Source organism: Cyrtonyx montezumae, unplaced genomic scaffold (genome assembly GCF_038088225.1).
Source record: "Cyrtonyx montezumae isolate F1298 unplaced genomic scaffold, pur_monq_1.0 scaffold_29, whole genome shotgun sequence".
In the NCBI taxonomy this organism is placed as follows: Eukaryota; Metazoa; Chordata; class Aves; order Galliformes; family Odontophoridae; genus Cyrtonyx; species Cyrtonyx montezumae.
The window spans coordinates 8,316,420-8,584,464 of record NW_027072033.1 but is presented as its reverse complement, the minus strand read 5'-3'; the positions used below and the strand labels follow the sequence as shown (position 1 = coordinate 8,584,464).

Below are 268,045 nucleotides of genomic sequence, written 5' to 3'. Positions count from 1 at the left end.
GTCACAGTCTCGGCATGCTTGAGCGATGTCCGATAGTTGTACAGGCAGTCCCCACGCTTTAGCGGCTGCCCACATGGTCTTCTGCCCAGCATGCCGCAGCTTTTGATGTAGCCAGTAAGCAATATTCTCAGATGGTGAGTTCTCAACCCATCTAACTCAGGCCAGTGTGTCGGCTTCATCATTTCCTGGTGACTGTAGGGGTTGATGACCAGAAACATGGTAGACACATACAGTTCTGTGTTTAACTGCATTCCATATGTCTAACCACATATCTTTGCCCCAGATTGGTCGGGAATGGATAGTCCAATCCTGGGTGGCCCACTGTGCGATCCAAAGAGTGAGCCGCCGATACACAGCCCAACCATCTGTGCAAATATTCAGGATACCATCACCAGGTTCTTTGGTTATAACCATCCACACCGCCCACAGCTCTGCCCACTGGCTGCTTTGACCATCCCCCTCTTCGAACCAGATTGTGTCTGTGGCAGGATGGTACGCTACTGCTCTCCGCTTACTTTGGTTGCCCTTGCTGGACCCATCCGTGTACCAGGCATCTTCAGGGATAGGATATTTTCCTTCCTGGACGGGACTGTTCCGTGGTGGAGCAACCAAAGTTTGTTTCGGTGCATCACTATGATACATTACTGGGCCAAGAATCTTCTGGAGCTCTTCTTTCAACGGTGAGGAAGACAGACTACTCCTCTGACTGAGATAGGCGACCCATCGTGCCACTGTCTGTGCCTGGGCCACCCCTGTCTTAGGAAGGTGGTTCAGATCTCTTACCCACCCCTGGATTGGCAATGTAGTCTTGACTATAACTTCAGCCGTTTGGGTTATTGGCTCTACCGCTTGTAATGCGGAATAGGCAGCCAATAACTGTTTTTCAATCATACTATATCTTTCCTCTGCTCCATGCCACACCTGAGACCAAAATCCAATGGGGGTCCGAACAGAACTCTGATGTTGCCACAGGCCCCAGCCAAAGCCATCTTGAGTTACGTGAACATCTAGCTCAGCTGGGAGGGTAGGATCAAATATACCCAGTGCCTGGGCTTGTTTAACCGCCTGTTTCACCTGTTGGAAAGCATCCTGTTCTGTTCTCCCCCAACCCCATAATTGGCCCTTTTTGGTAAGTCTATATAAAGTTCTCAGCAGCCGCGCCAAATGAGGTATAAAGGAATGCCAATATCTCAATATGCCTAGGAATTCCTGCAGCTGCTTTGGTGTTGTAGGGACTGGAAATGCCTGAACCTTATCTACGATGGCATCAGGTAACACTTTGGTCTTTCCTAACCAGACTACCCCTAGAAATTTTACGGACAGTCCTGGACCTTGCACTTTTTGAGGATTGATAGCCCATCCTCGTTCACTTAGGTAGGCAGTTAATGAATCTGCTGCCTCCCCTACTGCTTCCAGTGAGTCGGATGTTAACAGGAGGTCACCAATATAGTGGTATAGGTTCACACTGTTCATTTTTCTACAATCAGACAGGTCACGTGCCACCAAATTATGGCAGTATGTTGGTGAGTGCACGTACCCCTGTGGCAAGACCTGAAAGGTCCACTGCCTGCCTCCCCACATAAATGCAAATTGATCTTGTGATTCTTTAGCAATAGGTATGCTAAAAAACGCATTTGCTAAATCCAGGACACAATGGTAGGTTTTAATTTCCCTACTAAGAGTGTCCATTAAGGAGGCAATATTGGGTACGGCCGCATGGATGGGTGGCGTGACCTTATTTAGTTCCCTATAATCCACCGTCATTCTCCATGTTCCATCCGACTTCCGTACTGGCCATATGGGGGAATTATATGGGCTGTGTGCAGGTCTCATAATACCTACTTTCTCTAATTCCTGCACTGTCTTTGATATTTCTTCTTGCCCCCCCGGGAGTCTGTACTGTCTTACATTAGTAATCCAGCATGGTTTCGGCAAACAAATGGGCTCATGTTTCGCATGGCCCCTCAATATTGTCCGTATTGCCCAGATACTAATGTACCTCTGCCGTAGTCTGAACTCTCCCACAGTCATCTGGAGAGCCAGACCCCATAGAATGTCTATGCCCAGGATATATTCTGGAATTGGGGCAATCGACACCTCATACTCCCGGGGCGGGAGATGCCCAACCCCCAATTTCAACCACGTTTGGGTGACTGGAATAGTCTGTCCTCCAAACCCACCAATCATCACTCTATTACCCTTAAATTTTGTTGGTTCTCCATATATAATTGACATTTCTGCGCCGGTATCCACTACAGCCATCACCTTCTGCACATTTGTCCTAGACCAGAATATTGTTCATTCTACATAGGGCCTCCGGTCACATCTGGAGGCCCTACGGGGACCAGTGTTAATCCATGAACTTTGCCAGATCCAAATCTTTTGTCACAGGTGGCTCAGGCACTGTAGCCCGCGACACCTGCGGATGTTTTTTCCTTCTGTTTGGTATTATAAAGTTGGCCAGATTCCAGGTTGTTGGTGGTGTTTCTTGTATAATTCATACTCCCGATTTTCTGGGAGCACTCTGAAATTTTTGATCATTTTTAAGCTGTTTCCACAGCTGTAACAAAACATGGTTGGGTTACCCATCAATTTTGGTAAACGCAACCCCAGCCCGTATGAGGTCATTAAACATAGTCCTCCAGGATACCTGTATGGGGCCTGATCGGGGTATCCGTGGAGCAGGCTTTTTAGTTTTAAAAGGGAAGGCCTCAGCATCTTTCACTACACGAACATTGTGCCTGGTTCTTACGTGCTCCGTCTCCCCTAAGTCTGCCACTAACTGGGCTGCCTGCTGTATGATGGCCTCTGATGCCACCAATGGATTTAGTATGGAAACTAACATCCCATATAGGTGGGAAGGGGCCTGCTGCAGTATTAGATCTCTCATACCCGCTGTAAATTTCTCTGTATCGGGGCTTTCAAAAGCCTCCCTCATAGCCTCCCTCATACCTAGTTCTCTGATGTATGTCTGGAGGTCCTCCATAGAGGACCACAAACTGGTGTTGAGGGGAACATCGGTTTTGTTAGGCGGCATGCTGCCATCAACCAATCTATAATAGAATGGTTTTCATCATCGTAGTGGACGGCTGCATATAACCTTTGTCTCAAGGCCGGGTTTATTGTTATGGACGCTAATTTTGACATTTCTGTCCCATTCACTAAAACACTTTCAGCTCCTGCATCCCATAACCTTAGGAGCCATGATGGTATGCTTTCCCTTGGTTTTTGATGGAACTGTTGTACTAGGTCCATCGACTCATTAGCTGTATATGATTCAGCAGTTCCCATACAGTGTATGCAAGGTTTGTGTTTATCAGACATTTTTTAACAGTGACTTTGAGGATGTTTCAGCATGAAAATGAGCTACCTGATAATGGGTACAGTGTTTTCTCCTCAAACAAGAAAGCTTCACACATTGATGTCTGCACTCACAGAGTGCTCGTCTTCATATCCAATCTGTGGGAAGTTGTTTACTAGAAATGTGCTTTGTTTCTTCCGTGCTACACCTTCAATCCATGAAGATGTTGCTGATTGTATGGGAACGGCTGAATCACGGCCTGAACCACTGATTGGTCACCTGAGGTGAGCACCAAGTCAGCCATGGGGGCACAGGTGAAGGAGATATACCTGTGTGATTGGAAGGGGTGGAGCCTGGCTCCACCTCTCCCAAACCCCATTTATGGGCTGAACACCACCAGGGAAGGATTTCTTCTTGGAGATCCCTCCCACATGGAGTCCCCTGCGAGCCTTGACATCCTGAAGGTGAGCCATCTTCTCTTTTGTATTATTTGTATCCCATCTATATAGAACTACTCAAAATATACTATCGTCTATACTATTTTGTTGTGAAGTACCATCCTTGGGAGTTATTTACCATACATACACCAAGACCTTCTTGAAGCCCTGGGAAATATGTGAACTAGTTTGAGTGACATCTGACCCTGCTCTGTGTGTATCATAATATGCCAGGGACCTCTTTATGACTAGCATCCCCTTCATCTGATAGAACTGACAAGCCAAAGGTAATGCCCTACTTTTCTGTTAATGCCATCTTGTGTCTATGAGTTATTCTATATGTCTATACTATTTCTTTGTGAAGTACCATCCTTGGGAGCTATTTACCCCACAATAATTTTTGGTTTGTTTATTGAGTCTCTCTCCATTACACTGGCCTTTGTAGGTTATAACAAGAAATAGCTCCAGTTATCCATTTGTGTACTTCCTGGTGAGAGGCCCACCTGAACATCTCCCTCCTGCCGATGGGCTGGTGGTGTGAGCAGCCCTCCTTTTCCACTAGACATCAGTCACTCAGCTCAATCCCTCACTCAGCACAGTCCCTCACAAAATATGTCATGTAGGCTGTTATCACAACCAGTTTTCACAACATTGTATCTGTGAGGGAGATGAGCATTAACTCAAGATTGATTTTGAAATCTTCAGGTTTCCTTCCACATGCTAACACAAGGGAGTTGGCTACTGTGGAATTCAGGAAATTGAATTCATGGTAGCAATAAAACTTGTGAAGAATTATAACCCTTGGAGATGAGCATGATTCATGATTCCTAGGTGGTTAGTACTAACATGCACTTTGGTACTCACCAGCTTTTTCCATGTCACAACTGAACTTAGAGCAGTAACAGTAATCCCCTGTGTATGGTGCACTCATTAAGCAGCAGTGAGAAAACATGGCAGTAGGAACATTATAACATTGTGCAGCATTTCCACTCATTCATAAATCAGGAAAACACTTCAGAAGGTGCAATTAGGGAATTGACAGCTACATTTCAGCCAACAATGCTACAAAGTTGGACTGATGGAGGAGAGGAGGGTGCAGATACTGGAGGTGGGTGAATAAAGAGTGAGTAATCTTCTATTACTCACTATTTCTTTGTGAAGTACCATAGGGATAGGTGTCTTTACCCTCTGACTACTTTCCCCGTAGTGCTCTTTTCAAGAAGGAGCTATTGGCAACAGCCACAAAACCAGAACCCGGTGCAGCCAGGCTTTTCATTTTTCACTGCTTTAAGTAGTAAGTGCCAAGCCAGATACTCTTTCTGTAAGCTGCAGCAGACATTTGGTTTCCAGCTGGCCCTAGCAAGATCCATCATAAAAGAGGGGTTTTAGCAGGACAGGGAACAGGGTTGCACAGTGAATAGAGTTGAGAAATTTCTGGCAGCTTTCTAATTTTGAAATATTTAGAACTTTTTCTCAATATGAATATAATGGTGCAACAGGTGTCATGAAGTTCTACACCTCTTTAGAAACTATTTCCACACCCATTTGCTGGAGCTGGACAGCATCAGGATGATGTTGATGCTGAGGGACCAAGTCCCATTTTGCCTCTTATTGATTAGATCCTCCCCATATCTACCAGTGATTGCACAGATGCCATTTTCCTTGGAGACTGCCAAAAGGCTGCCAGCACAGTCCTGGGATGGGGATGTAGTAGCCATACCACAGACTGGCCAAGGGCTTCCTCTGAATCGTATGTAGAGCAGTGGAAAAATGTGACAGAAGTAAAAGAAAAACCTAGAGTTTCAAACCTATAGCATGATGACTGCTTACTAAAACAGGTTTAAATAGTGTATTTTAAAGTACATGTGCATGCCCAAATGAGTACAGGAAAATGAAGCTGTTCTGACCTACGTATATATACATCAGCTCACTCTGTCCCTAGTGTACGCACTACAATGAGATGCAACTTTTCTCCACAATATAGTGCTGGGTGGGGAATGTTCTGACCTTTCGTGTGTCTCCTGAGTAGCAGGGCTGCAAATAAACCTGATTCAGGGGGTGGCAGCCTTGCCTGCAGCAAAGGGTTGGAACTAGATGGTCTTTAAAAGTCCCTCCCACCCCCAAAACCTCCTCTGATTCCATGAGATGATTTTGTGAATGTCTGTCCCACTGCACCCAGAGCTCAGCGTAACAGTGGCATGACAGTCATCTCTAGCACATCAATGCTGCAGACCTGTGGAGGTCTGCCTGGGTGAGACCAGCTTGGAGGCAGGCAGCTGCCCTGTCTTGGCTGACCACACTGTTCACACCATGTCCCCATGCAATCCTGCAGTCTTGTTGCAACTTGACGCCTCGTGGCACCCTGTTAAGAAAGCTTTTCTCACTTTGTCTAAGGACACTCAGCTATTTGCAGAAGGAAAAGCCGCATCAGGAACTCACACTAGCCCTGCTCTCTTTTAGCGGGGCTGTTCCTTCTTGCTTGCCAAGCTAATGGGAGGGGGCGGTGGTGCTGGTTATTATTGGCTGTCACTTTTTGGAGAGCTGTGATCAAGTACATGTAGTTGCTTGTTTGGAGAAGTTCCTTAGCTGGAAAGCTGTCCACACTCATGAAGAGAAGTCCTCCTTAGGTCTGATGTGCCAGCTAAATTTATGCTTCCTCAGCAGCTAGGAGATTTCCATGATTCCGTCCGACATGTCCATGCCTACAGCCCCATCACAAAGTGTTTTAGAAAGTTGTGATAAGTATTTGGATAACTGCAAAGTGGGTACTGGGCATGCTGTATGGGCATCTGTTTTGGATTTCTAATCATCCCACTGTGAATGCAGTTTCACAGCACACTGGGTTGCTATAAATCGTTTTCCAGTTCAGAACCCTACACTCAAATGTTTTGACATAAATGCATCTAAGTCTGAGAATAGCCTTTTTTTATTAAGCTGAGAGGATACAGAACCTGAGGACTGCAAAAAGCCTTAGAGATTTCACAGAACTAAGAATATCCAGGATTTCATTGCCTTACTTTTTGTACTGCATGACTTTTTGACAAATCAGTTGTATACATTGTCTGCATTTCTGTTCTTTCAGTGTGCATTACTTAAGGTTTTGGCTTTATGAAAACTGTTTCCTATGACTTTACATGCACGTTTCCCTCTCAAAGTTGTTCTTAATCTTCCCAATACTAATGGCACCATAGCCAGATTCATGAGTTATCAGAAATACACAGAAGGAGCTAATCAAGTTGAATCAAGGAGACTTGTATAGACTTCAGCTTGCGCAAGCAGGTAACTTTAGGAAGGAAGATAAGTGAAGACATGTAGAGCTGCTGTTTGCAATTCAATTTGGGGAGGGTGGTCCCGTGAAGATAAGGTGGGTTGGGCTGCTGTTTACAACACAATGGAGGGTCCAGTGAAGATTAGAAGGCAGAGTTACTGTTTTGACACAATGCAACCCCCTAACTATTTCACAAGGATACCACCAGATGGGCCCAAAGACCTTCCCCACATTCTAGGATACATGCTCAGAAGAGGGGATATCTGATGCACACGTAACCAATTTCTTGGAAATTTAATGAATATGTATACACTATGCCTGTAATATGTAGTAGCCAGTTTCCTTGGTGTGCATGTTTAATGAGTGATCCCCACGCACCCAGTGCTGTAATAAAGGGAAAACCTGCTTGACATAACTCATTGGTATGTCAGGTTATTCTGTCAGATTTCTTGGCTTCAAAGTAATCCCTGAAATAAGAACACAGAAAAACAGGAAAACTGCCTCTCAGTGTCTCACAGAATGCTCTTAAAGTAGCATCTGCAGTGTTCTGATATTTGGTCAAGAGCTAACATCCTCTAATGGACAGGTGCAGAGAAGCCTCATGCTTTTGCATCATTACATCAAGTGACTGACATCCCAGACCATGTATTCTCCTCACTCCTTTCACTTCTAAACCCCTGCCTCACATACGTTCAGTCACTTCCAGCACAGATACTGACTTAAAAAAATAAATAAATAGAAATGAGATCTGCATTCTGACAGCCACTGTTAGTATCGTGATGGAAGAAATGCTAAACCATAAGAAAGACCAAGGACCTTGCCCAGACAGAGGAAATAATAGTTCTTGTGTTTCCTATGAGCAACGTCTCCAGAGGAAGAGGGGGGAAGACCGGAAGGGAGCTGGCATATTTCTGCTGCTACCAATAACACAGAGATGGACACCCCTGTACCTTGTGTACGCCCAACTGCAGGCCATGTGGCTGGGGTGCTGTCACACCAACAGGTGGCTCAGCTCCTCTGCATTGGCCTCTCACGGACAAAGGGGCTGAGTTGGGATAAAGACAGGGAGATTGCTACTGTAGGCAAAACGCTCAGCATAGGAAGTTTAGTGTGATGTGTTGACTGTTTCTACTAGCAGACCAGAGCAATGAGAACAAAAAACAAACTAAAAGCACCTTCCCCTCATCTGCCATCTCCTACCTCCTCCCCCTGAGCAGCACAGGGGAACATGGAACAGGGATTGCTGTCAGCCTGTGACAACTCATCTCTGTCACTCCACCATGGTCACTCTGTCCCTGCTCCACATGGGTTGCTCCCACAGGATGCCATCCTTACCAGCTGATCCTTCTTGGGCTTCCCACAGGCTGCAGCTCTCCCAGCACTGCTCCAACACAGCTCTGTACCACGGGGGCCACCCTTCAGGCTCTGCTCTGCTTTCCAAGCTCCTCCTGCTCTCCTCATGCACTGACCTTGGTGCCTGTAGGGCCACTTCTCTCCCATTTCTCACCCCTCTCTCCCAGATTCCACTGTGTAGTAGTTTTCCCTCTTTTACATCTGCTGCCCCAGAGCATGCCCAGCATTGCACATGGCATGATTGCTCTGGCATCAGTGCATCCCTTTAGAGCTCTACTGTGATAGGAAGTACTGCTGGGTTCTGCTCACAGTGGACCCCTTCAGCCCCCAGCTACCAAAACCTTGCCATGTGAATCCAATACAACTGCAGAGCTGCTGAGCTCTCTCAAAGTAACCCAAAAGATAATGTAAACCATTGTTTTTGAACAGTTTCAGCAACTATCTCTTCTATTGGTCTGTGAATGTGCTTATATGTGGCTGTAAAAGCGTTTGTTCACAATGCCATGCCACCCCCTCAGACAGTCTCAAAGATACTACATTGTCACTAATGTAATATCATCTCTGAGAAAAGAATTGTCAAAAACACACCACTGTGTTCCCTATATATGAGGTAATTACCAGAGGACTGCTTTTAAACAGAAACATGCCATTGTTTGAGCTGAATGCCATTTCTTCTTTCAAGGTCTTGCCATTTTGCTTTTGAGATTAAATGCAAAGTTCATAGAGGCTTTAGTTGCTTGTGGCTCTTCAGGCAGCAAGCAGGTTGCACATGCAAGTTATGGGGAGCAATGTCAAAACCCCTAGCTAGAGGTGGAAGTGTACAAGGAAGTGTGTGCTTCAGGGCCAGAGGTCCTCTCAAAAGCCAGGCCTTGCAGTGGCTGCTCCATGGACAAGCACATGTCAGGAGAAAAGCCTGCAAATGAAAGCATGCTTTTGCAGCAGTTCTTGAGATCAAGAAACGTTTATCAGCTTTTGCACTTGCAGATTCCCCTAGTTTTCTTCATTCAGTCAAGCCTGTCTAGACAGAGGAAAATGAGAAATGCCTTTGGCGTGTACAAACAGCTGCTCCAAGATGGAAGGGATACTTTGGTGTAGAGGTTTGCTTCTTCTGGTCTACTGCACATATAGCTGTCAGCATCGTGACTCAAGGAAGATCATAGAATCATAGAATCATAAGGGTTGGAAGGGACCTCAAGAGATCATAGAGTCCAACCCCCCTGCCAAAATAGGTTCCCTACACCAGCTTGCACAGGTAGCTGTCCAGGAGAGTCTTGAATATCTCCAGAGAAGGAGACTCCACAACCCCCCTGTGCAGCCTGTGCCAGTGCTCCGTCACCCTCACCATAAAGAATTTCTTGTGCACATTTGTGCAAAACCTCCCGTGCTGCAGTTTCTGTCCGTTCCCCCTTGTTCTGTCTCCACGCACTGCTGAAAAGAGTCTGTCCTCAACACTTTGTCCCCCACACCTCAGATATTTATAAACCTGGATCAGGTCCCCTCTCAGTCTTCTTTTCTCAAGGCTAAAGAAACCCAGTTCACTTAGCCTTTCTTCATAGGGGAGATCCTCCAGGCTCTTCATGATAGATGATAGGCAAAGTGATGTGTGTGAGTTTCTGGTAGTTAAAGGAGAACAAGATGGGGTTTGATCACTGTGGCAGCCTCCTGAAGAAAGGGTGAGGGTGGGGGTTTGGTGCAAAGGTGGCTAAACTGAATAACACAGCAGTGCCTGCTGTTGAACTGAAGGATTTAATCTGTTGCATGAGCCTGTGCAGGAGCCTGCTGACTTCTCATCAGCTTGCCTTCACCTTGCCAGATAGCCCAGGACTTCACTTCCCTGCAGACATGCTTTCAGATCCTGTGCCATTCATGCTGTACAGACCTGTGACAGTTTGACAGTAGTTTCCTGCAGCTAATCCCTACGTTGCACCAGGCAGCTCTTGCAGATGTGAGCAGACAGTATCCTCTTTCATACCCAGTGGGCTAGTGAGGGCTAAGTCATACTGTTTTCAAGATGTGGCACAGGTCCCCCAAGCTGTTTGCTGTCCTGATTCCCGCAGACTGAGCTCTGGCTTCCCTCTGAGGGTGTGCTGCCAGTCTCACCACAGTCTGGATGCTGAGACTGGGAGATCTCCATTGGGCAGTGTGTTGGGGTGGGGCTTCAAGGGAGCCCTGGAGGAGGGGTGCTCCCCAGGTTCCTGCACCTTGCCCTTCACTTGAGTAAGCAAAAAGCACGTTGGCGTGTGTGGGGAGTCTTCTTGTTCCAAGCAAAAGAAAAATAGAAACACATGAATCTAGATAAAAATAGCAACATTGTCTGTGCTTTTCCTTTTCCCATGGCTTTACTTTCTTGCCTTGGCTGAGCACTGCAGCTTTAGGGGGTAATTTTAGAAATGAAATTTAGGGCAACTTCATTTCTCACAAAGTATTCAGCAGTCAGACTTTCAATAGCATAAAGCCATAGGAAAAAAAAGATCATACATGAATTAAAAATACAGTGCAAAACTGCTTATCCACGAAGACCCTGAACAGCCAATGAAGTATGCTATTCGAGAGTATTGTGCATGGATGAAGCAGCATGTGCACATTTGTGTCCAGCTATCACGCTCCTGATGCTGCTTTGGAAAAAAGTTCATTAGCTCTGAACTGCTGTGGGAGAGATTATATGAGACAGTGTTAATTTATCACAGAGGTGAGGCCTCTACTCCCTGAAGGAAGGGGAAAATTAAGATAGCGTATAATAAAACTCACTCCATGCTCCTCCTGTGCCCATAAAATCAGCCCATGTCCTTGCACAAAATGTGTCTGAGGAGCTGTCCCTTAAGTGTGACTACCTGCATGTACAGATTCACACCACAGCTATCAACAGTAATATCATCCAGAGTTTGGCAGGTGTCCCATAATTCTAGTTTATATCATGCAGCTTTTTCATGGTGGTAATTAAGCACTCGGTAAAAGATACTCTGCAGAAGTATTTAAACTGCTAGGGTCCTGGTCTCAGATGTAAGAAGCATTCCCGGAGTTTGATATCTCATTTGGGTCATCTTCTCTGACTCATCTGCTGGCTTCGGACAGCTCAGGACCTACTGCATATCAAGGGTGGAAATTTATGGGTGGCAGTTACCCCTCATAATGATGTTTTTCTTCAGTGCTTGAGAAGTGGTTAGACATTTGAGGAAAGATCTAGGGAAAATGAGGTACTGGCATTTATAGCCCAGAATGCAAGACAGTGCACAGAGCCTGACCAGGCAATAGAACTATGGATACCACTTTGCTCCCAAATTCTGAGCATTTGTGCAGAACACACATTTTCCTCAAGCATTCTCCCACAGACAGCAGTGGCAGAAAGATGACAGCTGCAAAACAAACTGCTGATCCTACAGTCTATTCTTTCATATTCTTTTTGTGGTTTGAGCAATTTGGGTAAGAGTTTTAATATAGTTGGGGAAGCAGTGCTGCAGCAGAACACATCATAAGAGCAAGTACATGAGGCACAACGCAATCAGCCCTCACAGGGTTGTGTTGAACAATTAGCCAGACCACAGCTAATGGGCAACTGGAACTGAAAGCAGCTTGCAGCTTGGATTTGCCGAAGGGGACAGAACCAGGACAACTGATCTAAACTGGCCAATGGGATATTCCATATCATATGGCATTGTCTGAAAAAACTATAAAATTGAGGGGAATTGGCCAGGGGACTGCCACTGCTGGGATCTGGCTGTGCTGTAGGTGGATGGTCAGAAATTGCTTTGTGCATCACTTGCTTTGTAAATATATATATATATGTGTGTGCAAGTCATTACTATTTTTCTTTTTTCCTTTCTTCTCAACCTATGAGTTGTACTGCTTTGTTTTTTCCTGATTCTCCCTTCGAGGTGGGGCAGTGAGCAAACAACTGTGTGGTGTTCAACTGCAGCAACACGTCTGTATTTGGTGTTCTTCTATTTGGGACAACTTCTGAGGCTGAGGTATTCACACACTGTACCACCTTGGAATAAGCTATATATGATATGTATATACAAGTGAGCAATTACTGCCAATAGGAACTAGACGGTTACAGTTTGAACAATGTGCTGGAGGGAGTACCCATTCATTTCTTTTCCATGACTCACAGCAATAAATACAGTGAAAAACAGATGCGTGTGATCCTTGTAAAATAAAAATAAAAGAGGGGAAATTTAGTTTAAATGTTAGGAGGAAGTTCTTTACGCAAAGGGTAATGAGACACTGGCACAAGCTTCCCAGAAAAGCTGTGGATGCCTCATCCCTGGAAGTGGTCAGGACCAGGGTGGATAGGACCCTGGGCAGCTTGGTCTGGTGGGTGGCAGTCCTGCCCATGGCAAGGGGTTGGAACTAGATGATTTTGTGGTCCCTTCCAACTCAAGCCATTCTGTAATTCCATGATCCTCATACAGTCTGAGGCTGATAGCTGCCAGTATTACTGTATACAGATAACCTCAATTATAGACATTTCTGGAAGAGTGTCACAACTTCTGTGAAATTCTTGGGCAGAATATCAAGAATTCACTGACATGTACAGCCTTTGCAATGTCAAACCAGGAGCCAAAGGGCCAGAAAAATCCATACCTCATGAGAGAAGTGCAGCCTTGGTTTTGTTCTCTTTTTCCTTTCTTTGGTTGTTCTTTACTTACACTTTTTGATTACTTGTGCTAACAAGTATTTGTAAGGCCTATTATCCACCTTAGAGAATTAAGAAAATCACTGTCATGTGATCACAAGCATGAGCACTGTAGTGTTGGCTTCAAGATGAGAGGAGGTTGAGAAGAGACAGTTATTTTGAAGTGGAACTTGGAGTACACTTCTTGTTGACAGTTCCAGAGACTGTGGAAGAAGAAATACAAATCCAAGAGAGGAACATAGAGTTCATCTGATCAATTGCACACAGCTCTGAGCCATGTGAGGTTATTCTAACATTTATGAGACTTTTTAGCTTTCCTTTTAAATGCTGGGTCAAAATACAAGAGCTTAGTATCAAAAGCTAATAATGGGTTTGATATGCCTCTGCAGGCTCAGGTCCTGCATAAATCTTCCCTAACTGCTTAAACCAATAGAACTTTCAAACCCTGCCAGAACAGTAGGCTGCCGTCCTACCTGAAGGACACACAATGCTCAGAACAGATAATTATATTAACAACAATCTTCAAATTGGATCTATAATGTAATTATTGTTAAGTAAATATGCTTTAAAATACCTGTCAGTGGAGAACAAGGGTTTTAGGGTGTCTGCAAAATCACTCATGAAGCCCCTTGGACTATTTTTTGTATTATGATCATGTTTAAGGTGCTAAGGAGACAATAGGCCAAACTGAGAGCTATTTCTGCAGAAGTAGCTTGTGATTTCCTTTCAACAGTTCTTAAAACGTCATGTTTATAGGCTTCATCCTCTTATTCCAGACTATCACAGAATGTTACTGAGGCCTACATTGAAGAACTACTAGGTAAATAAATTTATCACAGTTTTTCCTCAGGAAGAGAGATATTGCAGTCCAAGCTTTAAACCGTCATTGGTCTTGGTATTGTTTTCAATATCCAACTTGCAGTAATGAAATAAATGTAAGCTAGAGGACTTAGTGCATTGTGGGTGGCATATGATGTAATTTAAAAGCCAGTTTAACTGAAAACCACAATAATTTCTCTGTCATTCCTCCTGGAAATATCTCTTAGGGAATTTCTTCAAGGAAAAATTATTTATCAGAGGATGGATACTGAAAAAAAAAATGAAATAAAATGGATGAGAAGTTGTATTTCAAGGTTCTTTCTTGAATTAAAATAGCCTGCCTTTTTCAGAAGTGTATCATCTACATGCATGTGGTAGAACTTGATTATAAAAGATGCTTCATGCATTCACTCTATGTGTTATTTATTCATGTTTCGTTTTCTTTCATTGTTGCACAGTAGGATTGGACAGTTTTCACAGTAAATAAACCAAACCTACTTAACCTCCTTATGCCCTATCCCCTTACCATACAAGTGTGTCACTTTCCTGTTGGTCTGAGGCACCGAAGTAATTTGGTCATTCTGATGTTCCTCTGTTGGAAGGAAAATTCTCTGCGTTTTGTCCAATTCAGTTATACCAATCTGTGTAAAAATGGCGCCAGTGCGGAATTTCTGCTAAGGAGACCTGATGAGGATGTCTGAGACATGCAATGAGTCATGACCTGAAGCTGAAGAAGGGCTATAAAATCTTCATACGTAGATTTTACTCAAATGATGGAGTACACAATCAGAAAAGTAGAAAAACATTCAATTAATAGAGGTTTTATTTATTCATCACGTAAACTCAAATGTCTGGTTCACTGGAAAATTTCTCACAGGATGGAGCAAGCTTCAGCCTCTCAGCCAGACTAAATAAGCTGTGGCAAATAGTGCACTTAATAAGTCCCTTGGATGTAGGTAGGCAGTTCCTTTGCACACACAAAAAAAAATGCTTGATGAAAGTACACAAAGTAGGCTGCTGAAACACAAGTTTCTCTATGCTCTCAGCTATGTTCTTGACTGCACATGAATGCATATGGGTATGATACATTTCACGTCTGTCCTCTTTCCATAGTTTTTACTATGTACAATTCAGAAACTGGTGCGAAATATGCATTTTACCAAAATCTAGAAAGCTGCTGAGAAACAGCTAAGTTACTACATTTGCTGCATTATTGGCAATAAATGACCCTCTGGCATTTAATGAAAACAGAGTTCCTCAGATGTCAGCTGTTCAGGTATCTTCTGGCTTCTGTGTGGTAACAGAATAATAAAAAAGTAGGGGTCAGAGAACCCAAGCACTGTGGGTTTCTTTTATCCTGATGGATGAAAGTATCAAATTTCATCATTTTTTTTACTCTGAGTCTCCAGCAACACTTAAAAATTGAGCATTTGTTTTCATAGAATCATAGAATGGTCTGGGTTGATAGAGACCTCGAAGATCATCTAGTTCCAGCCTCCCTGCCGTGGGGAAGGTCACCAACCACTAGGCCAGGCTGCCCAGAGCCACATCCAGCCTTGCCTTGAGTACCTTCAGGGATGGGGCATCCACAACCTCTCTGGGCAGCCTGTTCCAGTGTGTCACCACCCTCTGAGAAAAAAGCTTCCTAATATCTGACCTAAATATCCCATCTTAATTTAAAACAATTCCCCCTTGTCCTATCATCCTATCACTATCAAATTGTTTAAACAATTGCTCATTTTCAACATGAAAGACAATAATGGAGATGTTAAAAATATTTTTCTCCAAGAGCAACTCCAAAGAATGGATGGAGCACCTCACTATGAGGACAGACTGAGAGAGCTGGGGCTGTTCAGCCTGGAAAAGAGAAAGATCTAGGGGGATCTGAGAGCAGCATTTTGGTATCTAAAGAGGGGGCTATAATAAAGAAAGGAACAGACTCTTTACCAGGATTTGTGGCAACAGGAGTAGGGGAAATGATTTCAAATTAAAAGAGGGGAGATTTAGATGGGATGTAAGGAAGTTTTCTACAGTAAAGGTGGTGAGCCACTGAACGAAGGTCAGGGTGGATGGGGCTCTGAGCAGCTGATCAAACTGTAGATGTTCCTGTTCTTTGCAGGGGAGCTGGACTAGATGGCCTTTGGAGGTATCTTCCAACTGACATAATTCTGTGATTCTCTGATTCATTCAGTCTTGTCACCCAGCATATACTGTATTCCTGGAACTGAGAGATGACAGCAAATTATTTGAGTAGCCCTGGACAGAGGTTTCTAACAGTGAAGTGGTAGGTGCTTCATTTCTGTATGCTGAACTTATCAGAAAAAATCTCACTCAACAGAACCAAGTCTGTTTTCCCTGCTGCTAACCAGATATGACAGCATCTAAGAATCAGTAGAAACTGATGATTGCATGAAATGTTATGGAAGGGAGGGGAAATAGCCAAAAGCTACAGAGTAGTCTCCACAGGTAGCAAGAATTACATCTTCTCCCATGTTCATTTATTGAAAAATAAGGCATGTCACAGCATGGGACAAGTGCTAGAAATATTTTCTTCTGTATTTACTGCTCTGAAGCATAGCAGTGCTACAGTCAGAAAACTGGGTAAGGCCTTAAATCAAATGCAAGTGCAGATTTAGAAAGCATCTGACTTAAAGTTTGTCTTCACATGCACTGTAGGACTTCTTTGGTTCTTTGTACTTCTTGAATAAAGCATGTCTTAGCATATAGCAGGGCATGGAAGCAGAAAGTAGAACTGTGCGCCTCAACATGGATGTGTTCAGTCTCCAAACAATTTTTGTTATCTCTCATATAGTGATACAAATAACCATGTTATCCCATAGAGAATGGGGAAGACATGTTTAAAGAGAAAGGCTTAAATTTAACATCCTAGTAGCTTGCAAAAGCAATTAAAGTACTTTTGTTTAATGAAAAAAGCACTAAAACTAAGAAGCATTTTTGCCTTCTGTAGCATAGCAAGACATAGCATGTGACAGAATGTTGTGCAGGTATTATGTCCTTTCTGGAAGGAGTGATAAAAACTACATAAAGTAATGTTATGCCGTTCAAGTTACACTGTCACAAGCCCCAGGGGTATTTGCTTTGTAAGTTTCCTGTTGGCAGTAAATCTCAAAATACTAAATAGTTGATACAGAAATTGAAACAATTTGGGGGTGCTTCGCCCAACCCTTTGACTTACTGACCCTAGCATGCTTCTGTCTTACAAATACAAACCTTTGATACACCTGTCTGGTTTTCCTGGATTGTTGAACTGGTCACAAATTTCCAATTAACCTGCTGACCTAGCACTTGCAGATAGCACTGAATTGCTGATAAAGGCTTTGTTCAGAATAGCCAGGAATTATCTTGTGGAACCATGTGTAAGCGTTAGTGTTAATACTGCGGTCATTCCTTGTACAGATAAATTAAGGCTCTCACCAGTGCTGCAAGTGAGAAAGGCTTGTTACCTAGCTTCTGTATTTTAAAGTTCATATTCTGGATGTTTTTGTGATACTGCCACACAACAAGATAGCTTGCCTTTTGCCAGCAGAGTAAGGCAGGTTCTATGATCCTACAAACATTCAAATGCCAACAAAAGGAATCAATACTACATTCTCTTAGCCTGACAAAAGTTTCCCCTTGTCCTCCTCATCCTCTGAATTGACTCTTTGGCTAGATCTTTGGGGTGATGCAGAAGCAGGACGTTGTGCTGTGAGTAGTTGCAACTTCATCACCAGTGCAGCAATTAAAAATGGGCAATGCATCTACTTGACACATGTGCAAAGCTGGGAGTTGTGTTTACCTTTGATTATATACACACATCATGCAGTATGTCTTGTTGTGCAGGTTGAGAAACAGGCCCCAAAAGACAGGCATATGTGTAAGGTTGTCTTCGGATTCACTTTAAAGCTACAGCTCCCAGACTGGTTGCAGGTGCTTGGTTGGACTCTGCAAACTTTTGTTGTACCAACCAGGACTCAATGTGTCAGGAGCGAAGTCAAACTGCTTAGGATGTTGAAGACATCTCAACAGAGTAGAAATTCAAACAGGGTAGAAATTCAAACGATTTGAAAAATGGAATGGCTTTATTTATTTATTTTTTTGAATGGAGCATGCCGTGATGCCATCTGTTTCTGTGGCCTTTCTTCATCTACATTTTCTTCTGCTCAGTGCAGATTTATGTACTGATGACTGGGCCTTTAACACAGAAATCCTAAAGATGGTGCTGAAAGAGGCACAGCTTCTGAGTTCAGTATAAATGGAAGCAGTTTAACATCTGAGAAGGCATATTTCGAAGAGAGCAAGGAAGTTGAATGGGGTATTCTGCAGAACAGCTGATTGCACACACATTGCTATGGACTGCTGAATTTGTTCATCTCTAAGACAAGTGATGGACTTTGCACACTGAATAGAGAAGCATTATTGAACCATGCTTATGATTGGCTCAGCTGCAGACACAGAAGCAGATCCTGTTCCACACAGCCACCCCTGCCCCTTCAATGCTGCTGCCTAAGGCTCTGCCACACCTCCTGGCAGCACTAATAAAGCAAGGAGGCAGCTTTGTCCTCTGCCTCTTGTCTTCCAGCCACTTCCCCTGCCATCTTCTCTCCGTTCCAGTAGCTGCCAATATATGAAAATGCTTCTAAAGCCACAGGTCAACCAAATAAAGGAAATGACAGAGGTTAAAAATAACAGCATAAAACAGAGAAAGAAAAAAAAAAAGAAGAAGAAAAATAAGTAGCAGTTAATGAAATACAGATACCCGTCTTCTACAGTAGAGATAGCTGAACTGAAAACATGTACTTATACTCTTACCACTGCTTCCAGTCTGACATGTGTAAATTGCTGATGGCTTTAGCTTATATATTATGAAGTGAGAAGAATAAGGAGCAGATTCATGCTCCTGTTGGCCCTCCTTCTGGACTGAGGAGAGTAGCCCAAGGCAAAGGCTGAAAGGAGGAAGAGAAATCACAGGAGCCAATATTCCTTATGGTGAATCAGTGTCTCTGGGCCTTGAGGAGCAGCATGATTGTATCTTTTGTTTCTCACTTTTTTTTTTTTCCATTTCATTAATAGCAATATTAAAATTAAATTTCAAATTATGAAATGCAATTCTGTGGAAAGAGCTTGCACAGCAAGCCAAGGAGACTTGCTTAGCAAATTTAGTAGGAACCTGTGGTTATTTCCTCCTGTTCCCATCACTTCAGAAGAATTCTGATTTGGTGCTGAGTAACTTAACAGAGTTACTCATGCCTTTACAACAATTAAGCCACCTCATAGTGGGATATTTGCTCTAACCTCCTCTGTAAATGTATGAAGATTGCACAAGTTCCTTATGCACCAGATTGATAATGTCATTCCTGATGAGAGCTTTGGTGGTCTTGATTACTTCATGATGCACCAAGCCACTTAAAGCTTGAGAGAAGATGCAGAGGAGGAGTGCTGTGAGGCACATCTCCATACTGCACGTCTTTGGGAATTTTAGCTTTACATTTCCATATAAGTGTAGCCATGGCTTCTGCACAGCACAAGACTCAGTGCTTGTTGTAATGACCACACCTTCCTGTCTTTCCTATTTACTGATCTCCCAAGGATAACTCCTTGGTCTCAGTGCCCCTGTGGGCTGGTTCAATCCGGTTCGGTGACTAATGGGGCAGGGGACCCATGGACCCACGCCGCGGGAAAGGGGAAGGGGGAGAAGGGAGAGGGTAGGGAGATGGGCCTAAAAACAGTACAGTGGCAACGAGCTGAGGAGGAAAACTAATTTACCAAATAAGATATGAGAACGCAAAATAACGTGATATAATACAATTGGAATTGAAGCTAATAAATACAACAAAATGAGAGAAAGAGTGTCCAAAACTGAAGGTCTTATGCTAAAGTTGAAGTGAGATGGCTAGGGAACCTCCACTGCTGGGATGAACAGCAAAAGAGGAAGTCTCTGGGACTTGCATGCAGTTTTATCTTTCCCACTGTGTGGTCAATGGGAACACAAAGTACTCTGGGGTATGTAGTTCTTCTCTTCTGAGAAGAAGAGAGCCAGGTACTCAGATATTCAGCAGTCCATGGACTTAGAGCACTGAATCTTTAACTCCCAGTGCCTCAAATGATGTTATGATGTGGAATACCCATAACAAAAAATCATAAAACCATGACAGTCTCTTATTTATTCTTGTTTGTTCTGGCAGCACTGACATCAGTAATGCTGTCTTTCACTCCAGTTGAAGTAATTCACTGCTAGTATAAGTAGTTAACATTACAACCAGAGGACTGAATGAGCTGGAAAAAAAATCATCAGGCACAGTACTGTTCAGCTCACTGCAGCTGCAGAGAGCAGGGCGAAAAGTTCATCCTTGTGATCTGCATTTGCCTGCTGTGTGAAAAAACAGAGTATTTACTGAGTTCAGTCCAATGAGTTTTCCGCATTTTTTCATTCACCACGATCTTGAAGGCTCACATTAGAGGATATAACTTTGTGTAGGGGAAGGAGTCACTAGCAGAGTTAAGGAAGGCACCTTAATAGCTCTCATTTAGAAAAGTTGTAGAAATCCTCTGCACTTTCATGACAGAGCAAAATATCCATGCACTGGACATGAGCAGCATGGTGCATTTGGATCCAGGATATGGCTCTGCTTATCCTTCCCTGCACTACAGATTGATGCAGAACTGTACTACTCCACATAGCGCACAGAGAGAACATTTTTTTCTTAGTTCCCATATAGTATACCCTTACCCCTCCTTTAGTGTGTGTATTTTACCAGCTTTGGTTCATTTTCAAATGAATGCAACCAGTTCTGAAGCTTCCAACAAAAGAAGGACATCAAGCTCTTGGAGCAGATCCAGAGGAGGGCCACGGAGATAATCAGAGGACTGCAGCATCTCCCCTGCAAGAACAGGTGGAGGGAGCTGGGGCTTTTCAGCCTGGAGAAGACCCCAAGGAAACGTTATAGCAACCTTCCAGTACCTGAAGGGTGCTGACAGAAAAGCTAGGGAGGGAGTTTTCATAAAGGCATGTTGTGATAGGATGAGGGGAAATGGCTTTGAACTGGAAGAAGGTAGATTATGACTAGGTATTAGAAAAAATTCTTTACTGTGAGGGTGGTGAGTCACCGAAACAAGTTGCCTAGAGGGGCTGTGATTGCCCTCTCCCTGGAAGCATTCAAGGCCAGGATGGATGCGGCTTTGTGCAACCTCATCAAGTGGGAGGTGTCTGTGCCTATAGCAGAGGGCTGGAACTAGATGCTCTTAAAGGTCCCTTCCAACCCAAACCATTCTATAATTCCATGAATCTAATTTCTGATTCTTCTCAACTGCCAGGGAGAACAAATCTTTCACAAAACAAGAAGGGTGAAACCTAAAACAAAACTACTTCAAACAAAACTCCCACCACTGACTCGCTGCTGTATCATGCACAGCTGCACAACAGCATTTTCATTACTATGTCTGAGATTATGTTAAATTTCATGGCTCATTCTTTCTTCAGCCATTCTGATCAAATCTTTCGTGGACTTTGCATTTTGGATATCTTGTTCAGCAAAATAGAATTTGCTCAGTGTTCTCTGCTGGTTACAGGGTGATACCCAGCATCAATGCCTATCCACCTGAGCTGAGTCCACAGCAGTTGCTGATAAAAGATTGTATTCTAGAGTCAGACACACCTGCAAAATTCTCAATTTTGGCATTACACAGTTCACTCTCAGTATAATGTGGTCACCTTATCTTGGACTCCTCCTTAAGGTGAAATGTTGTTGCTAAATATTTACAGACATGTTTACTTGTAGTTGGTTTACAGGTGGATTTTACAGTCCATTGTCAAAAATCACAAAGGCAGCATGACAGTGCATTTCTTCCATATGTAAAAAAAAGCCTAGCATGGTAACCTTCCTATGAAAGGAAGGACTGAGGAAAGCAGAGTACCAAAAGTGTTACCAAACACTGCAGGATGTGGTAATACTCAAAGATTATTCCATCTCATTCTACAGTTAAGGGCTGAAAACATACATACATCCTTGGTTGGACTGTCTGCTCTCTGTACCCTTAAAACATTGCACCTATTATGTTTTATCATTTTTAAGATGTTTGTTATAAAGCAATTATGTCCCAGAATGTTTCCACTGTAATCGCAGTGCTGTGTCCTGCCCAGGAATGCTGTGGTACACCACCAGCTGTTTGGGTGAAGCGTGGAAATCTGTGAACATGTGAATGTGCCTGCAGCCCAGTGCTTGCTCTCATATGCATTAGGTTTCATATTTTTAAAGCTACTGGATAGGACATTGCTTGATTGTTGCTTCAAATTCTAGAAAGCACTATGCCATTGGAAAGGAGAAAATCACTCTTCCTGCACATGGATGGATAAGGCGAAATAAACCTGAGCACACATGAAAGGTTTTGTTAAATTTGTTGCAGCCTGCATTGCCTCCATTGCTAGCTAAAACTACAAGCACAAAAGCTGAAGTTTAGTTGATTAAATTTGATAAAATTAATTTCAAATTATCTTATTTTGCAGAATGGATTTCTTGCTATGAAATGGTTTTGCTAAAAGTGTTTTAATCATTAAGGAAAGAGAGCAATAACATGAGTGATTGGTTAACTGAAGAGCAGAGAAGAACACTGCACCTATTATGTCAAATCTTAGTGATATACAAATCATTTGTAATGATGTAAAGCCTTCATTACTGTGGAAGAAACAAATGCTCACTATCAGACTTTCTTTCTCTGGCAAGTCTATAGCTCTGTTAGATAACTCAGAGAGAGTTTAGCAGCTTTTCAGAGCTATGTGGCATGTACGTGCATCCTACTAACACTGCCTCCTAAGCATCTCTTGCACAGGACTGTGCTCCAAAGTGCTCCAGAATCCACTCCTTCAAAGTATTCACAGCCCCTTAATTCTCATTAAATTCAAATCTAAGCATTTGGGTATCATCTTCCCTTACAGACTACCTCTCCTTACTGTGCTGATGCTCACCTGTGCTAACTTCAAGCTGTGCCCCTGTGCATAATAGGAGAGTGCCACATTACCTGCAGGGCATCCCTCCCTGACTCCTTTTTTATTTTATCTATTTTGACAGGCACAACTCCAGACAAAGAGATTTGAATCCAAAGCACTCTGGGCACTCTGCAAGGCCCATCTGTTCATTCTGGTTGAGCTGAATGATACAGAGCTGGGAAGAGTGGAAGAAGAGGTCACGAGTATTGTCCCCAAAAGTGTTCCTTACATGTTTGCTTAAAAGGACAAAGCTGTAAAGAAAAAAAAAGCTTCCTTTGTGGTTGCTGGCATCCTGCTATCAATATCCACAGCACCAATCTATACCATGATTTTTCTTCTCTGGTCTTCTTCAAATAAGTTTCCAGGATAAGATCACACTCAAACTTCATTTCAGGTACATCTGGGTGGGAAGATAAATATCTTACATCTGCTTTAGTTTGTCTTACAAGTTATGTATCATTTTTTTTTCATTCCTAAAAAGAAATGAACTGGAACTAGCTCTCTAAGAAAATCTAGTTAAGCATGACACTTTTTTTTGTTTTTTTCATTTGAAAACTAAGCTACTTTGAAACCACCACAGTCTTGGACAAAAAAAAAAAAAATAAAATAAATGAAATGCTGGATATTATCAGTGAGAGTGACACTTTCTCCAAACAGAGCTTAGAAAAGACACAGCGGAGAGAGGAAGTGGGAGCTCTGAAGGGAAATGAAAGCCAGCTTCCATTTCTGAATGTCAAACCTCGAGCTCGTTGGTAAACAGCCAACTACTAGCTGCATGGAAAATTCACTAGTAAGGAATGAAGTCTGAAAATGCAAATTCACTCTGACTTTAAATCTGAGTCAACAGAAACTTTTTAGTTCTAGATGTTTTCAGTAGTAATTTAGGTAAAAATAAAAACCTTACAATCCAGTCATAAACCCATGGATAATGCTGATTTCCACCTCCCTTATGCTTACCTAAACCTTGTGACAAGTATGGCATTTTTTCCAATGAGATTTTCCAACTGGCATTACAATTTGGAGTTTGCAACTCTGTTGCTTAAAATGATATAATGCTGAATCTTTCTCAGTGTTTTATGGGCTGGTTTGGCCTGGTTCTGTGACTAATGGGGCAGGGAGAACCATGAACCCACACCCCAGGAAAAGAGAAAGGGGAAAAGGGGAAAGTGGAAAGGGTAGAGAGATGGGCCTAAAAGTAAAACAGTAGCAACAATCTGATGGAAAACTAATATACTAAATAAGATGTTGGAATGCAAAATAATACAGTATAACACAATATAATTGGAACTGAAGCCAATAAATCAAATAAAATGTGAGAGTGTCCAAAAACCACGGGCTTTACTCTAATGGTGAAGGCAAGACAGGGTGCATGTACTGGAGATGAGCAGCAAGGGAAAAGAGAGGTCTCGTGACTTGCCAACGGTTTTTATCTTTCCCTCTGAGTGGAAAGTGGTAACAGAACACAGATGCAAAGTCCTCTGGGATGTGTAGTTCATAGGTTGGACCAGATGATATCTAGAGGTCCTTTGCAACCCCTACAATTCTGTAATTCTGTGATTTAGTGATTCCTCTCTTCTGAGACAGTTTTACCTGGAAATACCAATCCACAGAACTGGAGAATTAACTCTTTAACTCCCAGTGCAGTACATGATGTTATGATGTGGAATATCCATAACAAAAAATCATAAAACCATGACATTCCATCCCTTATTCCACATCACTACATCATGCTTTACATATATATATATACACAAATATTGACTAGCAAGCATTAAACACACACATATACCTACATATGCATGGAATTATTGACTGCACGCTCCCAACATCAAATTCCCTTGTGGTATACATTGAACATCCCCATTCTTCTGCAACACACACAAGATGGACCCAGGCAAAAACAGGTCCTCTGGGAGGAACTTTCCACATGCTGAAAAGACCCAAATTGTTTTTTCTAACACGCGCTTTAAATGTATTACAGGGACTTAATCTCCCTCTACAGTAGGTAGAGAGCTGGATTGGGTAGGACCATCTCAACTGATAGATAGATCCTTGAATGTTGACCAGCCAGGAGGCTTCTGTCTAATTCTTCTCCCATTGCTTAAATGTTCCACCAACCATTGCTTTCAATATGTTTTTTAACAACTCATTATATTATTCAATTTTACCAGAAGCTTGTGCATGATAGAAGATATGATAAATCCACTCAATGCCATGATGTTTGGCCCAAATATTTACAAGGGATTTTTTGAAATGAGTCCTATTATCTGACTCATTTCTCTCTGGAGTGCCATGTCGCCACAGGACTTGTTTCTCGAGCCCTAAGATGGTGTTTTGGGCGGTAGCATGGGGTACTGCATATGTTTCAAGCCACCCAGTGGTCGCTTCCACCATGGTGAGCACATAACGCTTACCATTGCAAGTTTCTGGCAAGATGATATAATCAACCTGCCATGATTCCCCCTGTCTATACTTTTGATATCGCCCTCGCCCCCAGAGAGGTTTCATCCTATTGGCTTGTTTAATTGTGGAGCATGTGTTACAGTCATGAACAACCTATGCAATAGTGTCCATAGTTAAGTACGCCACTTAGATTCTAGCATCTCTTCCCTGATGGCCTGAGACCTCATGGACCCACAGAGCTAGAAATCCTTGTTTTGCCAGTTCAAGTTTACTTGAGCTACGTTAATTTTGGCAGCTCAATCTACTTGGTATTTATTTTCTTGTTCTTCAAGAGCCAAACTCTTGAGCACATAATTTATATAATGCACCTTTACAACTGTATTCTTTATTTGGGCAGCAATGTCTTTCCATAGTTCAGTAGTCCACGTTGATTTACCCCTTTGCTGCCAGTCGTTTTGTTCCCAGTGCTGTAACCTCATGAGGCATTTGCCTCCATCCATGAGTCAGAATAAAGCACTGGTCAGCTCTCCCATTCCGCCACATCTAAAGCCAGTTGGACAGCCTTTACCTCTGCAAATTGACTTGATTCTCCTTTTTCTTCAGTGGCCTCTGCAACTTGATTTGTAGGGCTCCACAGAGCAGATTTCCAACTATGATTGTTTAGTCTGGAGGAGAGGAGGCTCAAGGGAGGTCTTATTGCTCAGTACAGCTCTCTGAAGGAAGGTTGTGGTGAGGTGGAGGTTGGCCTCTTCTCCCAGCTAGTAAAAGGATAAGAGATAATGATCTCAAGTTGCAGCAGGAAAGATTCAGATTGGACGTTAGGAAAATCTGTTCTCTGATAGAGTGGTCAGGAGCTGGAATGGGCTGCCAAACAGGGTGTTCACAAAACACTTAGATTTTTTTTGCAAAGTATTTATATTTGCCCCTTCAATGCAAATGAAAAAACAAAACAAAACAAAACAACAAAAAAAAAACAACAAAAAAACAAGCAAAAAAAACCAAAAACCCATATCAGATATAGTCCCACAGTTTGTAACTCTAGACTGTAGTCACAATGAAAACAACAGAATTTGTAATTTGTATGTATTATTATTCTGTGATTTTACATCCAAACCTAATGCATATACAGAATATAGATAAATAGTGAGCACTAAAGTTGATCACCTACAGTTTTTTACATCATGTCCCAGCAGTACCTCCTCAGAGCTTTAGGAAAAGATGAAGCTTCTAGTCACCAGAGTCAGGGTCACACACTGGCATCTAAAATAATCAGTGTTCTGCTTAACAAAAACATCCTGGAGATTCACAAAGCTAAGGAAACAAACTAGCAAACAAAAATAAAAAAAGATGGAGAAATCTGGGTAAGAGGGGTAGCTGCATCACTCCTCTTTCCTTCTGCTTCCCACTATAATTTCTAGTCACTTTCTATAGCTAAGTTACAGTTAAGGGAGTTAGTTCACCATTACAAATGCAGAGATGTCACTACATAGTAGTGACAGACCTTGGGAATAACTTGATGTTGCATTTAACCCAGCATTTCATGTGGTTTGGCTAGGACATATAAGTAACAGACGTACAGCCTTGTTCTTTTCAGTATTTTAGGTTGATGATTATGAGTTAAGCAGTACTTGTAATACTATGCCTTGCCTGGTGGGAAAGAACATGTGTGGTTTAGCTAACAGTCCTGACTTCATTTTGGAAAAGAGCTTGACTCATCAGTAAAAGCTCATCAACAAAAGACGCTCAACAGTGAGATCATTATATTTGCTTTACTAGCAATTAACCTTGCAAACTCATTAGGAATCAGTGAGTCTGTAAAAATAATAGAGGTTTTCACAGATTTCTGTCAGAATTTTGCACTATTCTGTTGGAGTATTCTATCAGGCTCTGTGTATCACTTAGAAACCTATATAGGTAGTAGACTTACCTACCATCTTTAATCAGAATCTCAAAGGGACAGGGACTGATTAAATGCTAATGCAAGAAAAGATTTAAGTTAGCCAAATATCCTTTCAAAAATAGTGTAGGTTGGAAGGCTGTCAAACAAATCATATGTGTTTGGTATACAAGAAAAGAGGAATTCTTCTAAATTAACAGTGCAGTAAAGCCACACTTCTGATAGTTTCTCCAAGGAATAAACTAGAGGATGAAAGATGATTCTACAGTTTTTTCTTTAACAAATGATGAGCTATGGGAAACCAGGATGACAAACAAAACTGTAAGCACCAGTTCTTAGTTTCTCTTCATCAAAGCTCTAAGATGTCTTCAAGCTCACTCTGTTCTTCAGTTTAACAGTGAAACTTGATTTTGAACCACATATTTATTATCAACACTCCCTTCTTCTAGAAGAGAGAAGACCAAAGGGAAGGGAGGGGAGGGGAGGGGAGAAATGTTTCATCTGGAGAAATTCAATGTTTTATCTGGAGAAATTTCTTCTCACACCTTTTGCATAGGAGGCTAATTTCAGCATCCTTAAACACCTGTGAAGTAAAGTGAGAAGTCTTTTCTGTGCAGATATTTAAATAACGTAGTTAAGATTAAATATCTTTGCTGCTTCTTTAGCATGAGCTCCTTGCAGTCATATGATGTACATTCCAGAGAAGAAAAATTATCTCTGCTTCTCTGAGTGGGAAATGAATCTGTGACACAACTATGCAGCTGTGCTGAGAACACGAATTAAAAAGTGCATCTTATATGTGACAGACTTCTTCTAACATCAACATAAGGTAAAAGAAAAAAAAATAAAAACACAAACAAAGGAATATGTCATCAGTTCTATAATAAAATACTTTCACTAGAAGTACCCAACATACATCTTCAGTGCTCACTATGTTCAAGGCTGAAAGCCTTCAGAAGACTGCCAGCTGAAATAGCTGGGCTTCTTAGTGAAATTTAAACTACATTTCTTCCTGGTCTAAGAAATAAACCCAGCTGACATCCTTCAACTACTCCAGTGAATCTGTGTAAGTCATATCATGTAAAGCTGGACTGAATGATTGAATTTTATGAACTCCAACACATTTTCCTGGTTAACGTATCCCACTGGATTGTATTGCCAATATATATCAAGATATCTTGTTATGATGATCTAAATTTTAGTAACAATTTGAAGATACTATTATAGACCATGAAGAAAATGTTATCTTTCTTTAAGTGCTTATATCAGTTGGCTTGAAACTTGGTTGATACACTGACCATGTCAGTTTGTGACATTCAGTATCACTTTATGCCCATGTTGTGACAGTGAAGCAAAAAGAATACTTTGAATTTTCTAATGCCACTTTTGATATTTAATTGTTCTCTGTAAAAGAATGCAATAGGTGAAAGGATATTTGTCCAAGAGTATCATCTGAACTGATCCAGACCCTAGATTACTCAAAGAATCGCCGTTACTACTGATTTTAATGAGCACAGGATTCTACCCCAAGTATTACATTTTTGGGGGGTATATGGACAACAGCGAGGGTTTTTGAGCTTCCCTTTTCTGGATTCCCAAGGTCTTTTGCCCTTTTATATACTCCACAAGCTTGAAAACATATCACAAAAGCACACTATCATTGTTCATACATCACACTACCTTGACAGCCAAGAGGTGTTTTCAGCTTGCTTCCAAATAATGGCTTAATGTAAAGTCCATGTAAATAAAGTTTGATGTAAGAGATTGAAACTTTGTTAAGAGCTAGACATAAAGTAATTTGAGCTGATCAGTTTCCATTCAACACTTATCAGGGTGGAATACTTAAAACAAGGTCAAGACTCTTGCCTCTGAATAGTTAGTTCTTTCCTGAATTTGAGATTAATGTGAAAAGAATTGTAAAGTTCTAGTGTAGACCTGAAAAATATATAATATTTAACCATTACAGTTTCCAAAAGAAGCCATTGAAATAACCAGGGAAAATCTAAAGACTGATACCAATAAATAAAACAGGTATAGAAGCATGTTGCCTGGTGACTGCATTTCAAAGTTATTGTTTACAGGATGTACAGTCTTTCAACATCTCTGGAAGAGGACAGGCCATGCTTTATAGTGCAAATCTGCTCCCTAGTGGCAAAAATTTACAACAGTGATTTTACAGGGAAAAAAAAAATAAACACCTTAGTTAATTCTGATGTGACTAAGTCAATTCATTGACCTATTCTACAAGAGGAAGGAATTAGAGAAAAAATAATCAATGGGAATAGATAGATAGATAGATAGATAGATAGATAGATAGATAGATAGATAGATAGATAGATAGATAAAGACCAGCTGAAACCAAGAGGCTCTGTTTAGATCTTACTTTTCTAGTTCTTTATCATAGAATAGAATCATAGAGCCCTTTTAGTTGGAAGGAATCTTTAAAGGTCCAACTCCCTGAAATGAACAAGATCTCCACAACTAGGTCAGGTTGCCAAGGCCTGGTCCAGCATTAACTTGAAAGTCTCCAGGGATCTGTAACAATTCGCTGGCAGTACAGAATTGATTTCTTGTAATATAGTCTTAAAATATAATCAAGGTAGAGCAGGTAATTGCAAGCATTAAGGGAAAAAAAAAAAAAAAAACGAGGTAATTTACTGCTCTTTTGATCTATGCAGAGTTCTAACAGGTTAAAATCAGTATCTTTAAAGGCTTGTAAGACTAGAATGTCAACTCTCAATACACATACATGCATGCTGTTACTTGTCAGCAACACTTCCTGTTAATGCTTCCTAGTTTAGTTTCTCCTGGAAAAAGAAGATAGCAGCATCATTAGATCATTTAAATCACTTTCCAGTTTCTTCTCTTCCTGCGATGTTATCTAGTAAAATTTCAAGAAAGACTGGGAAAATATATTGAACAATGTTATTTGCAGTCATTTCACTTTGGAGGCGCATAAACCTTATTATTAACTCCTGAAATAATACTTATGTTTAGATAAGACTGAGAAGAAAAACCCTTTCTAGCTTTTCATTTGTTTCATTCTTCATTTAGTAAATCACGCATCAGTGGGTGTTCACTTATGAACACTGATAAACTACAACAGCTGTATTGACCATGTCTCCCTTGTGTCAACACTTGGTTAAAACGCATAGAGGTGTTGAGGAATTAACTGCCAGCTTGTAGTCCAGGCTATAAATGATACCCCAAACTGGCAATTCTGATGCAGAAGTTCAGCAGCTACTGTATGGATATTTTCACCGAAGGGCACAGAGAAGAATGTAATGATTAGTTCTGCTATAGCCCCCAACATACTCAGTATTTGAGAGCTTACTGGCAGGATAAAATCTAGTTTTATGACAGTGAATGTAACTAAAGGGGAGACCTTTGGAGTTCTGCTTATACCATCATGCTTGTATGACATCTGGTAGTTTCTCATTTAATGTTCAGTAAAAGAAATATCCAAAAGAGTGGGAAAGCTGCAGACTATACACTAAATAAGACTGTCTTTCATGAGTCACCTTCTTAGTATACATACAATTCCTTCCTTTATTGCCAGCCTTCAAACCTGGGAAGACAAGACCAGAGGCTTTTGGAAGCTTTCTTTTAATCACTACATATAAAGGTTTATATAAAGTAAAGAACTGACTCTAGATTTTCAGGACTCATTCAGAAGTGCAAATGCATACAGCTGCATAACCTATGTACTGGTCAAAAACTGTGTCTGGTCAAAACACCTATAAATAGCTAATCCTTTAGCACTTCCCCCTTGCTATTTTTGCACTGCAGTAGCTCACAATAGTTTCTGGCTGTGCACTGGCTCTTCTTATACTGTAACTAGGCGACAGCCCTATCTGAAAACTAGCCAATTCTTGCCCTTAACAGCTAGCAATCTAAGAGAGCAATGTGACAACAGCTGAATGTAACTGGCAGTGTGGAAGGGAGATGAGCAGAATAGTCTGCATAATAGAAGCAGTCACACTGCTGCAGCTGTCTCACCACCAAAAATGCACCATGGAAGATGGCATGCTGGCACCATGCAGATGATGTTCTGCTAAGGTGTTTTGAGGAGGCAAGGAGTTGTTTTTCCTTTTAATTTCCATGATTAGGTTGTTGTCAAAGTCCACCAAAGTTCTGTGTGAAGTATATACAAAAGTATTTTGTTCTGAGAATAACAAAAAGAAATAGATATAGGAAACCTGTCTATGAGAATCCAAGCTGTTCAATTCTGTGAGAACGGGACCCTCTGTTGTTCTATCCCAGGCATACTTTATATGTGTGCTTTTGTTGGTATTTCTACTGATAGTCTTATTCTAAAGCATGAAAAACAAAATGTGAGATACAAAAATCAAACCTAGTTCAGCTAAGGATTATGCTGCAATGTAATGGATATCAATTCAATTTAAATCCAGAAATACTTACATCAGGACTGATATTAAATTTGAGACACAAGTACTTAAAATCAATATGTAAGTATTTAAAATCAAATAATGAGCAGCAGCATCATTCCCATTTCTGAGATGGTTAGCTTAAATATTTTTAGGTAAGTTATTTAAGAAAAAACTGATCATTATTTCTAGTGAAGTTAGTATCACAAAATAAACAGTTCAGATGAATCCACTGCATTTTCCACTTGGATGATGCGGGACAGTTAATGTTGTAAGGAAACAGATGCACCTCCTGATTCCTAAGTTTGGCTAATTTGTGTGCATATATTCAGCAAGTGTGCAAGGATAACTTATACTCTGCACACATAACACAATGATCTATGTTGGTATGAAATACCATCTTTTTAAAAACACTTCTACTCAGATGTTCTGATAACGTGATGTTATTATCTCATGTTGTCTTTTATGCATGACTTTGTTCTAAAGCATTTGCATAACCTTATAAGATTTGTATAACCATAGAGGAAAGGCCCTAACCAAACCAGTCCAAAGTTAAAACATTTCACAGTGTCTGCTTTACAACTGGAGTTTCTAATAGCTCTGAGATTAATATAAATACTACCCAATGCTTTTGGGGAACATTTGGTCATACAGGACTGCATGTAGTTTTAAAAGACTTGAGAAGATGAAGGCAAAGTAATGTAACTGATAATTAACTGCAGAAATTTCTTGAAACATCCTTAGTTAATGCTTTGCAAAAGGTCAAAGAGAAAAATAATTAATGTGCTAGAACACAAATATGCAACCTAAGCTTTGATCTGGGGAGGAAGATGCCCTAAGAGATGCATATTAGGGTACTGCATATGAGGAGCGTGAGATAAATAAACAGAAGTCAAAGAGTGAATACTGGAAGAGGTGGGAAGGTCTTGTGGGTAAGAAAACATGCCTCACAGAAGGACAGTTAAGAGCTGAATTGCTAGCCATGGTAAGTATATAGGGTAGTAAAATACCAGGAATGGTATTTTTCCAATGAGATTACACTGTTAGCAACTAGCTCCTCCTGGCTTGATCTTTCTCCCTCAGTTAGTTCTCTTCAAAGTATTACTGAGGTATTGCTCTTGATAGTGTAAAATAGTTGGCAGTTTTATCACGTACAAAAGATGATGGCTTTGAGACATTCTTAGCTTTAGGACATTCATGTTTACCTTCTGATAAGAAAATAAAAAGCATCTTTCATGCTTCATCTGAACGGAAAACTGTTTTGGCTGTCTAACTCTTAAAGCTGGACATGGAATTAGATAACAGCCTGCTTTCCATTCTGCCCTCTACTCATTACCAAAACTGAAATCTGTCAAGTGGATTTTTCTTTCCCACTTTTCCTTACCCAGTAAAAAATTTTACAATTGCTTTGACTAGAATGTGGATCAACAGTGAAAAAAGGAAAAATATTTTAAAATTTCCCCTAAGTTTCCTGCTCCTGAAATAAGCAACAACAAAACCACCAAAAACTGCAGTGAATGACAGTAAAACAATTTCATCAGTTTCAGTTTATATCATGGAATCATAAAATCATAAAACAACCCAAGGTGGAAGGGACCCACAAGGACTAATGAGTTAAACTCCTGACTTAATGCAGGACCACACAAAACCCAAACCCTATGTCTGAGCGCATTGTCCAAACACTCCATGAACTCCCATGCCCTGGGGAGCCTGTTCCATATCCCCTGCCCTCTGGAGAAGAACCTTTCACATCCTTATCTCTAAATTGAGAAGATATGGATTTGAGGGGCAAACTATTTGGTGGATAAGGTATTAGAATGAAGGCCATAGACAGAAGGTTGTGTTATAAGGCACTAACTATGTCCCGGTGGATGCTGGTGATGAGCAGATGTCCCCCCGTGGCCTGTCCTGCGACCAATGCCCTTCAACATCTTCATCAATGACAGGTTTGAGTGCACCCTCAAACCAGCAAGTTTGTCAATGGTATCAAGCTGAGTGATGCTGTTAACACATCAGAAGGAAAGGATGCTATCCAGAGGGACCTTGAAACACCTGAAAGGTAGCCTATGTGAACCTAATGAGGTTCAACATAGCAAAGTGCAAGGTTTTGCACTTGGGTCAGAGTAATCCCAGGTGCTTATACAAACTAGGAGAAGAACTCCTTGAGAGTAACTATGTGAAGAAGGACCTGGGGGTCCTGGTGGATGAAAAAATATGAGCCAGCAGTATGCTCTTGCAGTATGAAAGACCAATGATATCCTGGGCTTCATCAGAAGAGGGGCTGACAGCAGGGACAGGGAGTTGATTGTCCCTCTCTTATTCTGTACTTGTAAGGCCCCATCTGGAGACTACATCCAGGACTAGGGCCTCCAATACAGAAAAGACATTGAACTGTTGGAGAGGGTTCAGAGAAGGGCCATGAAGATGACTGGAGGCCTGGAGCACCTCCCCTATGAAGACAGGGAGCTGGGCTTGTTCAGCCTGGAGAAGAAAAGGCTGCAAGAAGACCTCATTGCAGCCTCCAGTATTTAAAAGGGAATAACAAAAAGGAGGGGAATCAACATTTTACAAGGATAGATATCGACAGGACAAGGAAGAACAGTTCTAAGCTCTAGGAGTGAAGGTTTAGATTAGATGTCAAGGGGACGTTCTTCACAGAAACAGTGGTGAGGTGCTAGAACAGGCACTGTCTGTGGCACAGACTCAGATGTGAATGATCCAAATTGTTTATTGGAGGATCTAACATCCTTTATATACATTCACAAGTTTTCTTTTTTCACTTTTCCACCCACATTTACATGTCAACAAAACATTCCACAAACACTCCTCAATCATGCATACAGGCACCTTGCCAATCAAGGTCATGAGTTGTTCCTAGCCATGCGCTCCTCTTCCAATGATGGTAATCATCATGCCGCCAACATGCAGCTTACTTGAGTTTGTTTTTCTTCTTCTGAAGTGTCCTTGGTTCTCAGCCTTGGATTCTCTGTCCCTGGAGGTATTCAAGGTTGGATGGGACTCTGGACAATCTTGCCTAGTTCCAGATCTGGAGGTTGGTTGTCCTGCCTGTGGCAGGGGGGTTGGAACTTGAAGATCCTTGGAGTCCCTTCCAATCCAAGCCATTCTATGATTCTATGAATCACATTCAACTTGCTGCCGGTCAGGACCAAAATTCTGAAAAGCGTCATAGACAATTTACTCTTTTCTTTGATTCCACCATATTTTAGATTTACAAAGGTGTAAGGAAGATCAAAATCTATCTTACAAGGCCACTAACATTCATCCCATCAACAAGGGCTGCATTATTGCCTTAATTTCCAGGGTAACCCTACTGTTCAGGTCACTGAAAGACGTATTTCAACACTTGCTTTGTGTGAGAAAGGTATGTGGAGGAGTTCTCAGCCAGTTTTTTTCCTTGAATTATCATTTTATTATGTTTATTTTACCTTTTAGATTTTAACTGCTCACAATAACATAGCTATGTGAGACATCTGGGGAGATTACGGATATTAATAATACAGTTATAATCCATTAATTTGCTATGAAATAGCAGTTGAAGAGGGAAATGTGTTTTCACTCAGGCCTTATTCAGGTAAACTCACAGAAACTAAAAGCCAGGTAGGATTTTCAGAGCTTGAATGACTAATGACTTGAATAACTATCAGTTCAAAAATGTTTCAGCTACATCTGTTCTGAATTCAGAGCATTTACACTGCAACTCTCTGGGTAGTGAACAAATGCAAGGTGTTGATGGTCACACTTGAACAGCTCTACCAACACATTCACACAAGTTTTATCTGTAACAGCAAAGAATTTCAGTTTGTGTACTGGTATGTGTTACATGAATCTGTTAGCAATGCAGTGCCTTCAACTCCTGTACATAGTCTAGAATCACAAGTTGGCAAATGGCTGTTGTTCATTTTTCTGGATGAAATGTAATTGCTTCTTTTATATGCCATTTTACAAAAATACCCTCAAGTGAGAAAAAAAAAACTCCATTAACATCTCAAGTTACCAAAATTTTTCAAGCTTCTCTCTATTCTGAAAACTCTATCTGAAGTTTCTAAATTCAAGTATACTATTAACAGCTTTACAGTCACATGCTGAATACCACACTGTGGCCACTAAAGTGCAGAACTATCAAAAGCACATAGAAACTGAACCAAAGGAGAAAGGAAAACAAAACATGCATCTGTAGAAAGTGTCACAAAGTCAATGACTGTACTACTAATCAATGCCTGTTACAGTCAGCACAACAGGTTACTGAGAACACTCAGTATTCTGCAGACATCAGTGAAGATATCCAGTCAGATACAAGGAAAAAGAAAATGTTCTCACATGCAGAAAAAGCTACTCTCAAAATTCCTGGAAATGGTTTGTGAAGATTTCTTGCTTGCTCAAAACTTGAATTAAACATTCAGTTCTGAAAACCTAGGCACCTTAAGACAACACTTCATAGTAAAATATTTAATGCTCCGTGATATTACACAAATGTAGGAAGCTACCAGAAATCGAGCCATGTGCACCATGATAAAAATAGGACCAAGAAATGCTCTTGTTTTCACTGAAATCTGCAACTAATTGCTGTAGTTCCATTTTTCCCCGGGGCAAAGAAATAAAAAAATAAAAAGACAATTGCACAGAGCATAACTTTGATCTGAGTTCTGAAATATTGCAGGCCTGAAAAAGTGTAAGAATTATTTTCACCAGAAAGCTTTGTTGAAAATTAACTGTGGAAAATTCAGGATGATAAATCTGGTTTTAATCTCTGAATATGATCAGCTGCCCTTATTTAACGTGCATGCAAACATAAGACCCAGAATTGGATCAGTGGAGCAATGAATGATTCATGGAGGCTGGTGCTGGAAGGTTTCCTTCTGCAATTTAGGAGGACAATATTGCAATTTTAATTTAAAAAAGAAAAATCTTCAAATCCAGTACCATTCCTGTAAAGTTCCTGGCACCTGGACCCCACTCGAAACTTCAGATCTAGAGGAATGCTTATAGTCACAGTTCAGAGTAAGAAAAATATGATGGATCTGTGATATCTGTGAAATGGACAAAGAGTTTCATAAGCTTTACTTAGGAACTCTGTGGAAACTGAAGTTAGACACTTACCTATAGTATCGTGATTATGAAACAACACTTTATTCCCATGCTTTACAAGCAAATGAGATCCATAGTACCTGCTGCTCCTTAGAGGTCCAAATGTAGTAGTATCTGACTAAAACAACCAAATTCTCACCTTCCTCTTGTACTGAAAGCATACCCATATTCTTATAACTTTAGTCCAGCAGCTCATTTGTTTTTAATGAGTTTTTTGTTTGAAGCATATAGTTGCAATCACACAAAGTGAAAGCCGCAATGTATCATACATCTATGTTTCTAAGCATAGCAGTGTCTAAAGTTCACAGCATCAGAGAACCTGTAAGTGATAACTCCACTGCTTGCTACAGTAGAAGTATTCATTTCAGACCCCATCTGTATGGAAGTCAGCCAGTGGATAACAGTACTGTAAAAGCAGAGGCATTTGTACAAACCAGGGTGATCTCCATCTAAGCACATGGGTTTCAGGCTGGATTAGAAGACAGCCTTTTTATGTAGTTAGGGTATCAGTACTGTTCAGCTATAGCAAGACAACAGAACATGAAATCCTCTAAAATTCGTTACTCAACTGGACCAAATTTAAATATAATATATAAAATGTAGTTTTCAGCCTAGAAAAAGTTTTTCAGTCAGATGCCATCATGTAAATTTTTCACATAAAACACTGAACTGACACATTTGAATCTACAAAGTTTGGACACTTTTCACATGGAGAATTGATGGTATTTCACAGCATACTCCATTCTTTATTTTGACTGACTTACACTCTTAAAGAAGAAAGTCAAAGTTCACGTAATCAGCCTGCTTTAACTCTATTTCAGAATCACAGAACAACTGAAGTTGGAAGGGATCTCTGGTCCAACCTCCTATTCAAGTAGGGCCACTTAGAGCAGTATGCCCAGGACCACTTCCACGTGGTTTTTGATGATGATAAGGAGGAAAATCTTATAACTTCTATTCCAGTGCTCTGTCACCTGCTCAGCAAAGAAGTGTTTCCTGATATTCATACAGATCCTCTTGCATTCCAGTTTGTGCCCACTGCCTCTTGTCCTGGCACTGGACACCAAAGAGAAAAGCCTGGTTCCATCATCTTTGCACCATCCCTTCAGGTAGATATTGATGAGATGCCGGTGAGCCTTCTCTTTTCCAGACTCAACAGTTCCGACTCTCACATATTCTCCTCATAGGAGATATGTTCCAGTCCCTCAATCATCTTCCTGGCCCTCTAGTGGACTGTTTTCAGTATGTTCATACACACCACACTGAGGAGTCCAGAACTGGACATAGTACTCCAGGTGTGACCTTACCAATTCTGAGCAGAGGGAAAAGATCACCTCACTTGAATGGTTGGTGATAATCTGCCTAGTGCAGCAAAGAATACCATTAACTTTCCTAGCAGCAAGGATGCACTACTGACTCATGTTCACCTTGGTGTCCACCAAGAGCAGTCTTCTTCTGCAGAGCTGCTTTTCAGATGGTTGTCCCCTGGCATGTCCTGGTGCCTGGGCCTGTGCCTCCCTGGGGCTATAAGACTGCATTTCTCCTTGTTGAACTTCACATGTTTTCTTGTCACATTTTCCAACCTGTCAACCACTCCCTCAAGTTTCATGTCAACTGCAAGTGTATGGAAGTACACTCCACTCCATCGTCCATATTGTTAATTAAGATGTTAGACAGGTCTTGACCTGCTATTAGCCACAGGAGTCATTATAGTAACTTTGGATAAAAGTCTGCTTGCCACATCTGCCATATATTTAATCCAACTACACAGGTAGATGATTCAGGACAAAAATAAGTGAAAAACACATATTCCAAGTTGTTGTATTTATTAAAGTACTTCTGTTTCTAGAAGATGAGAGGTTCAAATTGAAATGGCATGAGTGGCATGCTGTTTAGACTATGGTTTTGTAGTAAAAGGTGGATATCAATCTGGACGCATATTTATGTAGAGGAATGGGTAAGCCATCCATCTACATCCTTCTGCAATACAGGCAAACAGTCCAAGAGAAAGTTCTGGCTTGCAAATCACCAACCTGAATATATCTGAAGTGTGATTTGAACTAGAGAGATGTTAAGATACTTTAATCTAACATTTGAAAACTTAAGTGCTTAGCCCTGTGCTGAAAAGCCCACCTAGTCACTGCAATGAGAAGTGTAAGAAGGAGATAATATTGTATATCCTGCATCCTTTAAGTTAGCTTTTCAATCTGAAAGTCTAAATTTGACTCAAAATACTTTGAAAAGAGGACTGTGGTTGCTCAGGATAATAACAATAGTAATCAGCTCCTCACAGTTGAAGTCTCACTTGGTCCTTGTTGTATGGTATTTCCACCTTATGTCACTTTGATCACTAATTGTTCAAGATGCCTTCATAGATAGAGATGGCTAGAATGTACAAGCATGCTGACCAGTGGGTACCCTTACTCCTACACAACACTGTGCAGAAGGTTGTGATCTCCAGAAAGATAACAGATTACATGTAACAGATTTCTGCTGGTGAAGTTAAACTAGAGCTAATTCACTATAGAATCAGGTGTAAGCATATCTCCAAGAGGCAATGGTGCGTGGCTTGAGACAATACTAAATTTATACTGTGCTCCACTTGCTTTACTCCTATGCATATCAAGTAAATTATAGAACTCTATATTCAGGTTCTCCTTGGTGCTTGCAAAGTACACCCTTGCAACATCTTTCTGCTCCCTACTAGGAGTTGAGACATGTTTTTGGGGCTTAAGACTAAGCTCCCAACTGACTTCGTACATTTCCCGTGACTGCTGCCAACATCATCTTGGATGAGCATCAGGGTTCAAGACAATAACAAAAAAAGCCAAACTAGCACTGCCCTTCTACTCTCCTTGTCACTACAGGATGACATTCCCAGTACTTAAAGAAAATACTGTGGGATTATTTTTTGAGGGAACCCACAAAGTCAAGAAGTTACAACTAGGCACACTGAAAACGCAAAAATACAAGCTATGCTTTTGTCATCCAGAATGTGTATGAATGGTTGCAAAGACTCCTCTATGTCTCTAATCTCCTTTGTCATCATCCCCTTTCTGTGTGCGCATGTGTGTGCTCAGAGGAGGCAAGGAGAAAGTGAATTATTCTCAGGACCTATTCCTTCCATTTCCAACATTTTTTCTTCTTACCACCTCTTCCAAGTGCATATGTTTAAGACAGCAATACCAGTAGGCGTCAGCAGTCATCACCATCAAATGCAGTTATATGACACTTCCTACTGCTATCATCCTCCATTCTTTGTTAATACTGTAACCAGGTCAAAAGAAGCAAGGAGTGAGACCCAGGTGTGTAGAAGGAGGGTAGAAATAATTTCCTCATCTCCACACATAGGTCCATCTCCACACCAGTCCTCTCTCAGCCTTGACAGAGTAAGAGTGGAAAAAACAGAGGAAGAACTGTTGGGATAAAGAAGGCAGAAGGCACTGGCTACTGCTGTGATATTTAGGAATAATAAAATTCCTGATAGCTGTATCTACTCCCATTTTTCTGCTTCTGGAGTGATCCAAGAATAACTGAAAGTAAGTGGAATGAGTGCTGACCTGGGGAACTGGAACTGCGAACTTTGAGAAGGTTGGGGAAAATGAATGGGTTGATGAGGAAGGACTGGAGTAAGTCCACTATAGGAACATTGTGCAACTAAAGGATATGGAGAAGACAAAATGTGACACTTTAGAAGAAAGAATTTCCAAAGGACACTATCTCAATAGCTTTCCTTGCGACTTTAGAGACAAACTCGGGTATTTTTTACTCTCACATTCCTTCCTAGCCATAAATTCCCATTGCAAAAGGGTTCTTTCTTCACCACCTTTTTTTTTTTTTTTTTTTTTTTTTGCTGTCAGAAGTATAGCAGCCTTAAGCTATCAACAGTAGTTGCTTTGTGTTGGAACAATGAGCAATAGGAATAATCTCACTACTGCATGAGGCTCAGCCCTAAGATAATCCAGACCAGGAACTCAAAATTCACTGCCAAAAGAATTACTTGTTGGTATGTTATTATCTGTGTTGTATTTCAAACTGGTAACAACTCTCCCAGTGTCTCACAAAGTGAATTTTTTAGTCTCCCAATCATATACATATATGCCAAACATTTTGCAATTTGAGGTAACTTAATCTGCACCCACCAGGATAATTAATCTGGCCCACTGTTAGGGAGTCAGCCTGAGACTGGGATGTGCACCAAACACTTTCTTTCAGGCTGGTAGTAGCAGCCATCTCCCACGAGCCTGACTCCTCTTCAATGGCCACAGAAGTGCTTGACAGTGAACAGAATATTATTCATGCAAATAAAATATGAAAGAGACACTTACTGTCTCTGTCTTGAGGTAGCCTAAAACCTAAAAGGCTTTCTCTGCTCTGTGTAAAACCTGGAATTTTAGAAGTGGATCATTAAGTTCAGAAACTGAGGGAGAAGAATAACTTTTTGACAACTGCTTACAGGCTGCTTTGGCCCAGTTCCATTAATAAAGGGGCAGGTGGACTCACAGACCCACACCTTGGGAAACGGGAAAAGGGAAAGAGTAGGGAGATGGGCCTAAAAACAAAACAGTGGCAATGATATGAGAAATAAAGCTAATCTACTAAATAAAATATTGAAATGCAAAATACAACAATTAGAATTTATCTAATAAATCAAATAAAATGAGAGAGAGAGTGTCCAAAAACTGGTGAAGGTGAGATGGCTAGGGAGCACGCAAACTGCCAGCATGAGCAGAATGAGTGAACATCCTGTGACTTGTGAGCAGTATTATCTTTCCTTCTGAATGGTAAACGGAAACACAAAGTAATGCAAAGTCCTCTGGGGTATGTAGTTCTTCTGATACAGGTATACTCAGAACTATTGATGATCCATGGAATTGGAGCATTAACTCTTTAATTCCCAGTGCACTACATGATGTTATGATGTGGAATACCAATAACAAAAATCATAAAACCATGACCCTATTATACGCTTGTCAGCAATCAAAATGAAGTTCACTGATGTGAGCAATGTTCTACTGTTTGACATAGCTCTTGTGTGTTTGTTAGCCACAGTGAAGTGGCTAACAGAGTGAAGCCCCAAAGGCAGTTGCACAGTGGTCTCCAAATAATCACCAGAAGCCCTTCACAGCTGTTTACCTCCACAGAAGCTTCCTTGAAAAGCAACACCCTGTCTCCTTTTCATCAAGTGCTAACTCACTTGCTAAGCAAATTTTTCCAACTCCCCCTTCCCTTCCATTCTTTGCCTCTTAGGCACTCAACCGGTTCCCTGTGCTCAAATGCCCTCAGGCATACACATCACAGTTGACCTTCTTGTTCAGGTGTCCATCTCTCCCCTGTAATGCTCAATTTTAAGCCTCTTCACCATGGCTGGGTTCTTAGGGTTGTAATTTCTCTACTTACTTGAATTAAGCTCTGAAGTCACTTTCACTGCAATCTAGTTTTGCTTTTGTCATTCAATTCATTAACCATTCTGCATTTTGTGCGCAGACAGCAAGTGCTGTGTTTGTTAACAAGAGAATGAAGTGCAGGCTGTTCACAGACGAGGATGGTGAGTGCTGAGAAAAGTGAACCATTAGGCTGGCACGTTTAATGAGCAGAACTGTTTCTAACATGTGGTGAGGAGGGATGCACTAACACATAGACTCATAGAATCACTGAATGGCTTGGGTTGGAAGAGACCTTGAAGGCCATGCAATTCCAATTCCCTGCCATGGGCAGGGCTGCCATTCACGGCATCAGGCTGCCCAGGGCCCCGTCCAACCTGGCCTTGAACTTGGAATTGGGCATCCAGAACTTCTCTGGGTAGCTTGTTCCAGTGACTCACCACAATCTGAATGAAAGTTTCTTCCTAATATCTAATATCTTTTATTTTAAAAGTTTCCTCCCTTGTCTTATGACTATCAGATCTTGTAAAAAGCCGGTCTCCCTCCTGCTTATAAGCTCCCTTCAAGCACTGAAGGCCACAATGAGGTCTCCCTGCAGCCTTCTCTTCTCCAAGCTAAACAAGCACAGACCCCTCACTTTTCTTCACAGGAAAGGTGCTTCAGACCTCTTATCATCCTTGCGGTCCTCCTCTGGACCACAGATAAACTCCACATCCTTTCTGTACAGGGGGCCCAGGCTTGGACACGGTATTCCAAATGGGGCATCATGAGGGCTGAACAGAGGGGAAAATCACCTCCCTCTCCCTGTTGGTCACCCCTGTTTCATGTACTGTTGGTATTCCAGGCTGCTAGTGCAGTGCTGGCTCACATCTATTTTTCCATCCATCCAAGGCTGTCTTCTTACACAACTCCCTTTTATAACTACTTGAATTTACACGAGCACGTTCCTAGCCCAGCCTCCCCCCTCGTCATGACCACCAAAGAAGGTAAGCACTGTGGTGATAGCAAAGCACCACGACGCCAGGCTCAGAGCACAGGCCTTGCACAAGCACCACCAGCTGAGCTACTTAACACCCACCACGACACAAAGCCACCACGACACAAAGCCACCACGACACAAAGCCACCACGCAAGTTCCACTGTACTGCACGCTTGCACCGGGAACACGGCTCCAAAACGCCCCACAATCCCACTACGGCGACCGCTCCTAACCAGCGCCGCGGGCCGTAGCCCCGCCCCTGACGCCGGCGTCGGGGCGGAAGCTGGTCGGCTGTGCGGCCATGGCGGCGGCGGCGGCGGCGGCGAGTATGGGGCAGCAGTGGGTGCTCGTGGAGATGGTGCAGGCCTTCTATGAGGTGCAAAGCGTTGCGGCGGCGGCGGCGGGGGTGGGAGGGGTATACTGGATGGCGGCGGGAGACGCAGCCGAAGCGACCGAGGTCTTTCACGGCGGCTTCCCGCGGCTCGGCCCTCGTGGTCGGCTTTTCCTGGGTCGCGAGGAGGCGGCGGCCTTGGGCCGGCGCCTTGCGCCAAGTTGTAGCTGTGTGTCCGGCGCGCGAGGCTGCAGCTCCAAGTGTGGCACCCGAAAGAAGGGTCACACGGTGATCATCAGCTTCTATATATTCGTGCCCAGCGTTTTGTACCTGCAGATGTAAAAGCGCATGCGTGTCTTCCTGTATCTGAGTTTTGAGATTTTTTTATCTGAGCGTTAAAGTTGAATGAGATGGATTTTCTCTTTTTTTTTAATGCAACATCAAGGTTGGTGGTTTGTCAGATTTATAAACTGCGCTTATAAACGCCTGTCAACAGAATTTGTAGTTCTCTTTTGGAGGGAATCATCATGGCATGCTTGTTGCCAGACTTTATTTCATGATGTGGAAAAGGGTGTGCTAGTGATAGGCAGTATTCCCGTGTCGACAGTTCTTTTTTTTTTTTTCTCCTCATTTTTACATAAATTCATCGTTAGGAAAACAGCACTGGCTTTTGAAAGCAGAAGGCAATCAAATATACGATGTTTTAAAGGTGCAGACTGATGAGAAAGAACTACAGTCTCGAGAGGCTGCATTGTGTGGATTTAGGTGAGCAATTCAAACATGCACTTGTCTTGCCTCCAGTTAGAAACAGGTGCTTTTGTTTCTTTCCATACAGTGTTTTGAGCTGCTGGCAAGCAGCATATTCTCCTTACTCTGTTGTTTGTGGCTTTACTTTGACATAGAGATCAGGCACTCAGTAAGGCCACCCGAAAAGAATTGCTTGTTTTCCTTCTTTTGCAAAACTGGGCAGGTGGTAAGGAAATAACAGGCTCAGTTAGTAAGCCTAGTTTATTGAATAGTTCATTCACAGAAGTTAGGTGTTTTCATAAGTTTTGTTCTCAGTCAAATGTGAACAGATAATGTGAGTTTGGATTCAAGCTCTGTCTTCAATCTTTGTGGCACTGTTGCTAATTAATGGAATCTGGTGGAATCTGAAGGGCTGGCTCAAATTGCAAGCTCAAGAAAGCACTCAAGAAAATACCATCTTTCTACTATGTGTGCACTTTGAATCTTTTAAATAAAATAGTAGGCATCTACAGTATAGACTGTAGCCTTGCTGAAATGAGTTAACCGAACCCAACCTTTAAACTGAATGTTGAACAATGATGCCATAACTCCACCAAGATCTTAAATTGCTTCTGCTACTGTAGACAATTGGATTTCCCCCGTCTGAGCATCCAAAAAGGCAAACTCTTACTGGGATCCACTCTGTTTTTGTTTGCTGTATAAGTTTTTGCATATTGTTTCTACAGAGAAAAGTAAATGGTATGGAACAGAACTGCTTATGATTTTGTTAGGTTATGCCAATTCAGAGTGCCTATTAATGTAAGTAAGCAAAAATGTGTTCCGTGGGCCAGATTACGTCTCTTTTTGTAAATACTAGCTAATGTTGTGGCTGGTGGGCTTCAAATTATAAGAATCTAGGTGTGTATAGATGACATAGACCTGGAAGCTCTCTGTCTGTGGTCTTAAAAGCTTTCTGCCCTCATAGGCAGTGATGTGACCCACAGGGCTTATCTGCAGTTCCTTCAGTCAGTATTCAGTTGATGTGTGTTTATAGCTAAAACTACTTAACAGTGTAGTCTGAACTTTGTTCGTTGCCAGTAGAACAAGTCCATCCATACTCAACGAATAAATTTGGTAGTTGTGAAGTGGTGTGTTTTTATATAATCCTAAGTTTTGTTGGAAACACAGGTCAGCTTTCTATCAGCTTTGACTCTCTGAGAATGTAATGTAGTGGAGATAAAACTTCTGGGACTAGTTCAAATAGAATTATGTTTAGTTTTTGTGTTTTATTCTGCTTTTTGTGCTTTACTTTCAGGCTCCTGCTTACCATCTTATTTTGGAAGGAATCCTAATCCTGTGGATAATCAGACTGATTTTCTCCAAAACGTACAAGCTTCAAGAGCGATCTGATCTAACACCTAAGGTATGATGGAAAAGTATTTTTCTTTATGGAAACAGGTGGTAGATTTTGATATGTTTGACTGTTGAACCACTGTAAAGCAGCAGATTATGCTAGTTTTTCTTAGAGAGGATTTCAAGGGAAACAGTTCTGAGTAAGGAATTGCTTAAAGTCTTCAGTTTGTGCTTTTAATGTAAGCATGATATTTGGGATGTTAAAATATGTTGAAATTAGGTTAAAAAACAAAGTAACAAAACTAATGTGACCACGGAAAGACTGATGGTCCAGTAAAAGTGACTTTAGTTTAGGGCTTTGGGTCTCTGGAATAGATTGCCCAGAGAAACCATGACAAACAGCAGTGAGTACAATTTGCTTTATAGATACCCTTGGATTGCATACAGTAAGTTCTTGCTGTGATACTTCTCATGAGACAAGTTTCTTGAGTTTGAGAGGTGGAAAAGGAAGTTAATTGCTAGGGGAAAATACTGTGAATATAGGTACTGGATACATGAATTCTCACTTGCAGGGCACAGAAGGATGAAAGTGCTAAGAGCTGCATTACAGCAAAGCATATGACTTGAGATGTTAATTATTAACATCTCTAGCTTTTTGTTACTGTGTCTGGTGTTTCCTGGATGGCCTGCTCTAGATGTCTCTGTTTGATCAAGAAGTTTGGACCAGATTACTTTGAGAAGTCCTTTCCAGCCTTAACCATTCTTGATGGAAAGTGTAGTTTGAGGAAATACTTTTTAGTCTGATGGTATATTTAGGTTATTTGCCCATTGATAAAGGAGATTTAAATTGATCTGAGCTGTGAAATTTGAAAGAATGTTTTCAATGTGAACTGCAGTATTGGAAGGGAATGTCTTGTAAAATAATGCTTATGTGCTCTAAGTAATGTACCACACTTGCATTGCAATAACATAATGTAAATACGCAATATGCAAAACAGTTCTGTCATTTATTGAAAGTAAGCATAAATACAGCAGTGAAGTAAAAATTTGAATAAGCTGGAGGAGTACTTAAGCAGACTGAAACATCAAAACTGAGGTGGGATTCTGTCATTTTTCTATAATGTGGATGATGTGAAAAAGCCCTTTTGCATGTGAAATGGCTGCAGGTGGGGGAGAAAACCTTAATCTTCACTAAAAATCATCATATAGTTTATACTGATATGTTTAATGCAATATGGGATTTTACACAAGCAGGATTCAGTGTGTTTGTTGAGTTACATGTAGTAACATGCCAGCAAGGAGAGTGCTGCTTATTTGCCCTCTTCCTTGTTCTACTTTGGTGTATGCTGTGGTGTCTGGTCTCTAACACACCAGAAGGAATGGTGGGGCCGTTTGTATGCAGGCAGTGGAGATATGTCACCTCACACAATGGAACTCAGGCTGCCTTTATGTCATCCAGTTACATAAGGATACTTGGTATTTCTCAGTGACTTGCTCTTGGGGATATTGCCAGAGTAAAGCTGACTTTGCATGATAAATAATACTGAAGAATACCACTATTGCACAGCCATATAGCACGATCTGTCAGGACTAGTCTGACCTGGGAAACCAGAAGTTGATTATATGTTGCACAACCTAGTGAGTATACAAGTCACACTTTTAAAACAGTGAAGAAATCCACCCAAACATGTCTTCTGGGTTTAGTTAAATGTGTAGCAATAGTACAGTGAAACCTAGTGCAGGAATTAGCTTTCAGGCTGACTGTCATCATTCACAAATAAATTTATGAGTATGCAGAATACTAGACATACAGAATCCCATGGACTTTTTATTCAGAATAAAATCTACTGAAAAATGGTGAAGGGTCAGAGGGGATTGGTGTATGTTGACCAAGATTGCATTCCATTATTTAGCTACAGACTTACTCTCCAACCAGAAACAGTGTGTGGAAAAGGAAGAAACCTTCTAGATGTGACTGTCTTTCACTCTGCAATAAATAATACTGAGCTTTTATCAATCTGTAAAACCCTGCTATGAGCCATGTCTTATACTTGTATGTGCAATAAAACTTTGTTGTTTTTTTTTCTTAGTTTTAGAACGTTCATTATGGTAGTACTACAATAAATTCAATTAGAGAGGTATTAATATGGAGGCTAGAAAGTTCTGTCCAAAGAAGAATGTTTTCTCTCATGGCCTATAGTATTTCCTGGCCGTGCATTAATCTCTTCCATGTACAGTGTTCAAGAATTGATCAGGACCAGAAGGAATAATGAGAAAAGCAGACGTAGTTCCTATCTGTGAAGGTTTCCAGTTCTTTCTTCCTTTTCTATTCCCCTATAGGTAAAGACATTTACCAGTTGATGGCACGATTCTGTAAATACCAGTAACTTAAAGAGCTATTATTTGAGGACTGGTATGATTGCAAATTAAAAATATATATTATTAATTTTTGCATATTGGCACAGATGTATGGATTACACTGTTTCAAAACACTTGTGCTGGCAAAGACATGTCTCATGAAGTTAATTGCTTCATACTAGTGGGAGAAGTAATTATGCCCTTATGCTTTGCCCTTGTGTGGCCCCATCTGGACTACTACAGTGTTCATTCCTGGGACTCTAGCACAAGAGATGTAAAGCTGTTTGTCTGTGTCCAGAGGGCCACAAAGATGATTAGGGGACTGGAGCACCTCTCCTGTGAAGAGAGGTTGAGGGAGCTGGACTTCTTCAGCTTGAAGAAGAGAAGACTGAGGAGGCCTCGTGGCCTTCCAGTAGCTAAAGGGGGGCAGCGAGAAAAACAGGAACTCTTTTCTAGGGTGTGTGTTGATAGGACTATAAAGAATGGATTTATTCCAGAAGAGAGGAGAGCTTATGCATTAAGAAGAAATTATTTTCCTGGGTGTCTGGTGAGGCACTGGCACAGCTGCCCAGAGAAGATGTGAATACTGTATCTCTGGGGATGGTCAGGGCCAGGTTAGATGGGGCCCTGGGCAGCTTGATCCGGTGGGTGGCAGCCCTGCCCATGGCTGGTCTTTAATGATCTATTCAGCCTAGTGCATTCCACGATTCTATGACTTTTTGAAAATCAGGGTAAAAAAAAGCCAACAACAACAGCTTGTTGAATTAATTTGGATTGGATGTGTTCACATCATAATACTTCTCTTACAAGTGCATGGTTTTTAAATATTAAAACCCACCACCGATTAAAAGGTTTGGGCAAACCTCATGACAAGTCAAGGCAATCACAGAGTTGAATGCAGGCAGGATGGAGAAGGTATAGAGATCAACCATGCACAGAAGGACTTGATATTGGTGAATAAAAAACTGAAAGCAGTGTGTTCAGCAGGACAAGGGAGGTAATTCTCCTCTTCTTAGGGGACAACACCTGGGAACAAATTTCAGCTCTGGAATACTCAGTGTGACATGGACCTGCTGGAACAAGTCCAGAAGGCTGCAGATAGTTAAAGAGCACCTCTGCTACAAAGACAGACTGAGAAAGTTGAGGTTATTTAGCTTTAGAGAAGAGGGGGCTCTGAGGAGACCTTTCAGTGGCCTTCCAGTACCTAAAGGAATCTTTTAAGAAAGCTGTGGAGGGAGACTCCTTAGGGTGGAGTGTGGTGACAGGAGAAGGATAACAGTTTTAAATTAAAGGAGCAGAGATTCAGAATAGATAGAAGGGAGAAATTTGTTACTGTGAGAGTGATGATGCATTGGGACAGGCTGTGCAGAGAAGCTGTGGATGGTTGCCCCATCCCCAAATGTATTAAAGGCCGGGTTGGGTGGGGCTTTGGGCCACTGGGTCTAGAGGAAGGGGTCTCTGTCCTTAGCAGAGGGGTTGATACTGGTTAAGTTTTGAGGCCTCCTCCAACTCAGATGAATCCTATGATTTTATTTCATGTAGAAAAAAAGACAGGACTTTGCTGTGTCTTGTCAGTGGTTTGTCATCTGTGATGCAGTCTTGCTTACTGCAAACTTTTCAAATAGGAGATTGGAAACTCCTACCAATTTAGTGTGAGTAGTTGGAAGAGAATTACTAACTCCAGGTTGCTCATTATGTTTACAGATCTCAAGTTCATTTGCACTATGCTAATTTAGTGTAGTTAGTTTCTTTCTTTAAGTATGTTTTTCTTCTTTAAATATTATTTTTGACCTGCTACCCTCCTTTTCAGAAAGGTTTTCATTGAATTGATGTTTCAGTTGTTTAGGTGCTTGGTATTATTTTGTACCCTTTAAAAAAACAACAACAAAAACTAAACAAACACCCAAATAAATAAATACGAAGTATATGCTTGTGTAATTTTAATTCTGCCCACTTGGAAAAAAAGGCACATTATCCTCTGCCTTTTAGCTATGGTCTATGAAAGTCATACAGATGTTTTTTGAAATTAAGTATTAACCAACTCCACAGAAAATGCACCAAGCGGTCTTTTCCCCTGTGGGCGTGGAACTTACTTTTTGTCTATCTGTAACTGACAAGTTGCAACATTTCTCATCTGAATTAGGTTGATTTATAGAAGTACTCTAAAAGAGGCACAAAACTGTTAGTGCAGGCTACATTGTGTTTCAGTGTTTTGAGTCCTTCATTGTCAGCTACATTGAAGCAAACTGCAGTTGTCATAAGCAGACCTCCTGAATCTGGATCTTCAGAAATCCTGATCTTTAGAAATCTTTCTGAAACCTTATGAGAAGGTACAGGGTACTGCTGGGCCTCTCTTACTCAGGATTTGGTCTTGTAGTAGCATTAGTCAGTCTAGGTTGGGACTACTTGGTTGTGGCCTTTAGCTTAGCTGTATGTCCGTGTTGCTTTTGCTGAATTAATTTTCATCTGAATCATTTTTCGGAAGGAGATTATTGTCTGCTTCATGACTGCCTGTGCTAACAAAATAAATGGGGAGGTATTTATATCTTAGACAGGACTGTACTGTAGCAGCTATGGGTTTACCGTGCTGTGGGTCAGCATGCATAATATCAAATTTCATCTTTGGTAATAGTTTTTTAAATAGCAACGTGATGCAGAGTTGCACACTGGTTGCACAAGTTGCACAATAGTTGTTTTGACCCAAAATCAGAATATAATTTTCTGTTCTGGATCGGTTTATCAAGCAGAGTTAGGATTGTTGTTTTACTCTGAGAGTAACCTCAATTTAGGTAATATTTTTCCCACCATTTGGGTACATTTATCTTTATTGAATGTATCATCTGGTAATTGACAACAGGATTCTGAAGTTATTTGCTGAATCTTGTTGAACCTGAGATTTACAGTGCAATAATAATTTGTAGTCATAAGCATGGATGCACAATTTAATTTACTATTAGTCTATCTTTGGTGCTGTTATTTGTTTAGGTTTTTTTTTAATTGAAGAATGGAAGGCTGCTGTTTAATGTGCATGTAAATGGTACTATTATGAGGTAGATGCTTAACTCCTGGTTTAACACTTAACTGTTACCTTGGTGTATGAAGCAGTATTTCAGTGCATGTAAAAACTATGTGTAGGGCCCCAGTGATCTGTTCTTCAATTGCTGAAGAAACTAAGTACCTTTTCTAAAATGTGTGGCTGTTTCAAACTACTGGATAAATTTAATTGTGTTACATATGTTAGTGGCATTTTATTTCCTTTAAAGCATATGCCACATGGGTAAAATTACAGTAAAACAGTAAAAAAAAAATCTTAACACGAAAAAGTAAAATAAAAGGTATTTAAATTACATCTGCAAAATATTAGATATACAGATGACTACGCTCATATAAAAAGTGGAATTTCCATTTGTATTTTGCAGTAGACCTTTGCAGTGCTCTTGGAATACTAATTCATATTCCAGAAATACCTAGAAGCAAAACTATTTGTTAGCTTATTAAAAAAAAAAATGTGATGAAAGTGCACAAAAGTAAACACTGTTCTGGCGTATAGTTTCCTTTTAAATATCTTAATTTGTTCTTGGTCTTTGAAGGCTTGGAATAAAGTATTAAATGGAAAAACAACAACAACAACAACAACAACAAAAGATACTTCTGATATTCTAAACAATTGATTACAATTATTTTATTTAAGGCTACTTATTTTAATACCTAAATATTCTATAGAAATGTAACAGCATTGTTGTCAAAGTTAGTTAACAAGTATGATATCAGGCATACCTAATTATACTAGTAAATAATCCTTTTGAACTATTCAGTGGTACGAAGAGTGGTTTTGGTGGCTTTCCTTAGTAGACACTGATTTATGTGGAACTGGTCTGATGCAGTTGCCTTGCTGGTCTGGTACAAATCCTTCAGAAAATCATTTAACTGAGGTTTTCTTATGTAGTTTAAAGCACTTTGGAAATAAATATATGTTGGAAATTCTTCCATGATTAGATGGGGATATGCGGTTTAGTTTTGTTGTTGCTACTGTGTCCTAAGTGTTTGACACTTTGTATTTTCTGTTGTGTCTTGATCACGTTTGTGTTACTTTGCGTTGGGTTTTAATGCCATGGTTGTTTGAACCACACAGTTGAAGGCTTGAGAATGTGAAGTGAGGCAATTTGATTGTTATATTATTTGTAAGTAATTGCATGCTGAAGAGGAAGATTTTAATAATTAGTACACTGAATGAAATAATGATTGAATGTGGTAGGAACACCAAATTGGTGTGCTCTTAATTAATGTATCGCAAGATCTTTAATGCACTGTCACAATCTCTTTTTACACATGTGTCACTGGTTTGCAGGACAGTTTGACCCGGTACCGTGACAATTGAGGCAGGGTACCGTGACAATTGAGGCAGGGGATCCCCGGGGAAGGGGAAGGGGGAAAGGGAAAAAGGAGAAGGGAGATGGGCCTAGGAACAAAACAGCGGCAACGATCTGAGGAGGAAAGCTAATTTACTAAATAAGATATCAGAAAGGAAAATAACAATATAATATAATATAATTGGAATTGAGGCAAATGAATCAAATAAAATGAGCAAGAGAGAGTGTCCAATAAACTGAAGGCCTTACGCTAACGCTGAAGGTGTACGGCTGCAACAAACACCCACTGCTGAGCTCGGTCCTGAAGGGAAGAGAGAGACCCGTGACCGGAGACAGTTTTTATCTTTCGCTCTGGGCGGAAATATGTAAAAATGCAAAGCATCACAAAGTCCTCTGGGGAATGTAGTTCTTCTCTTCTGAGACAGGTACACCCAGAACTATCGACTATCCACAGAGCTGAAGCATTAACTCTCTAACTCCCAATACACCACATGATGTTATGATGTGGAATATCAACAGTACAACAAAAATCATAAAACCATAACAACATGCTTCCATTTGAAGAACTCAGAGACTCATGGTTGACCATATTTCTATATTACCAACCTCATGTGTCTCCGAAAGGTTACATACAGTGGGATATATAATTTACTATTTGACTATTAACAGTTGTTGAAAGACTTTTCTAATGGAAATCCATTTCGAGCAATTTTCTGTTCTTCAGGAAAAAGAAGAGTTGATTGAAGAATGGCAGCCGGAGCCTCTTGTTCCTCCTGTATCAAAAGATCACCCAGCTCTCAACTACAACATTGTTTCAGGGTAAGTCTAGTCAAATTTTCTCCTTATTGCTTCAATTAAAATATTTTGTATCCATATTTTAAGTATATTTCTAATGAAGTTTTTCTGTATCCCTAAAAACTTTCATAAATTAATTGTATTTTTAGAGGATAGGACTGAATTTGCCACTGAAGAGAAGGTCCTATTTTTCTAACTTTATGATAATACTTACTAAAAGAATCTTCACCACTTAGAATGTTTTAATTTAGTGTTTTAATTTGTTTTGTTTTTAACATTGAATGGATATTTATATCTCTGCCTTCATTCTGGGTCTGTCCTCTTGACAGAAATTTTGTTTAAATTTTTTTCTAAACATTAGCATGTTTACTAACATTCAGTAAGAGCTTAGGGAGGTGTGTGCAACTAGATGCTGCAGGAGAAACTGATTTTTGCCTAGCAACTTTGCACTTCATGAAAAGTTGTTCTTTCTTAAAATAGTAGATGTGAGCCATCAGAATGCTCAATTGGAAAATTGTTTTGAATGCACTGTCGTGTGAAACAGTGGCAACTGCTTTGCACAAGTCCAGATAGGTGATGTTGGATGCTCTTCCTTTATCCACCAACCCTGTAATCCTGTTGTAGAAAGTCGCCAAGTTAATTGAGATTTGCCCTTATTGAAACTGTGTTGGTAGTCACCTCCCTATTATCTGTGTAACAGCATTGTTTCCAGGAGAATCTGCTCCATGATCTTGCTTGGCACGAAAGTGAGACTGACCTGTAGTTTCATGGATATTCCTGAGGAATCTTGAATTTTTTTAATAGGAAAAATAAAACCTTATACTGTTGAATTGTTCATGAAAATCATAACTATTCATTCACAACAAAAAATCTTTATTATTTTTTTCAGTCCTCCCACCCATAAAATCATTGTGAATGGCAAGGAATGTATAAACTTCGCATCATTCAATTTTCTTGGACTTTTGAATAATGAGAAAGTTAAGGTGAGTTCTTCCAGTTACTATACAGTGTGTGATTAGTCCTCTTTTAGCTAGTGCATTTCCTTGAAATTGAAAATTACTTAAGAAAGCACAAACTTTGTCAAGGAAATACGCTTCTAAACCAACAAGGAAGATTGTAAGTCCTATAATTTTGTGCTACTTATCTTTCAACTTAAGTTTTATCTGATGAACTTACTTAGAGCTAGCTGCTTATTAGATTAGTATCTAATACTCTTAGTAGAATTTGAAAAAAGAAATCAACTTGAACTCTGTTGAAGAATTTATTACCAATTTAGGATAAATATTTCATGTAATTGTTTTCTGTTAAAGAGTGCAGCTCAGGCGTCCCTGAAGAAGTACGGTGTTGGTACTTGTGGACCTAGAGGATTCTATGGTACTTTTGGTCAGTAATTTTTTTCTAATCTCCCTTTGATGTTTTTAAGACTGGTGTGGTAGGTTAGCCAAAATAGTTCTCTGTATAAAAATAATTTCAGTTGCTGTGAAGAACAGCTATGCTTTTAAACAGTTTTTACTTTAATTGGTAAGGATTGTTGATGGCTAGTTAGTAATCTTGATCCTTACTCCTTTTATACTTTTTCTTAATCCTTTCTTTCTAATGCTATTGCTGGTGGAAAATTAAATTAAAAAAAAAAAAAAAAAGTTTACCAAGCCTGATGAATTTCTGTGTAACTTAGAAACATGTTTCTAAATAGACCACAAGAGGGCAGTCTGACTTCTATTTTCAATGGTAGATATTACTAGTCAAGTTTATTTAATGCTGTGGTCATAATGAAGTTTTTATTTACTGTTTACTTTATGGTTGTAATTTAGAATTTTTATGATTTTTACTAAAGGTTTTCTTAATTAAAAAAGCAGAAAATTAAAAAATGCTTATGCTTTTAAAAATTAAAAGCATAAGCTCATTATCTTGTGAACTTTACTGTCTTGTCAGAGGTATTGGAATTCACAGTGTGTTTGTACTCAAATGATTTTTGTATCTTCCTTTAGCCTTGACTTTTATGTTAGACTGTTTTAAACTTTTTCAAGCTAATCCTTTTAAGTGTTTATAAACAGTTGCTCTACCTATTTTGTTTTGTCTGTATATGATAATGAAGCTATTTGACAGCAGTCTTAGAGACTTCTGTTAGTTTACAGCCATAATTCATTTCATAAAAAAAAAATAATAAAAAGATAGGAGTCTGGTTGTTACTGGTGAGCTCTTATGCAGCTAGATTCCCTCAGTGACCATAGTTCCAAATTTATTTGATAGAATTCAAGCAAGGTTTAAAATACATTGAAAAGCTCCAAGAAACTTACGGACTCTCTCTGTTTTGAGTCCAGGTTGACATCAAGTGCTGCAAAATCTTGATTTTAGTGCTTCTTTGTACTAGTTTTTCAGAGCAGAATGTAGCTAAAGTAGATTGTCTTTAGTAGATTTACATTTGGTTTATTTCCTACCTTCTTTGCAGGTGTAAACTTAAGTTCCAAACTGTTCAGTTTTTGCCATTAGTTTGGCTGCTGTTATTTGGCTCCTGTTTTATAGGTAGTAAATACACCATCTCAAAAAACAGGAGGTGTAATCTGTGATACTACTGCATGACATCACTAGTGAAGTGATGTTACACTGACCTTTTTGAGATGTCATCTTTCACAGAAAAAGTAATAGAGAATTGCTTTCGAAGTTTAAATGAACAACTGCGCTTCCTGTTGGATCCCAAAATGGTTTCCAGTTTCTCCTTCAGTTTAGGTATTTAAGTACTGTAGGATTTTGAATTTCAGATAGGAAATGTTTTTTACTTCAATAATATTGTGTGCCTTAGAAGATTTTTTGTGCTCTGACTTTGATAAACAAGTTACATTGTCTGTAGAACTACGTAGTTTCCTCCTACTACTGTATTGGATTTAACTGGAATTAATTTAAATGTTGGTTGTTACTCAAAATTATCCCCTCCTAAGGAATGATAATATTATCTTTTTATTCTTGTCTCTGCCTGTTTATGGGGATTTTGTAGATTTAATGAGTTCCTTTTAAGAAATTATTACATTGTGATTTACATCTGAGAAGTGCATCCCTATCTTTAACCTTGAAATGTTAGTATTTTCACACAAAACTGAATTTGTACAGTTATGTTCTTTTCATTACAGGTGAGGTGCTTGTCTGTTGATTGGAGGGTGTTCTTTGGTTTTGCCCTTCTGGTTTTTTTTTAGGCTTTAGGTTGCCTAACAACCATCATTTCAGTGCTCTTCAGAAAGATGAAGACCAAGACAGGCTACCAAATAAAATGCATTAAAGGAGATTTGGGGTTTTGGTCTCAGTTGTTCTGCTCTTGACTTGCATGTGAACATATGCTAGACACTAAATTGGTACTTCACAGCTCTTGTTGATGGCATTAGCTTAGTTAAATTTTATGTGTATGCAGAAAGATGTTAACAGCGGTATCTTTGTGCAAATATAATTTAAGTAGTGTTTTCAGTTTTTACTTAAGTTAGAGTAATCCAAGTGACATAACCAAACTGAGGCATATAATTGCAGTGAAGAACAGAGATTGAAGTACTATTCCATTTTTATCATTGTAGAATGGTAGTAAAACCTTAACTAATAGAGCTGTAATCTTTTCAACCTTGCAGTTACACAAAGCATTCATTTCCTTAAGTGATGATATATCAATTTTGTGTGTGCTCTATTTTGCTCTGACATGTGGTTCTTGTCTTCAGTACACCTAACATTACATCTGTAGTAGAATATGCTAGGTTTATAAAAATTTCTATCTTAACATGAATACGATTGTATTCACTATCTGATTATAGCTACAGTACTTCTTTTTTGCCTACTGTTTTTACCAGCTGTTCCCTCAGTGTTGTGTTTGCTGTTGCTGACTTCTCAGTGAGAAGTATGTAGGTTTTTTATTTTTAATTTTGATGGTCTCCTTCTCTCTGTCAGCTTATGAGTTAGAGGATCTCATGGTCTTTTAAGCTCAAAAGCATTTTTTCACCTTTAGCTATCAATAGCTGAGCTCTCAGAGCAATAGTTTAGTTCTTGTTTTCTCTAATTTTTAATTATCAGCTGACAGAGCTTCAAGAAGGAATGTGTTTTGGCTAAGTATTCTTTATATTGTGTTTTATTTGAGACATGGCCAGCCTCCTTTTTTGTGCTTACTGACAGAAAAAGATTGTTAAGGTCCTTCTTGGGCTTTTTCTTCTAATACTGGAAGTAAAGTTTATCCATTCTGTTTTAAAGCTCAGTTTGAAGATTTTTTCATTTGTTCTGTTGTCCATGGAAAAAAAAATGCAAAGTTTCTGAAAAAAGGTCTTCCTAAGATCTCTGCCAAAAAAGTAGGTTAGATACATGTGAAGAGCACTTCCTTACAGAAACTTTGAAGAAGAAAAGACTGTTGTAGGTTTCTCATTAAATCTAGCAAGGGAGGCAGGAAACCAGCATGACTGAACAGGGTTTTTTTCATAAGGGCAGATAACAACAGGACAAGGGGAAGTGACTTTAAACTGGAAGAGGGAAGATACAAACTAGATATCAGGAAGAAATTTCTTACTGTGAGGGTGGTGAGACACTGGAACAGGTTGTCCAGCGAGGCTGTGAATGCCCCCTCACTGGAAGTGCTTGAAGCCAGGCTGGATGAGACTTAGAAAAACCTGGTCTAGAAGGAGGAGTCCCTGTCTGTAGCAGAAGGGACTGGAGCTAGATGTCCCTTCCAATCCAGACCTTTCTGTAGTTCAATTACATGCATGGTAGGTACCTGAAAGAACTTGCTAACAGAGTTGCCAAACTACACTCCATCATACTTAAAAAGTCATGGCTGTCAGGTGAAATCCCTGATGACTGGAAAAAGGGAAACATTACCATAATCTTTAAGAAAGATAGAAAGGAAGACCTGAAAGATTACATACTGGGGAGCCTCCTATGAACGTCATGGGACAAATCCTGCAGTAAGCCATGCTGAGGCATATGCAGGAGGAGAAGATGATCTCAGATAGTGGGCCATCACCACGGGAAGATTATGCCAGTCTGTTTGCTGTCTCTGATGAACAACATCAGTGGACAAAGGAAGAGCAAATGATATCATCTACCTGAACTTCTGCAAGTCTTTTGATGTGCTCACAGACAACAAACTTATCTCTAAGTTGGGAAGATATAGATTTCAAAGGACGACTGTTTAGTACATAATTAATAGGTTTGTTGGCCACAGCTACGGGGTAGTGGTCAGCAACTCTATGTCCAGATGGAGGCTGATGATGATGTAAAATTGTTGACTATTGGAAGTTTGTTACCTTAGAATAGTTAAGCTGGAAAGGACCTTCAAAGATATCACATCAAACTACCTGAACTAGTCAGGACTAACCAAAATGTAAAACATATTAATGAGGGCATTGTCCAAATTCCTCTTGTATGCTGACAGGTATGAGGCGTCATCCACCATTCTAGGAAGATTTATACTGTGTTTAACCACTCAGAGAAAATTAATTTTTCTCAGTGTCCAGTTTGAACCATCTTTGATGTGACCCTGTGGTGTTCAGTCTCATCCTGTCATTTGTTCCCAGGGAGAAGACACCATCACAGCTTCCCCTCTGCAGGAATTTGCAGGGAACAGGGAAGATGCCTCTGAGATCCCCCTTTTCAGACTTGGCAACCCAAGTGTCCTCAGTCTCTCCTCATAGTGCATGCTCTCCAGCCCGTTTACCAGCTTTGGTGCCTTCCTTCAGGCATATACAAGTACCATAAAATCCTTTTTATATTGTGGAGCCTGGAATTACATGTAATGTTCAAAATGAGTCTGCACTGACAATAACTGTAGTGGGATAATCACCTCTTCCGATCATCTAGATGTGCTGAATTTAATGCATCTCAGATTGTGGTTGGCCCCTTTAGCTGCTGGGGCACTCTGTTGGCTCTTGTTGAATCTGCTGCCATCAGCACTCCGTGTCTCTTTGAAGACATGCTTCTTGTTTTTACTATGTGACATTGCAAATCAGATGGATATGCCCCTTTGAGAGAGGCTGTGCTAGATGTATTTCATTCAACAAACTCAAGATTTTTACAAAACGCTTCATTGTGATACCTTTGCTGTTAATATTGGGGTAGAAATATCAAGATAACCAAGCTTCAGAGACTATTGAAGAATCTTCTTTTTATATTGGTTCATTTAAATTTAGTTTCAATGAACTTTTGAATAATTGCAAAAAAGGTAGTCCTTGGCAGGTGGTGGTCTTTTAAGTCACATTCTGAAGATCTCTGTTTGCCCCTACAACCTGTATTTTTTTCACTTGATGATTCTTTGAATAACATTTTGTAGCAGAAACTTGCAGTGACAACACTTCTGCTTGATGAAAATAATCATTTATCATGCAAAAAGGTTATTTTGCTTGGGCACAATGCCTAATGCTTTGGTCACCTTTTTACTTCTGGCTGATTTTGATGCAACAGTTCATTCACTGTGTGGTATTGCTCTTAATCTCTTGATTTAGTGGCATTTCATTTCTAACACAGACCATTCTGACTGAATTGGTTTGGGAAATGCATGTGTGTATAGCTGTGTAAATTTATTATGAGGATGTGTAATCTCTGGTGTGAAGATAATGACCTTTTCAATTAGTTGAATTGCATTCAGAAGGTAGTATGGGATTGCAGTCTGACAAGGGCAGTTTTCTGTTGTAATGATAGCTGTATTATATGCAATGGAAACATTAGCTTGGAGGACCTGACAGCCTGCCAACAAGATTTCATTATTTACTGTAAATTAGGTTGCCATTTATTTTCTGCTGAAGTAACTGTGTTCTCTGGTCACTGACTGGGAACCCTGACTCATTTACTTGTGGTCTAATCACAAGCAGACCTTAGTTAATGTTGTGTAAGCATATGAGAGAACCACATTGCTTAAATATTTCTCTAATCTTTCTGAGTTTTTGTTTAATATTGGTTTACTTCTCAGTTTTGGCAAGGTGTTAATTGCAGCTAGTTTGGGGTTTTTTTGTTTATTTGTTTTGTTTTGTTTTCTTGTTTGTTTGCTTTTGGGTTTTTTTGAGAAGTTACTTATAAAACTTTTCCTACAAACGAACAATAATTTTGTTTAATTCAATTAGATGATTGCTAAAAGCAATGAGTTAGCTTTCCTGAAGTTAAAGCAGCTAAACTGCCTGAGGTCTTTTTATTTTTTTTTCCCACTCAAATAGATGTCCACTTAGAATTAGAAGACCGGCTAGCAAAATTCATGAGGACAGAAGAAGCTATTATATACTCATATGGATTTGCAACAATTGCCAGTGCTATTCCTGCATATTCAAAAAGAGGGGACATTGTATTTGTGTAAGTATTGTTTTCTCTCTGGAAAATTCCAGATTCAGGAGTTTTCCTTTTGGTGTCTCACTTTTATTATTGTAAATCAAGTTAAACCATCTGTTCAGAAAATAATGCTGTTTTGAATCAAGTATTCTGTTGTACAGAGTTTAAATACTTCTTTTTTTGCCAAATATTCCAAATCAAATCAGTCACTGCTTTTATCAAGGAAATGTAGACTTGAGCACTCAGCTTAATAATAGCAACAGAACATCCAAATAGGCTGAAAAAGCTGCAGTCTTGCGTATGCAAGGACTAAATCTGATATCTAGATTTTTCCCAAAGGAAATGGGTAGTTGTATTCGTTTTTTTTCCTACTTCCTGCTGACATTTTTTCCTTTCCCATAAGGTGGTTGTTCGCCCCGTACATATCTGCAAAGGATTACTTGGTAAAGATTATTGTATATAGAATATCTATATTAAAAGATCAAACCAAAGATTCAGCATGCCCAGTATGTGATCCCTACGAGCAGCTAGTCATAATTCATATGAGGAAGAATAAAGAAGTAATAGCAATACTCAAAACTTCCTGCGCCAAAGAGGAGGGTTTAGATTCGGATTCAGTAGTATTCAATGGATTTTTCATTATCTTACAATTCTTTTTGTACATGTCTAAATATCTAATTTTGAAAATAATGTAATTTCACAGTTTGACTTGGACCTTTTATGAATAAATATCTTTGAGTCTAACAGTTACTGGTTTAAATTGATGTGTTTGGTTTTTAGAGAGTGAACTGACATTACTTAGTTAGCTGTGCTTTTTTGTTCTCTGAATCAGTTGAATTGTTGTTTGTTGTTTTTTCTTTTTTTTCTTTTGAGATAAATGACCAGCACTGGATACAGTATTCAAAGTGTCAGTGTATGTTCTTTAAGTTAGGTTTCTTATACTGTTTCAACTTCTTTGTGACAAAAGATCTTCTCACTTTATCTTAACATAACTTGCTTGAAGTTACTGCAGTTAGCGTGTGTGGAATTTTTGGAATAATTGGAATGTTTGGCATAATTGCCACTTCTAAAACATTGCTTACTTATCTAACTATGAAATTCCATACCACATTGTACCCAGAAGTTTGCTGTTCCAGAACTTAGAACTGGTGGGTAATTCTCTGAACACCAAGGTAGCAACACCTAAGGAATATTAAAGAGAAGGTTTGCAATCATCAGATGACCACTGCAGTTTCAACTTCAGGAGGGTTTTTTTCAAAGTGTAAATAAAATTTATAACGCTTTAATAAATCTGTTTTTAACTACCCCTAAGTACGGATATCTGCTCAAATGCAGGACAGTCCTAGTAGTCACTTTTCTTTGAATAGATGTTAATTTAAGTGTAAATTTAGAAGGGCTTCTTGTATTTACAGAGATGAAGCTGCTTGCTTTGCTATTCAAAAGGGATTACAAGCATCTCGTAGTAACATCAAATTATTTAAGCATAATGATATGACAGACCTTGAAAGACTGTTGAAGGAGCAAGAGACTGAAGATCAGAAGGTATGTTCCTTATAAAAATATTTTTGTTTTTTATTTCCTTTCTATCAAAGTGTTTTTAAACTGGATTCTGTTACTGAATGGGCCCAGTACTTAGATGTCTGGTTTTTTTTTGTTTGTATGTTTTAATGTTTATTGAACAATTAATATTGTGTGTTTAATTAAGGTTGACTTTATTTGTTGCATTAATCACTGTAATGTCTGGAAGGAATTCACAGGCATTAATGGTGGAAGAATATCTCTGTGGGTCTGTGACTGGTGTGTATAGGTTATGGGTGGTTTTGTTTTTGCAGAACTTGCAGTTTATCTTTTAGAAATTTCTGTAACTGTCTTTATTTTATAAGTTGTGCCAGTTATCAATTTGAAGGCCATGCAGCAAAATCAACTCAGAACTGGCTAGTCCTAACCCTCAAATTTATATCAGCAACGTTTGGTTGTTTTTTTGTTTTTGTTTTTGTTTTTTTTTTCTGGTGATTTTTTTTTTTTACCTTTCTTAGGCACCTCTCATCTTTTGCATCCAATATGTTCCTAAGATACTCTGTCTTGAAAAATATGGAGAAATATGAAAAATATCAAAAATATTTTGATAAATATGGAATAATTTTGAAAAATAATTTTGAAAATATTTTGAAAAATATGGAAAAATATGAAAAATATCAAAATACATTTGATAGCTTACTCCTTGTTCTGAGAGTAATACAAAAGAATGTCCAAATACAGCTACTAAAACCAGGGTCAGCAAGCGCAAGTTTCAAATTGCTTTGGTTTCTTGAAAAGGCAGCATTGTCTTCCTTCCCATTACTTTCTTACCAAGCTATTTTCAGAGCTTCACTTGTTACTACTTGTTCAAATTAACTGAAACCATTTCTTTCTCTGAAGAATCCTCGCAAAGCTCGTGTAACTCGACGGTTTATTGTGGTGGAGGGGTTGTATATGAATACAGGAGATATTTGCCCTCTTCCAGAATTGGTAAGGAGTTTCAATTTGCCTTTTAAACTCTTAGATGCATGCACATGATGAATGAAATATTAATGTTGTATTGTTAAGCCAACACTGAGAAAACCTGTATGCATATTTTTTTCGCTTTGTCAAATGTTTTTTTTTCTTGAAATGTTCCAAATCTTGTATTTCTTGGAAAATCTGATTTGGATTAGGATTCCGAAGCTATATGTAATGAAATACATATATTAATACCTGGATAAGGTCTTAGTTTTTAACCTGTAAAGTATGTTATATTTGCAGCTACTTTGGACTAAAGCGTTAAACAAAAGTTGTTGCTGAAAAAAATATGTATGAAATTGCAAAGAAATCCTCACACAACTGTCAAACAGTGGCTGCCAAGAAAAATGTTTGCTATTCAGCATAAATTGAATTTTGTTTAGCCTGTATTCTGGTAGGCAATGGAAAAGATACTGCAAGAATGTGTAGTATTAGAAGTACTTGACAGCCTATTAAATAATAATGACAAAAATAGAAATCTTTATATGCAGTCTTTGGTATTTATGAAATTTAATGGTAAAACAATTTAGAAGGTTTTTTAAATGTGTTTAATGACTGAACACTACTTTAGAGCGGACATTTCTACAATGTGCAAGATATTATACTTGTCTGTCTTCACCTTGTCACACCTGCCTGCTTTATGACCGAATTCTAATGGTCATTAGACTTCGGTTTATGACCGAAGTCTAATGGACTTATGTTTTGTATAATTTGCACTATTTTAGATAAAATTGAAGTATAAATACAAAGTTAGAATATTTTTGGAGGAGAGCCTTTCTTTTGGAGTCCTTGGAGAACATGGAAGAGGAATCACCGAACACTTTGGAATAAATGTAAGTGCCATATTTTTGCCCTTTTTGTTGTGAACAAGATATCTATGCAGAGCAATTTGCACAACTAGCTTCTTCTGCCTCTGGCATCATGAATATTTACTAGTGGATGATGAAATCTTAAAGGTGCTTTTCTGTTTTTTCTAATTCAGCTTAAAGTGTTCAGGTCTCTCTCCATTTTTGCTTTTTTTGTGTTGTTTTTTTTTTTAATACTTGTATTTGTGAGAAGAATTGCAAAAACATAATTTCACAGTTTTATTCTCATTTTGACTGCTCAGTGAGATAATGATTATAGTGTTTTCCTGCCAACACAGTTCAAAATATCATGCTTACACAGAAGTATTTGAATCTTAGGGGTAAGTCAGAAAATGTGTACAACCAGCCCACATTGTTCTGTTGCCTTTTACTCCCATAGGAAAAAGTGGGATAAAGCTTTTCTTGGTTCTCTTACTACTTTACTTGTGGATTAAACCAAACTGTTCTCCAAAGTCTTTCTTTTGTGATCCATCTTCAGCTGAGAAATACATGCATGGAATGATCAATGTTTTGGAAATCCAAAAGACTATTCTTCTAGTCACTTCAGTTAGCTTCCACAGTCACTGGAGCTTGGGAAGGAAGTCTCTTTTGGTTGCCATTGTTTCCTAAGGACAGTGTCTGTGTTTAGCAACAACATGAAATACCAGATTCTGAGATTTCATTCTGTCTTCCTCTGTCTCTCCTTTTGTTTCCACTTAACTGTTTTAATGCAAAATGTGGAAAAAACAAATGAACATTAAGAAGCTTTAGAGAAGGAAGTGAACAAAGCCAAAAGTGTTATATATTTGGTTGGCTTCTATGTTAAAGCCGTTTACAGATTGCTTCTTTCTGTTTTGTCTAATAAGAATGGGAATCTGTAGTGTTGGTTATTTTTGTGCATTACAGAGCTTGGCAAAAGAAGAATGTTGCTTACAAGTGAAATAAGACAGTTATTTCTCTAAGGTTCATACCAATTTTACAAGATTTTTTTTTCAGCTGATTTTAACTCTTCTGTAGGACTGAATATGCTATTAAAAGGTGCTGTCAAACTTAATGCTTTGAGGAACTGTCACTCATAGCCATTTAACTTTTTTTTTTTGTACAGTTCAGTGTCTAGAGAGGAATAGTCCTTTATATTATATACAGATTCATAAATCTCAAGTCCCTTGGAAATTTTTTTAAACTATTTCAATTCCATCTTCATTCTAATTTGTGATAACATTATGAATCTTCTCTAGTATTCATGAAAAAAAAAGGTAAATATTTTATCTTGTATATTGCTTTGATTAATTAAAGGCATCTCTTAATAACTTGTTAATTTAACTTGCAGATTGATGATATAGATCTCATTAGTGCAAACATGGAAAATTCACTGGCTTCTATTGGAGGATTTTGCTGTGGAAGATCTTTTATAATTGACCATCAGGTAAGTCACTTTTTTTTTTCTTTATGATGTGCAAGATTAGTTCATTAAAATTAGTGACTGATATCAATCTGCAAGGAGTAAGATGATATACGACATCTGATTTTTATTCAGAAACCTACTAATTCTGAGAAACGTGCATTAATTGAAAATCTGTTTTTCAATACTTCCTATCACATAGTGATGTGGAGAACAGGTTTAAATATGTGTGTATTAAAATATTGTCAATATTTCTATAAAGAGAAAGATATATTTTTTCTCCATAGCGGTTGTCTGGTCAAGGCTATTGCTTTTCTGCATCCCTGCCTCCTTTGTTAGCTGCTGCTGCTATTGAGGCTCTGAACATTATGGAAGATAATCCAGGTACTTGATTCAGAAAAATGTTACTGATTCTTTCTTCACCCAAAAAAATCACAACTATTAATTCCTCACCGTTTTAATCTTTTACATCTTCTCTCCTTTACAGCGGTTTAATTTTACACGTGTTAAGTTTAAGTTTATATAGTTTTTCTTTTATCATCATTAATGTTTCCTAATCTTGTCACTTGTATTTAGAAGGGAAAGAGGCGGTAGTCATTGATCACCAAATAAGTAATTTTCTACTCTATAGACTTGTAATAGATTTCTTCCTTGAAAATAAATACCTTTAAGACAAATAGAGGAGAAGATAAAGTTGCAGAGATAGAAATTAGGATGTTTGCTTGGTACAGAACGATCCATTCCTTCCCTCTTTTCTTCTCTAAATGAGCATCCAAACGTGTATTCTGTGATCCTGCTGAAGATGTATCTGTGATTCTGGCACTGCTGAGTACAGGACACTTAAAAAAGGCTGTCAGAAGAAAGTTTTTGCTTTAAGAGACAGAGAATTGCCCGTGTTCCTAGAACATAAGAAAGAATTTTTGGTGTGAGAGCTGTATAATAAGGACAAAATTAGCCAAGTCTTGTTGTGTTTGTTTTTAATATTCATTGCCACAAACAGATTAAAAGATACCTGCAGATGTAGTATTTATTTTGTCACAAAGCAGTGGATCTGTGTAGCCCACGCCTGGTCCTCAGAAATTAAATGAAAATAAGAGAAAATAAAGAACCAATGACTATAGATCCATCAGTCAAAATTTTCTGCTCAAGCATCTGTGGTGAATGAGTGAAAGGATCAAGGAGCAGAGCCTGCATGGCTGTAGAAATTTTATAGATAAATTTGTTAATAAGTTGAATCTGCAATTTCTGCCTCGTTTATCAACGGTTCATAACATCTTTTTACTATGATCATGAGCTGATTCACCTGAAGTTTGTCAGATCTGTAATTTTCTTGCAGAAATGGGAATCAGGAGCATTTCATAGAATAGTGAAGGGAATTACAACTGTTTACATATATAATTTTTATTTTTCTTATCTCTTATTTTTTTAATCATAGTCTTACAGAAATTTATGGTGGAAATTGGTGATCTAAGATTGTTTCTTTTTTTTTCTTTTTCCCTAGACATTTTTCATACTCTTAGGGCTAAATGTGAGCGAATTCACAGATCTTTACAGGGGTAAGTGATTCCAAGTTTTTAAAACCTGTTTAAAAGTGTTGAAATGCCTTATTTCACTGTTTTTATATGGACAGTGGGAGAAAAAAAATAGTTAGTATTGTAAGTTAAAAAAAGAAATCACTGGTTTTGCTTCCTTCAGGTAGCAACCAAGTTTCCATCTGTGGAAGAAACAGAAGAATTCTTCTGAAACCCTCAGAGAATTGCTTTTTTACTGTCTGTGGTGGTTTACATACCATAAAAGAAAAGTAACAGATGGAATATTTGTCACAAATAATCCAACTTCATAAATAATTTTAGATAATGTGAATTTCTGTCTTGTATTTTAAAATGTCTAATATCTTAATAAATACATGAAGAAGCTCTCTTGCAAAGGGATGGGAATGGAGACAGAAATTTTGCCTGTTTCAGATGCCTGACAGTATTAGATATTATGCCTTGAATAGTTCATTACTTATGACTTACCTTGCTGAGATTTTTTTCAGTGAAGTTTTCATGGGGGTAAAGAAGATTTATTTCTAAAGTTTTCCTCTCCTGGTGAAACTCAATTGTTTCTCAGTGAGACCTCATTCTAGTTTTCTGTTTGCAACACTGACTGCAATGTTTGACTTCCTTTTCTGTGACCATCCTTTCATACAGAATTCCCTACAACTAAGAGCTTGGTCTTATCATTCAGTTCTCCAGTTTAGTCTGATAACTGAGGCACAAAAAGCCTGGTACACCTTTTGAGAGAGCTTGCTGAGGTTATACACGTACCAGTATATTAATGTAAGGGACATCCCTGGTCACTGGAGCATGCTTATCTTCTCTGCTCCATCATTAGAATGGTCTGTGGCATGGATTTGGCTCAAGATGAACAACACACTTGGAAATGACTCCTGGATACAATTCCTGAGTTTGTACCACTCAGGAAACATTCCTAATAGACAGATGGGATGTGGCCACCCTGAGTTGGAGACTCAGATTTGTAGAAGTATGGAGGTGAGTCATTCCGTATTTGTTAGCCTCAGGACCAGCATCATCTAGTCCAGTTGTCCATTTACCTCCAATATTTCCCCACTGAAACTTGTCCCTTTATACAGCATCTAAGTATTTCATGGATGCCTCTAGGAACAATGGGTCAACCACCTCCCTGAGCAGCCCATTCCAGTGTTTGAGTAATCTTTTGGAGAATTATTTTTTCCTAATATCCAACCTGAACCTCCCCTGGCACAACTTGAGGCCATTCCCTCTCATCACTAGTTACATGGGAGAAGACACCAACACCCACCTATCTGTGACTTCCTTTCAGGGAGCTGTGAGGTCTCCTCTGAGCTTCTACTTCTCCAGAATAAATAATCCCAGTTCCCTTAGCCACTCCTCACAAGACCTGAGCTCCAAACCCCTCTGCAGCCTTACTGCCCTTCTCTGAACACACACCAGGGCCTTAAACCTCAGCAGAGCTGAGTACAGAGGATTGATCACCTCCTTGCTCCTGCTGGACCACAGTTTCTGATAAAAGCCAGGTTACCATTGACCTTCTTGGCTACCTGAATGTACTGCTGGTTCGTGTTTAGCTGAATGCCAGCTGACACCCCCAGGTTCTTTTCTTCCACACAGCCTTCTAGCCACTCTGCCCCAATCTTGTAGCGTTGCCTGGGGTTGTTGTGGCTAAAGTGCAGGACCCAGCCCTTGGTGTTGCTGAACTTCATCCCATTGTCCTCAGCCCAGCGATCCAGGCTCTCCAGATTCTTCTGTGTCAGGATTGTAGCAACCAAATTCTAAGGTGGTGATTAACTGTCTCCAGGTGCAGACATAGGAGCAGTTCTTTTAAAATAACTAGTGTTCAGGTGAACTTCTGATTAAATAGCAGAAGGTGTTTTATAGATTTTCTGTAGAAAGTAATGAAAAATCAAAAATTCTGCCAAAAATAAACCTTATTTAATCACATAAGTGGGTAGAAAGATTTACCGTCATTTATTTTCGTAACTTGGAACCCAAAGACTCAAGTTTGCTAGCTGAATTTTTAATAGTGAAATAGAAGCATACTACTAGCATTCTTCTTATTACTTTGGAAGGATTCTTCCACAATTTGTCAATCTTTTGCAAAACTAGAAGAACTAGGTATTGTTCACAAGTTTGCTGAAACTACATTTAGTTGATGCTTCAAGAGAGGTGCTCTCTTGTCAATTTTTTGCCTAATGGGAGCTGAAGTATGCATGTTTTGCCTGCATTAGTATGTTGAATAGTCGAAGCTATGGAAGGAAGTGGAAGTCCTCCAAAACAGCTAGGTGAAAGTAAATGAATGCATCAGAAAAATGTGCTTTGCTACTGTTGTTTAAGTAATCGTACTTAAACTTCTGTTTGTGTTTTCAGGTATGCATAGCTTATGTTAAGATTATTAAGAGAAAGATTGTCCCTATAAATGTTGATTTTTACACTGTGAATACTAGCACGGAAAACTGTTAATGAACAGTTATTGTATTTTTTCTTACATTCAGAATAATACTTTCTATGAAATATCCTTCTTACTCCCCAGGTGGAAAGGAGAAACATTTACTGTCTAGAACTTTGTTATGTATTAGTAGGATGTGCATTATTACTATTCTTTATTTATTTTAGGATTTCTGGCTTAAGTGTAGTGGGAGAATCGTTTTCTCCAGCATTGCACTTACGGTTGGAAGATAGTTATGGATCTCGAGAAAATGATGTGAAGTTGCTCAAGAAAATTGTGGATTATGTAAGTGTTCCTCTAACAATTAAAATATATAATTGCTTTTTGGTGTAAACTATGAATGAAATGCAAATGTGTGGAGTGACTTGTTGGGTAATCTGTTGAGTAATTTGTTGGAATGTCTTGCAGGATTTTAGGTGGCAGATATACAAGACTGCACAACAGACAGAAACTTGATTATCCTTGAAAATACCCTTAAATTTGTTTGAGTTGCCTTCTTAACACAGCATTTTTGTGTAATTCTTTGGAGAGGAAAGCTAACATCCCCCATTTTATGTGTTTATCTTTTATTGAAATTAAATATTTTTGCACAACCTTCAGAACTTCCATTTAGGAAAGATTTATCCTAGCACAGAAGTAGTAGAAGTTAGTTATATATGTGTTCAGTGATCTAAACAATATGTTTAGAAATTCCCAAACTGTATTTTCACCTATGCAATGAACCTTTTGTTTTATTTTTGGCTTCTCTCTGTACTTTCATCTATAGTGCATAAATAGAGGTATTGCATTAACTGAGGCCCGCTATCTGGATAAAGAAGAAAAATGTCTTCCTCCACCCAGGTCAGTAGAAAGTCAATATATTATTTCATTCTATGGGATATGACTCTCTGTGTTTTCATGCAGCAGAATGTTGAGAAAGATTGCTGATGCCAAAACTACTTGAATCATACCTATGAGCATGGCACTGTCTTTGTTTGTTTACCAGACACTTTTCCATGAGCTTTGCATGTGCAGACAAGTAAAATTTCTCTGCAGCTTGTGTATGTGAAGAACAGGGGCAAAGTATTCTGATCATTTTCATTTAGTCATGTGTCTTGTGTCTGGTTGAATTTGAATTCATAGTTCTTTCCCTACAGGTGGTAATTTCAGTGTATTAATATTAGTTAGGGATAGTTAGGAAAAGCCTGAACTGAAGACAAGGATTGTATATATGTATGTTGTGGTTTTCTTTTTCTAGTATTCGAGTAGTGGTAACAGTGGAGCAAACAGAAGAAGAACTGGACAGAGCTGCATCACTTATTAAGGAAGCTGCACAGTCTGTGCTGAATTAACCCACAGTTTTGGATTCCTTTTTCTTCAAATTACAAGAGTAAATGTTTTACACTGTATAGCGAATTCTACTTCAGTTATTAAAGTTCATCCACAATAGACATTAAAGCCTAACTAATAAGATTGTTCCAGGACAGTAAAAATTCAGTGATGTACATACAGAAAGAATGGTGAACTTTGGAAATGGTGAATGATGCAATGTACTTACAATTCAAAATCTACATTTTAGTGACATTCCTAAAAATGTAATATTGCTGTTGCATGGAGGTCTTTTTCAAAAGTTTCATCTTTAAATGCCTTACATTTATTTTTTCAGCTCCCTAAGTGGAGAGAACTGAGATATGTATACATTTGTGTATAATCCAGTTTTTCCCCAAAACATCTAAAATGTATATCTTTCTCTGAACATTCTCAGTACGTAGGAAGTTTACTTGCTTTCGGAATGAAGATAGGCTGTTCCTGATATTACCATAAGAGAGAAAGAACACATTAAGAGATAATCATGTGCTGTATCACGTCATTCATAGTGGGAACTTACTTGTTTGTATCTCTGGTTAACCATTTCTGAAAGCAGTTTTTCACAATGCCTGGTCAGATAATTGTTATTGAAATGGTAAATTTATATTTAACACAGTTAGCTTATTACATTTTATACATAAATACATGCATAGTTGATTTAATTGATGTGATTTTTCTTATCAACTTAAACACCTAAACTGAAACCTTGGAATTGCGAGACTGTTTCAGTATCATTATAGTGTGTTCACTCAGGGGTCCTTTACACTTGTTTTGAACAGGAGGCAGAAACAACATGAAGGAGATCCAAAGTTTTGAGATGGCAACTGAATACAAGCTTATTCAAACAGCTTTGAAGCACTAAAATGGTGTGTGTTAAGCTATAGCTCTAAACAGCTGCTATTCATTAGAGGGAAACACTCACAGTTAGTAAGAGTTTAGATGGTACACATACTACTGAAATACAACGCAGTATGTGCACGTAAAACCCCAACTTAATTAGTAATATTTGGAGTTTCATGCTCTTGTAATTTTCAGTAATGACAGATGGATAGAAACATAACACCAATCAGAGGAAACTGGCAAGGATGGATGACAGTAAGCCATAACTTTTAGTCAAATAATAAAAAAAAAAGTATTTCAGCATGTTTTTAACAAGCCAGTTCAAAAAACTTCGTATTCTACCTTATTTGTATTCTGAATTGTTTTGTACTTATCTTTTTAGTTGCTGCTATGAGGACTACAGTACTTTTTTTGAGAAAGATCATTGTTTAAATAAAACATTTTATTCAAATTTGTACATATTATGTACTTAGACACTGTAGCATGATTCAGCCATATTTTGTTGAATACTCTGTGTCAGATAATTATAGTCTGTTGTCTCTTTCAGTTCTTAATGGCTCCATCTTTGCAGTGATTTTCAAAACATCTAAACTTGTTCTTTGAGATAAAACCTGCTAAAGTTATTCTTGGGCAGTTTTGTTATTGGTACTGCCCTCATTAGAAATACAGCAAGTTTTTTTGTGTATGGTAGACATGTCATCCCAGTGTGTGAAAGTATTCATATTATATTGATATTTATGTTTTTCTCTCTTAACTTTGGATAAAATCCTGTGAGAAGCCAACACATTCAGAAATGTAAGGATTGAAGCTGATTCCTGTTTTGTGGACTAGACCTTATGTATTTTCTCAAGAGCAGTCAGCCTTCTCAGGGCCTTTGGTGATTTTGAGAGATGAAAATTAAAACTTAACCAGTATGCATTGAACTTGTGAGCCATTTTTGGATTGATAATACAGAACTGAATTTTCAAATAACTCAAGCTTTTTTGCTCTTTTTGGCTGGGGACAAAAACATTGCAGCATAACTGTTTTAAGAGTTCAAGGTGAGCCTATGAACGTAGACAAGTAACTGATTAGCATTAATATACAAGGTTGCAGAATCTGTACTCACGTCTTGCATTTTAGATCTTCCTGAAATAAGGGGATTTTGTTGTTGCTGTTGCACTCTTGAGAACTAGCAGCAATCTTTACATGTGTGGCAGAGTTTTTTGGTTTTGTGGTGGTGATTTTTTTTTGTCCTGTTTTTAAATGAAGTGATGGAACCTGAATTAGCAGGAAGGTGAGCAGGACTTGTCAACTCCAGAACTTTTCTGATGAGACAAAAGTTCAAGTATGTTATTAAGAGATGTTTTCTAAATGAATTAATGATAACACATACCCAGAATTAAAGCACTGAAAAACATGCCTTGATCAGTTTTGTTTTTTTTTATTTTAGTAATTGTTTAGGAAATCAGCACTTGGATGACACTTAGAGTGAATGTCTTTTTGTTTTTAGCAGTTAAGTATTGTTACTAATGTGTTCTCTACTGAGTGGTTATATACATGTCCTCTTTGAGAAATTAAGATGCTTAAGCAATGTAGCTGATGGAGAGAGATATCCCTTTTCAGTTTGAGCATGTCTGGTCCTCTTTGTTTTCACTCTTCTGATAAATGTCTGTTTTTACAAGGCAAGCAGATGAAGAAGAGCAGCAGTGACTAGAGAAGAGTGTTGGTTCATGTTAGGGAGACAGCAGGTCATAATCTTTTGACATTAGAAAATCAGACCTGGAAGCTTGTTAAGGTGCTAAAATTCTCAGTGGTCTTTGCCAATAAATGTATGGACAAGCCTGTTTAGTTTGCTTTGTAGCTTTGCTTGGATGACACAGGACTCTCACTTATTTCTACAGGTGCTGAAGTGAGATTGGAGTCTTGGTACCTAACTGGAAAAGTATTCAGGGTACCATGAGGTGAATTGAAAGTGTGAGGGCCCATATCCTGAACTTCAGCATTTCATATTGAAAACAAAGATATAGATTCTTAATTTTAATTCAGCTGATTTATTTCATCCTGCCACTTCTTTGGAACATAGTTTTAATTAAATGGAAGCATCAGGATGATAAATGGGGATTTAGTAACATGCATACTTATTCTTCGTAAGATTATATGCTAGTTGAGAAAGAATTCATTGTAACTATAATAAGGTGGCCATTGAATGAAATTATTCTGATGAAAATTATTTGCAATATGCAGGGATTGAGAGTTTATATTTGGAAAGTATTTTTGCTTATGGAAATATGTTTGTATTTTTTTAAACTCTGTGATCTGTCTTCCATGCATACTTAAAAATAGTTGACTGTTATTTGTATGAGTTCATTTTTAATAGAAAAACCTACAGATGACTTTTCTGTTTTTTATACTAATTCTTATTTTTGGATAGGCAGTAAAATGCATAAGGAAAGTATTAAGAAAGAAGTACAGCCAGATAACTTTTTCTTTTTTCACTTTTGAAATACAAACCCAGTCACTGTACAGAATGGTGCACTGTCTCCTTTCTGTCACTCCATCTGGAATTTATTATTTTAAACAAGGTTGGGAGTGTTGGCGTTCTGTGATCTATGAAGTTGCTACTGCAAAAGTGTCTCACATCTTGAGATGACTCAGGAACTGTACATGAGCTGGAAATGCTGCTTAAATGGAGGGGATATTTACAACTAATACAAAGTATCTGTGCATTCGACTGTTTCAGAATCCCAATAAAAAGAAGTGTCTGGATAATGTTTTTTGTTGTGTTTTTACTTTCTTTGGCAGTTTTCATGCTAATAAGATAATGGATTTAGGCTGTCTTGCTGTTGATGGATTGTTTAGATGTTCATTTCCTGTTTGGGGGTTCGGTCATTCTAAAGTAAGTGTAATGAAAGTCACATACACAGTAAATCAAATGAGTTGCAAATTACTAGAAGGTGGAACTATCAATCATGGAAGGACTGCTTTATACAAAACCAGTTTCTGGGACTCAGAAAGTAGGTTCATAAAGAAAATAGTCTGGGCCAGATTCAGTTGTGCTGTGACTTGATCTGGAATTTCTGATGTATCAGCAAACCCCTAAATCCTGGTAAAATAGGCCCAGTTCTGAAAGACCCTTACAGAATAAAATACTTACAGAATAAAATACATTTTGACTGTTGTATTATATGGATAATATTTGTCTATGACCTGGCTTTGAATACTTGTGGGGTAACTGGAGTGCATGTTTTAACAGGGGAGTCAATGTTGACAAGAGTCAGTAAGTACTGGATTCAAGGGAAAAATATTAAGTGGAATTGGAAAAAGAGTTAACCAGGGGTTTATTTATTTGATACAAAGCATAAATGAGAACATAAATGCACATAGATTTGCAGAATTGTCATGGTTGGAAGGGACCTCTAGAGATCATGGAGTCCAATCCCCTGCCAAAGCAGCTCCCTAGCCCAGATTGCACAGGTAGGCATCCAGGAGGGTCTGAAACATCTCCAGAGAAGGAGACTCCACCACCTCTCTGTGCAGCCTGTGCCAGTGCTTCGTCACTGCACTGTGATGAAGATCTTATGCACATTTGTGCAGAACTTCCTAGGCATCAGTTTGTGCCCATTTCCCCTGTCCTGTCACTACACACTGCTGGGAAGAGTCCAGCCTCATCCCTTTGCCTCCTGCTCCTTAGATATTTATTGATGTGGATCACATCCCCTCTGACTCTTCTTTTTTTAAGGCTGAACAGACCCAAGTCTCAACCTTTCCTCATAAGAGAGGTGTTCCATGCCCTTTGTTGTTTTTATAGCCCTGTGCTGGACTCTTTCCAGGAGATCCCTGTCTTTTTTATACTGGGGAGCCCAGAACTGGACTCTGTACTCCAGGTGAGGCCTCACCAGGGCAGAGTAGAGGGTTTAATGGACCCCAGGATTCCATTGGCCTTCTTGGCCACCAGGGCACACTGCTGGCTTAGATATGGGAGGGAAGAATACTGATTGGAGGATGGTTGGACTAGATGATCTTGTAGGTCCTTTCCAACCTAATGTACCTATGAAACTAAGGATACATAAACTGAACTCTTCAAGAGATCTACATCTAATGAGTGAAAATGGTTTGTTTTATCTCTTGGACTATGTTTGTATGCTTGTTTGTGTGAATACTTGATACTGAGCAGGTTTCTAGCACCAGCATAATATAACTGCTGTTTCTGACATATTAATAGCTTGGAGACATTAAGAATCTTGACCAATTTTTAGAAGCAGTGCCACATCAGAACTGACTTCACTTCCTAGACTTCACAGAATTGACTCAAAGATATTCTAGCTGGAAAAACCAAGTGAGGCTCTGAAGTACTAACTCTACCAAGAAAGGGCTATCATTCTTGACGCTTGGAGAGTTACAATTTTATATTGGAATGAGAATGTTGATGATACTGAAGAATATCTCAGTAGACCCTGGGGTAGGATGCAAAAGAAAGAATTTAAATTCAGTGCATTGCTATCAGTGCGCGTTACAGTGATGCTAAAGAGAAGATAAGGTGAAGTAATACCAGCATTTCATACTAGTCTTAAGAAGCTGTTTTGACAGCTTGCTTGTTTGTAACCATTTTTCAATTGCTTGGATTTTTTTCTTTCACATAATACAGTAATGAAATGGTTTTTCTGTACAGCTAATTGCTCTAAGAGTGAAGGTTTATTTTTGTTTCAGTTTTATTCAGGATAAAACTTTAATTAGCTAGCTTTAGATGATGTTTATTTTGAGTGGAATTTTGCCTGGTGCAAATGGTAATTATGGACTTCAGTGACAGAATATATATAGACAGTGATTAGAGTTACTAGCAAATAATAACCAGTGTTTGCAATGAAACATTTACTGAGTTATCATGTATAAAATAGGAAGTTAAGCCAATACATAGTCATAAGCTGATAATTTTGAGATGTACATGTTTTCAAATGGCGTAAATAAGAAAATTTAACAGACTTTGTTTACACATGAATTGCAATCTTGAGAGTAAGAATTTAAAAATGTTTAAGGATTTACAAAGATCTGAACTTTTTAATAAATACTATTTTTCAAGAGTTCTGCCTTTTCATGCTTTGTTTTCCAGCCATCTTCCTGATTTCTCATTTTCTGGGATAGCCATAAAAAAAATAAAAGCAGTTTGTTGCTTAAATAATTTTAAAGCATTTGGTGTACAGTAGACCTTGTTTTAGGGATTATGCCCACATTTTCTGAAGACAGAGACATGTTCTGTTGTCTGACTCACGTAAGGCAAGGAACGCACCACAAGTCACTTTAAACTGGGATTTTAATCTGATTGTCTTTAAAAATAAATTACATGTATTAGTTGATGTTTCCAGTGAAAATATAATCAGCCAAACTATTCCTGGAGTACTACATCTGGATGTGGAGCCCTCAGTACAGGAGAGATGTGGACCTGTTAAGTGTATCCAGAGGATGGCCATAAACTTGATCCAAGGGATGGAATGTTTCCTCTAAGAGGACGGGCTGAGAGAGCTGGGGCTGTTCAGCCTGGAGAAGAGGAGGTTCTGGGAAGATAAAATAGCAGCCTTCCAGTATCTAAAGGGGGACCAAAGACAAGGGAACAGACTCTTCTGCAGGATCTGTGGAGATGGGACAGAGGGAAATGGTTTCAAACTAAAAGAGGAGAGATTTAGGTTGTATATAAGGAAGAAATTTTTGGTGAAGCACTGCGACAGGTTGCCTGAGGAGGTGATGGATCCCATTTCCTTGGAGCCATTCAAGGTCAGGCTGCTCTTGGCTCTGAATAACCTGGTCTAGCAGGTACTGTTCATTGCAGAGGCTAGGTGACCTTAAAAAGTCCTTTTCAAGTCAAATGATTCTATGAACTGGACACCTATTTGGATAGAGCTGATGAGTGCTGTGCAGATTACACTGTAAATACGCATTGAGGCTTAAAGTACAAGTTGAAATCTGTTGAACCATGTAGTGACTCCAGTTCCAGTGGTCATTTTTAAGTTCAGAATGCCAGTTCTGCCACCTTAGTAAGCTTTTTGTTTTTGATACCATAGAATTAAGTATGGGTGAGATACCACAGTTGCAATATTGGGTATGTTGGAGATATTCAGAATGGAAGCATTTTTTGTATGTTATAAGATGAAGAGAGAAGGACAGGGGTGTTTTTAATATTTGAACAGAAATGGAGCATGAAGTCCTCATTATTGCTTGTTAAGAGTAACAAGAATGGAGTGCAGCAGTGGACGTGCAATAGGATTAATGACCAGGAGAACCCTAGCTATCATTAGTAATGTTACTGGGACTAGATTTCTGAAGTTAATTATCACCGGAACATTGCCCATCTACTGGCTGTCTGGGGAGTGACTACACGTGGGAGAACGGTCAGCTTGATTCTGGATACCAGAAACTGTTGCATATCAGAAGGTATTTGTATTCATTAAGTAAAGAATCCTTAATGTGAAGATAGTGACTGACATCTTAGCAAAATTACGTGCAACCGGGAAATCTTACAGAAACTATAAATTAGAAAAGTTGCACGTACCCTTTGCAACCTGAAGGCAGATTACAATGTCTGATGACAAAGAGAATTTATTATGTATCCACACATCTTTCTATGAATGAATTTGCTATGCTGGACTAAGGAAAAGTGTTGAAAACAGCTAGGTAAAAACAAAAACAAGAAACACAGAACTATGCACAGTTTTGAGCAGAGTTAAGAGGTGGTATTAAATGGCAAGATTTGAACAGCTGTATACCTATTTCAACCCTCAAAATTAAATAAAAAGACATGAAGCATGTATATATTGTTTTGTTCACTGTGCAGCCAGTTGGGGTGGGAAAGAGGAAGGTGTAGTAAGCTAATCCATGGCTGAAGGAATTTTCACAGACAGAAAAATGGTAGCAGTTTGCCTTCAAGGCCATTCATTATGGAAATTATGGTCTTAATGCAAGTGTTATGCTGCCCAAATGAGAATCTTAGAGACTGAAGGGATTGACACATCTCATCCCGAAGACAGGAGAAGACTCAGATGTCTCAAGGTGATGTGGCTGGTAGATATTCTTGTGTGTTTGTCATCCCTTCTGGCAGCAGTGATGGATTGGAGGAGACAAGCTGAGGACAATCTCACTCTGGAAACTGACTGTGTAGTTGCTTTGTCCCTGTTTTGTCTCTATATTGTTTTTACCAGGGTAGTTAGAAACATCTATGTTGCAGGTTAAACTGAAACAGCAACTTCTAGATCATTGGGTAACTTCATATGCTCATATGTTTACCAAAAGAATCTAGAAGTGAGAGGGGATTTAGTTATTCTCTGAAGATTCAGTATTCTAGTTAGTACTTTTGTGAAAGTATCTGCTGCATTGACATTATGAAATAATTGCTGACATTCTTGCAAGAGCAAACTAGTTTTCTCAGATATTGCATTAAAACATCAGGGTACATTTCACAGGAGTTTCAGAATGTATGACATTCACATTATTTACAGTTTTCTTCCTATCTATCTTTGTAAAAATGTTTTCAGTATGGGAGGTTTCCAAGACCTACATGAAGTTGGGAAATGTTCCTGAGTAGTAATCAAGGAACACAGTATACCCATGAAGGTATTTCCCTTAACAAGAAAAAAACTTGTTTTCTTGGCTATTGACTAATTATGTTGATGATGTTTCTCTTTTAGAGACACTAAGATGTCTAGGCAATATACTTGGTGGTTGCCATAAATATAATGGTGTGGTGAGCTATTGTTCATCATGTTCATAAGTGCTGCATCCACTTGAAGTGTCTCAATAATTCAGAGAAAAATGAAAATTTATATTGCTACATTATGTAGTATTTATTATCCATCCCATAGTAGATGAGATTGGAAAAAGTGCAGCAGATGTGTTTCCTTTGTTAGAGAAAAATCTTTCATTTCTTCTAGTAAGTGAAAATGAAAAGTAATGTGTGATTTTTTTGTATGTGGAGTGAAAAATACACATTTATTTGTTCCTTTACACTATGTCAAGTTTTGTTTTTTCTTACACCAATAAACATATATAATACAAATGCCTATATGCTAAAACATGTTTAGCAGTGAGGAATGTGCAATTATAACTCCACCTAAGCAACTGGTTTCTAACTCTTTATGTATGTTTTCAGAAAGCAATTTGTTTATATATATAGTACATAAACGTATGTACATTTTTATGCGTAAGCATTCTGAAACAAGGTACTCATACCTTGTACATACTGAGTAAAGAACAAATAACCTTGCGTTTTTAGTAGCTGAAATTTCTGTTTATGGAACTGAACCTGATGTAGGTACTTGTGTTTGTCAGGGAAATTTTCAGCAAATGACTGCAGAATTCTGTCAGTTCAACCACATAGGAAAAGGGGAACAAAGTCAGTGATTGCATGTTGTTTTCTTCCAATTTATGTTTAGCTAAAATTGTAGGGTTTATGTTAAATCTTGAAAATAAACCAATACATTTAACATTTGCTTTTTAATTTGTGTTAAAGCTTATATTGTGAATACCAGTGTTTCCATTACCATGGGGAAATAAGGGAGCGTTTTGAAATTTAGAGATGTTGAATTTACTGCTTACTTATGTATGGACGTATGAAATTCAGTGATAGAAAATTTTTTTTGAGTGTTGTTACTTTTAAGTCCTGGATCACTGTTTCTGTCTGGCATATGATTGCTTTTCTCCAGAGTCTGTAAAGAGTAACAGGATATTTCACAGTGAAGTGGCATGAAACAGTGATAACTTCCAAGGGTGCTAATTAGGAACATTATACTTGTTTGCATCATTAGTCAGATAAGGTTTCTGGCATCAGTACTGCTGTGGAGAGAAGCTAAATCATGAGGTATCTCAGGCAAGTTCAGTACACTGCCTAAGGATAAAAATGTAAGAGTGTGTAGAATCATGAAATTATGATTTCACTGATTTCATGCACTTACTGCTGCTAATAATTACCCCCATAAGGAGAGAAAACTGGTGACATCATTGTGTATCAATTACTTGTTGTGATTTGCATATACACCTTTTTAGCCAAGTACACTGTGTATGACCCTTATTCTGTAGGATTTGAACGATTTTATTTTTGTGATTTTGTCATCTTAATCCAGAAACTGTAGTTAAAATCATTGCACTGCAATGGTGCTTTTTACAATCTGAATGCAAATGTGTATAATTCAGATTTGAATGTGTAAGCTTGCGACTGCTTCCCAGTGCTGAATGTGAAGGTCTTTCTAGTAAACCTCGTTTCCTTCCCCTTGATTTTTGGCCTGTTGCTATCACTTGTCAAATGTCAGAATAACTTCTTGATTGAGTAAGCAAACCTAGATTTTTGTGAGGTTTATTAGATGCTGGAAATCTTGAAGAATATAAATTAACTGATGCTGAATACTTTGTTGAGTCCTGTTTGTACTAAGTGCTGTGTTGATTGACTTGAGAACTATAATATAGAAGGCAATTGTAGTATAGCAACTAGATCAAGAAAACAATACATTTAGCCTCAGGCAGGTGGTTGTGTTTTTGACCCAGTATGGCTTCTTTAATCATTTAACTACACAGTAGATCTGTGAAGGCTCCAGATGGAGAATGAACCTAAGACCCCCTGATATAAAAACATCTATGATACCAATTACACCATCTGTTGGTCATAAAGCCGCATTCTCTATCTTTTCTTGGCTCTTGTGTTATACAAAAGCTGAAGGGTGATATTTGGAGCTGTTCTAGTTTACCCATGCACTTTAATGCAGAACATATTTTCACAGACAGGGAGAACAAAGCACAATAGCACTGAAGTTCAATTTACATTCTCAATCAGTGAAAACAAAAATGAAAATAAAAAACAGTTGTCTGAGTTATTATTTATACTCAAACTGTGGTATCCATCTGTTGTAGGTTTTTTTCCCCGACATCTGCAATTAAAAAAATAAAACAAAAAATCAACAAAACAAAGAACAACTACTGCCACCACCACCAAAACTTCTGAAGTCCCTACAAGGAAAGCTGACCTGTAAAAATCAAGTTAGGATAGCATTGAGCTTTGCACAGATTACATCAGTAGACTGTGCATGCTCTACATTAACTTCTACACTTAGTATTTGTGTTTTGTTGTAGAGTTTGCAAAAGCACAGTACTTTTGAATGTGGGGTATCTGGCATATATGTATAAGTTAAAAATGTACCCATACCCTTAGAATCCCTATGAGTTTCAGCTCATTGTTCAGGGCCATCAAACAGGTATTCTGAAATACCTGATGAGATCCAAATGCAGTATTTAAGTTTTGTTCTGCTGTGAGTAGTAGGTGACTTACTGTGGTTGGCAGAAACGATGAATACTGAGAACTGGGATATAATGAAGTATGTAGTGAAACAGTGCAATTACAATGTATCAGGGATTAAACAAAGCATAGGTCATTGAAAGTAAACAAAGCAAAATGTGTGCTTCTGAGGCAGAACTGATAACTGTAATGATATACACTTTTTATCTTTTAATAATGTTTTGTTCACATAATACAAACTTCATTTGCAGTGTTTGGCTGTGTTGTCATTCTATATTAACTGTGGAAGCTGTGTCTTTAAATTCAGAGTTTGCATATGTTGTCTTACCACAAGAAGATTTCTGACAGCTATACAACTGTTGATCAGTAGTCAAAAGACTAGAAAGTTATCTCTAAAATGTATGTGACCTGTGCATTCTTGCGCCATACATGATGGTTCTGTGGTTTGTGATATGTAAAGCCCTAACACTGTCATTTATCTAACACAGAATATATATTTCCAGTATATTACATAAGCACCCTTGATATATGGTAGAGAAATAGGAGAAAGACCAAAATTCCCAGATGTTGTTTGTGTTTTTTTCTGTTTTGAAAACTGGTTATTTAAGCCAAGAATCAGGCACTGAATAAAATTGAATTTATTGTCAGTACACTGATATTTTCTTACTGTTGCTCCATCACTTTTTAATCTAAAGTGTGTAGGATTACTTATTAAAAAGTATATATATGTACTCTGTGAAGATGGAAGTGAAAGAAATGGAAACTGACATTGAAAAGTTTCTGAAGAAACCTTTTCATTGGTAAAATTGAGCAAAATATTTGAGTTTTCTATTTTCTCTTTTAGTCCTGTTTTGTACATCTCTTTAAGACCATACCAGAGTCTTGGCACAGCTTTGGCAAAATGTTACTTTGAAGCCAAAAAGACAATAAAACTGGTGTGCATGTACTGACCACTAGGATAGTTAAAATTGTAATTGAAATACCCTTTTTTTTTCTGCCAGCAGAACTGTTGAACATGCTGTAACCAAACCATCACCCTAAGTTAATACTAGCATGTCAAAAAAGTTATTTAATTTTCATTATTTGTTATGGAATCTATACTCTGTAAAATAATAGTAACTATAACTTAAATCAGAAGGAAATTGCTATTGTGATTTCTAGATTCTGAATTTGGTCTTAGGTTTGTTGTGTTCCTCTTCATAATAAAATTTGGATACCTCAGTATTTGCTCATATCTCTGGAGAATGTTTGTCTGTTTGTGGTAAAATTCAACTTTTATTGTAGTCACAGGCTTTTTTAATACTTTTCTTTAGTTATTAACAATTGCACCCATATTAGTGTTTAAAAAGAGGTGATTTTTGGAAAGGATCTCAAAAGACTCTGTAAACTGTTCTGAATCAGGATCAAGTACGTAGCAATTGCTAGTGGTAGAATCTGATCTTGCTGATACTAGAAGTCTTCCATTGAACACAATCAGTAACAGGCTAGCCGTAATGGATCAGGCTGAGCTCTGTTTGGGTCAGAAACTTGTTCTCAGATTGATGCCTACAGCATACTAGAAAACACCTGTAAGAAATAGGACTTTACCTCATTTTAGAGCACTGATTGATTCTTTTTCTTATGATCTTGATGATCTTGAGCATGAAAAAGCAATCAACAGATATGAGACCACTTTAGTGGTCAAGTCCTGTAGTGCTAGTTTTATTTTCTTTACTTATAGTCACAATAAATAATACAGAATACATTTTACTCTCTGAAATACACTTTACGTAGTTTTTTCCATGTTAGAAAACAGTGTATGCTGTATATTAAGATGTACTCTTAAGATTCTCCAAATGTGACGTAAATAACTCCCAAGGATGGTACTTCACAACAAAATAGTATAGATTATAGTATATTTTGGGTAGTTCTATATAGATAGGATACAAATAATACAAAAGAGAAGATGGCTCACCTTCAGGATGTCAAGGCTTGCAGGGGACTCCATGTTGGAGGGATCTCTGAGAAGAGATCCTTCCCTGGTGGTGGTCAGCCCTTAAATGGGGTTTGGGAGAGGTGGAGCCAGGCTCCACCCCTTCCAATCACACAGGTATATCACCTTCACCTGTGCCCCCATGGCTGACTCAGTGCTCACCCCAGGTGACCAATCAGTGGTTCAGGCCACGATTCAGCAGTTCCCATACACCAAAATGATCTCCTTTGATCACTTTATACATGGTGGCTAACCCTTACTAGTAGAATTTCTTTCTAGTATTTTTTTTTTAATTCATTACCAGAGAAGCAAGGTTTTTACCTTTATTTGAGTCACCTTTGTTGCTGAGAATCAGTTACATCAATAGTTCCTAAAAGGTTGTGTTGTGGTTTTATGATTTTTGTTATATTCAGCTTGAGAATCACGTCATCTTATGCAGTCTCAGTACTTTCCAGACTCTCGTGGCTCTGGATGAGAGTTGCTTCATGTGAATAATACAGAGGAATAGAATCTGCAGTATAAAGGCTGTGTTCTGTGCTCCCATCCAGGGGGCCACAACGTGATAATTCCCAGTTCAGTGTGAGGCAGGGTCTCCTGATCCCTCTTCAATCTTTTAAAAGCACAGGACAGAATTTCACCCAGTTCTCTTTACATTTGTCTTATGCAATAACTCCATTATTCTGTAGTGGGTTACTATTGTTATGAGTTGTGGGGCTAGTAATATGAACTGAAAGCACAAATTAAAATTGTGCAGAGACAAATATTTAGCTGATTTTGTGTACTTCTTTTCCCATGCTTTCAACAATTACTTTAGCTCTCAAGATGTTAGAATTAATGCAGATCAAGTTCAGCAGGGAAAACTTCACTGCTTGAATAGAGAATGAAGGATTTTCACAAAGATGAATCTAGTCTTCTGAGGCACAGACCGAAAGTAAAATAATTTTGGATTTTCAAATCCTGATCTAAAATGAAGATTTTATTTTTATACTGTCAGAATTTCTATTAAACGTTGGTCAATGTCATGAAAGGTTTAGTTTCTTCACTTCTAAAACCTACTTACACAGTTTCTTTAACTTAGGTTGCATATGCTCATGTTTCTGTAGAAGTCTGAAAACTGTTAATGCAGTGATTTATGTATTACGAAGTATTATTTATGAGACAAATCTCTACTTCTAAGTCTTATGTCCTCAAAGTTCTGCTGTATAATTTACAGTAATGCTTTATATTACTTTGGGAAACAATTCTTTTATCTGAGCTCCTCCATAACTTCTGGCAGACCTGTCTAAATACCAAATTGTTGCAATATATATAGGTGTTGATAGTAAAAGCTTTTAGTTGAGTTTAAATATGACAAGCTGTTCTGAACAGGATGGATATCAGTGTATGTGTTTTAGATGGGAAAGTTTCTTCTGTGATTTAATAAGACTAAATTAGGCTAGGCAGAATAAGACCAGTAGTATTATGTTGTAAATTTTACTGTAAATGAAGTCTAAGTGATGAAAGGTAGTTAACAGTGACCTGATAGAAATGTACTGGAAACTCTTCTGCTAATTGGCTATGCATTTTTCTAAAAGCTCGGTGCCATTAGATTGCACCAACTATTCCTATATATGGTAGTCCTAAAAAACGTTAACGGTAATGTTTAATCCCTTTGTTGGAAGGTATTTTGTTTACATAGAAGTTAGTTACATTACTTTTGTTAGACATGTCTGATTAAAATTTGCCAAGGTTGTAGAATAGTTCCCATGTGGATACTAAGTTTCTTTTTATAACATTTCAGATGTTATTGTTTCCATAAGTTTTCAGCTTTATTCAATCCTTTGTTTCAAGTTTTCCCAACAAATTTTAGTTACGATTGTTCAGATCTTCCTTATAATATATTGCATCAGATTTTTAAAGAATATGCTGACAGCAGCAGTATTATGCCCTAAATACCAAGCAGATACCACATGGTTTCAATAACAGGCGCCCCTGTTGAGTGTGGATCAAATCAAAACCTTTGCGTAAAATGCCATGATAGAAATCTGTCTTTAGATATGCTTTTGACTTAAGAATGGATTATTTTAGAGTTTATCCTACCACTGATGCATGTATGTAATTCCTGCTGATGCTAATGAAAATTGAAAATGCTGATAGAAGTCAGCTTGACCTTTAATATAACTAAATAAACAAAACAAACCATGTGGAGTTTATTGTAGATGATAGAAAGGCTGACTTGAAAGTCTTAAACATCATGGTCTTGTTGGTATTACTATCAATCCTAAGGACATTAAGGTTTTTTGAATAGCCTTTGGCCTGTGATTATTACCAATAGTTGATTCCTTTCTATGATTCAGCATGCTAAAGGTAAAAACTAGAGGAACAAAAATGGTGTTTCCTAGAGAAGCATTAAATCAATTACAGTGTATATGAGAAAAATATTCTTTTATTTTGCATAATAGACTAATATATAGACATAATAGATAATTTCCAGACTTCTGTTGGAATTTTATTGCCTGAAAATACACCAACAATTTTGTAAAATCCAAATATAAACAAACTGGAAATACAATCAATATATGCAAAACTCTATTTCTTATTTCTTTCTGCATCATTAATTCTATCATCATTTTGCTTAAATGAATTTCTGCATTGCTTTCAAAGAATTAAAATATATATGCATATATATATCTTATTATATATATATATATTATATATATATAAACAAACAAAAAAGAAATAGGAAGGAAATTGTATGTTTGGAGTATGAGTGGTTAATTGCAATAGAAGATCTTGTGATGTTCTTTATTTTAATAATATGCACATATCAGTATAAAACTGAGTTTGCAGTATCTCAGTTCTTCTATGGAAACTACAACAGATACGAAGAGCACTGTAACACTGATATAGGAAATTCTCAGCTACAAAACACTTATCCAGCATAGTCATCACCATTAGCTGTGCATTTTCACGACAGAGTAGCAGACAGAGCTAACTGTTTGTCTGAGTTCCCGGAAATCCAGAAGGATGACTTCTTTCTTGTCTGTCCCAGAAGACCTGCTGAGAGCTACCTCTCAGACATTTTCTTTATTGGGGAATTCACTTGTTGATATGCCATGGACTGCCATTTTGACTCCAGCTCACAATGCTGGCACCACATCTTGTCTCTGGTAATAATGCAATTGAGGAAAATGTCACCTTTGGTTTCATATTGGTTCAGTAGATCCTGACAAACTTGCATATGGTGTTCTTTCTGTTCCTGTGTGAGCATTCACAGGACCCACTTGATACAAACTTTGTGATATTTGTAATGCATTGCTACCATTGATTCCAATGTGTTGAAGCCAGTTTTCAACTCTGTACATGGTTCTGCAGTAGTGATAAGCCAATTCATGCTGATTAACTGAGTGAGATGCTCTTCATTCTTTTCCACATGGAGGAATTCAGACACCATTCTATCAGACTGTCCCTCTGCTGCCATATGTCACATGACAACAACATGTAATGGAATATTGGTGGGAAGGTTCAGCTTCTACTGCCATTCCTCAACGCATGCCTCCTATGGGGAAAAAAAGGCACCCATTGACATTCGTTGATACTTGCTAAACATTTACAGAGACCAAACTGTGTGTGAGCACAGTGAGGCAGTGGGTGGTGTGTTCCAGCAGTGACAACAGCGGGTCCCCTCCACTAGTGCAGATTTTTATGAGTGCAGCATACTGGCAAAAACTCATAGCTAATAATGGTGGCTGTATTGAAAAATAGCATTTTGTAGCTGAGAATTTGCTCTATCAAATAGTGTTCTGGTGCTCTTTGTATCTGCTTTAGTTTCTATGGAAATAAATAGGAAACATTACTTTTGTGATGACCTAGGTATATACACATCATATGAAGTCCAAATTCTAGGAGCTCAAACTTTTGCTTACAAAGAAGTTTCCTCAACAAGGCAAACTGTAGCTTTCATGTTCAGACTCATTGGTGGCAGTTCTGTTAAAAATATATATTCAGTTTTTCCCCTGATTTTGCAACAGAAGGAGTGATTTCTTGTAGTTCAGTCATTCCACCAGGATTCATTTATTCAGTAGGTTTTATTTCTAGTGCCATATGTTGCTCAGAAGCAGACTGCACTATCCACGTTCATTTCTATGTGAGCATGTAGAGTAAATAACTCCTAATGACAATACTCCACCAGGGAATAGTATAGAAGATGGTATATTTTAGGTAGTTCTATATAAACAGTTATACAGGTAATACAAAAGAGAAGATGGCTCACCTTTAAGATGACAAGGCTCGCAGAGGACTCCACATGGGAGGGATCTCCAAGAAGAGATCCTTCCCTGGTGGTGGTCAGCCCTTAAATGGGGTTTGAGAGAGGAGGAACTAGGCTCCACCCCTTCCACCCACACAGGTATATCACCTTCACCTGTGCCCCCATGGCTGACTTGGTGCTCACCTCAGGTGACCAATCAGTGGTTCAGGCCGTGATTCAGCAGTTCCCATACACTCCACCCCTTCACGACATGAACCACTGATCAAGTAACCATAAGGTGAGTTCCCCTTGATACAGAGACCCAATACATCGCGACGCTTACATAATTGCCTGTCGCAACGCATGCTGATGTAATCTGATATGAGTGATGATCGGCGCATCCGTCGAACTCTTCTTTGGGCCAGTGCTCGGTGGTATCTACTGGAAGCATGTAATCATACAGTGCAGGTCCATCTTACGTGTCATCAGTCCCGGTTAGACCATCACCAGATGCTTCACATGGTCTTATAACAACTCTGGAATTGGGGCAATCGACACCTTATACTCCCGGGGCGGGAGACGCCCAACCCCCAATTTCAACCACGTCTGGGTGACTGGAATAGTCTGTCCCCCAAACCCACCAATCATCACTCTATTACCCTTAAATTTCGTTGGGTCTCCATATATAATCGATGTTTCTGCGCCAGTATCCACTAGAGCCATCACCTTCTGCACATTTGTCCTGGACCAGAATATTGTTAGTTCTACATAGGGCCTCTGGTCACAGCTAGAGGCCCTATGGGGACCAGAATTTTCCGTTAATCCATGAATTTTGCCAGATCTAAATCTTTTGCCACAGGTGGCTCAGGCACTGTAGCCTGTGACACCTGCGGATATTTTTTCCTTCTGTTTGGTATTATAAAGTCAGCCAAATTCCAGGTTGTTGTTGGTGTTTTTTCTATAATTCGTACTCCCGATTTTCTGGGAGCACTCTGAAATTTCTGATCATTTCTAAGCTGTTTCCACAGCTGTAACAAAACATGGTTGGGTTGCCCATCAATTTTGGTAAATGCAACCCCAGCCCGTATGAGATCATTAAACATAGTCCTCCGGGATACCCGTACGGGGCCTGATCGGGGCATCCGTGGAGCAGGCTTTTTAGTTCTAATAGGGAAGGCCTCAGCATCTTCCACTATACGAACATTACGCCTGGTTCTTACGCGCTCCGTCTCCCCTAAGTCTGCTACTAACTGGGCTGCCTGCTGTACGATGGCTTCTGATGCCACCAATGGATTTAATATGGAAACCAACATCCCATATAGGTGGGAGGGGGCCTGCTGTAGTATTAGATCTCTCATGCCCGCTGTAAATTTTTCCGTATCGGGGCTTTCAAAAGTGTCCGCATACAGAGCCTCCCTCATACCCAGTTCTCTGATATAGGTCTGGAGGTCCTCCATAGAGGACCACAAACCAGTATTAAGAGGGATATCGGTTTTGTTGGGCCATGTTAAGCGGCATGCAGCCATCAACCAATCTATAATAGAATGGTTTTCCTCATTATAATGGACAGCTGCATATAATCTTTGTCTTAATGCCGGGTTTATCGTTATAGATGCTAATTTTGACATTTCTGTTCCATTTACTAAAACACTTTCAGCTCCTGCATCCCATAACCTTAGGAGCCATGATGGTATGCTTTCTCTTGGTTTCTGATGGAACCGTTGTACTAGGTCCATCAACTCATTAGCTGTATATGGACGAGCGGTCACATGGAGGCAGGTTTCTGCAGGGGGCCATTGGTCAGGAGGCACCCCTGCTGGTCTATCCTGTACCTTCTTTGTTTTTTGAGTTATAATAGGCCGAATCTCGAATGGGTCCATCATAGATGGAGTTTCGAGATCTGCCTTAGAGATCTTTTCCCCTGTCATATCAGAGTCTTCTTCCTCTGATTTTGGGGTGTCTTCTACCAATATATTCCTTATTTGTCTTGTGGGGACATTTAGGCCAGGCTTTTTGGTTGTTAACGTACCCAGCTGTTGTTCCAGTTTCTCAATACGGTCTCATAATAACTGATTTTCAGTCTCCATATTAACATTTGCAACATCTAACTTGAGTATGGCCATTACTAATGGCCAGGCTACTGCAGAGGCAGCTAACCGCCGCTCCTTGGTAACAAGTATGTCTTTATCTAATCCTACGAAGTAGTCAGTCAAATAAGATGGAGAAGGAGCGGCAGTCCCTGGAACCCGCATGGGTCCCCATTTCTCAATAACGGATGCCAATCCATAGTAGGGTGACCCCATGAATCCTGGAATTAGACCAGGGATTGTCTGTTCTAGGGGGGTAACGTTCTCCCCCTTGGCCCATTTAAACATACTCCAAATAAATGACATTATGGATTTAGTTAGAGCTGCGTGGCTCGCCAAATGTAGAGTAAATAACTCCTAATGACAATACTCCACCAGGGAATAGTATAGAAGATGGTATATTTTAGGTAGTTCTATATAAACAGTTATACAGGTAATACAAAAGAGAAGATGGCTCACCTTTAAGATGACAAGGCTCACAGAGGACTCCACATGGGAGGGATCTCCAAGAAGAGATCCTTCCCTGGTGGTGGTCAGCCCTTAAATGGGGTTTGAGAGAGGAGGAACTAGGCTCCACCCCTTCCACCCACACAGGTATATCACCTTCACCTGTGCCCCCATGGCTGACTTGGTGCTCACCTCAGGTGACCAATCAGTGGTTCAGGCCGTGATTCAGCAGTTCCCATACAGAGCAGCTCTGTGCCCTTTAAAACAATTTCTGCTTTCATGCTCTTTCAAAAGTACAGTTATCTTTGCCATCTTTCCCCTCTTCTTATTAAACTAAAGCTATACATATGTAGAAATGCCAAGCTTAACTACACCACCTTCGTATGTTTTATATTAAAGACTAAATGGGGGCTTTTTGGCCAAATCAGTTTATGCCTTCCTGTCTAACTTAACTGCTAAAAATATTAAGTACTTCAGAACCAACCACACAGAGAAATAATATTATCTTCCATTGTCTTTATTTTTCCTATTATTCATAACTTACTGACAAAGTGCTGTTCGTACTTTCTCCAATTATCCTTGGTGTTCCCAGGGGGCTTCAGCTCTAAGTTGGAAATGAGCTTTTCTTTTTCCCTGCTTCCTATTTTTCTTGGTTGGGTTGATTGCTGGCACTGCTTGCTGGTCTGTCCTGACAAAAGACAGTTTTGCTTAGTGTCTAACTTTTGTCTGGCCAGCATTGCATAACATTAACTGTTACACAAGGCAACAACTGGCACATGCTGAGTTCTTTTAGATGAACTGTTATCCACAAAAATGGTACTGGTGCCTGAAAGATATCATTAAGTCTATGCAATAACTCTGAGCATCTGACTCTAATTTAACTATGCTATTTAATTTAATTACAGATTTGTTGTAAAAAGTTGACTGCTGCTTTTGTGGTAGCTTAGGAAAGGAAGAAGTCAAGAAGCATTCAACTAAGATTCTCTCTTTTGTGGCAAGTAAACTCTTGTACAGCACAGTAGCTGATATTATGCAAGTCATGTAAGCCTTCATCAAATCTTTGGTGCAGAAGTTTCTGAAGAATATAGGAACAAAAGCAGGTTTTCTGTCCCATTTTATATGAGTGATGATACAGCTGTTATGGGACAACAGTAGTGGCCAGTCTAGTAATCCCTGTTTGAATTGTTCCAGTTCCAATGGAAGAGAACAAGATAAGGTAAAGAGTATCCTTAAATGACAAGAAATTTCCTATTTTTCAGTTTTGGTAAACTTAATGGGACTGGCACACAAAGGGAAAGCGAAACAAAAGGAAAAAGTTCTATGCAATGAGTAGCAGTGCTGCAAGGTCAAAACCACTAAACAGCTGATTCAGATGTAGTGCAAGCTTGCAATTATATATAACAAAAAGTCTAAGGGATTTTACTGCCTACTTCTATGCCTGTTAAATGTAATCATATCTTCGTTGACTTTTTTCAGTCTAAAGTCTTTACCTATGCTGTCTGTTAATTTTGTGCATGTGTGTTAAGTAGTTCTACTTGTGCTTGTGTATTTGTCATTCTCATCTTCTTAGTAAGCAGACTGTGTTGTGAATGTAATTGAATAAACCATTGGTTTAGGGCATCACAGGCATTTTAAAATCCATCAGTGAGCTGAATTTACTTTTCAAAAGTCTGAAGTTCAGAATATGGCTGTGAGAAGGAGAAATGTGGCAGATGTTCTTCCTCAAAGTGTTATAGACCAAAAGAAGAACACTTGGGAATGTGTACTGAAAGCCAGCAGCACTCATCTGCTCTGTGCCATCAAACACAGCAACTCCAAATGAATTTCACTTGTATATGTGTTTACATTACTGTTTGTGTGTTATCTTTGAAGTCTTTCCCATGGTAGTTCTCACTCCTTTATGTGTGTATGCCATATGTGCCCCTGAGTGTGAGGGGAGAGGAGGAAAGGAGAGAAATTTCACTCTACCACATGACAGATCCCTGGTGCAGAGCTGCAGTGCATTTTCCTTGGCTGCCCTAGACCAAGTTTGTTTCTGTTGGGGCTTTGTGTTTGCAAGGGCAGAGGAGTTGCAAAAAAACTCATGTCTGTGTCACACGCAGTAATAGCTTATGCTACCTGCTTTTAGTTTCTCCAGATTTTACCTCTTTCTCAAGTATATCCATCTATGTTTTTCAAAGCCAAGGCAGTCCTTAATGCATTTTTGACAAGCTGCATGGAGATGTTTCCCATGCAGAGAACTCTTCAGTGCACTTGGGAACAGAGCATACAAGTTCTGGTTCCTCTTTGGCGTGGCTCCGAATCGTGGTGTGCCAGTTTTTGAAGATGGCCTGTTCTCTGGCTAAGGCTAGCTTTAGCTTTAAAAATCAGAAACAAACCAAACAGCTGTTTCTTTGCACACCTCATCCGAGTGCCTCCCACAACTGTTGTAGAGACACTGACAAGCACATAAAGGCTCTTGAAAGAATCCTATCTGTAAACAGCTGTTTGGATGCTATCTTTTTAATTCCTGATCAGTTCAGTGTTTTTTCTTGGACAACTTCATATCTAGATTATGACCTTTAAATAAAACAATATAGGCTTTTATGGGGACTTGCTGAGATATGAAGTACTTTAAAATTAAACTGCATTTTATCTGACCTTGTGCACTGTTCTCTGCTACATCCAGTGGCGTAGGTGGTCATACCTTCTTGACTAGGGTAATGCATTTTCAGTGTTGCTTTGTATTCTGCATGTTATGTACTGTATATGTAACTTAATATTCTAGTTCTGAAATTTTGGGGAACGGACTCATATTTCTGTATTAATTCAACAAGTCAGGCTATTAAGGGAATTTAGACAACATCTTACTTCAAAATCTGTCGAATATCTAGAAGTTGATGCTCCATCTGACATCTAGAACAAGAAACTCATTGTTTTGGAATTTACATAAGTCACTCTTTACTGTAATCATGGCAACTTCAAAGATTCATTTAATCTTAAATCAAATTTATTGATTCAGATATTCAAGCTGTTGCTTAGTTTGCATAAAAGGTACTGAATCCTCCTCTTTATTCACATTCTAGGCTTCACAAAGTCATTCTCTAATTATTTTATTTGTAGGAATACTGATAGAGAAGAGAGAGAAATCCCTGAGCTCTTCCACTTTCTGCTTTTATGACTGACAGGACTAGGAAGACCCTAATCTGAAGGCACTATATGTTGTTTGCACCCTCAAGTGAGCATGATTTTACTGGACAGAGGAATCATCTCTACTTCTGTGTATTGTTGTTTTTTTTGTTTGTTTGTTTGTTTGTCTGTCTGTCTGTATTCCACATTAATAAACAAATTAACAGCTGTCTTACTGCTTCTTTTAGTTCTAGACATGAAGAGTGCTCTTGATGAACTTCCTGTAACGATAGCAGTCAATACATGAATACAGGTCTGCTTAGAAGCAGGCAAGCCAGCTTCTGTGGCAGTGTTATTTGATCAATGTACACAAAGGTGCAAAAAACAGCAAGAAGGGAGATGACATCTGTCCCTGTTTAAAAGAGAGAAAAAGTAAAATATTTTCAAAATACTTATTGTTAATTACTATTAATACATATATATGTGTCCCAATATTGCATGTATCTAAAGCATAATAAATAATGACCTGAAACCATGGATCAACAATAGTACTGTTTTCTTCACATAAGAGAAAAAGGCTTTCTGCTAGCTAGGCTGCATAGCTGAGTTTTTGGCTGGGTTTCTGTTTTCATAGTTGCTGATTTCACTAAAAAAATCAGAAATGTGCAGGTAGACTGTGAATTTAAGAACAGCATACGTCGCACAGTTCTCTGAGTGCCTGCTACAAAGTTAGTTTTTATTAACTTGTTCTGTAGCACTGATGAGTGTGATCAGTCTTACGGACTTCCCCTACTTTGCTTAGTGCCCTTGACACATAGCTGGAGTTTCTCTCATGCCCTGTCCTCTGCATTTTCTTGGCAAGAATTGGGCAGAGGTGGTCAGTAGCATCAGGCTGCGTCAGTGGTTTCTGGGCCTTGAAAGCTGCACCTGAGGTAGGTTTGTGGAATACAGAAACTCGGGTCCACCAGGAGATGGCTGATGAGACTTTTCAGGAATAGATGGATACATTTTTGGGTTGCAAATTTGAATTTGTGTGTCTGAAGCCTGACTCAATTGTACTGCAGATACCCAATATGATTTTCAGTTTTGGCCTGTGGAAGGATTCTATGGATGTACTCCACAGCTGTTGTAGTAATGATTGAAGAAGAAAGCCCAAAAGTTGGTCCTGTGAACGTAAAGCATGCACATGATGTCTACAATTGTGTTTTCAGTGATGTTTACATCATAGGAATAGAAAGACTGGGTGTTGAATATCAAGTGCTTGGAATAAAGTAAGTTAATGCACCAACTAAAACTTCCCTAAGCCTGTAAAATGACTACAAATGACTAAGTCCTGGAACCACGTAAGAGCTTACATATTTCTGTACAGTTACTTTCATTATGTTTATTACAAAAGCAGACACACATGACAAATGCAATTCATCCAAGCTCTGTCAGGGATTTTCAAGCCAGCTCAGGCGGAGTTCTAGCTTGTCCTATTGCTCTCAACTGCATCTATCACACGTATACCATATGGCCATGTAAACAAATACATGCACAGCTTTTTCTTTGTTGAGCAGCAACAGAACAGTTTGGGGCAATATGCCACAGAATATAAATGAGCATTCTGGTGGCTTATGTGAGTGGGGCGAACCAACACAGAAGAAACATGCAGTTGTCCATCTTTCTCTTCCTGCTGTACATTTTTCTTCACAATGCAAAGAAAGAATTCATACTGTGGTTTCCTCCCTGTAATGACATCACCTCAGTTCTGCCAAGTGATTCTCCCTGCACATGTGAAACATGAAATGACAATTTTTGTGGTCAGTGACAAAATCACTTGTGGCTGTGAAGGAGACTAACTCTCAACATCTAACTTGCTGTAGTCACTTAGCAATCATAATGTAATAATCATTCACAGCTGAAATTTCCATCAACTCCTAACGTGAGCTGAAATAAATTATTTGTATCTATATCCTAAATATCTTTGTAAGCTTCTTATTTTTTGAGAGCATGAGAGAAAAAAATATTATTTTTGAATGGTTTTTTTTCAATACAGGCTGATTTAGGCAAACAATTTTCCCTGCTTTGGAAGGTAAGAAACCCAGCTGAACAAACATGAGTTCCAGAACACAGACTCAAACCTGGAAAGCTTTAGGCAGGCAACTGCTACATGTTTTAACTGATTAAATTTCACTGTAAAAATCACAGTGCTATCTCTGGTTCAGTATCTTGGACATGCTGGCACTGAGCTCATCTATTACCCTGCACTAGGGCATGAATCCCATCACTAGAAAGTGTGCTTGTCATCACTAACAACAGTATTGCCAGGATTTGGGAATAAAAAATTAGGGAAAGGAGAAGCAAGGAATACCCTCACCTGTAGATCTAGTTAGGGTTGTTTACCCTCCATCTGTTTAATCTGGGCTTCTTGTGCCATTCATTGTGATGATAGTCTTGCTCATTTTCCCTAAGACAAAGGGGAAGGGAGGGATGGAGTGCTATGACTGATACATGGCCTTTTGACACAGTTCTCAGCAGTTAGATATACACTAGAACCAATAAGAAAAGAGGAGGTGCAGATTTTCTAACACATGACAGGACGTCTGTCAGCAGAAAGGTGCTGTAATCATCAGGGGGTATCAACCTTCTCAGCTCAGAAAAGAAAGTGTTTTAGAAGAGACGGCATCTCTAGTACTACTCAGAACTTCACCACTTCAGAAAGAGATCAGATTTCCAAAAACACGGGAAACAAGAGAAGAGGGTGGGGGTGGGTACTGACATGACTGGGAAGTGCAGTTATCACTTTGGAGGAAATTTGAAAATTTAAGCTTTGGTAGTATAGCAAAATAAAATTTGGGGGATGTTTGTGGTCATTTCATACAAGAGAAAAGGGGAAAGGTACATGAATGAAAAGCTAACAGTGGCATTAGTGGTAAGGGCTATGAACAGAATGAATTTGGGCTGGCCATTTGGAGTACCTGTCTGGCTATTGAAGAGGAAAGGTCTGGAGGAGCAGTCTTCCTGTCACAAAAGCAGAACTTATTTGAAAAAAGAACAAAGACCTCAGTACTCTTGAATTTGGTTTCATATGTTTATGAAAGGGATTATAAAATGTGTTGTTGTGATGGCGAAGGACTGGGTTCAGCCATCCCACATTCCTAGCAAAGAGAGATCAGGACCTCCCTTTGTTATCCTTAGGTGCCAGAGGAATTTTCAAGATGGGATAGAGAGCTGAGAGGAAAGAAATGCAATGCAAGAAGAAATGAGTGTTTTGTAGCAATAAGTAGAAGAATGTAATTTAAGCGAATAACACAGAACAGTGTAAATTCAGAGCTTGATTTGGAAAAGGCATCAGAATAGTTTAGATTATATTTAGCATGGTTCATCATCAAAGTCCAAAGCGAGGGGAATGCTGTATTTCTGAAGAGGGTATCTGATTCCAATTATAACTTCAGAAATGCAGCCAACTAAGAGGTGATCGCTGTTCAAGTTTGTGGCACAGTTAGCAGATGACCGCTGGCGGTTTTGCACTACCTTAAGTGTGCCGGTTTCCTTGAGCTGCAGAAATATAAACTAAAAAGGATTTAGAAAGCACACTTGAACCGCTCACGCACAGCGTCATTATTTCCGGTAACAAAAGACGGCTGAGGCATGTGGAAGCTTTGCTGGGAGCAGAACAGCTTCCTGCCCACGAGCAGGCAGCACGATCACTTTTGACGCCTCAACAGAGCAGCGGTGGCCTCAAGTCGGGGCTGTGAGGCCGCAGCCGCCGTCGGGGCAGAGCGAGAGCTTTCCCTCGGTGTTGTCCGAGTGCAGAAAGGCGATGGTTATGTTGTTGTTTTGTTTTGTTTTGTTTTGTTTTGTTTTGCAGAGAAGGGGAAGCAGCTATCCGAAGGCGCATTCCTCCCACCTCCCCAGGTTAATTTTCTCGCTGGGGATTCCTTGCAATTCGAGGGCTGCCCTGTCTCCTGGGAGCCGATCCCTCCAGCTGCTGCCGCGGGAGGGGCTCACCCAGCAGAGGGTGCCGGAGCGCCGCGGCGGCCACCCCTCGGTGCCTCTCCCCTCCTCTTCCCTCCCCTGTGTCGGATTTGTCCCCGGTGACGTTGGGATGCTAGGAAAGGCGGAGGAGGAGGGGGAGGAGGAGGAGGGGAAAGGAGCGCGGTTTCCTCCGCCCCCCAGTCGGGGAGAGTCCGTTAGCGGGAGAGCAGGGCTGGGGTGGCGGTGCCGGGCCGGCAGCACACGCCGTACCTCCCCGCCCGGGGAGCTGGGGCCAACCGCATCGCACCGCTCCTCACCGCACTACGCCGCGCCGCTCCGTTCGCAGGCACCAGCACTGACCGCAGGATGGTCCCCGCGGCCGCTCTGCGTGTCCTGGCCCTGCTGGCCACCGCTGTGCTCGTCCGCCTTCGCGCTGCAGGTAAGGGGCATCCGTCGGGGCGCGGGCAAGGAGTCTGCTGTTCGGACGGATTCAGCGGGAGAGGGGAGGAGGGGGAAGCTGCTTTCTCTTCCAGGAAAGTTGTGCATCCCGCTTGAAGCTGACGGAGCGCCAGCATCCCAACTTGATGCTGATTACTGGTTGTTTTTTCTCCTTTCCCTCTTTTTTTCAAAAATTTTTTTTTGTGTGTGTGTGCGCGCTTTTTTTATTTATTTATTTTTTTAATGCAAAATGGAAACCTGATGTCGCGTTTTTACCAGCAGGGAGGGCAGGAGGTGAAGGCAGGCCGGGGAGGGACCGTGGACACCGCACCTTCCCGACCGCGCCCCGCTGGTCCCGCTCCGTTCCGTGCCGCGCCCCGACCGGGGCTGTGCAGCGGGGCCGGCCGGAGGCGGGCGGTGGGAGGGGGAGAGAGGGAGAAAACAAAGAAAAAGTTCGGAGTTTTGTTATTGTCGAGGGTGGATAGCGAGGAGTGGAACCTCCTCTTTCCCTCCGCCCGCCCTCCAGTCTTCCCCTCGGAGCGGTTATAATAATGTGTTATTATTTGGGCTGTTGAGTGTTGCTTCAGCGGGAACTGGGGGGAGGGGGGGGGGGGCGACGGGGTGGATTAAAGTGGACGGGGGGCCGCCGCCGTGCCCACAGCCGATGGAGGCTCCGTGCTTCTGAGAGCGGGAGCGTCCTGTTCCCGACTGTATTCGGCTGTTCGTGGGCTGCGGAGCAGCGCGCCTCACGCATCCCTGTGCGTGGTCCCACGCGGTGCTGCGGGGCCGGTGCTCGTTCGGGCGGGGGAGAGCCGCGATGTGCGGGGACCTGGAGGAGCGCGACGCCATAAGAACTCCGGTGAAAGACACCGCATAACTTTTTTCCTTCTTTTTTTTTTTTTTTTAACTTTCTCCCCCCCGCTCCCCTCCCCCTTCCCCCTCCTTCCACGTACGCTTCAGACGTGCGGCGCTTTCGGAGCAGAAGGGGGAGGAGGTTTAACGTTTTCATTTTCCCCGGAATGTGAAATGCAGCGGGGAGGTCGGGGTGTCGGGCACGGCTCTTTGATCTCTCCAAACACGCTCTCTGGAGATCTGCCCTCTCCCCTCCGCGGCAGAGGACACTGCCTGCAAACCCTTCCCGGGAACCGCGGGAGGCGGCGCGGGAGCAGCGTTCCGTGCTGGGCTGGGGCCGGGCTCGCTCCCGATCGCTGCTCAACTGCGCCGAAGTGCGAGGGGAGAACGATCATGTCTTTGAGGAAAAACAGTGATGCTGCAGATTAGAGGGGACTTGTTAATCAACTGCACGTTTGAAAGGGCTTTTCTGCCCTTCGTTGCTCTCGCTAATCCATTTACCTCTCCCCGGGAGGTGACGGATGCAGAGATTTCCTGTTGCTCAGTGCCGGGTCCCAGGTCTTGCCATTTGTTGCATTTCCCTGAAGGGAGCCGGTCAGCAGAAAGCTCGAGGTCCGGGGGGAGCGCGTTACCTCTCGCGGGTTGGAGTCAGCTCCCATCGCGTTTATTTTTCCTGATGGCTTTATTGCCCCTCTGGGAGGGTTGGTATGGGGGAACAACAGATTGCGGGGCTTCGCGGGCCGCCCCCGTCCCCGGGTGTGCGCGCATCGGAAGGACTGCTGCGCGGGGAGCGGCCGGGAGCGAGCAGCGCAGCGCAGCACCGCGCGGCACCGCTTAGGGGTGGGAATGTGCTATGGCCTTTTTCTTTATTCCCCCTTCTATACTGCGGTTTAGAGCCCATAGTGACAACAATATATACTCGTGGCTTATCTGTCTTCTTCTGCTTAATTAGATTTGCTCAACAGTAAGCGGATTATGTTCATCTAGGTTTCATTTCAGTGCTTATTTTTGAAAACAAAATGGTAATGCTGTGCTGTGATTTTGCAAAGCCCTGTATTTCATAAACTTCTCCTTTACACTGCAGTAAAAAAAAAAGCCTTATTTCTTAGGGTACAGTGTTAGTGGAAAAATGGATGAAGTATCAATTCCTTCTGAATGTTTCTAAATGCCTTATTATAAAAAGCTGTAAATTGAATCTTTAAAGTTGAGCAGAATTCAGCTGTAGCCCCCTCCTGACGTTAATAAATGAGATTTGGTTCTGAAAATTGTAGTTGGGTCACGTGGTACATATGGCTTTGAGTGTAAGAAATCTTCACATCACTTTTAGTAAATGACACTGACTACATGGACAACATTTAGGTCAAACTTTTGTTGAGCTTTTTCTTGTGTTAATTAAACTGTTGAGTAATTTAGTGATTAGGCTTATCCTTGGGTCAAAGGTTGCCACTGAATATTTTTTTTTCCCCTCGAGTGTCTTGATAATGTTAGGCATTTGTAATGGAATTGCTGTTTTCTCCTTAATCTCTTTTCTGCTGTAAATAGCATAGTAATGCAAGATGTGGGGAGAAAAGGACCAGCTGGCTGACCAGGCAAATTAATCCTATTTAGTGAGCTTCCAGTTGTTTGCAGGAGAGCTGATCTTTTCTAAACTCACTCACTGCAGTCTGTGTAAGGTGAGAATGCTTACCAGAACTCCCATTGGCATGAAAATATATTTGACCACCAATTAGGAATCAATGTCTTTAGCCCATTCACAGAAGAGAATGAGATGTAAATGGAAAAAAAATGGTCGAAATGGTCCGATTTTTTGTTATTTTTTTAATAGCTGTGTGAATCTGCTGTATAGTGGACTTGTGTCCTTCTCATGGTTTTCCTTCAGACCTTAAATTCGTGTTTTGCATTTAATGCAAACGTCAGCTAGAAACTGTCATCTGAGATTTTTAACTGTATGCTTGATGCAGATAACTCTTCTTTTTCAGAGCCTTAAAAAACAAAAACAAAAAACGAAAAGAAAAACCTTCCCTTTGCTTTTCATACATAAATCATTCTATAGATGTTCTGTGTTGTGCTATGCTGTTGCTCAGAGGGAAGAAATGCTACTTCAAGAGTATTCTGTCTAACTTATAGCATCTGTCACTATGTTCTCTGTGCAAAGGATGGCTTTTTGTTTAAGTTTGTTTATTCATTGTGAGGCTGTTGCTTTGTAAAGGAAGTTGTCATTAGGCTCAGCATGTCTGGAAAATATGCAAGTCCTCAAGTCTTCTAATCCAGTGACTACAAAGTAGTTAAAGCTTCAAAGAAGAGGAATGACAGGATTTTGGTGCACTAAAAGAAGACGCATTGTGTGTTAATCCTGCCTTTTATTGTTATGTGTACTGTAGACTCCTGCAACGTGGCTATTAACCTTTTGGAACAAACAACAGTTTAACTTAAAATGAGTGTCTTTCGTCTTGGTTTTGTCCAAATGTGTCAGTACTGCGATGTGAACAGCTTCTGACATTCAGTTTTTCCAAGCCTTTGCCACACACACACATTCACTTGCAAACATCCTGCTGGATGCATTTTTTCTGATCCTGTTCATAAACCTGATCCATAACCAGCCTTTTTTCCTTGTATCTGTTAGTCCTCTTCAGCTGCTTTGGGAGAGGATTTCCACTTCTCTTTCTGAGCAGTGTTGGTTGATGATCTTTGTTGAAATGAAGTGACTTTTCTGGTTGTCAGCTTTCAGAAAACCAATGTGATACCTTAGCTGTGGAGTATGTCTTTGTCTTTCAACTTGCAGTGGGCAAAAGGCTTGACTTAAGGACACAAACCTGTATTAAAATTTCAGTGAGAACAGGAAATCACAGCAGAAATGTATTGATACACACCACTATTGTGATGTGGATAGATGTATCCCATCTCCCATGGGTTTTTAGCTCGCTCATAGGGCAGTAGCACAGGTCTGGAGCAGTCTGCAAAGCCTGTTGGAAAAGCACTGTGGGTGCCTTCTAGAGAGATCCACTCTTCTGAGTTTGTTTAAAATTAGCTTATATGTTCCTACTTGAGCTGTTGTGCACATCTGCAATGTTCACTGCTTGCTGAAACGAAGAGGCTGCACTGCTGTCTGCTGCTGGAATTTGCCTTTATTTCTGGGTTTGTGACATCAACACGGTGGATGTGTGTCTGTGATGGCGGAGTGGTGTACTGTGCCTTATCGGGTCAGAGACAAAGGATAACGCAGTATCACTGATTCAGCAGAAGGTCTTCAAAGATTGATCATGGGCTTGTGTACCTTTTTTCTCTGAGTTCAAGTCAGAGCAGGCTGATGTCACTGATACCCATGTAATGGTTATGACTGCAAGGGTGGGGTTTCACAGGCACCTGAAGCTGTGTTAAACCAGCAAGCTCTGATGTGCTGCTAACAGGATTCTGCAGGAGCAGAAGACTGCATGGGTAGAAGCAAACAGAGAACTAGTAGAATGAAATCAGATGCTACCTCTTCCGTTTGCCTTCGGTTGGTTTTGCTGGATTTAGATTTTGTGGTGGTACTGCTTGTGGGACATGCAAAGTGAAATCAGTAGCATTCTGTTCCACACCCCGGTGTGGAAAAGCTGGCTTCAAAATCCAAGTAGTCCAGTCACGAATTTAGTGTATGCTGAGTCCCCACAGGTATGTTGTCACTGAGTTCTCTGTAAACTTCAAATGTGAGCCATGCATGTAAGTATATTTTCAGGCTGAATAATTTCTCTTCACGTAACTTAAACACATGAAGAGAAGCAAGGAACACACATCTGGTACTTTCTTGAAAGAGGAATCCCTGTGTATGTGTCATCACATCTGTGAAACCTCTGCAGAACTTAGATTTCTGACCTTGAATTGCTCTGTTTGGATGCTTCCTTTAGTGTTAACCACATAAACATTTTACTCTGTAACTCCAGGTGCCCTTTGTCCTCATCAGTGATGAGGGCACTCTAGGGTGTTCATTTAGCGCTCATCTGCTAAGCATTATTTCAAGATGAATTGGCTTCTATAACTGTTTTACCTTGATTTTGGTAGTTATTTATGTGATACTGTGTATGTAAGTGGAGTGACTTGCCTCATTGTATGAAATGAGGACAAATTCTGTTCTTTCAAAAATTTTGAAGTTTTATTTACTAAACAACATATACATCTGCCCAGTTGAAACTCTTTAGCTCCTGAACTACTTAGTGAAGTGATAATTCAGGCACATGAGAGTAGTAGTTGTAGATGTAGTAGAGCAGAAAATGGAGGACAAATAACAATTGACAGGAATAGACAGAAAGAGATTTTTTTCTACTTTATCCCCAATAAGAAACATGGAAAAATGTGTTGCAAGTGAAGTTTGACTAATACAAATCAAACACAGAAATGTCGTCTTCTTCTGTTGTATCAATTGTAAGAAAAATAAGTTAATAGTCTTTAAGTCTAGAAGAGAAATTACAGAATTCCTCCCAAACACAAACTGGTGATACTGATTGGCTGCTGCACAAGTACAGGAGTGTTACTTGCTCCTTATTGACAACAGCACAGGTAGATCTCCTGGGGTCTTGGATCTCTGGGAGATTAAACAGATTTTTCTGGAGAAAAAAATTCAGGGATGGAGAAATAAAAATCTGATGAGTGGGTTAACTTAGAGCAATGAGCGCTCAGGCATTTGAACTGTTTACAGTAAGATCTTAAAATTACTTGCTGTGAACACTTACTTGTAAGACATTAATCTCTCAGTTTTAGTGTTCTTCTCATTGTCTCTGGACAGACATTGTACCATCGTTACTGATAGATTAAGTGCAGCTGAGAGAGCTACAGTACAGTGCAGTTGTGTAGAGGATCAGCAGTGTGGTACAATGGACAGATGGGACAGAAGAACTGAGTCACAGCAGTGCCTCCTTGGATCAGCTGAGGAGGTTGTCAGGTCTTCTTTGTTCTTTTGGATGTAGAATAAGTGAAGGTTTGGTGCTAGAGGATCAAGGTATTTCTGAAAGAAAAAAGCCAAAGAATGACACTTCTGGAAACATTCATCTGATTTGCTTGGATTTGCATGTGTCAAAAGTCAGCAAAATCAGAAAATGGAAGGAAAATGTAGTGCTACTCAACAGCCTTTGACTGTAGGCAGCTGAGTTACCTTAAATACTTTCTATGAATTTCTGTAATAATCATTAAAAAATCTGTTTGAAAACTTAGGAGTCCCGGATGACATAAAATCTGCATGCTTGACAACAGGAAAGTTGTAGAAGGAAGTTACACAGTGTAAAAAGCATTTTGAGATTACGTGTTGTACATAATGAAAATGCATATTCTGAGATAAATCAGCAAACTGCCATACCATCATTGTTTCTTATATTTAAAAATGTGACATGACAGAATAGAAAGACAAGGATGGTAGACATAATTATCATGTTTCTGTACAGATGTTTACTGGTTCTTAATGAAAAGAAAATAAAGAGGCAAATGGAAACTAAGCCAATAGATTTTAGATAGATAATCCTAATAAAAATAGATTTTTTTTTATTTTTAATTTCAGACAGTAAAAATCTTGTTCTGATTCTGCATGAGTATTGGGTAATCTGTTCTACTGATGTGTGCTCTGAGGTGTGCTTGTCAGGTAATACAAAACCACACAGACTTGATATCAGAGAGCTCCTCCCCAAAACCTGACCCTGTGAAGCCTATCACAGTGCTGACTGGGCTAGATGGTTCCTGTTCCAGGTGCTTGCTGGGGACAGGTGGGTGGCGTGGTGGGAAGGGAGTGCCTAGTAGCCCTCACACGTAATTGCTTACACAGCCCCGGGACTATGCACTCAAGAGACTGAGACTGCAATATGCAAAAATTCTAACATAACTGTGTGGGCTAGAAATTGTAAGAGACACTCACAATATTCTCATATCTGATGGTGATTTAAGATTGGATTCTGTGGGGCTGAGCCTAACCTGTGTTGTTCGAAGAAAAATCTCACCAGCCTTGAAAGTCTAGTCTGCAAGAAAATGTTTAATTAGTTGTCAGTTAGTTCTTTGCACCATAAATACAATTTCTCATTTCTTCTTGTATTTGAACAGTGTCATGTTTTTATGATTTTTGTTATTGGTATTCCACATCATAACATCATGTAGTGCATTATGGGTTAAAGAGTTAATGCTGCAGCTCCATGGATCATTGATAGGTCCGGGTACATCTGTCTCAGAAGAGAAGAACTACGTACCCCAGAGGACTTTGCATTGCTTTGCATTTTTTTCTGTCTACTGCTCAGTGGGAAAGATAAAAACTGTGTATCACGAGACACAGGTTCTTTCCTTTTGGATCAACCCAGCAGCAGATGCTCGCTGCCGTCTTGCCTTCAGCACTTAGTGCAAGGCTTTCGGTTCTTGGATACTCTCATTTTAATTGATTTATTAGCTTCAATTCCAATTATATTGTGTTATTTTACATTCCAACATCTTATTAGTAAATTAGCTTTTATTCTCAGATCGTTGCCGCTGTTTTGTTTCTAGGCCCATCTCCCTTTTCCTTTTTCCCTTTCCCCCTTCCCCTTTCCCAGGGTGTAGGTCCATGGGTCCCCTGCCCCAGTTGTCATGGAACTGGGCTGAACCAGCCCATAAACTGTTGACAAGCAGTTGAATTTCCAGCAGTCCTTTCTTAGGCTGAGTTTCATACTAGCATTTAACATTAGCTGTGCTAACACAACAGGAGAGTCTCTTTGGTGCACTAAACAGTGAAATGTAAAAAATAAAAAGTTCTGTGAAGGCTGTATACATCAATATGAAAGCTATGCACCTATTAAAGCTTTGTTTTGTAATTTAAATGAAATTCTTTGAATATTCTAAGTTAAAAATAAAAAAGAATCTGAGGCATCTAGCTGCTATTACAGCTAGATGAGGTTGCCTGGGGTGAGTCAGACTGTATCACTTCATCATCAATCAGAAAAAAAGATAACCTGTCAACACACGGGAACTCCCTTCTGCAGGGAACCAAGGGCCTGATATGCCACCTGGATCCATCACAGAGAGATGTGTATTAAATGGCTGGGGCCCAGGTGAGAGATGTTGCTAGGAACACCACTCACCTGGTAAGACCCTCTGATTATTACCCATTACTAGTTTTTCATATTGGCGATGATGAGGTAAGCAAAAGAAGCACTTGGGTGATCAAAAGGAACTTGAGGGTTTTGGGAACCTTGCTGAAAGGATTGGGTGCGCCAGTAGTGTTCAACTCTGTCCTCTTGATTGGGGACTGGGATCCAGATAAAAGGAGGACAGACAGTTTGTATGAATGGCTTCAAAGAGGTATTGCACTCAGGGGTTTGGATGGTATGATTTGGGACACAGCTTTGAGAAATGGGGAATGCTGACATCAGATAGGATGCAACTGACTAGAAGGGCCAGGAATATTCTAGGGAGTAAGCTGGCTGGGCTTATTAGCAGTACTTTAAACTAGGTACGATGGGGCTGTAGTGGGTGACAGAGAAGAGTGAGTGAATGCTGTCACCTTGGGAAACAGTGGGGGAGAACCCCATATTTGTCCCAGCAGTATTAGGGAGGACTCCTCTAAGATGGCAATGAGTCCAGAAGCACAGCTGAAATGCTACTATACCATTGCATACAGCAGGGGAAATAAACAGGAGGACGTAGAAACTGGCACAGTTGGAAAAGTATGACCTAATTGCTATCATAGAAACATGGTAGGGCAAATCTCACAACTGGAATACTGACTGAGACCTGCAGGCTCTTCAGAAGGAATAGACAGGGTAGGAGGGGAGATGGGGTCACCCTTGGTGTTAGAAAGTGAGAGATTATGAAGAGCTATGTCTGGGCTATGTCATGACCAGGTTGAGAGCTTATTGGGTAAAATCAGGGATCAGTCCAATAAAGGACAGCTAGTGATTGGGGTCTCTACAGGCCACCTGATCAGTGGGAGCTTGATGAGACATTCTTGCTTTAACTGCAAGAAGTGTTGAGATTGCAGGCTCTTGCGATGGGGAATTTCAACCACCCAGATATCTGCTGGGATAGTGGCATGGTGGGTGGCAGACAATCCAGGAGATTCCTGGAGTCTGTTGAGGATGAATTCTGATCCAGGTGTTATATGGACCAACCTGAGGTGAAGCCTTACTAGATAGAGCTGATCTTCACCAATGCAGAGGAGAACATTAGAGAGGTTAAAATTGGAGGCAGCCTGGGCTGTAGTTACCATACCCTGGTTTAGTTTGTGATCTAGAGGAATGCAGGCCTGGAAAAAGCAGAATCAGGGCTGTGAACTTCAAGAGAGCAAAACCGCAGCTGCTCAAGCTGGGTGGATCCTCTGGGGAGCTATCCTTAGGGGTGCAGGTACAGAAAAGAGCTGGCAGCTCTTTAGGGACACCCTTCTCCCAAGTGCAAGAGCTCTCCATCTCCCAGCAGAAGAAACTAAGCAGAGGAGGCAGGTGACGGGCATGGCTGAGAAAGGACCTGCAGCTTAAACTGGAGGGAAAAAAGAGATGTACAGGAAGTGGAAGCAGGGTTGTGTACCCTGGGAAGAACATAGGGATATGGCTCACATGTGTAGAGACAGATCAGGAAAGCCAAGGCACAGGTGGAGATGAACTTACCAAGCAATGTGAAAAATAACAAGAATGGGTTCTACGGGTACATAGGCAGGTACAATTTTAGACAGATCAAGGAGAGTGTTCTGCCTCTGATAAATGAGGATGGAGAACTGGCTTCCTCATACATGGAAAAAGCTGAGGTGCTTAGTAATTGCTTTGCCTCAGTCTTTACTGGTGGTCAGGCTCCTCGTGTCTGCCAGGACCCTGAACCTAGGTGTAGGTGACAGGAGCAGATTCCGTCCCATTCTAACAGTGGAAATAGTCCAAGACCTACTCATGAAACTAAATGTATGTAAATCCATGGGGCCAGATGATATGCATCCCAGGGTTCTGAGAGAGATGGCTGATGTGGTTGCTGAGCTGTTCTCCATTGCATTTGATAAATCATGGATGTTGAATGAAATCCCTAGTGACTAGAAAAAGGGAGACATTGCTCCTATTTTTAAGAAAAGGAGAAAGAATGACCTACAGGCTGACGAGATTCACCTCTGTGCCTGGGAAGATCATGGAGCAGATCCTCCTGGTTGCCATGTTAAGGCACATGTGAGATGAAGAGGTGATCCAAGATAGCCAGCATGACTTCACCAAGGGCAGATCTTGCCTGACCAATTTGGTGGCCTTCTGTGACAGCATCAGTGGACAAGGGTAGGGCAACAGATGTCATCTACCTGGACTTCTGCAAAGCCTTTGACATGGTCCCTCCCACATCCTTCTCTCTAAATTGGAGAGGTATGGTTTTGAAAAGATGTTTGATGGATTAAGAACTAGTTGGCTGGTTGCAGCCAAAGGGTTGTGATCAATGCTTCTGTGTCTGGGTGGAGGCCAGTCCCAAGAACTGGTGTTGGGACTGGTGCTCTTCAGTAGCTTTATCAGTGACATGGTCTATGGAATCTAATGCACCCTCAGCAAATTTGCGGATGAGACCAAGCTGAGTGGTGCAGTTGATACATTGGAGGGAAGGGAAACCATCCAGAGGGACCTGGATAAGCTGGAGAAGTGTGACCCTGTGAACCTAAGGAGGTTCATTGAGGCTAAGTGCAAGGTGTTGCACTTAGGCTGGTGCAGTCGCAGTTACTTATAGTTAGTTATACTGGGGGAGGAACTCCTGGAAAGCAGCCCTGAGGAGAAGGACTTGGGGGTTCAGGTAGATGCAGTCTGGAGGGCCAACTATATCCTGGGCTGCAAAAAAGGGGTGGCCAGCAGAGAGAGGGAGGTGATTGTCTCTCTCTACTCAGTTCTTGTGAAGTCTCATCTAGAGTACTGCGTCCAGGCCTGGGGCCCCCAGTACAAGACAGGCACAGAGCTCTTGGAATGGGTCCAGAGGAGGGCCACAAGATGATCAGAGTGCTGGAGCATCTCTCCCATGAAGAAAGATTGAGGGAACTGGGCTTGCTTAGCTTGGAGAAGAGAAGGCTCTGGGGAGACCTCATTGTGGTCTTCCAGGACTTGAAGGGAACGTATCAACAAGAGGGGAATGATTGTTTACACACGCTGATAGTGATAGGACAAAGGAGAATGTTTTTAAACTAAGACAGGGGACATTTAGATTAGATATTAGGAGGCAGTTTTTCACTCAGAGGGTGGTGATGCACTGGAGCAGGTTGCCCAGATTGGTTGTGGATGCCCCATCCCTGGAGGCATTCAAGGCAAGGCTGGATGTGGCTCTGGGCAGTGGACTCTAGTGGCTGGCAACCCTGCCAGTGGCAGGGAGTTTAAACTAGATGATCTTTAATGTCCTGTTCAACCCAGGCCATTCTGTGATTCTACAACTCTATGATTCTGTGATTACACTTTTAAATTGTCATTTTTCAGTGGTGAAATAAAAATCTTTATTGAGTACTTGAAATACTTTATAAAAAAGCTGAAAAAAAAATCCAGGCTATAACAGAGAAAACAGAAAATTATGTTCAAGTAAGAAATTTTTTTACTGGCAATGGGAATAAAAGTCATTTGAAGTACCGTAGGAAACCAATAGCTGATTGGTGACCATAGACATTAAAAATTACTTTAAGGTATTCTGTCATTACATTGGTGGTTGATGATGACTCTTTTCATGATATACCAGAATCCCCTACGAAGAGGAAAGTGGTATTATGTAGATAAAATTACAAGCTTGGGCAGGATCTGAACTAAGCCTACATGAGGAAAATATATCTGCCATTGTTTTAATTTTAAAAATAACCATGCTTCCTTTCTCTGCCTGGAAGCAATTTAATAAAACAAATTGATTAAAAAAAATTTCAGCCAAACCAGAAGTGGTAGTTAATGAATATCTTGAGAGGGTGAGTCTGTTCTTCATAGTTGGTTTTGCCGACTCGGTGAATTTGGATATTAATATTTGAAATTATAGACAGTTATTCAACCTGTTTTTCTAGAACTGATCTCACATTTATCTTTTTCTGTTTATGTCTGTGTAGAAGCAGGATTCAGAAATCAATTTCCTGCTACATAATAGAGTCTTTGACACTGGGGTTTTCAAAGGAGAAGGGAAAAAAATACTTGCAAATTTTACATCTAGGGTTTTTGGATAACACTGCTTTTCAGAAAAAGACACTTATTTTTCTCAATGTGTTATTTAAGGGTTTGCTGAATGTAGAGGAAGCTTTGGGTAGGATCATGCCAATCAGAAACAAGAGGATGTAGGATTAGGAAAGCAGATTTCAAATGTTACCTCTTCTACAATCCAAAGCTTAAAGCTAAAGTTACACACAATTTTAATACTGAAACTTGGGGATGTATGTGTTAACATAGGAAAGTACTGCAAAAAGGGAAGTGGTTTCTTCTTAAATAACTTGTCTTCCTGAATTTTATCACAGTATTTTGTCATAATAAAATCCATCAATGGCAGAGCTCAGGCACCACTACTTCCAAAGATTCAGGTTTTTTTTTTTTCCTGAGTTCATACAAAACTTTATAAGAAACTTTATGAAAAAAAAATCACTTTAATATTATGCCTGAATCATTTTGGATGGATTAAAATTGTATCATTTAATTTCATAGTGATTAATGTTCTCTTGCTTTTTTTTTTTTTCATTTTCTGTTCAGATTTCCGTGTTCATTGAGTAGTTACACGTAGCAGGGCCATATGATTAATGTTTCTAAGTATATGATAGAATCTCAATTTTAAGCATTAATATCAATCCAAAATAACTTATGGCATTAGAATTTTAGTAATTGTATAAAAATAAATATTTGCACTTCTCATTGACTCTACTGATTGTCTTTAGTTCTTATAACTGCCAACATCTTGTCATCTTCCTTCACTTCTCTTTTTATTATTTCTTTTTTTTTTTTTTTTTTTGTGGCAATTTTTTGTCCTCATCTGTGGTTGTCACAAAACGTAGGAAGCACTTCAAACTGATCCACAGTGTCTGTTTCTCCTTGTCTGGAAATAAATTTTTTGAGTAAGAGATATGATGAATACGTCCACATATGCCTTTTGGTGACTGACTGGGACATTAACAATGATTCCTAGATGCTGTGGCTCCAGAAGATTTGCTGGTATCAAGTATCTGAACTTCTCTTGTGTAGGACACGGGAGTAAAAGCAGAAAAATGGTGAGATGGAGTATGCAACTCTGATGAAGTAGGTGTAGGCTGGAGTGGGTGGGCTTGTCTGAGCAGAGGAGCTGGATTGTGTTCTGGTTTATGAGGACAAGATGCCTGTGGGGTGAGGAAATGGGATTAGGATTGTGTAAATGTGTGATAGGAAGGATAGGAGAAGTAACTTGTTCATGTGAGCAGCACAAACAAATTAGAAATTACTGCTGCTGTGCTGGCATAGCTTCTGGTGCAGATACCGAACACAGCACTAAACTGTGCTTTGGAAAGTTCTGCCCTCCGTTTTCATTACTTTTTTGTTCTTTGGGAGATATAACATAAGCAGTTTCACCAGGGGCTGTATAGCATGTTCCACTTAAGAATAAGGTCGGAGGGGGTTGAACTAGGTGATCTCTAGAGGCCCCTTCCAGACCCTACAGTTCTGTGAAGGGAGATGAGTTTATGCCTGCTTTGGTGGTTGGCTATTTCATACACTTTGCTCAGTTTGAAACAACTACAGTTCAAAGTAAGTCATTGTCAAGTTTACAAACTACTGACCTAAGAGCTGTGACATCATGGAAAAAAAATGCTAAATGTGGCATAGTTCAGCAAATAGAACTGCTTTCTTTTATTGGGTCAAAATTGTAACTGTGAAATATACTGAATGTGCATGTCTGATTTATGTGAACCCTTGGTGGGTTTTACTTCTTTATTCCTGTGCTTTTTTTCCTACATGCCACTTATTTGATTTTTTTTTTTCTTTCTTGGAACCAGTGAGACCACTCTGGTAATACTGAGTCAGTTAGGCCAGACCTGGGCTTTCTATTGTGTGGAGACTGCCAAGTTTTTCTAAAAAGTGTAGTGGTTTAGAGATTAGGATGATTGTCCAAAAGGGATTGAGACTAGAGACTTACAAGTGTCTTTAATTTACAGCCATAATTTGGAAAGGATTATTCCTGAGTCCCAAGAGAAAAGAGCCAGTACTTTCATGTATACAGTCATCACTGTCTCTACAAGTAGGTTTCCCCTCCCTTCTGAAAAGGCTACAGTTAGTTTTGCTGCTTAAACACAAGTGTGTTTAGATGATTTAATATTGTTTAGTGATGAAGTATCTTACCTAGGTCATCGCTTAGCTGCTAACAAGATATTTATGAAGTGGTAAGATTTCTCTGCTCTGTTGTGAATTCAGTGTCTAGAGTGGTACAAAATGCTATTAAACTAGCAAATAAAGTAGTTCAGCTTCAAACTGTATATTAAGATGCAACAATTTTAATAGTTTAGTAAACAATTAAATGACTATAGTACCTGGAATGCCTTAACACTTACATAATTTGACTTCTACTATAGGTAAAGTAAAAGCCATTTCAAGGTAGCTTAGTAGCAGTAGCTATGCAAGGAAGGAAAATTTGGGTTTCAGAAACCAAGTTAAATTCATACTTCTATTCTACATGTAAATGCACTTCTGCAACTGAAGACAACTTATTCTTTAACTCCTTTTTTTCAGTATTCAAGACTTATTTGAATAACATTAAATACTGCACTAAGTATTTACAATTATTTGATTCTCGTGAGTTCTGCAAGAGTGTGTGTTGTCTGCTGTGTAACAACACTGCTACCAGCATTGTGCTTCCTTCCCTTCTGTATCGTACCTAATAGGATCAAAGCCATAGTCTGTAAGACCAAGCAGAAGGAGCCTTCATGCTCTAGATGTTCCAGGTTTAATTAACTCTGAAGTAACAGCCCAAGTCAGCAGAAGTATTTTTTACTAAGTTCATTGGGACCTCATTTTATTTGAATAGTCTGTTACCTGAACATCCATTTCAGTGGACCAATTCACAAACTATCAGTTGTTCAGAACTGAGAAGCTGTAAGAAACCTTAACCCTTAAGAACTCTGTCCGCTTCTCATCTGTCCCTAGGTGGAGCTCCATGGACTCATTGATCATTGGTGGTCATTGATGAAGAGGGCAACACCCTGTCCCCTTCTCCCTGCCTGTCTTTCCTGAAGAGTTAATACCCATCTATTCCTACATTCCGGTTGTGAGAACCATGCCACCATGTCTCAGTGATGCCAATGACATCATAGCTCTGGAGGCACACATATGCCTGCAGTTTGATCCCCATGCTCCACTCACTGGGGTACAGGCACTTGAGTTGGGCTCCCTCTGAGGCTGGTATACCAGTTGGAGTTCCCTTATCCTGTACCTTAGGTGCTGTCTTACTGGTCTGGGTGCCTACTCCGGGGCCAGGGCATCCATTAGCATTCTCAGCCTAAAAGTGCAATGCTTTGGGGATCTCCACCCCCAGCAACCCCAGTTTAAATCCCTTCCGATTAAAGTGGAAAATGTACTGCCATATATGATCTTCTTGTCTGACAGATGAAACATATCCTTCCCCAGAACACCAGATTTCTCAAAGTTGTAACTTAAGGAGCCAAAGCCCTGTTCACAACATCTCACCCTTAGCCATTTAATGTTTTTCTTAATTCTGTCAGCCCTTTTCCTTCCCATTCCCCTAACCAGAATGATCGATGAGAAGACTACCTCTGATCTCAAGGTCTTAACTGCTGCTCCTTGTAGTCCCTTTTGATACTCTTCACAATGCCGACAGCTGTATCACTGGTGCCCTTGTGAAATAGCAGCAGCAGGTATTAGCCTGTGGGATGTACAACTGGATGTGCCAGTGGGGGAGTTTGGGGCTGTTTGGCCCTGGACTGTGGATTAAATGCAGATTGCATGTGAATCTGGCTGATTATCTCTGCCTCACTGGTAGTACACAGCCTTTTGACTGTCTCCTGCAGGTCAGTCAGCTGTCTCAGGAGGTCCTCCACCTGGGCATATCTTACACAGATGAGTTTGTCACTCATCTCTTCTGGAGAAAGGTCCAGACACTTCCCACAATGATCTGCACATATGCACCTTCCTTTAGAAGCTCTGAGTCAGGACTGGGGTAGGTGCTGCATGCACCCTACCAGACCTGCAACCTTAGTTCACCATTGAGTGCTCACTATTCTGCTCTGAGAGTCAGCTGGAATGAGTGCTCCTCACTTAAGAAATTGGCAAAACCTTAGTGTGCTGCTGTGTGAGCTACTGTTCCTGCTTTTATAACACAATGGATGTACAGATGACACCCACACTGTGTTTGCCCACCCTATGCATGCTGGGCAGTGACTAATCACTACTCTCCCTGAGGCTTCTTTTAGGGACATGGTTGTAGCCCCAATTGCCCTGTCAATTCCTGTGCCAAGTCAGCTTCTCTCTGGAGAGCTGCTTGTTGCTGGAGGGTTGCTCTGCTGTCTCAGTTTCCCTGAGAAAAGAAACCCCTGAAACCTCCTTGTACCTTGAGATTAGTTGCTCTGGTTCTGGTCAGGCTAGCTCTGAAGCAGCTGTTCTTGACAACTGAGGTGATGTGGTGCCACACATGACTGTGCGTATACCTAACAATGTTTAATGGTTGTAAAGCTAAAGTTATAAGAAGAAAACTAGCAGATCAAAACAAAAAATGATAAAGCCCCTGTAACAGAAGTTATTACTGTTGAATGAGATTCAAGCAGAAGCAAAGCAACTAGGTTGCTGATATTCTTTCTCCAAAGAAATACGAAATTTAAGCTCTACACTGAAATAAATATCTTCACATTTAAATGCCCTAGTACATGTAAGTAAAACTCTAGTATACTACCACAGTTCTTTGTTACAGAGTACTGGCTAAAAGAAAGGGACAAACAGTACAACTTGAATGACAAAAACGCAAAAACTTATAGTATACATTGAGGATTGTCATGAACAAGCTGATATCAACCACAGTTGTGGAGGGACATACAAAGGTCTGTCTGTGGGTTAAAACAGAAAGCCTAGGAGAGAATATCGGTATGTAATGACTGGAAGTAAAGTTTGAAGTTCTTCTAAAATGGCTGAATCTAAGATCACTTGTTAAAATGAGTTTGTAAAAAAAATAGGAAAATGTACAAATACAAATGCATATGTACATCTCACTGCAAAGGAGGCATGTAGCTTGAAAGATGGGTCTGAGTGGTGGAGAGCCTCACTGGGACTGGAAGTCTTACAGCATTCTCCAGGCATGCAGTCTGACTATGAAGACTTTGGTTTGCCGTGAAGGAGTTTGCTCACAGCGAGCACACTTCATTTTTATGAGTCTACATAAGAAAATGTATATAAAGAAACATGCATATCTTTAAAGTGATATAAGGACAGTTTCTGTTCTCCAAGTTGGATTTTGCATACTGCCGCTTACCAGAGAAGTATCATATACTACTATTGGTAACCTGCCTGCGGTTGTTTTTTCCCCCTCATTTTTAATTCTGTTTATACGATGGGAGAACGTGGAGGCAGTTACTGGGTACAGAGTAATACCACAAAAATTGTAAAACCTATCATCAACTATTGTCAGTTGGCATTATTCTATTACAGCCAATGAAGTCAAACTCAGGATGTTAAAGAATTCTCAAACAAGGTTTAAACTTAGGGTATCTCAGACTTGCAGGCAGCATCTAAAGATTCTTTAGATTACTAAGTCTGCGTTCAAGCCAGCTTGCCTTCCCTGAAAGCATCATAGACATTTGTAAAGGCAAAGGGACCAACAGAATGAGGAAGTTATCACAAAATGGGGGAAAAAAAAGAATGCTCACCCATCTCCAAGGATTTAGACTTACAGGGAAAGAACTCCAAAAGAAGTGATCCTTCCTCAGTGGCAGTCAGCCCTTAAATGAGGTCCAAGCTCCACCCCTTCCAGTTGCACAGGTGAATTGCTTTCACCTGTGCTTCCAGAGCTGACTGGGTCTTTCCTTCAGGTGCTCCATCAGTGGTTCAGGCTGCAACTCAGCAGTCTCCACAATGTTTGTAAATAATAACATTTCTCGCCCCAGATCAAGATACAGGAACTGATTTAATCTTAGGCTTTTGTGTGTCTTTTCAATTGCTTATAATTAAATTTTAAAATATGTGGTTTTTGTCCTTCTGTCAGCATTTAGATAAGAGATACTTGGGTGCTACTATTTGAATTACTTGATTACAGTTTGTAGAGTTCATTATTTGCTGTATTTTTTCCTAAGTGCAAATCAGAAAGGTGAAGTATTTAAAATTGCTAAGAGGATATAGCTTCTCTTTGAAGTTAAACCTTATGAAAATGAAAAAGTGTACGAAAATATGTCTTTATGCCGCTCTAATTCATGTTGTTCTGGTAGTTATGTCTAAATTTTCATGAGCTGGCCTACTGTGAAGTTTTCCAGTTTCTTACTTCTGTTTAGGAGTATGTTGCTCTGTACCTCTTACTCTCATGTTCACTGCAGTGTGTGGCTTGCACAAACAGAATTTAAAGCCAGACCTTGGTTTTGCTTTTTAGCTTATTGGAGCAAGGAACACAGGAAATTGCTGCCTTAATTTACAGCAATGTGCTCATTCTCAGGCTTATCTCTGCTTTTTTTTTACATGGAACAGTATTTCACTTAAACACACAGCCCAGACAAAGGCCACAGGTGGGCTTTTAATCAGCTCCTGGTGGGATGGTTTTAAAGCAGTGGTCATGGACAAGAAGAAGATGTTCTGTTGCAAAATGAACTGATTAAAAATCTTATCATGAAAGGAATGAAAAGAAAAAAAGTTTATTACAGAAGAGCATTAATTAGGCTTGACAGAAAAACTCAGTGACAGTTTGTGTGGTCTGGTGCAGTTAGGGCTGGAAAAGGGGTTGTAGTCCTTCCCAGAGGGAAAGGAACAAACCAGGGCTAGTGTTGTTATATGCTCAGAAGTCTATCAGTTGCTAATTTAGATACCCCTCTTTCAACAATCTCTCCTACCAAATATCCATCCACAAAGTATGATTGGCAACAGAAATAACTTCTAGAGACATAGTGAAAGTCTGAAGTTTAGGTCCCTTAACACCACCTTTTCCCACAGCCACTTGGATTGTTAGAAGGAAAATAGGTGAATACTAACTTGTTTCTCATGCCTTTTTTTTGCACTGGGATATTATAGTTCTTTTAGCCTTCGATACCTTTCCATCTTCCACTCAGCCTCAAGTTGAATAACCAAGGGAAAAAATGCTTAACAGGATTCTGCCTTTCTTTCAGCAGTTCCCTTTCACACTGTCATCTTTCCTCTTTTTCTGACTGTTCAAGAACAATAGTTTTGAGTTAAGAAAAGGACAAGTCAAACTTGATCCTGTAATGCTTATTTTAAAGTGAACTGACCTTATGGCCTAAACCTCCAACACTTATTTTTTCACAGTGCTTAATATGACTGATACTTTGAGTCACTGTGGAGTTGAGCGTCCTCGTTGTCTAAATCTTTGAAGATGAGCTTATATGGCTGTAATTACTAATAATACCTGGCCAAAGCCCTTTGCCTTTGAAAGGCAGTGCATCCTTTTGTATTTTCTTTTATTTGTGCTGTCTACTTTAGCTACATGACAGAGTTGCTGAAAGTGCAGTCTAGCCTTAAGAGCTTGTCTTATCTGAACTACTCTTTTTGCTTGTTGCCCAAGAGCTGGAAGATCCCAGATGCCATTGTACTTGCCTAATATAATTTAGGTAAATGTCTTTCTAGCCCAATTGTCTCTTTAAGGGGTTGATAAATTTCATAGCGGTTCCAGGTGTATTACTGTTGTCCTTAACTTTTCATCAGCCATTTCCCCACTCCTTTTTCTGTTGTCAGCAGTTCAGAGCGTGAAAAAGTGAATAAGGGTGATGGTGCATTGCACCAGGTTGCCCAGAGAGGTGGTGGAGTGTCATTCTTTGGAGATGTTCAAGATCCACCTGGACACCTACTTGTGCTAGGGAAACTGCTCTGGCAAGGGGGTTGGACAGAATGATCTCTAGAGGTCTCTTCCAGCCCCTACTGTTCTGCGATTCTGTGAATATGAGGTATTGTAATTCTTGTTGCATTTCACAAATTCAGGAAAAATTTATGCTGATATGCTCTAAAGTGAGGCCAGAATTTTTCTAATCAACTTGGATTTATGAAATTGCTTGCTAAATTTAAATGAGTCCATTTTCAGAATTACAAAATACTTCCTACTTTCATTGGAAATAAACATATGCTTTTTAATGTTTTAAGTGTTCCTTATGGCTTTTTCCATCTCAGTGACACATTTTATATTAGAAGAGTATTTTTCATAGTGGAATCTACTCTGTATAGCAGTCAGCATTCATATTCGCTCATCTGAAGGATGGCTGTGCTCCAGTATGCTGTTGCTACAGCAAAAAATCAAACACTAATTCTGTTCTGTTCTGTTCTGTTCTGTTCTGTTCTGTTCTATTCTATTCTATTCTATTCTATTCACCTAATTTTACAGTGACACTCTTGATTCTGCAGCTAGTTCTGGGACCAGGATTTTACCTCTGAATGGTAAAGGACTTCAGAGAACATCTTCAAAGAACGTCTTGCTGATTCAACCAGTGAAAGAGTTCCAAGTGAATGCAATTTAATAACCCTTGCACAGTTTTTATTTGCCTTCTACACCATCTGGCCTATGTCTCTTTTTTCTTAAAGGATAGTATTTTTTCAATAATTTGTACTCCCAATAATCTGTAGAAGTAGCTTGCTCTTAAATTTTCCTGTGCAATGTGCCTTTTGAGAGAGAAGGCTTTAGAAGGCTTTCTGTGTACAGAGGGAAAAGAACATGAGCAGGAACCTGTGGACATGTTGGAATGGCAGGAATGTAGTGCACAGTAAAGATGTCTGTTTCTTCACACTGAAATATTATTTAAACACCTTTCAAAAGTAAAGTTATTTCATGGTTCAAAGTTCTCCTAGATGGGCTCTCCTTGTTTCTCTTTTGGCCTTCACGACATATTTAATTTTTGGAGAGAAGCAAGAAAGGTTTCAGAAATCCACAATTACTCAGTCTTAGCTGTGATGGAGCTTGTTGTCTTTTAGCTGGCTTTGATTATCCTTGATCTACAAAAAATAACCTAGAGCAATAATGCTTGCATTTAGCTGGCTTTGTCATGATGCCTTGAAAGTAGAATGTGAAAAGATTGGTTTTTTTTGTGTGAAGGCATAAATTCTTTACAATATAGTTATAATTGTGGATGTTTAAATCAGACTGGCTGAAGAGGTGGGCTGTGAGGTGATTTTGTTCTGCCTTTTTGTTATGAGGTGGGCTGTGAAATGTTTTTGTTCTATCTCATGTTGTGGCATTGCTGGCTGAGGAAACAGGTCAGTTGCTCCTGTGGTGACATTACATGGCCTAACACCAGCCTCAGCAGTTTGCTGCATTAATACTCAGGGTGGAGTTGAAGATTTCCATCCCATTTTTTGCTGTCACCTAGCATGCTGGCTTCACAGTGGTTTCTCAATGCCTTCCACACATTTTGCACTGTTCCACAAAATAGTGGTTGTGATACTTGACTCCAGTGTATTTTTGCACAGGCAACTCATTTAGCTGCTGAAGTGATGTCCAGGTGACCATGAGGTGTTAAGCCCTGCCACCTCAAGAGTTTCACCAATCTGTTGGTCTGGCAGTCCCAGCAGATGTCTCTGGACATTCTCTCACCACATCTCCAGACCTATGTTTCAATACAAAACTCAAGTTCTTTATTTTGTACTTGTGTGTCTGTCTCTTGATGGAGGAACTGGTTCTTTTGCAGTAATGTCCCCATAGCCACTCAGGAAGTGTGCTGTTACATGTACTCTAAATTTTCAAGCATGGCTTAATGCTTTCTTCACTGTTAACAATTCTTAGTATCATGCATATTTCAAACTTAAGAAAGAAGGTGTATTTCCCCTTGCTGCCCTTATGATTACAGATTAGTCATTTTAATGCAAGAAGTCAGTCTGTGCATACAGTCTCCTTTTTGCCTTAGCAGTCTTGGTCAGTTTGGTGATATACTGTTATAGTCCTTTTTATTATATTTCTTTTTTAATACTTCCTCTTACTGGACTTTTTTCTCTCATTTGAGAACTCATTTAATTAATTCTCATGATATTATTTTGCTGGGGAATTAATTTAGTTCTCCACTTAAAATTTGTGTATCTTCTTGTTATTTCTCTGCGGTAAAGCACTGACTCTGCTCATCTCAGATGATTTGGTCTTCCTGTTACTAGTAGAGGAGATGAAAGAGTGCCTCTCTCTTGTTTCACTGCTGTCATTTGAAGCGGGGAATTTTGCCAAATAGTGACTTAGTGTATCCAGTTTCTAATCTGTGGGGGAAATGTTACTGAGAAGGTGGTTTGACAACTCTGGCATTTCCTGGGGTTCTCAGATTACTGCGACACCATCTGATTGGATTTTCAGGCTGGAATAGTTTAACTCAGATTGAGCAAGTTGCTCTGCTAAATGATCACCAGTGACCTGGAGTTAGATAGATAAATAGATATATATATTCTTAGATATATATATATGTATATAATTATTCTTTATTTTTCACTGGTAACTTTTCAGTTTTGTTGTCCAAGTTCTGGGACATTAAGTGTTTAGGTGTAGACGTAACAAATCAATTTCAAGACACTTAGCGGGTCTTGCCTTCTGACTGCTTAGTTACCAGCAGTCTATCAGACTTCTCTTTTACTGTTACCATGAGTATTGTTTCTGTTTAGGTAGGTTCATTGGTTCACAGGTTCATAAGCTTGGAAAGGACCTACAAGATCATCTAGTCCAACCATCCTCCTATCACTATCCCTACCCAACTACTACTAAATCAAATCCCTTAGCACCTCATCTAAACGCTTCTTGAACAGCACTAGGGATGGTGCCTCAACCACCTCCCTAGGCAGGCCATTCCAGTGCCTGACCACTCTTTCAGAGAAAAAATATTTCCTCAGGTCTAATCTAAATCTTCCCCGGCACAACTTGTGGCCATTCCCTCTCGTCTTGCTGTTATTTATCAGGGAGAAGAGGCCCACCCCCTCCTCACCACAACCCCTCTTCAGGAAGTGGTAGAGTGCAATAAGGTCTCCTCTGAGCCTCCTCTTCTCCAGACTAAACAATCCCAGCTCCCTCAGCCGCTCCTCATAAGACTTGTGCTCCAGACCCCTCATCAGTTTTGTTGCCCTTCTCTGAACACGCTCCAGGGCCTCAATGTCCTTCTTGTAGTGAGGGGCCCAAAACTGAACACAGTACTCGAGGTGCAGCCGTACCAGAGCTGAGTACAGGGGGATGATCACCTCCCTGCTCCTGCTGGCTACACTATTTCTAATACAGGCCAGGATGCTGTTGGCCTTCTTGGCCACCTGGGCACACTGCTGGCTCATGTTAAGCTGAGCATCAACCAACACCCCCAGGTCCTTTTCCTCTCTACATTCTTCAAGCCATTCTGCTCCAAGCCTATAGCATTGCATGGGGTTATTGTGGCCAAAGTGCAGGACCCGGCACTTGGTCTTATTGAACCTCATCCCATTGAGCTCAGCCCAGCTGTTCAGCCTATCCAAATCCCTCTGAAGGGCCTCCCTACCCTCAGGCAGTTTGACACATCCTCCCAACTTGGTGTCATCTGCAAACTTACTGAGGGTACACTCAATTCCCTCATCTAGGTCAGATAGGGCATACTGAGCTAGATGCTTTTGAAACACAGGAATCCACCACATATTATTGATTACAACCTCTCTGGTGAGGCTAATGAGGCAGCACACATGATGCTGATATGGTCATGAAGGAGTGAATTAGAATTTCTCGAGGTTTAGCTCTGAATAGGAACTGCTTATTCCTGTGGAGCATTTAAAAATGGGGAAAAGGGAATAGGGGTGGCCATTTGTCATATAAACAATGCAGGAATGTGACACAGGTTTCCTCTGTGATCTTTTGAAGCTCTGCCTAAACAAACAAATCACCTTGCTTTAAAATCTGGTTCCTTTGTGCTTGAAGCTATGCACTGTGTGCATCTTGCCCCTTCAGTTGTGTACTGCTTTACGTGCTCTGATGTCTGATCATCTAGTGAGTCTGTGTGCAAGTAGGCAGGATATTTCTTGCCCAAGAGGTGATTTTTAGTGTTACTAGGTAATACACACCTAGATGATAATAGATGGGTGATGGGAGCTCATGTCCAGAATTCTGCGATAGAAGTACAAATGGGATTGAAACAGAGATGCTGACATGTTTGTTGTGACTAACCTGTATGTGTAAGTGACAGAGTACTGGCACTTTTTTAGCTAGCCATCTATTTTTGTTTTCAAACTGAGAAACTAATAAAGTATACTGACACTGAATTGGTAATTTTGAAATTTCATACATGTGTATGTTAAAAATCCCAATCCGTCAGTGTTACTTGGAAGTTTGTAAGTAATACAGCAATCTGAATGTATTCAGTTTTTAAGAGGAAGTCCTCAATTTTGCTGAGTTCTTCTGGCAGTTGTTGCACCATTCCATCTAGAAAAACTAGCCTTCTTGTTAAATAAGGGGATGCATACTAATTTAAGAGAAGAATGTACTTATTTGTCCTTTTATTTTATTTGTGGTGGCAACGACACAAGAAAAAGAATTGCTTTCAAAACATGAAACCCTTCCAGAGCAATGTTTGGGATTGCACTGTCCAGTGTTTTACAGTAACTGCCGGAGGCCAAACTGCTACTGAGGTTTTCACATCACAGGGAAGATCTGCTTAGGTGTGTAACCTGGCTGTTTTTCTACCGACTGTAGAACAGGGAAAGTTTTTTACTCGAATGTATGTGGCTTTTGTGTATAATCCATGGTAACTCTACTATATTGTTAACTCCAGTTTCTTTTACATTTTATATTTGGATACTGTAAAAGCTTTTTGTTTAGTTTTGTTTTGAGAGTGTTTTAATGAGAATTTTCAGCATTTCATATAATGCATGGCAAATATAATGGGCCTTTTGTTCTTGACTTCATTGTGATTTTCCCTTACATAGCAAAAGTTAATGTAAATTGGCACAAGAAAATTCACATTAAAAGTCTTTTTGATGGTCCCACTGGTTAAAGTCAGACATCAGGGCTGGAACTTTGATAATTTATCTGAACAAGAACCGGTAGGTTTTTCTTTAACTTGGGTGAAAAAATGTTATCACTGACAACAAAACAAAGTACTAAAGATTTTCTGAGGCAAAAGAACTGAAGTGCGTCTTGATCTGTTTATGTAAAGAACTGGGAGGAAAAACGGAATCTCTTTTTTCTTAAGTTCCTAAGTATTTACATTTGTTTAATGATTTGGTGATAAGATTGTTTATGTTGACTTCTCAAGGCAAAGAGCACTTATCATTCTTTTCATTAACAAGAACTTGTGTCTGTTACTGCTGGAAAGGCTGTGATCAAAAGAGATTTCCATTAGGCAGCAGACTGGAGCTTGGCTTGCCAAATATTGAAGTTTCTGGATCTTGGAAAATGTTACAAGTAATGTGCCCTTGTAAAGAATGGTGAGCCCTGTCTTCCATTCTTGTGCAAATCTTATTTGGTTAAAAAAGCAGGCGCAAGGCCATGAATGTGTCCTAGTCTGATCAGGTTGTCTGACACGCTGACTCAACGCTGCTTTGTTTGTTCGGCTAGCTACTGTGCCTAATGTGCAAATGAAGTACCAACTTTACAGGACTTGTGTGGCTGCTAGCCTGTCTGAAGAAGAATGAAGTCCCGCAGAACGGGTACTCATGGCTGAAAAAAGGGAGTCCTTCATCTCAGTCCCCGATGTATGCAGGCAGTTTCTGCCTCACCTGTCAGCAGCTTCTGGTGTCAGTTTTGCCCATCTGCTTGTTGCATTATGCATAAAATATGCATGGTAGTTCCTGTGGCTAGCGGCAAGTATCTTTTGCTCTAGTAATGACGTGCAGCCTTCAGCAAAGTAGTGGCAACACGCTTTAAGAAGAGACTGGAAAAAGAATTTTACTTTCCCTCGAGATTCAAAGTTTTCATACTGAAAAACACAACTCAAAAAAACAATTGTATGTGAGACATCTAATTTATGGATTTCAGCAAGTTCTTAAGGAAATTGTTAAATTTCTTCGCTGTGCCTTACTTACATCACCACAATAATGTCACGAAAATGTTAGCATAAGTTGATGCTCCTAAGCCTTATTTATATATTTATTTACTTACTTTGACAGACTCACAAGCACGTCTTTCAAGGTGTAGTAAGACATTATGTATATTTATAAGATTTTGTTGTTATTATGCAGAAATAGAAGTGTGGGTGGAAAAATCAAACTCCAGTTTAAATTTGGGGTGCAGTATAATCATAACGACATTGCAGTGTAGAAAGAAAGGATTTGGTGTTCATTGCATTTTACAGTGCTCTGTAAAACTTCTAAATCCCAAGAAACTCCATAACTGATTATTTTCTTCTGAGCTGTCAGCATATGACGCAATGAAGGGATAGCTTATGCATGTGCTCTGTAGTTCTGTCATACAGTAATGTCTAATGTTATTTTGTAGTTTGTTCCTGTACACTTTGTGAAGGTGACAAACACCATTTCCCCTTTTTATTTTTTTTTTATTTTTTTTATGATGCTCCTTCCACTAGGACTGTCACAGGTTGCTCTGATTTTCTTCAGATGTTTTCAGAATCTCTTCTTTAGACTATTCCTCATCTTCAGCCAACATGGTGTACATCTGCCAGTATGACTGTCTCTAAAAATATCTATGGAGCTGTATATTATGTTTAAAATTAGTGGATGTTGTCTTTCCTGCCATGAAACAGCTCTCCAAAAAGAGGGGAGACAGCTGAGGGAGGCATGTCTTTGGCTCATAAGAATGCTGTATTTAAAACAGATGTACAGTCAAGTACTTTCCTTGACAGAAGACAGTTGTAACATGAATTTCAAATCTTGCCTGTAAGGCCTCAGCTTGGTGAGTTCAAATCAGAGCCCCAAAAGTGCACATATTTGAATACATTGCTAAGAGTACGCATGTTGCTTAGCATCTAAAGTAAGAGTAACTCTTTTTAATGGGTTTTGGATCAAACCCATCATGCCTATGCACTGATTTTAAGTATCTTACTCTCTGAAGTAGGGAAATAGGGATTGTAAGTAGTTAATTTCTTTTTGATTTTTATGGTTTTTTTTTTTTTGGGGGGGGGGGGGGTTGGTGACAAAAGACTTGCTGTATGTAAGGACTCACCTCTACAAATCATTAAATTTTTAGAAGAATATTTGTATCACTTCTGTTTTGCAAGTGGGGTGATACTCATGCACTGAAAAATCATCTCAGTTCCCGTCATGTTGGTGGTGTTGGGCTGAGTGCTCAAATAGTGATGTCTGTAGTGGAAGTAATATTTACGTGATGTTTTACCCACTTACCTTGTAATTATTTTTGCTTAATACCATATATGATCTGAGAAAGCTTGGTGAGTCATTGATCCTGAAACATACTCTCAAGTGTGGGTGTTTTAAAAAGCAATAAATAAAGATTTCAATTACAGGCTAAGTCAATTAGCCACGCTTAGATCTACAGCTGATTTGGACAAAGTTCAGACTGAGTCAGAGCAGTATTTGTGAACTAAACCAAAATTCTGCTTGTGCATCAACTATTCAACCTCTGATTTAAACCTTACAGAAGCTGAGGGTCTTGTGTTGCAGCAGAAAGTATGTATTGAAATGAAGTATGTTACCCAAAGGAAAAGAGAGGTTAAGGAGAGAAATGATGTGTAGTAGAGCATGACTGTGTATACTGGGGATGGGCCAAGTGGAAAGTAGATGGATGTCCAGACTGATTTAAGCATTCGCTATTGTATGAGTGAAATGTTTTAGGATGGTACTGAAAAGATGTGAGAAGCATGAGAAGAACAAAGGTTTGGGTAGAGAGCTGTTTTTTTGTTTGTTTGTTTGTTTGTTTTTATCAATGTCAAGTCTGAAGAAAAATAGAATTGCAAAAGGATGAAAATAACATTTTTTTTCAAAAGGAGATACACTCTCAAGTTCAATTTAAATACAAGGTGTCATAAAATAATATGTCGTGGTATTTCTTTGCCTCTTAATTAAAAATAGTGTGGCAGTGGAGATGGGGAGATGGCAAAAATGAGGGGAAATCTGGGGACTGCCTGAATGCAAGTGTCAATTTTTTTGTGATTACATGTTCTCAGTAACATTTATTGACTTTAATAATTCCATACATAAGAAATAAATTTCTCTTTAAAAGGACCCATGAGTAGCATTATATAGAATATACTTTACATAGGAAAATTAGGGGAACTGTCATTCATCTGTGGTTATGATAGAGGTGCCTCTCATTTGACAACTGCGTACAATTTCATTATTGTCTCACAGAGATTTTTTTTTCCAGAAAATGTCCTCTTTTTAGAATTTGTTCCTTACATATAGGTGACTTCCAACTTCAAAAAAAAAAAAAAAAAAGGAAAATTAAAAAAAAGTATGAACTTTTTTGTTCACTACAGCAAAGACCAAACTTACTGGCAGCCATCTGTAACTTCCTTTTGCCAAGTAGGGAAGCACATTTAAGAGTTCTAGGAAAACTATGTTTTTCTGGTTAAATAGTAACAAATAAAAAAACCAAAATATTAGTACTTCTTAAATGTAAAATGATCAGTGTACTTCGTTCTGTCTGGTTTGGTGCTTGCAGGCATTAGTTATCTGCATGTTAGCCCAAGCCATTTTTCCTTCTATTTCTCTGTACTTGGAGACTTCTGCATGTGCCTCTATAGGACAACAGCTTCTTGTGCTCGCTCATTTGCAGACTGCTTTTTCCTTCAATAAATTACTCTGTGAATCTAAGATCCAGATGCAGCTTTTTGCTCACAATTGCTAGGAAAGCAAAAGACGTACTTCTCAGTATTATATTTCTCAGATATAACCCATTTAAGTTGCTTCTCTACTGAAGTTGGAAGGTCTCAAAACCAAAATGTATTGGCACTTCACCTCTTCCTTTCTTGGCCACTACATCTGACCATCTAGTTCTGCAGTATCTTGTTTTATCTTGACAGGAGATTTAGCTAGGTATAATACTGGATTTTGCTTTCTATCATGGTTGTATGAATTCATGAAATCATGATGTATTGCACTGGAAGTTAAAGAGATAATGGTCGTCCGGATTGTCGACAGTTCAGTTTACCTTTCTTAGAAATGAACTGCAGTTCCTGAAAGACTTTATTATTCTATTTCTGTTTCTGGTCAGTGGGAAATATAAAACTATTTGGGAGTTGAGACTACCTGTTTTTCTGCTTGTCTCTGCAGTTTGCTCCCTAGCTGTCTTGCCTTCAGCTTTAGAGTAAGGCCTTTGGTGTTTGGACACTCTCTCAGTTATTTGATTTATTAGCTTCAATTCCAACTATATTGTATTATATTGTGCTTGCTATCTTGGGTTCCACTATTGTATCTAGTAAATTAGTTTTCTCCCTTAGTTTGCTGCTAGATGCTGTCTCTTTCTTACTAGTGGGCGAAGTCATAGCAGTAACTTTTCCATTGAGATGTGATGACATCCATCTTGTCGCTTTATTCCTAGGAACTGAATTTCCTGTGCAAGTTCTTTCACTTTATTTTGCTTAATAGTGAAACCAGCTCACAGGAGGATCTGGATTATTCTCTCTCCTTTCTTGAGAACTTCCTCTGCTGTATTTCCCCAGACAGTAATGTCATCAGTGTACTGCAGGTGTGTGGGAGCACCGGCCTGTACCAGCGCAGTTTGGATCAACCCATGGCAAAGTATTTGGCTGTGTTTCCATCCCTGGGGCAAACAGTTCCAGGTGTACTGAATGCCTCTCCTGGTGAAAGCAAACTGTGGCCTGCATTCTGTGGCCGAAGGAATGGAGAAGGCATTAGCAACTTCAGCTGTGACATACTACTTGGCTGCTTTTGACTCCAGTTTTGTTTGTAGGCCCATCTCTCTATCTTTCCCCTTCCTCCTTTCCCAGAACGTGGGTCCCTGGCTCTCCCTGCCCTATTAGTGTCAGAACTGGTCCAAAACTGTGACAATTTCCTGGCAGTCAAGTATGTGCATGTGTTATGTTGTTTGGTGAGGGAGGAAGTATCTGGCACTTGGAAGATCCTGGTGTCCATCATTTGAACCTCGCACCCACATTGCTGCATCAGCAGAAGATACCTTCAGGGCTCCAAATTCTATGCTGACAGCTGCAGCAGCCATAGATATTGCTCACAGGCACTTGCAGCCAAAGGTGTTTGTTTCTTTTATGTTTATTTGACAGCAGCTGTTACTGGAGGAGGGCTGCTGCATGTCCATGGTTTTGTCTCTGAGGTGCTTGTTTAAACAATCCAATGAGCTGAGGACACTGCACAGGCCTTTATCATAGCTCATGGCAAGAGGTGGGTGATATATAAACCAGCCCAGAGTGAGGCTGCTAGTGTCAGGTGCTGGGAAATAGGGGGCAGCTGGGGCTCTGCTCTACTTCTCCCAGTCACAGCCTTGCTCCTCCTGGCCTGTGCTGTGACCTGGTGCTGTGGAAGGGCCTGGAGATACCCTGCTTTGTGAAGCCTACAGGGAGCAATGTGTGAAGGAGTCTTCTTCAAAGCCTCCTTTTCCCCAAAAATTACAGGGGTCGTGCTTCATTTCAGTGTCAGAAAGCTTATAACAACCTTTTGTCTAAAATTGGAAGTGAGAGGCTGCCACATTGTTGGCTCTGTTTCTTAGACACTCTTGAATGCCACAGTCTGAATTTCTTTAACAAACAGTTTTGCATCTCATGATTAAATTAGCATGTTTGTTTTTGTCATTTTGGAAGCCTTCAGTGAACTTTCCATCACATGCTTTCACTTTACTTTGAAATGCTCCTTTAACAGGATTAAATACAACAGGAAACAGAAGGTCCATTCCTGGAAAACTCTTACTACAGTTGCAGGCTGTTTCAGAAAGTTAATAGTACCTGGGAAAATGGATTTATAAACCTCCTGCAGCTATGCAGGCCATTACCAGTATTGGCTGAACAACTCAGTTTTCTTGGGGTGTAGAAACTGAAACCTGGTCCGGAGGCTTAATAATATACAAGTGTTTGTACATAAAGCCTCCTATTTACTTCCATGGAAATTACAAAAGGTATGAACAGCAGAATAACACCATTTGACCGAGCACATTCTCAGCTATGAAACACCGTTGTTTTTATTTTGTCATATTCACTACTGTTAGCTCTGCATTTTTGCCAACAGTGAACAAGAGCCTGCACACTGCACTTGTCAAGCAGTGTACTCTGCACTCTGGAGCAGCAGAGGTGACCCACTGCTGAAATGTGCTGCCCCCAAACCTCACTGTGCTTACACCTGACGTTTGGGCTCCAGAAATGTTCAGCAGGCAATGATGAATGTCAGTGGGTGCCATTCTTTCCACTTGGAAGAATTCATTATGCACCTTTAATTCATGCGCACTTACACATCAGACACGATTCTGTCAGATTGCCCCTCTTGCTGCCTTCAGTCACATGGCAACAACATGTAACTTAATATTGGTGGGAAGGTTCAACCTCTACTGCTGTACCACGATCTCCCTCTGACATCACACAAGAACTTTCTTTTAGTAGTGTGAGCCTTATCAGATGTGATGGTTTTATGTGCTTGATAACTGCTTTTTTCCCCCCATGAATTCCAATTTATTTATTTATTTAGTTTTCCCCAAAGTAGCAATTTCTTGATTGCAAAATCTTTGGTAATATTTAACACAAAGTACTTGAGACTTCTGAGGTGTTCTTATTTTCCTCCATTTTATTATAGCTTGCTTCCTGGGAAGCTGCTTAAAGTTGCAGCTTCCCATGCATCTGGCTAATCTGACCATGCATATCTACCACATTATCCATTGATATCTGTTGTATTGCTCCTGCTTGGCTTCCAGACTTTAGCTGTGGGACTGACTTACGCTGTCTGTATGAGTATGTGTAGTGGGTTAGTGCAACGGTCTTAGTTAATATTTTGAGTTTCTCTCTCATATAGGTATGCTACTGAATCAGCTTAATTTTCATTTAATTATTTATTTATTTTGCTACTCTGCTTTGTTTTTAACTTGACGATGTATTTCCTTCTTTATGAAAGAATTCTCATGTTTATTGTGTGCAATACAATGTTTTGGTCTTCCAGCCACTTACAAATTTCATTTAGCTTTCCAATCAGGTTTGTTAAGGTCAGTTCATTTCAGTATGATTGTAAGTTTTTTCTTACTTCCAGAAATGTATTCATACTATGCTAGCATGTCTTCCTAAACTCAAGGAACATGGGTATTAGAAACTGTTGGATGAAGTCCATTGAGGAATCACTGACAACATTGTGATTCTGTGGATTTTAAATAACTTCTTGAAGATATGTATGTATACTGAACCACACTCTAACTCTTTTTTAATTTTAGTCACCTGATAATACGTATAATAATAATATATAATAGAGTAATAATAATAATATACAATAATAAATGTTAAAAACTGCAGATTTTGTGATACTTGGGGTCTGATTTCATGATGAAGGATAAAGCAGAGTACATTCATGTGTGAAAACTGATATGAAATAGAGCAAGCTTTGCTTTTTAAAGAATAGATCCATACCCCAATATGAATAAATGAATAATTGGAAACAACAGTGTATCAGATTAATTAGCTTCCAGTCTTAATGCTTGAGCTTCTGTTACTTTTGTTCTCTCTTCCAAACTTCTTTTTCAAATTGAAGTTTCTTTCTGAACACTTGTGAGCTGTAAATACCAAAAGCTTGTTTACTTGATTTGGTTACGATAGAGCTGGTCAAATGGGTTATAGAGAATATACCTCACATTGATTTTTCTTCTTAGTTAGGGAGAAATCTTGAATTAGCAAGATTTGTCTTTTCTCTCTGTCCCTACCCTCAATGATTTCATTTCCATGAGTGTCGGAGCATTTGCCAGACGTTGGTTTCCTAGCAAAATTGTCAAGTGTGTCCACTAGGGTGGGTGGGATGTTGTGCTATACCTCACATGTAGCAGGCTTGTATAGGATCTGTATCCTACACACAGAGGTCACACAGAAAGGACCTTACTTCTGTCAGCCTGTGTATTTTGTTTGTCTCAGAGTATAATTATTGTTGCCATTTTGCACTTCTTTGCATGTTTTAGAAACTACGGGAGTATGACTTGATTCATAGTAGATTTAATGCCAAGAGGATTCCAGACATCATTTGTAAATTTACTTGGTGTCATAAATGCAGTACTATATCAGCTGTTATCTCAGTTTAAAAACATCATGTTTGTTCTTTGAAACATTATCTTTGCAGCTATAAAGGTTTCATTCTACAGGTGGAAGATGGAGGGTGGAGGAACAGGCAATATACTTTAAAAAAAGGCTTATAGCTTTAAAGATGCAAATAAAATCCTAAAAAACGAATGAACAAACAAGACACTGTCACCCCCCACCCCATCAACACCACATTTTCTGCACTTCATTTTTGAAGCAATGCAGAAATTTTCCAGGACAGAAGATATACACAATTCCCTGTTTTAAGAATGTATTGACTTTTTGTTGTTGTTGTTGTTGCTTTTTGGATTGATGGGTGTATGTTTTACGTTATTGCACTACAGTTTACTTTTTTCATCCAGCCATGGATTTCTGAGTCTGTTTCTCAATGCCAATTATCAAAGGCTTCTTTCTTCTGCCATATGGATAGTTAGGGTATTAAAGAAAGAGGGGAAAATAAAAAAAAAAAAAGAAGGCATTTCTTGCTTCTGCATCCAGCATTTCTCAACAAGTGGGGATAGTACCAGATTTAAAAGTTTTTGTGGTCTTTATTATTTCTTCCCTAATTAATCAAGAAATTGAAAAGGCTGAAGACAGGGACTTAATGTGAAGATATAAATAACTAGCTTATTAGTGCTGGATGATTCCTATCTGGTTATTCAGAAATGGTTACAGTGTGAACAATATGAACAAAGCAGGTTAAGACCATTAAAAACATTAGGGATATTTCCTTCCTCATTATCATTCCTGAGAATAAATCCTCAGCTACTTATTGGTTTAGACATCCCCTTTTCAGCCATCATTACTTTTTTTACTTTAAATGCAGCCTCTCTGATCATCTTGAATGAGGTCACACAGCACGTGTGGGACAGCCCCAGCATGGCTTCACAAAGGGCAGATCCTGCTTGACTAACCTGATCTCCTTGTATGATTGAGTGACCCACCTGGTGGATGAGGGAAAGGCTGTTGACATAGTCTGTCTAGACTTCAGCAAAGCCTTTGATGCTGCCTCCCGCAGTATTCTACTGGGGAAGCTGGCAGCCTGTGGTCTGGACAGATAAACCCTTTGCTGCTGGGTAAAGAATTGGCTGGAGGGCTGGACCCAGAGGGTAGTGGTGAATGTAGTTAAATTCAGTTGGTGACCACTTCAAGTGGTGATCATATCTTTACTGATTACTTGGGTGATGGAAATTGAGTGTACCCTCAGTAAGTTTGCAGATGACACTAATTTGGGAGGAAGTGTTAATCTGCCTGGGGGAAGGAAGGCTCTGGACAGGCTGGATCACTGGGCTGAGGCCAGTGGGATTAAGTTAACAAGACCAAGTGCCAGGTGATGGACAATGGTCACAATAACCACAGGCAACACTACAGACTTGGGGCAGAGGGGCTGCAAGGCTGTGTGGAGGAAAATGATCTGGGGGTGCTCTCAACTGAGAGCGTTGCAGCAGTGTGTCCAGATAGCCAAGAAGACCAGTAGTGTCTACTCAGGCATCTATCTCCATTAGAAGTAGTGTTGTCCAGCAGGAGCAGGGAGGTGATTGTCCCTCTGTACTCAGCGATGATGAGTCCATGCCTTGGATATTTTTTTCAGTTCAGTTTTGGGTCCCTCACTACAAGAAAGACACTGAGGCCATGGAAAAGGGCAGTGAGGCTGGTGAGGGGTCTGAAGCACAAGTCTCATGAGAAGCAGCTGAGGACTGAGGCTGTTTAGTCTGTAAAGTCAGAGGAGACTTTACAGAGTTCTACAGCTGCCTGAAAGGAGATTACAGTGAGGCTGGGGTTGGCCTTTTTCTCTAGTTAACAGCAGTAGGAAGAGAGGAAATAGCCTCAAGTTGTACCAGGGGATGTGCAGGTTAATTGTTAGAAAAAATTTCTTGTTGAGTCACCTTCTTTGGAGGCATTCAAGAAATGTGTAGATATGGTACATAGGGATATTGTTTAGTGGACAGTGTTGGTGGTGGGTGGATGGTTGGACCAGATGATCTCAGAGGTCTTTCGCAACCTTTATGATTCTGTGATTCTGTATCATGTGTGTATTTTAATCAATACTTTTTATGCATCTGGCTCCAAATAATTATGTTTCAGATGCAAGCACCTGGTACCTATTAAACCTCACGAAGTGGCAGAAAAAACTTCTCAGCTGTTAATGTCACTGACTGCAACCACCTGCAGGTGTCTGGCCTTCAAACAATACTGAGAAGTAAGATGGTATAGAAATAAAAATCTGATCAATCTCACTTCATGGTTCTTGTTCTTTTGGCGTTGTTTCTGCTGAATATTTTCTATAGCATTCTTACAGTCGATGTACCTGTATCATATGCATGCAGTAGCTTCTGCTCTATTGTGACACCGTGAGTTCTGACTCCCTAAATACTGGACATTGTATTATAGGAGAAGTGAAGAAATGTGCCTAAGAAATCTTGCTTAATTGTGGATGTAACGATGTGATCTTCTATCCCATTATTTGGAAAATCAACTGCAGGAAGAGCCACTTATTTCTTCTAGCGATTGGATTCAATTTAATCTGTTTATGCTGTGATCCGATAACATAAATTCACATAATGTAGGTGCAGAGAACAGCTTTATTTCCAACAGTGATGTATAGTCTTGCACTTCTCTTTTCTTGAAAAATACTGATTTAGTGATGGCTTGTCAGAGTCAATGAAAAACTAAACCAGTATTTATTGCTCTCCATTTATCTTGATTTCTAAAACCTCCTGTGGCTGTATAGAAATGAATAAAATACTTTGAGCCCTAGAAATTTAATTGAATTTACACTTTTTTTTTTAAACTGGAGTCAGAATTCATAAAAAATGTACTTGTCTGGAGTTTTATTATCTCAGTATACAGTGTAATTTCTGTGGATAACACGATGTTTCAATTAATGGTGTATAAGACTGTAAATGTATCCTAGGTATTAATGCTTTAAAGTTTCTTTTCATTGCTAAAATTAGATATTAGATGTTCTGGAAGATCACAGTCTCAGAATGGACCAGTTTCTAATGCTTGCTTCCTCAGAAATAACTCAGATCTTAATTGTTTGGGTTTGTTCTCTGAAATTTTGATATGACTTTCACTTTTTTGTGTATGTGAGTGTGTGTGTGTATGTATGTGTGACGGTTTTTGCATCAGAAGCCTTGTTATCCCACCTTTCCAGGTGATCTTTTTCATTTTTCCTCTACTTCAGCTTCGGTTGTATATTGATGTAAAATAAATTGTAGTTTAGAAATAATAACGAATGGCTTCTGTACTGGATTTGGCATTGTCTAGGCAGTGTGGTCACTTCGGAAAAAGAGATAATCTTTTTAATATCTTTTTAAATGACATCTCTCGTTGTCTTATATTAGAAAATAAAATGAAAGTCAACTTGTCAGAGGTAATTTGTAGTTAGAACTTTTTTCAAAAAGCAGTTTCTCCATGAGACTAAAGAGCAGGGCTGCGTTGATGATATGCTGGGGATGCTTTTTGATGTGGTTTGTGGAAGCTGTGCTCCAGTGCATAAATTATGGATCCATCAACAATTCCACTTTGCCTCTGGTTGAAATTGAATACTTTTTTTGTTTAGGAAAAATGCCCATGTCAGTGGAAACTGTAGTTGCCATTCTGAATGTGGAGACTGTTTCTTCAGTAAACTCTTTTGTAGAGTTAGTACCTTCCGACCTTAGAAAATTTTAATTATCTCAGTATTAGGAAGGTACCCAAATATACTACTATAACAAAGAGTCATTCTTTTAATAGAGTTCTTGGAAGAGTTGTTATAGTGTGTGGGAGGAGGGACGACATAGACTGTAATTAGCTCTGGATGTATTTGAAGTGGCTGTTACACTTGATTTTATTCCAGAAAAGAAAACTAGACAGTGATCTGTACTTTAAATGGTTCATATTTAGTTTGCATTAACTAAAACCTCCCCAGTCTGCCAAATAATCTGGTAGTTAGGTGTAGGAACGCATCAATATGAACAGGGAGATGCTGGGGCTGCTTGACAACATAGGAATGCACGTTTGCTTATATAGTAAACTTTCCATATAAATGAAGAATGTTGGAACTTTGAAATGTCTGCTTTCCTGATAAGGAAGCATTCCTCATTCCAGTCCTGATTCTATGCAGCACTGCACATTCTAGAAGTGGACCATGTGGATGTTGAATTACTACAAAGCTGATATGGCATATCATTCATAGATGCTTGTTTCGGAAAAAACACTGGTGTATGCTGTATATGACTTGTATATGAGTGCAGATTTAAATCAGAGATATTAAATTCCTGAGTTCATGCTTAGATTTTGAAGGCATTAAATACCTAATAGGGGAAAATTAATTATGTGTAATGAATGAAAATGTAGATTGTCATTGTAAAAATAATACTGAAAATGCATACTGTGAGAGTAAACTTTGTGGCAAATTTGATGACATCATGTGAATATCTTACTGCAAATTTGATATAGTATTTCTTTTTGCACGTTTTATTCACAAATGTTGAAGAGAATGTAGTATAAGTATTATGAGTGCCTGCAGGTACTTTTAAGGATTCCACTGAACATGGTGTGAGTCCTCAACATTTTGGTGGCCACAGATCTGGCTTGAGTAAATATTTTCTTCAGGTGCACAAAATATTATGCAGGCTAACACCAGTTTTCATTTAAAGCCTTTTCTGTAACTGTAGCCTGAGGCAGTTTCACAGTTCCTGAAATAATGTGCTCCAGACTGGCCAAAAAATAAAATCCCAAGGGATTTCTCTTCCTTTTGACAGCTGTAGCTTGAACTTTCAGCTTTTTAAGCAGCTTTTGTAAATGTCTTTAACCAATCATCCAAACCTGCCTTTGTCTTACAGTGACATCCTAGTATAAAAAACTGCTATCATGATTTTAGTGATGCAAAGAAGGCATTAACTAGAAAGCAAGCTTGACTGGAAAGCCTCAGCAGGGAACCTGTGTGTGATGACTGATGAACCTTGTCATCAGTGGTGGCAGCTACTGCTGGTTAGGGGGAGGAACACAACAGCTTTATGGTTTGTGAGTTCTGCACTCTTTGTTCTTTGCATAAACTTCATACCCACCTATTCTGTCTTCACATGTGAACCTCACATTCCTCCACATTTTGGGAACTAACTACAGTCCCCCTAAGTTGTCTTTAATGATGATTCTTTTCCTTCTTTTCTTTCCTCACTGCCTGTTACCACTTCACTTCAGCAGCTCTGGCTACATCCTCACAAAAAATAAGAACAAAACAAACAAACGAACAAAAAATAAATAAATCAGGACCTGAGTTGAGTCTAGGACACCAGCCCCCAACTGACTGTGGTTTACTGAGGAACATGCTTTACAGTATGTGTTACCTGTATGAGCATCTCCCATCAACACAGGAGTGCAAGGGTAGGGAGGGTCGTCTGGCAAGGCTTGTTGCTGACGTGCCTTGGCAAGACGTGGCCAGAACTGTTGGCCAGAGGAGAGGTGTCTTCATCCCTGCTTGCTCACTTGCTCTTCCTACTTTTCTTTGTGTCTGTTGGTGGGTGTTCTCTGCTTTGCTTAGCCTATGTTTTGCCCAGTCTCTCACCATTTCCAGTTTCCTAAGAGGTGAGTCATGTGCTTTGTCATTATGTTCAGCTCCTTGAGCAGATGTATGGAGGTGGTGTGCTGCTTGGATGTGCTTCATTGGGGTGGGCTAAAATACAGGCAGCCCATTCACCACTTATGAAGCAACTGGTGTTCCCTATGTGAATGGCAATTAGTACTGCTTCAGTTTAGTTTGTCAGGGTGAGTTTTGGTTCCAACACCTAGAGTTAAAACTGCAATATTTCTATACTCAGAAGTGTCTGATCCTCGTCTTTATGTACATTTTCTCTGTTCTTTATGTGCCAATTGGCACAACTCTAAAGGTGGTAAATTTCACTCCTAATATTAGTCCCAAGCTCTTTTTTTTTTTTTTTTTGCCAGCTTACATAGCAAATTGGGCTGCTGACCTACAGTGCTCCAGAAGTAAATAGCATGTGTCAAAGACAACAGGTTTCTCTGGGGACAACTATGCACATAGCTGTGCTATTGGAGTAAAAGACAAGATCATTTTCTAACTGAATAGTTACATTCTAGACAGAGCATGTTAATCAAACTAAACGTGATTGTGTGTGCATTTCATTCATTTCCCTAGACTGTGCAATCTTTGAGGAATGAATGATTTTGCATTTGTTGGTGCTTTAATGGTCTGTTATCCAGAGGTGTAATTGAGAGGCCACATGCCTCTTTGCTTCAAAAGTTAACCCCTTTATTTTCTTATGTTCGCTTGAACAGGATTTATGCCTGATTAAGTTACTGTCTTTTATCATAATTAAAGAAAAATGTTGTGGATGCAGAACTAAAAAACTCTGCTCAATGAAAAACAGATTGTTGTGGCTGTAATGAAACAAAAGGGACCTTCTCACGCGCTTGCCTTTTTCTCTCCCACAGAATAATTGGCAGTCATGAAGATTTATCTACTGTGAGAATGATTCAACTGTCCGGAGTTAAGGGTGTGTTGAGGAATGATGCATATTTAAGCTTTTCATAGAGGAAGCAACATGCTTTAGAGTTTTCCTGAGATCACAGGAATGGCAGCTTAAGCAACGTTGCTTATAACCTATATTTTTAAACTATCTTGCGTATATGCAGTTCATACCAAAAAAGAATTGGTTGATTTTAACAGTATTTCTCTTCAGTACTCTAAGTGAATTACTGTATATGTTGTGCCCTTGATTTATAAAGGGTTTCTTCCTGTGGTGCCTTAGAGTCTCAAGTTAAATAGTGTAGCCTGCTTGCAATTTTTATTTTTTTAATGTGTACTTCTGGCAGAGAAAACTTCACTATTGATGTCAACTTTTACCTATTTGAAGTTAATTTCAAGCAATAAACTGGGTAGAAACTTGCAAGAGAACACTAAAAGAAGAAAAGAATCACTGTTGGATTATTCAGTTCTTCTGGCAAAATAGTACATTCACTTACAGTCTGACAAACTGTGATAGAACTTCTGTGGTTGACACAGTATGTTATAGTGTCTTAAAAAAAATACCTGGTGTTCTGCTGCTATTTAATGTTTGAAATAAGTTTCAAGTAATAAAAATGGATGGATTTTATTTAACGTTTCTTATTTTTCTCTGCAATTTAGAATGTTAACAGAACAGGAAAAAGGCGATTTATAAATATATGGATTTTTTCAGCTGGCCCAATCATTTTATATTTATGTTGACTGCCAAGCAAATGGTGCACATCTACTTCCAAACTATAAACTCAGAAAAAAAGAAAATGCAGAAATTTCACACGTGTCAAGATCTATTATTCTAAACTACAGCTTTTCTTCTCAATAGTTGTAATTTTAGGACAGTCAGAGAACAGATACAGAGAGCAGTTTGCTGACCTTGTGGCATTCCAGATGACATCTGCCAGTGAGTCTCAGAAAAGTGAATGTGTCAAAGTTGCCTACTGTTTTATTTGAAGTCAGACTAATTAACATATGTTGCTTGTGAAACTGGTATAACCGAACCTGTCTGCTTCCCACAGTGTCATGCAAGCAGTCTGTAGTGATGTCAGCAGTTTCAGCTGAGCTATGGAAAATTGTAATGGTGAACTTCAGTGAAAAGTTGGATGGAGATAGTAATGTTTCACCTATAGCTAGGAGAAGACATCCACTATGCTAACAAATACATGATATGATTTCATAATACCGTACTAAACTCGTAATTATCATGCAACTAGATTTGCTTTATATTCTTTCCCTTTGGTTCACTTTTTATTAGATTTACGATTTACTGATAATGCAGCAATGCCTTGATGAAGATAATAGCAATTCTAAAGTGTCACGTGGCAAAAGTTTGCTTATCCTTCTTTTTGATTTTGTTCTAGGAGGAAGTATTTCAGCTTGTTGCTTAGGTTTTAGGTTGGAGGTAGAATGTAAATTGAGCACATTTGCTTTGGTAATCAGTGAGGTAATACCCCTGGAATGCAGTGATGCCTCTTATGAAGCTGCTTGGTGTGAAACCATAATTAGCATTAAAATGGGAAGTCTTAAGAAAAGCTTTTCTTAAGTTCCACCTTATTGTTTCAGTTGGTGCACTGGTTTGTTGTTGTTCTTGCTAATTTGCCCTTTCACAACTAACAGATCAAAAGTGTCATTAGATTTTTATAAGATCTCCATCATTAAAGAGTTTTTTTTCCTCCAGCATATTTAGTTACCTTTATTCGTGTATGAGTATTAAAGTACATATTTACCTTTATTCGTGTATGAGTATTAAAGTACAGAGAGTGACAGGTGGTGGGTCACTGTTAGTTTCCAAACTGAAAGTTTCCATAGTATAAATAACATTTTTGAAGGATCATCTGTTGTGCATTTAGCAGAGAGTTTATATACTATCATGAGATTTAATTTAGGAGTTGCAGTGGAAATATGTTGACTTTCCATCCTGTAACTCAACTGCAAAACAGATTTCTATCGACAGCAGAGGAACTCTCACCTGAAGAGAATTACTTCAGTCATATTGCTGTATGTGATAGTTCTTCAGCAATTTAAGATTACAGCCTTTTTAAGGCTATGTGTCTTTTTAAAAAAAAATCTGGAAATTTTTTGTTTGTTCATTTTACCAACATGTTTTCTTAGTCATCATTATGAACAGATAAAATAAGTCAACTGCAGCGAAAAAGCCTGATTTTTTTTTGACTTATCTGTCTTTCCTAACAGTAAGATCTATTTAGAAAAGGGAAAAGGGGGAAAAAATGGAAAAAGAGAAAAAAAGAGATAGGAACAAGTGAAAGGAAAATGAAGAAAGGGAACAGAAAATAAAGAGTGTGGTTCTATACTGGGCTGGGTAGGAAAGTAACTGACTTCTTTCCACCGAAGTTTGGGTCTATGTGACATGGAGATAAGAAAAAATAAGTAAATGGAAACTCCGCTCAGAATTTTCGTAATATGAATTAAAAATAAAGATGTGTTATTAAACCTTTTGCTCAGAGATAAATGAGGTACTAGAAGAAATTGGGCAGAATAGTGAATCTTACTTCTGCTTTTCCTCCTCCTACATCCCTTGTTTGCTTCCTCCCATTTCTAAATAGATCCATACATTGAATGAAGGGGACAGGAGATAGCTTCTTCCCTGGTTATTCTGCTACTGATGTGCCTTTTCTCTCATGGGCTTGGAGATTTCCACCATAAACCTGTATTGCAGCTGTTCACCTCCAGAAATGCAAAACCTGGTCAACATCCTCTTGACTTATCTGGCTCTTTCTAGACAGGTAATCACTTCTGATCAAGTATAGCTTCACCACCTTAGAGGGGCTACAGAAGCCAGTACACAATGAAATGGGAAGCGGAAAATACAGTGTTAGCACTGATAATTGTGCACCACAATATTGCTGCTTAGCAAAAGCAGTAACTTGGTGTCATGGTTTTACGATTTTTGTTATCAATATTCCACATTGTAACATCATGGAACGCTTCAGTTCCATGGATCATTGATAGTTCTGGTTATACCTGTCAAAGAAGAGAAGAACTGCATATTCCAGAGGACTGTTCACTGTTCTGTTTTCTGTTTTCCATTTAGAGGGAAGGATAAAACTGTTTGCAGGTCATGAAACATCCCCGTTTCCCTTTCTGCTCGTCTCTGCTGCGTGTATAGAATCATGCTCCCTAGCTATCTTACCTTCAGCATTAGAGTAAGGCATTTGGTTTTTGGACACTTGTTTTATTTGATTTGTTAGCTTCAATTCCAATTACATTGCATTATATTGTGATATTTTGTACATCTTACATTCTACATCTTAAATTGTAAATTAGCTTTCCTCCTCAGATCATTGCCACTGTTTTGTTATTATGCCCTTTTCCCCTTCTCCTCTCTCCAGGAGTGTGGATCTGTGGGTCCCCCCGCCCCATTAGTCACAGAACTCACCAAACTGTTGACACTCAGTGATTAAGGGCTTTAGAATTAGATAGAATTTGACCGATTAATGTGGATTTTGAAGGTGGTGCTTTTATGTTCTTACACTAGATAACTACCATTCTGGAAATGCTTGGTAACCTTTTTTCACCTTCATAATAGAATAACAGAAATGTAAAAATGTATGAGCAGGAAATTTAGAGTCAAGAACAACAACAACAACAAACCTTTCTCTGTTTTTTCACAATACGTTCTGCAGGGTTAATTTATTTACCGAAGAAGCTAGCACATTGCTTAGCATGGACCCTGTTATTTGGTACTGGAACTGTATGACACTATCAGTTCTAAGCAGATAAAATTCTTAGACAAGTAGTGGGTTCACATTGTATGAAAATGGTGTGTTGTCATTTCAAGGCTATGCTCACTGTAGAATAGTTATTCTGTTCTTTATTATGTGCTCATGGCAGTGAGGTAGGTAACAACATTGGCAAGTTAGTAGGGGTAGATATATGTCACTACATTGAAATATTGAATAATAAAATATGGTGAAGATGCTCATGTAACACTGATTCCCCATTCCCTGGTAAATAGTATCACTCTCCTACTGAACTTTTTCTTCATTATAAATGAGATCTGTACTGAAATTCTTCTACTGGTGCTAAAGTAGTTGAAGGGCAGATATTCTCATGAGAATGATTGTGTGAGAATAGTAAAAAGATTTATGGGGTGAAAAAAGTTGTTTCCTACCCTCAGATTCACCTAAGGTTTGTGTTTGAATCTACAGTTCTTCGAAATGAATTCCATGAGGTGTTTTCAAATTGAGATCTGTGCCCTCTTTAGAAATCTCCATTGTTTCTAAAGAAAACTATTAGAAAGTGTTACCAAAGGCATGTCAGCAAGTGAGAGAAATAATTTGTATAAGAAATAGTGAATGGTAGGGGTCAGGTCACATCCTCCCTGTTCTGACTGTACACCTTCCAGACAGTTGTGGAATATACTGCCATGTAGCTGGACCACCCAATGATCAATTCAGTGTGCAGAAGCATGCTGTGAGAGCACAAAGAGTATGTGCATTTCTTTATGTTTGGATTACTTAGGAGAAGCTTGCTAAAGTTGAGTGGCAACCTAGCAGATTGTCAGTGGATTTTTATGTCAGATTAACAACTTTTGGATGATAATTAGCTAAAGCTTTCTTCAGCGCAGAAGCACAGAAATGAGCTGATTTGTCTTCTGTGTTTGTGGCAATTGCTGATGTGTTTGGATGTTAGTGTTTACAAAAGTAGTAGAGTATTAAAGTAGACTGTGAAGTAGTCTGAGCTGCAAAGCAGATAGTTTTGATAGGATGGTATTGGCATGGAGAACATTGCTGTTAACAGCGTGATGAGACAGAACAGAATTCTACTTGGGTCAAGCATCAGTGAAAGTTAATAGATTCAAGTTACTTAACATTTTTGAGGAGGAGGAAACCATAACACCAGTATGACCCAAATGAATGTAAGTTCAGTCTTTCTATCTTTAAACATTACTCTAATGTCTAACTCATATCAAATTATGAATCTGTAAGCAGTTACACAGATGAAAAAACATGCTTGTTATATTTGTGCATTACTGTTGGTGCATTATTTTGCTCAGTCATTTGTATTTGTTAACTGAAAAATCGCCCTACTATGTCTTACAAGCACAACAACCCACTTCTTTCTGATAAGAGGAGAATTAGCAGTATTTTCACTTTTCTCCGGTGGATACAAGCCAACACTTCAAGATTGAATGATTTTTGTGAAAGTTGGGCCATATGCTTAAACCTGCTTTTCAGAAAATTCACCCATCTTTAAAAATTTTCCAGCCTCACCTCTTTACAAAAATAAACAAAAAAATGAAATTCAGGAATTAACACACCCACTTATCTCCTTTCACTTCTTCCAGATTAAATCAGCTTTTGGACTGTGATCAGAATTTACTTTCAGCTCTTGCCAGTATGACATTGGGCCTAATCCAGCCTCAGTGGATGTCTAGAGGTGACAATTACATATTAGTTTTTCTCTTTTAGGTAGGGGGGGAGTGGAAGAAACAACAGAGTATTGCTTATTTGAAAAGACAGCTCTTGACAGCACATCTTTGAACAGCTATTAGAGCCAAACTTAAGCATGTTGAATCAGGAAGGGCTTTAGAGTAAGGTTATTGCTTTCAAACATGAGAAAGATAAAATGCCAAGTCCTTCTTTTCTGAGTGCATCATTACAGAGGGAGCTTTCCAGACTTGAGTAGTGGGCCTTTGTGAACAACAAGAAGTTGAACAAGATTTTCAAGGTCCTTCACCTGGTTTGAGGCAATCTCAAACATGAACGCAGGCTGGAAACAAATAGATAGTGAGTTGCCCTCCAGAGAAGGACTTAGTAGATGAAAAACTCAACATGAACTGACAGTATTTGGTTTCAAGCCAAAAAGCCAGTCATGTCCTGGGCTGCATCAAAAGAAGCGCAACTAGTAGCCTGAAGGAGGTGATTCTCTCCATCACCTCTGCTCTCATGAAAACCCACTTACAGTACTGCGTTCATCTCTGGGGTCCCTAGGCTAGGGAAGACGTAGACTTGTTGGAGTGGGTTCAGAGGAGGGCCACAGAGATGGTTAGAGAACTAAAGCACATCTCCTTAAAAGAAAGTCTGAGAAAGTTGAGGTTGTTCAGCCTAGAGAAGAGAACACTCCAGGGAGACATTCCAATACTTAAGGGGGTCATACAGGAAAGCTGTTTCTTCATCAGGAAATGTAGGGACAGAACAAGAGGTAATTGCCTTAAACTGAAACAGGGTAGCTCGGATTACATATAAGGAAGAGACTTTGCTGTGAGAGTGGTGAGGTACTGGGACAGGTTGCACAGAGGACCTGTGGATGTCCCATCCCTGGAGGTGTTCAAGGTCAAGCTGAATGGGACTTCAAGCATCCTGGTTTGGTGGAAGTCATCCTATCCATAGCAGAGTGATTGAAACTAGGTTGTCGTTAAGGTCTCTTCCAACCCAAACCATTCCTTGAATTTTTTTGTTGTTTGTTTTTGTATTGTTTTTTATTGTTTTCAGTGGAGTTTTTGTTTTTCTTATGTCCACAGAATGAAAGCTTAACCTGTAGGATTGCATTCTTCCAGGAGACCTGAGGAATGGTTCCTCTGATGTCCCAGTAGCAAGAGGCTCTTGAATTCGCCATGGCTTGTGGGTTGCCTCACCCCATCATTCATTATTTTCATTTAGTCTTTTTCTGTTGTAATTAGGATGCTGTTTTAAATCTAGCAGGCTTTATCCATGTCTCCTTTCCTTCTTCAACTATCAGTTTAGAGACAAATATAGATTCAGTGAAGATTCTGCTGGGGAAGAGGAAGTTGGAATAACAATGATTAATGATTTAGGACTTTTCTAAGGAAGTTAGATGCCTTTTTTGTTTGTTTGTTTGTATGTTTGTTTTCCCCAAGATGAAAAATGTATAGATATTTCTGTTGTAAAGCAAAATAATCCAATATGAGGTCTTGGTATGATATCTCCAGTAAAACTTGCTAGAATAGTGTTTCCTTGTGATTTGGGACTTAAGAATCAACAGAAGTTCTATCTTTATGATGTTAAATGCTTATTTTTGTTTGTGAATGCCATTTTGGATTCTGATCCCTTTACTCAGGATGCTTGTGATTCTTCCTGCTTAGCTTGATGTGTTCCTTTCTGAGTGCAACATTTTGGGTGCATCCACTTTTTTTCTTAATCTGACACATTTTTTTCCCGTTATTTTCGCCCACAATATAAAGGGTTTCTGATTTTCTGACCACTGATTTGGTTTCTGTTTCTTGACTCATCTGTGTCATAGTTAAAAGATACATTTTTCTCACTTAAGAAATATTCTAAAAAATCCTGCTTTGCTGCATTTATGCTTTTTTTTTTTTTCCTTGTGGAGTTCTCTGTGAAGTCCCTGTTTCTAACTGTTTTATTCCTGATGCTTCTGCTAGTTACTTAAGGGAAAAAGGAAAACATATTTCTCCCCCCAAAAGGGTGATATAGAGCAGGTATGTGACAAAACATGAGTTTTCTTTTCCCACTTTGTATTTACTCACAGACATTCAGTTTCTGCTTCTCAGCTTTTCCTGGACTTCAGAGCAAGCGTATACTTTCTTGATTTACAGTGCATGAACAGCTCTTTTCTTTCTTTAACCCTGCTTCTTTACTTAAGTAGGAATGTCAGCACATTTTTTGTTCTTCTTACCAATAATCCAGCCCTGTGATTTATCCCATCTTTGTTATGTGGATTCAGTAGTAATTTTGGTCAATTCTGAGTGCTGCAAAATTCTTCCTGTTAACCTCCTTACTTCTAACATTAGTGTGTAGATGTCTCAAATGTCTGGCCTATTGCCCTGTTATTCCCCCTGTTGACTGTCCTATGACTCTCAGAAGTTTCGGACTAAAAGCCAGATTTCTTATACTCAGAGTCATTCCAAAGGGTCACAGTTTCTTGAAGGTACTGAGGTGCTCTCTGTCAAATTTCAGGCATCCTGAGAACATATTTATTTAGAAAATACCAGCTACAGGACTAGAGTGAAATCCATATAATTTCTTTTTTAATGTTATCTTAGCTCGCTGCAAAACAATTAAGATTTGAACAATTAATATTCTGAGGCATAGTTTAGTGGGAGTTAGCATGGAGGCAAAAGCTTTTGCTATAATCATGATTTGGTAATTAATGGTTTTTAAATTACTACTGTGATTCAGATTTAGTGATTAGCGTTACATGACAAGTTTTCAATAGCAGTTTTCTGATTCTAAGTTTTTCTGGGACATGATTTTAAATGTTCCCATCAAACACAGAGGGTAACTTGCTAACCAGTAAAACCCAATGGAACCACGCAGCACTGGTGTCCTTACTTCCCTCCACAGAGGAAAGAGTGTTTCTTTAGAATAAGAAGTTAATTCTCTTAGTATGTGCTGCTGACTCATCCTTATATTGTGTATGTTTTGAAACACTGGAAAGCAAAATTCGTATTTTTGCTGTTCTTTTTTCTCTCCTTAGGGGGAAGGTGTTTGGCAGTGCAAGTTACGAGGTCTGGAATGTATGCTTGTAGGGATGGGTGGAAGAATGGAAGCCAGTAAGGGAAGTGGTAGGAGACCAAAAGTTTAACTGCACAAAAATAATACTTCTGCCAAAGGGCAGTTTTATCCTTTCTTCTCATAATAGCAGACTTTAAGCCTTACTCATGGGGATGGATCTGTATGGAATCTGGAAACGATTACTTAAATAGAAACATAATAGGAACATAAAAGGACTGTATTTGTCCTTTTTTTAGAGAAAAAGAAATGGAAACTTTGTAACATTTATAGTAACTCATGCCAAGTGGGCTTGTCGTTGACATTTTTTTCTTTTTAAACAAGACAAGATTTATGAAAATAGAGATTTAAAGACAAGTATCTGTACTGAATAACTGAACACAGTCAAACTGACTTTATACTCCATTACAGTAAACCTAGTGTGTTATGTGTTATTTTTATTTTATTTTATTTTATTTTATTTTATTTTATTTTATTTTATTTTATTTTATTTTATTTATTTTATTTTATTTTATTTTATTTTATTTTTCTCTTGTTATTTTCGGGAGTGTAATGGTTATTATTAGTGTGGTTAAAGCCTTGTTAGACTTTACCTCATTTTTTCACATGAAAAGTGTTTTTGTTGTTGTTGTTTTGTTTTGGTTTGCTTTGGTTTGGTTTTGTTCTTGTCAGGATGTATCTTCATAATTCCTAAGGCAACTTGGATATTAGTGTTGATTTTTCAGACTGTAAGTTTTATACAATGTCAGTTGCGTGTGGTGCCCCTACTCCTGTACAACTGAGCATCATACATACCCATATTTCTTTCTGTGATCAGAAAAAGCTTTTAAAATATTGCTATGGATGCCACTCTCAAACACCACTTGGAGGCCATCTTGGAATGCAAATCTAGAATCAAGACTGCTGGGGTGCCATGTGCAGCAGTCAGCAATACATTACTTTTTCTTTTCCATTCTTTACACCTCTAGTGAAAATATGACCTGATTTCTCATTGAGAAAAGCTGGATCATCTTACAATTTATTTATTTATTTATTTATTAAAAGGCATTTTTATGAACAGTTTAGGGGATTTTACAAAGAGGAAATTAATGCAGGGTAATATAAACAATGTAATGAGAAAAATAAAAATGTGAATGAAAAGCTTTATTAAACTCATGTAGCTGCAATGTGAAGTGAGCGAATGGGGTAGGCTGTGGCCTCAGTTTACAAAAAAGGCTCTTGGCTGTTGCAGCTCGGTCTGGAAATCTTGCTGTAAATATGCTATGCTTGTGGTTCCTTGCTCAACCAGTGGCGCCAGGAATCAATCCAAAGGCCAAGATTTTTAATTTTTTTTTTCTAGAAATTACTTCATATTTTATTACATTAAAGTTTTAAGTGCTGTTGTTCCATATTTCAATCATTATGGGTTTTGAGGTATGCCTTGCTCATAAGAAGTATGTATATCATCCTGCACAGCGTGTTTTCTGTATCTTTATTTTAAAGTTCTTTTTGAATCTCCAGTGAAGATTTGGGTATTGAATTTTTCTCTACACTAACGCTGAAGTTAATTCTGTTTTCACTTCAGAATTACATAGAGATACTTACTTAGCTTTAGTGAAGTGCTGTAGTTGAGCGTGTAACAAAAACAGAGCATTTTTGTTGTATTATAAGTTTATTTTTACTTGAGAACAGCATGTTTGTGAATGCTTCATTTGCTTAAGCAAAACACAGCTATGATTTCTATAATTAATGTCTCAAAATGGCAATGACAATATATCCATGTAGTTCATTTTCATTTTTCTGTTTGAAAGATATTCTTCATGTTCACGTTACATATTTAGTAGTATTCCAGACTAAAACTATCTAAGAGGTATCAAATAAATCAGCTGGGAATAAACTCCCACCAGGCCGAAGATGAGTCCTCAAACATCTGGCAGTAGAGTAGTGGAACTGTTTGTCACAGGATGTTGGGAGCATCAAAACATAGTACCAAGGAGAGCTGCAAACAAAGCAGAAATCCCTTGAGGAATATTGAGCTCTTGAGAATTATTTTAACCTCAGTAACTTCCTGAGCCTGAAAGCAGTTTGAAACCAGAAGACCAATAAGGCAAAGCATCATATGTAAGTCTGGTTTGCCTTTTTTTGGAGAATGGTCTAAGATTTTTCCTGGTCTGAGTTGTCCTTTGGTTGAACATAGTATTGCCAATTGGACACACAATGTGACCAGTTATATATGTTCATTATTATGTTGTAATTCTTTTTTTTTTTTTTTTCAAGGGCATTAAAGAGGAATAAGGTATGAATCTATGTTGTTCCAGTTATTCACTTTACAATGTTATTAGAATTTCTGAAAGCTGATAAACACAAAGAAATCTCCTGATAAGAACTTAGCTGGAGATGGCTAAAAGATGTGAGACTATACTGCTAAGACCGTGATGAATTCTCCCTTATTTTTTAATACACTTTTCCAAGTTAACTTCCATAGGCTAATGTGGGAGACAAAATGCTTGAGTAGATGGACTGTTGGTCTTTTCTGTAAGAGTGTAGCTGAGCAGCGATATGACTGCAAGGGTTTCAGGTGCATTCAGTTGTTGTCACAGTCTATTCAGCACAGTGCTTTGTGGTTTTACTTCATGATAAAAAAGAATCAAATACGTTTTAGACTCTTATATAACAAAGAGTATATTAGGAGCTGTACGGTATGTACCAGAGTGACAAGGAAAAAGAAAAAAACATGTTCTCATCAGTCTGGATCCAAAATTGAGTGGAGTAAGTGCTTTCAGATTGACAGCCGTTTATGTTGTCTTAAAAATTTGTACCATATGCACTTAACTTGACCCTTAATTCCACTTTTTGATGGAAAAAAAAAAAGTCTAAGAATGCAATTACTACCTGCCTCAGTGTACGGAAGCATCACAGGCAATCCTGACAACTGGCCATAAACAGTGGCTGTGCTTTCCATCCACAATAACTGTGCCATGCTTTCCTTTATGATTCTTTGTTGTTTCACAGGCAAATCTTTTGAGTATTTCATTTTTGAACATTTCTTTACATTTTCTGAAACAGAAAAAAATAGAAAATTGAATTCTGAAATGTGTCTGTATTTTTTTCAGCCCAAGATTGTTTGGGGCTAAAATACAGATTTATACATTCTTCTTGATAAATTTTCTGGTTTGTTGTGTGAATGTCTGAACATATATGGAATATCTGGCTCCAGGACCAGGAGATACTGGAGCACAGACAATAGGGAAAAACTAGATAATTAATATGAGAAAAAAGTTGTATTTTTCTTACAAATTTCCTGTGAGATCTCACATATATTCCTGTGAGATCGTGTGTATTGAAATAGCTAAAGTGTTATTAAGAAGATGCATAAATTCACTGTTATTCAAGTGATCTAACATTATGATGAGCTAATCTTGTACTGGTTCTCACTATAATTGTGAAATGATATTTTATACAAGCGTGACTGCTATGGAGGGGTTTGCATATCCTGTTCTAGGCAGGAGCACTCAGTGAGTTAGCAATAGCATAAAATTCTGCAGGAATAATTCAGTGCTACTGTAGTACAAACAATATGTATGTGTAAGAAGATAACGTGTATGGGACCTAGTATAATGGGAACCCTTAACCTGTTTTTGTTCTGTACTCATTTAACTGAAGAAGTTGCATACAAGGATTTAAGAAATCTGGAGCTGTAGCAAAATCAGGAGTCATATTTTTCTTTAGTGCTGCTCAACAGTGTGTGTTTCAGAAACTTCGTTGGTGATTCAGTCTGCTATGAGCTTGGACATTTTCCAGTGTCACAGCTTAGTAGCATGTCTGTTTTACTGGGAGGACTCTTGAGGGGGATTTGCACTGTGAAAAGATTGTCAGCTTTTATGGATTTGGCATACAGCCTTTCTGAAGTCCGTAGATGTGCATCAATATGTGCTAACTGGTAAACATGGAAATGTGTCTATATTTTATGCTTTCAAGTATGTTCACGGGCACAAATGCACTTCAAGCCTGTGAAAGAACCCAAAGTGGCATCCCTAAAGTGTTATGCCATGGAGATGCCCAGTGTCTTTCTATCTAATTATGGTCCTACAGCTGAGGTTGCTGTGAAATATATTTTAACATTTTGCAGATCCCTCATCTCTATTCATGACAATTAGTATGTATGGTCCATCCTTTGTTTTTCTTTCATGTTTTTCTTCATTGTTTTCCCCAGGCTTTTCTTGTTTCTGGTAAGATACAAATATAAGGGAAGGCTTTATCAAATAGATGGCTCTTAAACTTTTAAACTTGAATGCAATATAACTGCCTGACCTCCTGCAACATAGTTTTGGCCTTTCAAATTTGTTGAAAGGCATAGGATTTTTTTTCTTTATGTGAAACCCTCATTCAACTTTTTGAGAGCATTGTAGGACAGAACTTCCAGTTCATCCATTCATGAGTACATGACAAATGGAGTTCAAGGACTGTTGGTCTTATGCATTTACAACAATCTTTTTTGGTTTGTGAATGTGCTTTATGAATTTCAGATCCATACTGATACAGTAGTGATTAGAAGGACAATCGACATCTTCATTTTCTAAAGGAGGATAATTTATTTTCTAGAAGAGGAATAGAAACTGGACATTTCTCCTTTGTGTTTGTGCATGTTGTATAGCAAGACTTACCAGGAGCTTAATAATCATCTTGATGATCTGTGCTGAAATGCACCTGTAGTTCTTGAGCAAATTTATTGACTTCATTTTAATTTCCAGTGGGTTTTGTTGTTGTTTTCCTGCTATCAGGGATTTAATTTCAGTAGCTGCTCTTTGATCTCTGTGACTCAGGCAGTTTCTTTCTAGCACATTCTACTTGGCTGAGATACAAACCTTTACATAATCGAAGTACTGCTTATAATGAACACAGATGCTTACCTTGGGAATATTTCTATATGCACCTAGGGAATTTGTCTATACCTATTAATAAAATAAATAATATCTGCTTTCACAGAATAATGTATCTGGGAAGGCTCATCATCCTTTAATGAGGAGGAGTATGTGAACAGCTTCCATGTACTATACAGACATTAATATAATGCATGTATTCCGTTGTACAAACTCATTGTCCCACAGAAACTATTGTTCCATCCACTACTGTAGGAAAACAGGTAGCAAAAGTATTACAGGGTTGCTAGCTGCAGAAATTAATTGTGGAAGTGGACATTCAGAGCTTGACTACAATGATCAGTGGGTTGTAACAATCTAAAATGTTGAGATTAAAATGTGGAATTTATATGAGCAGTTTGTTCTACTGAGTTTACTAAAGCTGCTTGCTGCGGCAACTGGAACTGTGAGTAAATTTGGAGCAATAATGTGTGCATTTTCAACATCCACCCTAGTCATATTAATGCCAGTAGCTCTTTAAAAACAAAGAAAAAGCTTAATGTCTCCTTAACCTCTGTTTAAATGCTCTTCAGGTATTTTTTAACCTGTTTAATAAATAATTGAAGCAACACTTATGTGTCTATTTTCTAAATATTTTATATGCTGTGTTATTAGTGTAGCTATCAGGCCACTTATTTCCGAGAATGGAGTTTCTGACATATCTCATGGCTTATCTGCTCCTTTCTTCAGCAGTCTAAAACGAGGTTCTATTTTTCCTTAAATGCTTGTAATTTCTCTTCACAGACCTTATTTTTGCTCCTTCTCTTCCTTCTAATCCCCTTCTCTCCATTCTAAGATTTAAGGTTTTCCTGTTTCTCTTCTACATTGCATTCCAGAGATTCTGCTACATTCTATCTTTATAGGATAATGTATCTTAATTTCATTTCCAGCTTCCCAAGTCCATTATTTTCTTCTTTTCTTAATTAGATTCAATATCATCTTTACAATAAAAGCCCTATATACACCAGAGATATTACTTATTCTGCCTTTATCTTCATACCTCTAAAATGTTAAGTATTACTACTATGTGTTTTACTTCCACAAGTTAGCATTTTGCTGTATTTTTATGTCCATTTCATCTTTCCTAGCTATTGAGTATGTATGGTCCTATAGAAAAATATGGTTGATGCATTAATTCCTCTGATTCTTCTGCTTCCTTGAAGTCTCTGCGCCTTTTTTTTTTTAATTAATATTTTTTTTCAGCAATTTGTATATTTTGTCTATTATCTGGCATTAAATCTGAAGTTTCTTTAGGTTAAAACTGTTGCATTTCTTCCTTCTACAGTCTTCTTACCTAAAGTTAATTTTCTCATGTTGTTTATCTGCAGTGAGAGGATTTCTGTTGCAAACAATTAAGAAATTGAGAGACCAGTCATAGGCTGAAGCTTGTTGAGAAAGAGCTTGATGGAAAAAGTCTATCTCTTTTGTCTGTATGAGAGTGTCTTCCCAAGTAATCTTGATTACTAAGTTAAGTAATGCAAGAAGAATTAGAAGCAAACTGTTTTAGCTAAATGAAGTCCTCCAGGTTGCTTCAAAAGAAAAAAATGATAATGAAACTAGGCTACTAGCATTGGTCTCTGTTTCAGATAATTTTTAGTGAGATATGGTTTCACAAGTCTTTCTGCAGCTGTGTTTAGTTGTAGGAAGAGTTACTTTCCAGAGATAATTTGGATATCTACTTCATCTGTGAATAGTTAAAGCGTGAATTGTAGAGTTGTGGGGATGGAAAGAGGATGCTATTCTACTTTCCCTGCTGAAGCTATTGGAAACTGTTGAAAGGTCTGTAATTATGTTTGCTTTCATTTATTTATTTATTTGTTTTTTTTTCTCAGCCTTATTTTTAAGAGACCTAATAAAAAATTATTGGTTTTCTGATAGCCTTGTAGTGTAATGCTTCAATTCAGATGTTCCCATTATGCTTCTCTTTGCAGAAGTTCTTTCAAGTTTTCTTCCCCTTCCTCTGCCCTTCCTCCTTAGACATACTCATCTAAGTTTTCCATAGCCTCATTGCTGATGGTTTCTTCTTCCATGCACCATTGCTCTTGCTGCTGTTCAGGCATTTCTTCTATAAGTTATTCTCTGAAAGGTCCACAGCGGAAATATGTCTGAGCTCTTACAATATTAACCTCTGTAATATAGTTTCTCAAGATGTGCTTTGCAGGGATTTGATTGGATTGGATTGTTCTATAGGCTGTAGGTAGAAGGTGGCAGCAGTGGTACAAGGTCATTTCTGGGGAGCTTGTGGTGATCCATGTTTGTATATGGACACCAAAGACCAGACAGGTAGAAACAAACAAATAAAGAGCTGCAACAAACCACTGAATGTAGGGCAGCAGAAATTGTAAGCATAGATCAGTAGATGAAGTCTGCTGTGTACACAATTTCAACCTCCTGTGCTGCCTGCTGCCCTGCCAGAGGAATTTGTATGGATTGTACATGATCTGCAGTAAAAAGGATATATGCATTTATGTAAATTTTTCTTTGATAGTTTTTCTTGTCAGTGTTAGGTGGTTTGCATTACATAGCAAAATGTTAAGTAACTTCAAATGTGAACTGTTTTGCCTGCAACAGGGTCATATTCTGAAAAAAATTATGTTATGTTCTGAAAAATGTTATCCCCCAAAGTGAAGGGTCAGTGTACAGGTAGATAAATAGTTGTTGGTTATCTGTATAATCCAGTTCATTTCATGTTCTAGGCTCTATCATAATTGTAGAGAGTCTCAACTGTTGAAATCTAACTGCACCTTTAATACTCTGACATGTATTAAATTCTCCTTATATTTCCTTAAGTCTGGGAAATTCACATGAATGCTTTTCCCATGATTGCATTTAAAGCATTAATGGTGATGGGCTTTGCTTTGGGGTGTAGAGAATAGTCTGATTTTGGTTCCCACTTTCTGTGCGAGAGGAATAGGCAGTACTGGCAGAGAATTCCACTGCATCTCCCTGGCAAGACTGCGTGATAATCTGTAGCAGCACCTCCACCTTGTTTGAAGGCCTCGCCTTTGTAGAGGGACCAGTTTCCTCTTCTTCATTGAAAGGTAGTACTTTGATGCAAGGCTTTCACCATAGTTGTGATTTTGTGTGGCATTGATTAGGGAGGATCTTCTGCAATAAAAAACACTATTTTCTTACAAGAGACCTCTGAGTATACAGTCACTTTCAAAAGAGAGAGTGTGAAATAGCACTAGCATGGTATAGGAAATTAAATAAATTGCACCAGTCTGTGTCTTTATTTATTGAAGATATTTTGATTTGAATGGAGATATAAGCATAAGGGGACAAAAAAAAAAAAAAAAAAAAAAACAAAATTAGCAAACTACGTAATTACAGCAAACTGCTGTAATGCCTTCATTGTTTATCTGTTCATTCTTACAAATGGTTATGATAGATATGGTAAAATGTAGGACCAAATCTTAATTCTAGCATAATTATCAGAGGCCTAAACTTAGCCTTTGAATCCTCCTGTTTTAGCCCACCCATAAACAGAGAAGTTGTTGCCAGCAGACATAAGGCAGAACAACATTCTTGGGTTGAACTGGAAAAGCAATCATTTCCTGGCAGAGAACACAGTCAAGTTATAAAGTGGTTTCACTTGAACAGAGCCCATGCTATCAACTTTTATTAGGGTACTGTTTATCTTGGGCCTTCTGGGAGTCAAGAGAAGTTGCTCATATGGAAATTTTAGGTAAACCTTTGTGCTGCATCTGAAGGTTTGTGCCTTTATGAAGCATGATTTTGAGGAGGAATGTTTTATTTAATTTTGAAATAAATTTATTTTTGGTTCAGAAATTATCTTCTCTAAACAATGTATTTAAAAAGTAGAAGAACAGTTCCATTTCAGGAGCAAGCTACTACTTTGTTAGATAAGTTTAAGAATTATGTGATGCATGTATCTGTGAAAGATAAGTTACAAGCTTTTTAAAATGAGGGGATGGCTGTATATGCTATATATTATGCTGAAAGCTATGACCTATGTAGTCTTGAGCAATAGCATAACTGGGAAAATAGGCAGTGTTTGACATTCACATGGCCTGGTTCCTCATCTTTGGCCTCTTCACCTCCATGCCTTCAAGACAGCACATTCCCTCAAGGATTTTCTCCTTTAGGTGTGTCTTTACTGCAGCTCAACCTGCACCAGCAGGACTGGGGATTAGCTGATAAATGTGGCTGGACTGAGCTGTGACTTTTCAGTGCACTGTTTGGATGTCTCTGAATAACACTCCCCAGAGCACTGATGCTGTAAGCATCAGGAACCACCCAAGATGGTCTTGCCCTGAGTGAGCCCGCGTGTGTGTTTAGACTTGATGTCACAGCCGAGCTGATATAATGTTCTGCTGCTAGAAAGGGCAGTAACATTCCTCTCTGTCCCCATCTCCTTTCCTCTGGCGCTGTTTGTGGACCAGTATTGTTTTCAAAGCCTCATTGGAAAGGTGGTTAACTAGAACCCTGTGGCTGGGGTGAATAGTTTGTTTCCCCCTCTGTCAGGCAGGAGCCATCCAGGATATATCCTGCTTGGTTCAGTCCACATCTGCAGGATGAAGTGTGAAGCACACTGCTGGCTTCTTATTTCCTCTTCATTCTGGCATTAATCACTGGGGCTCTTGGTGGTCATATTCTGTGCTGTCTCAGGGACACTATTTTCACAGCCAATAAGATGTAACAGGGATCAACTGGCAGGAAAAGAGCAGAAGTCCAAATTTTTTATGAGCTGTTGAACCTAAGCAAAAAAAAGCAGGTTTCCTAGGTCTATATACAATCTCCTGCATCACTGAACAATTTTCTGCTGTTGGAGGCGCTGTGCCATACAGCCTCTTTCTTGAGCTTATCAAAGTCCTTATGAGAAGCAGCTCATGTTTTCTTGCCTCTGTTACTCCCATTGGAAATCCTGTTTCAGGATTTGATTATTCTAATAGTTAGGATTGTTCATAGTTGAGCATAAATTTATCCACTGCTAGGTCATACCTGTTTATGCAAGCTTACTTCCCATGGACAGCAGACATGAATTTTATTCCATTTGTCTTCACCATGGGAAAAAGCAAATCTTATATCCATGTATTCAGAAAATACTGTCTCAGTTCTTTTCTGCATTGACTAAATATATGCATATTATATATATATAAATATACTATATAAATATATATATAAATATACTATATATATATGTATATATATATACATATATATGTATATATATATGTATATTATATATATTTCCTTTGGTATATATGATCAGGTAGTATTTCAAGGCTCCAAATAAACATACAACAGCATTCAGTTGTTCCACATTGTTGGAATGCCTTACCTGATATTTTCTTAAGGCACTCTGACCTGACTTCACCTCAATTAAATGATGTGCTCCCACTGTATGATGAAATTTTATGTTCGTCCTTAACTCCACAGTTTTGTGCTTTTTAATATTACTTCATGTTATCTTCCTGATCCAGACCTTACGACCATTCTTCCTAGGCATTTTTCTGTGCCAACACTTTGCATTGTAATGAAGAGGTTTCAGCATTAAATTTCTGGAATTTGTTGTAGCATTTTCAGTAAAATATTAAGGCTGACCTAAACACAAGTTCTTGGAGATGTTCTTAATATTTTCTTGCCAATCTTAAACTCAACTTTCTCTTGCAGTACCTCATTGTTCATCTGATACTGTGTATAGATTTCCATTTATACACAGTATACATCTGTATATAGCTCTACTTAAGCTAAAATAGAAAATGTTCATCTATAAAACCCATGCTATTATTCGTGTAGGTTATCAGGTAAAACTGACAGGATTACTATAAATTCTGTATTATAATTTTTCTTATTTGCTATTTGCCTGCATATTAGTTGTTCTTTCTTCAAAATAGTTTTCTGAAGTCTGCAAATTCCTGGATTGTGTTTTAGCTGTTTCCAACCGTTTGCACTTTAAATCCTATCTATATATCAGTTACTTTTTTCACTTGCCAGGTAGCTCTCTCATTTGTGTTAGAAATTCCACATTGCTTTCCTTATTCTGCTTACTGATATTCATTAAGCTGCTGCTGTGCTTTTATCTGTCTGACTCACCTTCTCTTTGTATTAAGAATGCCTATCTCTTTTTCCCATTATTGATTTTAAGTTTCTTGTCAGTCAGACCAGCCTGATGCAGAGAAGGTTATTTCTGCAAATTGTCAAGTGGAATTTAGCTTCTTTGTCTTTACACTGCAACTAGCTTTCACCATTAAGGTAAATGGGAAACACAAAAGAACTGTAACTTCACATATTGCCAGCTAGAAGTCTCTATATCAAGAGAAATTGCATGACTTCCCTGTAGTTCCTTCGGTTCAGAAAGAGATCGGTGATTGACTACTAAAATTAGTTAAATCACGGGAATAGTTTTGCTGTACTGTCAAACTGCTGTTGTCTTTTTGGATATTGATTCAATAGCTCAGTCTGCTATTTTGTTGGTTGCTGTTCTGCTTTCCCTCCATGTTTTTAAGAGGTAGGAGAGGTACCTGAAATGTAGGGAGCCATGCCAAAACTACGAAGTGAAATTTCACTTGCTGTGCTAAGGCTAATTTCATACAGGAGGCAGAAGATTAATGTGACAGTAAGTAGCAATATTATGAGTAGTGTGAAATTTTCTAAAAAGTATTGTCAAAACACTGCACAGGGAATACAAAAGAAGGAAGTGAAGCTGCCTTTGCTGCACAACTGTAAAGCTTTTGCAGCATTTCTTATCCAAAATTGTCAGTAGTGTGATATATGTGCTCTGTACTAGGTAATTAATGTCAACAGTATTACATTTGTAATGTTTTCCTTCCATAACTATATTGGCTGTATTAACAGCCAAGATTTTGCAACAAGCACAGGCATATTTTTTTATGACATAGTCTACTTTGTACTTGAACTCTTTCCATTATGTTCTTTCATCTTTGGGTAGCTGAGCATGTATTTCATGCCTTTGTTACCTCAAAAATAAATTATTGCTGTGTATTGTGCTTGAATCACCATTAAGATTCTATCAGTTTGTCTTTAAACATGTGTTCTAGATCTGCTTTTGATATCAGTGGATTAGATGACTGAACCAAGTAAGACCTTTGATCCCCTTGCAAGATTTAAAATTAATGTTTAAATTTAAATTGCCCACCTTGGAATTGCTTGAGAGTCTCTTTCTGAACAGTATAAGTTGGGTAGATTTGTATGAGAATCAGACAGTGTTCCCTTGATCGCAATGGAAATTTGGTACTGTTCTAGTCTACAAAAACCAAAATTAGGTGTGATGGCAGTGTTGTTCTGAAAGTAATGCCTCCTATTTACTTCCATGGAAATTGCAACAGATACAAGAAGCAATGTAACACTAATTGACAGAGCAGATTCTCACTACAAAATACTAATTTTCAGTGTAGGCACCACTGTTAGCTGTGTGTTTTTGCTATCAGTAAACAAGAGCCCACATGCTGTGCTCGTAAGCATGTTCACCAGTGGAAGTGACCCATTGTAACTTCTGTTGCTGCTGAACCACACAACCAACCTCAACTGTGCGCACATCCGCTGTTTGGTTTTTAGAAATGTTCAGCAAGCATTGATGAATGCCAATGATTGCCATGTTTTCTGCATGGAGGAATTCACTGCTTCATGTTCATTTCTGTGTCAGATGCCATTTTGTCGGACTGCCCCTCTGCTGTCATCTGTCACACAGCAACAACATGTCATGGAATATTGGTGGGAAACTTCGATGTCTACTGCAATATCACCACCATCATATTCCTCTGATATTTTAGGCCAACATGATAAAATAGGAGGCATCAGCTTCAGAGCAGCCATCATAAATACTTACAATGATAGTCATTTTGAGGATGTGGAGGGAGGAAAACATCAGTGCCTAATTGACAGGGAAAAAAATTTAAAGATCTCTGATATATCTGACACTTCAAACTTGTTGGTTGCTTGATTTTTCTGACACTTCAGACTTATTGGTTGCTTGATTCTTCTGTGTGGAAGTAACATGTTTACAACAGACATACTGCAGAGACATCAAAATCAGATGTTATTTTGATAATTATTAGTAACAGTATTGAAAATTAATACTCAAAGCTGTTCTGTCATTACATGATTGTTTTCATCAGTCTACAAACAGAAGTAAATAGAAGTAAAATGACAGAAAATAGATCTTAGTTATACTAATTATCCATAAAATTGCCAACTAGCAAATTATAGAAAAAAAATTAAAATATCAAATTGTTTGTGTAAAACTGATATTAATGTTTTAGGGTTTTTATTTTTTTTTTTTATTTTTTATTTTTTTTATTTTTTCAGGGAACAAGAATTATGAGAATAGTCTGTGCTCAGTTTTGCATGAATTAGGGACACAAAGTCACCTCTAAGCCTTAAGCTTGGGTTAGGAGGTCTATGGAGAAAGTATCACACACTATGAGAAGGAATATTGTAACTAAAAGAAAATGAATCAAGAATCTAGAATGGTGTATTACAAAGAGTGATAAGAAGTCCAAAAACAGGTGATGGAAAGGGACATGGTGGCTAGAGGGAGCTGTGTAAAGTGAAGGGAGATGGCCAGTATTGGGAACATACGTGAACCTGGGCAGGCAGTAGGAGAAGCTGCCTTGTCATTGCAGGAGGGAGGGCCTGAAGTAGAAAGGGTGAATACAACTGATCAGGTATGCTAGGAAATTTATTTAAGTGATGTTCCCTTCTGATTATAAGTCTGTGTTTTCTGTTTCTTTGTGCTACGTTCTTAACCTTACAGGAATGGAACAGAAGAGCTGTAGATTCTCAGGCCTTTCTAATCCCAGGTTTTGTTTTATGCATTCATATAATTAAGAAAAAGAGTGATTTGTTATAGTTTCCATGTTTCGTCTGAAAAGGTAATCTCTGTCCAATGCTTTCTGTATCCAAAATAATGCACAAGGACCTCTGTGTCGTAATTGATATAAATATACGTATTTTAATGAATTAGCAGGAAACCTTTGTATTTATTTTTAAATTCTAAGATTATAGCTATGGGACATTGTGATTTTAATGGAAGAACGTCTGTCCTAAAGGCTGGAATGTTTCCAAGTCTTTGGATCAGTGACTAGGCTTACATTAGCATAGCTGAAATGACAGAGAAATGATCAGTGAAGATGGGGATAAATTCCTACACTTACTTCATTGTTAGGGAAAATTATGAAATTGCAGGGGTTGTAAAGGACCTCAAGAGACATAGAGTCCAACCACTTGGACTAAAGTAGGGTACCCTACAGTAGATCACACTGGTATGCATACAGATGGGTCTTGAATGTCTCCATAGAGGACACAGCAGTGGCCAGCCTGTTCCAGTGCTTTGTCACCCTTACCATAAAGAAGTACTTCTGCATGTTTCTATGGAACTTCCTATGCTCAAGTTTTAGGCCATTACTCCTTGTTCTATCACTACACACAACAGCCTGGTCTCAACCGTTTTCCTTCTAACTCCCTTTAGATATATATAAACATTAGCCTGATCCTGCCTTGTTCTGTTTCTTCTGGTAAGAGTTGCTTTATTTGAAATACAGAATAAAAATAGAACCTCTCACCTGATTTTTCCTGTATCTTGCTAACACCAGTTATGGTTTCTTCTCGCTTCATCACAGCGTAGTCCTCTTGGGGCATGTGATGAAGTGCTGGCCCAGGCACGCTCTGCCAGAATGTCCTTCATAAGTGGACTGAATTGTTGCATGAGATTTTTATGTTTTTCTGACAGTGCCATTTCACAGAGCTGCAACCACATGCTGGTGTTAACTCCTATATCCAAAGATCCCAATTGGTCAATTGGTACAGCAGTGTGCACTTGAATAGTGCACTGGATTGAAAAACTGATTTATGTTTAAAAACAACTTATCTTCTTCGCTGGGTTATTTTTAGTGCACATGGTTGCAGGATCCACTTCACACCACAGCTGGTGTGAACAGGACAGGAGATAAAGACTGCCTAAGTCAGTGTGGCTTCTGGATGGAAGGTCTCTGAGCGTGCTTGGGAGGGGCTGAGTTGCTTGCGCAGACTAGACAGAAGCAGTTGCATATTAAAAAAAAAAACACTGTTTTTGTGTTGGGAAAACAGATATTTTTCTAGACTGTTGCAGGTAGGAATTTGTCATTATTAGAGAGAGATTGGTGAATTGAAAGGAGCTCAGAGACGAGCAGTTAAAATAATCAGAACCTGTGTACAAATTTATGTACAAATACATGCTGAGGATAGCTGGATATGAGCATTCTGAAGAAGTGATGATGGCATGGGAATGTGCAAGTGCAGAAATATTTGGGTGATGAATGCATAACATATGGTAAAGTATACAAGAAAATAAGAAGAGCAGTAGTAAATGTAAGCAAGAATTTTTTTTTTCACTGTCCATGTAAATCATCTTAGCATTATAAGGTTTCTATCCCTGTTAGGTTTCTCAAGGGAGATTCTGTTCCTTGGAACACATAACTTGACAGGGTAAATATTAGAAAACATACTGTACACATAAATTCTCTATTGGCAGTGAACTGAATGAGTGATCTGTTGCATATTTTCATCTTCTAGTAATTGTGAATTATAAGTGGCAAATCATTGTGAAGACTGTAGCTGAATATCAGGTGAGAACAGGCTGCTCAGTCATATTTTTAACCATGACTACTTTCTACCTGCTTGTTTCTTCATATGTTTCTTCACTGGAGTAAACTGAATGAGAGGTTGTGCTGGATTCAGGTGAGGCTTTTATGCTCTGGAGAACAACTGACACCAGAGATCAGTGTGTTAGAAAGAAGTTAAGCTATAATATCAGTTTATTAAAAGGCAGCCACCTCAGCATCTGAGTAGATATACTAGTAACTGGAAAATCCTGAGACATGAATTTCCGAAGGGTTTCTTGGTCACTAATGAAATGCTTGTAGCCTTACTCATAATACAGTAGATAATGGAAAGTATAACCTTCTGGTGAACCAGTGCTTCGGATATTTACGCCTTGTACAACGTAGATACAAATCAGTTTTGGGCTTCTAGGACTGTGAATAGTGGATAGATTTTGATGGATCTCATCAAGCAAACCTGTGTGAGTCTTCCTTTAGTTTTGTTTCTTACACTGTGTAATTACAGCATTTAGCTTTTTGTCTGAACAGTAAATGTTGTTAGAAAGAAGTTTTTGTTCAGTGTCCTTGTATTTCTGTTCACATCTGTTCCTCTTATTTGTTTAATAGCACAAATATTGGAGATAAAAGATGAATCTGATTAAATTTCACCGTTAATTTGGCTTCATACTCAAATCCTAGATGATTGTTCCAGTTTTACCTATGCTGAATTTGAACTTGAATTCGAATTTGAACTCCCTCTGCACTTCATTTTTATCTTTTGTATCTGGGGATTATAAAGTGATTACTACAGTTTTAATTTCACAGTAGGTACAACTTACCTGAAACACAAGTTGCTTACTTTCAATGCTAGTCCCAAATTCAGTATATTTGCCAATGTAGTAGCATATATATTGAAGAACCCTTAATGCTGCATATGATTGAGTCTGTTTGTTAAGAACAAGTATTCCACTGTTCATAGAATAAACTGCTTTTGATTACGATGCATAACCAGTTAGGTTGATATTAAGTTACCACCTGATGTCAAACAAAAAAGTCCACACCAGGACACAGTACTCCAGGTGAGGCCTCACCAGTGCAGAGTAGGGGGACAGGATCACCTCCCTCAACATGCTAACTGCACTTCTTTTAATGTAGCCCAGGATACAGCTGGCTTTCTGGGATGCAGGGGCACATGGCTGGCTCATGTCCAGCTTCTCATTCACCAGTACCCCCGGATCTTGGGTAATTACAGTAAGATGGAGGCTACGTCTTTATGATGCATGAGTGAGTACGACTTGAGATGAAACTGACACTGCTTTAGTTGAGCAGGTTTTCATGTGGAATATGTTGCTAAGTTAATTCATTAAATAAACTATTAACACAATTTAATTTCAGATCAGCAGAGGTTGGATCCTTCCCCATACTCACTGTGTTCTAAGTGTTGTAACAGCTCAAACTAGATTCCATAAATCATCTGTGCTTTCCAAAGTTTCTGTTGTAAAGGATGGGAGATAAACTATTCCATGTAAGGTGTGGATTTTTTCTGTTTGTTTTTTATATAATATATACATACAGGACCCTACTGTTGGCAGTGTTATTATTAAACATGTTAAAATTGGGTCTTAGTTGTGCAGGGGAAAAAAAAAGAAAACAAAATCATCTGGAAAACAGCCTTTAATAACCTTTGCTGTCAGAATAGCTTACTAACTAATTGCAAACACATGGGAATATTTATAAAGAGTTGGGCATAGACTCAGAAAATAACTGATCTCCTGCTCTGGTTCAGCTTATATGAATGACAGCTCTTAGTAACCCTGTTCCCTGTTAAAGAAATCTGCTTCATCAGACTGTAACAAAGTACAGCTGCATTTCAGAGCACCCTAAAATATTTTAATGAACATATGTTAAAGGGATAAGTTGCCTTGCTAAGAATGAAGAAAGAATTTTTTATCATTCTTCCATTCTTTGCTCAACTTGGAAATTTGAGAATTTGAAAATCTTCTGTACTTCTTTTATCTTTCTAGTGTTATTTGATGCTTACCAATGATGAATAATGGTTGTAATATAAATGATATAAATGTTGGCCTCCACACAGCAGGGCCCTGACATCATAGCTTTAAAGCATCTGAACACGTAGTTCCACACAGTTCATTTTCTCTTCCTCTATGAACCATTTTCCAACAGAAAGCTCATGTTTAGCATAAACAGAACCTGGGAAGAGGGATAAGAAAAAGAAAAGACTTTTAAGTTTCTAATTCTTTCCATATAAATAATAATATGTTCTTTGTGCAAGGGCTTTTTTTTTTAATGAAAAGAGACTGTTTACAGAGAGAATGTGTAACTGTGAATCCTTTAGAGCATTAGAGTTTAAAAGTCAATGTAACTAAACAGTGCTTAGCTAGGTTCTTAGGATTATTTTCATTCATTTTGTGGAAAATCTCTCATGTTTAGCAGTATTTTTAAACAAGCATTCAGGATTCAGAGTGCTGTTCTGAGCAGCACTCCAGCTCTACAAAGTCTTTTGGTGTCTCCAGAACTCCTCCTGAAATGTCAGGGAGACTGACGTTAGACATTAGGAAAAATTGCTTCTTTGAATGCGTGGCTAGGCACTGGAATGGGCCTCCCAGGGAAATGTTCAAGAAGAATTTATGTGTTGTACTAAGGTACATGGTTTAATGGGAAATCTTGGTGATAGGTGGATGGTTGGGCTGGATGATCTTGGAGGCCCTTTCCAACCTTGGTGATTTTATGATTCTATTACCAGGACATTCCACACTGACTTCACTGCTCTTGCTGCTGATAAATCATTGCATAAAAAAAAGTTGTTGCTTAATAATAGGTTGTCAGAGTTTGACTGCGGAGCTGAAACATGCAGCATTCAAAAAGGTGTGGTCTACTGTTGATTTACTCAGAGCCTGATGTATCTTCTTTCTGTTTATTTTGACTTTTGCTATTGGAGGTACACTGAGTAAACAAATCAAACACATAGCAGAGAGAAATTATCCTTACGATTCAAGTTTGTAGAAGAGACAAATACAGTAGTTGTTGGAATGAAGTCACAGTCTAAACTTTTCAACACACAGCAAACATTAATAAAAGCAGATCAAAGCCATAAAGTGATGTGCTAGTTTATTCTGCCTTAGCAAATATTGTGTTCATGTTGAGAGCCCTCACTTACATGCAGGTCTTCCCCAGAATTTACATGGGAATTATCATTGCTACTTCAATTTTGGTAATTCTGAAGATGTAATGTTAATTCCTTCCAAGTATGTAACTGATATAGCTGATTTTTCCACATTACAGCTTGCCTGAATACTACTGATGGTTTGTTTAAAGCCAGTTTCTACAGTGAAAAGCCAATGTACATGTAAACACAAGGCCCTGCACAGCAAGATTTTTTAATTGCATCCCCTGTAATTTACTAGTAAATTGTTATTCTACTGTTTTTTCCCACTTGCCTTCTCTACCTGTTTTTAAATAAAAGGTATGAAATTAAAGTAGTAAAGCCAGAGCATAAGAAATGCTTAAAGTAAAGTACACACTGTCTTCTGGAATAAGCAAGAAAAGTGTGATCCTTCTGGATTTCCTGGAACTCAGACAAACCATCAGCTGTGACTGCTATATCATGATGCTGACTAAGCTGAAGGCTTAAACTTCCTGAGGAAGGCCAGAGAAGACAACCTCTCTTGCAACACAGTAATTCTTGGTCCTATACCAGTTTAAAGACTGTGGAGCACACTGTCTAGCTTGGATGTACTGGCCTACCACACCTACCGTATAGTGTAGATTTGTTGCCTTCAGATTTTCATCTGTTCATGCCAGTTAATGATGGACTGCATGGGGAGCATTTTCCTAGCAACAACATCACAGCATTGTGAAACAGTGCATCAGTTCCACTGGTGCATATTTTTACACGCATGGCAAACAATCTCTTCTTCAATACTGGTAAAAATGTATAGCTAATAATAGAGGTTATGGTGAAAAATACTGCTTTGTAGCTGGGTTTGCTCTGTCAAATAGTGTTACTGTGCTCTTAGTATTTGTTGTAGTTTCCTTGGAAATAAATAGGAGGCAGTACTTTCAGAGCAACCTACATACATTAAAATGCTCTGAATTTTTAAAATGCTTTATAGCTATTCAGATATAAGTATTTAATTTGGGGGCCCATATTCCTGTACCCCTTACTCTTTTATTGAGGATTTCACATAAATTCTGCATAGTCAGAAAACTGGAATGTTCTCTGGGAATATGATTGACTTAAAGTTATCCATTAAGGAAAACATTCCCAAATACAGGTTTAGAAAGTATTTTATAAAATGTGATAGTGTTACTTTATATAGTTAAGTGTTATTTGACTTCCAGGCTTAGCCAGCTATACTACTGATACTGAATATTATCTATGGCAAATTAAAAGATTAAAAAACAAAAACAAATGTTGACAACACCATTCCATGATAAGTAAGTGATTGTTTTCCTAATTACAAAATAAATATTATTTACTTAAGTCTGAAAGCCTAAGGTATTAAAAAGTTGTAGTAATAACAGTGCTGTGGCACACATCTGAGTAGTTAAGAATTCATTGTAAAGGGAGAAATTCATATACATTTTTGTTAACATTCTTGGAAATAAGTCAGACTTAAGTACAACTGAAGAAAATTATGGTTTATTTTTTAAAAAAATTCAGAGACAGGATTAATTTAGTTTGGCAAAAGCTACAAAATGAATATGTACTTGGAAAAGCAAAGACTTAAGTGATCACAACTTTTGATTCTTAGTGAGAAGGAAGTGCCTTTAAAAACTCCATAGGGTACCCAAGTTTATTCTTGGCTTCCCCAACTGTCACGGTGTTATCCGTGACAGTGACCCAAGGGAAACCGAGAAGGGAGAGAGGTGAGAAAAAGAAACTGCGTCAGTGGCCGCGCGGCCGCCGGAGCAGAGCCGCGCTCCGGGAGGGGGAGGGGAAAACAGCGAGAAGAGATGGGTCTACAAGAAAACTACGGCACGATCTGAGAAGGAACGGTAACTTTACTAAATATAATAAAATTGAACAATTGAGAGAGAGATAAAATTTCCAAACCGAAAGCTGTGAGCTTACGTTAAGGAGGAATCTGCAGGGGAAGCACACGTGCTGAACCTCCACGGCAGCCCAGAGGAACCGCGCCCAGGCAGAGCGCCGCCTGGCATCCGGTGCGGAGCTCCGCCCCTCTGCTGCTCCCACAGCATTAACTCCTTCACTGCTGCGTGATGCTCTGATGTGGAATACCGGCATCAAAACCACAAAACCACAACATTCCACCCCTTATTCCACATCATCACATCATGCTTAACACACATCTATACATAACCAAAACAGTAATAGCATAAGTTACATAGAAACATATATATATATATATACATACATACACACGTAATTACAGACTGCATTCCCCCAATATCAAATTCCCTTGTGGGACACACTGGATGTCCCCATTTTTATCCATTACCCACCAGGTGCACCCAGGTCCCTGCACAAAAACGGTTCCACAGAGTGGTTTGCCCTTCCCAGAGGCTGGAAGGACCCACACCGCTTTTCCCAACATGCTCCTCACATGTACCACAGGGACCTTATCTCCCTCTATGGTCTGTAGGGAGCTGGACTGTGTAGGACCCTCTCGGTTGACTGATCCCCTAGTGTTGACCAGCCAGGTGGCTTCTGCTAGATGCTTCTCCCAGTGCTTGAATGTCCCGCCACCCATTGCTCTCAACGTGGTTTTTAACAACCCGTTGTAGCGCTCGATCTTACCAGCAGCTGGTGCATGGTAGGGGATATGGTAGATCCATTCAATGCCGTGTTCTTTGGCCCAGATATCCACAAGAGAATTTTTGAAATGAGTCCCATTATCGGACTCAATTCTCTCTGGAGTGCCATGTCGCCATAGGACTTGTTTCTCGAGCCCTAAGATGGTGTTTCGGGCGGTAGCATGGGGTACTGCGTATGTCTCAAGCCACCCAGTGGTTGCCTCCACCATGGTGAGCACGTAACGCTTACCATCGCGAGTTCGTGGCAAGGTGATATAATCAACCTGCCACGCCTCCCCATATTTATACTTTTCCCATCGCCCTTCCTGCCAGAGGGGTTTCATCCTCTTGGCCTGTTTAATTATGGCACATGTGTCACAGTCATGGATAACCTGTGCAACAGCATCCATAGTTAAGTCCACCCCTCGGTCTCTAGCCCACTTATAGGTCGCATCCCTTCCTTGATGGCCTGAGATCTCATGGGCCCACCGAGCTAAAAATAGCTCTCCTTTGTTCTGCCAGTCCAAATCGATCTGAGACACCTCAATTTTGGCAGCTCGATCTACCTGATGGTTATTTTTCTGCTCTTCAGTAGCTCGATTCTTGGGCATGTGAGCATCTACATGGCGCACTTTTACACCCAACCTTTTTCTTCGGGCAGCAATGTCTTTCCACAGTTCAGCAGCCCAAATAGGTTTACCCTTCCATTGCCAGTTGTCCTGTTCCCACTGCTGCAACCACCTCCATAAAGCATTTGCCACCATCCATGAGTCAGTATAAAGATATAGCATGGGCCACCTCTCCCGTTCAGCCACATCTAAGGCCAGCTGGACAGCCTTTACCTCTGCAAATTGGCTTGACTCTCCTTCTCCTTCGGTGGCCTCTGCAACTCGTCGTGTGGGGCTCCACACAGCAGCCTTCCATCTGCGATGCTTCTCAATGATACGACATGATCCATCAGTGAAGAGGGCATACGTCTTTTCATTCTCTGGTAGTTCGTTATATGGTGGGGCCTCTTTAGCACGAGGTATCTCCTCTGATGGCGTTGTTCCAAATTTCTTGCCTTCAGGCCAGTCCATGATCACCTCCAGGATTCCTGGACGGTTGAGGTTCCCCATCCGAGCTCGCTGTGTAATCAGTGCAATCCACTTACTCCCGGTGGCATCGGTAGCATGATGGGTGGGGGGAACCTTTCCTTTGAACATCCAATTCAGCACTGGCAGTCGAGGTGCCAGGAGGAGCTGTGTCTCAGTACCAATTACTTCAGAGGCAGCCCGAACCCCCTTGTATACTGCCAAAATCTCCTTCTCAGTTGGAGTGTAGCACTCCTCTGAACCCCTGTACGCTCTGCTCCAAAATCCAAGGGGTCGGCCTCGGGTCTCCCCAGAGGCTCTTTGCCATAGACTCCAAGTGGGACCTTTCTCTCCAGCAGCAGTGTAGAGGATGTTTTTCACATCCTGTCCCAACCGTACTGGCCCCAAGGCCACAGCACGGGCTATCTCCTGCTTAATTTGCTCAAAGGCCTGCTGCTGTTCAGGACCCCATGCAAAATTATTCTTTTTTTGAGTCACTTGATAGAGGGGGCTTACTATGAGGCTGTAGTTTGGGTTGTGCATCCTCCAAAAACCTACTACACCCAGAAAAGACTGTGTCTCTTTCTTGCTAGTGGGTGGTGACATACTGGTGATTTTGTCAATCACATCTCCTGGAATGTGACGACGTCCATCTTGCCATTTTACTCCCAGGAACTGAATTTCTTGGGCAGGTCCCTTCACTTTGTTCCGCTTAATAGCAAAACCAGCACCAGAAGAATTTGGATTATTCGCTCTCCTTTTTTAAAAACTTCCTCTGCTGTACCACCCCACACAACAATGTCATCAATGTACTGGAGGTGCTCAGGTGCCCCACCCTGTTCCGGTGTGGTTTGAATCAGCCCATGGCAAATGGTTGGGCTGTGTTTCCACCCCTGGGGCAAATGGTTCCAGGTGTACTGAATGTCCCTCCAGGTGAAAGCAAACTGTGGTCTGCACTCTGTGGCCAAAGGAATAGAAAAGAATGCATTGGCAGTGTCAATAGTGGCATACCACTTGGCTGCTTTTGACTCCAGTTCATATTGCAGCTCCCCTCTGCTGCTCCCACAGCATTAACTCCTCAACTGCTGCATGATGCTCTGATGTGGAATACCGGCATCAAAACCACAAAACCACAGCACCAACATTCTAGCCTCGAATTAATGTTGTCTGGAATACGTTCTTAAGGAAAACAGGCTAGAAACAAATCAGTTAAGCCTTCAGCTGGTGAATGTACAGGTTTTTCTTGAAACTGTAGTTTTCCTGGGGAACTGTTTTAAGTGCTTTTTACTGCCTTTACTTACTTCTGTCTTTCCCTTTATGGCAAATAAAGATAGCAATCTTTATTTTTTTATTATTATTATTTAACTTAATGTGGGAAGTGAGAGAAGAAAAGAAGTAAACATTTAGGAAGCTTTCAGTGCTTGAGGGAAGATGTAACAGAGCAGTGTAAAATAGTATGAGAATAACTGTTTACTGCAGCTATCTTTATTATGTGTGTAAAGGTATGAAATTTCTTCTGCATTTCTGTGTTATATATTGTAAAGAGGCGATTTATACCTGCATTGCAAATATGTCCTAGATTTTATCGATTATATTATAAACAGCTGTCAGGGTACTGAATTATCAGGCTGCATCTTGTGTGAAGATAAATTCTAAGAGCATACTCAAAGCATTCCTTCTATAAGCGCAAAGCATCCCTGTAATCTCAGTTCCGTATTCACAAATGAAAAGAGCGATTTTCTGGATCTCTAACCTGCTGTTGTTGCTAACACAAGTGTCTTCCTGTCCTTTGCACAAATATTTCCTGTTACATGGTAGTTTTGTTTTTTTTTACTCAAGTTATTTTGATACCTGCAGCCTATTTACCTTTTCCTGTAAGTCTATATGAAGTCTGCTGAGATCAGATGCTTGAATTAGTCATGGACTTAACTGATTCATCCAGAAGGATTTCTTTTTAATTCTTACAAAAGTTGGCAGTTAAATGTTCATCTTCTCCATACTTCAGGAATCAAACTCCTCTTAACAGATGTTCCCCCACTTGAACACGTGTGTCTGGAGAGCCAGGGTCACCAACTGAGCTGAAAATTCTTTTTTCTTCTTTCCCACATGGCTTTTCTTAAAGCACAGTCTCTTTATTCACTGGAGTCAGATCGTGTGTTCACCTATTGGCTGTATAGTGGACTTGCTTTGTTTCAGGCAATTCTGCTAGTGGGGTCATCTGGATTTGAAGGTAGATGCTTCCCATATATTTATTTTTGACTCAGAGTTCCTTTTCTACCCAAGTCCATAACTATTGTTGATGGACATTGCAGATTTAATTAAATTACTATTTCTGGGATATAAGTAATAAGGTAAGGAGAAAGAGCTGCATTAATGATATGACAAGTCTATATTTCTTTATGTGACTCCAGGGACCTACCTTTGGCTTGTGAGGAACATTTCTAATGTATGTTAGAGAGGAGTTCCCTGGAAATGTTTGCTTAGGAGCATGAGAGTTAGCTCATTTATTTGCCTTTGACTCACTTTCAGAGGCAGTGTAGTACAAGATTCATAGTGTTTTGGTAGGTCTTTAGAAAACAGATGAACGAGAATGTGCTAAAATCTCTCAGTAAAATATTAAATAATAGTAAGCATTTAATACTGATCTAATTAGTAGAGTGATAATTTTTAGGATACTGACTTTGTCTATTGAGATATTTTCTTAATATCTCGAGAGAGTAGTTTAAACTTGTTGAATAAAAGTGTAAATGTCTTCTAAGCTCCGAGACACTGTTTCCTGTTGACAAAAATTGCTTTAGATTTTGAATACTAAAGGTTACAAATGTAACTGATTATCTATACTAAAGAGAGAAGCTTCGATAATTTGTACTAAGCTTTTTTTTTTTTTTTCTAGCTATAGAGGAAGTGAACTTAAAAAGGCTAGAATGAACTTAAAAAATAGCATGAACTTTAAAAAGGGAAAAAGGATGACCATGTGAACTACTGACATGTCATTCTCACCTCTGTGCCAGAGGAGATCGTGAAATGGATCATCTGGAACTTCTGCTAAGGCACATGGAAGGCTGGGAAGTGATGTGGGAGAACAGGCACAGATTCACCAAGGGCAAATTCTGATCAACCAACCTAGTGGCCTTCTATGATGGTGTCACTGCATCAATGGACAAGGGAAGATGACTGATGTTATCTATTTTCATTTCAGTAAGGCCTTTGACATGGTACCCCACAACAACCTTTTCTCCAAATTAGAAAGATTTGTATTTGATGGGTGGACTGTTCTATGGATGAAGAACTGGCTGCAGGATTGAATCCAGTGTGGTGGTCAGTGGGTCAATGTCTGGATGGAGATCAGTGATGAGCAGCATCCCCCAGGGATTGGTACTGAGGCTGATGCTCTTTGATGTCTTCATCAGTGACACTGACATTGAAGTCAGCTGCACCCTCAGCAAGTGTGCTGATGACACCAAGCTGTGGGGTGCAGTTGACACACCAGATACGGGATGCCATCTAGAGGGACCTACGCAGGCTTGAGCAGAGGGCCCAGATGAACCTTATGAGGTTCAAGAATGCCAAATGCAAGATCTTGCACGTGGGTCAAGGCAGTCCCCATTACCAGTACAGACTGGGGCTTGAGAGGATTGACTGCAGACCTGCTGAAAAGGACTTGGAGGTACTGATGAATGAGAAGCTGGACATGAACCATCCATGTGCCCTTGCAGCCCAGAAAGCCAGCGGTGTCCTGGGCTACATCAAAAGAAGTGCAGTTAGCATGTTGAGGGAGGTGATCCTGTCCCTCTTCTCTGCATTGGTGAGGCCTCACCTGGAGTACTTTGTCCAGGTGTGGAGTCCTCAGTACAGGAGAGATAGACCTGTTGTGTGTCCAGAGAAGGGCCACAAAAATGATCTATGGAATAGAACACATCTCCTGTGAGAACAGGCTGAAAGAGCTAGGTCTATTTAGCCTGGAGAAGAGGAGGCTCCAAGATGACCTGTTAGCAGCCTTTCAGCATCTAAAGGAAAGCTACAGGAAAGAAGGGGACAGACTCTTCAGTAGGAAGATGGTAGGATCTGTGGTAATAGAATGGGGGGAAATGGATTCAAGCTCTAAGAGGGTAGATTTCAGTTGAGTGTATGGAAAAAGTCTTTTACAGTGAGGGTGGTGAGGCAGTGGAACAGTTTGCCCAATGATGTGGTTGATGCACCATCCCTGGAGACTTAAAAAGGAGGGGAGAAACCACCAGCACTACTGATTATAAAGCTTCTGAGAAACGTAATCTAGCATCAGTCTGAGAAAGTAAATCTGTACTGAAAGTAAATCTGTGCACAGCGTCATTGGGTGCTCCAGTCTTCATCTGCCAAAGCTGTGCATGAGTCTATTACCTGGACTATCTACCTTGCTTATTTGCAATTTATCTTGGTCATAAGCATTATAAATTTTCTATGTGTTGTACCAAAGAGATGTATTTTATGGTAGACTTGTTAAATATGTTTTAAAACACTTAGTAAGTATCCTCTTTAAAGAATTTGATGGGACTTATTTCAGAAAATGTTTGCTTTGCTTCTACAATTGATGTGAGGAAGACGGAGGAGGAGAAAGAGAGTGCATTTTACAAATTGAACTGGTGGTCTTATGTTAAGATTGTCACAAGTACCCAATGCTCAGTAGCTCAGAAAACAGTTCTGCGAGACAGATCAAGGGCTCTGACTTACTTTACATTATACAACACTCACCAGGAATCTTCACCTCTTAAATATTTTTTTTTCTTAATAGAAAGAGACAATATTTCTACTTAACCATATAATCTGAAATACATATTTAGTATGTTGAGCTGAGGGTGTATAAAATCAGTTCTAGTGAGGTGTTCTGGAGTGCGATTGGTATACTGCATGGATAAAAGGAGATACTACGTTACACTTAAGCTGCTGAATTATATATTTACTACTCTATTTTGTATTGTTCTTTCTTTACCGTTAATTTTCCTCCCCTGTCCCTGTTTGGCCAATACAATTGTAATTGTAATGTTCCTAATGCATAATAACAGTGCTGAAGGTCCTACTTATGTGCTCAAGAAAACACTGAAAATTGAAATGTAATGATTCCATAACTGTTAAAGCAGTGTGAGATCTGATTCTTACAACTGTACAGTCTTACCCATTTTGTAGCAGTTAAACTAAACAGGCGTCTTCACAATTACATAGGATTAAATAGCTGGCCTTGTTTTTAAACGTAAGTAATTCTGGTTTGTGAGCAAATTAAATTTTATAAGAAAAATTGTTTGCCTTTTGGGTGATATCATTGTTGAAAGTTATGCATATATGGTTGTTATAAGCAACTGTGAATATATATAGATATGAGCTTATGTTTATATGGCACATCTGCATCAGAAAACTTAGCATTTCCTTATATTCATTAGCAAAACTCATCTCTGGATGAGCTTGGAGAATGATGGGAAATTTATCTTAAAAGATAAATAAACTTTTTTGCTTCTAAGGTCAGATAATGGTTAGGGATGGTGAAAAGCCAGCAAATCCCACTGTTGAATCCATACCACCAAATTTTTAGAGCTTCTATATCTAACACTTCGATTTTATCTAAAGAAAAAAGTGACTTGTTGCTCTCTTTTGTGACAGAAGTAATTCCTGCACTGCATCCCGACTTCCCTGCTGCTTTGAAAAAAACCTGAAATGGTTTTAGCACAGGGGTTAAGCTGTTTCCAAGGACTGAAACTGATCTGTCTTTTCCTCTAGCTTCTAGGCAAAGAACAGAGTAGATGAATTTTACATAACCGAAGTGCTTTTGAATGCAATATTGTACAGGAAATACTGGTTCTCTGACAATTACAAAAGTTTAACGTTTCTGAAGCATTTTATTGGTACCCTTTTCACTGACTGGTACAATACATTTCAGCAGTAGTTAGTCTAATATACATTTCATAAGTTTTCTGATTTTAAATGCTATTAATAATTGTGGTTTATATATAAAACAAGTGATGGAAAAACAGTAAAATATAATCTCTTTACCTTGAATATGGAGCTTTCCAAAAATACAGCTTTCCAAAAATTTGTTTTTAATTTGAAACATAGTGAGTTAGAAAATGCAATAGTAACAAGAACTGCTCTGAAAGTAATGCCTCCTATTTTAATATGTTGACCCACAGCTTCAGAGGTGAATGTTGGTGGTATGGCAGTAGAGCTTGAGCCTTTGTGTCAGTGTTAACTCATTCTGGTTTATGAGCAAACTAAGTTTTATCTGAAACTTTCTGGCAGTATGGCAGTAGAGATTGAATCTTTCCACCAATGGTTTGTTACATGTTGCTGCCACCTGACGGATGGCAACAAAGGAGCAGTCTGACAAAATTACATCTGACGTGGAAGTGCCCATGAAGCAGAGGTCTATTACTGAATATCTCCTCATATTCCATCTCAAAATGGAACCCATTCACATTCATTGATGCTTGCTGAATGTTTCTGGAAAACAAACAGTGGATCTGAATGTAGTTAGGCAGTGGGTGGTGAGTTTCAGCAGGGATGATAGTGGCATATTCTGAATGGCCATGCACATGTGTCACAACACAAAAATGTAGAGCATCTCTATCAGCTCATCCACGTTGACTGGTAAATCACAATCAGGAAACTGTATGGAGCTGAAGATCAGCTTCAGTGAATGAGAAATTACTGTGAAATCTTGGAGCATCACAAAATTTGCGCCATGTGTTCTATAAATGTTCATGCAAGAAGGGAAAGAACACGATATGGAGATTTGTCAGGCCTTATTGATCCAACACAGTTTCCTGGATTTGGTCATTACCAATGATGTGACAAGATGTCACCACTACAAGCCACAGTCAACAAATAGTCCATGAAGCGGCAACATGTCAGTTTCCCATGGGACAAAAAGTTCAAGAGTCTGCCCACCATAGGAAAATCATGTGCGCTGTCTTTTGGGGTAGGCAAGAAAGAGGTGATCCTTCTGGATTTCCTGGAACCCAGACAAACCATCAACTCTGATTGGTACATCATGATGCTGACTAAGCTGAAGGTTTGAACATCCAGAGGCAGGCCAGGGAATAAGACAGCCTTTCTCTTGCAACACAGTAATACTTGTCCCTATACCAGTTTAAAGACTGTGGAGCACACTGTCTAGCTTGGATGTACTGGCCTACCACACCTACTGTATAGTCTGGATTTGTCACCTTCTGATTTCCATCTTTTTCATCCAATGAAAGAAGGATGTGTATGCAACGTTATCCTAGCAGCGGCATCCTCATAGCATTGTAAAACAGTGGGCCACCTTTACTTTTAGAGATTTTTAGAAGTGTGGCATACAGGCTTTTGTTGATTTCTGGCAAAAAATGGCATACTAATGATGGTGCCTATGTTTAAACTCTTTTGTAGCTGAGAGTTTGCTGCTCTGTCAAACAGTGTTTCTGTGCTCTTTGCATCTGTTATGGTTTTCGTGGTAATAAAAAGGAGGCATTACTTCCAGTGTAACCTATTTATACTACTGAATTGAACTAATTGTTGTTACCGTGGTCTTCAAGATTTTCCAACTAGACCTCAGCATCTCACCTCACTTTTTCTCATGGGCTGTAAGAGGAAAATAACTTATCCTGCCTTCTAAAATCCTTGTTGGTTTTTCAGTTTTAAATGAAGTAGTTTAAATTTGAAATGAAGCAAATATTCACTGTGCACCTGTAGTATACTCTGCTTCTGTGAAAAGCCAATTTAAAAGTTCAACTTATTCTGCCTCCAGTCACTTTTCATTGTTTTCTGCACTTTCTGAGATTTTACTTCTCTTTAGCACTTTAACTTCTGAATAATTTTGTAGGTAAATTAATTGCTTTTGGACAAGTGAGTGTTATTTCATATTTAAATATACTGGAGTAGTTCAAAAGAAAAATGTCTCTAAATAGAACAAGATTCATAATCCATCTATTCTAAAAATTCTTTTTTTTTTTTCTGTCCTGCCTAGTATCTTATGCGGATCTGGCTCTCTGGAGAAAGGAAAGTGTTGATGTATTTTTCCACTTCACTAATCATAATTCTTTTTTTCACTTCAGAAGATGACAGAGGCTGGAGCACATTCATCCTGTTAATCTGCTGTTTTTGCAGGTTAATTATTTTGTCCAAGTGTTAAAGCATATGTTTGGTCCATATTCTCCTCCAGATGATTCACTCTTAAGTTTAGACATAAAAATCATTTTCCAACTTTTTTGAAACAGACATATTTCATCAAGGAGTATGTGATCTTATACAAAAATAAGTGTTTTGCCATGTCAAAAAGTTGCGTGCCTCTCTGCCAAACATAAAGGAGCTTACATTTGCAAGGCAGGTCCTGTTCCAAATAATATATCGAACTCAGCATCTCACAGGTGACACACTGGCTTTAATGTTAGACATCTTTACAGCCTGCTGGAGAGGGACGACAGGCTTTATTTTCTCTTGCAAAATAATTCCATCTTCATGTAATCCTTCTTCCTTCCTTCACAGTACATTTTTAAAAGCACTTTTCTCCCTTGATCCTGAGCATAGAAAACTCATTTAAGTTCTGCTCTGCTAGGTGGAGTTTTTGTATGTTTATGACTTCTATCACGTAATTTTTCTTTTGAACCATGTATTTACACAGAGGCAAGCTAGAAAATTGAGTGTTTCTGGAGGGGTGTCTGACAATCAAGGTAATGTCATATTTTCCAGCAAGAGTACCAGATCTATGCTGTGTGTGATTTAACCAGCAGTTGCTGCACGAAGAACAGTATTCACTTTGTTTACTGGAGGATTACTGAAAATCCTATAATTCATCACTAGTCTGTCAGAGCCAAGTTTTGTCTGATTTAGTGCCTCATTCAGAACTGAAATGTACATATTTTACCTTAAGCGTTGGGTGTTCTGTTTCAAGTCCTACATTCTAGCTTTCTGTAGAGTACAAATAGCCTTAGTATGTATTTTCATAAAATGTCAAACAGTATGAATGAAAGAAAATGCTTTGAGGCATGTTGCAATCAGGTTAAAATGTATGACTTGCTTATTATAAAGCTGCTTTTCAAAACAAACTAACTATTTGGACTTTATGGCTATTACAATGAATGATGAGGGACTATATAACTTCTTCACACATAAACTAGCACATGCATTGGTTGACTTCAGGTGAAGAGTAAATGCCTGTATTTAATAGCCTATTTCTTACATCAGTCACACAGCTTTTGCATCTGCTTGATATTTCGGCATATTAGGTGGATAAGTATCGAAGTCTCATGGACCCCCAAATTTTTTGCTCCCTTAAAAACCTCTTGACTTTCCTCACTAAAGAGCAAGCATTTAGCTTAACAGAGAGCTGACATTTTTTTGTGTAGTTGCATAGTATGAATATAAAGATGAATAATTATGCCTTCTGGTGTAGGTTTTTTTTTTTAATCCAAAGTTATTTTTTCATTTTTCATAATGTCAGAAGTTCCATTATTCTGAAGGTGGAACAAGTGGGTTGCACAAGCCTTCTATGCTTGTAGAATTTAACCTTGATGCTGGGGCAAGCATTTTGATTATGGCATAAATAGCTGTATGTACAGATTCCATTTCCATATGACGAAGGCAGAGAAATCAGGTATAAGCCACATGTACTTCACCTTTTCTCTGTTTTTGCTCTGTTGCTGCTCTTGGAAAGAGTGATTGGAGATAGGTGCATTGATATTTCTTCACATGTCATCCAGGATGCTGAATTACTTTTTATAATTAGAGAGCAAGCAGTTCTTTTAAAACTGGCGATCAGTGAAATAAATTGGTTAGACACTTCACAACAAAATGCTATTTGTGGCTAGTTACATTATCTAAATATTAATAATTAAACTCTGGGAGAAGGATTACCGATCCAACAATTAATTATTCTTGTAGTTAAAAAGAGATTTATCCAAACATAGAATCATAGGATAGCTTGAGTTGGAAGGATCCATACAGCCCATCCAATTCTAATTCCTTGTCTTGGACAGGATTGCCAACCAAAAGATCAGACTGCCCAAGACCCCATCCCTGCTAGCTGTATACACCTCAGCCGTTAATATTTTCTTCTAAAATGATCATTGATACTGCTTATGGAAACTTGGTAGCTTCAGCTTGGGATAAAAATAAGAGAAAAAAAAAAGTAGCATTTCAAATTATTAAATATTCTTAGGTGAAATAATTGGGCACTTGAGGTCTTGAGGTTAAATATCCTTCTTGGCCTTTCTGTCTGAGACTACCAAATTGTATTGCAAATACCACAGGTTATTTTCCTAAATTTTGAGCATAGATCTTAAGACCTTTTCATCTTCACTCTTCTGATTTTTGAGAGTGAAATTTGGGTACTTGAGACCATACAGGCTATTAAGACCATTACTTGTGAGATATGGCTAAAGAAAGATATAGTTATGATAGTGAAGTGCACAGATGCTCTGTTGATTATCTACTTCACCAGCTGGATTCCACACTGAGACTTCTCTTCCCTCTGCCACTACGCCTAACATTTTCTCCAATAGTTCCACCACTCCTTTTGTGTCTCTTCTCTCCATTCTCTTTGCCTTCATTTGCCTCACATTTTATTTGCCTACATAAATCAGCACAAGAAAAGTTCTCCCTTTTGTTGGGTTTTCTGGCATCAAAATCCAAATATCTTTGAGGAAAAAAAAAAAACCTCCATGAACAAGAACCAGTGTTCTGTAGACAGCAATTGGGAAATCAGTATTTCTTGGATCCTAGGTCTGTTGACAGGGTCTGGGCATGTACTGCCTACCTAGAGCTGGACAATGTTAGAACCACAAGTGACTCTGAATGCCAAGCTTTACTGATGCTCTTTCTTCCTTCATCTCCCTTCTGTCCCGAAGTGTTCTGAAGGGCAGACACAGTACACACAGAGTAAGGATCTTGTTTAGTTGTATACAGGTCTTTCTTTGCTTCTCCTTCCCTCCCCATCTCTGTTTTCCACACCTGCTTTCCTTTGCTTCTACAGAAACAGACACACTGTCCCAGGGGCAGATTCTGTGTAAGCATGAATTAAGAGTGCGGGTCTGATGTCTTGGCTCGTTAAAGGAAATGGAAATCCCATCTCACTGAGGTCCTAAACATTCACTTTTTGTCTGGGTACATGATCAGTACCGGTGTTTTAACAGGAAATCCTTAACCTCTTTCTTAAGCAGCTTTTAGGTTCTGAAATACCGGATCCAGAATGCCATTCTATTCTACTTCAAAAGTTTTATTCTAAAAGCTACTTGGCTTTGTTGAATATCTCTTAAGAGTTACTAGCTTAAAATGTACTGGAGATATGGAATTCAGAAAGAAAGAATATCTAAATTAAGATTTAGTTTTATGCATATTTATTCATATATACTACAGTCCCACCTATGGCAGCACACCCTTCACAGTTTAATATGGGCTGTAGATAGCTCACATAGTCCAGGCTTCCAATTGCCTAAAAACAATGATCATATATTTTGAGGCTGAAGGAAAACTTTTGAAAGGAAACATGCACTCAAAGCGCTAGAGATAAAAGATGCAAGAAGTCTTGCTACTGCTTTGGACACTGAGATCAAACAGTTCCTTGCTTTAGAAGGATCACCCATTTCTCTTTTAGAAGAATTGCAGACTGCTGGCCTTGGTTTAAGTTCAGTCAGGAGACTGTTTAGTATGTAGGCAATAACTCTTCCATAAAGTATTTCTCCAAAACTGGTATTTACAAGAGAACAAATTTACTTATCTTTAAAAATGAAAAAAGAATTGAAAATGTAGCACTGTAATAATGTTAAAATTTAACAGTCAAGCAACATGACTAGTACATGTGAGAAGTAACCTAATCTTGCTTTCTTGTTAAAACTATTCCAAAAGTTTAGGGAAAGTATTTTGCTTTTATGGTGCTACATATTTAAGTCAACTTTGTATGGTTGGTGAAACCTGATTTTCTTCAGATACATAAAATGTACAGCTCATCTCTGCATAAATGCACAATTTCTAAAACAACCCTATTACTGTTTAAACAGCTAGTATAAATAATGAACCACTCCATTACCAAGAATATAAATAAATGCAGACAAGTAAGGGTTCTCTAGAGCTGAAAGTTTAGGTTATGCAAAAACTTTGACAGCTGTAATTTGTAGGTCCTTGTAGACTGAGGGGTGTGAGTGATGTAAACTCTAGAAAGCTGACTTTTAATTTATGTCTATTTTGTCGTTTTGCCAGAAGGCAGGACTGCACTATTATGCTTTTTTGTTTTGTTTTTTTTTTGCTGTGTACCAATTGTGAACAGGGCAACATCTGGCAAAAAAATTAAAAAAAAATTGTATTAAGCTGTGCAGGGCTGTAAACAGAGAACAGCATTGTACTGCATTATAAGTGATGAGTCACCATTTTAGAGAAGTCTGGCCATAAAATCTTTTGCCCGGATGAAACTAAGGGAGAAGAAGATCAAAAAAGAAAATCAAAATTAATTTCTTCACATTTTACAATGCGATGTAAATTTAATAGTAAAAGCTAGATGGATCAGAAGTGTGCTTCTGATTAGGTCATAATCTTTAGAACTTCAGTCTTCCTAATGCTTAGCTAGTTGAGAAGAGATACAAACTTCAGATATAAGACTATTAAGTCCCTATGTTTAAGCATTTAAATGGAAACAACTTAGTTCTTCCTTCTATTGTCAAATAACCGTTCACCTGTAACTTGAGTGATCCACAGAGGAAAATGACTTAATGGATGTCTCAGAAATTTAGTCAATTTTCTGAGAATATAACTTTTTAAGATACAGCATTAGTGGGTAAATCTAAATCTTTAGACTAGTATTAGTGCAAGTCTTGGTCTTAAACTTTTAAAATGAAATATTGGGAAAGAAAAGTAAGAAATATCCTTGGATGATGGAGGCATGGGTGAGTCCGTCCTGTGGAGTCATGGGAAGATGGAGGGACAGACAGACTGTGAGTGCAACAAGGTGACATATATCCCAGTTCATGGAATGTTTTTAATAAACAGAATAGTTCATAGTTTATGGCTCTTGTCCAGAACATTTGTAGAAACACTGAAGTCTGTACTGTCAGTCACAGAATATGACTACGTAAGCAATTATAAACTGCCAAGGCACTGTGCTAAGTTACTAAGTGAAGGTACAGAACTAAAGCACGCTCCTAGTTGCCTGTTTTGAAATATAGTAGCATTCTCTGTTAGTACAAAGGGTATTTCTTCCCCTTTCTTTAATACTATGTATTTTGATTAGACTTCAACCTTCAACTTATTTATCTCAGTATAGTAGTAACATTTCTCACACCAACATCTCACTGCAAGGTTCTTTTCACTTGTGCTTGTAGCTATAAGGACTGTCACCTAAGCATGGATTCTTCTGGTAAAAGAACAGCTAAGTGAGAAATAAAATAAGTGGAAAAGAGGAAAAAAATAGGTTTATTAATGGCTCTAATTCCAATGGCAACAGACATTTTTTTAAGTATTCTGCATGGTAGCTAGCAACTTCAAGGGTCCTCTGCATGAGAAATGGTCAGTGTGATGGTGATACCTTCTGTGCTACTTGATTCCCAGCAGCATCAAGGCTTCCAGCACACACAGAAGAGACAAAGCTGGCAAGTTTATCTCCACTTCATCTTCCCTTGTGAAGCTTTCTTCAAGCTTCCTAGGGGAACTGCATCTCCAGGTGTCAACGGTTGAAGTTACCTCAAGGTAGCTCTCTTGTACTGCTTACCTGCCTCAGGTCATGCAGGAAATGGCAGTGGCTCTGTCACCTCAGATGTCCTCTGATTGCCTTTGGGATTCAGAATGCACATATGACTCAAATTGCAAAGACTGTTTTTTTGTTGGTTTTGTTTATTTGTTTGTTTTGCTTTGCAGTCTGGGTTATAAACTCCTTCTGTTTACTCAAAAATGTTACTTTATGTATGTTTGCATGGTACCTTCTAGGGAGCAGTATTATTTTGGTTAACATAATTTCTCTAGTCATAGCCATATGATCACTGATGCAAATAGATAAAGCATTTTATCTCTGATTATTTAGAATGAAATCATAGAATCATAGAATGGCCTGGGTTAAAAATGATCTAAAAGATCATCTAATTTAAACCCTCCTGCCATGGGCAGGTTTTCCAACCACTAGACCAGGCTGCCCAGAGCCACATCCAGCCTTGCCTCGAATGCCTCCAGGGATGGGGTATCCACAGACTCTGGGTAACCTGTTCCAATGTGTCACCACCCTCTGAGTGAAAAACTGCCTTCTAATATCTAATCTAAATGTCCCCTGCCTTACTTTAAAACCATTCCCCCTTGTCCTATCACTATCCACCCATGTAAATAGTAATTCCCACTCCTGCTGATATACTCCCTGCAAGTCCTGGAAGGCCACAGTGAGGTCTTCCTGGAGCCTTCTCTTCTCTGAGCTGAACAAACCCAGTTCCCTCAAAGTTACTTCATAGGAGAGGTGCTCCAGCCATCTGATCATCTTGTGGCCCTCCGCTGGACACATTCCAAGAGCTCTGTGTCTTTCTTGTGCTGGGGGCCCCAGGCCTGGATTCAGTACTCCAGATGGGGCCTCAGAAGACCTGAGTAGAGGGGCAGTCAGCTCCATCTCCCTGCTGGCTGCACTTTTTCTCAGCAGTTCAGGATATTGTTGGCGTTCTGGGCAAATGGCTAGCTCGTGTGCAGCTTCTCATCCACCTGAACCACAAAGTCCTTCCCTTCAGGGTTGCTCTCAAGGAATTCTTCCCTCAATCTGCATACCTGGGATTGTCCCAGCCCAAGTGCAGCACCTTGGCCTTGATGAACCTCATTAGATTCACATGGGCCTATTTCTCCAGACTGTCCAGGTCCTACTGGATGTCTTCCTTTCCCTCCCTCAACTGCACTGCTCAGCTTGGAGTCAACTTCAAACTTGCTGAGGGTGCATTCTATTTCATTGTCTGTGTTATTGATGAAGATGTTCAAGAGCATCAGTCACAAAATGGTGAGACCACTTGTGACCTGCCTCAACCCAGACACAGAACTGTTAATCACAATCCTTCAGCTGTGGCCATCTAACCTTATCTTAATCCATATTAATCAAAAATTAGAGAAAAGAGGTCAGTATTTCACAGAGAGAAGAATCACTACACCAGATTTCCTGACTAGCTGCAGCTTGGGGTGGATGGATGGACTCTGGTAAATGTCACAGCTTTGCTTTCCATGAAGAAAAGAATAATGGTGGCAAAAAATGCAACACTCTCTTCAGTTTAGCAACTACTTTCTGCTAATCTCATAATCCAAAGCCACATTTTTCAAATTCTTAGAGGTTTGCAAACAATTGCTTTTTAATAAATCGAAGCCCACAGAAACTATAAGTAACATTGTTTTTCATAAGTCATCTTATTTTTGAAAATTTTGAAATCTAAAAGGAATTTATATGTTATATTGAATATATATTTTTTCTAGGTTTATATAATTTTTTGAAAAATCACTTGGAAATTCAAAGAGAATGCATGAGTACTGCTGCAGGCAAAACACCTTACTTCCCACACTAAAGACATGCTTCTCTTGGCCCATCGTGCATAGATTCATAGGTACATAAGGTTGGAAAGGACCTACAAGATCATCTAGTCCAACCATCCTCCTATCACCATCCCTACCCACTATACTACTAAATCAAATCCCTTAGCACCTCATCTAAACGCTTCTTGAACAGCCCTAGGGATGGTGCCTCAACCACCTCCCTAGGCAGGCCATTCCAGTGCCTGACCACTCTTTCAGAGAAAAAATGTTTCCTCAGGTCTAATCTAAATCTTCCCCGGCGCAACTTGTGGCCATTCCCTCTCATCCTGTCATTATTTATCAGGGAGAAGAGGCCCACCCCCTCCTCACCACAACCCCCCTTCAGGAAGTGGTAGAGTGCAATAAGGTCTCCTCTGAGCCTCCTCTTCTCCAGACTGAACAATCCCATCTCCCTCAGCCGCTCCTCATAAGACTTGTGCTCCAGACCCCTCACCAGTTTTGTTGCCCTTCTCTGAACACGCTCCAGGGCCTCAATGTCCTTCTTGTAGTGAGGGGCCCAAAACTGAACACAGTACTCGAGGTGCGGCCGCACCAGAGCTGAGTACAGGGGGATGATCACCTCCCTGCTCCTGCTGGCTACACTATTTCTAATACAGGCCAGGATGCTGTTGGCCTTCTTGGCCACCTGGGCACACTGCTGGCTCATGTTAAGCCAAGCATCAACCAACACCCCCAGGTCCTTTTTCTCTCTACATTCTTCAAGCCGTTCCCCCACGCCTATAGCATTGCATGGGGTTATTATGGCCAGAGTGCAGGACCAGGCACTTGGTCTTATTGAACCTCATCCCATTGACCTCAGCCCAGCTATTCAGCCTATCCAGTAGTGCAGTATGTAGTGAAGAATTAACACATGAACTTTGGGCTCAAAGATATTTATTTCTATCTGTTAATGCACATATTTTACTGTTAAGATTTCCAATGCTAAAATATCAGAAGCTCTCAGAAAATTGCAGTGTTAAGTAATGCAAAAATAATAATTAAAAAAAACAAAACAAAACACAGCTGTATTAATGCTGAGCTGAACAATCCCATTGCTATTAGTACTAAATTATTATTTGAACTACAGACATTCTCCTCTAGATTTTGATCAGCCATTTTTATATTTTGATTGTTTGAAGTTGTAAGAACTGTGGCTGTTGTTCCTGCTGCTATTCACCAACCTGTGCTCTTGCTCCTGCTTTATTACTGTTTTCAGTGTAACCAAACCTGAGTAGCCTCTTTTGAATGATCAATTTTTAGCGTTCAAGAGAACTACAGAAATTCAGTCATCTTTGTGTCCTATAATAAATAGTTTTGCACAGCATACCTCATTATCCACACTTTTGTAATAAACTGACATAACTGGTTCTCATACTAGCCTAGCTAACGTATTAATTGCAGTTGACATGCTAGCACTTTTAGGTTGCTGTTAAGTGTTAGATTCTTAATTTGAAAAGAAAAATGCAAATATAAAATGTTTAGTCACTGACTTGGTTGTAGTAGAGCTCTATTAATAATACTGTTCCATATCTCTTCTTTAAAAAGTAAGAAAAATGGAAGGTATTTTCAACATTACAGCAATCAGAACACAATGAATGAAAAGGTAGTAAAGCCTTGTGTGTTAACTGTAGCAGCAATGAGATATTGCTGTAATCTAATTTTACCATAAATTTTTAGTCCAGTAAGTATTGCTTTTTTATGATTCAGGCCAATAAAGTCTCTTCAAATCTATTTAAAAGCCTTATTACAGTAACACAATATATTGTGTATGTAGCCTCTTTTGCTTATGGAGAAGTTTCGCAAAGTTCTGCCAATCTAACTCACTGAATGTTTGTGTAGCCTTTGCCTCATGAAAAATGATTGGTAAAGCAGTGAGGATGGATTGTGATATGGGAATTTAATCCTGTGACTTCTGAAGTTGGAGATGCTGTGGAAATAAGTATTCTAAAAGCTGATTTGTGCAACAATTGTTTTTCTGCCGTTGTTATTTAATTTTTATTTAATCAGAGGTATCTATGGTGCTGATGGACTTATTCTGCTGTTGTTCTTTTCTTAAAATTCTATTTGAAGTTGTAAACATGAAAGAATTTCAGTGTTTCATACTTAACTCTGACTTCTCTTTTTACTTAGTATCATTAGCTATGAAGTTGAGATTCTTCTACGAGGTTTGGAGGATGAGCTTGGGATTGTAATTTATATTGTAATTAATTTTGAACTGAAAAGGAGAAAGAAGATATAAATTTGTGTACATAGTGCTGCTAGTTGTGTTTAGTTGATATGCATATGATTTTTTTTCCCTGTGCATTTATTATGTTTACATTAATATGTCATGATGGTGTGTTCAAGTTTATGATCACTTCTCTGTTACGAAGTCTGTTGTGTCAATGTGGCAAGTTATCTTGTATAATAACAGAGATTTCCCACTGTATCAATTTGACCATGTTTTAGTTTTATTGGGTATAGCTATGTTTAAAAATACCGAGTTTTAATTCTGAAATAGAAAGGAATCTATTGTTCATTTTTATCCAAGTGAGTTTCATAGTACAAAAGGCAAATAATATATATTTTCATTTAGTAAATAAACTAAAAAATATATTCTTAGAATGTGTTTCAGATCAGACTTTCGTTGTCCTAGGAGGCATCTTAATAGATTCTACATGATACTCTTTTTCTGAAAAATGATACTAGTTCTGCCATATTGTGTAAGCAGCAGATATTAATGGACAAACAGGTAACTGAGCAGAGAACCTAATAATTTATTATATATGCAGTAATTACCAAACAAATGAGGCTAGGTATTTTAGATTAATGCATAGAAAACAGAATACAGAGGCTTAGTGAGGAAACAGAATGACAAGGTCGAGGGCAATATATTCATTGGCTGCCTTTTGGGGTCCATGTGGCTTTAAATATTTGAGAAGTCACTGGAAAGTGTAACACGAAGTTTTTTGTTTTTCAATAGATCTTTGACCATCTCTTTTTTACGTTCCTAGATCTGGACTATAGATCACCAAGACTCTTTGATGTTGGCTACTTTGTAGAAAATATAAGAGGCAGAAAGTATAGTGGAGAGTCTTCAGGAGCTTTTTTCCAGGGATTTATCAATGTCATGTCTAGGGGTGGAAAGTGTAGAACATACAAACAATTACTTCAGCCTTTTCAGAGTTGTATTTCTTCAGTGCCACGACAGATAACTAATAGTTAGGTTATGGTATGGTTCTTTATTAATGCTTTCAAAAGGATTGTTCAAGTATATTCCCAAGGCTTGCAAAGTATCGGTCAGGAAATATATGCTCCTTTATTACTACAGTAACAGTAGGCAGTAACTTGCCCAATACAGGTACTTCTGTCCTTACATAAAAATAATAATAAAATAGGCTGTAGTTGAATCATTGCAGAAAGTCATAGATTCTCACATATGAACGGAGAGTGAGGACACTGCTGACTGCACACAGAAATAGATATTGAAAATAGCATTTTAAAACTATCAGTGCTGATAAGTTCATGCTTAATAGCTGTAATGAAGAAAGATGTCTTTTCATGAAACTGATGAGAGATAAAGTAAACAAACCTTCCTGGACTTCCATACTGTATGTAATAGGTCACCTCTCATCACTCTGATGATGTTTGACTCCTAACAGGGATAGCTAATGCTTGCTATTTCTTTCAGATAGTCCCTTGTCATGCAAATTTTATTAAATAGAAATGTAGCTGAACAAAAATAGGCAGAGTCTGACAAATATGTGCAGCTTTGAATTCACCCTCCCATTTACTCTACCGTTCCATTGCTGTATTCCACCTCCTGCTCTGTTTGACTGGACGTGCATTTGCTGCTACAACATCTTCACTCCTTTTGATCTTTAACTGAACCCCTGATCTTTGCATTCTCAGCTTGAACTACTGTCTTCCCAGTTTCTGGCAGCATTCGGTATGGATAATAGCCTGCACAGCACTGCAGCCTGAACTTATAATTATGTGACAGGCTCAGTAGAAGTCATACTGGGGGAATATGTAGTGCTGATAGAGTGACCTCTCTGTTAATGACGATGGAGAGGCTTGATTTTAAGCCACGTTAATGCCAGTGGAAATCCAGTGTGGTGATATCATACTGATGGGCACCTAAGCTTCACCACACTAATTTCTCACTCCCTATCATCAAAGGGGTAGAAAATATGATGAAAAAGACTTGTGGATTGAGATAAGGACAGGGATGTCCCTCACCAATAGGGAGATTAATGTAATTTATTGTCTGTTACAAACAGATCTAAAGCAAACTAGAAACACCTTTCTCCCATCTGTCCTGTCCTACCTCCTCTGCCTGAACAGCACACAGCAGCATGGAATGGGATCAATGGTTAGTCCATAGCACTTTGTCTCTTCCACTCCTTCACAATCATTCTCTGTCCCTGCTCCATATGTCCCTCCCAAACTGATCCCATGTGGGCTTCCCACAGGGGGCATCTCCCCCAGCCCTTCTGCCCCACCGCAGGCTGCTCTCCATGTGCTGCAGTTCTTCCTAGAGTTGCTCCTGTGAGGGTGGGTGTCCATGGGCTGTGGATCCTCCAGGTCTCATCCCATGCCGCTCCATGGGCTCCTCCATGGCTGCACAGGGAGATCTGCTCCACCTGGTGCCTAGGGCTGCAGGGGGATGGCTTCCTATTGCATGGGCCTCTCCTGGACTGCTGCAGGGAGCTTCTGCACCTGGAGCTCCTCCTGCCCTCCTCCTGAACAGACCTGATGCCTGTTGGGCTGTTTCTCCCATTTCTCACTCCCCAGTCCCATATGCTTTTGTGCAGGAATGTATCTTACACCTGCGCTCCCAGAGTACAGCCAGCATCACCCACAGCTCAGCTCTGGCAGCAGTGGGTCCCTTTGGAGCAGCTGTAGCCCTGATCTGACATGGGGCACTGCTGGACTCTGCTACCAAAACATATCATGCAAATCCAGTGCAGCCAGTCAGTATTTGAGGATAAACATTATGTTTTGAATAAATGGGAAAGTTTGCTACACCTTAAGCTCATCAGTTTTCTGTCTTTCCATGGCATAGTAGGTAATTACTATGTGTATGTTGTTTCCATGAACTTCACTACTTCACACAAGTCACTTTCATTAAAGCTTCATGACCAATAGAAGTCTTAGATTTCATGCAGATACCTAAATTCATGTCTTATATATTTGTTTGTTTGTTTGTTTAAATGTTATGCTCTGCTATAATCACAGCTTTAATTGTGCATGTGGCTATGTTCTGGTTCTAGCAAGCTCCTTTATTTATTAAAATTAGCAACCTTTTTTGGTATTTTGGAGCTAGTACATTTTTCAAGCTAATCATAATTATGATAAAGGAAGTCAGCTGTCTGTACACTTCGAACAGTTTATTTGGTGATTGCACTCTTTCTTTACAAGAAGTTCATACAGGAGGACACTTGAATGGGCATGATTGGCTTTTGCTTGCAACATTTTATGGTAATACATAGTATCAGTATGTAATACCTATGCAAATATTTGCTTAAGGATAATGAAAACCACAGATGTCCTCTTCGATTAAGTAAACAGTGATCCTAGGGAATGTATCAAGAAAGTAACATTTGGATCTGTGCTGTGTATCTGCTGTGTAATTTTTGAAATGTTACAAGGTAATGAAATGCTTGAAAATTGAACACATGTATACCCCCAATTGTAACTTCTATTCCTTGAAACACTTTACATTCCAAAAGCTGAGGGATCTGCACCATGGCCCAGAAGTGTTAGAAAAAATGGCTTGCGTGTTGTACAGTTGCTTGATGTAACTGCCTAGGTCTGTGCACTTCTCAGGTTAAGAGGAATCAGCTATTATTTTCCAACATTAACTATTATTTTCCAACATTAACTATTAATTATTTTCTAACATTAACTATTGCCCATTCCATACGTTCCCATGTACGACTGTGATTGCAATACTTTATTCACATATGTGAGCTTATTGTTGCAGTTGTTAAAGATACAAGCTATCACTACAAATGAGTCCTTTTCTGAAATGAAATCTTAAATCTTTCTGTATGTTACTTTGAAGTAAGATCTGTACAATAAATATCAGTAAGAATTTGTAGTAATGGCTAAGTATTATAAGCTGTGCACTCTGACACCAGATTGTGTATGTTGTTTTTTCTAGCTTGTATGTGATGAAAACAGGTCTTCTGCAATCATATTTCTTTGGTTTTGCTTTTCTGATGTAGAAGCAAAACTGTGCCATGGGCTGACTCAAAAGTGTTGTTAGTTCTGCTGTCTGAGGAACAACAAAGTAGGAAAGACTTTAGTTTGTGTAATAGGAATTTATAAATTCAGAATTCAATTAGAAAATAATTTCAGGATTCATTAAAATGGCAGTGTGGCAGCCTTGAATGCTGCTGCTGAAATGGAATGATAATAAAATAATAAAATGATTAATGTTGATCTTGTGATAAGCATCAATTACAATCATTAAACTGCATAGTGAGGAGTGATAATGGGAGCTAAAGAAATCCCTGTATAGCTCTGGGAAAAAAATGTGTCAGTTAGGTGGAAAGGGCCAAGCACTTTGAAACTGCCTACTAGTGTGTCCATGCCTGGTTTTCCTCTCCATGGCTGGGCTAGGGAAGTGCTCCTTGCTTGGTGTGCAGGCAGGCAAGGGGATGCTAGGCTTCATCTCATCATGTGGAAGTGGCTATGTTGGTTAGGATCACTGTGGCTGTGACCAGGTTCTCACTTGGTTTGTGCTCCATCTACCCACTGGAAACTGCATGTATGTACAACTGGAAGTGCTCTCACTCATTCTGTTTTCTATCTCAGGGTTCTACACTTTTCTTAATTTTTTTTTTTTTTTTTTTGAGAAGAATATAAAAAAAAATGGAATCCCATCACTTTTCTGCAAGTTATTTGGTTCCACTGATTAAAAGTGAATAACAAAAAGCAACTGCATCAGATAACTCCAGTTGTACAGCTGATTTGATTCCCTACTTTATCTATGAAGAGAATTTAAACAACAGAAAAGGAGAATGGGAATTTTTCAGACCAGGCAACCATTATGGATTCACTGTATGCATTCAATTGTAATCTGAAGGACCGAGTTGTTCCTCAAGTAGGAAGAAATAACTTTTTTTCCACCTACAGTTAATAAGCAGCATTTTAGCAGAAATATTTTATTTTAGGTATGTATAGAGTCAAACAAAGAAATGTGAATATTACTTAATCTTAATTCTTACTGTTATTCAAATAAATAGTTCAATTTCACAGATTTGGAAAAAAAATTAGAAAAAATCAATAAGATACCTTCTATACTCTTAAGGAAACTAACTAGGGTGTTATTTATGTATGTATGTATTCATTTATTTATTTATTTTGTGTGTGTGTGTGTGTGTGTGTGTGTGTGGTTAAAATACAGATCAAATGTGAGTTTGCTTTATATTGTGAGATCCCTGGTCATTGTCCTCTTATTTCCTATGCAGACGTGCAGATGTGGTGTGGGTACACTCCTGTAAGAACTTCTATCATTGAGAAATGCTTTGATCAGCCTGTGTGCTGTTCATTCTTGCCACATTCTGCAAGGCCACATGGCTTGCTGTAACAGCCATACCTTTTCAGGCTGGTTTTGCAATGTCTACTTTTGCAGTATTATCAGAGAGTGAAAATTATAAAAAAAAAAAGCTGTAGGTAAAAAAATATATATTTTTTCTGCAGTGGATACACTGCCTGTAGTTTTCAGCCAAGTCAGAATAGCAATTAGAGTAATTTGTATTCCTTTATACTCAGTTTTATCTGTTTCATATGACTTCCTAGGCTGAGGAAGATTAATGTTATTGTTTTGTTTTAAACTTAGGAAACATAAACATTTAAATCATGCTTAGAAATAAACCTATTTTCAAGTGTTCTTCTAGGCTGAGACTGTTTTTCTGAATTGGAATCTTGAAGATTTCAGCCTAAGGCTGCAAACAGCATTGGTATTTTTGGATTCTAAATTATTTTTCAGAAACAAAAGAGCACTGTGAAAATATTTCTCCCAGTTGATGGAGTGTTATACTCATAAATCATGATTATTTTCAACCTTTTGGTTGGAACTATTTTAGTTTCACAGCCAGAAGCAGTAAAATAATCAATCATGTAATAAAGCCATGGATAATTATCATGTTGCTTAGTGTTCTTTGAGCTACTGCAGGTGTGTTCACAGCCTCTATTGGTTGTATTTGAACTGTGATTTTACAGCTGAGCTGGTGAAGTGCTTTATCCACAATTGCTTTTTGTTGCTGTTGTACAGAAAAGCTATGTTTGTAATTGTTAGTAGCCTTTGTTTCACTGTTGGAAAATTAGAAATGACACTGAAATGCTTTTGTAGTTTAAAAAACCTCAAGTACCTCATGCTGTAAATACCGTTGAGTACATTCTTTTTTTTTTTAATAAACATTCAGAACAATTTTATTGGTATAATTACATCTTATTTTGTTTCGAAGTGTTGCTTTGCATTTTTTGTCTTTGTTTACAAGGAGCAAAGCTAGTACTTTGCAGTGATGGCAGACTTTCTCTGCCATGATGCTCACAAATACGGTGGAAATCTGGAATCCATGATCAATTGAAAGTGGCATAAGCTATCAGAGTCATCAGAAAACTCCATCTTGCCTTTTTTATGCCTCGGCTTCTTGCTTCTGTACTGCTTTATTTCTTGTGCTGACTCAAAAACTCATACAGCTGCACCAGTAACCACATAAATGAACTAACCTTTACCCATCTCTGCCTCCTGGCAACAGAGCTACAAAAGTTTAAGGGGTATTTACTGCAGACATGAGATCTGGGTGCCCATATAGTTTGAAAATCCTGGTAGACATCTGTCTCCATCTTTTGGCATCGAATGCTTTTAGTAATCCTGCCTAAGGTGACTTGGACAGGACTCTGCAGAAAGCTTTAAGAATTGAAAGAAGTGTTTGGATATTCCTTGCTGTAGGCTAGGATATTGTTTAATGAGCCCCACTGTGTTATAAAATAAGAGCAGCTGAATTTTATCTTAACTTTATTTTGGCTCTGAATGTGTGGAATAAACTGTAGCTCAATGCATATAATCTCTGGAGCTTTATATAATGTACTGAACTTGGTGACTTAAAATGACTGTCTTCTCTTCCATGAGTGCTGTTTGTTTTATGGTAAGAACATTGTTAATGAGAGTTCCCATGTGAGTGAAATGTGAGTAAATCTTTATTGTCTATGCTTTACTGATGTTTCTGAACTCTCATGTTGAGTGGCAAATATGAGTTCCAGAAGGAGGAATCTAAATTATTTAACAGTTAAAAATAGGAGTTGTGTAATAAAAGATTGACAATGCAATTGAAAACACAGATACAATTAATGCAAAAGTATGCATTAAAATAAATCAAAGTATTCATTGAAGTCTTTGTTCATATCTTTGGTAATACTGTTTTAATTGGCTTATCTTCACACACTGACTTCATAGCACTAGGTAAGATGCGTGGCTGATGGCTAGGAAGATAAACTGCAACTTCAGTATATTTTTTTCTATATTGAAAGTTCATTATATTTGATAACTGAGAATCATTCATTCTCTGCACTTTTATGTTGATGTCCAGCTGATACCTTTTACTGTATTTTAAAGTGGCTTGATTGCAGGCTAGTAGGGGTTGTTTTGTTAAATGAGGAAGTTCCTGCTGGAACATTGTGAAACACTGCCTACTCATTTTCTGAAACAGGCAACAAGTTTATCTTGTGTCAATTTGTGAATGCAAACATTTTTTATAATAGAGGTTAATGTGATATGCAGATTCCCTTTTAATGCGTTTATCTAGGAAAAACAACAACAACAACAACAACAAAACGTAGCATAAGATTTTGAAAGCCTGTTAAGATGTGATTGAGAAATGAAGTCGTGCTAAGCAGAATGAAGGTGACTTAATACTTGCATTTAGAATTTTATTTAGACTAATATAAAAATTTCTGTGAGAAACAAATAAAGTACTGGTCATTGATGCAGGTACTAGACCTCACGTCTGCCTTTTGTCCCCAAGTGTAGTTCTCGTGTTTTGTAGGAGGGCATTTTTCCTGACACTTGTTGACATTAAACCATTTCTGTATAGTTCCTAGGTAAAAACAGAAAAAAAATTAAGCTAAAAGAAGATATTAGCTTCAACAAATAATGCTTATAAATTGTAGGAATTTATAATTCAGTTCTGATTCTTTTGAAAGGTTTTATGTCTGAGTTTTCTTCTGTCTTTCTGAAGGCTGTGTTACTTGCTGGCTGGTGATGGCCTTTCTTTAAATATGCTTGTTTAATAGTGTTTTGGTTCTTGTTACAACAGAGCAGATATACAAAAGCTTATACTGTTTCTAACTGTCGGATATTGTGAACTTTTAAAATTACTCAGTAATAAAAGAACTTTGGGATGTCTTCAAAAATATGTAAACTACTTACTGTACTATCCAGAAAACAGTCTTCTTTGCAAGCTGATAGTGGGTTAAGAAATACTTGTTATTCGGACTTCACAATCACCTGAGTAGAGCAATTACAACAATAACTGCAGATTATTTCTTCCACCTTCAGGTATTTTTATGTGAAATTGTAGCAGTTAAGTAACATGTGCTGTGGCAGTTCCAATCTGCCATAACTATGAAAGAGGGGCACTGATTTCATGCTACAAACTACATCTTTTGTAGGCTATTCACCGCCCTTTGCAGGTCTGCCAAGCCCACTCTGCAATTGGTTGCCAGGGGCTGCAGATGTTGGAAAAGAGAAATTTCAATGAAAGGCCCTGATTCAGCAACCTAAGCAGCCTGCCTCCTCCAGCCAAAGTAATCAGATTGGCAGCTGAATCAAAGGGTACAGTGGGCCCTTTGTTTGCAAGCTCCAGAGGTTAGTAATTGACAGAAGGTCAACAAAGTTTTATGAAGAAAAGAACAGAATATTAGAGGGTATTAGGCTGCAGAGAGAGATTCTGGAAGTTTTATGTTATTGAAAGAAAGTTAAAATCCGAGTCAAAGGTTGCAGTTATGGGAAGCAAAGGCTGTATGTTGCCATTTAAATCTGAAATAGTTTCAATAATTTCAGCTTCAGGAACAGGATTATTGATGAGCAGGGGGAATGGCTGTATGAAAAATCTGCAGTTTCCCCAGACACAGCTATGTGCAATTGTTTGTGTAGAAGGATTTATTTTTAAGCTTTGGGATTTAGCATAAAATGATAGAAGGATGCATATTTTCCTCATAGAACCATGGGAATGGAAAAGATCTTGAGGTCTCCTTTCACTGCAGGGAAAAGAATTAACTGTATCTATGGAATATAGACACTTGCCTAATCTCCCATCCTGGAAAATGTCACTTTTGGAGATCTCTGCATTTGGAGAATGCAAGTCTATACCTAATCTCCTTCAGACAAACAGTCATTCATTTTTAATTTTTCTTGGTCTCGTTTGCTAGACCATTATGGTGACACTAATTGCAGTATTTCAGTGTGATCCACACACATCTTGAATAGTGATACACTAAACTGGAGAAAACAGTACAAGCTTATACTAGTGTTGAGTAGACTGAAAGGATTACTACTGTTTATATGTCTCAGTATGATATTTGACTTATTTGCACAAACTTGGGATTGTTGGCTTATGTTTGGTTCTAATCCATTTAAGCCAGTTCAGTGTTGGTTTCTATGCTGTTTATTACTCATCTCTTTGTTTTATTGAAAATGCTTTAACATAAAATCTCTAATAAAAAACTCTTTGTTCCATTATTTTTTCAAGAACCCATGTTGAGCTGGTGCATCTGCAGTTCTCCGGCACTCATTTTTACCATTTTAAATGAGTAATAAGAAATACTTAGGCAATTTCCAGCCCTTTAAGATTTCAGCTGTGCTCTACAAGAACAGAAAGACAATTATTAACATTGCACAACATTTTATCAGTCTGCTCTTAACTTTTATAAATTGATCAGGGCCACTCTGGTTGAAACTACCTGATTTTGTTTGAGGCAGAGGTCCTGCTGTGTCTCTGGTATTAATTATATTAACTGCCTGCTGGATCTGGGTTTTTGATTAAGACTAATGCACTGTTTGGATGTCTGTTGATTTTGAATTCTTTTTACTGTAATTATCAAGTATTGAATGATATTTAAAAAACAAGAATTTAAACTCATAATCACTTCAGAAGGAATAAATGCAGCTCTTTTATGATGAATAGTATGCACCCTGAGTTGGTGCTGTGATCTGTCGAGTAATTTAGTTTTTTGCACGTGTTTGCATTCTTGTCTCAGTAATACAGGATATTTTCTTATGTATTTTATTGATCATCAGTGTCTGAAATAAAGCACTGGAGTTGCCTGCCCTGGTATCCTTGTCACTAAGCAAGTCTTCCTCATATTTGCCAGGTGAAGGGAATTAAAAAAAAGAAGGGATAATTACTTAAATTCAACTGGGAAAGTGCTTCAAATATTGTTTGTCTTTTTAATGAAATTTGCTACTTTTAAGTCAAAGATATGGAATATCTCACATTTTGTACATCATAAATACAGAACATTGGTTTTAGATATGGATTCTCTTTTGGTTTTGGAATTTTTCCTTTATTGAAATAACTTCCTTTGTTCATAGAATCGTAGAATGACCTGGGTTGAAAAGGATCTCAAAGATCATCTAATTTAAACTCTCCAGCCATGGGAGGTTCACCAACCTGTAGACCAGGCTGCTCAGAGCCACATTCAGTCTTGCCTCGAATGCCTCCAGGGATGGGGCATCCACAGCCGCTCTGGGCAACCTGTTCCAGTGCATCACACTCTCTGAGTAAAAAAACTGCCTTCTAATATCTTATCTAAATGTCCCGTCTTACTTTAAAGCCATTCCCCCTTGTTCTGTAACTATCAACCTATGTAAACAGTCGTTCCCACTCCTGCTGATACACTCCCTTCAAGTCCTGGAAGGCCACTGTGAGGTCTCCCCGGAGCCTTCTCTTCTCTTAGCTGAACAGTCACAGTTCCTTCCACCTTTCCTCATAGGAGAGGTGCTCCAGCCACCTGATCATTTTAGTGGCCCTCCACTGGACTCATTCCAAGAGCTCGGTGTCATGTGCTGGGGGCCCTAGGCCTGCATGCAGTACTCCACATGGGGATTTTCTGTTACCTAGAAAAGTTAAGCTACGTCTGTAAATGTGCAGTATAAAAGAAGTACCATTTACAGCATCTGTGTTTTACTTGACAGTGTCATCCCTGAGAAGAGAATGTGATAGGTGGTCAATATGAAACACACATTTCCCCGTACAGAGAATCTCCATTCAGGTTGAGTTCTGGTTATGCTGCAGTCTTGACTGCTCATGTAGTGTACAAGGAGTACAGAGTCTGGTCATCTTTTCTACCTGGTACTCACAGCAAATGTAGATTGTAGAAGATGTTTAGAAATGAGCTGTGATTCTTCTGAAGTCTGAGTAGAGGACACATGCAGTTGAAAATTGAGAGTAACCATACTAGAGCAGATCAGAGGCCTAATCACTGTGTGTCATGGCTCCAACAGAAGCAGAAAGGAGGTGCAGGAGAAAAAGGGTAAGAGAGGCTTGTATATGTACTTCTAGGAATTTTCCTAGCCTCCAGACATTTTGAGTTCAGGGCCTTCCTCATTCACATATGATTTCTGTAAACTAGTTATGGCTCTGTAGATTTTTTTCTTCTGTTAACTTGTCCACTCTCACCTGTAATCTATGTGCACTCTGACCACAGCCTAATTATAACTTGTCTCAGAAAACTTTCACTTTCTGAAATTTCCTTTTGCTATTTTTCCCTCATACCCCATGATTGTTACTGAGAGATTGGTAAAAGAACAGGTTGGATCTAAACAGTCAAGGAACTTCATGATTAAAAAAATATTTCAGACCCCTTTTCAGTTGTGAATCCTAACAGCTGCACATAAATTGTTATGTAACTTTCATTATCTTTTCTGAAACTCAACACCAATGCAGCCCTTTTTTAAGATGGGAGGACCTGAGTAATGCACAATATCATGTATACAAAAGAATACCATAGACTTATGCAATAGCATAATTTTGTTTTCAATTTTATTCTTTATTCTTTCTCCAGAAATAGCCAATACTAATTGAATTTGCTCTTCTTTCTGCTTTTTAGCACTGAGCCCAATTTTGATGGAACCAGCAATTCTGAGACCAAGGTTTTGCATTTCAACTGTCATGGTTAGCTCTGAGTCTTCTAGTGAGAAAGAGCTTTCCCTATGTTCATTACTTTTCATTTCTCATTGTTTTTCATTGTAAAGTCTGTCTTTCTTCACATTCCCTGTCTATCTCCCTTTCTTTACTGGCATTGAATATGACTATGATAGCCTTGTACACCTCAGTCATTTCTTTTCCATCTTTGTGGATTTTCACCCATTGTGGCAGCAGCAGGACATGGAACAATGACAGAAAAGAAAAAGAAAAAAAAAAAGAAAGAAAGAAAGTAGGAAAGTAGGAGGAAGAAAAGTAAAATGGGATGCCCAGATTGGAATACTAAATTAATGAAATGGGAAAAAGTTAATAAGTGTCAAGCTACAAACCCAGTGTGTGGAAAATTGGTGATAGCACATGGTAAGAAATATGTCTGCTGTAAAGTAAATGAAAGTAACAAAAAATGACTGCAATGATCTGTTGAAGAAAGAATAGTGGATTCACTCCTATAAGGAAAAGTGTAGTAAGTTAGGAATTTAGATTCAGGAAACACTGAAAATATTCAACAGGAATATATAGTCTTTTTTCTTGGAGAGGTTCTTGATTATAGGATCCTTTTATTGTGTTTTAGCTCAAGGTGAAAACCTTTTATTTGATTATAGTATCTTGTTGATCGTCTGAACTAGAAGAATTTCTGGTGTAAAAATATTTTTTTCGTGCTTGTAATAACTTTATGGCAACTTATGATTAAGTACATTCAAGCTTAAGCTTAAGAATTCAGACTAAATATGGTCTAAGTGGAACTTTGCAAATTGCATAAAATATTAATTTTCCTTTCATAAAAGCAACAGTTTAAGTGATAGATCTGTTTTTTATTTATAATTTATTGAGCAGATAAAGGATTTTTAATTTAAACATTGTTTAGTCCTGAAGATTTTGCTATTAGGTGCTGTCTATGGTTTGTAACTATTCCCTCTTTAGTCACATCTGGAGATAAATGTCTTTGCCAGACATAAACTTGTCAAGCATGAGAATTAATCACACATAACTATTACTGAAACATTTTCAAACTGTCAATTGTTTTTTTCTCTTTCCATCTTTGTTTTTTAAAGCTTTTCAGAACAAAGAAATATGAGTCTGGGAAGGAGGGAAGGAGAAAAAGGAATTTCTGTGCTAATGTCTGAATTAATGTTTTTCCTGTTATGAATCTCACTAATTGACTGAAGAAATGGAAACAAGTATTTTAAGGTTGAATACACAGCTTTAAAGGAAAAGTGGCACTTGAATATTGAGCATTTGTGAGTCTGGAAGTCTGACCATGAAGTAATAAAATGTGCCTAAGAATTGACTTCTCCAAATAACTTCTCATCCTTTGAATATTGCTGGATTGTGACCACTTGAACTAGTCAAGTGGAGGTGTTTTTCTTACTCTTTCTTTTACTCCACCACTTGGTCTTCCCCCTAACTAGTCAATGTCAGTGTCTCATCTTGTGATACACTAGTTGAAAATGAAAGGTGAAATATCTCTGCTGATATTTGACATAAACATTCATGTCATACTTACATTAATTCACGCTGCAAAAGCAGAGGAACATTGAAGCAATGTCTGCTGTCTGCAAGAACTGGCAGACCAACATTGTTTCTGTCTGCTCAGATATACAGTGGAATCACAGAATCATAGAATATCTTGGGTTGGAAGGGACCATAAAGGCCACCCAGTTTCAACTCCCAGCTGTGAGCAGGGCTGCCACTCACCAGATCTAGTTCTCAGGGCCCCATCCATCCTGGCTGTGGCCACTTCCAGTGATGGGACATTCACAGCTTCTCTGGGTAGCCTCTCCTGACATCTAACCTAAATCTCTCCTCTTATAGTTTTTAATTGTAAACTATTTCTTTCATTTAGGATGAGTTCACTGTAGTTCAGCATATGGAAAAGTGGTAAAATCATGAGGGAAAATTATTATGTTACTCTGTTTTCATTTATAAGAGAAACCTTCCAGTGATGTGTTGCAGAACAAGATAAGCAAACTAGTAAGGATTCTGAGTCTGACTTCTAAAAATAGTGTCTGCATTACTGTACTTTAACTTCAAAAACAGATTTATGCCATTTCATTACCAAGGAGTCCATACAGAAAGGGTTGTTAAGCACTGGCATAAGCTCCCCAAGGAGGTGGTTGAGTCACCATCCTTCACTGTGTTTAAAAGCCATCTGGATGTGGTGCTCAGGGACATGATTTAGCAGTGGGTTGTTAGAGTTAGGGTAGTATTGTTAGATTGCGGTTGGACTTGATGATCTTGAAGGACTTTTCCAACCTGAGCAATTCTATGATTCTGTGATTCCATAAAGTTCTGTTATGGCTTGCTTTGCTGGGCCAGGGATCTGGAAATGTCTGAGTATTTTGCAAATCCCTTAATTTTAAGTGAGAGCTGGAGAATGGCTTTTAGTGCTTGCCAGAATTGTAGAGTACAAGATGTTCTACAGAACTGACCTAGTTTTATGTTCTCTAACACAGTATGGATAATTTCGGATCTGTCTTAGGTATTTCATCTGTACTACTCAGGAACTGGGATTTGGCCTGAATGAGTATAGTTAACTCACAATCATAATTCTGTATAAGGAATAGATTAACCTAGAACTTCACTTCATAGAAACTTTTTATTTTTTGCCTAGGTGAAATGGAAATTCCAGATTCAAATGACCCCTTAGGCCATGTGGATGGACTTGAGAGACCAATTCCTACTCCCAAAGGTAAAATTTTCCTCTCAGATACAAGCATTCTGTATTAAGCACCAGCAAAACGATGTAGCTATATGTTCATCTGTCTGTATATACACATCTGTAAGACAGGTAGTCTTGTGTGACTTAATTATTCTAAGCAAGTTTGGTGAAATACGTAGAAATTAATTTTGTGTGTTTTTAAGACTTCCACTGAGAGATTGTATAAATCACTCAAACACATATTGCTATTACAACCTTTCTGCCATACTGTCCATCAGGATTGTGCCATCATATTTGAAAGGTTATGGCAGTCTGGTAAAATTCCCACTGATTGGAAAAGGGGAAACATAAGCCCCGCTTTCAAGAAGGGAAAAAAAGGATCTGGATTCTATAGGCAGTAAGTCTCACTTCTGTGCCTGGCAAGATCATGGAGCAGGTTGTCCTGAAGGCTCTAGTAAGGCATATAGAAAATAAGGACAAGGTGATTGGTGATAACCAACATGGCTTCTCCAAGGATAGACAAGTCATGCCTGACAAACATGGTGGCTTTTCACGACAGAGTAGCAACGTCAGTGGATAAAGAAAGCAGCCATCTAGTCCAGCAATCTTTCTTTTGTCACCAGTGTACTTACAGAAGCCCTTCTTGCTGTTCTTTTTCTAAATATTAGTCAACTGTTTTACTTAGAAAAATGGTAGATATTCTTGTTAGCATGAAGAGCTCAAACGCATTCTCCCTTACCATCACCAGTTTCAGCAAGGTGAGAACCTGCTGAAGTCTGCAAAGCTGTGAGATCCCAGCCAGATGGTCTTCTAAGAATTAATTGGGAATGCTTCAATTTTGGAAAAACCTTGGAATACAGTTACTGCTGTTGTATATATCCCATGTGAAATGATTCTTTTTTATTGTGCTTCATCTGAAATTTAAGTTTCTTATCTTGACTGTACCTACTAGAGGATTTTTCAGAAACTTCTGTTAATCTTCCATAAATCGATGTCCTTAGTTGGATAGAAAAATGGCATACTTATTTTTACGTTTTTATAATCATGTCCCCGATTATAGGCCACATCTCACTGATGGTGAGTACTCTCTCCTGCTCATTTATGAGGAAGACTCAGTACACTCTTCTTAGCAAAGTTTTTTCTGCTTGATGAAGTTCCCAGATTTACTTAGAGGGTCAAACTTCGTCTTCCGGTACTGGAATAGATTTCCATAACCGTCTTTACTGTCAGCAACACTGTATACACTTTTTTAAATCTACTTCACATTCAAGTACCATTTTCTTTTGATAGGAAAAATTCCATGTTAATCTTCAACTGGAACTGCCAAACTTGTTAGCTAGTAATTTAGTTCTATTCTACTGTTCTGTTATGACTGAATTTATGAGGGTGTAGACATAAAAGAAAATGTTTCTTTCATGTGATGTTACTTAGTTAAATTCTTGCCCCAGAAGGAGTTACGGCTATTTCCTTATTTTCTTTTTTTTTCCTAACGCCATAGGCAATACCTGTCTGAGGAAGTAATTAATCACATCTCAAATGTTTCTACATTATAACGATTTTGTATTTCCTTCAGGAAAAAAAGAGTGAGGGGGTTAGAGACCCTTATTCATATATGACTCATTGGTATAGGTTCAGTTCCTAGTTTCCAATATGCCTGGTCTGTAAATGGCCTCATTTTATTCCTCTTTTATTTTTGTGGCCACACAATTTTCCAAATAAACAAAAATTGAACATCTTGTTTCTTCAGTTCAAATGTTAACCCCTATGCTTCTGTATCATAGTAACAGCAGATTCTATTCAGAAATTCATTGCAGATTTATTACGGTTTTTGTGTACCATGAGAAAATTAGAAGGAATCCTTTAGTTCTACCACACTGACCAAATCATGATAAAATTTGATCATGATCTTGGGGTTTTTTTGTTTTGTTTTGTTTTGGGTTTTTTGTTGTTGTTGTTGTTGTTGTTGTTTTGTTTTTAATTTTCTGGTGGTAGAACTGGCACAAAATCTCTCTGAAAATTATAGTAAATAAGATTCAGTGTTTTGGAAGAAGTGTGTAGGCCATTTTTTTTTTCTCCAAATCCTTGAGAAATCCTGAAAAATGGTTCTATCTCCAAAGAAGCAACTACCTTAAACAATATATTATTAATATATTATTTTAAAAACTTTTAAATTTGGTTCTACAAGTGAAGCTAGGCTTCTGAAAGTTGATATGATAGGAGAATATGATAGGAGAATTAACACTCCTGTTTCTTTTAAATGAATATCTGAACTGCCACTGAAAGAGCACTGCCTCTGAGCAATTTTACACTGGAAACCAGAGCAGACACATTAGAATGAAATGAAAAGTTAACAAAAACAATTTGAAAACAAATCTCCACCCACTTCAATGAATTCTGGTGAATATAGTCCCTTCCTTGTACATTGACTTTGATGGAATAACTCAGTGATTTTCTGGGCTGCACTAAAAATTTTTTTCCCCACTCTCCTCTTAGTCAGAACTGTGTCATTTGTGTGTTCCTCTCTGGAGACATCTAGGCTTCCTTCCTGGAGGTGTTACACTGTTCTTTGCCCACCTTCCTGCTTCATGTATCTCTGATGGTGAACCTGAGGAAGGAGAGTTGCCTCTCTCTCTTGCAGAAGCAGAGAGTTGGACAGGCCAAGTCCAAAAGAGAGCTTTCCTTTCTGAAGACACGGAGGAGAAAATGAACATATCGTTCATTAGTTTGTAATTAGCAGAGGATATGTCCATTGTGTTACACTTGGAAAACAACTTTTTGTTTGATGATGAGAGTTGTTGGTGTGTGTTGACATAGAACATGGTGGAAGGGCTCATTTTGTGCTGTCTATTCAGGCAAGCCTGGAAAAGTTATTGCAGAGTAAAACACTAGCTCTCCGTGTGCAGATGGTCTGCAGGTAAATGTTTATGTCATAAGTAATGTCTAGAGGTGGGAGTACTGGAACAATTCACTTTAATATTTAGAGAAATGTATGAGTAAGGGCAACTTCGCAGCAATGGAGATACTGAGCAAGGTGAGCTGTCTCCAGGAGACAAGATGCCTCAAAATTCTGGTGTTTACCCTGATTTCTGTATGTCTGTCTGGGAATTTGTTCTGGGGCATTTACCTATATGATAAATCCCAGCTATGACTGGACTATCTTGGTTGCTTTGATTTTGACATGAGGCAACATATCAGGAATGTACTTATATCTATCCTGAATGCAGCAATTTTTTATTTACAACCAACGACCCTCTAGACAGTCTATACCCCACCTGCACTGTCTTATACCCTGAAGATCTGCTCCTAAATGGCCAATAGCCAATGGCTGGAGACATCTGTCTCTTCACAGTTTCCTCTGAGGGTTCAGAAAGCAAGAATACAACACTGTTCCACTAAGTAATACTACTTAGTGGAACAGCTGGGGTAAGTAAGACACCTGAGCTTCAGCCCCGTCTGGTAAAATACTGCTCAAAAATAGGTTTTCTCCAGCAAGACAGCATAATCCCACTTATTTTAAGTGTGGGGGACAACGTTGAAATTGTGGAAATATTTCAATTGCAGTTCAGTTCGTTGCTGAATTGGCTTTAATTTTTTCCAAAGTACTTCTGAAGTATCTAGCTGCTTATGATATATGATATATATGATATATGATATATATATATGTGATAGAAATAACTGATATATGTGATAGAAATAACTTTATTTTACATGTTTATGGCTGAATTTTTGTATACTGAGATCATATAGAGTAAGGAAAATAGGTGTGAATAATGAGATTAAGTTGAGCTGAAAAGGTGTCAGTTCATCTGGAAACATACGGCAATGTGTATATATAGCTCAGTGTAGTCTCCTTAACTACTCATGTATATTGGGAGAGATGCCAACATCCCTTATGTTTCCTAATCTAGTCCAGCATATTGTTGTGAATTGCTCATCTTTGTACTGTCATTAAAGGGCAAACAACTGAGAAGACTGCTTTGTATCTAGGAAAATGATCTATGCAAGAAATCAGGAGTCTTAGGCTTCTCCATCACCCCCTGGGCTAAGACTTAATTCTCATTGTATTTCCAGCCCTGATCTACATGTGGAAGAAGAAACTTTACTGGACTCCAGCCATCCACTGAGATGTGATGGTGCAACACATGTCTCATAAACTCTTTTACTTGTAGTAGTATTGGTGTATACATGTCTGGAAAGAAATTCTCTGTATGTCAGCAACTATCATCTTTGTTTTCTCTCAGTACTCTGATATTATATAAACCCAGAACATTCTGCAACTGTTTCATATTCTTCATAGATTACCCATCAATTCAGTGAATACTTTGTATTTATTACTGTATTCACAATGCAGTAACTTTGAGAGTGGTGCCATCATCTTCAATATATTCCTTATACTTTAAGAATTTAGGGCATTGTTAACACTGTCACTATGTACATTGAAGTATGTGAGGTTTGTTTTGTGGTTTTGTTTTTTTTTTCCCTGAAAAATATAGTCCATCTTATTGGAGATCATGAATTAGAATCAAATGAAAACTGGAGTTACTTTGAAAAAAAGAACGTGTTAGAAATAACGTAAAATTTTATTAATGTTCAAAATAAAATACCATTGTAGAAGGCTGTCAGTTGAAAAGTGTACAGTGACAAGGCAGAAGTTAATTTAATTCTAAAAAGAGATGAGTTAAATTAAGAAAAAAATAAAGAAGAAGCAGAAACAAAGGAAATGCAAGGGGCTGAAGGAACGAAAACACCACACTTCTTTTTAAGCAAATGACAATATATGTATATGTATTTCTGTTAGTTTTGAAAACTGCTAAGTCTTACAAAATTAATCTGAAGAGTGTTCTATATTTTATGCAGTTTCGCAGGAAAAAAAATAGGAATTATTGACTTTTTTCTCCATGAATTTAGAAAACTATTTCTCAAATTTTCTGTTATTTCTATCAGTAATTGGACATTGTGAGAATTTGGGCAAGACGCTTAAGATCTCCTTTCTTTAGTTCTGGTTTCCACATTTGGAAAATAATGCTGATAGTACTTTTCCATGTAATAAGATTTTACTGGATTGAGAATTTCTGAAAAAGTTACATGTTGTTGGAGATTGCTTCTCATAGAGATGATCATAAAGCTGGTTTCAAAATTAGTAATGCCTGATTATTTTTTAAATCAATATAGGGAGATGGAACAATTAACAAAAAAAAAAAATGGAATTCAAAACTCTAATCAAAATTCTGAAAGCCAGAACCTGATCCCAAATAATTGAAAATATTTAGTAGTTAGTTTTAGAACCAACTTCAAAATCACAGCTAAGATCTTAAAATAACTGAAGCAGAATGATAATTTTGTGTTGTTATGACAAGCACAGCACATGTGGTTTGAAACAAGATGATAACTTTGTCATTGATGTGCCAGAATGGTGTAAATAAAGTGTAGGTAAATAGCATGCATGCAGGCTCTCTGTGATAATTGTATATTTTCATTTTTTATATTTTTAGCTTAATATTTGTTCTTGCTCATCTGGCAATGATTTGACATCTTTATCATATGTGGGAAAAGTTTAAATTATTGCCAAAATGTGCAAAATAGTCCTGTCATCTAAATTTTTATTTGCTGTGGGATTCTACTTGATATGATTCTATCAAATGTATTTCCTTTTAAAATATGAAGGACTGGTAATCAGACAAAAGCATTTCAAAATATGAAAGTTTTCCAGCATTCATATCAGTTGTTTACCTAAGCTTCTTAATTCACAGGGTACATACAGTATGACTGTACAACACAGTATGTAAATTAAATTGTATTACACTGTCATAGCTTCTTGGCAGAATAGTTTTTACTCTGTTCAAGCAAAATAACTAGTAGTAATTGTTGTACATAGTGTTACAAAACCATCACAAAGGTAAACATAATTTTAGAGTGTCTTTGCCCACAGCATTGCAGAAATATCAGTTAGATGTCTTTTTTGTAGCTTCAGAATAGGTGAAAGAAAATAGAATTGTAATGATATTGGTTCATAGGTACATTAGGTTGGAAAGGACCTACAAGATCATCTAGTGCAACCATCCTCCTATCACCATCCCTACCCACTAAAGTACTAAATCAAATCCCTTAGCACCTCATCTAAAAGCTTCCATGCTTTACCTCCTAATCTACATCCTACAGGCAGAGAAGCTTGAATCAGAAAAGAAAATTTGGATGCATACCTAGGACAGTGAATTGCATGGTGCTGGGACCTTTTTTGTACTATTATTTACTTTTTTTTTTTAATATATATTCTTGAAAGAAAACTAACTCTTTCAAAGATCCACTCATAAAAATGTACCTTTTATCCCAGCTCAAGCAGAGTTTTAACTTTTCTGACCTTTTACCCTTTTAGGTTACTTTCTGACCTTTTTGGAACCAGTAAACAATATCACCATAGTCCAGGGGCAAACAGCAATCCTTCACTGCAAGGTAGCAGGAAATCCATCTCCAAACGTCAGATGGCTAAAAAATGATGCTCCAGTGGTTCAGGAACCAAAGCGTATCATCATAAGAAAAACAGATTATGGTTCACGTCTGAGAATCCAAGATCTTGATACAACAGACACAGGATACTACCAGTGTGTGGCTTCTAATGGGATGAAGACGATAACAGCAACGGGAGTGTTGTTTGTGAGGCTTGGTGAGTTCCAAGCTTTTATAATTGCTTAGACTGTATTATAAGCTGGGTATTAATTTTCCCAATAACAACAAATAAATTTGATGTTTTAAGAATTCTCAGTGTGAAAGGAAGGAAATAAAGCTATTGCCAGAACATAGTGGGTTGAACTTGGTACCCATTCACTAGTAATGAAAGAAAGGAAACACAGGCAGAAGAATCTTTAAACTTCTAATGAAGAAAAAAAATGCTGAATAGGTGGTGTTCAGTAGTGCTGAGCCCATCCTTGTGGAATACCACATTTGTACTGACTCAAATTCTGCTCTTTGAGAGCTAGAGTACACTACCTATTAACAAGTACTTGCACTGACTGTTGGAGAATTGATCGTTCTATCTGGAAGCAAAGGTTTTATTTATTTTTCTTGTGTTTCTAACACCATGAAAAAATAATTCAAGACACAATTTCCTAAAATTTCCTCTGGTTTTGTGATGATAATGACTGATCACCAGTTTGTTTGTAGTGATTCATTAAGCACTGGCTATCTGACCTTGTTCTCAGTGTGACAAAGGTTAGGTGCATATCTCTGTTGTACCATAAACTGTTAGGAATGATCAGGTGGGGCTTAGTAAGGGGTAAAAGATATGTCTAGATAACACATTGTCTTTTTAACAGCCTGTGTTTTTATGGCAGTAGATATTTTCCAACAGAAATAAAGTCCACATAGGTTGTTGCCTGAACAGACAGAAGATTCATGTGATGTTTATTTGTGGTTTTGAATATAGCAGAATGTTATGATGTGTGGGAACTTAGAGGCTTTTGTTTGAATCTTAAGGCTAACTTTTCTTGAAGAGACAGTTTGCAATTGACTTTTTTTATAGAGTTGTTTTTGAGCCAAATTTGCAAGAAATGTTTGTTTGTTTTATATTTGCAGGTCCAACAAACAGCCCAAATCATAATCTTCAGTAAGTACATGTTGGAAAATTACTTAATGTACTCTGACCAATTTTATTCTGTAAGGATTTGTTTCATAAACTCAGTAAATGCTGCCTTCAACCACAGTGAATTTTTTTGCTAAAAATATCCAGTGTGATTGAAAACTCACAGAATGTCTGAAGAGTTCTGATTGGGATAGCATTATGTTTCTGTGAGTTTGAGTTTGATCAAATGTTTCTGAGAAATTTCTGTTTACTTATTTCATATTCCAGACAATCAAAAGACCACATTGTCATGATGTTTGAACACTGTTTGTTTACAGGGCAAGTATAGGCTGAATGAGTGGTTAGAAGTGAATGGATAAAATGCTTATGTTGCTGTGGTTGTAAATTTACCCCTGTCATACTATTATGGCTTGATAAGTCAGATAAAACAAGATTAAAACCTTCTCTTTGAGCAGTTAAGGAACCTCTATTTGTTAGGTGTCATTTTTACTTTATTGGAGACTTGGTGATTTTTCTTAGCGATTTCAGTTCACTTGCAGATCTAGTCATCATATTAATATAGATCAGCTTGGTGCTTACTTTATGTAATAGTTTTAATTTCAATAACATGCATTATGTAGTTTCTTCACATAGGTTCTGCAGCCTATCAATTAATGACATGAGAAATGCAGCGTGAGACCTTTTCAGTGTTAGTTGCATTGAAGTTACCATTGGTGAGGGAGCAAAGCAAATTTGTGAGAACACGTGGATGTTTTTCAGGTGTACATTACTAATCAGTGCTTATGGTTATTGAATTGCCAGTAGCTTGGATGGAAATATATTAAGTTGCTGCAGTGGTCTGACCACTATTACATTCACCATAGCTCAATCAATCAATAATCTTACATATATGAAAACAATACCACATTCTTGTATTTTATATTTATGCATAGTATGTGCAAATTAATTTAAATAATTTTCAAAAGGTTTCATATTTTTCTTAAAATTGTTTGCTATTGTGGATGAAAAACAGCTGTTCAAAACTTTACCAAAAAGTGTATTAATTTTTCTAGTAAGTGAAATTCTATTTAAGATTGTACACACTTGAGTTCTGAAAACTGTTTTACAATTGTTCTACAAGGGAAATCAGTATGATGCTAGGAAACTGATCTTTTACAAGATGGAAAGGCAGCGACTGGGGCACAAGATTGTGAACTACAGTACACATAAGTTCAAAGAACACTGTTCTCAAATACAGCTGAAGAGTACTGAGATCTGTGACCAAGGTGAAATGCTGGGTTCTAGGTTTTACATTAATTTATTTCATATTAACAGAGAAATAATTCATCTTATTTCTTTTGGTTTCCCTAATATAGTATCTACCAACAGCTTCTCCTGCAGAGAATGTTAGATCTTTGCTGCTTTACAAAAAACAAGATTTATTTTTAGTAATTAAGTTGTTACAGTGAAAAAAAAAAAAAACCTACGTTACACAGAGTTCTTAAATACATGCCACTAAAGGGGGAACTGAATTAATACTTCTTAGGTACCTTTCATTCCTGCTTTAACCTTATTTTTGATCAATTTATTATTCCTTTTTACAAGTGTTCAATGATTGGATATTATAAACAAACAAACAAATATTATTTTGGGAAAACAATGAATATCATATGAATTTGGAACTAGTTTGTGATTAAAACACCTCTAAACTGGTTCTGAACTAATGGCATTAGTGTTGGACTTTGAAGCAGTAGCCTGCCATCTTGTTTTTGTGCCCACCATTGGAAGCGAGATGAAAATTATAGTGCTGGTAGATGTTTTGCCCATCCAGTAAATGGAAGAGAGAGCCGAAGCTTGAAGAAAAAGTGCCTGAGATGGGAAATTGAGAGAGAAGTCTAGCATTTGAGGTGTAGGGGTGTGCAGCAATGGTAAGATTTTTTCCTCATTGTATGACTGCTCCTATTTAAAATTTTTTGCACCTTCCTACTTAACCAGTTTCTATACAACTTTCCAATTTATTATCCTTCCTTCTTACTTTATTTTTTTTTCTATTTTCTCATCCTGTGCCTTCCAGTTGTTCCCATGTTCCTCTGCTCCATGTCTCCTGCCTAGCCCTGCAAATAAAATGGTAATTTGGCAGTACTGGTGTTTTTTGTTTTGTTTTGTTTTAACTGAATATTTTGTTTAAAATTGTGCAGGTCAACTTATAAACCAGAAAAACGAAATGGAGAAAATGATGATTGGAATACCTAGCTACCTAGCTGCTTACAAGGGTCTGATGTAGAACAGTGGACTTTTTGTTCGCTACACAACAAAATCTGTTGTTGAACCTCCCAAGTGCCATTCCTTCTGGCATTAACGCTTCCAAAAAGACATACTTCATTGCAAATTCTGAAATCTAAAACCACTGTATCTGGATTTAAAACTATACCTAATGAATTATTATGGGATAAAAACCTTTATCTCTACAGATAACATCTAGCAAGGTATTATTATGTATCGTATTATTATGTATCATGTGTTTTGCTATGGATTTTTAGAAATTATCTAAAAATTTAGAGTCAAATGCACGTTATGAAGTCATATTTAGCAGTGCAACACTTTCTAAAGGAAGAATACTTCCCTTACAGTTGATCATCAGCACCACCACTCATATCTCTTTCCTTTCCCTGGAGAGGCAAAAACTCTTCTAGTCTACATGTAGTATAGCCACCGGTAATAACATTTTAAATATTGTAAATCACACAGGATTTTTCTTAAAATTCATATAAACAGATGTTTTTATACCCAATACATGGCTAATTCAAATCAGAATTTACAGTAATTATTCAGGCACCTAGGAACTATGTGTTGAAAGATAGGACTCCTATAAATGGTTTGGCCCAGTTTAGCCTAGTTCTCTGGCAGGCTATGAAGGGATCCATGGTCCCACGTGCAGGGAAAATGGTAAGGGGAGAGGAGAAAAGGTAGGGAGATGGGCCTAGACAATGCAGACAGTTGCTTCATCGTATCTTCCTGTTTACTCTTTGTTCTATCTAGTCTTTCAGTTACTTCTGAAATTGATGATATATGGGCTTGTGGAGGGGCTAAATGTTGCTCAGTTATGAGTCTAATAATAAGTTCAAAAAGTCATCTTTGCTCTCTCTCATACATTATAGTAGTGTACCAGTGTACTTTTCTGGTCCAGTTCTTGTGAATTTCTGCTACATACTTGGTGCATGCCTGACTCTCTTAGGATGAAGGTCTTGGTTGTCAAGAATGAAAGTGGGGTCCTACAATATGCCTACCATGGCTAATTCTCTAAGGCAATGAATATTTTTTCCTCTGTTGTCCATTTCTTCAACTCAGACATCTTATCTTCTTTGAAGGGCTATCTTTCCTTTACAGCTTAGAGCATTTGCTTCCAGAGAGTGAAGAACCCATCTTGACATCTACTAATTCCTCTATCAACGGCTGAGTTCTTAGCAGTGCTTCCCAAATGGTGAACTTCTCCGCCATCTGTGCACTGTTGGCCCCATTGTCCCAATATCAAAGTAACCAGATGGCAGTGGGCTCACTTGGATGCCAAGAAAAATCTTTTCTTGAACCTTGAATTTCAGTTATTTTCAGAAGTTGAGTAGTAATAGTACACAGGTTGGATGCTAATAATAAATAGTGTCTTCCTCACCTTCTTCTAGTCTTTTAGTTTTTGCTGTTGTTTTACTTGGTGTTAGTGACAGTGGCCTTGTTGAGGGCCCCTCCCCTGGATCTTCTTCCTCTTCTTCCACCTCTTCTTTACACTCTAAACGAGGCAACATCTGTTTCGATTTCCATCCTTCTGCACAGTTGCAACTGACATCAATACTGGTGTTTCCTGTAATTGATCAGGTTGTGCACTTTCAATGCTTTTTCTCTAGTGTGACTTGGAGGCTGTCTCATTTGATCTGGAGGCAATCTCATTCAGACTAGAGACTGTCTTGTTCGGTTTGGAGACTGTCTCATTCAGATTGGAGAGTGTCTTGTTCATATTGGAAGAGGTAGAAGAGGTTTAGGAGCAGTCCCGTTTGGGTTGGTAACTCTCTTTCAGCTCGGAGATTTTCCCTTTTGACTTGGAGACTCTCTCACTCAGTTCATATTCCCTCTTGGGCACTCTCCCTCTCAGTTTGGAGACTCTCCCTTTTGACTTGGAGATTCTCTTTCAGTTTTGGAGACTCCCTTCCTCTCTTGGGCAATGTTGAATAAAGCCTGGTAGGCATAAGCCAGGCCTCAAATGATTTGTGGCTCCTTAGTTCTACCTGAGCCACAACATCCCTGTCTCAAATACCTGCTTGTGTTCTTAGGATCTTGCAGGTGTTCAGGAGTAAAATTCCATTACACAGAGGATGCCCATCACTCTGAAGTCTCTCCCAAGTTGCTCCACACTCACTGCCACTCAGTATTCTCAGGTCTGGGAGAAGGCTTGCTCAAAATATTCTAAGTGAAGATAACAAGTGAGATGATGAGGAATACATTCAGGGAGACTAAGAACATGATCATCTAATGAGCATTCAAGAAACATATAAGGGATTCAAGAAAGACTGGAAGCCTGTTTAAAAATCATGTGTTCTGTAAAATTAGTAACTTTCTCTGGGACATAACTTCCTGTGTTGAAATCATACCATGTTGTATGCAAGCACCAGATAGTGTTTCCACCTGTGCTTCTAACTTTTTATGTATGCATATAGCTTCATAGAGTAGAGTGGTAGTCCTGATAAAGGTCCAGTATGTTCTAAGTATTAAAAGGGGGAACATGATGGAATTCAGTCTCTTGAAGAACAGTTTTACAAAACAAAGCAAATATATTTTGTCTCTTTAGAAAATATAACTGGCACAGTTTGCAGAGTTCCCAAATGCTGGCAGTCCAGTCAGAAATCAAAGCCTGTAAACAAGTTAAGCTTTCTAACAAAGTTCTCTGCAAGCGCAGAGTGTTTCACTTTTCCCAGCCAATGCACAAAAAGTATGTCTCAGATTGGCCTGACTTAACCTAGTTCTGTAACAAGGAATGAAGGGACCCATGGTCCCATGCCCCAGAAAAAGGGTAAGCGAGAGGAGAAAAGGTAGGGAGATGGGCATACTTGGGAAAAAAATCATACCAGCAGAAACAAGCTAAGGAAAACAAGAAATTTACTAAGTATAATACCGGAATGTGAGAGATAACACAATAAAAATATATATAATTGAAATTGAAGGTAATAAATAAAATGAGAGAGAGTGTCTGAAATCAAAGTCCTTGCTCTTAAGACAGCTAGGGAGCACACACAGCAAAGCAGACAGAAAAAGAGAGTCTTGTAGCTCCCAGTCAATTTTATCTTTCCCTCTGATTGAAAAATGGAAACAGAATGATGAAGTCTTCTGGAAGCTGTAGTTCATTTCTCTCTTCTGTGACCGGATAACTGGAACTATTTTTTTTTTTTTTTTTGAGAAATTGAGAATCCATTAACTCTTTAACTCCCTGTTCACTGTTTGATGTTATGATGTGGAATACTGATCACAAATCATAAAATTATGACAGACTACTCATTAAAAAAATGCTTGCCTTTTGTTTTACACTTGACTGAAATGACTATACTGGAAGTACACATATTTTTCTACAGATATTTGTGGTGTCATGTTGAAGTTAGAGAATAAGCACATATATTTTTTTTTTTGTTTCCTGCTTTAATCAAGCAAGAAGAGGGATTTTGTGGTTAAAACACTGGACTGCAATTTTAGAGGTCTGGATTCAATTTTTGGTTCTGTTCCTGTCTCTGTGATTGCAGCAAGTTCTTTAACCTTTGTCTCTCCATTTGTTGTACATCAAACAGATACACAGTCAATCCTCAGAATTTCTGTGCCTTCAACTATTAGAGATCAGATAACTTCAAAATGTCTAGTGTGCATTCTCCCTCTTGAAAGCTGGGAATATTGTTCCTATCTAACTAATAAGGTGCTGAGGCAAAACTATCTCAGGCTGGTCCACATAAAACAGCAAATGTTTGCCTCGGCAGATTTCCTGGCTCTCTCACAGTCCAGTTTGGGGATGTGGCTGGACCATGCTGCAGTTTCCTTCTAGCCTGTGTGTTCATTTCCTTTTTAATTTCAGAATTGAAGGGAAGGCTATATTTCACCTGGTTTTGAGGCAGGGCTCTTATCAGAGAATTATGATCCACCACCATAGATCTACTGGTCCATCTGTTTAAGTGTCCTTTCACAAACTGCCTAGGCTGAGACCAGAAATTTGTAGACAAAAAGGATTAGTGAATCAGCCAGAATCAGCCGTAACTCTTCTTTTTTATGTCATGTTTCTGTCTTAGCTACTTAAGATTTTTGTTGTTGTTGTTGTTGTTGGTATAGCAATTGTTTGGCTTTTTTCACTCCAGCTATGTAGTATCCTAGAAGGGCTCATAATTATGTTGTCACAAATAAGTATGTACTGAACATTCGTTCTGTGCAGAGCTGTACCATAGACTCAGAAGAAGTGTAGTTAGCTGTCTTGTAATGGAAATGGAACAAATTTTTGTTCTACTCTTACTTTCGTGGTTTTGAAAAATACTTTTTTTTTTTTTTTTTTCCCATGAAAAACCCAGAGCATGGGTAATTCAAAACAGAAGTACTGGTTTGGGTTTCTTCGCTCCACACTAGATTCTGGCTTCATCCCACATTATGTTATTTCCTTAGCTTTAATCTCCCACTTACACACTTCCTAATCTTTAGTGGTTAAGCAGTGAAATATCTATGTTATCTATTTTAGAAGTTTGTGTTCAACATGGACTAAGAAAATTAATTAATTTAAGCATTAAGTGTGTATTGTAACTAACATGGTTAACACTGTGGAGCAGAAACAGCTATGGATAGGACAGCCTTTTTTCTACTCTGCAGAGCAGTGATTGTGTTTCCCATAGCCAAGAGTCTGTCTTCGCCTGTGTGACTCTGAAATGTGCATGTGATGGTAGGAGCTGTGTCTGTATTATCTGCAACTTTTTAGCTGAAGAAACTACGGTGCTTTTTCCTTTTTTTATAAAGGAAATAAAGAACAGAGGGAAGAAGTTGACAGGGAGCTTTGAAAAAAAAAGGTTAATATTTTGTCTCATTCAGTTATACTTACTGGTCTTAATTGTTCAGAACCCCCTAGAAAATTATGCCAAGCACATGCAAAAGTGAGTAAAATCAGACCTCCAAAAAAGCTGTACCTTTTTTCAGACTGTAGAAATCAAATGTTCCTGAGCCTTGTGATGTAATGCAGCTGTTCTGCATTGCACTGCATGACAGCCTGGTTGCAGTGCCAAGAGGGTACACTTATGGGACTTCCCTGCTTTTGTACAAGGCTTCTAAATACCTTTGGAAGAAGTGTCAATTAATTACACTTTTGTCTGCTCTTACAGTTAAGTTGACTTCAGGTTAGATTTGATGAAGCACCTTCCCACTTGCTGTACAACATTAGCACCCTTTTTAAATGGGTGGAACATGTAATAAATTTAATGCACACCACTTGGTTTTTTATATATGAGAATCAAGAAGGCAGTACAACATAGCACATGAACCTTCATTCCTAAGAGATCTACTTTCCAAAATTTACAAGTTTTACATATAGGTGGATATTGAAGATAGTAGAGCTTGTGGGCTGGGACAGCCTGCTTCCTACTCTGCAGAGAGTCTCTGAGATGTGCATGTATAGCCAAGAGCAGCGTGCAGCTCTGAGTTTGTAAAAACGCTATTCCGATTTTCTCTCATCCAGAAAATCAGCAGCCAGGTGCCTAGGTTTGTGCATCTCTGAGAATCAATTTCTGTTAAACTTCTAAAGAACTTGTAAGCAAAATAAGACAGTTGTTAATCCATTTAAGAATATATGTAAATTGATATTCAAAGTATTAGTGGCCTTTGGGCTTTTGGCAAGTAGTACTTGCAGCTGTTGGACATCCCTGATATAACCAAGGGTCTTTATTTTGTTTTGATTTTACTTCCTCCCTCTCTCCCTTCCCTTCTTTCTTTCATTCAGTAGCTTAAATGACTTTCAAAGTATTTATTGTATGTCCTACAAAAGGACAGTTAAATGTCCCTGAGACTTCCTGTCAGCATTGGATGCCACAGTGTGTTTAATTAGAGTTCCATAGGGCACTGAATAGCTTCTAAGTGCATACAAGGAAAAGATGATACTGTAGTTAGATTTTAAGGTAGAGGACCACTATTCTAATGGAAAGTGGTCAATTTAACAAAATAAACTGATGTTGTAACACCACACCATAAATAACCCTTTCAATTTTAATAGTTTTAGAGTTCATTTTTCCTTACCTTTTATATAATTTTATTCTGTTTCAATCTGAATGACAAATAGATGCAATTTATTTATTGTACTTGAGAAAAGGTGAAGCAGGTGGTACAAACTGAGAGAATTGAAACATTTCCCCTCACTAAATAACACAAAGTGTGATAAAATGCAGTTTAAAAAAAAAGAAAATAAATACTAAGGAAATTTGCTTTTTAAAATTGATATTGCTTTTTTAATTCTGAAATCTAAGGTCTTTGAGGCAATACTAACTCTAAAATTAAAATGGCAAGAATCTCATCTTAGCCAGTCTCTCTCATGCTTCTGAGAAAAGAAGTACTTTAATCATGTTGATAAATCTGATAATAACATAAAAGAGGAAAAGGGAGACATGTGGGAGACAATATTTGTTATATCACAGAATTTTTTTTTTAAGCCTATGTGCTCACATACAGACACAGGTTTTTTTCCGCTAAAGCTTTTGTTTTAATTTTCGCCTACCTTACCATGCTTTCCTTTAAATTGGGAAATCAGTTGCTTTAGCTCAGTGGAGTAGGTAAGTCTCAGAAGGATGGCATATGTATAGAAATCCTCATGTTCTCATCTGGCAGTTTTACAAAATATGCTTGAAGAAATGTTTTTTGCCCACATCATGCCAGTTTAAGTTAAGATAGTTTCAGATTGCAAAGCAATGAGCAGAGGAGTAAGGGAAACATACACAGTGTTTACAGTGTTAATTTTAAAAGTTTCTCTCCAGAAAAAGAAAAAGTCTACTTTCATATTGGATAATGTAAAAAGAAAAACAAAATTTCACACAGGAACAAACTTGGGCTTCTGGTAGGATGGATGCAGACTACATTTCTTCTTCTGTAATAGCTTACAATTTATTACTTAAAAACGTATCCTTATTGTTCAGTAGTTTCAAGACAATGCAATTTGTAAATTTTTTGTCACCCAGACTGACAGGTTTATCAGTATTCATACTATCTTCGTATTCAATCGTTAGTAACTAAGTCCTGATGTGCTAAACTTAGGAGATACATTTTATTTCCTAATTGAGTTTTCTGTAGTTGTTTTTATTAATGAACAGTTTATAAATGTCAAGTCCTATTAGATTAATATATGGAGCTGTGGCATGGCTAGAACTAGTGCTCATGTCCTGTCATGTAATAATGTTTGTGTGGCATCCTGCGTGTGGCATATGAAAACAAATTGCAGCCCTGAATTTTCCATGTGAAGTGTTTTGCTTCGCCTAAGACACAATGCAGTATCCATTATTACATTTTTTAGAAGTTTTTAATTTAAAAAGACATTTAGCCATGAATAGCATATGAGCAGGAAAAATGAAAAGAACAGGGGCAAAAGTAAATGAGTTTTGGTAAATGTTCAGTAAGTGGTTTAAAGTTAAAAGGAAGAGGAGGAAGGGGAAGTTGTCATTTAGAAGTGTGTGAGGCCTGGCACAGACCCTCCAGCAGATTTGGGTGCTTCACAGTGCTGTGCCACAAGCCCCCGAGATCTTGCTGCTTGGCTGAGTCCTTCCTATCCTCTTCCAGTGGCAGGGCAGAGGAACTCAGGTCTGTTTTTCTTGAGAACTTGGGGGCTTTGATAGTAACTGGCATAGAATTTTCTGTGTAGAAGAAGCTAATTGTCCTTATCTGGAGAAAATCAACAATCCTATAATGCAGAATCATGATGACACACCAGAATTTCTTGGTGAGGTCTGGCTTCCTTACTCATACCAGCCAGACCTCTGCTGCTGGAACATATGGCAGTAATAACAGGCTACTGTCTTCATAGCAGCCCAGCCCAGCTGAGAACGCACATACTTAATTATAAGGTGACAGAAAGTAATTGTAAGAGACAAAAAATACTGTTTTTTCCTCCAGATTAAGAAGAACTACGTGCTCTTTTGGTGGAAGCACCCCCAACCTGCTACTGCCTCCCATGCCCAATATCCCCTGTCTTCCTGGGCCCATAGCAAGCTCCTCATATAATTGCCTTGTTTAACCTTAGGCTCCAGCCACAACAGTTGCCAAACTGTTTCATTTTTTCATGCACTCTACAAAGCTTGATGTAGATTGGGTGTTTGTAGAACGTACTGTCTGTGCTCTCATAAGCTGAGCTGAGCACACAGGGATGGCTTGCAGGCTGGGTGGGTTTGGGTAGTGTTTCATGGGCTTAGCAAAAGGCATGTTCCAGCATGTCTCAGGTGTCTGCTCAACAGAAGAGAACATGATAGCATTGCAATCAAATGGCTCCTCTTTTTTCTGGTAGTGGTTTTGGTTTGTGCTTTTTTTTGCTTTTGTTTTTATTTTTGTTTTTGTTTTTCTTAATGACAAAAATAGTGTTTTTTCTCAGGACTTGTTTTTCAAAACATTCGAGCTGTATATTTTGAAGTTAAAAATGAATAAATTTGTTTTGATATTTGGCAGATGCCAGCTCTCATTTTTCTATGAAGAAGAGCTACCAAAGTAGCCTCTGACATTTGGACATGTTCTCAGAATGTGGCTTTCTTCAGTATTGCCTACAATAAGTAGTTCCTGTTTCATTGATAAAGCATATCAGAGAAATTGACAAGTATTTCATAGTAATGCTTAGATGCTTCTAAAGAAATCCCTTACTTGGTGCTAGAGTTTTCTAATAGTCAGAAATACAGAATAAGCCTATTTTTTTTATTATTACTATTATCATAAGATTGGAAAAAATATTGTGAAATTAACATCTTAATAATGTATAGATATGAACAGTTGGTGTTTGGTAGTTTTAATAAAAATGATATGTGAGGAACTCTGAAGATGAACACCTACATAACATGTAATTATGTAACCTTGAATTTATAGCTGATGCTGCAGTAATTTTTGACATCTGACATATTATCACTGTCTTATCTGAAAAAGCAGAACCACCTTTGTTATGTTAAAAAAATAAAAAATTAAAAAGGAAGGAAAAAAATATATCCACGTGATTCCTTTCATTTTTGGACTTTCCCAGGTAAAATATTTTCATATTGAAATAATTTTCAATTAAAATGATTAAAAACTGTTTTTCACAAAAATACTTGAACCTTTTTACGTTTGTTAAAAAAAGCTTTACAGAAAGCTGCTAGATTTCTCATCATTCGAAGTAACACTAATAATAAAAGCTTGAGACATTTCCACGATTTTTCATATTTATTTTTAAAATAGTTAGATTGTTTTTCTTGTAGCCTTTTTTCCTTGGGTTTGTATGGCTGTTGTTTTTGACCATGCTTTCTCAGTCTTGTTTCCTCTAAAGATTTCTACCTCCTACCTGTCATATACAGGCATACATATAAAATCCTGTTAATAGATTTTAAAGAAATATGCAATAATATAACATTTCCAAGATTTTTTTGGAGCTGAGCTGTTTATACTTGCTGAAAGGTGGCATGGAATGAGAAAGAAAGATAAAAAAGAGAGAAATTCTCTTTTTTGGCAGTGGGAGAATCAGGGAGATGCTTGTTATGGGCTCTGTGAAAGGCTCACTGGTCCTACATATTTTTCCCAGGGATGTTAGAGGGAGATAGTTTATTACACAGTTATAACATACCAGGAAAAATAGCTTGTTTTTAAAGAAAGAAAGGAAAAAAAAATGTGGAGAGAGACTCTGTGAATTTCTTTGGTGAGCAAAAAGCTGGAGTGCTGCAAGACCAGGTCCATGTTCTGGTAAGTTGAGGCTGGCTTTCTGAAGCTTTTTTATTTTTAATTTTTCAGTAACCCTAATGGTAACAGATGTTTTTGATGAAAATGCCCAATACTTGAAAAAGCAGACTGTCAGCCTTCCTTGGATTTCCAGCTAACTTGCGATTTCAAGATTTTGTCCCAACACATTGACACATTGAAAGCAGTGGGAGAACTTATAAAAATATCAGTAAATCAAAATAAATTGAAAAAGAGTTTGTAGTTGCCAGAGGATGATGGTAATGTATCCAGGAACAATCTTCTGCTCCTTGTGGAAATTTATAAAGCAGGTGTTCTTGTTTAGCTTTGTTTCTTTCATCTTCATGATGGACAATCTGCATTACGGATGTCAAAATTATTTATCTTCTGTCTCCTGACAAATGGCTTAAACGATTAAGCAGATATTCCAAAAGCTGAAGTTGTTGCTACTTATTGAGTAACTCTGTGCTGGGTCATGGGTAGAACACTACAATAACTTGTATATTTGCAAAGTCACTTGGTTTATTTTACACAAGCTTCAGTAGGAGCAGCCCCCTATGTCTCCACTTCCTGATGTGGATACTATAGTTGAGAACAGCACTATTTTTTGGTGCAGTGAAACCTCTTATAAGTATGTACCAGTTATAAATGCCTGAGTGTGCAGGATACCCTTAAACCCCAGTAGGAGGTGGTTTTATGTCATGCACACTTTGCCACTGTCTTACATGGTTGATTCTTTCCTACATATTCCTACATATACAAGAACAGTATATTTTGTGTTACTGGAGTAATCGAGAATGATTCAGTGAAAGAAGGGTAGTCAGCACCAATTTTCATGGATTTTAATCCACTTAAATCTTCAAACACAGCAGCCTGCTGTAAGGGGCTTATTTTGGGGTGATGACACCAATGTGAGGCAGTGCCTTTTGAGTAGAGCAATGTGGTTTGTGATTCAACTGAGGCATATGCTTTAACATTATTAACGCCCTCATCTTTTTTGTGTGTTTAAATGCCTTTCAAATACCTTGCATTAAAAACATCCTCCTTTAATGATAACTTCTAAATATACATTTAAAATTAATTTTGGAAACAGGCTTTTAAATCTGAGTTTTGCATTTTAAAATATAACTTATAATCCGTTGTGGAAATAATTGCAATAGGATAAAAAAAAAAAAAAGGTTGTTTAGATGTTACTGTCTGAGAATTTATTTTTCTCAGTCATGAAGACGAAATTCATTTGAAGCCGTGCTTTCATTAACAAAATTTCAGTGAATTAATGTATCTATGAACTGGTTTAAAATGGTTCCTTGAGTAGTATGATTAACAAATTCATCATTGTTTAGAATCAGTGGAATAAGGATTAATTATTTCTATTTGGACAATGAATCCAGAGTTTCACTTCACAACATATTTTTTAGCAACCAGCAGGTAAATATTCAAATCAAACTCAGCACAGTTGCTCTGTAAATGTGACTAATTATTTTTGTTTGTTTGTTTTCTGTCTTTTTATGTTATTTTCTCAGATAAAAAGGCACAAAAACAAATGCTACTCATTATTATTTATCTAAGTTGTAACACAGATGTAGGGGAGTGTTGTTAGACTCAGTGATCATCTGGTAGCAAAATTCACGGGCCATATCCATGGTGAGTGTAAATTGTCATAGGTCCATTGACTTCAAATCAGCTATGACTATATATACAAATTTCCCCACCTGTTAGTTTTTTACTTTTTTAACACTAACTCCTTTACTGATACTATTTATTGCAGTCCTTCAGCCAACAGAAAAAGTTTTTATATCCATCTTTTACTTCAGTGATGTCTCTTTGAGTTTTTAACTACTTTGAAGGCTATTTTCTGTGATCCCAAGAATGCTAACCTTTAAATGCTTGTGAAGAGGTGCAAGCAAATGATTATTTTGTGCCAGAAAGGTGGGGCATCTGCAGTCAGACCTTAGGCCAAAGAATGAAGCTGTTTGGCTGTTTGTTCAGAGCACAGGAACAGGTAGAGCAAGAAGCATGTGCCATTCCCTTTGGCACTGGCCAAAGGTGTCTCCAGCTAGATAGGGCCTTGCTGCAGCACCAGTGCTTTCACTACCATCCTTTTCCTGTCATCTTTGGCTTTTTCATGTGGGACTCGGCCCTGCAAATGTGGTGTTAGTGCTCAGTTGTTTTTGTTTATTGGTTGTTTGCTTACTTGCTTTTATTAAGGCCTTTTTTCCTATACACCTGTGAAAGTTTAGCGAAGCCTCCAATTCATCTGTACATGTTTTTGTATTGGCAGAAATTATGAGTAACATCAGGATCAACTGGCATTAGCCCAGCTTTTCTAAATGGATGAACAATTTAGCCAATATGGCTTTTAAAAAATCCTATTCTTTCCCTCTATCAAATATTTATAGCCTAGTCATGTTGCTCCACAAGTCAGTAGTGTTAACTCTCATTTATCTCCTTAGTACATCACGAGGTCTACGAGAAGGAGCAGTTTTATAACCTATTTAAAAAGCAATACTCTTCATGATGAAACAAGAAACTGAATTATAAACTTGCTTTTCTTTAATACTGTTATAAGAAATTTAAATATACAAACCTGACCTGGAAGTACTATGTGTTTTTCTATAATAATAGTAATATAGATTTACTATGTTTTTGACATGAAGAAAATTGTGTAGAAAAGAGACTACATATGATAGAGGTAGAATGTTTCTCTTCTCTCTAGTATTAACCTGTATTAGTATGAGGTAGTGAGTGCTATGACATGTGAACTCATTTTAGCCATCGAAAAGTGATCTCTCCACTGAAATGTTATATGTCAAGAGTAGAGAGTACAAATTACAAGGATTGTAGTGCCAGGTTTTAACAGTTCCCTGTTTGAGGTGCAGTGTAAACAAACCATGGCTATATACATGTATTAAAGATAGAAATCCCTGATGTTTTATTGCAGCAGTTTGTAACACCCTTCCCGAATATTAGTGTGATTTACCTCTTTAACTAAACAAAACCCTGTAATCTCTTTTATTGAAGGTCCCTCTAAATAAATTCTAAGTTTATTATTTCAATACATTGAAACAAATTACTCTCAAAATAAAATTCTAAATAATATGTTAGCTTTATTAAAAGTGTAGATTGTCTTTTTTTTTTTTTTTTTTTTTGCATATTGAATCTGACTATGCAACTTGAACTTTCAAGAGTTTTGTCTTCTTAATTGCTTCAAAATGGCAAAGATGACTTCAGAAGTTGGTTTTGCATTTGGTGTTTTTGGCTAAATGCAAGTATTGTTTGAACAAATAATTTTTCAGTTTTGAATACAGAATAGCAAAACACCAGAAGATTTGTTGTACTCATTTCTGTGGTATCTCTAAATAAATAAATAAATAAATGGATTAATTAATAAACATTCAATTTTAGGTAACTACTTGAGTATAGCTTTCTGTGCTGGAATAATTGCAAAGCCCACCATTTTCATTTTTTTTACTACTTTATTTACTGCAAGTTGTTTAGTTTCTCCTTCTCCAGCTTGCCCCTGTGCCAGAACTGATTTCTAGTTACTTAATTTTCAGTGTTAACCATCGTTCTTACAGGGAATTCTCTGGGCTTGCTTGTGTTTGAATCTATGTCATTCTGATGTATACATTCAAGTACTTCCTCAATTTGCAAGTATAGGTAGTAGGTCAGCTCTCACTGTGTCTGCAGGGGCATGAAGTACATGCTGAAAGCCATCATTAGACTTGTATGCTTCACAAGATGATAGTATTGAACAGAATTTCCGCAATTGCCTTTTATTTACTTGGGCTTTTTTTTGTATCATTTGCCCCCTGGCTTATTTGACTGTTGCAGTTGCATACAATAGATTGTGTTACGTAGATTTCATATAGTGTATTATATCCAGATGCATTATTTCAGCATATCAGACCTTCTTTTCAGAAAATCCTCTTTGTTTTCTAGGCATTTTCTTCCATAGTCTTTTGTTGGGTATTCTTTCTGTGTCACTTCTGAAATTAAAGTAATGCTTACTGCAATTGGGTAGCAGTACTCTGTGATGTTTGCAACAAATGCAGCATCCCTGGACTTATCTCTGTGTGCTTCTGGAGGACAGCTTCACCTAAAGATGTCTGTTTTGCACAAACTCTGATACAGTTGTTACATGCTAAAGTCTATAGGTTAAGAAAGTCATTAGCCCTGAATAACATTTTGTTCACACTATATGACTCAAAGCTGATGCTTATTGCAGTCCAACCTCAGATCCTGAGGAGCATCTGAGCAGAGAGTATGTCCCATACCTGAACATCTGTCCCATCTCCTGACAACTCAAAAGTAACATGCCTGGATTCAAACCACTCATGGGATATCTCTATATAGAGAGATTCCCAACCACATTCTGTGTTTTATTCCCATTCCCATTCCTAGGTCTTCCCATACCTCTTCTACAGACCCACATGGTCCCTGGAAGTCATGGTTTCAGTCACTGTGAGGAGAATCTGTGAGTAGCCACTGTAAAACAGAGCCTTCGTCATTCTTTTTCATTGCTTGTCCATTGAGTTTTCTATTTTATACGGATTTCTTCTTCTTCTAAGCACACTCTTTTAATGGGGTGTTGCAGTGTGTATGTGATAAGTACCATGTGGATGTCTTTCCAGTGCTTAGATCTTCCTTATGTTTCCAGACATGCTAAGCAAAGTTAATCTTAGATAGACTCTGTATTGTACATAAAAACAGTGGTACTACTTTTGTTTTTTTCTCTAAATAGAAGGTTTTTCTGCTTTAGCTTCTCATTAGAAAACCTATTTTTTAACTTTATTGCTCTGGCATAAGGTCACTTTTTGAGCATGGAAAATTAATGGATGGCATTCATCCTAATAGAAGTTGGGTTTTTTGGAGGAGAAACCAGGGTTCTTGATCAGAGCGGACTTTAAAGCTCAAGGAGCAGGAGATTGAAGAGTCAGTATTTTTGCCTATTTTCAGCAGCTTTAAACTCTTGATCTAATCAGCAGCTGAATTGCTGGCTTATAATTTAGAGCACAAATTAAAACAGTACATGGCTCCAAAGTTTCCTGTTTGAACTGCTTCTCCTGTGCTATTTTATCAAATTTCCCATGCCCTGCTTTTTGCTGCAAACACTTTGCCGTGCTCCAAGTTGCAAAGGGAAAGCAATCTGTAAGAAGGCTGTCCATTCTCTTATTACTACAGCTTTGTCAAAATCAACTATTTTGCTCAGAAGACTAATGTAATATTTTTCCCCTTGATCAGTAGTACTGTCCATATTCTACCATATTCCACTGTTGAGTCTGACTTGGCTAAGATACACATCTAGCAAGAGCTCTGCTTCAGGCAGAGTATTTGACATCAGATTACTGTTTACTTTTGCTTGCATCCATGGTAATGGTCATATCCAGTTCAGTTTAATCAGCAGTTGACTATATCATGAGAGAGGGGAGCGTATTTGTTTATATATAGTATCTAAGCTGTGTTTAGAAGTTCTTGACAGAAATAAATAAACTGATCTAAGAGATCATACTGCCTTTGTCCCCAAACCCATGCTAGCTTGTACAGATTTTATTTTTATTTATTTATTTATTTATTTATTTTGTGCTGGCAGGAGAAGCCTTTCCTAAGAGCTGAAGTGTGAGGTACAGTTTCACATAGATACATTGCAGACTTCATTCTGCAGGGTAGGAGTATAAATTTATTCTTGAGAAAGAGGTCAAATAAGGGTTTTGTATTCAATCAGATTGTTAGGGGATTTGCTTTCTTCCTACTGAGACGGTCAAGAATCATAAAACAGGCACAGGGAAAGTGCTTTGATATTTTTGTCCCCTCAGGCTTGATGCAATTGTTGCAAAATTAGAGGTTTTTATGAGTGCGAAAGAAGTATGCTGTAGCAAATAATTGATCCTGAAAGGTGTATCCTTTTCTTCATCCACCAAATATACAAATTACCTCTTTCTGGAAGTAGAATTTGTTTCAACTTTTTCAGACAAAATGTTTTTTACTGAATAACAATCATACTGTGGTAAGAGTTAAGGGCCAGATCTAGACAACTGCATGAGGCACTTCATATAATAAATCAACATGTTTCATCTAGCCTCTGTGTGATGGATCAGGTCATCATCTTTCCAGGAGGAAAGAGCGGATTGCTGCTTGGGTGTTTACTGATGATCCCAGCTCTTGCCTACCCTATGTGGTCATCCCTGCCCACCCTTCCACATCCGAGGAGTTCATAACTTAAGAAATATAGGAGACATTTCCCTGAAGATCTTTACCGGGGAGCCATAGCGGTGAGAGAGAGAGGAAAAAAAAAGCGAAGGAAGATTCTAAAACAAAATAAGATATCGGAAATGATTGCTGCACTCAGCACTGGGTAGGTGTTGGATGATGTGCTTATCTTGAGTAGCTATTGTTGGACAGCAGGTTATAGTGCTCATGTGGCCCAGCTGAAGGCATGTGGTTTTATGCATTTTCACTGATTACCTTGTTCTGCTCATGCAAAGTGCTGAGCAGGAAGGATGAAGATATTTGTTAGAGAAGTGAAAATACGTGTAGTCAAAATGTAATATTTGAAAATATTTAAAATAGGGTACTAAGTGCAGAGAAGTATTAAAGTAATAGTTCAAATATTGCTGGTATTGGATGCGTTCTTCAGATGTTTGAACTGACTGTTAGGAAAGTTTTGGATTGTCCTAGAATTGATGGTTTTCTAGATCACATTTCATGCCTTTTTCAGCACATCACGTGGCGTGTGATGCAAATCACTCAAGCTAGTGATTCCTAGTACATTGTCCTCTACCAGAGAAAATGCATGCTGTTATGAAGATTCACTCTGAGGGTTCCCTCACAAGGGTCCTTTTGCAGTGCTCAAATAGTTATGAACTACAGATCAGCTCTGTATTATTTAACTGGGCTTTGAGGATGCTTTGTTGAACACCTAGGCCTTAAGCTAGTTCTTTTATGCCAAAATATTTATGATGATGTAAGGAGTTGAACTTGGCTCACAAACTAACTCAATTGAATTAAATTATATGTAGGAAGAGAAATTTGGCATTGATTCTGTACAGAGAGAGAAGGAAAAGAGGTTAAAACCTTGATTACTTTTCATTCTGTTTTCCTAACTCAGAGTTCAAATTTTTGCCTTACTTCAATTAATGCTTTGCAAGGTCTCTTCTTCATTCACTGTCAGGAAAGAAGAAAGGGAGAGAGTGAGGTAGGAGAAGAGAACCAACTGTTTTTCCTGGTTGCACTGGATGCAGTTAGATGGCACAAGTGAAGGGGGCACATAAGAAGATCTATGTTGCTGTCTTCAACTAACAGCTTTTTAGTAGATTTATCTGTCAAACTCCATGACTATTACCATATGAATTTTAAATTAATCGCAGTTATTTTTTTTTCTGTTTGCAAGATGCCTCATTGATACTTCTGAGATAGCGCAGACAGAACTGGTGGTGAAAGCTACTCCAAGGGAACTGAACCGTTCCAAATTTATAATCTTCTGGGGTTCTCTCCTTTTTTAAGAATATATTTTGTAAAAATTTGTTGCCTTATACAGTTCTAGACATCTACTTATGCATTCCTAACTTGTCTTTTGCAGAGAAGATTACCATGAAGATGGTTTCTGTCAGCCATACAGAGGAATTGCATGTGCACGAATCATTGGAAACAGGACCATTTATGTGGACTCCTTACAGATGCAAGGGGAAATAGAAAATCGAATTACTGGTAAGCTTACACATCTCTGTAGCAGGACAAAAAACAAATCCAATATCGATACAAGCACTTTTGTCATCCTTTTCAGTTTTGTAAGTTAGTGACTAAGATATTAAGGTTTGAAGCAGATGACCCATTTTCCCACTTCTGCAGTTGGTATAATTTGGAGCAAGAAAGGTGAATATCTACCATTGTATGAAAGCTCTTTCCATGTCCTCACATAAAATAATAGGACATGGAATAATAGAACTATTTAACAAATTATAGTTTATCCTGGAACTTTTTGCTTGACAGATGCCAATAGAAGTTTTTTTAAAAAATAAAATACCTTCTGATGTAACAAAAAAATATTCTCTGTATGGTGGCTTTTCCCTCAGGATTCCTCTCCTATGTACAGTCTCAGGAGAGTCTGCATTTCACACTGCTTTATATAAAGCAAGAGCTGACCTTCCTGTGCCCTGCCTATGCTTATTTTTCCTCTTACCATTTCAGTCTACACTCACAAATTTGTTTCCAAAACATGAGTGACTTCTAATGGGCTGTATATCAACATGAGTTTTCTCCATTGGATCTTCACTTACCAGACTGATCACTGTGATTCTGATAGACACAAGCAGAGCAAGGAAGCAATTTCATGGCATGTTTATTTGTGGAGAATTAGCACTGTCCAGCAGGAGCATATTTGCATTTGGCCAGATATGCCTATCTAATTGAATATGGAATTTAAACATGACTAGTTGCCTAAAAAGATCTTGACTTTACTTGTCAGGTCTGTCTCCTTACAGTTACTACTTTAAAGACATTAATTTAATGGCTTATTTTCAAGTCAGAAATCCAGATCCGTATTTTTCTGGGATATGGTGATGAGATACTGGGGCTGCTGAAACTCAGGTTTTGACCTCTCATGCTTTTGTGACTCTCTTCTCTTGTACTCTTTTGTAATCCTGGCCTATTTTACCATTCTATCATTAACTAATTCCTAGTATTGATACCACTTTTTTCTCAGTTATCTCTGCCTTGATTTAATGTTTTTCAGCAATTGGAAAATGTTCACTTATCTGAAATGATTAGATTTGTAATTCTTATAATATCCTACTAAAACGAACTAACTAAATAAATAAATATTAAATCTTGATGTCTTCCAGAAAATAGTTATTGATATTTTTTTTCTGGAGTGCACAGCATTGACAATTGTGATCTGGTTGGTGGTTCCCTAGTACCACTGATTATTGGATGGATTTTGGAGTCTGGAGGAGTAGGACTCTCTGCATAGGATATTAGAAGAATTCCTGGTGCAAACCTTCTTTAAGAGAAAAAAATTCTGTACCACCACATACAGCTGCCTAGTGTCTAGCTAGGCAGTATGAATACTACTACTTTTTTAATTTATACTCATCTGAAGGACCTAGCAAATACTTTATGCAAAATAAATGCTGAGGATTTCTCAGTATACTTGGTACTTGTAACTCTTATTAATTGTAAAATAAGCGTTTCATGGTTTATGTTCTCTGCCCAGGATATTTTTGACATTGGACTAGCTTGTTAGATAAAAAATATACTGTACAACTTCTCCTTAGGATTTGCATGTACTTTGACGTATGGTTTTTAAGTTTTCGGTGGAATCTCTTTGTACTTCATGCCATGCACCACTCTGGGGAGACTGTGACTGGGTAATGGTGACACCTACTGTCCGACACTAATACCTCATAAAAAAGTTGCAGACATAATGAATGGGGATTTTTCATTCTGGTTTTCATTTCTCTGCTGCGCTGTTGTGTAAAATATGTTCACTATATCTCTACCGCCTGTACTTCTGCTTGCCATGTGATTATGTGAGACTGTGAGCCTTTTGTATTAAAAAAAACAGAAGGATGCTTACATGTTAAAACTTGAAACTCAGTAGACTGAAAGGCCAGCAATGAAGAGAGTATGGTCCTGAACCCTGACATGTGGATATGTGTAATTAGCAATGTCTTCACTGTGCTGGTCTATGTCTATTTGGCTGAGAAACAAACCCCTTAGTTTCCTTAATTTTTTCCATGTATTTCCCATATATTTCATTCAGATGCTCTCTACATCTTTCCCACATAGTTTGTTCAGATGCTCTACTTTGAGCCTTCAGTTAGGAAAGAGACAACCTGGAAAGAGTCTTGGAAATACAAACATAAATTCTAAGGTGTACAATAGCTTTGTAGGAGAAATCAAGCTTTGAGAAAGGAGTTTAGATGTGTTTCTGGGCCATTTTTGTCATTCTTTGAAGAGCAAGAAACATGAATGGAGAGATGCACAATGCTTCTGAGGCTTTGTTCCAAGTACTGATGCCTGCCCTTTGGCAGTCAGTAATCAAGAGGTTGTTCATGCTCGCCTGCCGTGCTTTCATGTCTTGCCTCTGTGCTACACTATCACAATACAACACTGTTTGCTTTTGACACATCTCAGCAAAATGTGGCCATGACTGATAAGTAGATAATCTTTGCTTATGCCAATCTAAATTCTGTAGCACGGGACATCAGTGGATGTACAATCTAGCAAACCTTGCTCCCAAGTGATGCTTTCCAGTGTGGGAATGAATGCTCCTGTATTTAAAGCTTGATTTGTCTCCAGACACATAATGCATATGTTCATTTGTCTATTTTTAAAAAACTTAAAGGAAAACTCCTTGATAAATATTGTGGTGTAGACAGAGCTGAAGGGGAAGGTCAAGGTCTTAACCAACATAGAACACATCTTAATGTGATCAGTAGGCTGACATTGATTACTATTACATATTTGGCTTCCCTTATCTACTAGGGGCAACATCTCTCCAAATACTAAGCCTGTCAAAGCTTGAAAAATGTTGCTTTACTGATCAAAACATCTACATGAGGAAGAAGCTAAGTTATCCTCATTCAAATTTTATCTAACTAGAAACTTTGGGAACATAGGTCAGCATTCAGACAGTTGTTTCTTGCTTTAGATATTTAAAGTTGAAATTAATAAAATGTCACAATTTTATCAAAAGTAGTCACATGGTACTTCCTAAGAACTGTGGTTCTCAAGAAATGTACAGATGTCAGAGGTTTGCTTTTTTTGCATTTGTCTGCTGTCCTTTGCAGTAGAAATTATCTCATTTCTTTTCTTGCTCAGTAGGCTTTCAGACCATCAAGAGAAAATGAAAGTCATAAGAGGCAAACAATGGAAAAATTATGTTATTTCTCATGAGTGTTGTGAATTAATGCTTAAACAGTATCTTTATTCCTTTTCAGCTGCATTTACAATGATTGGCACTTCTACACATTTGTCTGACCAGTGCTCACAGTTTGCTATACCATCCTTCTGCCACTTTGTGTTTCCTCTGTGCGACGAGCGCTCCCGGACCCCGAAACCACGGGAACTGTGCCGGGATGAGTGTGAAGTTTTAGAAAACGATCTGTGTAGACAGGAGTACAACATTGCTAGGTCAAACCCCCTCATCTTGATGCAGCTGCAGTTGCCTAAGTGTGAGGATCTCCCACGACCTGACACCTTGGAAGCTGCCAACTGCATAAGGATTGGGATCCCCGTGGAGAGACTCAGCCGATGTAAGCCAGTGTGCTACCTACTTTGTATAGTGTTAATACTGACCATAATCTTGTACTGTTTTAAAGTAGAATTAAGGTGGTGAGGAAACGTAAGGGATGGTGCTTTGCATTGGAAAGGATTATATCAACTATGCTTGGCTAGGAAACTCCATAATCACACAGCATGTTTTAATCAGCTATGCTGAGGGGAGCAGTGCATTGCAGCCTTCCCTTCCTGCTTGAGGTCCCTCAGTGCTCACTTAGTTCTTAGCTTTCTGGATAAATCCTCCTATACAACTATTTGTGAGTTCTGTTTATATGTCAATAAACCTTAAGTAGACTGTGGAAACTTAATTGAAAAAGTCTGTTAAGAAATTAAAGTTTTAATGTTCATTCTGTCTATTAACAATTCCAGAAAAGGGCTAATTCTTTAAACCAAGCTTGGAGTGTAGCTGTCTTTCTTCACCCACACAGAATGGTGGAAAACATTAATCTCGCTACATTTGATTTTTATTTGCATCCAGGAATGGAAGGGTTGTTCAGTTACTGGTTGTTATGTGACGGCAGTTTTTCTGCCTACTCCCATTTCCTAGCAATTAATCACAGTTTAAATGACACTCCCAAAATGTTCAACAGGAATGTTCCTAGAGACTAAAGATGCCTAAAGTTCTAAGCAATGTTATTCTGAATACCCATTATCTGAACCCATATTTTTGTGCAGCGGTAATGGCATAAAAGTAGCCATGCTTGGTGTGTGCTAGGGAGGCAATTACCTGATGTAGCTTAGAAGAATTAACTCAGAAATTGTTGGGAGAATCAAATCAAGGAAAAAGAAGGGGAATAGAAACAGTAACTAGTAAAATTAATTACTAAATCCAGTAAAAAAAGATTTGAAAGCATAGTTGTCTGACTCTTGGAGCCAATGCTGCTCCCTCTGGTGGAGCAGCTGCAGTTGATATATGCTTGATTTTAAGGTAATGGGAGACAGATGCTGTGTGAGAGTTGGATTTCTGAGAGCTGGGAAGGACATGCAGAAAAATGAAGAAGGCAGTGCTGTAATACATGGGGAAAAAGAAAAAAAAAAGTCAATTTCAGTTCAGGTGCCAAATATGAGAGACAAGCACTCAAAAGGTAGGAAAGCAGGGTAGGAGCATACAGAGGTACCATATATTGATGCGTGTAGCCATAGACTGATACACTCAAAGGCAGAATTCAGGCATACCTGGTATTGAAAGACAACAAAGAGGTAAAGAATTGAAACTTAGAAAGCACAGCTGTGATTTAAATCTTGAAGGACATATATTTAAATACTTAGAAGTACTTAAAGTACTTTAAAAACAAAACAAAAGAAAACCAAAAAACATACTTGATCTGTGCATTGCAGCTGTTATGCATTTGCTGAGCTCTGGTTGTTTTGTATTTGTAACCTTTTGCCAAACCCTTTCTAACAGATCACCAGTGCTACAACGGTTCTGGAGTAGATTACAGAGGAACAGTCAGCATCACCAAGTCTGGCCATATTTGTCAGCACTGGGACTCCCAGAGTCCCCACAACCATGACTTAACAAGCACACAGTTTCCAGAGCTAGGTGGAGGACATGCATATTGCCGGAATCCTGGGGGTCAGATGGATGGGCCTTGGTGTTTTACAAAGAATAAAAACGTACGCATGGAACTGTGTGACATACCTTCTTGTAGTATGTATTCTCTTTCTTTTTTCCACTACTACTGTCCTGAATTCTGTGTAATTTTGAATTATCTGTATTTTACAAGTGCAATTCACTTAAGAAGTTAATCTTCCAAATGTTTCACTTGTTTTAATCTGGCACTGTTTTTTTTTGTGTTGTACACATTTAATGTTTTCTTGCTAGATGATGAACATCACCTATATAAATTTGCTTTGCTTACTTTACTCAGCGGTATTAGCTTTTGCTCTGTATGACATCTTGTAGTCAACAAGTATTTTAAATCCTGTAGAGGGAGATAGAACACTTTGCTTGGTTTCAAGGAAGCTATGCGAAGCACAGAAGCAGAGATGTCACAAAACAGATGATTTATCGGAAGTGCTTTACACTATCTGCACAACTGATGGCAAAAAAGAAAAGCAGCCTCTCATGGCTTGATACAGTCTGGCTTACTTCCCTGTGTTGGTGCAGACTTCATTCTAGATCTGCTACTGTGGTAACAGTAATCAGGAGTGACAAAGCAATTTAGTACTGTGCTTCTTTAGTGAAAAAAAAACCTTGCCTACTGTGGGGACAAATAAAATGGAAGCCATAGAATTGTTTTTGTTACAGATTGCCTGTATCATAGAATCAAATAATGACTTGGGTTGGAAGGGACCATAAAGGCCACACAGTCCTGTCCCACCCCCCTGCTGTGGGCAGGGCTACCACCCACCAGATTATGCTGCCCAGGGCCCCATTCAGCCTGACCTTGACAACCACCAGGGGTATGGCATCCACAGCTTCTCTGGTTAGCTGTGCAAGTGCCTCACCATTCTATGAGTAAATATTTTCTGCCTAACATCTAATCTAAATATCCCCTCTTTTAGTTTAAAACTTTTCCCTCTTGCCCTGTCACTATTGGAAAATACAAAAAATAAGTCCTCCTTCTGCTTATAAACTCCCCTTCTCTTCTCTAAGCTGAACAAGCCCAGCTCCGCCAACCTTTCCTCACAGGAGAGGTGCCCCAGCACTCTGTCCTTGTGGCCCCTTCTGGACCTGCTCCAACAGCTGTATATCTTTATTTACTTGCTGGGGCCCCAGGCCTGGATGTAATACTGCAGATGGGGCCTAAGGCAAAGACAGTTCCAACTAATTGTTTTGAACTATGCTGCCCTGCAGACTCTGAATAATAAAAAATATATTTTTATTTTTTTGAAAGGTTCCAGAGTAGTCTTATTAAGTGTACTGATAGCTGTTTAATTGCTGAAAAGTGACAGAAGCACATTTATTCTCTTAAGTACAGACAAACAGTACCTCTGCCAGTGAGAGTTGACATTTACTTTATTCTGGGCAATAGCAGTAATACTCGAGGTAGAAAGTGTTTAAATGCTATTCAAATGTCTGGAGTGAAATGAGAAGGCCAGACTGTGGTGGTGTGCCCTGGTTTATTGTGTTGAGATTACTGCTTTATGTACTGTGATGAAGACTTCTCAGTTTTATTCCCAGAACATGATACTGTTCTATTTTCTGCAGTTTCCAGAATTGGAAGCCTCAAAAATGAAGTGAAACCAGTATACTGGTGCAGCCATCAGAAACTGTATAAAATTGGCACTGCAAATTTATCTTCATGCTGCTATGTTTAGTCAAATTATTAGAAATATTTAGTGGAAAACTGTGGGGAAAAAATGAGTACCATGACTTCCATTTTCAGTTTATAAACATTTACTTTTCATTAAAAATGTAGTGTTAACAGTTATTGTAGATTTTTTTCTTTGTTGTTGAATGCATATAAATACTTATTGTAAACAAAGAACATTTATGTGCCAACAGGTCCACATGACAACAGCAAAATGGGAATCCTCTACATCTTGGTTCCCAGCATAGCAATCCCTTTGGTTATTGCCTGCCTTTTCTTTCTGGTCTGTATGTGCAGAAACAAGCAGAAGGCATCTGCCACTACACCGCAGCGTCGCCAGCTGATGGCATCTCCTAGTCAGGACATGGAAATGCCACTCATTAATCAACACAAACAGGTATTTGTTTAGGCTGCATGTTTCTAATGTTGTGATTTACCTTGTGTCACATTTTCAGTATTTGAACTGAGCAGTGTGGCTAGAAATCTACTTTTTATACTGTCCCGGTCATCATCTTTATTGAAAACCAGGTCTCGCCACTTACTAGCTGTGTCTAGAAATTGTGACCTCAGGCAACAGCCTTCAGAAAAGAATATTTCATTACATCCGTGCTTACCTGTCAGCCCCCATTCTGCCTCTAGTCTCAGTGACTGGAAATGTTATTTCTGATCCAGCCTCCAGTCTGCAGCTCACTTTTTGCTCTTGATAATAACGTGGATGATTTGCTTTTTCAATCAGGATGTATGGCAGTTTTGTCTCTAGCCCGTTGGCTCAGTCCACTCATATTATCAGCAGCCACCAAGTAGGCTATCTAAAGATCTTCATATGATTTTCTGAGTCAGCTAGGTGATTTCCATGTTAAAATCCTCTTCATTTCTAATGCTGAATTTTTGATCATCGCACTTACAAAGCACAAGTTCTTAAAAACAATGCTCAGTTTGGAACAGTTTGCAACACCTATTCAGGAAACTACTTAATATTTGCAAGATATTATCCCTTGTAACAAATCACATTGATTTTGTCTGGTGAGGAAGTTTCATGGCGGAACCTGTACTGTACTGGAAACTTTCTGGTCCAGTTCACAGTTAGCTGGCCACAAAAATCAGAGTTTGTTCCCAGATTACCCATTAGAGTGTTTCTAGTCTGTCTTATCCCCTCCTGCTGCATTAACCTGCGTGTGAAGCTGTGCCAGATGTATCTGGCTTGCCCAGCAACTGGTCCACCAGAGCTCGTTGGGATGTATTCATCAGATCACTATCACAGGCTCCCCTGCTTTCCACGCTTTAGGGTAGGATAATTTTTCTTTCAAGGCTTTGCCACCTTTACCTTCCTGTAACAAAAGGCAGCTCCTTCTTTCTTCTGCAGCTCTTCCTTCAATCTCCTCACCAGAACCAATGCAAAGTTTCTCAGCAGGGAACTTCTATTCACAGACAGGGACTGCTCCTATCATGCAGTGGCGGAGAAAGGACAGATAAAACACTGGGAAGCTGAGAAAGGGTTCACGCTTTCCTCTACTGCATGTTTCAGTTACTTTACAGCCTGCCAACTTTTTTGTCTTTTCTGACACATCCCTAGTGGATGCTTCTGGGCAGAACTGCAAGGCAACTGTAATACCATAATAGAAATAATTGTTAGTCTGATTTACTCTGAACTGTTGATTCATTTAGCTTGCATAAAATGCAGTCACTCCTTTGTGAAAGTAGTGATACTCATCATTCTAAAACATAATTCAATTTACGCTTATCAGAATAACTCATTTCAAGGTTAACTGTAAAATCCACTGATTACACATACTGATGTGGATATATATAAAAAAAGGAAAAGTTATCAAATTTTTACACAGCTTATATTTCAGTTTGAATACTTAACCACTGTGAGATTTTCACTAGTAGATTTTGTTGTTAAGAAAGTATTGTGACTTTTTACTGATTTTCTTTATTTGCTACATTTCAGGCTAAACTTAAAGAAATCAATCTGTCTACAGTGCGATTTATGGAGGAACTAGGAGAGGAGAGATTTGGCAAAGTCTACAAAGGGCATCTTTTTGGTACTGCACCAGGTGAACAGACACAAGCTGTTGCTATCAAGACTCTAAAAGACAAAGCAGAATTGTCTCTTCGGGAAGAATTTAAACATGAGGCAATGATGAGATCTCGATTACAGCATCCAAACATTGTTTGTTTGCTGGGAATAGTGACAAAGGAACAACCCATCAGCATGATTTTCAGTTATTGTTCCCACAGTGACCTCCATGAGTTTTTGGTGATGAGATCTCCTCATTCAGATGTTGGCAGCACTGATGATGACAAGACAGTAAAATCCACTCTAGAACCAGCAGACTTCTTCCATATTGTGACTCAGATAGCTGCAGGAATGGAATACCTTTCAAGTCACCACGTTGTTCACAAGGACTTAGCCACTAGAAATATATTAGTGTTTGATAAACTGAATGTAAAAATATCTGATTTAGGCCTTTTCAGGGAAGTTTATGCTGCTGATTACTACAAACTGATGGGAAATTCCCTTCTTCCTATCCGTTGGATGTCTCCTGAGGCTATTATGTATGGCAAGTTTTCTATTGATTCAGATATATGGTCATATGGAGTTGTGCTGTGGGAAGTTTTCAGCTATGGCCTGCAGCCTTACTGTGGATATTCTAACCAGGATGTCATTGAGATGATCAGGAACCGACAGGTTTTACCATGTCCTGATGACTGCCCTACATGGATATACACTTTGATGTTGGAGTGCTGGAATGAATTTCCCAACAGAAGACCGAGATTTAAAGATATACACAACAGACTAAGAACATGGGGAAACCTTTCTAATTACAACAGCTCAGCACAAACTTCTGGAGCAAGCAATACCACACAAACAAGTTCTCTTAGCACAAGCCCTGTCAGTAATGTTAGCAATGCTAGGTACATAGGACCAAAGCAGAAAACTCCAGCTTTTCCTCAACCTCAGTTCATACAAATGAAAGGGCAGATGAGACCAATGGTCCCACCTCCTCAACTCTACATTCCAGTCAATGGTTACCAGCCAATGCCTGCCTATGGTGCTTACTTGCCAAATTTTTATTCTGTTCAAATTCCAATGCAAATGGCTCCTCAACAAATGCCCCCCCAGATCATTCCCAAACCAGGCTCCCACCACAGTGGGAGTGGATCCACCAGCACAGGCTATGTAACAACAGCTCCTTCCAATGCATCAGTGGCTGACAGGGCTGCTCTTCTCTCAGAGGGCACAGATGACACACACAATGGAGCAGAAGATATTGCCCAGAATCCTGTCCAGGAGGAGGAGGAAGAGGAGGGATCTGTTCCAGAAACAGAATTGCTGGGTGATAATGACACACTTCAGATGGATGAAGCAGAAATTCAGTCAGAAGCCTAAGAAATTTGGCCTTATTATGAAGAGTTTCACATCACTTCTGAGCTTGGAGACAGTAAACAGTTAAGATCAAAGATTTTGATTTTATGAAAAAAAAGCACAACCAAAAATAAATATATCAACATTAACTGCAGCAATAATGACGTATTGAGTTTATTGACCATTGTCACCATCAGCATTTTGCAAATTTGGTGGTACAGAATTGCTGGCTTTTTAACAGTACTACAAAATTGATGGTACGGAATTGCTGGCTTTATTCTTTTTTACAGTACTACAGTTCTTAAAGGAAACTTTTTCAGTAATGTACTGTTGCTGTGCAACATATTGCAGAGTAACATTGCACATCATGTATATCATGATATGTGAGTGTAGTGTTAGTGAATTATGCTTAAACCAATAACACAAAGAAGGAATCCAATTACAGTGGCTCTCAGCATTAAGAAGTGCCTTGGTTGTGATGGACAGCTTAGTTTATAGTATTTATCTTTTGATACAGTGTACACAAGATTGTCGTTTGCTTTTCAAATCTGGAAAAAAAAAATTGAGAATACGGATCCATAGTTGCATTAAGGTAAGCAGAAAAGTCAAGAAACAATGTAAAATAGGCTTTGCTGAGTGAGACCATGGGTCTGTCTAGTACAGTAGCATGTCTCCAAAGACAGTCAGTAGTTTCTGCCTGGGGAAGAGTACAAGGGCAATCGTACAATTTCCCCAGAGTGTTTTCACAAGCACCAGCAATTTGTGGCTTAGGAAATTCCCAAGCCAGAGGTGGAATTTTTCATTGTTTAATAACCCTTGATGGAATTTTCTTCCATGAGTTTATACAAATGATTATGAACCCACATAAACTTAGAGCATCCACAACATCCTGTGGAATAACATGAGAGAAGAGAGGATGTCTTTCTTTCATCATTCCCAATGAATGACTGTGACAGAAGCTTGCAAGTGAGATCATCTTACTGCATTTGTGGATGGAAGTATTCCTTCTCTGCTGTGTATTTTCAGCAGTAAGCAGCCTTAATACACTGTTAACCAAAAATGGGGATATTGTAGGTATGCACTAACTTAACAATCCAACTTTAATTGCATATTTGTTGTCAAGTATAGAAAAGGGCTCCACATACATGTTCCTACATTGTAAAAATGTTGGGTTTTGTGGGGGGTTATAAACTCACTTGATCTACTGCAATTACTGCTGGATTGCATGTGAAAACATGTTTTGCTTTCCTGCCTGTTTAGTGAAAACAATTCTTCGAACTTTAGAAGACCAAAATAAGCAATGTTGTACAGAGTGCTGGTTTTGTCTTCTGTTTGCAGGATAGATCATGTACAGACTTTTAAATGTAATTTATGTTTTACTACATTTTATGTACTTTTTTTTCTTTGAAATATTCAGATTTTTTTTAATGACTTAACTATTTACAATATTCATATGTGGTACAGTTTTATCTTTTTGCTAGTTCACTTTGTTAAATATGCAGACAGGTCCATACATTTCACTGCTCTTTCTGTGTTACAAGCAATACACACTTGTAGAATTTTAGCCAGTACACACTATAGCTATAAGTTGTACATCCAGCACATGGAATATCCAATAAAGTAATGCAAAAAGTATGATAAAGTATGTTATCTTTATAGTTCCTACAGCCATTGTTTTGATATGGTGCTTGTGGAAATAGAAATGGTCACAGTTCCTTAGGTTACAGGTTTCATGCCTAAACTATGATTGTTTTGTGTGTACTTTTTTTCTTTTTCCCTTTTTTTTTAAATTTCATGGGGATACATTTTAAGTGGTGTATCATTTTGATCAACACTCTATGTTCGTGGTATGGCAGCATTACTTGTTTCCAGCATTTCACCTGGATTTGGAAATGCACTGGTAGGAATAAAATATGAAAACTTTATTGCTTACGTTAATATAATGCAGCTTTGGGTGCTATTAATAAATAAAGGATAGATTAATTTTAAAAAAAGAAATTTTGTTAAGCAAGTTCTTTGTTTCTCTAGGTTTCATGTTGTTCTTGTATTCAGATACTTCATTAACCATTCATACTTCAACATATTTCATTAAATATTTGCTTCCTTTTCTAACTTAGTGCCTGAAAAAATAAAGATATGTGGTCCAGTTACAATACAAATGCACAAATAAGTGAAGAGACAGTGTAAAGGAGCTAGTGCTAGTGCTAGTCAATGTAAGATTCTGTACACCATTGTATAAAGTTCACCCCACTTCTGGTAGGCAAAGATCATTATGACTTTGGGTGCAGTTTGGAAACTCCTAATTCTCCTCCTCAAGCATCATAAATTCAAGCCTATAAAACTTTAACCAGAGAAAATAAGCCTGACTCCTATCTTGAATTTCCAGTCCCTGCTACGAGAGAATTGCTCTTAAAGTGATGGTGGAAGTACAGTATGCTAATCTTTAGTCCAGCCTTGATGGTACGCTGTATAGGTTTTCTTTCACCTGTTGTTGTTGATGCAGTTCCCTGAGCTGCTGTAATATGAGACATGACAATCATGCAGACACCTTACCTACAGCTCAGGTGAGCATCTCTACATAGGCATTTAATGCTACCAACATGTTAATGGCTGTTGTAAGTCATGTGGGTTGGCAGTAACTTGTTGCTCTGCAACTCCCTGGGCTACTCTCCCTGTGATATCTGCTGCTAAGACCCAGCTAAATTTCATATCTGCTGTTCCTTTTCAAGATTTGGAAGTGAAGCTAATGAAAAGCAGAAAAGGGACAACTGCCTGATGATGTGGCAGTAAGTAGATAGGACAAGGTGAAGTGGGAATAGGGGAAGAAAGGTTTTGACTGTGACCCAGCAAAGCCAGGATTAAACTGATCAGTAGAGCAAGCTAATATATTTCTTCATGCCATGGCTAGCAAAGCCAGCATTTGCCCTCTTGCTGAATCAGCTTTTGTAGGCAACAAACGTATGGCTAGATAGACAGGAGAGAGCAAGTTGGTTTTGAAACTGTGCATGTCTACTTCAGTCTGTATGATCTTTCTAAGAAGACAGGGAAGAAGACCTTGGAAAAAATGGATGGAGCATCACTGTTGTGCATTATAGCCCACTGATGAGGCAAGAAGTTGTGGCTGAGAGACAATACCTCCCTCCATCCTCCAAAGGTATGTTTCCATACACCAGGTGTATGGGAACTGCTGAATCATGGCCTGAACCACTGATTGGTCACCTGAGGTGAGTACAGAGTCAGCCATGGGGGCACAGGTGAAGGTGATATACCTGTGTGAGTGGAAGGGGTGGAGCCTGGTTCCACCTCTCTCAAACCCCATTTAAGGGCTGACCACCACCAGGGAAGGATCTCTTCTTGGAGATCCCTCCCACGTGGAGTCCCCTGCGAGCCTTGTCATCATAAAGGTGAGCCATCTTCTCTTCTGTATTATCTGTATACTGTTTATATAGAACTACTTAAAGTATACCATCCTCTATACTATTCCCTTGTGGAGTACCATCGTTAGGAGTTATTTACCTTACACTTGGCAAGCCAGGCAGCTCTAGCAATACTAAATTCATAATGTCCTTCATTTGGAATATGTTTAAATGGGCCAAGGGGGAGAACGTTATCCCCCTAGAACAGATAATCCCTGGTCTAATTCCAGGATTCATGGGGTCACCCTACTATGGGTTGGCATCCATTATTGAGAAATGGGGACCCATGCGGGTTCCAGGGACTGCCTCTCCCTCCCCATCTTATTTGACTGACTACTTTCTAGGATTAGATAAAGACATACTTGTTACCAAGGAGCGGCGGTTAGCTGCCTCCGCAGTAGCCTGGCCATTAGTAATGTCCATACTCAAGTTAGATACTGCAAATGTTAATATGGAGACTGAAAATCAGTTATTGTGAGACTGTATTGAGAAACTGAAACAACAGCTAGGTACATTAACAACCAAAAAGCCTGGCCTAAATGTCCCCACAAGACAAATACGGAATATATCGGTAGAAGACGCCCAAAAATCAGAGGAAGAAGACTCTGATATGACAGGGAAAAAGATCTCTAAGGCAGATCTCGAAACTCCATCTATGATGGACCCATTCAAGATTCGGCCTATCATAACTCAAAAAACAAAAAAGGTACAGGATAGACCAGCAGGGGTGCCTCCTGACCAATGGCCCCCTGCAGAAACCTGCCTCCATATAACTGCTCGTCCGTATACAGCTAACGAGTTGATGGACCTAGTACAATGATTCCATCAGAAACCAAGGAAAAGCATACCATCATGGCTCCTAAGGTTATGGGATGCAGGAGCTGAAAGTGTTTTAGTAAATGGAACGGAAATGTCAAAATTAGCATCTATAACGATAAACCCGGCCTTAAGACAAAGATTATATGCAGCCGTCCACTATAATGAGGAAAACCATTCTATTATAGATTGGTTGATGGCTGCATGCTGCTTAACATGGCCCAACAAAACCGATATCCCTCTTAATACTGGTTTGTGGTCCTCTATGGAGGACCTCCAGACCTACATCAGAGAACTAGGTATGAGGGAGGCTCTGTATGCAGACACATTTGAAAGCCCCGATATGGAGAAATTTACAGTGGGCATGAGAGATCTGATACTACAGCAGGCCCCCTCCCACCTATATGGGATGTTGGTTTCCATATTAAATCCGTTGGTGGCATCAGAAGCCATCGTACAGCAGGCAGCCCAGTTAGTGGCAGACTTAGGGGAGACGGAGCGCGTAAGAACCAGGCGCAATGTTCGTATAGTGGAAGATGCTGAGGCCTTCCCTATTAGAACTAAAAAGCCTGCTCCACGGATGCCCCGATCAGGCCCCGTATAGGTATCCCGGAGGACTATGTTTAATGATCACATACGGGCTGGGGTTGCATTTACCAAAATTGATGGGCAACCCAACCATGTTTTGTTGCAGCTGTGGAAACAGCTTAGAAATGATCAGAAATTTCAGAGTGCTCCCAGAAAATCGGGAGTACGAATTATAGAAAAAACAACAACAACCTGGAATTTGGCTGACTTTATAATACCGAACAGAAGAAAAAAACATCCGCAGGTGTCACGGGCTACAGTGCCTGAGTCACCTGTGGCAAAAGATTTAGATCTGGCAAAATTCATGGATTAATGGAAAACTCTGGTCCCCATAGAGCCTCCAGATGTGACCGGAGGCCCTATGTAGAACTAACAATATTCTGGTCCAGGACAAATGTGCAGAAGGTGATGGCTCTAGTGGATACTGGCGCAGAAACATCAATTATATATGGAGACCCAATGAAATTTAAGGGTAATAGAGTGATGATTGGTGGGTTTGAGGGACAGACTATTCCAGTCACCCAGACGTGATTGAAATTGGGGGTTGGGCGTCTCCCGCCCCGGGAGTATAAGGTGTCGATTGCCCCAATTCCAGAATATATATTGGGCATAGACATTCTATGGGGTCTGTCTCTCCAGACAACTGTGGGAGGGTTCAGACTACGGCAGAGGTACATTAGTATCCGGGCAATACGGACAATATTGAGGGACCATGCGAAACATGAGCCCATTTGTTTGCCAAAACCACGCCGGATTACTAATGTAAGACAGTACAGACTCCCAGGTGGGCAAGAAGAAATATCAAAGACGGTGCAGGAATTAGAGAAAGTAGGTATTATAAGGCCTGCACACAGCCCATATAATTCCCCCATATGGCCAGTACGGAAGTCGGATGGAACATGGAGAATGACGGTGGATTATAGGGAACTGAATAAGGTCACGCCACCCATCCATGCGGCCGTACCCAATATTGCCTCTTTAATGGACACTCTTAGTAGGGAAATTAAAACCTACCATTGTGTCCTGGATTTAGCAAATGCGTTTTTTAGCATACCTATTGCTAAAGAATCACAAGATCAATTTGCATTTATGTGGGGAGGCAGGCAGTGGACCTTTCAGGTCTTGCCACAGGGGTACGTGCACTCACCAACATACTGTCATAATTTGGTGGCACATGACCTGGCTGATTGGAGGAAACCAAACAATGTGAACCTATACCACTATATTGATGACCTCCTGTTAACATCTGACTCACTGGAAGCAGTAGGGGAGGCAGCAGATTCATTAACTGCCTACCTAAGTGAAAGAGGATGGGCTATCAATCCTCAAAAAGTGCAAGGTCCAGGACTGTCTGTAAAATTTCTAGGGGTAGTCTGGTCAGGAAAGACCAAAGTATTACCTGATGCCGTCATAGATAAGGTTCAGGCATTTCCAGTCCCTACAACACCAAAGCAGCTGCAGGAATTCCTGGGTATATTGGGATATTGGCATTCCTTTATACCTCATTTGGCACAGCTGCTGAGACCTTTATATAGACTTACCAAAAAGGGCCAATTATGGGATTGGGGGAGAACAGAACAGGATGCTTTTCAACAGGCGAAACAGGTGGTTAAACAAGCCCAGGCACTGGGTATATTTGATCCTACCCTCCCAGCTGAGCTAGATGTTCACGTAACTCAAGATGGCTTTGGCTGGGGCCTGTGGCAACGTCAGAGTTCTGTTCGGACCCCCATTGGATTTTGGTCTCAGGTGTGGCATGGAGAAGAGGAAAGATATAGTATGATTGAAAAACAGTTATTGGCTGCCTATTCCGCATTACAAGCGGTAGAGCCAATAACCCAAACGGCTGAAGTTATAGTCAAGACTACATTGCCAATCCAGGGGTGGGTAAGAGATCTGACCCACCTTCCTAAGACGGGGGTGGCTCAGGCGCAGATGGTGGCACGATGGGTTGTCTATCTCAGTCAGAGGAGTAGTCTGTCTTCCTCACCATTGAAAGAAGAGCTTCAGAAGATTCTTGGCCCAGTAACGTACCATAGTGATGCACCAAAACAAACTTTGGTTGCTCCACCACAGAAGAGTCCCGTCCAGGAAGGAAAATATCCTATTCTTGAAGATGCCTGGTACACGGATGGGTCCAGCAAGGGCAACCCAAGTAAGTAGAGAGCAGTAGCGTACCATCCTGCCACAGACACAATCTGGTTCGAAGAGGGGGATGGTCAAAGCAGCCAGTGGGCAGAGCTGTGGGCAGTGTGGATCGTTATAACCAAAGAACCTGGTGATGGTATCCTGAATATTTGCACAGATAGTTGGGCTGTGTATCGGGGGCTCACTCTTTGGATCGCACAGTGGGCCACCCAGGATTGGACTATCCACTCCCGACCGATCTGGGGCAAAGATATGTGGTTAGACATATGGAATGCAGTCAAACACAGAACTGTGTGTGTCTACCATGTTTCTGGTCATCAACCCCTACAGTCACCAGGAAATGATGAAGCCGACACACTGGCCCGAGTTAGATGGGTTGAGAACTTGCCATCTGAGAATATCGCTTACTGGCTACATCAAAAGCTGCGGCATGCTGGGCAGAAGATCATGTGGGCAGCTGCTAAAGCGTGGGGACTGCCTGTACAACTATCGGATATCACTCAAGCATGCCGAGACTGTGACGCCTGCTCTAAGATAAGACCAAGGTCGTTGCCTGAAACGACAGCCCATCTTGCTAGAAGACACAATCCTCTACAGAGGTGGCAGGTTGATTATATTGGGCCCCTCCCTCGGTCTGAGGGGGCAAGATATGCCCTAACCTGTGTTGACACTGCGAGTGGGCTAATGCAGGCCTATCCAGTACCAAAAGCCAACCAGGCATACACTATAAAGGCACTCACAAGGTTGATGGCTGCCTACGGGGCACCGCAAGTCATCGAGAGCGACCAAGGAAGTCATTTCACGGGTGCAGTGATACAACGCTGGGCAGAAGAAAATAATATTGAGTGGCGATTCCACCTGCCATATAATCCAACGGGGGCAGGCCTTATCAAGGCTGCCCTGAAGACAGACTCTCAGTCCCTGCAGGGGTGGACAAAGAGACTCCATGAGACCCTGCGGGACCTGAATGAAAGACCTAGAGATGGCAGACCCAGTGCCTTGAAAATGTTACAAACAACATGGGACTCCCCACTTAGGATCCAAATTACGGGCACCGATAATGAAGTGAAACCTCAGATTGGCCGTGAGAACAATCTTCTGCTCCCTGCCCCTGAGGACCTAAAACCAGGTACCAATAGAATAAAATGGCCCTGGAAGGTGCAGGTAGGACCACGATGGTGCGGCCTACTTGCACCTTGGGGGAGATTATTGGAGGTGGGGGGTTCGGTAGCTCCTCCGGTTATAGGTACATGGCCTACTGAAATAATGGTTAACACTCCAGTCTTCATTGCTAAGGGGACCCCTATCATGTCTCTGTGGCAGATCAGGACACCCCCTTTGGTGCCTGATATAGTCGTACAGCCACAGACATCGAGTCAAAGGGTTTGGTACAGGCGGCCAGGGCGTGCCCCTGTACAAGCTGAAGTGTTAACCCAAGACAGGAATACGGCCTGTATCTTGCCCTGGAGAGTGGATCTTCCCCTCTTGGTACCTCTAAAACACTTGTATTACTCCCCATAAGTCTATGAGTTGCCAGAAGGAACCAAAACAATACTGCAGTGTTCCAGAGTTGTTATAAGACCATGTGAAGCATCTGGTGATGGTCTAATCGGGACTGATGACACATAAGATGGACCTGCACTGTGTGATTACATGCTTCCAGTAGATACCACCGAGCACTGGCCCAAAGAAGAGTTTGACGGATGCGCCAATCATCACTCATCTCGGATTACATCAACATGCGTTGCGACGGGCAATTATGTAAGCGTCATGATGTATTGGGTCTCTGTATCAAGGGGAGCTCACCTTATGGTTACTTGATCAGTGGTTCATGTCGTGAAGGGGTGGAGTGTATGGGAACTGCTGAATCACAGCCTGAACCACTGATCGGCCACCTGAGGTGAGTACAGAGTCAGCCATGGGGGCACAGGTGAAGGTGATATACCTGTGTGATTGGAAGGGGTGGAGCCTGGCTGCACCTCTCCCAAACCCCATTTAAGGGCTGACCACCACCAGGGAAGGATCTCTTCTTGGAGATCCCTCCCACGTGGAGTCCCCTGCGAGCCTTGTCATCATAAAGGTGAGCCATCTTCTCTTTTGTATTATCTGTATACTGTTTATATAGAACTACTTAAAATATACCATCCTCTATACTATCCCCTTGTGGAGTACCATCATTGGGAATTATTTACCTTACAGGTGTGTAATATTAATTTAATTTAGATATTATAATATGATTTCTGCTGAGTCTGATTCTTCCAAGAATAAGGAAACAGTGTAGTTTTACAGTTACAGTAAAAATCTTTGTCTAGCACAGCTGTTAATCGTAGTCTGATGTGGCTTACTATTTCATTAATTTCATTATCCGATTTAAATTAATGTATGGGAACTGTTGAATCACAGCATGAACCAGATTGATCACCTGAGGTGAGCACTGAGTCAGCTGTGAGAGCACAGGTGAAGGAAATTCACCTTTGTGAGACCAGAAGGGATGGAGTCTGACTCCACCTCTCCTAGACCACGTTTAAGGGCTGACCACCACTGGGGAACGATTTTTTGTTGGAGATCCTTCTTTGTGGAGTTTTCCCTGCAAGCCACAACCCTCAGAGATGGTTGAGCATTTCTCTTTATATCAATTGTCTCTTTTCATCCTAGTAATCATCCTAGTAATTTTTCTAACTGCATCATTTATAAAATATATTGGCTAACAGTACCATTTGGTATTATCCATTGTGTTAACTTCATCTCTTACAATTAAATATGTATTCGAGATAGGAGTTGAAACGTTAGAAGAAATAGCTTGTAAAAGAGCTAATAACCATACCAAGGAGGGAATGTTGTATTTCAGTTTTTCCAGTTGTTTGATTTCACACCAAACATATGTCTTCTTCCTGTTCCCAGTTCAATTAAGTAATAATTTCTGTGTGAATTATTTAAGAAGCATTTTAAATTGTATCCTGTTAACAATGGAAGAACTGTGAATAAAGAGTTTGTTTTGTCAGGAAATAATGGTTTTACTCTCTTTGCTTCCTGTATTTTCTTGTTCATTTCAATGTTCCTTGTGCTTGTCCTCTGTTAGGTATTTCTCATAGTACAATGACAGCATTCACTAATGCATTCCCTCACATTAAATATTGTTTTCTGAAGATAGAAGATTCAGCTTTTCTCTTTATAAATAGGTATTTTTTATGAACTAACTTAGTCTGGTTGTGTTGAAACACTTAACAACAATGAAATGGCAAGGGTTTTGTCATTTATTAATTTGCAAACCTAACCATTTCCAAACAAAAGGATGTTTGGAAGTGGGATACTTGCTTTTCAGTATCAGTTTGTCTCTGACTTTGCTTTGCCCTGCATTTTTTACACAAAATGATAACATGTCGCTGGCTTTAAGGGTGTTGATTTTTCTTCAACTTTTTGTAGTTTTTATTGATAATGAGTGAATATTTTTTAATTTTTTTAGCCTACTCTGTTATCCAGATATGCACTGTGAGCAGTTAACACTGCTACAGTTCTCTGCTGTTTTAAGCAGTTTCTTTTTGTTGCACAGTTAAACTTCGAATTTTCCCTAGGTGTTAGGATCACAACAAGCATTATTTATGAGATTAGTGAGGCGTATTGAAACTTAATTTGTACAGTGTTGAGTGGATGGTGTGGGAAACGCTGTTTTAATATAAGAAACTCCTTTGACAGACTTCTAACTTCAATTACAAGTAACAGCTGGAATTGTCAGTATGCCTTAAACCCAGTGCTTAGAAATTGTGTAGGCAGCAAGTGGTTCAGCTTTACTAACCTGCTGAAGAAATGTTCCTGTTTCACTGTGAAAAGAAAAATGAAAACATTAATGAGAGGTTGGTGGGGTGGGGGGGAGGGGTTGGGGGAGGAGGAGTTGGTTACAGCTAGTGTTCTCAAAGTAAGGACTGAAACCAGCATATCTAAAGTATTGTGCCTGGGTTTGGAAGAAAAAAGTGCATTAAGTCAACCAATGCTTGTAGCTTTGGCGAAACTGAAGTATTAACTATACTGTGGTTTTTAGGCCTGTTTTTTTTGTTGTTTTGGTTTTTTTTGTTTTGTTTTTTGGAAAAAGCAACTCCACAGTACACCAAAAAAAAAAAAAAATCCAAACCAATGCAGTATTCACTTCTGAAACAGCTGCGGTGCTTCAGATACCTTCCTATAGACACAGCAAGGGATGGTGCTAGATCTCCTTACCTACTCTGTCTTCAAGTTGGGCTGTTCAGCAGACTGTTGTCGAAGGTGACTTAGCACTGAAGCAAGTCAGTCCTATAACCTCTCTTAATGGGCAACAGCCTCACACTGGGACCACTGTGGGTGGCAGCCCGCTGCTAACAAGACACTAGGTAGGCACTGCCATAACAGGACTTGAAACTACAAGGCTGGTTATTCTCTCTGTATTTGTCCTAACAGTGTTCATGTGAGGTGCAGAACTAAATCTGGAATGAGTTCCCACCTCTGCCACAGTACTGTGCAAAATTACTCAGATTTCTGTTAGTTCTTTTCACACAGAGGGTGGTGATGCACTGGAACAGGCTGCCAAGCGAGGTCGTGGATGCCCCATCCCTGGAGGCATCCAAGGCAAGGCTGGATGTGGCCCTGGGCAGCCTGGTCTAGTGGTTGGTGACCCTGCACATGGTGGGGGGGTTGAAACTAGACAATCATTATGGTCCCTTTCAACCCAGGCCATTATATGATGATTCTCTGATAAATGTCAAGATTGCTGGGCTCCAGAGAGGTATTGTAAGGGGAAACTCATGAGGTTCAAATGTATTCATACTACAGGTGTGTTTAGCAGCTTTCTAATAGATTGTACTCATATTAGATATGATGTGAGGACACTGTCAAAAGCAATCTTCTACTGATCCCCAGAATATTATTGTATCAACTGGTTGTGGTTGTGAGGTTCCTGGACTTGGTCTGGGCTACAGACGTAGTGCAAGTAGATGTAACACTTTTTTTCATGGGTTATTGGTTGGAATTGAGTAGGTAAAAATTATAATGACAAATGTTCCTGAGATCCATTGAAGTCAACAGGAAAAACTCTTCAGCCTCAAAGGATTTTGGATATATTCATGAGAAACATTCATCTTTTCTTTTAGATAAACAGTCTCCAAGTTTTAATCATAATGTTACAAGGGAAGCATGAAAGATATTTTTTTCTTGAATAGTTGTTTTTAATACAGAGAGAACACTTCACCATTTTCTGGATAACTTAAAAGGCCTGTGGTTTTATATATGTATATTTTTACATGTCAGTGTGATATTGTAACCCTTTAAATTGTTCTGTGCATACCAAAAGAAAAAAATAATAATCACAGTACATGCTGTATTTTCTCATAATCATTTTGTTCACAAACATATGCTCTTGGGAAAAATATTTGCCAAAATAACTTCCATGAAAACAATTTTTTTTTTCATTCTTTGCAGTAGTCTGCTCTTAATAAGTGGGACTTAAAAATTCACAAAGAAGTTCTATTAAGTATGCTAATTTAGGAATATAGAATCGAAGAAAGGCTTGGGTTGGAGTGGACCTAAAAGCCCATCCAGTTTTATCCCCCTGCCATTGGTAGGGTTCTCATCCAACGGATCAGCCTGCCCAGGGCCCCATCCGTGATCACTCAGCACCTCCAGGAATGGTGCGTCCACAACTTCTCTGGGCAGCCTCTTTCATAGCCTCATTTCTCTCAGAAGGATTTCTTCCTTTTGTACAATCCTATTTGTTTTTAGTTTTAAAACCATTGTCTCTCATCCTATCACTACACTTCCTTATGAAGAGTCCCTCCTCGTCTTTTCTGCAGGTCTTCTTTCGGTAGCGGAAGGTCTTCCTTGAACCTTCTCTTCTTCAGATTGAATAAGCTCATATCTCCCTCAGCTTTTCTCCATAAGAGAGGCACTCCAGCCTGCTGAACATCCTCATGACCTCCTCTGGACCTGCTCCAACAGCTCTAAGTCTTTCTTGTGCTGAGGCTGCTAGGCCTGGATGCAGTGTCGCAGGGACATTATGTGGACCATCACCTCTCTCACCTCTGGATACTTTTCATCTATATTACATTTTTTACCTATGTCACAGCCCCATCACTGCAAGGAGACCCCAGCCCCATTTGGAAACACGAGTGAGATCTCAGCTGGAGTGAGCTGAGCTTCGCTGCGCCAGTGCTGTTTTCGCTGAATGTGGGAGATGTGACATCTCACCAGCTCCTTGGAGTGAATCTTGACTGTCACAGGTTTGGCATTTCTGGTTCATCTAGATATTACCTGAAAATCTTCCATTTTTGAAGTTTGCCTTAACTTCAGAACAAAGCATAGAAATGGAAGCTTAGCTGATTCATCTTACTGTAATTCAAGTTCCAGTTTTCAGTGAAACTGAAATGAGAAAAATCAGTTTAAAACGGACTTTCTCTTTGTCTGTGACCTTGGTATAATCTTTGTCTTGACTTTCATTTACATAAAAATTTTTTTTTTGAGCAGCAGTACTTCAAAATAGATATTTTCTAAGAGTCTGCATTTGTTAGACATCATTTCAGGTCTGCAGATGTTCAGGATTTATGAAAGTCCTGTTAGGGAACAGAAATAATGTTTTATGCTAAACAGAAAAGAAGAAAGCATATTAGAAACATAGTAAAGCTATAAGGTGTAATGGAAGAATTATTCAAGAGTCAGATTTTCTGTTTAATTTTCTGTTTGATAAGTTAACCTTCTGCCCGATCAAATCCATTTCACAAGAAAAAGGATATTGAAGCAGGAGATTCCTTTGAGTATGACATTTACTCTGTGCTGTTCTTTTCTGTAGATCTAGTAAGACTTTTAATGTATGTTTTAACTTGTATGTTTAGTGTGAAGCACCAAAGTAGTTCTAGGGGCTATTGCCGATAATAATAGGCATAGACCCAGAACAGGAGTTAGACAGCAGAATACCCTAAGGTCTTGTTTAAAAATACTGTTTTCTCCATTACTTTGGATACATGTATTACTGGATATCACAATCTTTGCAGAAACTGTGTCTCATTAAAGGTAATGGTCACACTCTGCTTCTCTGCCATAGGTGGCAGCATGGGCTGTAAGTTGAGTAAGCAGGTTTGGAGAATGAGGGATGTACATTTAAAGAGAGCTGGAGTAGTTAACGTTATTTTTGTGCTGAAATCACCAGGGGATGTCAGCAATATGTACCTTGGCTCTAATATATCTTTAATGTGTGATTTCTAGTTGGAAAGGGTAGGCATTTTGCCCTGTGAAATAAAGTAGACATGAGGGTGCCTTTAAATAATGATTTTTGAAATGTGAAGATGTAGCTGAGGGAATAAGGGAGAGCTACTATTTCTCAAAACTATAGAGGTATATGGAGTATTTTTGTCTCCAATAGATAGATTTTTGCAAGTGTACTTGCAATCAGACAGCATTAGATACTTAGAATGAAAAACGTAATCATAGAAACCGTAACTCTGAAGTAATTCTAAGAAATATACAGCTCTTTGCACAAATCTGAGATTAGACAGAATAAAGTTGCAAGTGAAAGTTCTTCACTGTGAACAGTGAACAACATTGAAATGTTGTGCTTTAATACTCAATTTTTCTATGACACTTTCTAATTTGAGCTGTAGCATGTCTGTTAATAAGACAAGGTCACTAACACAATTCTGCTCAGCGTGTCTTAATATATGAAGGGTGATGTAAGGTGAATACTTTGAATGAACAGTAAGTATAATGAAGATACCAAACAGTATAATGAAGATGGACAGTATTTTTTGGACAGATTATCCAGGTGGTATAAAGACACCTGATAAATTAGTAAGGGCTCACCTGTCACTGAAGGTTGAGGCTCGCCTGGAACAAGAGATCCTTCCCCACTGTTAGCCCTTAAATGGGTTCTGGGAGAGATGGAGCCAGACTCCACCCCTTCTGGTCACACAGGTGCATTGCCTTCACCTGAGCTCCTGTGGCTGACTAAGTGCTTGCTTCAGGTGATCAATCAGTGATTCAGGCTGTGATTCAACAGTTCCCATACAATATATCTGTTGTTTTTCAATAAATTTTCTAATATGCTGAAGTTAATGTTATTTCCTCAGAAGAATGAGTCTATTACTAGCAATTCTGAAACTAGGCACTGTAGTTAACTACAGCAATCAACCAAACAAAAGCTACTCCAGTATTATATATTGACATTTATTTTCACAATCTATAATAAGGACATTTGAAATGTCTATAATTTAATAAAACGAATGACACTCCAAAAAGCATCTGCTTCATTCAATATCCCAGAGAGATGTGATAGTCAGGCAGATTTGCCCATATGCTTCATTTCACACTTTCTCAAAGGTTTGTATTGATTTGGTTAAAGTGTTGTAAGAGTATAGTATTGCCAATAACAGAGTATTAAGTTGTAAAATTGTTTTACTCATGATGAAATAGCTATGGAATCCTTTGTTATTCAGCAGAACATCTTTTGTTGACAACCTTATGGAAAACTAGGCAACTGTGTTTATCATTTCCTGTTCCAGTTCACATTCTTTGAAATGAAACTCTTTGCTTAACTAATATACTTATTTGAGCAGTCAACTTGATTTACTGAGACATCAGTCTACCACCCTTGCTAGCTTGAGAAACAAGGTGCAACAGTGCTCCTGTCATTGCAGATGGCATTTCAATATGTTTGCCTGTATTATTGCTTCCATAAATTTCATTTGCCACTATTTATGTATTCTGTAAGCCACATATAATCCATTATGCCAAACATTGCTTCTACAGTTTTGCTGCATCTTCAGTAGATTTATTTGTAATTATCTTAACCATCTACTGCTGTTTAAGTAAAGAAACTGAGTTTGTTTCTTTAATTTTCTCTTACATGATAAAGGAATGTTTTCTTGATATGTTTCAGTAAACATGGCAAGTGTAACTGCAAGACCAGTCCAAAACACAGAGGAAGCAGTATTTGTATACAAATATGTATGGCTAAGATGCACATCTAGCCAATATCTATAGTTTCTGTTATATTTAAACAGTTGTACGCTAGTTTTTTGCAGATTCATTTGCACTTTTTTTAATCTGCCCTTTCTTAAATACTGTGGGATAAGTATACACCTCTCCTCCTTACATATATCCATTCATCTTGGTTTAAAAAGAAGATCAGTCATAACTCTGTTATTGAAATATATTACTGACAAGTGTGATGCTCCAGCACAATACCATGAATGACTTTATAGTCACTTAACGGCAGTACAGAAATGTTCCCCTTTAAGATTTTAATGTACAGAGATAATAGAGGCGTGGTTCTTGTCAACTTCTAGAGATTCAGGATTTGTTATGTCCCTGCATTTAAATATTACACCCAAGTGAATCTTAAGTAAATATTGACTCATTCCTGTTTTCTGCAGGTATAACGTAACATTTTTCATGTTTACATTCACAAAGCTTTTACTTTTCTTATTTTCCTTGTCTGAGTATTGCATTTACATTAGATAATCCTCTAGAGTAGGACAAGTGTAGATGTGTAAGAAACTTCCATTATTTTAGGATTCATTAAGTCAGTGTTTTCCTTCTGTCTGCCTTATCTCCTTGGGAGAGGGGAAGTAAATGTTTATTTTGGAGCAAAAAATGGCAGACCTCCTGCACACAGATTTTCCTTTTCTCTAGTTTTTATTTTCCACTTCTGTTGGGTAGGGTTTGAGATGTGTTGGCTTTTTTAGGGTTCTGGTGTGGGGTCATAAAATACTCCTTCTGTAGATATTTGCCTGTTCAGGATGACACCAACTAGCCAGGAAAAACAAACCACTTAAGACTGTGCTGTCTGTATTTCACGCTCTCAAATGTTGATCATGAAATATCAAATATCAAAAGAAGGATAGGGAAGATTATACTTCTCTCTTCCCCATTGATCATGCACTGAAGTGAGTCCACTTGAACTTAGAATAATCACTGCTCATTTCATAGATAACCTGTGTCAGTAATTCTTTAACTCCCCCAAAAGCTCAGAAGTTAGCTGAATGAAGATACTAAACTCTGCTGAAACTCTCTTGAAGAATTAGTTTGCAAACTAAGTTTGAATCCAGATTAAATTTGCAATATGTTGTACTGTCTTCTCTGCTTGTTCAGTAAATGTATAGAAAGTAGCATTCCTATTCTCACTTCTAATCTTAGCAAATATTTTTATCTGATGAAACCTGCAGCTTCATGTAAAAAGAATACTTAGTCTGCTTTTACAGTTCCAATTTTAAATCTGATTCGTTGTGTATTTGTTTCCTTATGTTAGTGCTATGTAAAGTTGGTTTCCAAAATTCCACCGTATCACAGAATTATAGGAACATTTCATTCTTTTTTGTGTGTGTGTCATTTATTAAATCTGTGACTAATCTTGAAAAATATAACCTTTCAAACTTGTATATTCCAAACTTATTCTATGCTGGAAAAAAGCAACAGATGCTAGTAAAATGTATGAGCTAAGCAGGGGCAAGTTCCTAAACTCATCCTATCAGTGGTCTCACAGTTTAATGAAGACCCCAGTGGTAATTAGCTAGTATCTCCAAATGACTGAACAGTCCACAGGAAATATAACACAAGAAACTTCCTACAGGGATTAAAAAAATCTGTGCTTCATTTTGAAGTAGTTTGAACAATTCTACAGTAAGTATAAAAAAGGAAATTGCAACAAATCTAAAACATTATATACTCTGCATGGCTATCTCAGCTGGATAGACTGGATTATAAACTTGTTATCTATAGTAACTGTCATTATACTAAGGGCTTCTGAGTGTCTTTCATTGTACTTACAGAAAACTGTCAGCTTCCATATAATTCAGAGCAGTTTTTTTTCCTTTCCTTTCTCACTCCAGATTAATGGATTTTACTGGAAGACAAAAACACTGTTTACAAAAGCTGGTGTATAATATTGACAGTGACTTTTTTAGTATCTTAATGACCATTGAGAAACAAGCTTAATTTTCGTGTTTTGTGTTCATGTTGCTTTTTCAATATAAATGTATCATGTTTTTATGCAGGAAGAGTAACACAATTTTTTTTCTTACTCTATTTTTTTTTCTGGTTGGTTGTTTTTTTGTTGTTGTTGTTCTTAAATGTTATTACCAAAACTTCAGCTCTGATATAAAATTGGAGATCATTCTTTGTTCAGATTTGCAGCTCTCTTGCATTTTTTAATAACTTGAACCTGAAACTATTGCGTAAGAATAAATTACACAAAGCTTAAAAATTTTTGTGCTATCACTAAGCATAAGCTTAGTTTTCCTGTATTTCTTAGTATAGTATACTATAGCATAGTATCTTCAATATATAGTAGCTTCAGACAAACAATTTTAATACTCACCTAGTTGATGGGTTTTCCTTTTCATTTGAATTAATTTGTTAATACTTTTTGTTGTTGTCTAAATGAAAAATTGAGAATCCTGCTATTTTGCAATTTTTTTCTAGTGCACGCTTTTGAATGTCATGTAAAGATGATGATTTATAATGAAGTTCATTTAATGTAATTCATTCCTTGGTAGTCTCAGAGCAGTTTATAGTAGGAGAATTATACTTCAAATTAATTTAATGATTAAACAGATATTAGTGACAATCATGTGCTATTCATCAAGTGTAGAAAGCTCTCATCTCAGAAATCATTTATAACAGCCTGAGAATCACCAAAGCCCTTTGTAAACATGTGTTACTGTCCTGTCATTGCATAAACTTGTATTAACAAAAGTCTTCAGCATTGATGCTGCCACACTTTCTGCTGAGGGCATATGTTGAGACCAACACTACATTCACAGAGTGACACGTGTTCATATCCTCTGCTTTCCTTTAAAGGACAAGAGCTGCAGTTCACCATAGGACTACAGAAATCAAAGTCACCTCCATGTTCTCCATTTGGTGAGTGATGACATTTTTGCACACCACTGCTGCTTTATGAACAAGGAAGTTAAACAGGAAGAACAAAACAGGACAAGAAGTGATGCTGAGAAGTACTGAAATGAAAATATCTGACATCAAGTAAGAGGATAGAAAAGTTAAACATCACAGTTAAATGTGAATGTGGAAAACTGAAACACCTCTATCTTTGCTGAATGTGATGGCAAAATTAAGTTTGTGCTACCTTCCACTCCTTCCAGAGCTTACGCACAGAAGGCGACTCTCCTCCCTCTCTGCCCTATCAACAAGAGGGTTTGGCAATTTCCACTTAGGTCTGTACATGAACTCCCTCTGATGGCACTAGAGTTGCAAGACTGCTACTAATGACATAATCAGAAGATAAGTCTGCTTCAGTGTTATTAATTGTCCAATTTGTTTTTCAAAATAATTGTTACTGATGTTGATACACTTTGTTTCCTTAGATATGACTCCATTAATGTAGCTACTTAATAGTCCTAGATCTGGGAATGACCAAAATGAGTCAACTTTATTGACTTCTCTATGTCAAGGCTATTTAGATTTAATTTTTAATGTTTTGTAGAAACTGCAGTGTCACCAAATCTCGCATGTGGCACAGTTCTGAAACTCCATACCTCGTGTCAGGAAACTGTAACAGAACTGCAAATATAACCTGAAATACAAGATTCAAGTGAAATTTGAAGGCTCAAAAAAACAATTACTTTTAATTCATTTATTCTAATCTTGTAATTTTCAGAGTTTGTTTTTATTTGTTTGCTTTCCATGTTTAATGTTAGCAACAAGAAGCTTCAGGTGTTCAGCTGTTTTATCTAGCCTAAGATCTCCCCAGGTCCACACAAGCTAGCAAGCTATCTGGAATTGAATTGTACAGCCTTCAACACATAGATGACTGAAATGAGAATTTATTTTTGCTTATATATTAAAAAAATATATACACCATCACAATCATCACAACAGGACTAGTTTTAAAAGATTATACTGGAGAAACCAGAATGCACAGTATGTCAGCTGTGTTCCACAGTAGGAAGCAAAATATTTAAGTCAGAGTGAAACCAGCTCATGGCCATTCTTGTAGCAGTGTGACATGGACTAGGCCTGTACTGAGAGATGGTAGTTCAGCACCTCATTGTTGCAAAGCAGCTGGAAAGCAAGGGCACAAAACAAAGTCAGCCAGACAGGAGTGTGAGCACACATCCAGCTGCATCCTACACCTGGGAGAAGGGCTCTGCACACCTTCTACTGCTGCTCTAGTTTCCTGTCTGAGCTTTCTCACAGCAGTAGATTAAGTAATGAAAAGCAGACAAGAGAGAAGGAAAGGTGAGGACTTTGTGTCACTGATTTGGGTCTTAGAGCTGTAACGAAGAACTATGCAGAGCGGTAGTTTTACTGTGAAAAATAGTGCTTCTGTGATTTTCCCTGCTGTGACTGACCCACATGTGATGAGATCTTGACTCAGCCAAAAGACTTTTCTTCTCCATGATTATCTACGTCCTTCTGACAGGTTTAGTGTGCTTAATAGAACAGAGGTGTTGTAGTAACAGCAAGGAAGGAAAGACTTTTACCAGATCAGATGAATTTAAATAGGACAGCTTGAAGGAGGTCAGCACTGCAATACACTAGCACAGCAGCTTGCCATGTCAAGTGGCTTTAAGAATTCTCTCGATTTGCTGTTCTTGACCTTGCCCTTAGAGGATTCTTGACCAACTGAAATACATAATGCAGAAGTGTTAGAGAGCAACGTCTACTTTAGAAAGAGCTAGAAACAGGGTAAAATTCACATTACTTTTGAGGTGAGAGGTGTGTGTAGAAGAGGGCAGCGTGGGGCAGACCTTGAGTTGTCTGCTGGATTATACTGGATCCAGAACTCTAATTCATTTTGTGATGATAAATGATGCAGAGTTCCGCTTCTGTGCTGTTTCATTTTATTTAATTTTGAGGCATTATCAAAGGATAACTGCAGATAATAGGAAATAATTCAAACCCTCAATCATATTTTCAAATTGGGCAATAGAGTTTTAATGTTATTGTCTTACATTAATGATACAGTGAGATGAATGTTTGAATTCTCAAGCATTACTATGCTCTTCCTGGAAATTCCTTAGCTATGTTATTCTGTGAATTCAATTATCAAGTGTCCATAGGTTAAAGACATGGGATTTAGACAAGTGTTTACATTTCTTACAGATAGACTATAATACAGCTGGAGAGAAGAGGACAAAAAGGGGATTTAGCTCATGTTTCAAATTCTGATTGCAAGTAGACTTAGAGCACAAAAATTACTTAAACCAGCTGCAAAATACTACTTATTGATTTTCTGATTTCTATGTGAGGTAACACAGTTTTAAGTTCTTGTGGCAAGAACCGGTTTTAGATATTTTTTTTTTGTGCTTGCTCATTTTCCACTTATTGTTAATTGGCATTCTATTGGATAACGGAAAAAGTTAAATCTGATCTTTCATCATCATTGGTTTGGGATTTTAATTTGCATTTTAATAAGCTTAATTAAGCAATCAATTAATATTTATTATAAGAAAAAGTAGTTTGTGATTTTTCAGAAAAAATTAGAAGATACAAATGATTATAACCAGTAAACCAGGTGAGAATAAATACTTCTGCTGTGCAATGAATTTTAAAAGAAGCATGTAATCTTTTTGAATAAACAGGAACATAGTGGGAAATCTGAAAACAATCTGTAACAAGGACAATAAATCAGTGTCTTACAATGGAGATTTCACAACTCATAAGGCTTGTTGAAGGACAAGTCATCAAATTTAGGTAGACTGATCAAAAGCATTTGACTGTAAGGTGTTAGCAAACCAGGTTAGCACTTTATAGTCAACAAACTTCATGCAGGAAATATAGGTGATTAGAGCTGCACAACTGGCATTTCTGCTTATGCTGACAGAACTGTGTGGAACAGTTTGTCTTGTGATTAACATTTTTTTCCACGAGATGGCACAAGAAATCAATCATTCTCTTCCCGTAAGACCAGTATTCTCTGTATTTTGATTCTGATAAGACAGGTATGCTCTAATAGCCTACTAAGCAATTACAATGTATTGTTCCCAGCTGAGAGTCTGGAATTTGTTACTGTACATTAATAACTGAGAGATAAACATGTGGCAAGGAAGACACTTCTTATTTGTTGGTTAAGGGGCACAGAATAGTTTTACCATCACTTTTTTTTAATCTAATATTTATAAATATTCATGCAACACACATGAATTAAATTGCAAAGGCGTCTGTTACACCATTAGGGACTTGGTGCTACAATTGGTGCTTCATGCTCACTTCTGGAAAAAAAAACAAACCCTTTCAACCCAATCCCTCTCCAAATGGAAAAGATACTAAAATTTTTGGTAAATCCCTAGTGGTGCCTACTAATATACTAAGCACAATGAGTATATGAAAAAAAAAAAAAAAAGATAGGCAGTTTCAGTCTCGCTTTTGTAAGTCCTGTTGAAAGACACTTTCATAACGACACCAGAAAGAGCAAGAATTTGTCTTGCCAATTAAGAACTGTTTGAAGAAGTATTAGAAAATATAGTTAAAAATGTAGACTGCAATGGAACCTGAGGAAATGGTTTTACAAGTAAACATGTAGATATTGTCTAAAGGGCATTCATAAGAAGCCCTAGAAGAAGCTTTCTAGAAACTTTCAGAATTGAAGTATCCAGTATTCAGAGATGTAATTTGTGGACTACTAATTATTATTATCAGTATGTTATGTTATTATTACCTGTACCTGGTATGATGTAGTCAACTCCTGTGTTTTCCAGGTTGTAAATGCTTGCCAGAAAACACCAAACATGAATATTCCTATTGCAATTGTTCTTCTATTTAAAATGGCCACGCTGACGGTGGAGGAATTCATCCTCCCTTTTGTACTATGCCTAAATGGATTTGGTAACATGTTATTTCTTTATTTTCAGTCCTACTAGTGTTGGTGGTATGACTGGGAAGGTGGAATCAAACACACGTTTGTGACTTAGAGTTCTTGTATTTATTGTGGTTTGTTCAGTATCACTCTGAGGCAATGGTAGCAAGAGTGGGAAATAGCAAAACAGGTTTTCATCAGTTTTCTTTGCAGAGCTGAGTGAAATACAAAACAAGAATGTAGGTGGGGTAAGGGGATAAGGTTTTTTTTTGTTTTTTCGGAAGCCTGATATTCCAGTTTTAGATGTATACTGATCCATCTAACTTTTTTTGCCATCATTGACAGGACTGATACAGATTATTAGAGCAGTATGTCAGCTCATAGTGAAAGTGCTTCTGTCTTTCTAGGAATTAATTTTGTCATAGTTTATACTTGATCACTATGAAGTCATTTTCTGAGGTGGATGAATGTGACCCTTGAATTGCTGTATATCATTTGTCGTTCCTTTTTTGTCAGGAGAAAATGTAACTACATTCAATCATTTCAGTGATACATGTTGCCATGTGCATTATTACAGGTGGGCTTTAGTACGTTAGGTTTAGGTATGTTTCCTGCCCAGGGAGGATAACTGAGAAAGTAAATGCAGGATATCCTTAATTCAAAGGAAACACAATGAAATATCTCAGTTTATTGAAATCTCCAAATCCTTTGTATTCCTGACTTACAGTACACCAATTAGAATCATCATTGCTTATTACATAATCCTCTAATTTCTTTAAGCATACCTCTTTTGATGTGATAAACATTTGATAAAGAAAATTTCAGACCTAAAAAAAAAAAGCCAGATCTTCTTGTCACATGAATACTACTCAGTGTCTTTTTTATATATATATATATATAATTTTAAGTTATAGGGTAAACTTCATTCTAAATACAGATTTTTTTTCTTTCCATCCCCACAGATTTTCATGGTTTTGACAATAATGAAATCCAAAACCTGGCACTTTGATTGTTAACACATTTTTTTCCCAATAAAGAGTAGTTTTAGAGAGGATTAAATAAAGGGGAACTGATGTTAAATGAAAAATGTAGGTTTTGCATAGTTAGGATAGGAGCTATGTCTCACAGGCTTAAAGCAACAAAGGGGAATTCAGAGCAAGAATAACTCTGCTGGAGTGGTTTTATACTTTCAGAGAATAACAACATCCTCAAGTAAACTAGTTAAGTGTGTGTAAACCTACATCCATTTCTTCTCTGTATTTGGAATATGTGATAAAATACACTTGCTCAGAGTAATCCAGAGATAAGTACATGTTCTGGGAGCTGATTTCAAGGGCACAGTGAAGTGTGAGAATACTTCATAAGTCTCCAAACATTTTAAGACTTTAACCAAGCTTGAACCAGGCCGTCTGGAACATGTCTATCACCAATTAAAGATGTAATGAAAGAGATTTTAAAAGATATGGCTGCTTTCTTTGTGTTTTCAAGTAAAATACTCATTGGCTTTCCTTTGTGCAGGAGTGTTTGGCTAGAATTCTTAGGGGAAAACTGAGAAGCCAAACCACAAGCTAGGTTACTGAGATACTACTGGGTGAATGAATAAATAATGGGCAGATAAATAATTGAGTCTCAGAGTTTTTTGATGTTGTAAACAAAGATTGAAAGTAGTCATTGGGGAAATTTTATTCATCTTATCTAGTACTCAGTCAGTTATCTAGTACTCAGCATTCATTCCATAAGAAATATTTTCTTCTGAAGAGATGGCATGAATAAGCACATATTAGTTGTATTAATTCCATCTGTATTTCATAGTCATAGACAATGCAAACAGCCTTGTTTTGGCCTGATGCAGTATATCCCGGGTTTAAAAAGGTTCTGAACATTAACCTGTCATCCAGTCTTTCTATTTGCCTTTATTAAGGCTGTATAAAAAGTAAATAAGAACATAATATTGTTATGTTCCAGTGTGGGTTAATATAGAATCAGTTACACACATTACATTCCAAACTGTGAGCCATACTGGCAGATAGGAAGCACTGGATTGCAGGGCTGGGTTTTATGAGACTCAATTCATCAGGAAGGGGAAAGCAGGCTTTCCTCCTCTCTATAAGAGACAGCACACTGAGACCCATTCCACAGAGGATCGACTTCCTTACCTGTGTGTAAGACCCAGATCCTGAACTCCATCTCCCACAGCCCAGTGAAAAGCTTTAACCTCTAGTCTATTCTGAATTTTTCTCCATTTGCTGAAGAAAAGGTACTAATTAATTGTTAAGTATTCATGAACTCTTTGTATCACAACACATGTAAGATCAGTTAGGCAACTCACTTAACATTTCTCTTTTAGTTTTATCAGGTGGTAAAATGAAGATTAGATCTCTGGGAGCAGCTCTGATTTGAGTGTTGGCCCATCCTGTAAGAGAGGATTCTTAATAACACTGGTAGCAAGTTGTGGGCTGACTTAATTCCTGGCCAGATGACTCTCTAACACCTACTGCTTTTAATCTCTCTGTCACACCACAAGAGATAGATAAACCCATAGCCCAAGGCATTGTGTGGGAAGAAGTTTTATAGGCACATTAGTGATCATTTCTGGCAAATATGCCATAGCATTAGCACAATTTTTCTCTGCTATATGGTTCTTCTGTCACTCTGAGCCCTGTGAAGTCAATGTCATAATACAGGAATGCAGTACTGAAGGGTCAGAGGACAAAAAGTAATGCTTCTCCTTGCCGTGCTCCTATCTCAGTGGTCCTCCCTTTGTAAGGCTTTATGTATTTCTTTCTCCAAATTCCACTTCCCTTGTGATGAACTGTTGGATGAATTAAGAACTGGTTGGCTGGTTGCAGCCAAGGGGTTGTAATCAGTGGTTCTATATCTGAGTCCAGTCATAAGTAGTGTCCCCCAGTGACACAGAAAGGAATCCAGTACACCCTCAGCAACTTTACAGATGACACCAAGCTGAGCAGCACAGCTGACACATTGGGGGAGGGAAGCCACCTGAATGGACAGACTGGAGCAGTGGATCCACCCCATGTGAACCTAATGAGGTTCAACAAGGACAAGTGTAAGGTGTTGCACTTGGGCTGGGACAATCCCAGGTATTTATACAGATTCTTGAGGGCAGCTCTGAGGAGAAGAACTTAGGGGTCCTTGTGGATGAGAAACTGGGCATGAGCCAGCAGTGTGCACTCATAGCCTGGAAGGCCAACTATATCCTGGGCTGCATTAAAAAAGGTGTGGCCAGCAGGGAGAGGGAGGTGATTGTCCCCCTCTACGCAGCTCTTGTGAGGCCCCATCTAGAGTACTGCGTCCAGGCCTGGGACCCTCAGCACAAGAAAGATATAGAGCTCTTGGAATGGGTCCAGAGGAGGGCCACAAGATGATCTGAGGGTTGGAGCACATCTGCTATAAGGAAAGGCTGAAGAAACTGGTCTTGTTTAGCTTGGAGAAGGCTTTGGGTAGACCTTATTGTGGCCATCCAGGACTTGAAGAGAGTATATCAACAGAAGAGGGAATGACTGTTTACATGGATTGACAGTGATAGGACAAGGAGTACGATTTTAAAGTAAGATGGGGAACATTTTTATTAGGTATTAGGAGGCAGTTTTTCACTCAGAGGGTGGTGACACACATAGGTTCCTCAGAGAGGTTGTGGATACCCCATCCCTGGAGGCATTCAAGGCAAGGCTGTATTTGTGTTGGAAATTTCAGGATATTTAGTAACTATTTTTAGCATGGGAACTCAGGCAGTAACAGCTAATTGTCTGTGGATTGTAGGACACTCTGGTTTTACATCTAAGTGAGTCAGACTGTGCATACAATGAATACAATGAGATGAGGTGAGTTTCAGACACTGTGAAAAGCATTCCCTCCTACTTGTGCTCCTCTCCTTTAGTATGCAGTTCATGTACAATACATGGTGCAGAGTCATTGATGTAATTGCCAAGTTTTCAGCATCGTGTTATGATTCATGTATTAAGAGTCAGTTATTGGAAAACCTGGCAAATAACAAGCCTGTTTGAGATCAATCTAAGATAGCAGATACAAGATCATTTTGTTGCATCTACAGAACATCATATCTGCATGATACAGGATTTTCTGAAAATTAGTATCTTCTTTTGAGGTAAAAAAAGATAATATAACTAGTCTTTTTAAGGTAGTCCAGGGAATATTTCTTCCAGGTGGAATGACATACACTGACGAGCAAGCAGATTTTATATGTATGTGTAAAATAATTTCAGTCATTTAAAGAAAATGATAGTGTCTTTGTTTTGTGATAATCAAAATATTATAATAAGCAAATCAAATAATTTGCTGACACTTTTATATACTCTAATGTAAAGCGTATAATATACCAGTGTATGTTTATTCAAGCATATCTGTAGCATGTTATATCAAAAATGGGCAAGGTCACAATTCTAATTTATTTAGTGACTATTCCTTATGGTTGATGTCATATTGCTTTTGAGAAGAGCTGGAATTCAATTTAAACAAACACCAACAGCATTTTAGTAGTATTTCTTCTAACTGGCAAAGTTAATATAAATATGTGGGACATATAATCCATTTTAAAATTAAAATATATTTTAGATACTACATGAATGTATCTAGTTAAGGAAGAAAGTGCTTCCCAAAATTTGCAATTCATTGCTTCTGGTCATCAAATTTTTCTGGAGTTGATAGATTTCAGACTCTTAAGCCTAGTTATATTGGAACACAACAAAGTTTTAAATTTTTGGGTTGTTTATATATATATATATATATATATATCAGACAGGCTATTACCAGTTTTCTGCATTGGACTAATGCATGAAAGGTGAAAAAGTTGAAGGTGTTTTCTCTTCATTTGCACAAGAGTCTCTGACCATCTCAGTGTGATAGGAGCATCTTTTTCCAGAGTTTGATCTTCAAAGCTCTGGCAACAAACAGGTTCTGCTTTTTTATTGAAACAATAGATCAATCAAAAATAACCAAACAAAACAAAGAATCAGCCACCAACAGCAGAGTTAGGAGGGCTTACAAGCCTTGCATTTTAATTTGTCTTTCTCTGTATCGTGTCCTCACAATATACTCTTGATATTCTTTGGACTTCAAAATGAAAGTTGAATTTCAGAATGTAGAGATGCAAGAGATTAATCATGTTTTTTCTAGCCCATGTTGGAAAGTCATTTATATTACATAAAACTGAAAAATATTTCAGATGTACTGAGTTGTGTTTGTATATGAAGCACCAAATCAGAAAATTTAGAAAACCATAAGATAGCAGATATTTTTGTCAAGTATAAGTAAGTACCCCACCTAGATACATTTTTCATGATAAAACACTGAAATAGGACATTCAGTTTGAAATTCTCAAAATCAGTGGTATTTGTTATTCCTTAAACTTGAGATCATTTGCACTCTTACCATCAATCTGATATGTTCATCTGAAAAATGTTTCCTCATTCTTGCAGCAGTGTATTGCACTATGCTACCTCAAAATTTCTGAACTTTACTCTGTGACAACAGAATATGTAAAGAATGTTCTTCATGTTTACAAATGCACCCTTAATTACAATGCTTCCAAGCAAGGATAAGGAAGTGTTTCTTATTTTAATATTTCTTATTATATCTATTGTATACATAGAAAAAATACAGGAACTTTCTTGAAAATGTTAATTGAACTTTCTCTATTAAACAACTTACAAGAGAGAACTAGGAGGCCTCTGTTTTACAGCAAATATAAGGCTGGCCTTTTGCATTTCCCCTTCTCCAATAAAATGAATAACTTACTTGGCATCCATTTCTGATGATTAATTTATAAAGCATTAGTATGAAAGGGCTGTGTAAAGTTATATTTAAAGAATGAAATTTGTTCTGATGAAAAAGTTCTTTTGCTGCCTACTGACTACTGTGTTTTTGACAACTGTGTAAGTTCTGTAGAAGAATACATTTGAGCCTACAAATTCCTTTTCCCCTTACTCTGGTGTAAATGGGATGTGCTGGACAACAGACCATAAGGACAGAGAGTTTTGCTGGTAGGCTTAAGTGTTATGCTCGACAGATGTGTTATATAATGCTGCACAAATATCTGCCTGAATAAAATACTGGTTATTTATTTATTTATTTATTTTTCCTGTTCAGGAGCATATTAAATGGTGGATTAGACAAGATTCTTTAGATGTAAAGAGATATTTTTCCAGAATAATCTTTTGACTCCCAGTGATTTTTAGTTTGTAATTCACCAATATTTTTATTTTCCCTTGTCATTTTGGCTGATAAATATTTAATTTAATTTAATATTTAATATTTAAAAATGTTAACATACTCAAACTCCTCTGGCATGACTTCAACCACTGAACTCATATATGTTGTTTTAATACTGCCACTTACTTGCTTCACGCTGAATGAGACACTGGAACAGTGATGGGGCACTGTCTGCCCAGAGAAGTTGTGGATGTTCTGTCCCTGGAGGCACTCATGGCCAGGCTGGTTGGGTCCCCTGGGCAGTCTGATCTGATGAGTGGCAGCCCTACCTATGGCAGGGTCTAGGAACTGAGTGGCCTCCAAGGTCCCTTCCAACCAAAGCCATTTTATGATTCTATGATCCTATGATTCTGTGTTCACCCATTTTTGAACAAGGAATGCTTGTTGAATACATCTCCATTGCTCATGAAAAATTACATAAAAGTGACATATATGCCCTAGCTCTGATCTATTATTTGTCTCATCATAAGTAGGCTGTACAGTTTTTCCTATTTGCATGAATATAAGATCTTCTTAGATGAGAATATGCATAGTCAGAAAGATCAGTGCAGATTTAATACTATCTTACCACTAAAATATAACTTCTAAATACTTGGATACATAATAAATATCATCAAACATATTGGTTCAACACCTAAAAATAGAAATTTTGCTAGCTTAGGCATTCAGATTTTGAAACTGGGTCTCTGAATCACTGTAATGACTCCTAATTGCCTCAAATTAATTCTTCTTTAAAATGACCAAAAAAATTACATTATCCACTTTAAATTCCAAAGGTTATCTGTATTCAATGAGTTACTGCTAATGGAAACATATATTATGTAGTAATTATTGCAATTATTATATCTAAGGTCTTAGGAATCTGGTTTCAACATGGTTTCCAGAGGAAATCACAATTATGCAAACTCCACTTGTCTGTCAGTTTTTCTTTATGTACTTAGAAATTGTTGTCTCACGTCTCTCATCTTTGGAATAATGTAAGTCTCAAAGAAGTTTTCTTTATAATGTTAGTTAGAATGTCTGAAGAGTGTGTAAAGGGGTAGAGTCCTCCAAGGATAACTGGTCTGACTACTATAATAAATGTACTACTATAAATGTAAAGAAGGCATTTAGAACCGCAACCTTTTCCTTATCCTTCGTGGTCATGCTCTCTGCTGCATTTTGTAAAAGTTGGAGATTCTCCGTAGACCTACTCTTGATGTTAATATTTGTAAAAAAGTTTTTTGATCTCTTATACTACAATGGTCAGGTTGAATTCAAACTTTACTTTTGCCTTTTTAATTTTATCCCTGCATATCTCAACAACTTCTCTGTACACTTCACAAGTCACCCGTCTTTTCTTCCACAGGAGGTAGACTCAGAAAGTTTCCTGCTTATTCATGCCTGTCCTCCCTGCCAGTTCATCTTACC

General features: G+C 38.7%; 2 protein-coding genes across 3 annotated transcripts; both read left to right on the top strand.

Annotated features, from left to right (window-relative positions):
* Positions 1-43,264: 43,264 nt before the first annotated feature.
* Positions 43,265-71,575, top strand: SPTLC1 (serine palmitoyltransferase long chain base subunit 1). Of its 2 annotated transcripts, XM_065740669.1 has the most exons (15): positions 43,265-43,330; positions 45,327-45,434; positions 52,817-52,911; positions 53,777-53,870; positions 54,198-54,270; positions 60,051-60,183; positions 61,572-61,701; positions 62,578-62,667; positions 63,423-63,530; positions 64,873-64,968; positions 65,232-65,328; positions 66,446-66,500; positions 69,099-69,216; positions 69,698-69,771; positions 70,169-71,575. In XM_065740669.1, the coding sequence occupies exons 1-15, from the start codon at positions 43,283-43,285 to the stop codon at positions 70,260-70,262; spliced, it is 1,413 nt and encodes a 470-aa protein (XP_065596741.1). In that variant the 5' UTR covers positions 43,265-43,282; the 3' UTR covers positions 70,263-71,575. The 2 variants fall into 2 exon arrangements, with proteins under 2 accessions (XP_065596741.1, XP_065596742.1); XM_065740670.1 differs by lacking the exons at positions 69,099-69,216; positions 69,698-69,771; positions 70,169-71,575 and adding an exon at positions 66,640-66,770.
* Positions 71,576-97,535: 25,960 nt separating this feature from the next.
* Positions 97,536-239,457, top strand: ROR2 (receptor tyrosine kinase like orphan receptor 2). The gene is made up of 9 exons (XM_065740555.1): positions 97,536-97,608; positions 200,203-200,280; positions 206,624-206,911; positions 207,820-207,850; positions 227,322-227,449; positions 230,683-230,997; positions 232,428-232,673; positions 234,474-234,676; positions 236,231-239,457. Exons 1-9 carry the CDS (start codon positions 97,536-97,538, stop codon positions 237,671-237,673), a joined length of 2,805 nt encoding a protein of 934 aa, XP_065596627.1. The 3' UTR covers positions 237,674-239,457.
* The last annotated feature ends 28,588 nt before the right edge of the window (positions 239,458-268,045 follow it).

What these genes read in the sequence shown, in the direction of transcription:
- SPTLC1 (XM_065740669.1), top strand. Translation starts at nt 43,283, where the DNA reads ATGGGGCAGCAGTGGGTGCTCGTGGAGATGGTGCAGGCCTTCTATGAG. An exon ending in CCGAACACTTTGGAATAAAT is followed by an intron (nt 63,531 to 64,872) that starts GTAAGTGCCATA and finishes TTTAACTTGCAG; the next exon opens with ATTGATGATATAGATCTCAT. An exon ending in TCAAGAAAATTGTGGATTAT is followed by an intron (nt 69,217 to 69,697) that starts GTAAGTGTTCCT and finishes TTTCATCTATAG; the next exon opens with TGCATAAATAGAGGTATTGC.
- ROR2 (XM_065740555.1), top strand. Translation starts at nt 97,536, where the DNA reads ATGGTCCCCGCGGCCGCTCTGCGTGTCCTGGCCCTGCTGGCCACCGCT. An exon ending in CGTCCGCCTTCGCGCTGCAG is followed by an intron (nt 97,609 to 200,202) that starts GTAAGGGGCATC and finishes TTTTTTGCCTAG; the next exon opens with GTGAAATGGAAATTCCAGAT. An exon ending in AATAGAAAATCGAATTACTG is followed by an intron (nt 227,450 to 230,682) that starts GTAAGCTTACAC and finishes ATTCCTTTTCAG; the next exon opens with CTGCATTTACAATGATTGGC.